General features: G+C 36.1%; 7 protein-coding genes and 1 long non-coding RNA gene across 10 annotated transcripts; 6 read left to right on the forward strand and 2 right to left on the reverse strand.

Annotated features, from left to right (window-relative positions):
* The first annotated feature begins 3,128 nt into the window (after positions 1 to 3,128).
* LOC100369308 (E3 ubiquitin-protein ligase MARCHF8-like) lies at positions 3,129 to 28,891 on the forward strand. 3 transcript variants are annotated; one of them, XM_085493997.1, is made up of 4 exons: positions 3,129 to 3,159; positions 3,334 to 3,529; positions 19,045 to 19,467; positions 23,813 to 28,891. In XM_085493997.1, the coding sequence occupies exons 2-4, from the start codon at positions 3,449 to 3,451 to the stop codon at positions 24,218 to 24,220; spliced, it is 912 nt and encodes a 303-aa protein (XP_085350123.1). In that variant the 5' UTR covers positions 3,129 to 3,159; positions 3,334 to 3,448; the 3' UTR covers positions 24,221 to 28,891. The 3 variants fall into 3 exon arrangements, with proteins under 3 accessions (XP_085350123.1, XP_002733112.3, XP_085350122.1); XM_002733066.4 differs by having other exon boundaries at positions 3,139 to 3,237; XM_085493996.1 differs by having other exon boundaries at positions 3,139 to 3,529.
* Positions 28,892 to 34,200: 5,309 nt separating this feature from the next.
* Positions 34,201 to 36,683, reverse strand: LOC100369169 (GDP-fucose protein O-fucosyltransferase 4-like). Its single transcript, XM_002733065.4, has 2 exons — positions 35,396 to 36,683; positions 34,201 to 34,492 (listed from the first exon to the last, which is right to left on the reverse strand). The coding sequence occupies exons 1-2, from the start codon at positions 36,580 to 36,582 to the stop codon at positions 34,354 to 34,356; spliced, it is 1,326 nt and encodes a 441-aa protein (XP_002733111.2). The 5' UTR covers positions 36,583 to 36,683; the 3' UTR covers positions 34,201 to 34,353.
* Positions 36,684 to 36,787: 104 nt separating this feature from the next.
* On the forward strand, positions 36,788 to 41,199 carry LOC100369020 (small ribosomal subunit protein uS3mA-like). The gene is made up of 3 exons (XM_002733064.3): positions 36,788 to 36,902; positions 39,603 to 39,789; positions 40,911 to 41,199. The coding sequence occupies exons 1-3, from the start codon at positions 36,849 to 36,851 to the stop codon at positions 41,192 to 41,194; spliced, it is 525 nt and encodes a 174-aa protein (XP_002733110.2). The 5' UTR covers positions 36,788 to 36,848; the 3' UTR covers positions 41,195 to 41,199.
* A 37,493-nt stretch (positions 41,200 to 78,692) lies between these two features.
* On the forward strand, positions 78,693 to 85,097 carry LOC144358485 (uncharacterized). The gene is made up of 4 exons (XM_078012183.1): positions 78,693 to 78,856; positions 79,737 to 80,038; positions 80,957 to 81,142; positions 81,568 to 85,097. Exons 1-4 carry the CDS (start codon positions 78,693 to 78,695, stop codon positions 85,095 to 85,097), a joined length of 4,182 nt encoding a protein of 1,393 aa, XP_077868309.1.
* Positions 85,098 to 90,532: 5,435 nt separating this feature from the next.
* Positions 90,533 to 148,757, forward strand: LOC102801468 (progestin and adipoQ receptor family member 3-like). Its single transcript, XM_085493516.1, has 7 exons — positions 90,533 to 90,656; positions 95,184 to 95,371; positions 97,375 to 97,537; positions 144,007 to 144,159; positions 144,524 to 144,721; positions 146,856 to 146,946; positions 147,315 to 148,757. Exons 2-7 carry the CDS (start codon positions 95,220 to 95,222, stop codon positions 147,455 to 147,457), a joined length of 900 nt encoding a protein of 299 aa, XP_085349642.1. The 5' UTR covers positions 90,533 to 90,656; positions 95,184 to 95,219; the 3' UTR covers positions 147,458 to 148,757.
* A 2,304-nt stretch (positions 148,758 to 151,061) lies between these two features.
* LOC102801348 (macrophage mannose receptor 1-like) lies at positions 151,062 to 233,384 on the forward strand. Its single transcript, XM_085493778.1, has 42 exons — positions 151,062 to 151,107; positions 153,119 to 153,276; positions 155,544 to 155,668; positions 156,058 to 156,188; positions 174,716 to 174,930; positions 175,294 to 175,379; positions 179,078 to 179,178; positions 179,783 to 179,912; positions 180,924 to 181,006; positions 181,502 to 181,624; positions 182,059 to 182,130; positions 182,714 to 182,746; positions 185,191 to 185,352; positions 185,783 to 185,871; positions 187,978 to 188,134; positions 189,071 to 189,109; positions 190,026 to 190,199; positions 193,080 to 193,196; positions 198,409 to 198,525; positions 199,444 to 199,686; positions 200,250 to 200,462; positions 202,808 to 203,251; positions 204,176 to 204,330; positions 205,663 to 205,785; positions 207,180 to 207,295; positions 207,674 to 207,825; positions 209,059 to 209,261; positions 209,538 to 209,674; positions 209,915 to 209,967; positions 212,019 to 212,186; positions 212,466 to 212,510; positions 213,155 to 213,333; positions 213,665 to 213,732; positions 214,057 to 214,154; positions 214,580 to 214,843; positions 215,384 to 215,532; positions 216,403 to 216,499; positions 217,080 to 217,318; positions 219,213 to 219,384; positions 224,748 to 225,002; positions 227,317 to 227,487; positions 233,110 to 233,384. The coding sequence occupies exons 1-42, from the start codon at positions 151,062 to 151,064 to the stop codon at positions 233,382 to 233,384; spliced, it is 6,177 nt and encodes a 2,058-aa protein (XP_085349904.1).
* A 9,607-nt stretch (positions 233,385 to 242,991) lies between these two features.
* Positions 242,992 to 243,926, reverse strand: LOC146731450 (uncharacterized). The gene is made up of 2 exons (XR_014927497.1): positions 243,328 to 243,926; positions 242,992 to 243,101 (listed from the first exon to the last, which is right to left on the reverse strand). It is a non-coding gene; the product is annotated as an uncharacterized LOC146731450 (long non-coding RNA).
* A 16,730-nt stretch (positions 243,927 to 260,656) lies between these two features.
* Positions 260,657 to 270,928, forward strand: LOC102808006 (uncharacterized). The gene is made up of 8 exons (XM_006815341.2): positions 260,657 to 260,719; positions 265,659 to 265,854; positions 265,989 to 266,134; positions 266,500 to 266,621; positions 267,909 to 268,094; positions 268,277 to 268,394; positions 268,805 to 268,982; positions 269,430 to 270,928. The coding sequence occupies exons 1-8, from the start codon at positions 260,693 to 260,695 to the stop codon at positions 269,600 to 269,602; spliced, it is 1,146 nt and encodes a 381-aa protein (XP_006815404.2). The 5' UTR covers positions 260,657 to 260,692; the 3' UTR covers positions 269,603 to 270,928.
* Positions 270,929 to 277,601: the final 6,673 nt, after the last annotated feature.

Genomic DNA, 277,601 nt, shown 5'->3' on the forward strand with positions numbered 1-277,601 from the left:
TAAACAAGTAATGAGTACAATTAGATAGAACATCATAATTAAAGTCACCAAAATTATACATTTCTTTACCTTCTAGATAAGCTTTTTCAATGTTATGAGCTAACAGCACATCTATGTTATGAAGAGTACATGGAGGTCTATAAACGCAACCAAGTAAAATAGACCTACAAGTGGGTGGAGTTAATTCAATCCACATAATTTCAATAAAATTGTTCTCAAGGTCAAGTCTACGACTGAAAACGAAGTCGGAGTTGATGAAAGCCACAAGACCACCCCCTCTCCCGTTTGGACGGTCCCGCCTAATTAAATTGAAACCATTAATATGAAACTCATTGTCATGGTAAGACGAATTGAGAAAGGTTTCACATACAAAAAATAAGTCGACTTGTTTTTTACAATCAGCAGTAAGTATCAAATTAAGCTCATCAATTTTGTTAGATAAATGGTTAATATTAATAAACCCAAGCCTCAGACCATTCTGGAGGTTTAAATTATTCACGTGATTGCAATTGTCCGAAACACTACAACTGGAGTGGCTAGAAACGGCCGTCTCATCCTGGCCGGATATCTAAAAGTTACAGTGTTTCTGCTTGTGACCCGTTTTCCCACAACTCCAGCATCGAATACCTGTTACTTGACGACATACGCGAACTGTATGGCCTGCCTCGCCGCAATTGTAACACTTTACATCGCTACTGTTGTGCTGCTACCTATTTAAATTACACACGTGGAAAGTATGACCAACACTACCACAGCTGTAGCACGTCACACGTCGTCTGCTATTAGAGTGCATATGAGGATTCAAATTATCCCCATGGATACTTCTACGATGAGCACTATTACGTCGGTTTGAAAACTGGATGGATCGAGTGATAGAACACATGGTATTAAAATTTCCCACCAACCTGCCTGTACCCCGGGCATTCAAATGAACCTTATCACTGTATAAGTTAGTGTTAATGGTACCAGCATTGTTACGTAATATTGTGTCATTGTCAATGAAAGAAGCACCATTGTTTTCCGCCACGAGTCGAAGTGATCGATTTAATGAATTCACAGCTGCACGCAAATAGTCGTCTCTTGGACACACACTTGAAACAAAAATCTTGGTTGCTGGATTAATAGCTTTAACTTAGTTAACAGATGATGTGCATTCGTTAACGATGTCATGTTCAAAAATAAAATTCTGAACATCATTGGTTCCACAATGAATGATAACCGAGTCGCTCTTTGCAATCAATTCTGACATATTGTCAATACACCTTGAAACATCCGGGAAAAGCGCCCCTGACATTGCAATCACTTCGGTTTTGTATAATCTACTTGAATCAATATCTCGGAGAAGTGAATCTCCAATAATAATTGAATTAAGCCGATCTGATTCAGATTCATATGGCGGAGCTTGCGGTGGAGAATGAGTGACTTCACAGTGCTCTTCCGAAATACCAGGTGGTACATTTTCCATACAGCCATCGTTAGAACTAATCTTGGATTCAAGACTACGTATTCTGCTTTCCAAGTCTAGTATATATTTGTTCTGTTGCACAAATATGTGTCTGAAAGCTTCCAGATCCTTTAATAGAGCATTAATTATAACTGGGGGTACTGGTGGTGTATCGTCTGCGTGGCCATCTTCAGTGGTAGTACCGATGCTATCGGTAACAATGGCGGACGCCATCGGTGCGGCACTTTCCGAAGGGGCACCGAATCTACGCTGATTACAAGATACACATAGTGGATAATCAGCTTTGCTCAAGTTAACTAACCTTGGATCGTCATTTCCACAGTCGTTACACTTCATAATGCGATGATACGATTAAACTGCTTGACAAAAAAAGATGGATATGGATATTTCATGGGGGAATATATACGAGCATGCAAGACGCCAATTTTTGTTGAAAATCGCGGCTCTGAAGACCAAATCACTCAAAAGCCCAATCTTCGAAAAAAAAATTCAAAAAAGCCCACCCCTTGAAACAAATTTACACGAAAAACCTCGGAGTTCAAGGGTCAAGGGTCCATGAATTTTGCACAGTACGGGGTATATTTTTCGGAGATCGCATGTCCGTTACTACCATAAATACAACGGTACTTTAAAAAAATGTTTTGGCAGTGGTGCAACACCTTGTAGTTTTAGGTGTTTCTGGCATTTTATCAAAATAGTGGTTGTTTTAGATTTTGCAGAATACTCTGATATCTACCTATACCAGCCTTGTTCACCCAGAAGAAACCCCACCCCTTACCATATATACCCGAGTTCAAAATTAGAAATGGGACTACATGACTATCATTGCTACATGATCGCACATTATATCAACTCAGCTAAAACAAGACTCTTTTGATTCCTGAATAGGTTCAAAAATAGGCCTTACAGTGTTCATTTTTTAAACACAATTTATAGAACCATTGGGTGCATCGAATACCAGTTGGTAAGTTTCTACTACCGGGGTCCCGAAACAAAGGACGACATAACCTCGTCATGCAGCAAACTACTTCTAAATCTATAGATTGAAGTGTATTTATTTCATGGGGGAATTTTGCTCACCATTTGCAAAGATTCCGTAAAAACAAGAATCTTATTTCGCTTAGTATGTTATTTCTCAGACAAAGATTATACTTGTATCTAGTACGACAAGATGATCACCGGTTACAACAAATATTCATAAAAAAAAAAAAAAAAAAAAAAAAAAAGCCACACGTACTTGAAAGTGAAAAGCAAAATAAAATGTGCTACAAAACCATTGTAAAAAAATGTTGCTCAAAACTAGGTGAAGAAAAAATAATAACAGTTTGCACAGTAGTTCCGTTACTTTCGAGTGTTTGTATATATTGATGTTGGTGAGCAACATTTGCAATTCCCTGCCAATATCCCGATCGGGGGTTATAATCTTGACTGAGTCTTCGTTTAAAAACAAAAACAAAATCCCGATCGAGGTATATTCAATGGACGGTTAATGTGCCGTTAAAGATGTGACAGGACTTTTCCAATTAACTGATTAATTAACTGAATGACTTCAAGAGTCAATTACGATGAATACAATATTTAATTATATACATTGTAATATTAGCTGCCGTGGTCTGAAGCTTGTACACGGATCATTAATATTCAGTGATCGAATACTGAGACTGTGACGTCACGAATATGTTCATAACAGTCTGGTACGTACCACTTCGACCGGAAAAGACTGTATTTCATACCTTACAGTGTTATTTGGCTGTTATTCGACCTAATAATTGGTAATATGGTGTTCTAGATATATCCACCGTCCCACTGTATACATTATATTTGATCGAAAAGTGTAAATGTTGGCGTTTTTATGCTTTAAATCGCAGTGATACTGAAAACTAGCGAGGTGGCAAGATGGCGGCTAGTTCAGCGTTGAATTGCAGTTTGGTGTAGAGAGTGGAGGCTTACTATCACAATAGTGCCGGGGATTACTCGATTTTCATGTCCAGAATGCCTCTCACACAGATTTCAGTCATTCCTGTGAAGGAGCCACAACAGCAACGCACAGATGACGTGAATAAGGTGAGTGTCCAGCTGTAACGTAATAAACCCTCTGTACAACAATATCATAATGACCGCCATGGACAAAACTAAACGGTATGAATTATTTCTCGTAGTCAGGGAAGACATAATGACCCGATTTCATGGTCGATTTGAATACCGTGATTGTAATTTTGCAACGTAAACGCCATTTAAAAACTGTACATACATGTACGAGAGAAACGAGAGAAAAAAAACAGCCAAAAAACACATGCAGGGATGCAAGTCTAATCTGTCCTTTATTATAATATATTTTTATCTCATAGAAAATTCGCGCTAAGCTCTAAGCTAAGCTTCAGAATAATAATTTTTTTGATCATTGACCATCTTATTGATTATTGGTAACATTATAAATGTTGTTCAGAAATCAGAAAAATTTGCTATTGGTGATAGGCAAAGGGTTTAGAGGAAGCTATGACCTTCTAACGACTATTGCAAAATTTTGTCTTCATGTACCCCAAATTGAGAAAATTTCTAACCTTGCTTCAAAATTAAATATTGTACACATAAGTATATATGTACATTGTATATTTACATTGTATATTTTTACCAGTACACATGCATGTATATACAATACTGTAGAGGAAATTAATCATTAGCCCTTGAGACATTTTTCAATGCCGTCCTAAAAAAATACAATTTTTGTAGGTTTTATATTAGTTAAATTATGTATACATTCGGAAAGTAAAAGCAAAGTGCAGCATTGCTTGTCATATTGTGTGTAATTTGTTACAAAGGTGTGGAAAGTCCATTTGTTTCATCGTCTCTAAGATGCCTTTCTGTTATTACTAGTACTGTAGAATACTTTATTTTCGCTTGGAATTTATTTTCGCTATTTTCGCTGAAGGGATGATTCCGTGAAAATAAAATCCAGCGAATATACTTTTTTTCCTATATTTCCCATTAAACACATCAAAAATCAGTGAAAATAAATTCCATACAAAACGCCCAAAAAGCCTTTTCAGCGAAAATTAATTCCAGCGAAAATAAAGTATTCCACAGTATATTTTTTTAAGTGTAGACATTGGACTATTGATTTCTTGTTGTTCAAGTAACAGCACTGTATAAAATGCAACATAAATTGTATATGAATGAGATATGGTATGCGTAATGACAAATTATCTCACTCGCTGACAGCATCATATGGATTCACATTCACGTTCAGTTTATCCTTTGAGTTATTGAATTTGCAAATGTCGCATGATATTTTTGATCAATTGATTCATTAATAATTACGCATCTCGTGCTTAGCCATTGACCTACTGTACAGTTTAGGTTTTGATAATCCATCTGATGTCATTTTTATGATCTGCTTTGACTAATTCAGAATGTTAAAAAATATAAGGGTATGCTTTAAAATACATCTGAATATTCCAAAATTTTAATCAAATTTTAATCAAAGCATATTTATATATACAGTACTATACATGCAGCAGGGATATTTTTAAACAAGGGAACAGGGACGCAGCGCCTTCATGCCATGGCCATGCACCCCCTTACCCTGGGGAGCAGATCTATGGCAACCATAAAATTCTGATTGACCAGAGATCACATGTGGCCACAGTCTTCAACTGTGACCTGTCTGATAGTAATTTTTGCCCCAAGGAAGCCAAGGAATGCTCCACACCACACCCTGGTAAGGAGAACCTTATCTCTCCCACTTGGTGGCGCCGCTGAATTGCAGTGCTCCCTCTTGTAGTTTTTTTTCTATAAAAAGCCCCTGATGCAGGGCGGAATTTGATGTGTAAAAAAAAATTTAAACATGTTGCTATTGTATGGTTGACTCTTAGGGTTGGGTAACCAATCAGGCCCAAATCTTGTAAGTAGCTTCCGTACTGACTTGTAATCTGCCCTGTTTGGTGCTGAAATTATGTTATTGATGATGTGATGTCCATTTCAATGAAACGCTGAAGGTAGTCAACATACAAGAGTTTACATTCGATAGAGCTTTGTAGAAAGTACACAATTCTCCCAAAAAATAACAACAAACTGGATACTCTTTTTTTTTACCCCAAAAATATATAATGCAAGTTTGTATGCAAAATCTCTAAAACTTCTCAGCAGATTTTGATAGGTAATGGAGTACAATTTATTGTAAAATGAATAAATTCATTCATTTCTCAATGATATAAGGGGGGCTGCCTGTTTATAGTGGTATCCGTAAACTGGCTGGCCATCAGTCTAATGCAAAATTATTAAAAACATTCAATTGCAGAAAAACATGTGAAAAAGCGTGCCAATATAATTTTCAAGGTCAGTAAGTAAATAGTTGTATTTTAGGTCCCAAATGCGAAAAATTGTCATGCGTTTATTGGCTCTTATCAGTTAAGCTGTATGTAAGCGTATTTTCAAAAACCAAGTCAGGTCAGACGTGTACATACAGTGTATTATGAGGTACAGTATGAATCAGGAAAATATTAAATAGTCGCATTTTTTTGCTTTTTTCACTAATTGTTATCAAACCTGCACCCTCCATAATCCCCAGTGTCTTGTACATTTGTACAACTTGTAAAAAAGGTTTTCAAAATCAGAAATGAAAAACAAATCAAGCAAACATTGCATATAGTATTATTGCAGTGCACTAAGGTGAATGCTTTAGTATGCCAAAGCTCATTGTTTTTTAATAAACCAGCATATGGTTTGTATGCGTTTCCAATGGAACAAGTAAAATACAATTGCACTTTTGGTCAACTTTATAATCATGTCATTTCTGCATAGCATTATGCTGAATGTGTTTGTACATGTATTAGTAAAAACCAAACTTTTGTATTCTGAATTTAATTTTGTATTATGACTGTTGCAAGGAAAGTATTCACACATTCAATGATTTGTCGTAATATAATTTTTCTTATCAGTCTAAGTAAAAATGTTCAGGTTTTTGGTCACTTCCCACTTCCTACGTCAGCTAAGTTTTTTGTCAGAAATGAAAGCAAAATTCAGTTTTCATGAGAAATCTTAAATTTAATGACTTTCAGAAAAAATTAAAATAAAAAGCTGCCCATGCACATCAATTTTATGGAAAAAAATTGCCCATGATATACATGTATCCTCATACCGAGTGTACCGTAATACATGTGAATACTGTAGAACACGTTGAAATAGCTGCATGCAATTTTAGCGGATTTGACTCTTGGCATGAATTAACAGAATCTTAATTTAGCTAAAGTGTTGACTATCTCATTGTGAAAATATACGTTTTGTTAAATTAGCTACATCTTAAATTAGCAAAATTACAGAATAGCTAAATTAGCTTTAATTAACATGCATGCTAAAAGACATGTTTTACAGTATGCAAATATTAATTTTATATGCTACCCAGGCAGATTCTATTTATCATTCAGGGGTTTCACAAATGTATTTAATAGCAGGCCACCATCCCGTAACAACAGGACAAAAAATAAATAAAAAGGCTCTCTGCGTGCAGCATGGCTGGCGTAGGCGGTTAGGGTGATGGGAAACCAGAAAGTAGAGTGCCAATTTGGGCTTGTAGCCATATGGCCTGGGCAGGCTCTTAACGAACCCCCTGTCATTATTATTATTATTAATTAATAAGTAAATGACAGATTGTCAAATAGTTGTTTTGAACAGTTTCTTATTCAGTGGTTTGTCTGGAATGAATAAATTTGTTATAATCAAACCCAGGATTATCTTATCTTTCGATTTCAGTAGTTTATTTTTACTTAAATATACTTTATTTATAGACTTGTTACTATTTTTACTCACTGTGTGTGTGTGGGGCTTATTTGTTTCAAGGAAAAAATTTGTTTGTTTTTACGACAAGGATTGCATATCTGATTTGGGAAGAAAAATTTTAAGGACTTAGAAAAAACGCACTTGTTACACAAGCCTCCAATTACTGGTTTAATATATGCAATAACATTCTTACCCACCCAAAATATCTACAATGAATGCCTTAGTACATGCAGTTTAAGGTAGCGAGAAGTCTGCGATTGCGAGAGCACACTGAGGAATTTCCTGGTGAAATTTACGTCATGCATTGTCCGTAATCAAGTCCATTGAAATGCGTCTCCGATAATCAAAAGACCTGTCCCCAAATTATTTCATACTTGGCACCTTTAACAGACTATTATTCTGTGACAAAGCATTTTCTTTAAAAACCCAGACATATTTCGCACCATCATTATCTTTTGTACGATAACTGCGCGTTTGAATGTCCTAGTCCGAACGCACTTGATTTGGCGGCGGTCCCAATGAGTCGTACTCGATCAAAACTTCAACTAGAAAAAAACGCGAAAAACAGTTTTGGTTAATAAAACACTGTAGATTTGCTGCATTATGATAAATATACACTAAAAATGGCCAAACATATTAACCACTGATATCATAGAACTCATAAAGAGTGTCAGATAATGAATAATTTCAAGCTCGAGCGTGAAAAATGAAGAAAACTGCTGGCATTTGAGTCTGTACTCCAGGAACGTTCGGGTTTTCCATTGTTATGCAAACGAACAACGAGGGATAATCCTCTGACAAACATTACTGTCCCACTGTACACGCTGACAGTTTACAAACAAGCTAATCCATCAAGTGTCTCAGATAAGACATCTAAAAATGGTTTTCATGGTGAAACAAAATGGCCGATGTTTGAAAAAAAATTGCTGTGTCAGAGTGCGACATTGAGTGGCAGATTTTTCTTTGCCTCGTCTGTCAACGCTTGCTTTCTTTTCTTCGCCATTGCATTAGAAAAAAATGTATTAGTAAAATAGAATATTGACTTGGAAAATAAAACGATTTAAAAGAAAGTTGTGCAAAGTTACAGTACTGCTTTCGCACAACCTCCCACCCACTTCCGCTTTCCAATCACCTTTTTCTCTCGCTTTTGCGACCTCTTGTTGAATTCGACCGGACAATTTCCGCTTTATTTTCGACCGCGCAAACCCCAAAATATCACCGCCCACCTGCTCGCTCGCGCGCATTTAAAATTCAGACTAACAGAATAATTTCCCGAGGTTCACATTGTCTTATAATTGTCTTTCTGGTTTTTATAGATGTTAAACAGCTGACAAAAGTTCAAATACTTTTTGTTTTAACTATATATAATTATATGCACGCAACCTGACCCTTTGACCTCGATTTGGCTTGGACTGAATATTTTATTTTAAACAATATTCTGACGTGAAATACAAAATGTATTTCAACACAAGTACGACATGGTTGTCTGGGGTTTCTTTCCTGATTGTTGAGTCTTCGCAATGTGTTTTGTATAATTATTGTTGTTTTCCCCCGATGCTGAAGGACCGTAAAGCTAAATGGCAGTTACATGCATGAGCTGAGTGAAAGAAAATATTTCTAAGCCTAAAATAAAACCTAATATTACACCTCTTTGTGTATTTGTTAATTTTACATATGTTTGTCATGACAGTATGTTTGTAAATATCTAGAAAAATCTCGTCTTTCGTTGATAATTTTGATTGTTTGTTTGGAATGTCGATCCCCGTTGGTTTCTCCATACTGCGTTTAGGAAGGGCGTCGATCAACACCGTGACAATCAGCCGAGAGAAGACAAACATTGACCGTAATTCATGGGGATCATGTCCGTAATTTGTGGGTTGAAACCCCAAATAATTAATCAAGTATTATTATTTTAATATATATTTTATTTTACATCGCAAAACTAAACCATGCCCAAAACAGAGCTAGAGTTGTTCGCGGTGAAACAACCGCATTGAAGACGATGCAACTTCAACTAGCCATTTCTTACCTTGAAATAAAAAAAATAAAAATTCGAAGAGCATCGGGGAAAATATTAATAATCAACCTTATCAATCGCTTGCTTTATTTTATTCGAATCCATGAAATTCACGATTTTTTTTTAACATTGTTGGCAACTTCCGCGCTAAAAAAGATTGAAAATGTGGGTGTGGTTATTTTGCAAAGTCCTGTTGATAATACGGACAAATATGGTTCTGTGACCCAGGTCGTGCTCCGATCAGGTGACTCTCAGCCAATCAATGATGTTGTAACAAAGCATATTTGACGCTAATTGAAGGGTCGTCGTACAATCCAATCACCGGCGTCGATTCACATAGTTTTTTGTGCTGTGACAGGCTTCAGAATTATTCGCTGAAAAACATATATTTTGACAAACTGATGGAATTTGACCTTAGTTCAAAAAGAAAATACTAGGCTAAGATACATTAGAGTTCACGCGAATCAGTTTTCTCTGCAAGTTGTGAAATAAAGTAAACCAGAGTAGCGTCGATGATTTTCAGCCCTGAAGGACTTCCGTGTGAATCCCGAGTTTTGAATTGTTCATCGACTGGCCACCAAATAGTTATGGTTATAACTAAATTTGACACGTTTTTCTTTTAAGCCCAATAAATTATTCATACATGTCAAGCTCTGTTCGATTTTTTCAGGGCATGTGGCCGTTTTTAGTCGAAAATATTTTTTGTGGGAACACTTTTGCGGTACGTATACGGTATAGGCCGAGCTCATTCAATGATCGTGACTTAATTTTAAAAATTTAATGTCAAACTTTACCAGACGTGGACCGATGTGGATTCGGTATCGTTATTTTTTGGAATTAATCACTAACATTTCCTCGTTTCTCTGCTCTGTCAAAAGGAGTTACCTATGCTTTTTTCACGTAACTGTCTCATTAAAATAAAAAAAATATATTACATCTAGAACAAGCATCCAAAACACGTAACAAGAGGTTCCAGTTCAGTTGCTTTCACGATACAAGTGTCATACAACTACTAGATTTGAAGTGTCGTACAGAAATTAATAATAGTTAATACTAGTTGTATGTTCACACTTTACTATCAAAACCACCATTCGACCACCCATGTGCCAGTTTTCAGTGTTTGGGCGAGCGGTCAATGTTTTCAATGAGCGAGCGAGCGAAAAAAAAACGCGATTAAAATGCGGTCGGTTTCCGGTCGGACAAGACCGCGTGGTCGGAAATTAAGCGATAAGCGGTCAATGTAAAAGCGGCAGGTTGGGCCAAATGAGTACTGTATGACCATGTTTCTCCGACCATGGATCTAAAATTTTAGCTCCATGCTCCGATGAAGTCTCGACTGACAATAATGCTGACAATGGACTTTAGATAAACATGCATTGTTTGCAACTGGAAGCTTATCACCCGTTATATCAGAATCATCAACAACAGAGTATACAGATAAGATGTTATCATTTAACCCCTTTCAAAGATAAACATTATGCAAATATCCACGAAACGCCAGTTGCAGTCTTTTCTGCTAGTGTTTTAAAACACTAATTTGAGCAACGTTATTTCGCAATTTCGATCTTTTGTAAACCTGGGGTGATGTATCAAGGTCTAAAGTAACCGTTTTATCAATTTTTGAAAAATCAAGAAAAAAGTGAAAATTTCCCTTCTCGCTACCTTAATTTGTACATGGCATTGTGTTAACTTTTTAAATTAACTTTGCTCGACACTTGCCATTTCTACATCTATTCTAAATTTTGCATATTCAAAATAAATGACATTCATATAAAGTGTTTTTATTTTGTGCTCAAACCCACCGTGTTTATTACACCAATTTCCCTCCTTACAAGGGCAATTTTCAATGACAAATACAAATAATACAAAATTTATAATCAAAATTTGATGCTATGAACATTGTGTGTTTTAAAAATCAAGACAAAAACCAATTGTATGCACATCACACTACCTGGTGCATGGTACCCACATATGAGAGGTCCACCTGAGGTACCTATTTTTATAATACCAAAGCAATTGGACTTGCGACATTAAATGCATGAAGGAATTATATGCTAATCTATTAAACACATGTTTGTATATGTGTACATGTACAATGTATAAGGAATTGCTATTGCAATGTGATCAGTATGGAATTTTAAAGTTTATTCCCACTTTGCAGATCTATAAGGTATCATCAACTAACCAATATATAAAACATCAAATATTGTGAATGAGTAATAAAATATTCTACTGCAGAATTGGAATATAATTGGATCTACGAAATTAAAGCTCTGATTTATTTAAAGCTTTGTCAAAAAAATTTATATTTGTAAAATATTAACTATTTTAATACATGGTGATAAAAAGTGTTCTCGTATGAAAACTCCTACACATCCACTGAAACTCTATTGTTCAACCTCAATAGGACACTCACCTTATTCACGTCATCTGTGCGTTGCTGTTGTGGCTCCTTCACAGGAATGACTGAAATCTGTGTGAGAGGCATTCTGGACATGAAAATCGAGTAATCCCCGGCACTATTGTGATAGTAAGCCTCCACTCTCTACACCAAACTGCAATTGTGAGAGTGCTATATCACCACTGAGGGCGCTGTGTCCCTTGGCCATTGCTTCCCATTGACAGGTCTGATAATACAGAGGTACAGTACATATATAAATGTAGCATAATTGCAAACAGATGTTATACATGTTACAACACTTTTATTTTCACTTTTACATTCAGCTTTTTGACAACTTAACTAAATTGGAATGTCATACAAGTGGATTTTGAACTGAGAGTGAGTGATAGTGTTTCCATAGCAATACAAGTCCTTAATAGACCATTTTCCGTTCACTGCGAGAATCACGCGTTATGCGTGAAATCGAACGTAAAAACAGGACAAACAAAGGTCATAGTGGCGTCAAACATCGCGTGGGATTCGACAAACGCGAAAGTATTTCGGGAACATTTCCATGCTTAATGATGTGCTGTCCACATTTGATGGTAGGCAATTTCGATTAAGTAAGGGTATTCGGAAGCAATATTCCTCTGTCGAAGATCGGCCGGTCAATGTAAGCTACGAAATAAAGAAATTCTAGTTCAAAATCACATCGTTCGATTTTTGCGGCAGACGTTCGACACGCGTCTTTCATGCATCTCGCGAGATCTCGCAATTGTACGGAAAATCACCTATTACTATAGTTTTTCCTCTGTTGTCTGATTTCACAGCTGCTCCTAATTTTTAGAAAATACTGTACAAATGTGTTGGAGGTGAAAACCTCTGTACTTGCCAAATTGTTTGTATGTTGGTAGTCTGAATCACCAAATTCAAGGTCAAAACTTCTATGAATAAATGATTGGTTAATGTGTACATGCTTTCTGTACATGTTATTGGATGCCTATATTGACATAAGGGTACAGCAAATAAAGCAATTTAAAATATGATGTGTATGATGTATGTGATTCAAAATGTAAATTAATGTCAATTCTGTTTAATTTTTGTTCTCATGTTACATCACATCATTTACCCTTTCAAAAGGGATGTATTATGTTTGTTTAACAGTCTGTTTTACGAAAACAGAAATAAATTTGGAATTTAATCATTATTGAAATGGTTTTGAAATGCCTGACATTTGCAGTTAGAAAGATGGTAAATTTACTGTGATGATACAGTTTATAGGTCTGATTTTCTGGTAGTGAGTCCAGATGCGAGATTTAACTAGAACTTGCAATATATTGTGTGTTCAAATGGGACCCTTTTTTGTACTTAGGAAGGGTCCCTCTCTTATATTAGAGATCCAGAGTTAACGCAATCCCTGTAGTGGACTGAGCCACTGTTACTTTATCATATGCATTTCCAAGGCCCTTTGTTACTGAATGTCATTGTTTATCATTAAACACCTTTAAAGTAATATTATCCGGCTACGCGAGTTTTGACTAAAATTAAAACATCTTTCTCGCAGTGATTCTTGGCACATTAACAAACATGTGTTGTGATGTGAAAGATTTGACTTGTAAGCATGACTTTATTTTCCTTTACCTTTAACTATTTGTGATAATACATGTAATTACATTTTAGTTTAAAAATATTCTTTGTAAGTATTTCTTCTTTGTCATTTGATCATGATTTATAAGCAGGGAGGAGTTTCAATGTTATAAATTCTGTCCCGGACACATACTTGGTTAAATTGTTCAATTTCATATACTGAATTGTCTGTATCTGATTGGCCGGCCGGACAGCCATCTAATATTACGATAACGATTCTTAGTTGTATGCCAAGCTATAGAATGTTGACCATGTCTGAGAGAGAGAGATGCCTGCTAAAAATAATGAATATAACCTTCAATGTCTAGTATTTCTAGGCAAGTAAACCCCATTGTGTAATAGCAATTTCAGTGAATAATGACTTCTCACAGAGTCACTGATAGTTAGGCCATGAGCCAACTAGAATTCATTATCACCCAGAGGGACAATAGATTTATTGATAGGTGCATGTACTATGATGTGAAGTGAAAGCTTTTCATATTGAGTATATTTCTATCATTTGCCTTGACAAATTAAAATTGTATGGGAAAAATGTGGAAGCAGATTCTGGGTGGGAGTAGTAGGGGAAAATAAATTGGGTATAACTTTGTAAAGAATGATTCTATCATGTTAATTCATCACACAAATTGTGTGCTGTGAATACCCTCTACCAATTCTATATAATAATATGCAAAATACAGGTCATAAGCAGGTCAGAAGATCACTGATTTAGGGCTGTATTCAAAATTGGTGGATTTCATCATTTTGTTGCTATTTGTGGACAACAATTCTAGAAATGGCTGTAAACTACATGTACTAGTATCATAATGAATTAGGTCTGTAGGACTACAGATCACCAATTGCCAATACACTGTCTAAAATTTATGGTTTTCAGCAATTCTCTAAACCGACACTTCACAATTTTCCCATCTTTCAAACCAATGAATGATTATCAGTGTGTTTGAAAAGATTCTGAAGCTTGTAATAACATGATATAAAAATGAATACTAGTATTATGACTGGAAATACCTTTCCCTTGCATATAAAAAAAACACACTATCATGACCAGTTGCTCAGCAACCATGGAACTGCTCACATAACAGATGTGAAATAATTTGTGTAATATTTTCTTATGGCCATCATTTGGTGATCAGTTATGCATACCAGGGTAGTTTAAATTTGGAAATTGGTATTGAGAGGTGTACATGTGATCTAACAATGATAACCCAGTAACTTTCACCTAGGATGGATACATATCACTTATTCGAACGTTTGTCGTCTACTTCACAGCCCGTTTTATACCCAATATTTAGGGCATTTTGCAGCACATACAAGTTGTTTTTATCAACTTCATTGATCTTGAATTTCATGTACAGAGTGACAAAAGCCAGACCTCTGCTCCCCTTTAAGTATACTTACATGTATATGTAATTTAGTGCATCTGAATCTGAACATTCAATGGGGCAAACAACGTATATATGTGTATAACATTGATCACATTATAATTCGTTCAGTGCCATGGCGACAGTTGCCGATTTGCAAGAAATCAATTTAATGGATTAATTTCTATTTCTATTGTATTTCTCTGCTTTTATAGTAGATGAGTTATTACCAATGCTAAAGGTAACCTCAATATAAATTACTTTTTGGTACTATTAATTATTAGATTTTGTGGCTTCGGCTGAAACCTGTGAATACATTATTCACCTTTGTTTTAATTGACCCCAATCTTTGATAATAATACATGTATACATGTATAGGTAGAAAAAATTGTTACTGTGTTTAATGTTGCAGGGTTATTCACTAGGTTTTAAATTCACCTACGTGTGATGGAAATAAATTGTGCGATAGTTAAATTAACATATTTGCTGTTTTTGTGAGCACATTTTGCTATTAGCAAAATTAAAACAAAACAAAAAAATGATGTAACAAATTAAGTCTCCTCTACAGTGATGTACTACGTAATTTGTTTTGAATGCAGGATTTAAATTTATTGTGCTTTAGTCGTCGTCCATCTACATGTATATATAAACTTACATGTATCACCAGTCACCAATACCATCTCATTTAAAGTTGGCTACAATAAATTGCATCACTTTCACCACCAATGGCCGAGTCTTTTCAAACCATGAATTATTCATCATCCACAGAAATGTATATTAAACACAAAGAAAACATTGATTGATATAAAGTATACATTACAGTAAAAGAATTTCAATTTCCAATTTTCTGTCAAAATCCATGATTTCTATTGCTTCCCATTTGCAAAGTTGCTAGTCCAATTTAAAATTGACCAAAAACAAGATGTGGTATCCAACATTTAGTATGTTGACATTATTTTCGTAATGAGAAAGCCTATTTTTCCCTCAACAGGATGTATCTTCCTGCTGTATACCTTTTCTAACAATGAATAAGTCGTGGCATTTATTACACTAAAATATTGAGGCGGCTTCTCATATTATTAATACATGTACCTTACGAAAGCTATTGAAATGATATTGGAGAAATATACAGGAAATAAGGAAATGTTTAAAAATGGTTTTTAATTTTATTTTTTTCCATTAGTAGTCATGGTTTGAGTAGAAATCTGAAAAATACTGTAAAATGACTAATTTTCACTGGGTTTAAATTTCACTGATTTACCATTTCAGGCATATTCAGTGGGTTTTAAATTCACGGTTTTATCATTTAGATAATGTGTTCTATGCTAAATTTTACATATTCACTGTGTTTTAATTTAGCGCATTTTTCCAGTCAGCGAAATAAGCTAAATTAAAACCCAGTGAATAATTACCCCCTTTACAGTACTTCTATATTGCTATTTCCTTAAGGTTAAGGCGTTGCAGGGAAAAATTTCACTTTTTGTAACTTTTTATATAGCAGAAAACATCTTGTTCTTAAGTGAAAATTTCACAATTCTATTGTGAGTAGAACACCTAATAAACTAGGTTTAAATTATAAAAAACAAACACATGTGCCATTGTCTTACTTTAACTGTTTAATTTGCATAAATCTTGCTTAATTAATGTTGATTGATTGCTGGAGCTTAACAGTAGTATGCAAATCGTGCTTCAGGAACACCAGTGAGTTTCATTTCCTGTGTACTGGTACTTCATTTCACAAACGCTGTTCGTACACATCACATCAGCTATTTTATATCCTGAGATTTACTTAACATACACAACAGGAAGGAATCAGACCGTGGTTACTATGAAAACTAAAAACAAAACATGATTTCTGGTAATGAGTTTTTAGGGGTGTGCGCTTAACCGAGCAAGCAACCTAAACAACCCCCCCCCCCACCCCCCACCCCCCGGGAAAAAGAGTGCATATGACAATTTTAATTCACCATGTGACAGATTGAGGGGGATATTGCATCTTTGAGGGGAAATTAAATTACGGAATTAATTGCATCATCATTGACTTTTACAAAATACAATGTATGCATATTTTATTACATTATTAATTAGGTATATATGTACCACCCAAATTTGTGTGCTTAAAAATATTAGAGTCAGATGAAACACATTCAAAGTTAAAATCTTCATCATTATCTCCATTGTCGATTGTGTTGGATCGTACATGTACACAAACTTTTCATAAACTGCGCTTTCGGTCATGTTTTTTTTGCACGGTTTAACCTGCAACATCTTTTTACCTAATGGGTCAAGTCTATTATTAACCAATCAGAATGCTGTGTTGTACCGATTCAACTCTTTGAAATTTCCCGAAGACTTTTTTATGGTAAGGCAATGTGGAAGTGAATTGTCGTAGTACGATCAGTTGGAATTGATTGCTTATTTAGCCAGACTGTAGTATTGTGACAACTGCCGTTGATTGTGATTTGCAACTTTGACGGTATTCAAGTCCTTCTGATTTCCCTTCTGAATAGTTTTAACTGCTGCAAAATTTTGCAATTTGTTCTTACTAACTGGAATTAATCACATGCCCTCATGTAATTCACCTTTTCACACACTAGCAGTAAAAAAAGTGCTAGAAACTGACACAAATTAGCATGTTTAAGAGGGCTAATCACCTTGCTTATCCTTTGTTATTATCACCTACCAAATATGTTAAATTTCCCCATAGAAGTCTTATCTTTGCTTTCTATTTATAACTGCTAATTAATCAAGAGAAAGCCCCCTTTGTTAAGAGAAAATTGTCTTGCTGGCTGAACACTATGTGATAATCACAAAATCATGTTTTATGGAAAAATTCAAGTGCCACTAATTTTTGTTTGCTATGTCATTTATTTAAATTTATAGTACTCTTAAATTTAACAAGTTAGCCACGCCCATGATTAATTAATAAGCTACTTTATTATTTTTGCTCCTAGTCCATCAGGTATCTAAACCAGAAAACAGATTTCATTAAAATTACTTTTTATGTTTCTCTTTAATCTATACTTGTGTATTCTGCATGCATTCGAAAGGACAGCAGTGATGTTATGGTAGCTATAGCAACCATTTTATACCCCCTCTCTACAGATGTATAGGTTGCAGTAAATCATTAAGGAATTGTGTGCACTTTTCATTATGAATTGATTATTGTTTTTTATAAAATGAATATCATGGCATTATTAAGACAGGTTGACTTTAAATCAATAAATAGCTTTGTGCCAGATCTCCTTACTGACAGCTAGTTTTAGTTTACCGGTAGTTACCATTAATGTTATTAGTGTACTTTGAGAAAGAGTATACATGTACATGTATTTGTGCATTCATCTCAAGTCGTATTATTTTTCCTGGTATATCTATGTAGATTTCTCTATTTGTGTCAGACTTAATGGGTACAGTATATTGCACTGTCTTCTGACTCAAATGCATTGAGTGTGTCATCACTAGTATGTTCTAAACCTGTAGTTTCAACTTCATGCGTCCTGTCGTGTGTCCTGCAACCTGTATCGCAATCATGACTATGCCAATTACTCTCAAACTTTACACATACATATTACATCAAGTTTTACATATGCGCTATCATTTGTTTCATGGTTGAATTCAAGATGGCTCAATGGCGGTCATTTTAGTGCAAAAAATTCATCAAAATTGGTCATTTCTACCATTTTGGAACCAGAACTCGATCAGTCTCAGACATATTTCATTCAAATTTGGTATGTACATCTCATTCAACATAAATGCACAAGAACGCTCAAATTAACAGGCTTTAGTGGGTTTACCGTTGTCATACATTGTACATAGTATGAGTGTCAGTCATAATATACTGGTACATGTACAATTAACCATCATACATGTACAACAGCAACTTCAAATTGGTCATTGCTTTCTCTGCAATTGCATGAACTTGCTTTGTTCTCGGGGGGGGGGGGGGGGTCTGGTATCATATTAAACCCTTCTTTTAATTCTCTTGGCAAACATCGCTATATAGGATGTCATTGTTAACTTTTCTAATTATACTGGCAAACATTGCTTTGTGTTGTGGGATATGAAATATGTTGTCGCTGATGTTGTTGTTGTTAAATTTTCTTCTAATGTATCGTTTCCCTGTAGTGTTGAATCACTCTATGATGTAAATGGGATACAGAAAGGATGTTTAAGTCAGCAATATCGTTTTGATCTGTCTGTGTCCATCAATAAAAATTATGTTTTTGATGGATTTTACTGTATTCTAGATGACAATTTGCCATGTAAACCAAAATGTACGACTCCCATTGGATTGGAAATTTGTCATAAATTTGAACCCACATAATTTTTCACAAGACAATATCTCAACAATATGTCTGCATGCAATTTTTAAAAATTCAATTTTATTTTATTTTTATAGGTTGATGATACAATTGCGATTCGTCCTGGCACAGCTCCCGCCATCGCGTCAGTCGCCAGAGATCCTAAGTTTCTTTCAGTTAAGAGTAAATCAATCGCAGCCATTCAAAGAATGTCTACAGACAGCATCGAATATGTAACAAACGCAGATAAAAATACAGAGTGTAAAGCCTGCACATCCAATCCACAATCACGGTGTCAGTCAGCAGTGTCTGTTGTGTCAAGTAACGCCGATATTTGTCGAATATGCCATTGTGAGGGGGACAATGAATTTCCTCTTATAACTCCATGCCTGTGTGCTGGTAGTCTAAAGTACGTCCACCAGCAATGCCTTCAGCATTGGATTAAAAGTTCAGATACTAAAACTTGTGAACTCTGTAAATTTGAACTTTTCATGGAGTCCAAGCTGAAACCTATTGCAAAGGTACGTATTTTACTGACATTCTTTTGGTGATGTAGCAATAAGAGTGCACCTAATTTAGTAATCATTTTAACATCATGCACTGTAACTTGTACCTCATCTTGTTTCTCGAGCCAAGCCTCATTATTATCATCTGATATTAGCCAATACAATTGCTTGTTTGCAATGCTGTGTTTGTTGTCTGATTATTGAAGTAGTTTTGTGTACTCTTCCATATGTAAACAAGGAAATAGTGATGTTTCTCATTCCATCTTTTCCTCCCAGGAATACATCATGGGAATGCTGAAACCCAAATCGTTTAGAACAGATTTAGCAAACTTCTTTGTGTGGGGTCTAGTGAAACCCTGGGGGCAGCCATGTTTGTTTTTTTATTAATGGATGCTTACGCGCATAATCGTTCCATATTTGGAATTCACGTTTTCTAATATACAGTACTCATTTCGTCGAACCTCCCGCCCGCTTCCGGATTTCGATCGCTTTTTTTTCGCTCGCTTTGTTCAATTCGACCGCGCAATTTCCACTTTTTTTTCGACCGCTCAAATCCGGAAGTATCCGCTCGCGCAATCGCTCGCTCGCCTGACAGCGCAACCACCCACATTTACAGTTCATTACCTACTGTTTCATGTACAAGTGTATCATTTTTGTTTTTATGATGTTAAAATAAGAATAAATACAATCAGAAATTTATAGAACGACCGTTGAAAAAAATACGGTGGATCACACGGCCATATAAAATTGGTAATAATACATACGCGTAGTAATAATGTCCACCATAAACATGATCGAACCAAACATGTGAAATCAAATACGACACTGACACAGACACAACTAATATGAAATAAAACCATTCTATTTTTGGTGGAGAGCGAAAAATGTCTACTGTAGAGTACGGTATTCGTCGAGTAACTGTGTGTAGGGTTGTCATGCACGCATGGTTTGGGTTTAACACGGGTCAAGTTGTAGTTATGTTAAAATCCGTGGCACCTATAACAATTGAAGAATATCTGCAGGAATAGTAAGACTGTGAAAAAAACGACTGATCGATTGTTATAGAATGACCGTAGTGTACAATTTGTCAAACAAATACAACACTTGCAAATGTAATGTCGACCAGCGCCCATCTTACTTGTCCGAAGTTGTCGAAGCCGACATCACTGGAGATCGCGTTTTTTTAACTAGGCGGCTGGCAAGCGGACTAACACGTTACATAAACCTGTTGAACTACAATTATGGTTTTTATGTTTGCGCCCAATGTCTCGTTATAAAATAAAGGATTCAAATTTTGCAGGGTATTCCGTTTTTTGCGAACTCTGGGCGAAATACTTTCATGAGCTGTACGTAGTTCACTTACAGCCAAAACAAAGTCAGCTTGGACATTAAGTTGTGAGACGCGACAAACCAAGCGCTGCCACAGATAGATTACGTGAATAAAAGAACAAAATAAACGCAATCAAAGGCGCCGACCACACGCTTTGGAAATAAATAGAACGCGTTGCTAAGAGGAATCGCACCCGCATCTCGACGACGTCTCCGGTCATGAGCAGGGTTTGCCGCGTCTTAGAAAAATTGAAAGTTAAAAAGGAATCAGTGTCGGGGAACCATTCACAATGTTTGCATGAAAAATCCCACGCGAAAGCGTTTTTTTTTTCCTGTTACAAACACTATGATACCTGAATCCCGATTAATTCATAAATATGAATCGGTAAGGGTCAATTTCCTGCAATCCTTCAAGATTAAATTTGCCTCCGAAAATCTTACTAACGATGAGCTGGAAGATTGCCATAATTGAGTGCCACCATTTCTGTTCTAAGATTTATTCAGTATAATAATACAAATGTTCACCCCAACAGAGGTGGACATACAGTTTTAGCGACCCGAAGAGCTCATTTTCAACCAAGGCGAAGCACTACGATAAAGACTTTCCGTTCCCAATAAATAATAATAAGAAAAAAACTTCTCGTTCCCGACATTGTGAAATTCTTTCGTTTTGGGGGAAAAAACCTGGAAAAAAAAACTGATTTTGACAAAATAATTTAGAAATTGATATTAAGAATAATTCATAGCGAAATCTATTTCATATGTACCCATAATTTTTTTTCATAATTACTGATTACACACGAATATTACAGAAAAAAATAATTTGCTATATTATCTATATTTGTGCCTTTTATTTGTCTTGAATCGTGACTGAAAGGAGCTAGATGAAATTACAAATTACTAGTATGTAGTGTGTTCGACAACTCGTGTATGAACAACAATTTCAATAAATATGATTTTACTTGGTAAAATTACTGTATTTTTCTACATAAAAACAAAAGAATATCACAATGTCTTTGTTATCATAGCGTTGTTGGTAATAGTTGAAAATGATACATCCACGTGAACCTGTTTATATGAGATCGAAGGAGTCTCTGTTTTCAACAGCCGTATACATCTAACTGCGTCATCGCTAAGTTTCCTTGTGGACCACGAGCTCTGTTCCTTGTTTGCACGTTATCATGTTCACACAATCGCAGACATTATTTGTAAGGTTGCCCTTTGAAATGGCACATTTTCTCTATGTTTTAGCGAGTACTCCGCGGGTATATGGCTTGTTCTCACATCAGCATAATTTTTCTCGAATTCACTCATCGCTTTCCCACATGCACTTCTCGTTCTTTGCTGCTAACTTTTTTTGCACTCTAATATGGTGTTGTTTTTTGTCTTTCTAAACATCGAGTTTATTTTTGACATTCAACGAGATCGCTTGAATTTTGAATTTGATGACGGTTCGAATTTATCCACTTTTACAGTGATCAACATTGCGTTCGAGTAGAGTTACTAGTAATTACAAGCCTGATTTACATTTTTCTTGCGGTGTTTTTCGTCAATGTATTAAATATAAGTGCTTTGGGAAATAACATAATTATATTGCGCGAGTGAAAGAGTTTGGTGAGACTGTCACAACACGTTTTATTTATTTCCAACGCGCGTGGTCGGCGCCTCTGATTGCGTTTATTTTGTATTTTTGTTTTCAAAATGTATCACTGGCTGCGTTTTTTTTTGTTTTCCTCAACAAATTAACTGTTCCGAGATCTCTTTCATTTTTCGTCCGGCTGCTGCCAATCCAATAATTCGTCGCCGCATGTATTCAGACAAGCGATTAATCGTCACAGTCATTATACTAGTAATTTAAGTCCAGTTGATTTGTAGAAATTCAGCTATGCGATAATTATATGTGCAGTTTTGTTTTGCGCACCCAGACACGAGCAAAAGTTAACCAATAGATTTTCTGAACTACAGCATTCGTATTACTTATGCAAATTGAGTAAGGGTCAAAGTGTGAGTTGCGTTCGAAAATAACAAAGTGTCAAATTATTTTGAGCGCCGTTCGGAATAAATTTAGTCAAAATCACACACAGAAACACACACACAACACAAAAATACTAGTACTCAATACATATCGCGATTGACCAGTTATATAGCTGCTTGAACCACACACACACAAGGACGTAAATATGTAAATACAGGTCACAGTTCGACTTGCGTAGCAAACGTTACAATGTGTCAAGTGATTTGAAGGCGTCTTTGTTCCAAAACAGAGAAGCACTATAGGCGTTGTGTTTTGAATCGTCATTAAAACCTAAATTTATTACGAATAAAAACTTAAGTTTATACATACAATGTACGATCATTGTTACTCCAGCGGTCGGCTGGCAAGCGGACGATGTTTCTGAAGCCAGCCATAGCAGGAGTGAGCGAGCGAACAAAAGCGAGCGAGCGAGCGAACAAAAGCGAACGCGAGCGAGCGGAAAAAAAGCGGTCGGTTTCCGGTCGGAAAGCAGCGAGCGGTCGGAAATTAAGCGATAAGCGGTCGGCAAAAAAGCGATAAAATCGGGAGGTTGGGCGGAATGAGTACTGTACTAGTAGTTGGATGAAAATACCCAGTGCAATACTGGAAAATTATGGCATACTGTAACAGATGTATAATAATATCATGTATCCGCACGCTTGTTGGTCAGCTGATTAAATATCGCTTATGGATTTCAGTTATGCTGTTTTCAACAGTCTTTAATGGCATTATACATACATGCACTGAGACTGTGACTTGTAAAGTGTTGCAATACTCAAATAGAATTGTGGGAATCACATTGTCATTGGTTATGTTAATATCAAGAGTTGTGTGTGGTCTTATTTTTGATCATGCGTAAAATGCAGTTATTTTCTATTAGAGATAATATGGTAACATACAATCCCTTTTTGTTCATCAAATGTTGTAACCCAAAACTCTTTACCGGCCATGAAACAAGCATGTTCATGTAAGTGCATATTTAGTAATGTCCTTTTTTTTTATCATTTTTTCTTTCAGTGGGAGCAGTTAGAAATGTCATCAAGCGAACGACGAAAGATAATGTGTTCTGTTTCATTTCACATGATCGCTATCACATGCGTCGTTTGGTCTCTTTATGTTTTAATTGATCGCACAACAGAAGAAATTCGCCAGGGTGCATTGGAATGGCCATTCTGGACAAAGCTTGTGGTGGTCGCCATTGGTTTCACAGGTGGGCTGGTGTTCATGTATGTACAGTGTAAAGTTTATGTCCAGCTGTGGCGAAGGCTGAAGGCCTACAATAGAGTCATTTACGTGCAAGACTGTCCTGAAGCAAAACGAACTGAACTAAGACTACAGATCAAATTGGGAGCCACCGAAAATGCAAATAATTTACAAGAATCAAATAATGCCAACAGAATTGGGTTGACGGAGGTTGCATTGTAACACTGCACCCATGGTGTGTATATCACATAATGAGATTCAACAAAGTTACTGGCTTAGTTATGAACTCTTTGGCTGTTATTGTACATCCTAAATATCTAAATTTTCTATCAACCATTTCTGTGAATTTAGCACAAACAATACTAGCCATATTATGATAACACAGAGGTGACTAGTCTACAAAATCTGTTGCGTTTTCATTACAATGGAAAGAGCAATTTATTCAAAGAAAAGATGCAGGGATTGTCCCATTTTTCAGTGTACATGGTATGATGCCTCAACAGTGATGAAATCATCCTCTACAGTGATGAAATCACTTGTAAGAAACAAAAACTTTTACTAATAATAGTATTATTTTATTATTTCTGTTGACCTAACCTAGTGTTTAACACCTTGTACTGTGATTGCAGAAATAGAAGAGCAATTTAAACTTTTGGTATTTTGGTCACTAATAAATTGAAAGGCAGTCGCTTATGCTGCTACTATCTGGTGTATTTTATGTTGTATAAGAATATTAATATACACACCCTGAGCAATATAATATACATGTACCAGCAATTTGTAGTTAAACCAGGGACTTGTAATCCTCTCTTCATTCAAGCCACTGGTTAAGAATACTGTAGGTTGCTTTATATTAGATTTGATTTATTTTTGATGGAAACCTTGATTGCTATTCATTTGTTGTATATACAACAAAAATTATTTCACCAAAATTTTATTTTAACTTATTATAATAATATGAAATTGACGAACTGTAAACCGACAATCATTCACAAGTTGGGAAAGGAAAATTTTCTAGCAGTGAATGTTTCATTTAGGATCTTTAAAAGTCACAGTCACAGTGAACATTTCATTGAGATTTTTAAGACAGTGAGTAACAGTGACTTTTGTGGCTGTGAACATTTCATTGGGATCTTTAAGACAGTGAGTCACTGTGACTTTTGTGGCTGTGAACATTTCATTGGGATCTTTAAGACAATGAGTCACTGTGACTTTTGTGGCTGTGAACATTTCATTGGGATCTTTAAGACAATGAGTCACTGTGACTTTTGTGGCTGTGAACATTTCATTGGGATCTTTAAGACAGTGAGTCACAATGAGTATAGTAGCAGTGAATATTTCATTGGGATCTTTAAGACATTGGGTCACAGTGACTTTTGTAGCAGTGAACATTTCATTGGGATCTTTAAGACAGTGAGTCACAGTAACTTTTGTAGCAGTGAACATTTCATTGGGATCTTTAAGACAATGAGTCACTGTAACTTTTGTGGCTGTGAACATTTCATTGGGATCTTTAAGACAGTGAGTCACTGTGACTTTTGTGGCTGTGAACATTTCATTGGGATCTTTAAGACAATGAGTCACTGTGACTTTTGTGGCTGTGAACATTTCATTGGGATCTTTAAGACAGTGAGTCACAATGAGTATAGTAGCAGTGAATATTTCATTGGGATCTTTAAGACATTGGGTCACAGTGACTTTTGTAGCAGTGAACATTTCATTGGGATCTTTAAGACAGTGAGTCACAGTAACTTTTGTAGCAGTGAACATTTCATTGGGATCTTTAAGACAATGAGTCACTGTAACTTTTGTGGCTGTGAACATTTCATTGGGATCTTTAAGACGGTGAGTCACTGTGACTTTTGTGACTGTGAACATTTCATTGGGATCTTTAAGACAATGAGTCACTGTGACTTTTGTGGCTGTGAACATTTCATTGGGATCTTTAAGACAGTGAGTCACTGTGACTTTTGTGGCTGTGAACATTTCATTGGGATCTTTAAGACAATGAGTCACTGTGACTTTTGTGGCTGTGAACATTTCATTGGGATCTTTAAGACAATGAGTCACTGTGACTTTTGTGGCTGTGAACATTTCATTGGGATCTTTAAGACAGTGAGTCACTGTGACTTTTGTGGCTGTGAACATTTCATTGGGATCTTTAAGACAATGAGTCACTGTGACTTTTGTGGCTGTGAACATTTCATTGGGATCTTTAAGACAATGAGTCACTGTGACTTTTGTGGCTGTGAACATTTCATTGGGATCTTTAAGACAGTGAGTCACAATGAGTATAGTAGCAGTGAATATTTCATTTGGATCTTTAAGACAATGAGTCACAGTAATTTTTGCAGCAGTGGACATTTTATCGGCATCTTTAAGACAATGAGTCACTGTGACTTTTGTAGCAGTGGACATTTCATTGAGATCTTTAAGACAGTGAGTCACAGTGACTTTTGTAGCAGTAAACATTTCATTGAGATCTTTAAGACAGTGAGTCACAATGTCTATAGTATCGGTAGCAGTGAATATTTCATTATTAAAGGCCCAATTCACACTTGCCCCGGGCTATGCTAATGAGTGGTGTTAATCACTTGCATAGTCTATGACGCATGCTGTTTCAGCGGTCCAACATCACGTGACTTTGATTGACAGTAGTAATTATTCAAGATTAGCCGCGCGTTCCTTTCCCCGGTTCATGTTTTTTACTTTTATCCGCCAAAATCTCAGCTCGTACACTATTTATTGTCATAAATACTACACACAGTCACTGCTGTGATATTCATAGTCACATGCATCCACTTTGGCACGACATAATCGACCTCTAAGTTGGAGAAAAACGCGTTTTTACCAGAGCTTGGCTGGAGCTGTTTATTACAGCGTGACAAGCAAGGAAATAATCCCTATTGTTTAGGAGCGTATTTATAGTATACCTGGGCCTTTAAGACAGTGAGTTTAGAGGGCAAAAATGTTCATGATCAACTGAATGTCAAATTAAAATTACTGTTATCTCTAAACTTAATATTGTGCATCTGATTCCACAGTTTTGGTGTACGTAAATATATTTCCCCCAGAACGATCAAGGGCAAGAATCTAGTCTTGAACAAACAAAATGTTGCCCAAATGTGACAAGGTCAAATTAAATTCTTTTTACAACTGTTGAATTATTTTGTTTCTTCTACTTGGCACGATCAGTGGCTGTATCAATTGTCTGCATTCAGAGTTTCAAATATGATGCCAAGTTGGAAAGAACTACAAACTGTTTCTGATGTTTGTCGTCCTTGTTGCAGTGGGTAGCCGATTACCGCTGGATGCCTGGAACTTACCTTAATTTGAAGCCTCTAAATTGACTTCAGTCTCATTGGTTATTTTTAAAATAATTATAAAAATAATATTCTTCAGTATTCCCAATTTTTATTCATGTTTTATTTGTACTCTGGAATTATGTTTGGCGTAACGAAGTTTGTTACAATTTAGAGATGATACTGTAAGATGCTTTAATTTTGCTAATACTCTTATTTTCACACTTTGTGATATTCACAAAAATGAATTCTTGTCATTGCATAACTTATTATCTGTTTGCAGTAAGTAGACTTGAGATGCAAATGGTTGTTGAGATGTTGTGTGTTTAACAAAATCTCAGCAGCCATCTGCATGTAAAGTCTATTGATTCATGAATGTGACAATTTACTTGTTTTCTGTGATCTTCTGAAATGCTACATTGTTTTCCTTTATTGTACGTAATTTAAATGAACTTCAAATATTGGTAAAATACTGTGAATGCATTGATTATTCACTGGGTTTTATTTTTGCTATTTTCATAATCAGTAAATTCCGCTAATTAAATCGACGTGATCATGTAAAATAACAATAAAATTCATTGTTTTCTTGACAAATTCACAGTGAATATGCTCAAAACATTAAAATAAAGTAGGGGTTAGAAAATACAAATGTAATTCTATTTTTTTTAAATTCACATATACAATTTCGTCTGACTCTGAATAAAACATTGCCTTTTGTGTTAGATTTGCATATTTACATTTAATTTTTTGTACTACTATATTGTTAAATAAGCAAATGCTTGACATACTCAAAACTAAACTTTATATATTTTGTGAATGGAGAACAAAAATATTTGTTGTGATTTAATTAACTATCCTGCATAAATGTTTTATGAAGAATTAACTGTCTACTGAACTGTCAGGTCATAGTGTATGACCTCTGACATCTAGGGTCAAAAGTGTGTGCTCTAAGTTGAACTGTCAGGTCAAAGTTTATGACCTCTACGGTCAAAGGTGTTAGCTCTAAGCGGGACTGTCAGGTCATAGTGTATGACCTCTGACTTCTTGGGTCAAAGGTGTGAGCTCTAAGCTGAACTCTTCTGAATGGGTGGATCAAATGTAATGCCTTGTTGAACTAGGGTCAATGATTGTGACCTCTGTAACCAGGGTAAAATGTTATGACCTCTGTATCTAGAGTCGAAGGCAGTGACCTCTGTAAACTAGGGTCAAAGGATGTGACCTCTGTTTGCTTGGGTCAAAGTTCGTGACCTCTGTTGCTAGGGTCAAAAGTGTATGTCATGCTGGATATGTTATCTTGCTGGGTGAAATGCCTTGGGATTTGTGACCAATTGGTCAATCTGTGTTAAAGGTTAGGACATTTCACTTCACCTGGCCAATCACAGCTATCCAGTGGAAAATAATTATGATAATGTATTCAATACATATTAAAATATGTAAATACTCTGTAAATATTTTGTTGATGTAAAGTTGACTTTGTGGTTAATGGTTTATCTTTGTAATATTATACAATTGTATGTTTGAATTTAGTCAGTATATTGAAAATGTTATTTTAAAGGGTAAAAAAATGAATAAATTTGTATTAGATATGAAAGATTTTCACTTGAAGTTTTGTTAAACGATGTTATTGAACTTGAACTATTCTCACTCAAACTTGCACAACACATACATTGACACAACATTGATGTGTTCAAGGGTTATGATGTCACATTTAAACACAAGCTTGATTCACTAAGCATCAGTAATTACAATTACCATACTGTTTTTGTGTATACTTTGTGGTAATAATAGTATGTGCTTTTTTAGTCACGACTGCAATGGTCACTGAACAGCATGTACAATGGGTCACTATACACCTCTCCCATACCTATGTTTTGGTCTTTGCGCCATTGTTTGCATGGGTGACATGCACTGGAGACAAAAAGTTTGTGTAAAATACATTATGGAGAAAAAAAAATATTCATGTTTCTGATCACCATGGAATCAGTTAAAAACATGTAGCTTCTTGTTGGGTTTTTGCATGACAAGAATCATTGAAAGAATCATTTTTCATTTTTTCCCCTAGCCCAAAGAGTTCATTGCGGAGTGCACGACATGTTAGATTATGTATCAAGTAACTTGAAAAGCCCATTCTAAGTAGTTCAAGACATGTAGTAACTAGATTGTGCATATTTGAAGGGGGTGGTTGTCACGCCGCACATGTGCAACATTTGTTTTGATAAACATTGATTTTCCCACAATTCAATGAGCAACAATTTTGATCAAAGCTCAACATGCACTAATTACTAATGTTGATTCCTTTGATGCCTTCCAATCATCAAAGAAATTACCTACCCTAGTTAAAGCTTAGTAACGTACCAATTTGTACAGTTTGTTTGGTCTGTGCATGGAAGGAGCCACGACGCCTATCAAGTGGCCACTTAAGCCTCTTAACTGGTTTATTTCCTTTTGTTTCAACCCAAATTAATCCTGATAGGAACATTGTCTAGCTCATCTTTGATGTCGATGATAGTTTGCGATTGTTTACACAAGTAACGAGTTAGTTAGTACTGTTAGTACCGTTAGTACCTTCCATGGTCTGTGCAACAGTCAAAATCGCCATCTTTGTTCATGTGAGACCCACATGCCTGGCATGACAACCACCACAGAAACCTATATATAAAATTGTAGTAACTGTGTTTGGAGTCAGTGCGAAACTATTTGTAACATTGTACCTGATTGGCTACCCAATCCTAACAGAAAGACCAATCTTAGAGTGACAGGTTTTTTTTCAGCGTATCAAATTCTGCCTTATATATATGTTTCAACTCAACAGTGTTTGCAATTGTTGTGCAAGCATGTGTTGATAAACATTGATTTCCTTAAAATCCAATGCCCCCCCCCCCTAGTGGCAAGCACAAACGCAAGTTTTTATTTGGATGGTGTATACTACAATAGTGGTGTTTACATTACAGCTCTTGGCATATGCCGAGAATCTTGACCAAGTCAATGCATGCTGGAACGTCTGTATTAATGAGCTGTCCCAATAGAGAGTAGCTACCTGAAAGCATTGCTACCTGAAAGCATGGCACAAACTGAAATCACACCCTTGATGGTGAACTTAGGAGAACATAACAATTAATGGGGGGCAAGGGTTATTTTCGTTCAACGTAATTGCAATACTTTTTTGTTCGTACAACGTAAATTGAAAAAATAAATTCCGTAATTCTGTAATCACAGGCTAAACGTACAACGTAATCAATCAAATATTTTTTTCGTACACTGTAAAAATGTGTCATTTTTCTCGGTACGTACAAGAATTTACATCCAAATAAAAAAAGTCGTAAAGAATAATCCAGGGAAATTACATTTTCGAAACTGTAAAATGACTAGATGACACAATTCACTGCAAAATTCAATTTTCACTGTAAACTGTAAAAATGTCTTTTTAGCTCCGCTGTCGACTTTGTCGAGCGGAGCTTATCATACGAGTGATTGTCCGGCGTTGTCGTCCGTGTCAATGTTTTACTTTTTCGACTTCTTCTTGAAAACTACAAGCCTGAATGCTTTGATACTTCGTGTATATGTACCTCTCTCAGATTGGTTCATTTCATGATATCTTCAATTCTCTAATTTTGGTGAATATTTTTGTAATTTTTGGTAAAAAGTGATATTTTCGACTTCTTGTTAAAAACCGCAAGTCCAATTGCTTTGATATTATATATATTGGTACTACATGTGGACCTCTCTCAGGTTTGTTCATTTCGTGATGATATCTTCAATTCTCTAATTTTGGTGAATATTTTTGTAATTTTTGGTAAAAAGTGATATTTTCGACTTCTTGTTAAAAACCGCAAGTCCAATTGCTTTGATATTATATATATTGGTACTACATGTGGACCTCTCTCAGGTTTGTTCATTTCGTGATGATATCTTTAATTCTCTAATTTTGGTGAATATTTTTGTCATTTTTGGTAAAAAGTGATATTTTTGACTTCTTGTTAAAAAACAAAAGTTCAATTGCTTTGATATTACATATATAGATACTACATGTAGAACTTTCTCAGATTTGTTCATTTCGTGATGATATCTTAAATTCTCTAATTTTGGTGAATATTTTTGTCATTTTTGATAGAAAGTGATATTTTCGACTTCTTGTTAAAAACTGTATATCCGATTGCTTTGATACTATACATATTGTTCATTTTCTAATGATGTCTTCAGTTCTTTAATTGAAACATGCATTGCTAACAGCGGAGCTATCTCAGCCGACAGGCTGCTTGTTTTCCTTGTAAATTGTAAAAAGCCCTTTTTATTTCCTGTAAAACTGTATCAGCTACCCCTCTTGCCCCCCTCCATTATTAAAATGAATGCAGAATGTAAGTATTTTTATGTGCTGCTGCATCCGGTTTCTTGCAATGCTACATCAACGTAAAAAATTAGCAGTTCTATGAATGCTTCTTTGGTGTGCATGTGCACGATATAGCTATAGAGACTTTAAATATCTGTTGATGCATTCCAACTATCCCAGAAAAAATCTAGTTTAAAGTCCTTTTTTTTAGCTCTGCTGTCGACTTTGTCGAGCGGAGCTTATCATATGAGTGATTGTCCGTCGTCGTCCGTGTCAAATGTTTTACTTTTTCGACTTCTTCTTGAAAACTACAAGCCTGAATGCTTTGATACTTGGTGTATATGTACCTTGGGTAGACCTCTCTCAGATTTGTTCATTTTGTAATGATATCTTTAATTCTCTAATTTTGGTGAATATTTTTGTAATTTTTGGTAAAAAGTGATATTTTCGACTTCTTGTTGAAAACCGCAAGTCCAATTGCTTTGATATTACATATATAGGTACTACATGTGGTTCTAACTCAGATTTGTTCATTTCATGATGATATCTTTAATTCTCTAATTAGATGAGTATTTTTGTAATTTTTGGTAAAAAGTGATTTTTTCCACATCTTGTTGAAAACCGCAAGTCTGATTGTTTTGATACTATACATATTGTTCATTTTTTAATGATACTTTCTGTTCTTTAATTGAAATGTGCATTGCTAACAGCGGAGCTATCTCAGCCGACAGGCAGCTTGTTTGTACTTGCTGAAATTCTAAACTACTTTAGTGGTATGGGATCCATATCTTTATATTATAATTCTTCAAAAAGTTAAAAAGCTAGAATTAAATATTCGGTTGATAATTTGAGGTGAAGGTGTTGCTGTTCAACAATGACCCAATTACTGGTACAATACAAATGGATTTAAAGCATCTATCTTTAGAGACTTTAGAGTATGAGGGCATAAAATATCACACAAATAAATCTGATAGTACCAGTACTCCATGTCTAATTTAACAAGGGCAGTGGCCATGCAGGAATTTTGTGTAAACAATATAAATTATTGTTATCATATGGCCCCATATCTTACAAAAACAACAAGCTAATGTCCACCATTTGAAAATAACTTTACTGTTGAATGATTTCCCTTGCTAAAAGCTTTAAAAATGCAATATGATCAAAAACATTTTTTTTATAAATATTGTTGATATTGCATGTTGATGAAGAATTATGATTGACTGTAAACTACAAATGAATTAGTGTGATAAAAAAAAAACCTTTTATGTATTTGCAATAAATACTATACCACAAAACAGTCTGCGTATATGCGTATTAGAAGATTTCATCAAACACTCTGGTGTGTGCTGCATGAACAACGTCATCACGTGTATTCATCAACATACAGTATCTTAAAACAAATTGTAAAAATATTATGTTGTCTTCCATTACATCTTTAACAAATGACGTATACTTTGATACTTCAATAGAAATTCTCCTCCAGACTAGAAATCAACATGAGATTTGTACATTAATGTTCATTGCAATTTGAATAGAAGATGACACTAGTATACTATTGTATATATTGTTAATGTTTGAGATTAAATGACAGTCACTGACTTTCTGCCAAAAGAAGAAATGCCCTTTTGAATAGTAAAATTTCAATATTTTGACAAATTCAAAAATTGTGAATTGAAGATATCGTCACGTAATTATTAAATCTCAGAGAAGTCCACCCAAGAAACATTTCTATGTACCAGTGATGACTGTGAAGCTGAAAAAGTCTACAACTGAGCTTTTTTCACAGAAAATCCATGCCAGGCAAAGCCAACCAGTCACTATGTTGATGGCAATATATTGTTCTTATACTGATACATTTTTGTAATCATTTTTAATGTAAAAATAGAATATCAAAATATCATTGCAATATAAATTTAAATATATGATTTACTAATTTGTAAAAATATAAAGTTTCTAGGACAGGACTGATGTTATTAAAATAGCGCCCTCAAGTATGTACAACTGGTATTCCTTTGTTTTATAGTGAACATCATTTTTTTTTGGTTGACTTTTCTCCACTTCTTAACTAAATGGGAAAAATTTGATGATTAATTTATCAGATTGCCTATGGTTGTGGTTAATTTAAAAATTTCAGGAAAAAAAATAACTTTCTTTTTCATCAGGGGACTGATGCAGAGCTGTGCAAAAATGTATTAACATCACAATTTCCCATTTGAATTTAAATTTATAAATAATAATAAAAATTGATACAGAACCATTGGTGATCAGCAGTGTAGCTCATTCACAACTTGTGACATCCAGTGGAACATAGTTGCATTGCATAAAATAATTCAACTCCACGCTACTCAATCAAATAAATTTTTAAAAAATACAAATTTTTTAATATTTTTTTGCAAATATAAAAAAAAAATGTAATTTCATGCAAATTTGATACATGCTTTTAAATAGGAACATATGGGTTATTTTTCAGTGAAGTGTGTGTTGGATTGCCTCTTGTACCATTGCCCCAAACAGAGAACACATGTTCAAGATGGCAGTAAAAGTTTGGATAGAAATTTTAAGCAGTGATGTAATATTTTTGAGCGTTAAATTTAATTATCATCTGAGCAATAAAAATATACAGCCCAAATTTGGATCAATGTTTCCCTGCGCTCTGCAACAAATTCTGGCACATTCCACCATTAATAGATAATATTTCAGTGTAATAATATTTCTGTTGAATTATTTCACTGCCTTCTATTGTGCATCATTTCTTCCAAGTAGTCAAAGAGCTTAGAGGAGTCCTTTTCACCAATATTCATCATATGCTGCAAGGCATGAGCTTGGTCCATATGGCCCCAGAAATCTTCCTTCCACATACGCCACCTGAAATGAGATAACGTGTAAAAATTAACAAACATAATTTGCATTTTATTATGATTTTTTTAATAAATTTGGATAAAATTTACATAATTACCCATTAAGTAATGACTATTAGAAAGTGTGAAGGGAGATGGTGGAATTTGAAAACTAATCTGCTCAGTGAATTTTTTGAAAACAATATATTCTGCAGGGAAAGTTACAAAAAAACAAAAAAAATATTTACCAACAAATTACGCATGATTGTTTTGTGAAAGGTAAGTCTTTGGTATAAAATGACCAATGAACAGAAAGTATTTTACTTGGTTTAGATTTACAGCCCATAGTATTTAATACATTTTTGAATATATTTTCATCGCTAATAAGATAAACTGACCAATGAACAGAGTATTTGACTTCCCATGTGCTTTAGATTTCATAGTATGCAACATTTCAATAAATGTGTGAGAAAAAAAAATTTAGTTTTTTCATTTATTGTCTCTGATAAATTGTGCATAATTAATTAAACAAGCTGCAATACATGTATGAATATGGCAACCTTTCATGCAGTAATTCTATCAGTGGTTTTACACATTTCATGAGAAATTGGCAAATGTTGCAACTTGAGAAACGAATGCAGTGCATTGCCAATTTGGGATTTGGAGAATTAGTAACAGCGATGACCACAGTTGTCAGAAATTATCGATATATAACAGAAACATTTAATTTACCAAAATATATTTTTTAGTCTGCAAACGAGCCATGTTTTGGCCTAGAAGATTGTCAGTCGGTGAAGTCACATTCTCAAATTGTGTACAAGGGCCGATGAAATTGCTGATAAAGTGTGTGATATTGGGGACGTGATATCGAAAATATCACATGTGTTTATCACATTGTTTGTGCATGATGTGATAAATTCTGATGACTTACTCATCTGACATTGGAACGTCATCTCTACTGCCATACGATACATCTGGTTCTGGACAACCCATGTGCGCGTAACTTGCAATTCGAGGTGGAAGCGTTTGGTTGTTGATTCTCTCAATTACACGATCACATACATAGCATTCAAATCCAGTTATGAAGTCATCTTTACCAACAACGTTAATTCCCCATGTTCGTTTTGATATGTGATTAATTAAAAACTCATTATTGATGCCGTCATCTTTATATTGTAAATATTCCGAATATAGTTCATCATTTTCATCTAACATTTTAATATAATTTGCAAGTTTTTCTGGGGTTTTGAAATCATCCACCATTATAATCGATTTGTTACTTGGCATCCAGTCTCGAGCTTTTGCTGATCCACGATATATGGGTACAGAGCCAACGTGCAGAGTTCGGAAGAGTTTTTCTGTCATATAATCACCGCAAATCGCATTCTCGAATGCAAGATGAAACTTATATCCAGAGATGAGTTTTAAAAAATCAGGATGGTCCATCGTCATGGTATCTTGTAAATCAGCTGGAAGGTCTTTGTTATTTAAGCATTTCCCATACGAATCAATGGGAATGTATTTCATCAATTCTGTTATATAGCGATCCCTGTCTGAAGCGATTCCACAATGAGACTGCACATACAACACAGCAGCATAGGCCCCGTCTTGTCGCAACAAATTTTTTTCTTGTAGGGGTACACTTTTCCTCTGCGTTAAATATTGTAAGGACGGTATCGGATGAGAAGTCAGCGGAAAATCTGATTCCCGACGAAACGTGGCAGTGTGATTGAACATCCTAATCATAGTATTATGGGATAGGATGTAATTATTCATTGGAGATTCCTCATGGAACAAAGCCCATTCGTGCTGAGGCATCCTGGGAAGTGGTGCTTCATAAGCTCGGAAGTCAGTTCCGTAAAACAGTATTCCTCTGGTCCGTGGATTTGTCAGCAATTTTTTGTTGGTTGTTGTCACACACGATCCTTTGGGACAATTGATGACATCGGTATCACCTTGAAAATGCGGAAATATCTTCTCAGTCCACCAAAGCACAATAGGATAAGTTTTTATATTAGATGAAAACTGGTTTCCGATTGGTTTTGCCAGATATGCTTCATCTGTCTGGCTTTTCAACTCACCTAGATTCAATAACAATAGATAGATGTACTTCCACATGATAAAGATAGCCGTCAACGTGTTGTTTGGCGTTTTCTTCGATGAAAAGTTTTAACTTCAAGGAACCCGGAAGTAATATCCGGAAGTGACAGACAACTTGGGTGAGGGATTACTCATTTATTAATGCGGGGGGTACTTTCATTGAAACTGCATTTTATAGGCTATCGTGTCAAGTTTTGTGTATTAGTGTATCTATCTGCAATATATTGCGTATATTCTTTTTCACTAACCGCGTTTAATACCACACTGGTCGTCCCCTTTTACCCATGAGCCAATGCGACGAAAAGATGGCGGCGACCACAAGGATGATCACGAAACGGGTAAGTCTGAAAACACAAATATGTCCATGTTCGAGAATCTAGTAGTTTTCGATATCGTCGGGTTTTGTCACATCTACACAACACTGATTGATAATGAAAATGCGGGGTAATAAACTGTATACTTCAATAATTTAGCAATGCCATCGTGTGCAGTCGATAACAGTGTAACACAGCTCATACGTTATTCCGATATTCGATCTCTTAGACTACACTATGCGCAGATATTTTTAGCTCCGCTGTCGACTTTGTCGAGCGGAGCTTATCATATGAGTGATTGTCCGTCGTCGTCCGTCGTCCGTGTCAATGTTTTACTTTTTCGACTTCTTCTTGAAAACTACAAGCCTGAATGCTTTGATACTTGGTGTATATGTACCTTGGGTAGACCTCTCTTAGGTTTGTTCATTTCATGTTGAAACATATCTTTAATTCTCTAATTTTGTTGAATATTTTTGTCATTTTGTTAAAAAGTGATATTTTCGACTTCTTGTTAAAATCCGCAAGTCCAATTGCTTTGATACTACATATATAGGTACTACATGTGGACCTCTCTCAGATTTGTTCATTTCGTGATGATATCTTCAATTTTCTAATTTTTGTAATTTTTGGTAAAAAAGTTATATTTTCGACTTCTTGCTAAAAACCAATAGTTCAATTGCTTTGATATTACATATATAGATACTACATGTAGACCTTTCCCAGATTTGTTCATTTTGTGGGGGACGATACGTTGCGGATATGGAAATCAAATGTAACGAAATATAGTATGCAAAATTATCTGCTACACAATCAGCACCAATCACCACAGAAGAACGACTTAAATGTAAAACTCAGAATTTATTCACTAACGGAAAACCCGCTGGCAATCCGGAGACTTACAACTGGATATCAACGATATAACACAAATTGTAAGAATGATACAGAATTGGCAGTATGCCCTTGATAAACATCGATAAACTCTTGACCGTGTAAGAAAATTAGTGGGAAAACTTCTAATTGGATGAATATAAAAATTGAAACAAAAGAACATCCTGCGGTGGTTTCTACCACGTTCGCATTCATGTCGTCGTCTCACTTCAGAATCCGTATTTTGCAACAAAGTATAAGTCAGAATACAGTATTATTGAACTTGTATAAAACGTAATGAATAAAGCGATTAACAAATATTGCATGTTTCAATTACAATGCTTCACAGATAAATGATTCAGAAATTACTCCGACACATTTCGTGATGATATCTTCAATTCTCTAATTTTGGTGAATATTTTTGTCATTTTTGATAAAAAGTCATATGTTCGTATTCTTGTTAAAAACTGTAAGTCTGATTGCTTTGATATTACATATATATAGGTACTACATGTGGACCTCTCTCAGATTTGTTCATTTCGTGATGATATCTTCAATTTTCTAATTTTGGTGAATATTTTTGTAATTTTTGGTAAAAAAGTGATATTTTCGACTTCTTGCTAAAAACCAATAGTTCAATTGCTTCGATATTACATATATAGATACTACATGTAGACCTTTCCCAGATTTGTTCATTTTGTGATGATATCTTCAATTCTCTAATTTTGGTGAATATTTTTGTCATCTTTGATAAAAAGTCATATTTTCGTCGTCTTGTTAAAAACTGTAAGTCCGATTGCTTTGATATTACATATATAGGTACTACATGTGGACCTCTCTCAGATTTGTTCATTTTGTAATGATATCTTCAATTCTTTAATTTTGGTGAATATTTTTGTCATTTTTGGTAGAAAGTGATATTTTCGACTTCTTGTTAAAAACTGCAAGTCCGATTGCTTTGATACTATACATATTGTTCATTTTCTAATGATGTCTTCAGTTCTTTAATTGGAATGTGCATTGCTAACAGCGGAGCTATCTCAGTCGATAGGCTGCTTGTTTTATTTTTATTTGTTTCACCATATATAGTATTGCATTATAATTTAGTTGACTTAAACTAATAATGAGAATATATTTTGTTTCATCTTTCCAAACGAGTGTGATTTCACCCGGGATTTTATCGCAGACAAGTGTGACTGCCTGCATAGTGCCTATCACTCAGTTATACAGGGAGTCACTCGTTTGGAAAGATGCAATAAAATATATAAAATATGACAAACAATTGAAGAATTAGGATTATTTATTTATCATAATCATAGACAAAGTTCCCAAAGTGTAGACAAGTTTGTTGTAAGATTCATTGTGTTAAATTTGTTTTCAGTATAAATTTGGTTAACTGCTGCACATATGTAGATTTGCCTGTTCAGTTTTCTCTGTTTTAGCCACCAGTATACAGCGCCACCTAGTGGCAGCAGATTCTCAGTCTGCTTCAGTATTTTTGTTTTCCCGGCTGCTTTATTTATAACATGTCTACATCCATGATAAAAGTTGCTATCTATTTGTAGCAATAACATTAGACTTGCATACAGTCTCTTGTTTATTTTTTGGTGTTTTTTGAATAATATAAAATATTATGTTAATACTCAATACCAGGTAAACACAAGACTTTTTACCTGTAGTTGTCTACAACCTCTTCCATATTTATTTAGTAATTTATTTTTATGTTAGTCTGTTAATTTATTGATGACAATAATTGTCCCAATAATCAGAGTCATAAAAATAATATTGTCTTAATTTGATTACAAACCACTGAACAATTTTGAGGTTTTCTGAGCTATCCTATTCTGTTCATCGCAGATTCTGCAACTAAGGTTGAGTAGTAACCCGTTTCTGAGACATGATCATCGATGTTTGCAAACCAGTGCATCATGTTATAAAGCTGGGCGGGTGAAAGTCAGCAAAGGAGACAAACCAATTACATATGAACAAGCTAACCCACCTCATTTAGCTGGAGTGACAAAATCATGGAAATCTTGGAATACAGGTACTGAGTTTGCCTTGTTACAAATGTAGTAGCCCACACCTAAATGGAATGTGTGTCTGTTGCAATATATTTTAATGATACAGTATACAATGAAAGCATTTTTGGAATTATGTGCACTTCTATTGGTGATTCCACTGAGTAAATGTAGGATGCTATGAGGTTATTACGAGGATACCTCAAAGTATGCACAAAGACAGTACAGCGGCTGACGTGCAGCAGAGGTCGATGCGACGGCGTACTGTTTGAGTGCATACTTTGAGGTATCCTCGTAATAACATTATTATACATCTTTTCCTTCCAAGGATACATCATGGCAATGCCAAAATCCAAAAAGTTTAGAACAGAATCAGGGAAATTCTTTCTGTGGAGTCCGGTCAAACCCTAGTGGCAGCCATGTATGTTTTTATTATTAGAGGACGTTTAGGCTTGTAATAATTCCATATTTGGAATCTGAATTTCTTTATGTCGTAGGATGAAAATACCCAGTAAAATACCACAAAATTACGTCACGCTGTAACTTATGACAATACAGTGACAGATGTATAATAATGTTATTTATGTTCACTAAATCACAATTAAAATAGAACTGAACATCTCTAGTAAATGTAAGCATGGATTTAGGAGCAGTGGATAAAATGACAGGAACAAAAGGAACATTATTTTAGGGTTAAAAATATATCTTGTGGCTCTCTTTCTTCCAACAAGATCTCATCTATAATTTGTGTCTGAATTCTATTAAATAAAAAATTATTTGATCATTGAGTACATGTACTAAGCAGGCAGTAGATCAATTTAATGGAAACTGGATTACTGAATTCTACAAATGTTTGAGATTAATTTTTATAAAAATTGTGGACAACATATAGCAACTACTGATACATGTACTGTAGAATACCTTATTTTCGCTTGAAATGTATTTTCGCTGAAGGGATGATTCCGTGAAAATAAATCCAGAGAATATACTTTTTGCCCTATATTTCACATTCAACTTGTCAAAAATCAGTGAAAATAAATTCCATACAAAACACCCAAAATGCCTTTTCAGCGAAAATTAATTCCAGCTAAAAATAATTTAAAGTATTTCACAGTGACTTCTTTAATTTGTGTATTTTTACTTCCAGCAAACTTAGAAGACGAAGAAGGTGCTCCGGAACGAGCAGTGGAAGACATGTTTATCAGGAAATTTATTGTTGGAACATTTCACAACTGCCTAGCTGCAGATACTATAATTAAAAGACGTGCAAATCAAATTAATATATGTTTACTTTTAAACCGAAATGTTCGTCCAAATCAATATTATTTTCTTGTTGGTTATGCAGAGTCATTATTATCACACTGGTACAAGTGCATTGTTAAAATTGAAGTCCAGGCTGTGGACGATGTTGTTATATATAAATGGTTATAATTTGATTCAGTCTTCCTTCTTATTCATCTTCTTCAATCTGTGTGTGGAGTGGAATGAATCTGTTCACAACATTGTCAACAGTTGTCTTTACCCCTGGTCTATACCCAAAAAACAGTTTCGTGCCTCTTAATTACCGGTAGTTTCTCTGAAAGATTTTGATAAAACTCAAAAGTGTTGATCAAGATTTATGAGTTATGTCAAGGATTCATGAGATTGGAGTACTGTAAAATCTGTATTAGAAACCGCGGCTTCTATTAAAATGGTACAATCCAATAGAGGGGGTGCGGCTTCTATTAGAGCATCTACACATATGAGAAATGATGATTTTTTGGTTCCCAATTGTTTAAAAAGAATGGGTGCGACTTCTATTAGGGATGCGGCTTCTAATACAGATTTTACGGTATTGTAAAATAATTGTTAAAAATCAGTGAAAATAAACTCCATACAAAACATCCAAAAAGTCTTTTCAGCGAAAATTTATTCCAGCTAAAATAAAGTATTTTACAGTATGTAATTGTATGATTTATCTCAGATAAATAAGTCACATTCATTGCGATATAGTTACAAAATTGCATGAGAAACCCACATTTCTAGAAATCCTAGTGCAAAATGAAATGTCTCTGAAATAAAAATTTTTTAAATTATTTCATACCAAATCATTTTTGGTAGTTTATTCATGTTGCATTTTTGCCTACTAAATAATTATTTCCAGCATGTTTTTATTCAAATAACTTAACAGCAGATGGATTAAATGTTGATATATGCATACCGTTTTGGTAGTTGCATGACTGAAATTGTTTGTCATTAATCTGTCCATTTCAATTACCTAATTTGTTTTAGTATGCTCTTTACATATCTTTGCAGCAGTTTGACCAAATGTAAAATAATGTGTGTGTTTTATCAATTTATGCCATTAATTAATTATCAGACTGTTAATAACCAAATGTAAAATAATGTGTGTGTTTTATCAATTTATGCCATTAATTAATTAATTAATTAATTAATTAATTAATTAATTATCAGACTGTTTATTTGGCATCATAATAGTTTGTTCAAATGGTTTTAAATTTTACACTGGCATACTATGTGTAATTTAAAATCTGACACTATCTGTGAATATTACAGCCTTTTTCCATTTCATATTTAGTTTAGTCAAATGGATTGAATCAATCTATAAACCAGCATGATCAATACTGAGGAAAAAATGATTTTCAGTTTTCAGTAAACATAACAAATATCGCTAGTTGATGAATGGCACTAAGCTCTGTTCAAATAAAACATTTTTAGTCCCCGTTCGGACGCAGTTCGAAAATGAGGACTTATGTTTTGACCTCCGTGTGTCCGTCCGTGCGTGCGTCTGTGCGTGCGTCCGGACCTGTATCTTAGAAATGCCTGGACCAAATCACAATCAAACTTCACACATACATCATACATGATATTATACATATGCACGTCAATTTGTTTCACAATCTGATTCAGGATTGCCGAATGGCGGCCATTTTTGTGCTAAAAAATCCTAATCTTTACAGATGGATTTTGTTCAAACTTGGTATAAACATTGGTATATACATTAAACATTATAGGACCTTGATGCACATCATTTTATTTTACGATCTGATTCAAGATGGCCAAATGGCAGCCATTTTTGTGCTAAAAAATCCTAAAAATCAATCATTTCTCGGCTGTTTACAGATGGATTTTGTTCAAACTTGGTATATACATTATACATTATGGGACCTTGATGCAAATAATTTTGTTTTTCAGATAAGATTCAAAATGGCTGACTGGCGGCCATTTTGTATTAATGAATGTGGTTCTCGTGCCATATATCTGACTTGCTTTCACTGATTATGTTCAAATTTTAAATATTCATTATACATCATGTCATAGATAAACAGATATATTGGTTTGACAATCCTATTCAAAATGGCCGAATAGTGGTCGTTTTTGTGCTAAAAAATCATCAAATATCAAGCATTTATGGGTGGATTTCGTTCAAACTTGGTACATACATTAGACATTACAGGTTCCTGATGCTCATTTTATTTTTCAGATGGTTGACTGGCGGCCATTTTGTTTTAATGATTGGGCTTCTAGAGCCATATCTCTTAAATGCTTTGACTTATTATATTTAAATTTTATATATTTGTTATACATCATTCAAAATGGCTGATTTTGAATGCTGTTCCAGAGCAATATCTTTCAATATGGACAAGTACTTGTTTGACGATCAGATACAAATGTCAATCATTTTAATGTTTAAAAATCATATTCCTGACATGGTTATATTTCAGCTATATTATTATAAACAAAACTATATATCTTAAATTTGATAACTAACAGGGACTGTGCCATGCATGGCTTGTTTTTCAACATTTTGTAGTTAGAACGACTTGCTTACAAGGAGTCCTAAACTAGTAAAACAACAAATGTTGTCTTACTGTTCTTTGACTGCAGCAATTTTCACTTTTTGAAATGTTGCCATGACAACCATAAAACTATGATTTCATTGTTTTACCCATCATGGCACTGAATCGTATACTTAATTGTAATTTTTGACTCCCATGTGCGAAGCACAAAATGGGAGTCTTTGCAGTCAGTGTGTCTGTGTGTGTGTATGTGTGTATGTGTGTTAGACTGTTCCACTGCTATCTCAAGAACCATACATCGGTTTTTGATGAAACTTGGTGCATAGATGCTCTGGGCCAATGCGCAGATTTGATTAGGTTTTGGTAAAAATCCATGCTCGTTAATTACCTAATTTGCATGATAATTAGCTATTTTTTAGCTGTTCTATCACTGTTCCACTGATATCTAAAGAACCACTCATTGGATTTTGATGAAACTTGGTACATAGATGCTCTGAACTAATGCTAGATTTTGATTAGGTTTTGGTTAAAATCCATGCTCGTTAATTACCTAATTTGCATGAAAATTAGCTAATTTTTAGCTGTTTTATGACTGTTCCACTGATATCTAAAGAACCACTCATTGGATTTTGATGAAACTTGGTACATAGATGCTCTGAACATATGCGCAGATTTGATTAGTTTTTGGTAAAAATCCGTGCATATTAATTACCTAATTTGCATGATAATTAGCTATTTTTTAGTGGTTCCATGACTGTTCCACTGATATCTAAACAACCACTCATTGGATTTTGATGAAACTTGGTACATAGATTTTCTGAACTAATGCTAGGTTTTGATTAGTTTTTGGTAATAATCCGTGGATACTAATTACCTAATTTGCATAATGATTAGTCAATTTTCGGTTTTTCATTGTGAAATAGGGAAGGGGATAGGCAAACACACACACAACCAAAACAGACAAGTAATTATTAATGATGTATCATTGCAATTAATTTATTCTGTAAAAATACTGTTATGGGAATAACAAATGTCAAATAAATACGACGATTCGACGTTTCATCGACAATGTGTAGCAATGCCTGAAGTCACGTTTCACTGACAATGCGTAGCGATGCCTGAAGTCGGATTTGGTAGCACTCTCAGTGTCTGACCCAACACTCGAATCACTTGTACAATTGTTTACCAAGTTTGGTACGGCAAACTTTTTTCTTGAAAACTGGGAATAACTTGCGTGGCTGTGGCTGGCGTGGTGGTTGATTTGGTGACAATATAAAATAGTTTCGGATAGAATTGATCTGACCAGTAGCGACAGGAGAGGACATACTTGCAAAGGAAGCATGGAACGAATGATAAAAATGATGCCCAATCACTTGTATTTATGGCAAAAACAATAAATAAAAACACGTTTTTTCTATGGATTTGTACAGCTTGGGTACTTGGGCATTGTTTTAATTGCGCTAGACGTCTGACAGTACAGCTTTGGTTTATATTTCCTGTTTCATAATCAAGCCAGCTTATAATGATATTCACGTACTTCACAGTCCACGCCAACAGGGTCAAACTATAGCCCCACCCCTATATAACCAAATACGAAACGATACCGAGAAAGTAACAATTACATGTATTAAAAATAATTTCCTGTGACCAATCGGAGAGACGAAATCATTCACGAAAGCCCAGGCCTGTTACAAGGCATTTTCTGATTGGTACAAGTTCAGATTATTTTCAATTCTCACAAATAGCTAATTTAAATATTTGGGTCAGGCGGGTCACGTAGACTTCACTTTGCTGTAAGACAAGTTGATCGCACAAGTTTGTGGAACTAATCCATTCGACTTCAATTTTGATTATTTTCGGCAAGAGAGTCCTCTCCAAACTAATGCCAGTTATTTTGTTACTTCCCTGAACATTTTGTCTCGAATCATCCAAAAACGAACGTCTCAAATAAAATGCAAAAAATAACCCAAAATCACGATCAGCGAGAGTGGGCTGCGTAATCATTACATTCTCACAGTCGGAGCTACGTCACGATCCCTCAAACGTTGCCATGACCGGATTAACACCTCTGTTTTCCCCCACGCTAACCAAATTCCCTCCACGCTAAGGAAAACATCTTTTGTTTTCTGCTGACTTCCTGTGCCGGTCCGTCTGTGAGAATGTATTTTCGATACCTCCGATTTTCCGATAAAGGCGTTCTAAAATCGTGACGTTCTTTACTTGGTTATAAAGACAACATTGACAATGAATATCTCAACGTGTCCTTCGGTGTTTCGGCAAAAAACATACTAGTAGTTACTATGAATAGTTTGTGAATTAGTCGATTGTGTGTCAGAAATATAAAATGGACAAGTTGACAGTCACATTCACGCTCTCAGTGCATTTCTTTCGTCTATCATTCTTCCGTTCTCAATTACACAGGACATCAGGCAAGTTATGGGGATAATCTTTATTTGTCTCACACCTTCTGTGGGGCAATAAACAATGCAGGTGGAAGTGAGGCACGACAAGCTTGTGTCTGCCTGATTGTAAACAACCGGGTGGCTGGCACTTATTTCTGGGTTCTTATTGACAAAACCACTCAACTCTTGGTGGCTCTTAATGGAGGGTCAAATGTAACAAATTTTCACTGAGTGGCTCTTAATTGAGGGTGGCGCTTATTTGCGGGTTTTTACGGTAATCATCACATATCAATGAATGTTTATACATGGATGCTGTAGGACAATAGACAGGCCTGGATAATTGTGGGTTAAAATCTGTACATATTAATTACCCAATTTGCATAATTAACCAATTTTAAGCTTTCACACTGATATCTAAAGTACTAATTTCCATTTTAATGAAACTTAGTACAAAGATGCTCTAGGACAATGTACAAACCTAATTAGTTTGGGGTCAAACTCTGTTCATATTATTTCCCCAATTAGCATAATAATTCATAATTTTTTGGTTCTAATCACATTTCAATTAAACTTGGTACATAGAGTTTTTGTTACATTGCGCAGACCTCATTAGTTTTACAATCAAATCTGTTCATGTTAATTTTCTGATTTGCATAATTAGTTTTCAGCTAAGTAATTTCAAATTATATTTAATGTGTCTCCAATACTCTCAGCACATGGGAGTTCTTTCTAAGCTTTCTTTGATTCAAATTGCTATAACTACCAGAATTTTATTTTATTCAGTAATAATTTACACAACAGTGGCCATGATGTCATACTGTACCCATGATTCTTTGTTAGAAAATCAAGTTTGTAGACTACTTAATAATGATGAAAAGTTTAATACTAGTATCTGGATAATGAAAAGTAGTATAACAATGTAAATTGCATTCTCTTAAATTTGTGGAGCTCTTTCATCTGAGAGCGTTCGATTGTTTGCTCAGACATCTCCTTTAATTAAGCAAATAAGATTGTAAGAAGTAAATTATAAAGAACATTACGTTTACCCATACACCATACTCGCACATTGAGAATTACCATACAACGTTAATTCATGGTAAATATAAATATAACAAAAATGTATTATTTGGGCATATGTTTTTTAACTGATGGTTAGCATATTTTAATACTTTCTATACATCATATTTTAATACTTTGTTACAAAAATTGAACGATTTTCAATTAGATTATTTTTTCTTTGAAGAAGATCATGTCTGAATGAGTTTACATTAGCTTGAACATGTTTGATTTCGGGCTAACAAATACTTTAATTTACTTACAAACATATGTTGGCCTTTTTTGATAAAATCATTAAACCATCTAAAGGAAGGTGTTATATTTGGATTTAAAATACCAATATGTATATGCACTGTATAGCTGTGACTATTACATTATAATATTGGAATATTTTGATGATTATTGATTACTGTATTACAGTACTTTCAAAATTCCAAATACATTTACCCATTCAGTGTTTGCCATGGTGAAAGTGTTTGTTTTAGAGCAGCTCATCTGAGTAATTCAACATGAAAATGAACACGCATTACAGCTTAAAAACTAGATTCAAACATCTGATTATGGTATCTGCTTTGTCACTGTTGGTAGATGTTCTACCGTCCAAGTCACTCTTGCTAACTCAGAAATAGTCAGTTATACATGTACCCCCGGTAGCTACTATGAAACATGAACACTGCTCCACAGCAACTAGATGGTACTGACCTCCTCTTGCCATATTCTATTAATTGAAACATTCTATTATTCTGTCCTTGCTTCCCACCACTGAAATATACGTTTACCCATTCCAAATGGGTCCAGTTTATTATTAAATAAACTATCCCGTGCTTTAAAAATGGTGTGCTGTTTGATTTACAAAACTGCCAACTCGTAGAAAATGGTTGTTTCATTGTGTGACACCACAGGTTTGTAGGGCCCTGAGATTGTGTATTTTTATGTTATACAAAGCTCCAGAGGTCTTCAAATTCTTTTATGCAAACCTTGTTATTTCTAGGACAAATCTTGAGAAGGAAATAAAGCTGACAGGAGTGTAGTGATTTCTTCACTGTGGATGAATCAACACTCTGTCCAGGCACAAAACCAACACCTGGAGATGTCAACATTTGACTTCATACCTGAAAAGGGTAAATAGGGTGGTTGGTTACGAGAATTCAATCCTGAAGGGGTGTTTAGTCCATAGAGTAGATGTCCACTTGCAATACCATAAAAACATTTGCATTGGATCAACCTACCAGTATACAGGAAAATGTATCAGCACCAGTTATTATAACCTTTCTTCCGGAGGTTGTACAGAATGTAATGGTGTAGGACCTGAAACAAGATACTTATGTTTGGAGTCAATTTTAATCGGATATCAAGGAGCCTCAACAAGGTGCCCTCTAAGCCATAATGACACAACACTGATTCATAAAGATTATATCACTATATCATACATCTTGAAAACAAATTCTTATCAAACTTGTAATGCAATGAAATTCACATTTCATAAACAAAATAAACCCACCACCCCAGCAGTCTCAAGCTGGCTCAACTTATTTCAGGTAATTTCATTATCTTTACAAAATCAGTTTGAAGGCACACTGAGCCTCAAATATTCAAATATGATCTAGCTTCAATTACGATTAAAAAGGTTTGAAGGTTTATGAATGTGCTTATATTTACTGGTTAAAGCGATATGCAGGAAGATGTTATAACACTAACAGTCTATCATTGAAGGATAGATTCAGACGTTTCACTAGGCACTGGTTGATTTCTAATTTGTTACAATATATACTTGATGCAGTAGTTTTGTTCCGTTTGGTTGCAGTATGACATGCTTTACGAGCTCTACAAACAAATCAATAGACAACAAGAAGGGGATGTGAATAATGCATGTTACTTTACAAATGTTAAAAATGTTTCGAAACACCGTAGATCAAATTGAATGTTCAAATTTTTCTCAACATTAAACTCACCAAATCATATTTGTGTGAGAATTACATCAGTTGTAAGTAATTATTATCATGAGTTATGTATGTCACATTAGATACTACTAAATATGTTCCGGTTTGGTCTATGAACCAAGTTGACAAAATGGAATATATATTAGCAATAAAAGTGCATGCTTTGATAATTATTTACATTTCAGCATTTAAATAAATGTAAGAAACAATAAGCTGTCAATAGAATATAAAAGTCAACCATCTATAAACGTTATTAAAATTAGTTTGAACCTGGCTTTTATAACTGTATATTCAAATCACCAAGGTGATGATGACGCACATTGAAAACACGTATGGTAAATGTTTAAGAGTGAAATGTACATGAATAAAGATTCTAATAATATAAATTCAATTATTGATCAAGTCTAGTTACTTTGCAAAAAGGTTTTTCACTGTACGGCTGTGGCTACATTTTCACGTATAAAAAAGGTAAGTGTAATTGTTACTATTGCTTGTTATTTCTGTGTTCTATTTTGTTTGACAATATTGGCATATACACTAGATTGAATTCCATCATGGGTACTCATTAATTGGTATATGTTGTTTTTTACTTGATAATACAATCAAAAGGTTTCAAAGTTTAGTTTGTGCCTGTTTCATAGGTTTTTTGTATGTCCGATCTTTGGACCCCCACCCCCACCCCCACCCCCCACCCCCATCCCCATGACAGAATAAGAAGGCTGATTCAATCATTGGCAATTCAAAAGTTGTTTTGCTTATGCATTTGCTAGTATTTTCATTTCGCTTATTTCTCCCAAGATAAAAAACTAGCTACTGAAAGGAACTTTGCTGAGCCCATAGAGAAACTCAGAATGTCATTGCAATTTTGGAAACTCAGAAAACTAACTCTCCTAGGAAAGGTACAGGTTATCAAGTCTATGGGAATTTCTAAGCTTCAATGTGTACTAAATCTTACAGCCTGTCCTAATAGAATCCTAAAAGAAATTAACAATTGTTATTTAAATTTCTGTGGAATGGGAAGGATCGGGTTGCACGGAAAACCATAGTTGGGGAAGTAGGAGAAGGTGGGCTAGGCATGTCCGACATTTTTGCTATAGTTAAGGCCCAAGGTATAAACTGGCTGAGGCGTTACCGCGACAACAATACCCATCCATGGAAATGGTTTTTAAGTAGGAAATTGCACAGTATTGGTGGAGTCAAATCTCTATTGAGACCCAATTTTAAATTAAAAATAAAATAAAACTTTCACCTTAGAATGATTCAAGCCTGGGTTTCTGTGGTTGGGGAAAGCAAAGACGAGGAGCATTTCCTCAACCAAGCTATCTGGAATATTTATAATATTCTTCAAGGGGGTAAAAGTATTTTTAACAACTATTTTTGAAGCTGGATTTCATTCAGTATGTTGGGCATCTTTTAATGAACATGGTCAAGTCTTACAATGGGAGGGGATCTTGTCGAGAGGGGTGGCCCGTCACTGCTATCTGAAATGGTATGGAATAATTGCAGCGATACCACCTAGCTGGAAACAAAATGTTGATATATATGTTGTTCCTTATATCCTTATTGTATTCTAATCTAGATCCCAGAGGGGATACGATATCAATAAAGGTTGTTATTATTATATGTCAAAATTTACAAGGACCAATGATGAGAATACTGAGATAGGAATAAAATTTATTGGAGTGCATTGTCAACTGAGTCAGTGCAAAATTATACCAATTACCCGGGGTATTGTAAAATATTACTTCATTTCCCCACGATCGGAAATGTTCTTTATAAAAGCATTTAATTCATATATATTCCCTGGTCACCATTCAAACCGACCATTGATTCAAAATTTCAGTAGAAATTTTCTCAATATCCTGGTTACAAACACAATACTCTATAGGGTGCCCCCCCCCCAAGAATTGAATCATGTTCATGCACATTTTGGGCCAGATGAAACTCTTCTTCACTTGTTCTACCACTGTGTTCACGTCAATGCATTCTGGACAAAATTCATTGAAGGATGGGGAAAACATGTTGGAGCTCCAGGGTCATTAGACTCTGAATTCATCATATTAGGTGATTGCCTTCGTCCTATGTTACAACATTTTTTGATTCTGTTGGCCAAGAGATTTATCTATGTATGTAGGTGTCAACAAAAAGACCAAATTTTGTCAACTTTAAGACATTTGTTCAAGGAATTGAAATGATTGAATGTTACACTGCAAAAAGAAAAGGGAAAATGAGTAAACACGATAAAAAGTGGGGGAGATTACAACTTATGGATACCGACAAAACCACTAAAGACTGAATATTGTAATCTTGTATTCAAACCATTGTAATGTTTACAGTACCAACTTTCATGTATTTTTACACTTGTAAACCTTATAAGATGACTCAATAAAATGTTTTAAAACAAAAAAACAACACAAGATATATTTGGTGTCAGTTATATTTTTTACAAATACCTATATACACAGTTGTACTTGTTATTGTAGTAACCTAAAAACTATTTAAAAAGTTATATAACATCATGGAACCAGACTAGTAACGGTCGGTCGTACTGTTTTATACTAGACTATTGAATAACAATACCTTTGGCTGCAATACTGTGTCGAATTGCAATATGCTTGACCGTCTGAATTTTACAAATTTTCGATACAAATAATTTTCCTAAGCAATGATGCCAGGTTATTATATTCCTGGTACATGAGAATGGTTCAAGGAATAAGACTTGTAATTATCGGGGTATCACATTACTATCAATATTGAGTAAAATTTTCAATAGAATATTATCCAATTGGCTATTTAAACGGGGTGAAATTACTGAATTCATTAGGGAAGAACAAGCGGATTTCAGGGCAGGGTATAGTACCATAGATATTCACACACTGGTACAAAATATCTTACAACTGAAAAGGGGCGTTCTTATTGTACCTTTATCGAATTCGAAAAAGCATTCGACAGGTCTACCGGGTAGCTTTATTTTTCAAACATGTTAAAGCTATTTTAGTGGTAAAATGTATTCCATTCTTAACTATGTATTTACATGTAAAGTCATGACAAGCGATGGCCTGATATACTTCCTTAACTGTTGGGTTGTGTCAAAGATGTGTTTTGTCTTCGTTTTTGTTTTCATTTTTATAAATGATCTTCACATAGAACTTCATTCATACGTACTTCTAGTGGATAATGTTGTTTGATTTGATGTCCAATAAGGCAATTGGATTGCAAAGATTACTTAATAAGTTAAAATCATATTGTGATAATTATCATTTGAGAGTTAATTTAGATAAAACCAATGTAACAAAACCAATGTTTTAGAGCAGTGGCGATATGATGGGAAATTAATTGAATTTGTGCCGTATTACGTTTATTTGGGAATAAAACTCTCACTGCGTGGTTCTTGGTCAATGTGTCAACAACATCTAGCGTATTAGGCTACAAAGGCGCTCCATACCATGGTTACTATATGCAGAATTGGATCAGTTCATATATCCCTTAACATGATATTTGACACAAAAATTGGGCAATAATGCAATACGTATTCTTTGGAGTTATCAGCTGTTGAAAATGTACACATTACATTACATATTGATAAAACATTGAAGTGGGTACCTACACACTCTAAGGATGGTTTCGGAACATCATGACGACTTGTATGGTGTAAAGATGTTGTGATTGTTCGTACTAGTATTTAAGACTTGTATTCTATTTTGCTTTGCTTTCAGTTTCTATATTCAATCAGTCATGATTAATGTCATCGTATCTGTTCTAGCCATTTACGTAATAATGATACCCGTACATGCTGTCACTGACTCTATGGTCCAAGTAAGTACAAAGCCAAACAAATATGACTGTATTTGTGTGATAAAGCCACTTAAAAAACCATTATGTGGGTACATGTACTTTTAATACTACACTACCTCGTATCGATTTCGCCGCACATGTATGTTGTCCTACTAATATTACAAATACCTTAACCGGTGGGGCGAATGACTGTGATCAACTCTTTTTTCAACCATATGATGAGAGAGCATTTTAAATATATTTTCCGTACAGCAGGAGGAATATCAGTTGACGTGCTGAATATATTTTACAACTAGCTAACGAAGTTTTAGATTTTAGAGCGATTTTTGTTTAAAACCCCTCAGGGAATTTTGCCTAGCTTTGCATTGCATATGATCATTGGGTGCAACGTTGTATTGGTCTTATGCACTTAACCATCTAGTACATAGTAGAAGAAACGTCTTTGATATTTGCTTTGATGTGGGCAGGTCAATACTATATGTAAACACTTTTTTTCTTTTACTAGGTAGACAATGATATCAATCGTAAGTTTCACGTTTTCTCCAGTAGTTGAAATTATACATATGTTTTAGCTAATATACAGTATAACAAAATGTATGTTAAATAATCATCATACACGGATGATTAATGCTATTATGCGTTTTTTAGTGATCTTGCCTTCTTTCTGACTTTACGGATTGACTGCAAAAGTTTCATGAAAATGACTGATCCAGTGTTAATGTTGTTAGAATTTTTACCTAATAGGTTTACTAAAACGGTGCGTTATTACTGGTCGATTCATATCACGTGCTTGAAATCCATACACGGGCAGCAAACAAGATTGTGTGTTGTTTGAATCAGCAATAATCAATGTTTCACTAATATATTGCTACGTTACAATTGTACTTATGAAGTTTTATTCGGCAAGTAAAATGCACCCACAATCGTCATTTGTTTGTTTTGAGAGATATATAGGCATATACCGATGATGTATTCCAACATTTTGCCGCAATACTATGGTATTTTGTATGTTTGGGACAGGTGTGTGTGATCCTATGGGTAGCAAGTGTTATACATTTTTCAACTCATTGCCAATTACATGGGAAGATGCTAGAGATAGCTGTGTTGAAGATGGCGGTTCTCTGGGGAACGTGCTATCTAATGAGCTCCATGAGAGGGTCAGGCGATACATAAACTCGGAGGAAAATTTATCGAAACCAAAAGGTGATGGTTACTGGATTGGTGTCAACGACATCGCAGAGGAGGGTAGTTTTGTATGTGTCGATGGTTCGCCGCTAAGCTATGAAGGTTGGCAGTGTCAGAAAGCTGGTAGAGGCAACTTCACGCAACCAAATAACGATGTTGACAGCGATGAACAGGACTGCGTACAACTCTGGTGAGTTTAATAGCGTTTGTCGTGAATACAAAATCGTGACATTTATTACTTTACTGTGACTTTTTGGTGACTTGTTGTGTAATACAAAGATGCATTAATGCTCATGTGTTTCAGAGATGCATTAGTAATGAGGGAAGTGCCAACTCTTGGTGAAATTTTATTTGGGGAAGTGATTTTGTCTAGGTTGCACAACCACTTACTGCTTCTGGCTAAAAGACACATTTATCTTATGAAAATGAGAAACCTAAAACCCCACTTTCCAACTTTTCTGAACCAAGTCAAATATAACTATCATCTTGAATACAACATTGCTGTGAACAAAGACAAAATTGAAACACACTGTAATAAGTGGATTAAAATCCACCAAATTGTTATGTCTTGAATGCACTTGTATATTAGTCTGTATATGTACGCAGTGTATTCTGCTTACTGTATGTATTATGAATGATTACCATTAAAAACTTATAAATTAAAAAAAAAATGTTTGATTAAAATCGAATTTATTTCAACGCCATGATTACAACAGTCACAATACATTACATAATGGTCTGTGTTCATAACAATGGCCAATTTTAAACTGGCTAAATACGAACAAAGCGCTATTTTTCTCCATTTCAATAGATGAGAAAATAATATATGCAAACTTTATAGCCGTGGGGTATGTTGAGTCTGTTGGTGTCACATTGTGTTTTAATAAACTATGCAGTATATTTTGCATTAAAAACATTTTTCCCTAAACAGTCATATTAGAGAATTGGCGTTTACATGTGTAGACTGTTTAGTAAACACTCGTCATACGTAATGTATATGTAATTTTTTATTATGTGTGTTTTATCGGAAATATAACTAGCCGAGCTTGATGTCGATTTAGGATTCTGCTTACAAATAATTTAGCCAATCATAGTACGTTAATTTTAGCCAATAAAACAACCTCATTAATAGTTATTTACCTATCAGCTCGTCTCCCTATTACCCAATCATGTACAAGGCCAAAGTCACTTTCCGCCAAAATGCAAGGAATGTAAACTTGTGTATATAAGTGGGTGCTTTGACACATCACGGCAGGAGTTTCAATAAAGTCATCTGTTATAGCATGGAGGTAGAAAAGAGATCTCTTTGGAGGTAGAAAAGAGATCTCTTTTCTACCTCCAAGGTTATAGTGTACACCAGTGCGTCTCTTGTTATCCACCCCTGAACCTTATCTTAATAATTACACACATGTTTATGTATTGGGAATGTTTTTTTTAAGGAATTGTCCACAAAACGAGCCTCAGTGGAACTTTGATGATGTCAACTGTTTAGATGCAAAGTCTTACATTTGTGAATATCCTGGTAAGTAGAAATCTATATCGACCCCTTAAATTTGTGTTTGGATTTCTCGTGTGTTCGAATTTCATGTAAATAAGCAGTGTATATTACACGCGTTGTGGAACTCGTATCCAACATGGAAAAGCGCGACGACCATCGATTCATAAGCTGGTCACTTGGCTGTATAGATTTTTACATTCATCGATACTTCAGATAAAGAAGTTATATACAAGGTCGTTACTTTTTGTATACTGCCAACACTCTCTTTGAAATAAACATGATAACCATTCTCTCTGTATTCATTTCCAGTAATGGATGTATCGTGTTCCGATCAAGGCGATGCTTATTGTATCAAAGACAGTGGAATATGTCGGTGAGCATGTTATGCAACTCAAAACACTGTTACGACGAATATATACTATTGTGTGCTGGGGTGTTAGTCCATATTAATGTTAAAATCTCATATATCATGACAGTTTTATAATAACGACGTTCATGAAATAATTGTAGATATCTCCGTATTTAGTAATACACGTATTATGATTTGTCTATTACAGCACGTTAGATTGGTACTACACCAATATTTTCTAAAGGGTTTTTGGGAATTATATTATTTCAAATAAGTAGCCTCTGATATAAGTTGTTTGTGTTATAAAACCGTATTTATTTGTTATTTATATATATACCAGGTCATATCATTCCAATCTCAACCATGTGGTCATCATAATGTTTGCTCCCACATATTAGACGATGCACCCATATATATTGTGATGCCCTTGAGCAATATCATAAAACAATCTCTTATGGGAGGACAATTCCCTTACAATCTAAAAATTGACAGAATGACCCAATTTACAAATAAACCACTCCTTGCTAATCAAGTAACTACAGACCATATATTGCAAGCCTTAGTCAAAATCTTTGTGAAAATCGATAACAAGTAGCTATCATCTTTTTGCAACAAATTATAATTTATAACTAATCGTCTTTGTGTGTGAAATATAACAACAATATTTTTAGTATTTTTTTAGTTTACATATGCTTTTGATACTACTTATCATACAATCTTTTATCTAAACTATACATCTATGACACCCACGTTATATCCATTAATTGGCCTAATTGCTTGAAAACCGTCAACACTACGTTCAAATCTCGGCCAATCAATCTAGCACATTCAGATAGAATAGATATGTTTCACATAGATCGATTTTAGGACATTTACATTGCTAAGCCTACATGACCTTATATATTCAAATATGACATCTGATAATAATTGGTGCGCAGCAAATCAACTCAGTGTTAATACAGCGTAGACAAACTGTAAGCTATCCCGTCCTTGAAAAAAAAACACTAGTAACATTGTCATGAATTAGTTTTCGCGTATCTGTTGACCGACTTAATTAGCTGATTACGAGCGAATTGCTGTGTTATGTCTGTCATCGTTTAGATCTATTTGAAGTTTTGAATGGAACTTGGCTCAGTGATTTGGAACTAATTACGAGATAACCGTAGCTATTCGGACTATTTCTGACAGTTGGTATCCGTAGTTATTAATGTAGTGAACGATTAATCAAAAGATATGACGTATTCAGTACTTAGTGTGATTGGCTTTATGATTATTGAAGGTTACGACCTAGAGTCTTTTTACTGCATTGTAATTGGTTAGAGTTTTGAAAATGAATAAAGAGAGTTTGAGTTGGTCTTGGCGAGTACTCCAGAGCAGTCGAGAGTCCAGTCCTGGGGTGAGCCTTGGGGCAGTCCAGTCTTGGGCGAGTCTTGGTTCAGCCTTGTGATAGTCTTGGGGATTTTTTCCCCAGGGCGCTGTGTCTTATAGAGTGCTCGACTGATCGACTAAGACGAAAGTTGATACGTATTTTGTTGTGTGCGTCTTATAGAGTACTCGACTGACCGACTAAAGACGAGAGTTGATACGTATTTCGTTGTGTGCGTCTTATAGAGTACTCGACTGACCGACTAAAGACGAGAGTTGATACGTATTTTGTTGTGTGTGTCTTATAGAGTACTCGACTGACCGACTAAAGACGAGAGTTGATACATATTTTGTTGTGTGCGTCTATTTGACTGTAAAGTATAAGTGACGTACCCGATCCCGTACCTCAAGGGGACGAGATAGAGAGACGAGACGAGATTCCCCCCTGACAAGTGTGGAGAACCCCGAAGAGAAGAATTTCCCCCTGATAACATTAACAAACTTCAAATAAATACTCAAATCAAAGTACAGTACGTAGCAAGTGACAAATAGGACACAAAACAAAATAATATTACTTACAGGTCTTATTCCCCAAATCCGACATATGGCTCCTACATTTGCTCTATAGTGCTTATTCATTCTCACCATATCTTTTGGCCTTGAGGCATGAGGTAGTAATATCATTAAAACTATTATTTGTGTCTCAGAACAAAAATATGGGTTAGTTTACCATCAAATCGCAGATTTCGATTCAAAATAATGATTGGAACTATAGTTTTCAAGCAAATACTATAATAATAAATAGGTATACAAAATTTAAATCAAAAATATGTCATTCTTGTATAATTCTTTTTTCTCATTTAGCTTTGCAATAGCTAACTTCTACCATCCAGCCAAACACGATGATTTCATTATTAGCATTATGACACACATATATTCCGATGTTCCCAAATGCCAGACTAGCTAGTCCACTATTCCCCAAACTACTAATATTATATCAATATAATTTGTTTATCACAATGCAGTCTACGTTGCCCTTCCAATTGTGAATTCTCTTCGGGAACTGTGTGGGGTACTACAGCATACACGGGGGTGAGTATCGATTGGAAAAACTGGAATCTCAAATGATATGTATACTTTTCATAGGATGCTAATACCATCTTATCTGCCATCTTATCTATCCGACCTCATGACTATTCCAGTTCCAATTAGACAAACTCGTTCTTCGTCCACTATAAGGTTCTTTTAACCCCGTTATAAACAAGAGCATTACGGAAAAAGGGCATTTTCGGTTGCTGCACCCAAGCTCTGCATCCAATTTGTCTGCTTTCAAGTTTGAACAAAAAACTCATCTTTACCATATTACCATAGTACATCAGTACAATTATGTGTTTTATCTGGTTTTAATGCATTCTTATTTTTCTAAATAATGTATTTTTACATTTTTTTATGTAAAGCGCATTGAGATTATATGTTTTATGTAATGCGCTATATAATTTTTACAGTAATAATAATAATAATAATTATCCGATCAATTTGCTTTACAGGATTCTAGCGTGTGCAGATCTGCCATTCACACAGGAGCAATAGATAACCTCGGCGGCATTGTTCTCATCACTATGGAGGATGGCTTAAGTAGCTATCAAGGAACGACAGCTAACGGCATTTCTACCTATTCGTAAGTTGAATTGGATTAATCGTACGTGTGTGTTATTCTGAGACACGTGTGCCTATTTATTACAAGATTTGCTCATTTGCAGTAAATGTGATTTTGTCCATAAAATATCAACGTCTTTTTGGTTGTTTAGGAAATATTATTAACTGAGACCAAGTAAACAATAAGTCTAATGATATACAGTAGACAATAGCTTGTAATCGTTGAACTTATTAACTATTAAAAATAATCTATTGGTTAGCCTATTATCTCATAGTACCCAACCCCGCACTTATTTATATCTACAACGCCACAAGTCGATTCACTGAATTTTTCAGATATGGTTATTGGGCTTTAACTATGTATTTCCATGGGTCGGCCCGATACGAAACAGGTGGGTGCAACTAGACCTTTATCTTTGTTAAGGAAATGTTTTCCGCTCACTGAATCATATAAAGACTGACTCATAATATCTAGCGCTACATATGTGTCTTTGATTTTAGGACACTTTGCAAGTTGCTCAGATCGAGGAGATGAGTTATGTACCAAAGAGAGCGGACCGTGCAAGTACGCAAACCTTAATAATTATGCATTTGTTTTAATGTACAGAGTAGTCATTGTTAATTTCCCTAAATAGATATGATGATTCCGATTTATGGTCATTCATAGTTAGTATTTTGCTCTGAATCTTAAGCATGGCTTAATGACTTGTCATAATAGCTCGGGATATAATAACTTGATACATAGGGCAGTTAATATTAGAGTTGACATTGTAATCGAAATTACAGACACATAGTGTCGCTAAAAGTTCAGGACTTGTGGATATTGTATCTTATTTGGCACGAGATAGTTACTTTAATACTCAACTCCTCACGTAGATCCAAGACAGCAACAAGTCACCATTAGACAGAAATCGTACATTTATCGAGCCTATCATAGAAACTGGTGCGAAATGTGTATCATAACCAGGAATAAGGAACAAATCTACATTTTAATAACCTGTTATTGTTGGTTATGAACCAGTGTGGTGAGTTACGGTTCAACCCCACAACATAATGAAGCTATTGTGGAGGCCACCCGCCAGCAGTGGCGTGACAGGCTGAGATGATGATGATGATAATGATGTTGATGAATGCGATTTACAGTAAACAAACTCAAACCCTGTTTTATTAATAAATGTATTGTATATACTTTGTCAACACGAATAACAGAGTATCCTGCCCAGCCGGATGCACATCTGTGGGATGTAGTATATGGGGCACAACTATGTACACAGCGGTAAGTATGTTGTAGATTTTCAGCAATCGTCAATTTTTATAAATTGGTTAAAAACGAAAGGTACAAATAAGCTATATCATCGTATATATCAATAATGTGCTTGCCGGCAATTATCTTAAATTCCTTAATTACTGTGAAGGAAACAAAGAATCTCCTTCTTTTAATTCGTACTCAGAAATTTTACTTGCATGTGGCTGAATATGATTTTAGGATAATTTTTGTTTTACCATCATTATTTTTTTAGTATCTCCCACCCTTTTTCTCCTATGTGACGTGTATTTCCCAACTTAACCACCATGCTATTGTTAAATAATAACACATGTTTGTGAGGGTAATGTCGCGATTTGTTGCCTGCCCAACTAATGGTGGTCATGACCGTAATATTGATGATGCCAGAGCCGAAGGCGAGGAAATCATCAATATTATGGTCATGACCAACAGAAATTCTCAAACGAAAGTTTGACCAATCGCCAGATAAAAATGTCAGAGTGCCGTGGAAGTGACTGAAATCACTTTAAGTACCACACCTTCTATTCACACAGCTTTAGATAGTTTTCGGTTATAGCATCGGCGTGGAACGTGTCGAAATGCTCACAACGTAGAACGCGCCGCAGCGATCCCGGCTGCTACGTTCGGATGGCTGAAATCCCTTCAAAGCCTTTAAAGTAATCCCGAAAACAACAGCGGCTGAGCAGCACAAAAGTGCAGCGAATTTTGTCATTTTTAAACAAATAAAACTCACATGTTTTTTTTTAATGTAGATCAAGACGTGTAGCTAATAGAAAATTATGTCCATTTGGTTCACTATTCCCTAAAATGAAATGAGCAAAATGTTTCTTGAAAGCTTGTCGGTGTGGATATTACATACATACTGCAATGATTAAGAAGACAGATACAGTACCACTAAAATATCTGGTTATATTACTACGAACTAGGATCACCTACTATATATTATATTTGTATAGTAGTTTTCACGATTTTGTTCAAATGTAATACTAGTATTATATCACGTATACTTCATGAATACATACACAGTCAGCTGGCGCACACATGATAATAAAATAAATACGATATTTACTATATGGGGGCCGCCATCTTGAATGTAGCATTAAACTAAATAAGAGACAAGTTGTGAAACGCGTTCTTCAGATTCCGTAACCGGGTTCCTAGTATGTTTTGACGGATTTCATTTACAGTTTGTAAATATGCAGAATACCACAAGGAACTGTTTTTACACATCTGATTCAAAGTGGTTGATTGGCATCATCTAATAAGTAGAATAATACTGGATTGTGACATAAAACAAAACATTTTGAAGAATATTTTAAATATCAGCACTACATTTCTGTTTCCAGGTTTGAAATGATTGTATGTTATGACATTATACAAGTAAATTGAGTGTATGTTATGACATTATACAAGTAAATTGAGTGTATGTTATGACATTATACAAGTAAATTGAGTGTATGTTATGACATTATACAAGTAAATTGAGTGTATGTTATGACATTATACAAGAAATTTGAAGGTAGTACAGTAATTAATTTTTGACACAATCACAAGCTTAGATATGTCCACTATATTTTAGTTTCTTGCGTTCCTCCCAGGATTCATGTGCATGCAGAGCAGCCATACACGATGGAAAGATAACTGATGCGGGTGGTGAGATAATTATCATCATAAGCGATGGTTTACCCAGCTATACTAGCTCTACGGCTAACGGGATAACCACCAGTTCGTAAGTAGTTTTACAACTCAAAACAGCGTTTATTTGTGGTGTGAGTTTGTGAACACCACTCACAGTGTCATTATTGATGACCTGTGATCGTTCGTAAAAAATACATATATTTTGGATTTGTTAAATTAAATGACCAACGAAAACACCACACAGTTTTATCTATCAGCATTTGTTTACTTCCATCTACGTCATTTGGATGTCACAGAATTGACTTATCGATAGAGGGCGCAATCTATTGGTAATGCAAATTACCGATGCTACAGTATGTATATCACATCTGATGGTTTATTCACAAAAATAAGGCTACATACCATATAACAAACAAATATGCATATATTAACAAAAAGGTAACGTGAACGTGTGCACATATTCTAAACATTCTTTCTTTTTGGTTTTTTCGCAGATGGGGATATTGGTCATTGACTATGTCTTTTACTGTTTAGAAAAGCATTGATGACGTAATACGTCATTTATAGTATGTGTATGTTCTACGCTATATACTGACTTGTATGTTATCGATTATGAATAAATGTGTATGCACATATGTAGTAAGCGAACCAAATGACGTCATACTTGAGTATGGCTATAACTTTAATGACGTTGCATACGCCAGTATCGGCTTCAGCATAAATAATTAATAAACGCATAACCCATATTACATGCTTCATGTATTTTCAACAACAATGCTTAGCGTCAAAGACCTAACATAGACCAATAATTTGCATATTGTCCACCTGAACGGCTAATTATTAATAGTAGCGCTAGCTTCATCAGAGGTGGCGGCACGAACTTTTGCATGAGGGGGAGATTTCCGCTTAACCTCGCGCTCAAGGCGCGACCTTACTAGGCGCATGCTCTCCCTTAAGAATTTTGAAATCTTGACCCTCTAAAACGTTATTTCCTGCATTTTGAGGAGCAAGTTTTGCTGATACAAAGGGTTTCAGACTTGATTTTGGAGGGGTGACGCCCCCAACATTTTGTTTTCGAGGGGGCGACCCCCCCCCGTGCCGCCGCCTCTATTCATAAGATCAATTTACAGTAGAGACGTTACTTATCGCAATGTAAACACAATACTCGTTCAACTGGTTCATATTAATGATATGTATGTAAGTATGTTCTTATGGTGCATGTTACCAGAGGACAATCCAATTGTAGTGGCGATATGAAAATACAAATGTGAACCTTGTATATAGAGTGAATATGTTTCACCACACATCACCACCATGTCATAGTTCATACATTACAACTCCTATCATAGATGGTCAATTTATCATTGGGACGAAGCAGACATACAATTATACTAAACTAGATTAAGAAATGTAAACGAGTCCTCCGCTTTAAACAAAAGTAGCATAGGGAAATTTACAAGACCAAGCGCACAATGTATGAATGAATGAACTTTATTGTTCCCGTGTAAAAAAGAGTAGGTTACATAGGGTGTTTGCAACAATAAAGTAAAGGACAGACAACACTGACACAACAATCCACAAGAATAAAACACTACACAACATAGTCAAATCAGTAAGAGAAAGTATATGGACCACGTGGTATACATTCCATGTGTTCGAAATGAGTGAGCACACCCTGCTCCTCGTGTTATGGTACCCGTCATATGTCAATCTTAATCAATCTATTATCACAACGAGTAGTATTCTAGATCACTGTATTAAGTGGGTTTGTCTGTTTGTAATAAATAGGTTTGTAATAAATAGAGTATCACATTCAATGCATGGACAATGAAGTTGAAGGACACGTCTGCGTTATACATTAATTTTATTTATGAATTCATTACAATCAACTCATCTTATGCATCCAAGTCAATGTCCATCCACTGAGAGACTGTGATCCAATGAAAGCTGCACCAAATGCTGTTCACTGAAATAATGCTACGGGGTTTCACAACTTGAAAATCAGGCACAAAGATACATACAAAGAAACTACATGTATGTTCTGATAGCACTTGTTCCTAAAGCCGGTTCATACGAGTGACGTCATGCAGTGTTCTCCCCAACGCGTTTTAGGGTAGCGGGGGCGCTATTATGAGATTGGCACCGATACTCTGCAGGTCACGGTCAGTAATCGTAGACAGATTGCCCGCAACACAGATGGAATGACGTAACGTAATATCGCACCTCGACTTTATTGTCAACCTGTTATGCACCTGAGTAGCCTGACAAGGTCGCGTGAGTTGCGCCCTGCGCGGTGCACTAAACCCAACGCCGTGGTGTCTGATACCATTCGGCCGGTGAGGGCGCCACTCACACCTGCATGATGTCCTTTTATCCAGGACAGCGCCCACTTTATTAGCCAATCAACGACAAGTGGGCGCTGTCTTTACTTGTCAATAATTAATCCAAGATGGCGACGTACAGAGCATGTTATTCCGAAAGGATTTTACGGTCCAAAATGCATTTTCCCGACTCTTGAGTGCTAATTATAACGAGTAAAATGTCCCTGTTCACAGTAATTAGTCAACAACCAATCACAAGACTGGTTACGAACCAGTTGAGCAAGGCTAAACGAGTTGTGACCTCGATGTAATGTAATTTAGTAATGAAAATAAATTCATATCATTACTAAGTGACGAGAAAATGTCTATTCCTTTAGCGCAATATTTAAAAAACTGTTTTAATACAAGACAGCAGCACCTACATAAACTAAGCCAGTAATACATTCCTTGTATTCAAATTATTATCTTTTTTTTTTTTTTTATGCCTTTTTGTTCCCTTACTTTTTATGTGGTTATTTTTCTTTTACTAATATCTGATTTGTAACCCTTTTCATCCCCTCCGGAGGATGTTGTGTGTTAATAAATAAATAAATATTTATCGAGGAGCTGACACCAGCTCAAAATGACTTCGTTGCACCCCCAGTACTTAAAAGGTTTGACACTTATTTTGAATAGAGGAGTACCTAAGGAACATTTTAAGCCCTGTTGTACTTCAAAAAGCTGGTAGCAAAGTCTTGTAACGAGCCTTTGAAGTTGGCATGGTAACAGCGCCCCAAACCACTAATTATTGTATAGTATAGTAACATCGGCAAACGATATTTGGGATTGTTCATCTGAAAACTCTGTAGTGAACTGTTATGGGATGACCACATCAGGTACATATATTTGTTATCCTATAATTAGTCAGAATATTTAGTCAAAGGTCAATGTCAATGTCATGAACTGGCATTGTAAAACGACAAATTGCTCTGTTCAAACTGGTAATTTTAAATTAATGAGCCATTTAAATAAATAGTAAAGATGTATATTTGCTTCTATAATATGTTTGCTACAAAGAGTACATGTTGTACTATTTAGAAATCATTACATTCCTTAAAACTAAATCAGTTAAAGCTATGTAAAACCACAAAACGTCGATTTGTTGTGTCTCTCTAATGAGTAAAGTTATATATATGTATAAGCAAAACAAGCGCATGTACGTTTTGTATCTTCTATTACGAAACTCTCCATTCTGTTATCTACTATTACATGAAACTTATGAAATGCATGAAACATTTACTTTTGTACACGTGTTTACTAATTTATCAGTGACTGATGGTTTAATTTTAATTCACTTAAACGGTATTGATTGGTTCGACGTAAGTGGCAAAGGCAAAGAATATAATGTAGCCAAATATCATAAATTTTGATACTAGGGCTATCCACTTATGCACAATTGGGCAGTATCAAATAATTGGATGTCCCTGAAAAAAATTCATGAACATTAACGTTACGTAGCTATCACAATACTCAAGACATTCTATTGGCTATTTTAAAGTCATAAAAGCTTACATTGAGGACGTTCATACAGTTGTAGCTTAGAAAGTTATATTATATCATGAAAACAGTAACAATTATGGAAATAATTGAAGTACATTTTGTTTTGTAAACTTGTATAACGCTAAATATAATACAGAATACAAAGAAGGATAACGCATTTGTCTTCTTTGTGAGTTGTACACTATACAGATATGATGAATGTAAATATTATGGCTATAATAATATAAAAGTCGAATTACATGCGAAATAATAAAGAATTTCAGTGAACGAATCTAATTATTGTAGCAGCATAGAATGATGTTAACCATAAATGATAGTTGAATAACATCTGGTGGTAATATGTATTAACCACATCAAACCCCAAAATAGACATTAACATATGGGATTTACTGTATTGTATTGGCATCAGTTATCTTCATCAGAATCATCCTCATACACAGTTGTTTTGATATTTTGACACAATTCTCCTGCCATACAGAAACAAGCCTCAGTACATAGTAGATTATTTGCTCTGCATTGACAGAGGTCGATCCTTCTGCAGGCTGACTTTTTGCATTTGCATGACGTGAGTTCAAGTAATTCAGTTGGAGCTGGTTCTTTTGACATGAGCATTGGGTTGACATTTCCACCAACTGAGCACCAACCATGCCCATCTGGAGATGGAAGGTTCTGGACTGCTTTCAATGACTGTTTCCACACCAACGCCTGGTAGTTTGCCTTTTGAATGTGGTGCTTAAGGCTATTTGATGTAGGCGGCAAGTTTTCATTCCTTTGTCGTTTTTGACAAAATAACCAGTAACGAGTTTCATCAGCAGTATTACCAACATTCTGTGTAGAATACATTGCACACACGACTTTTTCAATCGCCGAAATATGATCCAAACATATTTCTGTGTTTTCGTCCAGTTGAGCAATACTCTCTTGGTATATCACTGACTTCTTAACAACTTGCAGAGCCTTCTTTTTACCTATACCCAATAGTGCACTAGTGCTATCACACCCTGTAAGGGAATGGAATCCTGGGAGAGAAGAGCACAGTTTTGGACCAAATCTTTCTGTGACTGAATGTATTGGTATGAATCTCTTTTTATCTTTCACACCTGTGGAAAAACATAACTCTGGACAACTAAGTGACCTCTTTGCGTATACACTCAGCACAGCAACATCTGTATTAGGTGATTGTATGACAACTCTTGAGTATGTGTTGGAAGCATGTGCTGCATGAAGGACAAGGCGTGTGTCAGCCTCCTCATGGTCAGATCTTAGAACATCAATGGGCTGTACTAGATTAGATGATATGGCCACAGCATCCATTCCATTCTTAAATCGACCAGCGAGAATGACAGTTTTACCTGCAGTCAACATTTCTGGACCAATATGACACCATGTTTCACATAAATATGCAGTTAGGTTAGTTTTGTTGACAGGATTGCTGATATACTTGCTCCACTGTCTAGGTATAGGTGTGTTAGCACCAGAAATATTGACTTCCAGAGCAGTTGATGACCCTCTCTTAACACGTTCTGCTGCTTTTATAGAATCTTTTCTGTCATATCGGTCAAAAACCACATCTACTCTGGTGCAGAGATCTTGAGACAGTGGTGCTGTGAATATATCACAGTACTTTTTGGCCAAGTTTCCAAATGTAGTTGTACCTCCTGATTTGGCCATTTGCACTGTAGCCATCCCATCGATTATATATGCTGTCAATATTGATCTGTCTGAACTAGGCAGTTTTGGTTTAACTTCAACTTCCTTCTCAAGTTCAGCCAACAAAGTGCTCTTATTATTTTTTCTTAGAGTTCCATCCGAATGTGCCAGTGCAAAAGGAACTGCAGATAGTTCATATGACAGTACCTCTTTCAGATCAACATCCCGGGTTGTTGCTGCAATTATCAGTCTTCCAAACAATTCTCTATCAGCAATCACATTCTTAACTTTCTCTTCTTTTGTATTCACTGCTTTCTTTTGTACTAGATTTGCAAATGTTCTTAATTTCAAATGTGGTAATGAATCCCAGAAGCTTTTCACCTGTGAATTGAGCCATTCTTGAATGAACTTATTCGTATGCTCTTTACCAATTTTCTCAGCATACAGCATATTTGGTCTCATTTCTGGTGGTACCACAACTCCAGTGGCAATGTTAAGTGGTAAGCACTCGCTATCTCCCACAAGTGTGAATGGATTTATCATCAACTCTGATGTGAATACTGTCAGAAGCTTCTGCACATCACTTTCATCTCTCGTCAGACGCTGTCTTCCTAATTCCTTGTGCACACCAATAGATTCATTCATCTGCAGACCACACATGTCTTTTGTTGCAGTTGTTATAGCTGCCCTCTCGTGACTGGTGAGAAACCATCTTTCTAAGGCCCCTGGCTTTTGAGTAATCCCGATTATCCCACCACGTTTCTTGGAATCCAGGTTGACAGACTGTTCCAGGGCCATATCTGTCCAAACCTGACTGAAAGGTGCATTCGAGCGACTAACAGGGTGATTTCCCTTCATGAACTCTTCATATACCTGGGGGTGAGTGTCTGGGAGTTGATTCATGTCAGCAAGATATATGGACAACCATCTTGAATAATTGGTTCTATCCATGCAGTAGAAAAAGGCACCATTCCAGCAGTAGCAGACAAGTGTAGCTTCCAGTCTCCAGTTCTCTCAGCATGAATAAACAAAAGCAATAGTTGAACCATGTCAATATAAGAGTTCCAGAAAGCAAAGAGATTTGACTTTGACACTGCTTCTGATTTGAAGGACGTGAAATTGTGTTGAATGTCACGTAGATCTCTGCATAACTCTTCAAATTCCTCAACTATTTCACCTTTCTTTACAGCTTGATCTCTGAATATTTCAATATTTCTGTCTAAACTTTCCACTCTTGTCATATCTATCTGGTGTTCAGGTGCCATGTTCAGCTGCCATTGGGAAAATGACTGCCACTGTAAACGCAGCATGGTTTCCATCACTAGTTTATGAGCTCTAACACCACGATTGTAGGATTTACCATTTAGTAGAGAAGATACTGTGTTAGCGCCATATGTGTTAGATTCTATGAGAAGATCTTCTAAGCCTGAGTCTGCAAAGCGCTTCCCTATAACAGCCAAGTAGTTGAGAGCTATATGGAAACCACCCATTCTGATCACAGTATCATTAAACTCTTCTCCATGTCTCCACTGCAGTTCCTTTGCTTTTACATAAATTGCCAAGTCGAATGTGATTACTGAATCTGCCTGTCCCAGCACCTTCATCATTTTCTGAACTTGCTTCATGCCTTTATTCACAACACTAAATTCAGTTGGAGAACCTGCAATCATAGAGCATTAACCAATCTCTGTGGTTGGTGGTTTATTACATTGAAGTACTTGTGCATTAAAGGCACTCCAGCTAGATACTACTTGTCTCTCTGGATTAGACATAGGGTTGATATCCATTTCAAACAACTTAGTAGGACACATGCGGAGAATTGCCCATGTCAGATCCATGGATGATGGACTTTCTTCCAGGTCTTTGTTACGTTGGTACCATTTAACATTGATGGTGTTGAAGAGGTCTGTGACAGTTGGTCTCTTACCAAATACTCCACACTCCAGAATAATATGAACATAGTCTGTTTCAATTAAGGCTTTTCTTCTGACAGTATGATCTGCATGTACAACTCTGAATGGCTTTGAACCAAACTGCCCCCTTTGGTACACAACCATTGTAGTAGAGTGGGTGGTTTGCTTGCCATCTAAAGTTTCTTCAATGATATCATTGTTATCTGCGGCCATTTGGAAAAATGCATTAGGAACAATATTGGTAGGAATAACAACACCAGTATTCTCTGCCTGGGCTAAAATTTCAAGTGCCAAGCGGTTCAAGATGATAACAGCTTGTTTTGACCCAGTCAGGTGCCTCACAGTCATGGCTAAACTGATATGTTTAGGCATTTTCTTCCTTCCATGCGTTGCACAGTGTACAATATCTTGGCTAATCATGATGATATGTCGCTCGTCTACTTCATTTTGACAACATGAACTACGATTACCAAACCCATCAGTCTCTACATCCTTCTTTGTAATCAGCCATCTCAAAAACCAGTAAAGGCTTTGCGGAATTATTTCTTTAGCTCTTCTATTCGAGAGGTCCTCACTGTCGACTGGATTGGTATTAATTCCATTGCAATCTGTCAAATCACCCTTGATAATTTGTGCAGCATGATAAAGCAACTGTATTGGGCTTTCTGCATTCCTATGTGTGGTTCTTTCACAGTTGGACATATCCATGGACTTACTTGAGCAAGTATTATCTGCGGCATTAATTACATCCTGCAGTGATATATCACTGGAGTAAACTAGTTGTGGCTTGTTTGGGTTTGCTTGCTGATGAAAAACTACTGAATTCTGAAAATGGTTCTGTAGTCTTTTCTTCAATCGACTAGAGCGATAATCTGATTCAATTCCATTCTTTTCTAGATAGGATTTAAAGCAAGTTAACAAATAAGTCATGGTATAAGCCCTCCCACTAATAATACCTGGTTGTATCTCTGATACGAATTCATGGAAAGCCTGTGAATATAAATCTTCATCTACTGGTTCTTTGTATGACTTACAACTCACATTACGTTTTGCTACATAATGGGCCCTGCATAAATGGTGGTATTTAGCCTCAGCAGCTATCAGATCAACATCACGAATTTTAGTAAGCATATCGGCATCACCAGATTCTTTAGCAGCTTGTTTTATAGCATCACATGCAGAAAATGTGGTTATAGATATTAATTTTTTTACTTTTCTGTTGTATCTCTTTTGGCAGAACATGCACATTGACCAATCCATTGCACATGATTGAGACCGCACTGACCTAGAACTAGTACTTGAAAGTAAATCTCCGTGTTCTGGATTGTGACCCTCAATAACATTAGGAGCCAGGCTTAATTGCCTTGTTTTTGAATGTTTAATATTATGTGCACTTGTGTATTTAGCATAACAGTTCCTGTGCCACACAATGTTTTGTTCAGCAAGTCTATCAAAATCCGGATCCAATCTTTCATGAACTTCATCTCTTCTTTGTTGGACAGCCTCTTTAAACTTTGCAACACCATTCTCTGTAGCCTTGCTTACAGTTTCTCTGTTATCTTCCTGACATATGACACATTTGCTGTAGTCAGTGGTCTTGATTCGTTTTGAAGGAAGAAGAGCAAGAAAGCTGTCATCATCACTGCTGTCAACATCCATTGTACCTAAAAATACTACCTTGGGTTGATATTCATATATACTTTTTATAAATATATGTAACAATTTCCTTTAAGAACATGACAATACTTCAAATAAATAAATAAATAAATAAATAAATAAATAAATAAATAAATAAATAAATAAATAAATAAATAAATAAATAAATAAATAAATAAATAAATAAATTAAGAAATTAAGAAATTAAGAAATTAAGAAAGAAATAAAGAAATAAATATTTATTTATGTATTGAATATTCAAATAAATATTTCAAAAATTTTGATTATTTAAAAAATATCACATAACGACTACAATAACAATCATAAATTCATTGCTTATTAAATACACATACTGTTGATTAATATTTATGTTACTATACATAATAATTCTTTTAATATACCTGTACTCGTTAATTTATCTTATATCTCCCAAGTGTTTATGTGTTTGACAATTATTTAATCAACCTGAAATAACAAAACATGGTATATTCTGATATGATTCCAAATACATGCAGCATTTTTAAACACCATGTATATTACTTGCGTTTATCTAATCCTAATAATTGTAATACCTAAGACAGCACATTATTGGTAATTATATACTATAAAATAACACGATGAAAACACTGGCTGCACATATTACAGCATGCAATCTCTTGTACACACACAGTATACCAACTACCATAGCTTGGTAGCCTATTATGAAGAGAATCTTATTATTATGTAACCTAATAATCGAAATCGAGGCATGTAATCTCATTATTGACCTTGACATGATCTTGATCTATTGACCTGTTTGTGGCGGAGTTATGATGTACGATGGCATTAAACATGCAGGGTCTCACAGTCTGTAGAGTAAAGCAGACAACAATTCAATGTATTGTCATCCATTAGCTGACCTATGGCCTGACCTTTGACCTATATTTTAGGCCAGATGCATTGTAGGCCTAAGACATGACCTAATAAACACACACATCAATGTTTAGTGATCATATCTTAATTATTTGTGAAGTTATACTGTAAGTAGTCCAGTGCCTCCTTTGACTCATCTGCATAAATACCAATCAAAAACGACCTGGAGCCCTGTGACCATACCCACTTTGAACACCCATAACACAACTTTGCTGCCAGCTTTTAACATTACAACAGGGCTTAAACTTTTCCCAAGATGACCCTCTAGGTGAAAATATTTTCAAACCTTTTAAGTACTGGGGGTGCAACGAAATCATATTTCTAGGCCACTTGTGGAAATTGGCTCCTTGACTATATGGTTGGTTGTTGACAAATGCTGAACAGACCACGCCTCCAACTGTGCCGTGCTTTCGGGTAAACCGTTAATTATTCGTAAATGGAGTCAATTTGTGTAGTTGATTTATTCTGCAGACATAGGTAAAGCTTTGGCAAAATTTGAAAGAGCAACTAATATTCTTCAACCTGGTATCTTTTATAGATTTTTTTTTTCATTCTGTTCGTCTGTTTTTTTCCAGTTTAAAAATATAAGCTGGCTGGAGCATTCATCCCTTGTCTATTTCTTACACTAGATACCAGCCGATACCCCCCCCCCCCTCGCTCAAAGCTAATGCGTACAGTTGATCATAGTTCATGTGCTCCCTGTGGTTTAGCAAGTACAATTAACCTCTATTTTGAGCAGGAAAATAAATAACAGACTCTGTCTAAGCAAAAGATTTACAAAGGATAAGTACAGCAAAAAAAGAGTTTTAAAATAATAACAAGATATATATAAAAATATTATATAAAAAAACGTAACTAGTATTTAAATGTTAAATAAATCTTTTTGTTGTGTAAATATAATTGGCAAGTTCTATAATTATGCCAGGATCTTTGCTTGAGAGTATATATGTGAACTGTATATTTTTATTTTTGGATGAAAGTAGTGTCATAATTTTTGGATGAAGTTTTCCCTGTGTGTGTTATATTTTGGGCAATTCAACAGAAAATGTTCTTCATCTTCAATACATATTGTATGTATTGCATTTAGTCATTTGTATTGTATAGTATTGTGTTGTGTTTGTTCTAGGTATGCCTGTTTTGTAAGATTATCATCTGGGAGTTCCTTTATATGCAACCAGTAATTAATAGCTTGAACTTTTGCACTGAGTAGTAGTGGATAATGACCCACCTCTGCTCTTGATGCTAAGTTATAGGATTTTGTATTTACTTGTAAGATTTGCAGAATTTAATATTGATGTTTTGTCTCATTTAGCATTGTCCTGAATGCCCTGCAAGTCCAGGGATAGCCCATAATTCTGAGCCATAAAATAAAATTGGTTTTATGTAAATGTTAAATAGTTTCATTTTTAGTTTTATGTAAATTGATTTCCCAACTTTACCTGCTAAATTTGACATGGCCTCAGCAAAACTCCTATTTGATTTTATTGTGATTCGTAGTTATGTATAACTGTTTGTTGTTTGAATGTTATCATTTCCAAAACTGAATTGGTATTTTTTGTTTATTTTTAATGTGTTTCTGAATCAGAGTTTTTAATACAAAAATTTGATCAGTTGTTCTGTGTTTTCTGAAGCCGGTCTAGTTGTTTTTGAGTATTATATTTTCTTCTATAAAACTGTTTATGCATTTAATATTTATGATGGAACAGAAGACGTTGCCAATACAACTTGAACTGATATTCCTCTGTAATTTTGAGGGTCTAAGTTGTCTCCTTTTTTTTATAAAAATGAGTGATGCAACTATAATTCCAAATATCTGGGAAAACTGAGCTACTCAAAACTAAGTTAAACAATTTGGTAAGTGAATTAATTAGATAGTTTGAGCTGTATTTTAATAGTTCTAAACAGAAATCGTCCAAGCCTGGTGATTTTTGGATTTTAGCATTTTCAGTGCTCCACTATTTTTGTCCACCAATAACCTTATCCATGTGATCATGTACCATCATTTTGTCTTCATGCTCTGGTAATTCTTTCATTATATTCCTGGAAACTATTATCATCTTTTTCATTGTTTAGTGTTGCATAATATTCCATCCATTTAGTTGCTGAAATTAGATTATCACTATTTTGATCTGTATTTTTCATACGGTTAATAATTTTCCAAAATTCTTTTTTAATTTCGTTGTTGAAATGTTCTGAGTATATTAAGATAATTTTCTTGGATTTGGTTTTTCCTTTGTTTTATAAGTTTCTTAAATCTTTTCTTTTCAGAATAAAAACTTTGTCTTTGTTGCATACCAGATGGAAATTTATTTATCAACTTTGCACAAGCCATTAGATGACATTCATTCTGGTTGCATTGTTTATCACCATTGGGGATTCTTTTTTTGTTTGTTTTTGTGAATAACTTTATTGGGATTGATTTTATTAAAAATACCTGAAGCTGAACTTTCTAGTAGCTAAATAAATTTCTGGGATGCCATATTCACATTATTATAACATAAATACAGCACTGCATATCATAAATACGACACTGTATAACATAACGATGAGTCTACATATCATAAATATGGGACTGCATAACATAACGATGAGTCTACATATCATAAATATGGGACTGCATAACATAACGATGGGACTACATAACATAACGATGGGACTACATAACATAAATATGGGACTGCATAACATAACGATGAGTCTACATATAAATATGGGACTGCATAACATAACGATGAGTCTACATAACATAAATATGGGACTGCATAACATAACGATGGGTCTACATAACATAAATATGGGACTGCATAACATAACGATGAGTCTACATATCATAAATATGGGACTGCATAACATAACGATGAGTCTACATAACATAAATATGGGACTGCATAACATAACGATGGGTCTACATATCATAAATGTGGGACTGTATAACATAACGATGAGTCTACATATCATAAATATGGGTCTGCATAACACAACGATGGGTCTACATAACATAAATATGGGACTGCACAACATAACGATGGGTCTACATAACATAAATATGGGACTGCATAACATAACGATGGGTTTACATAACATAAATATGGGACTGCATAATATAACGATGAGTCTACATATCATAAATATGGGACTGCATAACATAACGATGAGTCTACATAACATAAATATGGGACTGCATAACATAACGATGAGTCTACATAACATAAATATGGGACTGTATAACACAACGATGGGTCTACATAACATAAATATGGGACTGCATAACATAATGATGAGTCTACATATCATAAATATGGGACTGCATAACATAACGATGAGTCTACATATCATAAATATGGGACTGCATAACATAACGATGGGTCTACATAACATAAATATGGGACTGCATAACATAACGATGAGTCTACATAACATAAATATGGCACTGCATAACATAACGATGGGTCTACATATCATAAATATGGGACTGTATAACATAACGATGAGTCTACATATCATAAATATGGGACTGCATAACATAACGATGAGTCTACATAACATAAATATGGGACTGCATAACACAACGATGGGTCTACATAACATAAATATGGGACTGCATAACATAACGATGAGTCTACATATCATAAATATGGGACTGCATAACATATCGATGGGTTTACATAACATAAATATGGGACTGCATAACATAACGATGAGTCTACATATCATAAATACGGGACTGCATAACATAACGATGGGACTACATAACATAAATATGGCACTGCATAACATAACGATGGGTTTACATAACATAAATACGACACTATTTAACATAATGATGAGTCTACATATCATAAATACGACACTGCATAACATAAATATGGGACTGCATAACATAACGATGGGTCTACATAACATAAATATGGGACTGCATAACACAACGATGGGTCTGCATAACATAAATACGGGACTGCATAACACAACGATGGGACTACATAACATAAATATGGGACTGCATAACATAACGATGGGTCTACATAACATAAATACGACACTATTTAACATAATGATGAGTCTACATATCATAAATACGACACTGCATAACATAAATATGGGACTGCATAACATAACGATGAGTCTACATATCATAAATACGACACTGCATAACATAAATATGGGACTACATACATAAATATAGGACTGCATAACATAACGATGAGTCTACATAACATAAATACGACACTGTTTAACATAACGATGGGTTTACATAACATAAATACGGGACTGCATAACATAACGATGGGACTACATACATAAATATAGGACTGCATAACATAACGATGAGTCTACATAACATAAATACGACACTGTTTAACATAACGATGGGTTTACATAACATAAATACGACACTGCATAACATAAATACGGGACTGCATAACATAACGATGAGTCTACATAACATAAATACGGGACTGCATAACATAAATACGGGATTGCATAATATAACGATGAGTCTACATAACATAAATACGACACTGCATAACATAAATATGGGACTGCATAACATAACGATGGGTCTACATACATAAATACGGGACTGCATAACATAACGATGAGTCTACATAACATAAATACGACACTGCATAACATAAATATGGGACTGCATAACATAACGATGAGTCTACATATCATAAATACGGGACTGCATAACATAACGATGAGTCTACATAACATAAATACGGGACTGCATAACATAACGATGGGTCTACATACATAAATACGGGACTGCATAACATAACGATGAGTCTACATAACATAAATACGACACTGCATAACATAAATATGGGACTGCATAACATAACGATGAGTCTACATATCATAAATACGGGACTGCATAACATAACGATGAGTTTACATAACATAAATACGGGACTGCATAACATAACGATGAGTCTACATAACATAAATACGACACTGCATAACATAAATATGGGACTGCATAACATAACGATGAGTCTACATATCATAAATACGGGACTGCATAACATAACGATGAGTCTACATAACATAAATATAGGACTGCATAACATAACGATGAGTCTACATGTCATAAATACGGGACTGCATAACATAACGATGGGTCTACATAACATAAATACGGGACTGCATAACACAACGATGGGTCTACATATCATAAATATGGGACTGCATAACATAACGATGGGTCTATATATCATAAATATAGGACTGCATAACATAACGATGGGTCTACATATCATAAATATGGGACTGCATAACATAACGATGGGTCTACATACATAAATACGGGACTGCATATCATAACGATGAGTCTACATAACATAAATACGACACTGCATAACATAAATATGGGACTGCATAACATAACGATGAGTCTACATAACATAAATACGACACTGCATAACATAAATATAGGACTGCATAATATAACGATGAGTCTACATATCATAAATACGGGACTGCATAACATAACGATGAGTCTACATAACATAAATATAGGACTGCATAATATAACGATGAGTCTACATATCATAAATACGGGACTGCATAACATAACGATGGGTCTACATAACATAAATACGGGACTGCATAACACAACGATGGGTCTACATATCATAAATATGGGACTGCATAACATAACGATGGGTCTACATATCATAAATATAGGACTGCATAACATAACGATGGGTCTACATATCATAAATATGGGACTGCATAACATAACGATGGGTCTACATACATAAATATGGGACTGCATAACATAACGATGAGTCTACATAACATAAATATGGGACTGCATAACATAAATACGGGACTGAATAACATAACGATGGGTCTACATATCATATATATTGGACTGCATAACATAATAACAGGACCACATATCATAATAACAAAACATAAGGTAAGACAGTTACGGCGTTCCATATACGCAATTTTAGCGGGGTATCTAGTTCCGGGCGTGGCGTATATATTCAGAGAGAAATAACGAAATCATCTGTTAGTTATCATTGTACGATAAATAGGTTATTCAAATAAGTTATTATAAATAATCACCAGCAATTGATTTAAAAATACACTTGAATATAATTAAACGAACAAGAAATGCTTTTTGATTTGTATAGCGCCACATACGATGAGATCTAGACATGTAGCCCGAAGACTGGGCGTTGCAGTATAATAATAGAGTGTGTAGATGACGTGTACGAGTCTGCCACACCCTGAGCGCGCAAACAGTGTGCAGCAGCTTCATGTCAGTGTTCCGCGCTTGTATCAGCCGACTTCAAGGTAAACTATTGTAATTCAAGTAGTTATCATAAGGTATCAATGTGAACTTGTTCTGAAAGTTTTTCATGTCGATTAATATCATTGAATTTCATTTTCTGACGAACTTTCGCATGAAAAGTAGTGCTTGAGTCACAATCATTGCCAACTCAATTTTCAGAGACGGTTTGCAAAAATGTCCGTACTCTAAAATGTCCTTACACCAAATATGAGTCTATTTCTGTCATCATTTGTTTAGCTTAACTGCATTTTAATGATTATTTTGTTGTAGTATCATCTACAAAACAATTAGTCAAGATCCCTTTGTGTTTATAACTATTTTCTTTTGTCGGAGGTGAGCCAAATTAGGACTTTGGCTGGGAAATCTGTAGATAGAAATCGGTATATATGTCTCTCTAATTATGCAAATAATATGCACGGTTGGAAGTTGGTTGATCTCTAAACGATGTTGACAGAACATTAGACATGTACTTTACTGTAGTAGGTATATATTACAATTACGTGTTCACACTGTTTTCCCCCTACTAGCGACACAGTTACTAACATTATAAGGGAGTACATGACATCGACAACTCTGATACAACGAGAGCATAAAATAAAGCCAACTGCGAAATCTATTAATGCCATGTCAACTGGATGAATGATAAAGAATCAAATAAAATGTCACTGCTTAATTTCACGGCGCCAGACGGTACAGTCTTTGGGCTACGGCATATGGTAATATATCCAACTGTACTTTTAGCTTTAAGAACCGCGCATGCGCAATTCTTACTTCAATGTGGTGACGTTGAGGAAAATCCAGGACCTCTCCCATCTGCTGAAACGTGAGTACCACATGTTTATTCTATTCTATTTTGTTCACAGAACTGGTACGTAACACTGCTCCAATATATCACTAAATATATTCAAGATCTGTCACTTAACTACCTTAATTGACCGGCTCCACGTCCTAAGAAAAAAAATATAAAACTAATTCATCTCATCACGGTCAGTTGGCGCTGTGTAGCGCATGAGTATCCCACTTGTAAATACTATTATACTTTCACGTGAATTATACAAATTATCTTTGAACACTATTTTATTTAAAAGTACGAAGGTACCTGTAGTTTCTGAGTTAAATTAATTTTAACCAATTTTCAATTCAAAATGGCCATCAGAGTAGAAAACCATAAAGTCATTAGTTTTCATGGAAACAATCGCGTGTAATTGACGGAACCTTTCACTCTGCAGAATGTAGTTGCTGATATTTTCGTTATTTGGAGGAGACAACTACTGTCTGTTTGTAAAATGGCGAAAATAATAATTCTTCCCCAATAATCCATCTGTTGATTGATTCAGTACTTGTTCGCATTTCTTAAAGGGCGGTAGTCGTCGCGCCACGCATGCGCCAGATATATGTGTCTCATATAAACAATGATTGCGACTTCGGCTGTTGCGCAGAGACGTTGCCAAGCTTTAATTAGGTATTTGTAGGTGAATGGATGGTATCGAAGGACTCACTGGCGGTAATTAGTGCAAGTCGCGCCCAGGTCAAACTTCATACTTGTGATTTTCATTAGAAAAGCGCATTGGATTATGGGAAAATCAATGTTTATCAACAAAAAAGTCGCACATGCGCGGCGCGACGACTACCGCCCTTTAAATTCTGAATGTATTTAAATTCGAAAAATACTATTGTTAATTTCAAATATTATATTTTTTCAGCCAACTAGATTATATCACCAAAATCATAACCAGCCGGGATATTCTAGTATCATCAATCGTCATTGACGGATACATACTTAACTATCTGGTACAACAAGGAGCATTAGATATATCTGAGTACAATCGAATTCATGTTCCAGGGTCCCCTGAACCTGATGAAGTGAAGCGTCTACTGGACGTGTTAATTACAAAGGACAAGCGAGCGTACGACGTCTTTGTGACGTCATTGCAACAACCGTACCCAGTTATTGCGCAAATGATGAACATTCCAAATAGACCCGAAATGCCAAACCTTTCTAACCGTGAGTATGAATATTTTTCAAGATATTGTGTCTTGTGGTATCACTGGTTTCCTAAATAATTGAAAAGAATTAGAAGACCTCAATAGAAGCGTTATTTGTCTGTGCCCCTCCAATGGTGTTTTATTTTCTGTTTTCATTGCGTCTAATGTCCCACTCATTTATGTAAATATTATATTTGGTCCATTAAGATAGAATGCAACTCGGTAGCAAACAGTTATGTCATTTTATTTATTGAAGTAGTAGAAATAACACATCCAATTATAGATCGTGTAACATCAGTCCTATGGGGGAATGTACAAGGCCAAGACAACAAAACAAATGGCTGACTACAATCTATAAAACTATGGGTAACTAAAACAATGTACAAAGCAGAGTGAAAATAGCATGCTTTGTCTATTTCATAATATACTATGTTTACTGAGGCAAAGTTATATCTAAAAATTGTGTCCAGTGACATCTATATAATGTGTCTTAAATGTGACAAGAAATAATTTCAGGCATTGAAATTAAGGTCTGATATACTCCGCTAAGCTCTGTATTTGTCAGGTAATGCCTTCATTTATTACGTAGTTATTTTATTCGTACACAAAATTTTGTTATATGTGCTAAAATATGTCCACACCCCACAAAATTGTTTTCTCTCTCCCTCAAATACACGCTTTCGTCGAAGACAAACTATTATTTGCCAAAATATTACACAGCATGTATGAGTCACGACGAAGCGCTAGTTTAAATTGGTGAAAGAAAGGACAATCAAGGTTGTAGTCGACCATTAATGATAATGTTGTTTTTGGAAGTTTGTATTGTATTCTAGATGACGAACGCCTACACAATGTGAACAACATTGCCTTCACCTATCCAGGCCATTTTGACGTCAAACATAGTAATAGCATGTTTATTCTAAATTGTTTCCAGCAGAAAACAAATCACAGAACTTAAATGCTTATTGTGACGACGAAACAATAGCAATTGGAAACAAATCAAGTGAAGACGATACTGACGATGTGGTAGACAAATACTTTGACGATCCTGAACAAAAAGTACAGAAGAAAAAGAGCTTTTCAAACTACGTGTATAATTTTAAACGGCTGTTTTTTGGCAGCAGTGAGTACAATCAGTTCAATTAAATGTGCATACAATCTTAATCCAATATGGCGGGTGACACGTGGGAAGCAGGGTGTGCTCACTCTATTCGAAACACCTGATATCACTTCGTGTATACCATGAGTTCATATATATCCTTCTAGTACTGATTTGATTATGTTATGTAATGTAATGTACTTGACTTGATTTTGAATGTATGTGAGCAGTATGGGGATTAGTACCCTGTTGACAACAGCCAAAGGAATTTAGATTTCAGCGCTCATCAATTTACATGACATTTAGATGATATGCAGAACTTGCCATGCACTCGGCTTGAGGGTCAGACCGTCATGGTTTGAATGAACATTGTAAAACTAGCACAGTTATTTTTTGTATCTAACAGCTCTTTATCTCATTCATTCAATGTTTATTGTTCTTTCCCACAGGCACAGGTGCTGCAGCACCCAACCCCCAGATAGTTGAGGACTGTAAAGCAGATTTAAAGCAATTGTACGTTAAAATGTGTACCTGGAGAAGACCAGCACCTTGGTATGCATCACAATTAGGTTTTCCCTGTACAGACTTTAAAGTGTATAGGTTAGTCCAGTCACCATCAGAATCAGAATCTACTAGCAAAATTAAAATTAAGATTACCATTGATGAGATTTTTGCATCACATGAAACCTGCAAAGACCCTAAACATGTTATTGTGTATGAGGACACTGATGCATACAGTCCTGTACTGTGTATTAAACTCGCGTATGATTGGGCGATCAATAACCCAGATTGCCCAATCAAAAACAAGATACCATTTCTGGTTGACGGCAGTCGACCCTGTGGCAATGCTATGACAGTCCTTTTTGATTTCATGCACAGAAAGTTCCAATGGAACTTGGCGAAACTCCATGAATTGTGGGACTACATTACTCACCATCCACGCGATTTTATGTTTCTCGTGTATGGTTTAAAGGACGAAGAAAAGCGCCCACAGAGAAAACTCACCAAAAAATTATGCAAGGACAAAGAAGTGAAAAATTGTTATATTCTTTTGTGCTGCCAACTAGTGGCGACCAATGTCAGAGCTAATCTGATAAAAGCAAATGACAGTGAATTACTTGTGTCTAAACTTTGCATTGAACAGCATAAAGAATATATTGCTAGACATTTTAAAAATAAGGAGGAAGTGAATCATCTATCAGCCATTATTGCTAATGATGATCGATTGATTGAATTTTGCAAAACTTCACTTAATATTCTTCTTATTTGTACATTATGGAAGGAGATGAAAAACATTCCCAATAAGCCCGCAGATTTTTATAAAGCAATCATTTTGTGTATGATGAGACGAGCATCTAGAATGAAAAATATTGACATGACAGCAACAAATATAAAAGATATCCCACCGGCTTATAACAAATGTTTATTGACTGTTGGTAAAATGTGCTTTATTAGTAAGAATAATATACAGCTAACCAAAAAGATGGTTAGGGATATATTTGGTGATTTTCTGGTTTTAGAAATAGGATTGCTTCGACAACAAACTGAAATATTAGGGAGTGAACATGAAGTTGAGTTTGAGCTATTTGATTCTGAGTTTGGTAACTTTCTTGCTGCATATTATTTATCTGATTTAATGATGAATGCAGATCAAGTGAACGATATCCTTGTTAAGTTGTTAAGTTCCAATAGGCATGCAGTCGTGGAGTATACAGTGGCATTGATGGAGAAAAGTGCCAAGCACTTTTTCACCAAACTTGTTCAACATTTAGGAAACAGAGTTGTTTCATTTCATGCAGAAGACACGATCATCAAGCTCTATTTCCGATGTTTGTGCGAGTGTTCTAATCCAAAAACCTTTAGTAAGCTTGTTGCCCCAGTTATACCCAAAAATCTAGTTGTTGCAGATTGGCATCCTTCAGAGGTCAATGGTTTAGTTTATGTATTGCATGAGCAAAAGTGCAATCTGAGTAATATAAGAATTGGGTTAGTGAAGGGTACAATGTGGGAATCCAACAAAGGAACTGTGTCAGGTCTATTTCGGGCCCTTCATGTAAACAAATCAATACATTCTCTATGTATAAAGATTGACCCTGTTTTTAAAGATCACTTCGAAATGTTTTGTGATATGCTGAAAACTAATAAAAGTATAACCAAGTTGCAATTATGCATTGTTAGCACTGACCTTATATTGCCGTCATTGATGACATGTCTGTGTGATGGTCTGCGTGCAAGTAGTATAGCAGTACTTGATATTTACCTAAAAGGGATCGCCCCAAGCAGAATAAGCTTATTAGCAGAGGCACTGAAATCTATGGATAAATTACGAGATTTTGCATGCTTATTAGATGTTCATGAGAGGCATTATGGTGAAATGTTACGACTCTTGTGTTCTTGTGGTCTGCAACAAGTCCGTCAGCTAGAGTCATTAGATTTGTCCATGTGTTCATTTGGTGAACCCCCTGGCATTCCAAGAGATCCGTCAACTGTCATTGCACTGGCAACTACCATACAGAATGCTGAATTTCTGAGAAAGCTTACATTACAGGGGTGCATGATATGTGATGTAGGGGCGGAAACTATGGCTGATGCATTCCGTGGGAATAAAAGTCTAGAAGAAGTAAACATATCTAATAATTATTTTGGCCCAAAAGCAGTAAAGGTTCTGTGTGATGCCCTTAATGGAAAACCTAAGCTGAAAAGGCTACAAATCAGTTATTACATCCCCTTAGACCATGGAGGTACAAGTGGATTGGGGAGTTTAATCAAATGTTCACCGTCATTAGAGTATTTAGATCTTCGACCTGTGGATATTATGCTGAAGGAAGCCTCTCTAACTTCTAAGCATATGAATCTCCGGGAGCGTGCCATAGAAAACAGCAGAGACGCAGAGGATATAGCCATGGCCTTCTCAAAAAATAAAACTCTGAAGGAATTTTATATTGGCCAAGCATTTAAGGATAATCTGCTGACTACGTTGGTGAGCGGATTGTGTAAAAGTAAAAGCATTCCCACCTTAGATATCAGTCGTTGTGGGCTCAGTGATAAAATGGGAATGGAACTGATGATGGCAACGTATCAATGTGAGTCACTTTCTGCGATGAATCTCAGTTATAATAGCCTAACTGTAACTGCTATTAACGCATTATTAATAGCGGCCAATGGGATGCCAAATCTAGTAGATATAGACATCAGTCATAATAAGATCAAGTCAGTTGGAGCAAATAATATTATTGTGGCACTAAAAAAAATGACCAAATTGAAACGTTTGAACATGATGGACAATGGAATTAGTGCTGATGGGTTGGTGAATCTTCCCAATAATCTGCCAACACATTCTAATTTACAATACTTAAATTTGAGTTACAATCACATAGGTAATATCGGTGCCAAGATGATACTAGGAAGTCTGAAAACCAACACCGCACTTCAGGAGTTGGACATTCGCCAATGCAAGTTAACAGGTCAGACGCTTGCTGACTTCTCTCGAATGATAAATGACAATACGAATGTAACTCTAAAGTATGTCTTACTCTATCCTGGAGAATTCTCGGTGTTGTTAGTTGACGAGGTCATCTCAACAATTGAGAGATGTAACAGTACACTGGTAAAAGTGCGATTGTCTCCCGACATTCTGGAGTTACAAAATAAAGAATGGGCCACCTACTGCAAGTTTGAAAAACCTTTAGAACATCACATTCTTACTCAAAGGTGGGTCTTGGATGATGATATTAGAGGACAAGTTGGTAAAAACGACTTACCTCGGAGCGTTTATAGTAGCATTTATGGTGAAGCTAGTGACCAGAGTCAAGGTGGATTGATACATTGTCAGGATGGAGACAACAATGTTAGCAACAAAGATTATCAGGAAGATGATCAGGAATTTGAAAATTCTGATAGCAAATATCTGAGTAACTCGCATGATGCTAACGAACAAATCCATGATTATGCTCAGCTATATCACGGATATCAAGAGTAGTAGTGACAATGAAAATAATCATGAGCCAACATTGATGGCGGTAGTCATTATTATTTTTAACTGTCAGTGTTTGTATCTATATTCTCTAAGCCTGTGTGATATACTAGTATATCACGTCCACATCGTTTAATTCTACCTTACCTTACACTAACTGTCTGCATCAGTAAGTCCTCATATTGCAAATACTCTTTTTGTTAAAGCAATGTACCGTGGTTACCCATAACTCAGTATGATCACGTGTGACAGAACCAGAACAACGGTTTACCAATAGTTGCGTGTTGCGCAAAATTATTGGCACATTTTTTCTGCCAACGGGTGATTTCAAGCAATCACGCAAGAGCGGAATATGTTGTTATGTAAATATTTGTTTGCTTGTAATTATTTAATTTTAATACGATGTCGGCTGCATTATTTTGTGCTTTCTTGACTGATGCGAAAAACACTACTAAATGTGTGTGTGATTACTACAAAGAGGACAGAGTGTGACGATAACCAGACCATTCGTCCTGGTGTTATCTCCATCTCGTGTTGGCAATGGCGATAACACTGGACGAATGTTCTAATTAATAATCATAATATTATCTAATTAATTTGTCAAGAGATGCGACTATTTTGTTGAATGAATAAACTTATATCACTGGACGAGACAAACGCATCGGTAAAAAATACCAGACACCAAAAGAGTATAGCTGTCATTATTTATTTATTTATTTATTTATTTATTTATTTATTTATTTATTTATTTATTTATTTATTTATTTCACATATGCTTAGATACACTAGAATTAATTTAAAATAATATTGCCAATGTGGGTATTTTAGTGGGAGCCAGTCGACCATGGCGATGTTTTGATGAGCAAAGTTTGGCATGATACTACAGTTAACTTTGTTGTACTCAAGTAAATAACAATAATCGTCAAACATCTTTGAATACCATTCGAAATGATGGGCGAAAATAAAATAAATACGAATCAACTATATATACGTTCATATCCATAAAACGTATTACTTATATTTGTGAATTTTATGGTATTGTTGGGTACACTGTGGCAATAATCTGGCAATAGTAAAGCATTTTACTTGTTGTAAATAACATTAAGGGCGATAGTCGTCGCGCCACGTATGCGCAAAATATATGGTCTCATATAAACAAAGATGGCGACTTTGACTAATGCGCAGATCAACGAGTGCAAACTGAGACGTTACCAAGTTTTAATTAGGTAATTTTATGTGATTGGAAGGTATCGAAGGATTCGCCGGCGATAATTGTGAGTTCCATTAAAAGAGCGCATTCGGAAAATCAAGGTTTATCAACCCAAATGCCACACGTGCGCAGCGCGACGACCACCGCCCTTTAATATATATTTGTGATTTTTCAATTTGTTCTTGTGGAAATATTATTGCAGTTTCATTATTTGTAGTACTCATTATGTTTAGTATATTGTCATCGACCATAAATCATTAAATTATTAACTTTCGTGACAAAAGGGCATCGATGACCATCTTATACTGAGAAATCTTCACGCTTACACACAAGTCTAATCGATTTTTTCTAACTCAATACGATATATGTTAGCGATATTACAGCGCCCTCGACGATCAACTCCTGTGTTGATTTCGTCTGGGTATATCGACGAGGGCGCAGTAACACATGCACAAACTGTCTTCAAGCAGCATTTGGCCTTGTTATGAGGTTTTGGACCTGGGCTATGTAGTAATTATAAAGGTTTTGGGAATGATTTCATTGTATGTAATGCTTGCTAAATAAAGTAACCTTGCAAATAAAAATATAAAATATGCCTTTATATTATTGAAAAGTGTGTCCTTGAGTATAATTGAAGAAGTCTAACTCTGCACAATGACTCTGTCAATATAATTTCACATGATATACCGTTCAAGCGAATACATTAAATCTCCAGAATAATCTGAGATTTAATGAGATACAAGTGATGTTGTTACTGGTCATAATTTTCCTATGCAAATTTAAAAGCAGCTAGATTGAAAGTGAGTTAATGCATTGTAGTCGTAAAGAAGGTGTGGTCCTGGCTTTTGAGTGGACTGTGTCTGACAGATCGTGGAAATTAGATAGAAATTTGTTGGGAAATGGTGTTGACTTTCCCAGTACTTCTAATTAAATCGAACAGCTAGTGTATACGGAGCTAGCACCATAGAAAACTATGCCCCCCCCCCAGTAACGTGGTGATTCCTACATTTATATTATACCAGCATTCCAATCGCATGTTACGTCGTTCTGATTGGCCGAGGGCGTGTTCTTAATTACGTAAGCCGTAACAGTTTACCATATACAACGTTTTCTCATGTTTTAGTTCATGTGCCATGTAACTTACTGCATGGACGTACTAACACATACTAGTACTAACATAGTACTTCATGCTTACTGGTACTAACGAAAGGTACTGATCATGTGGAATATCTTTGAAAAGCTCTTGGTGTGTGAACAAATGTTGAAATGACATATCCATTGTTTGAAGAAGTCAAAGTTCACTCGACAATATAAATTGTCATTTTATTGGTTAAACACACTTGTATATTTATTTACTAAAGACCTTACAAATTTTAGAATAAAATAAAGAATAATTCACCTTTCTAATAAGTGCCGTAACAGCGCAACCTAGATTTTGACACGATTAGAACTTATATGCAAACAACTTTGTTTTTTGTCTTTATTTCAAAACTATATTGATTGGAGACAAAGAAAAATCACAAACATGGCTACATTGGGCAAAACATTGTGCGTTCTGACAACTGATACTATATTTAAGATATATCTTTCAGTTTAGTAGTGTAATGTAAACACCCATATATCTAAGAAATAAAATGACATATCCATTGTGAGTCTATTGTGATTCTCTGGTTACCGCGTCACCGAAACAGCTTACCCCTACACCAAAACTATTTGACGTTTGAAGGTCATTTCACTAGGATATGATAGTCTGAAGCCAAACTGTAAATTACGGTTTGTGTCATTACTATAAAATAAAACAAGTTTTCTTTATCGATTTCATACCTACAAGACTTTTGGCTTTTATAATTATTATTCATAGACGTGATATTTTTTTAATGAATTATCAACATATGTTATATTACTCGTACTTCTAGATGTGTCCGAAGATTTAAAATAACTTTCTGTCATATTAAATAGTAAATTGTGGAACACAGAGGAAAGAATGTAGAGAAATCCGTGACCAAGTTCAAATTGGATATTTTTCACCGTTTTCCTGACTCAACCTATTTTTACAAACTGCTTCATAAATTAGCTTCCGTGTGATACAATCTTTATTTTTGTATTTAAGTTGATTAAATATTTGTGAAATCATAATGGAATTCAACATTTAGACATATTCTTAAAATAAGTCACAATGTATATGTCCCTGTTATCTCGTAGTTTATTCTAATTTAAAAGTGTGTATTGACTCTGTTCGTATAATTATCTACATATTAAAAAGTAAAAACATATATGAGCATGACCGCTAGTAGTGAACGTAGTGACAAATATTGGAACCCTTGGGTATTTGGAGTATCAAAGAGATGCATGAAATTTTTGTTCAGAATTACGCAAACGACAGTAAAAGATATGGCTCGCTCGTGAACCCTGACATTTTTCAAGTCTCAAAGCCGGGCGTACGACACACATTATATTCTATACTTTTTTCATAAAGAGGAAGTCTGAGCATAATGAAATAGCACCACATTTGTTGGAAAATGCAATTAACTTTTTTATTTTATTGTTTTTTCATCCTCAAGATATTCTACTTTGCAAAATTATGTGCACACCGCAATTTGGATTTTCCAGCGAAGGATTATGAGTAAAATGTTACATCATAGATAATGTTGTGAAAAAAACTAATTCTAACCCAACTGCTGTAACCCACCCCACCCGTTTATAGATCTTGGAGGTTTATGATGTTTCCAGGGTTTCCATGAACCATTTCCGTTTCCGGCAATCCCACTCTTACCCCGTTGTGTCGTCACCGGAAGCGCTGTCCCAGCACGGTGTAGAAGACGCCGAACTGCAGCGTCAATGACTCTTACCCCATATAACCTGCAGGTCAATACATCTTCAGGGGCGGATCTAGGATTCTAGAATAGGGGGGGGGGGGTAAGTTGGTCGAAGGCCAAGTTCGCGAGCGCCAATGGCGCGAAGCCTTGTTGGTTGTTTAAAATAGGGGGCCGGGGCCCCTACGGCCCCCTCTAAATCCGCTCATGATCTCTTCTAAGGATGCAATACAAACATCAATGCTATATTACAACAATTATGAATACATCAAATCCGCAATAACTGAAAACAGTGACAAATAATGTTAATAATGCTGTTCAGTACTCCATGTAGACCAAATCAAATTATGATTTATTATAAACTAAAATGTTGTGTTCGCACGGAACACAATAGAGCTGAAAAATCAAAACCACTAATACGCACGTGCGGTAAGTGTTATTGTACGTAACAAAGCAACCACTGCACGTGCATATTAGAAAATTGTATTTTTCATCAAACAAATATAGTAACTATGTGCCACGAAAACAGCTTGTTCAGTTCATGATAAAACATTTTCCAATTTATCTGTCAATATTCACTATCAACATCATTAAAAATTACACATTCTCGTTCATATTGCAAAGAATTTTCATACAACAATAAAATAACCACGACTGGGCTAGTCTGCCCCCGCGTCTCACAGTATTCGCTTTAAATACCAGCGTCGAATAATGCCCTACTACAGCAGTTTGTATTTCGTCGGCCAATGGAGGTATAAACAGGTCGGCCGCAACTGGAACTAGCGAACATCGTATTGAAATCCTTGAAAGTTCATTCATTCCAATGGACTGTGCGATGCATCGATTAAGGCGACGGTAAATTTGTCATTTACTTTGAATTGAAACACCGCGAGATTGAATACGTCGTATTCCCTTCACCGCTACATTGCAGATTCATTCCATGGTCGCGTGTATCCCAGGGTGACCGTTTTGTTGTTTTTATAATCCGCGATTTGTGATCATTGTACTAATGAGAAAATCAACAAAATAGCTAATTCTGGCGCAGAACTATATCATACAAAACCATTTTTTTTAAATACTGTGGTTTGTAAAAGATATACTTATTTGCAACGTTTTGTGAAACGGTAATATTTTTTATGCATTTTTCTTGTCTGAAGAACCGGCAGCACAGACAATAAAAACGAAAGATTCTGTATCTTCCACGGTTCGAGCGCTAAATAAGTTCGCGTCGTTAATTTCCAATCGAATTAATGTAATAGTTATAGATTTATTATTATTATTACAAATTTTACTTTAATAATTTTGCATTGAAAATCGACTATCTTTTGTCAATCATGTAGCATACGCTATTCTGGTGATTTTTGAAAACATGGTTCGTATGGAGGAAATAAATTCTAATCGCACACAAACAAACAACCACACAAAATGGCGTTTTCCTCTTGGAAGATGCGTCTTTTCGTAATTATAATAGTTTATGTTTGAATAATGGTTTACTGCATATAACATCACGTACGCGTGGAACTGTATTAACGACAAGATCCGGTAAGTATATACAATGAATTTGACGTTGTTGTTTTTTTTCCAAAGCCAGCGCTGACGGTTGTTTGTTTACATGTGATCGTGTGTTGTGTTTCCACGGTTGCACTTTGACATGTTCGGTATGGATCGAGCTAATCTGAATGAATCTTATTTATACTGACCCGGTGTGTGTATAATGGCTGACACGAACACAGGAAAAGAGAGGATATGTTTTTGGAAAGATTCAACATCGTCGCAACCATGCAAGGTACGAACATTGTAATCACGTATGAATGAACCTTCGAGGCAATGTAGTTGTGTTACGTAACCATTATGTAACTGTTGCCTTACAGTCCTTCTGTCACAGCCACGGAGGGATTGTGGTTGCACTTAGCACTAGTTATCGGTGTGTATTTTGCAGGGAACTAAAAAAAAACAAACCTTGTTTCATTTTCAAAGACGGACCGGAACAGTTAGTCAGTATAAGATAACAGATTTTTTCCTAAGTGTGGGGGAAATTGGGCTAGCTTGGGGGAAACAGAGGTGTTAATTGGAAAATTCATTGTCTATTCTTGTTTGTGATTGGCCTGTCAACGTTTGGGGAATCGTGATTGAGAATAATGCTATATTGACCTATCATAAGGCTATCATAATCAAATATCAAAAAATATTCATTGAAGTCTAATCGCATGACTGAAATTTGGTGTAGAAATTTGGCAAATACATGTAGTAAACAATAGTTTTTCTATGTATGATCACTGTTTTTAGTTTGTTATTAATTTATATTTTATATAATATAGATGAAAACATTATAAATGATGTGGCGAAACACGTCTGTAACTGTTTTAATATACGAAAAAATTCAATTAAAGAGAGTTATGCTTAAACCAACTGCTTCAGAAAATACAAACTAGTTTTTCTATGTTTAATAGAAATTTAAGCTTTTTTGAATAAAGATTCTATTTTACATGCTTTATTATTTATTCATTTTCTACTAGTCCGGCCATAATAATGCCATTTCTGCCAAATACATATATGGCTGTGTTCATGAAATATGGTTCACAACATTTTGACGAAAGTTGAAGATTCCTGTTAATTTACCGGTAGTATTTAAAAACCAACAAATTTGAAATGAATTAGAGGAAATATTATGATTTTTGGAGATCTAAAGGCAGGAGAAGTCAACTTTTTAGCAGGTTATGGTGATCTTGAATGCTGATCGACCTCAATTATGTAGTAAAAACTTAATTTTAGCCAGCAATTCATTGGTTTTGATGAAATACCAATCTGATTAAAATCTGATGTACATGTAGTGTACAGGCTTTAATTAATTTGGCTATAAACTTATATTACTTTTGTTATTAATGCCTTTTTATTTTATTATTTTACTTTGATTTTGTGATTTTTTTTAATTCCGTCCTACCTACATCTGATCCGACTCCTATGTAAGTCCCGTTCAAATCTCACGTAAATAACAGCCAATTACAGCCCCCCTTTTATACAGGTTGTCAGTTGCTTACATTTCAGTGTAGCGATACTCTACGGGCAATCTTTCTGTACATTATATTTTGCACACTTGAATAAACCATTAATAAAAAAATTGCTAGTATATTTTTATTTACAAAAGAAATTCCACAGCATTTTACAATTTTTGTCATTACATTGAATATTTTGTTCACTTCCAACAAATGTGTACACTTCCAGATACATCTTCGCCAGCCAAGGTTCGTTCATTCAGTCATCGCTTCAATTTTACATCAAAAACTGAGCATAATTATCTAGAATGGAAGCAAAAAAAATAAGTAAATCGTAATGATTAGAACACTGTAAACAGCTATAGTAAACAATGCAAACTGATTTTAAATTGTATAACGGTCACCGGTCCACGGCATCGACGCAGAAAATTGGAGCAAAACAATATCTCCTGATCAATTGCGATGTGTTCCAAATAAAAAATATTTTATTCCAGTCCAAATCAGCTCAATTACTTTAATAAAGAGTTATTGTATAATGTACAAAATATTGATACATTTTGATGAATATTTACAGCTACGGCTTTAATACCGTAGACGATTTTGGCCCGATCGTCAACAAAACATCATCCGTCTCCAGGGCTTTAATTAATTTGGCTATAAACTTATATTACTTTTGTTATTAATGCCTTTTTATTTGATTATTTTACTTTGATTTTGTGATTTTTTTTTAATTCCGCCCTACCTACATCTGATCCGACTCCTATGTAAGTCCCATTCAAATCTCGCGTAAATAACAGCCAATTACAGCCCCCCTTTTATACAGGTTGTCAGTTGCTTACATTTCAGTGTAGCGATACTCTACGGGCAATCTTTCTGTACATTATATTTTGCGCACTTGAATAAACCATTAATAAAAAAATTGCTAGTATATTTTTATTTACAAAAGAAATTCCACAGCATTTTACAATTTTTGTCATTACATTGAATATTTTGTTCACTTCCAACAAATGTGTACACTTCCAGATACATCTTCGCCAGCCAAGGTTCGTTCATTCAGTCATCGCTTCAATTTTACATCAAAAACTGAGCATAATTATCTAGAATGGAAGCAAAAAAAATAAGTAAATCGTAATGATTAGAACACTGTAAACAGCTATAGTAAACAATGCAAACTGATTTTAAATTGTATAACGGTCACCGGTCCACGGCATCGACGCAGAAAATTGGAGCAAAACAATATCTTCTGATCAATTGCGATGTGTTCCAAATAAAAAATATTTTATTCCAGTCCAAATCAGCTCAATTACTTTAATAAAGAGTTATTGTATAATGTACAAAATATTGATACATTTTGATGAATATTTACAGCTATGGCTTCAATACCGTAGACGATTTTGGCCCGATCGTCAACAAAACATCATCCGTCTCCAGGGCAAGCAACTGGAAAAAGACACCGGTGTTCGGTCGAACCGGTGGAAACAAAATCGTCATTCCTTGAATAACTACGCAAAATAACGATCTAAACTTGAACCATTCGAGCCAAAGTATTAACATAAAAATGACTTTCGTTGCATTTGACAATGATAAACTTACCGAAAAACCGTGTTATTCTCGGTCGCTAACGTCGGTATAATCCGCCATTTTATTTGAGTGTTTTTGCCACCTGACTTTGCCCGGTGACGTCATCATGTGCGCTATAGAAGGAGGTCTGAGATTCATTGACTAAAATCGTCGATAGTGGGTCTCGTTGAAATCTCGTTACATAGGCATCGGGTCAGATGTATGTAGGGTGGAATTAAAAAAAAACACAAAATCAAAATCAAAGTAAAAATTAATAAAATAAAAAGGCATTAATAACAAAAGTAATAAAAAATAAAATTAAAATAAGTTCATAGCCAAAATAATTAAAGCCTGTACACTGCATCAGATTGGATGAAATCCATACATATACTGCAATGTTACTAATTTGCACTACATTGCACCAGGCAAACACATCTTCAACATAATTAAAAGTACCATTGAATCAGAAGTGGTTGGCCTGTGATTTTCTGACTTCAGAGGCACCAGATGATGGTTTCATTAATTTGTGCCACACTTAAATAACAATAATTTTGACTTTTGATGAAATAATTTTTTATGATATAGTTTTTGATGAAATGTCATAGTCCTCTAATAATATAGCATAGTACCACAGCTAATTTGCATAACAATTAGAGTAATTCCTGAATAGGTGATTTTCCGAACAATTGCGAGATCTCGCGAGATGCATGAAAGACGCGCGTCGAACGTCTGCCGCAAAAATCGAACGATTTGATTTTGAACTAGAATTTCTTTATTTCGCAGCTTACATTGACCGGCCGATCTTCGACAGAGGAATATTGCTTCCGAATACCCTCACTTAATCGAAATTGCCTATCATCAAATGTGGACAGCACATTATTAAGCATGGAAATGTCCCCGAAATACTTTCGCGTTTGTCGAATCCCACGCGATGTTTGACGCCACTACGTTCGATTTCACGCATAACGCGTGATTCTCGCAGTGTACGGAAAATGGTCTATTACCCTGGTACCGGTAATACTTCAGACAGTTCGTTTCCGCTATTGGATCAACCAAGAACATGGATCAAAAGTTCAACAAATAAATATTAAAAATACATGTCTTTTTCCTTAACATAACAGATTCACTGACGAATGGAATACACGATTTAGGTAAAAATGTATTAGAATTGTATATATTTAGATGGTGCAGTGAGAACTAGATTTGCCGTACTGTTTTGAAGTGTCAGTTACTGCTGAGTTAGCAGCTATTCACAATGTACATTTCAGGGTATGAATTCCCAGTGAAATTCTCAATGCCAACAATTACTGCCTACACCAAAACAGATCAAGTTCCACAATGAATGTCAATACCAGGGCAAGAAATGGTAGATCCATCAGCCAAGATTAGTGAATTTTAGCTTATTATTACATTTAGTTATAAATATAACACATTTGGTGTTTTTGGTAATAATATTGGGGAGGCTTGGTTTTTTATATTATTTGTTATAACTAAAATGCATTATTCTCATTCCCAGCTTTATATTTGTGATCATACAAGAGGTGAAGTTATCATGGACGATGAGCTACCATTTCACATCGAATCCACTAAGAAAAGGGGAATTCTACTTTTCAATTATGCAGACATACCATATTTTCTGAAAGGAAATCCGTTCATTATAAATGGATACCGAGCACATCTTCCATATTCACTGTGTATAAAAAGGTAAATACATGTATATGATAAGTACACAGTGTAAAATACTAAATTATTTTAGCTTAAATAAATCTTCGCTGAAAAGACATTATGTATCATATACTTGGCCACATGTGTATCATGTACTTGGCCACATGTGTATCATGTACTTGGCCACACGTGTATCATGTACTTGGCTACACGTGTATCATGTACTTGGCCACACATGTATCATGTACTTGGCTACATGTGTATCATGTACTTGGCTACATGTGTATCATGTACTTGGCCACACATGTATCATGTACTTGGCCACATGTGTATCATGTACTTGGCTACATGTGTATCATGTACTTGGCCACACGTGTGTCATGTACTTGGCCACACATGCATCATGTACTTGGCTACACGTGTATCATGTACTTGGCCACACGTGTATCATGTACTTGGCCACACATGTATCATGTACTTGGCTACATGTGTATCATGTACTTGGCCACACATGTATCATGTACTTGGCCACATGTGTATCATGTACTTGGCAACACGTGTATCATGTACTTGGGCACACATGTATCATGTACTTGGCCACACGTGTATCATGTACTTGGCTACACGTGTATCATGTACTTGGCTACACGTGTATCATGTACTTGGCTACACGTGTATCATGTACTTGGCCACACGTGTATCATGTACTTGGCCACACGTGTATCATGTACTTGGCCACACATGTATCATGTACTTGGGCACACATGTATCATGTACTTGGCCACACGTGTATCATGTACTTGGCTACACGTGTATCATGTACTTGGCTACATGTGTATCATGTACTTGGACACACGTGTATCGTGTACTTGGCCACACGTGTATCATGTACTTGGCCACACGTGTATCATGTACTTGGCCACACGTGTATCATGTGCTTGGCCACACGTGTGTCATGTACTTGGCCACACGTGTGTCATGTACTTGGCCACACATGTATCATGTACTTGGCTACACATGTATCATGTACTTGGCCACACATGTATCATGTACTTGGACACACATGTATCATGTACTTGGCCACACGTGTATCATGTACTTGGCTACACGTGTATCATGTACTTGGCTACATGTGTATCATGTACTTGGCCACACGTGTATCATGTACTTGGCCACACGTGTGTCATGTACTTGGCCACACATGTATCATGTACTTGGCTACACGTGTATCATGTACTTGGCCACACATGTATCATGTACTTGGTCACACATGTATCATGTACTTGGCCACACGTGTATCATGTACTTGGCCACACATGTATCATGTACTTGGCCACACATGCATCATGTAATTGGCTACACATGTATCATGCATGTACTTGGCCACATGTGTATCGTGTATTTGGCCACATGGTTACGAACCACATCAAGGTCACGGTTAGCCTTGCTCGACTGGTTCGTAACCAGTCTTGTGATTGGTTGTTGACAAATGCTGAACAGGCCACGCCTCCAACTGTGCTGTGCGTTCGAGCAAACCGTTAATTGTTCATAAATAGAGTCAATTTGTGTAGTTTTCTTGATTTATTCTGCAGATATAGGTAAAATATAGGTAAGGCTTTGGCGAAGTTTGAAAAAGCAACTATTATTCTTCAACCTGGTATTTTTTTTAAATTTTATTTTTCATTCTTTTTTATTGTTTTTTCGATTTTAAAAAATGTGGGCTGGCTGGATCCTTCATCCCTTGTCTATTTCTTACACTTGATACCAGTCGGAACCCCCCCCCCCCATAGGGAGTGCGTACAGTTGATCGTAGTTCCTGGGCTCCCTGTGGCCACATGTGTATCATGTCACACGTGTATCATGTACTTGGCCACACATGTACATGTACTTGGCCACACTTGTATCATGTACTTTGCTACATAATTAGTAACTTCATCTGTGCATGAATAAATCTCATTTAAAAATCTGTGACACACACACCTACATACTTGGAAACATCAATTAACAGCTATTGATTTGTTCGTTTTCCACTTTTATTTCAGTTTATTTATATGGACCAATGAGACTCTCAATATCTGGACTCATCTTATTGGTTTTTTCATCTTTGTTTTTTTATGTTTATATGACAACATAGTAATTATACCAGACTATAAAGGGAGCATCATAGATCATATTATGTACACCGTGTTTCTTATGTGTTTCCAGGTAAGTTTTAAACATATATGTAAATTGGTGAATGGGGGGGTACATGTTGGCTAAAATGAACTATGCATCTTTATTATATAGCCTTGTCCACATACATGTAACAGTAATTATATAGCCTCAGTGTTCTCCACAAGGGGTTTTAGGCGGGCGGCCCGCCCATCAAGTTTTACGGCCGCCCAGTAACTCTCAACACCCGCCCACCAACGTACATCCAGCTGAAATTATTTGTAAAAAGCTTGCATTGTTCTTCCCAAGCCTAAACAAAAGAGTAGCTGCCCAACCCTTTATTTTGCTATTGTTTCAACAGTCCAAACATAAACAATGTCCATTGGAAGTCTGCAAGCAGTTATCAAGTGTATTCATGGCAATGTGTCAATCGCTTGAATTCATTGTCGCCCGACATTGTTGCCACTTATTGCTCACGATACGCAACTACAGTGGTTTCAATTTACAGCTGTATTTTTAATAATCGTCTTCCGATCACGAAAGAAAGAAGTAAATACGAACGAAATGTATATGCACAGAAAATAAACAAATATATTAGCAGATTGCATGTAAACTCGAACAAAAATTTAAATTCTATCCGTATTTACAACGTTCGCTCGATTTTCATTGTGAAAACAGCATGGAGAAGGCAAACTGATGACCTTTTGGCCTACCCCATTCAACGACCGTCTGCTACCCACCGCTGTTGGCGCTGTAACGATTTAGTATCTAAGTTGCATAGGGGAACAGCGCATTCTGGGTGTTCGTGTACTGAATTCGGAAAGCGGTAATAAACATCAAACATGGCTGCTGGATTAGTTTACCGTGAGTATTTGTAATTGAATAATATTTTAGTTATCTTTTCCACGTACTTTTTTCAATTTATCTATTTTTTATGTCTAATCTTTCGAGAACATATCAGATTCTTTTATTTTGCCGATTGCTAGCATTTTTTTCTTGAATTCAAAAACAATGTGTGAAAACGCAACGTATCGTGGTCGTACATTCGTAAATGCAACTTACCGTCCGTCGGCACGGGTGAGTACTGATGCCACAAATAAAAATGTTATGGATTTTGTTTTGACAAATTGTCTGTTTTGGCTTCGTGGGCAAATCATCTCGTATATTTTCTACATTATAACTCAATTATGTTTTGTACTTGCTCTTAGTTACTCGAATTGCATTTCATGAACGCAGAATAATTTGCGAACGCATAAATCACCGATTTCAAACTTTTTGCATTTCGTAAATATTGATAGTGACCAATCTGTTTGTATTTCAAAAAATTGTAACATGTTCCAATTAAATTAAATTAAAAAGAGAATAGTAAATAACTTAGTGTGTATTGCAGTTCATGTCATAAATGCGAGAATGCTGTATGTAAATGATATGCAAATTAAAATGCAAATTTATGCTAATTAGGCCGCCCACCAGCTAATTTGGATTGTGGAGAACACTGAGCCTGCAACTGCCTTCTAAGGAAACCCTTGTCCACATACATGTAACAGCAATTATATAGCCTGCAACTGCCTTCTAAGGAAACCCTTGTCCACATACATGTAACAGTAATTATATAGCCTGCAACTGCCTTCTAAGGAAACCCTTGTCCACATACATGTAACAGCAATTATATAGCCTACAACTGCCTTCTAAGGAAACCCTTGTCCACATACATGTAACAGTAATTATATAGCCTGCAACTGCCTTCTAAGGAAACCCTTGTCCACATACATGTAACAGCAATTATATAGCCTGCAACTGCCTTCTAAGGAAACCCTTGTCCACATACATGTAACAGCAATTATATAGCCTACAACTGCCTTCTAAGGAAACCCTTGTCCACATACATGTAACAGCAATTATATAGCCTACAACTGCCTTCTAAAGAAACCCTGTCCACATACATGTAACAGCAATTATATAGCCTGCAACTGCATTCTAAGGAAACCCTTGTCCACATACATGTAACAGCAATTATATAGCCTACAACTGCCTTCTAAGGATACCCTGTCCACATACATGTAACAGCAATTATATAGCCTGCAACTGCATTCTAAGGAAACCCTTGTCCACATACATGTAACAGCAATTATATAGCCTACAACTGCCTTCTAAGGATACCCCTGTCCACATACATGTAACAGCAATTATATAGCCTGCAACTGCCTTCTAAGGAAACCCTGTCCACATACATGTAACAGCAATTATATAGCCTACAACTGCCTTCTAAGGAAACCCTGTCCACATACATGTAACAGCAATTATATAGCCTGCAACTGCCTTCTAAGGAAACCCTGTCCACATACATGTAACAGCAATTATATAGCCTACAACTGCCTTCTAAGGAAACCCTGTCCACATACATGTAACAGCAATTATATAACCTACAACTGCCTTCTAAGGAAACCCTTGTCCACATACATGTAACAGCAATTATATAGCCTACAACTGCCTTCTAAAGAAACCCTGTCCACATACATGTAACAGCAATTATATAGCCTGCAACTGCCTTCTAAAGAAACCCTTGTCCACATACATGTAACAGCAATTATATAGCCTGCAACTGCCTTCTAAGGAAACCCTGTCCACATACATGTAACAGCAATTATATAGCCTACAACTGCCTTCTAAGGAAACCCTTGTCCACATACATGTAAATGCAATTATATAACCTACAACTGCCTTCTAAGGAAACCCTTGTCCACATACATATACCAGCAATTATATAGCCTACAACTGCCTTCTAAAGAAACCCTTGTCCACATACATGTAACAGCAATTATATAGCCTGCAACTGCCTTCTAAGGAAACCCTGTCCACATACATGTAACAGCAATTATATAGCCTACAACTGCCTTCTAAGGAAACCCTTGTCCACATACATGTAAATGCAATTATATAACCTACAACTGCCTTCTAAGGAAACCCTTGTCCACATACATATACCAGCAATTATATAGCCTACAACTGCCTTCTAAGGAAACCCTTGTCCACATACATGTAACAGCAATTATATAGCCTACAACTGCCTTCTAAGGAAACCCTGTCCACATACATGTAACAGCAATTATATAGCCTGCAACTGCCTTCTAAGGAATCCCTTGTCCACATACATGTAACAGCAATTATATAGCCTGCAACTGCCTTCTAAAGAAACCCTTGTCCACATACATGTAACAGCAATTATATAGCCTGCAACTGCCTTCTAAGGAAACCCTTGTCCACATACATGTAACAGCAATTATATAGCCTGCAACTGCCTTCTAAGGAAACCCTGTCCACATACATGTTACAGCAATTATATAGCCTGCAGCTGCCTTCTAAGGAAACCCTTGTCCACATACATGTAACAGCAATTATATAGCCTACAACTGCCTTCTAAAGAAACCCTTGTCCACATACATGTAACAGCAATTATATAGCCTACAACTGCCTTCGAAGGAAACCCTTGTCCACACACATGTAACATCAATTATATAGCCTGCAACTGCCTTCTAAGGAAACCCTTGTCCACATACATGTAACAGCAATTATATAGCCTGCAACTGCCTTCTAAGGAATCCCTTGTCCACATACATGTAACAGCAATTATATAGCCTGCAACTGCCTTCTAAAGAAACCCTTGTCTACATACATGTAACAGCAATTATATAGCCTGCAACTGCCTTCTAAGGAAACCCTTGTCCACATACATGTAACAGCAATTATATAGCCTGCAACTGCCTTCTAAGGAAACCCTGTCCACATACATGTTACAGCAATTATATAGCCTGCAGCTGCCTTCTAAGGAAACCCTTGTCCACATACATGTAACAGCAATTATATAGCCTACAACTGCCTTCTAAAGAAACCCTTGTCCACATACATGTAACAGCAATTATATAGCCTACAACTGCCTTCGAAGGAAACCCTTGTCCACACACATGTAACAGCAATTATATAGCCTGCAACTGCCTTCTAAGGAAACCCTTGTCCACATACATGTAACAGCAATTATATAGCCTGCAACTGCCTTCTAAGGAAACCCTTGTCCACACACATGTAACAGCAATTATATAGCCTGCAACTGCCTTCTAAGGAAACCCTTGTCCACACACATGTAACAGCAATTATATAGCCTGCAACTGCCTTCTAAGGAAACCCTTGTCCACACACATGTAACAGCAATTATATAGCCTACAACTGCCTTCTAAGGAAACCTTTGTCCACATACATGTAACAGTAATTATATAGCCTACAACTGCCATCTAAGGAAACCCTTGTCCACATACATGTAACAGCAATTATATAGCCTACAACTGCCTTCTAAGGAAACCCTTGTCCACATACATGTAACAGCAATTATATAGCCTGCAACTGCCTTCTAAGGAAACCCTTGTCCACATACATGTAACAGCAATTATATAGCCTACAACTGCCTTCTAAGGAAACCCTTGTCCACATACATGTAACAGTAATTATATAGCCTGCAACTGCCTTCTAAGGAAACCCTTGTCCACATACATGTAACAGCAATTATATAGCCTACAACTGCCTTCTAAGGAAACCCTTGTCCACATACATGTAACAGCAATTATATAGCCTACAACTGCCTTCTAAAGAAACCCTGTCCACATACATGTAACAGCAATTATATAGCCTGCAACTGCATTCTAAGGAAACCCATGTCCACATACATGTAACAGCAATTATATAGCCTACAACTGCCTTCTAAGGATACCCTTGTCCACATACATGTAACAGCAATTATATAGCCTACAACTGCCTTCTAAGGAAACCCTTGTCCACATACATGTAACAGCAATTATATAGCCTACAACTGCCTTCTAAGGAAACCCTGTCCACATACATGTAACAGCAATTATATAGCCTGCAACTGCCTTCTAAGGAAACCCTGTCCACATACATGTAACAGCAATTATATAGCCTACAACTGCCTTCTAAGGAAACCCTTGTCCACATACATGTAAATGCAATTATATAACCTACAACTGCCTTCTAAGGAAACCCTTGTCCACATACATGTAACAGCAATTATATAGCCTACAACTGCCTTCTAAAGAAACCCTGTCCACATACATGTAACAGCAATTATATAGCCTGCAACTGCCTTCTAAGGAAACCCTTGTCCACATACATATACCAGCAATTATATAGCCTACAACTGCCTTCTAAGGAAACCCTTGTCCACATACATGTAACAGCAATTATATAGCCTACAACTGCCTTCTAAGGAAACCCTGTCCACATACATGTAACAGCAATTATATAGCCTGCAACTGCCTTCTAAGGAATCCCTTGTCCACATACATGTAACAGCAATTATATAGCCTGCAACTGCCTTCTAAAGAAACCCTTGTCCACATACATGTAACAGCAATTATATAGCCTGCAACTGCATTCTAAGGAAACCCTTGTCCACATACATGTAACAGCAATTATATAGCCTACAACTGCCTTCTAAGGATACCCTTGTCCACATACATGTAACAGCAATTATATAACCTACAACTGCCTTCTAAGGAAACCCTTGTCCACATACATGTAACAGCAATTATATAGCCTACAACTGCCTTCTAAGGAAACCCTGTCCACATACATATAACAGCAATTATATAGCCTACAACTGCCTTCTAAAGAAACCCTTGTCCACATACATGTAACAGCAATTATATAGCATACAACTGCCTTCTAAGGAAACCCTTGTCCACATACATGTTACAGCAATTATATAGCCTACAACTGCCTTCTAAGGAAACCTTTGTCCACATACATGTAACAGTAATTATATAGCCTACAACTGCCATCTAAGGAAACCCTTGTCCACATACATGTAACAGCAATTATATAGCCTGCAACTGCCTTCTAAGGAAACCCTTGTCCACATACATGTAACAGCAATTGGATAGCCTACAACTGCCTTCGAAGGAAACCCTTGTCCACACACATGTAACAGCAATTATATAGCTTGCAACTGCCTTCTAAGGAAACCCTTGTCCACATACATGTAACAGCAATTATATAGCCTACAACTGCCTTCTAAAGAAACCCTGTCCACATACATGTAACAGCAATTATATAGCCTGCAACTGCATTCTAAGGAAACCCTTGTCCACATACATGTAACAGCAATTATATAGCCTACAACTGCCTTCTAAGGATACCCTTGTCCACATACATGTAACAGCAATTATATAGCCTACAACTGCCTTCTAAGGAAACCCTTGTCCACATACATGTAACAGCAATTATATAGCCTACAACTGCCTTCTAAGGAAACCCTGTCCACATACATGTAACAGCAATTATATAGCCTGCAACTGCCTTCTAAGGAAACCCTCTCCACATACATGTAAATGCAATTATATAACCTACAACTGCCTTCTAAGGAAACCCTTGTCCACATACATGTAACAGCAATTATATAGCCTACAACTGCCTTCTAAAGAAACCCTGTCCACATACATGTAACAGCAATTATATAGCCTACAACTGCCTTCTAAGGAAACCCTTGTCCACATACATGTAAATGCAATTATATAACCTACAACTGCCTTCTAAGGAAACCCTTGTCCACATACATGTAACAGCAATTATATAGCCTACAACTGCCTTCTAAAGAAACCCTGTCCACATACATGTAACAGCAATTATATAGCCTGCAACTGCCTTCTAAAGAAACCCTTGTCCACATACATGTAAATGCAATTATATAACCTACAACTGCCTTCTAAGGAAACCCTTGTCCACATACATGTAACAGCAATTATATAGCCTACAACTGCCTTCTAAAGAAACCCTGTCCACATACATGTAACAGCAATTATATAGCCTACAACTGCCTTCTAAGGAAACCCTTGTCCACATACATGTAAATGCAATTATATAACCAACAACTGCCTTCTAAGGAAACCCTTGTCCACATACATGTAACAGCAATTATATAGCCTACAACTGCCTTCTAAGGAAACCCTTGTCCACATACATGTAAATGCAATTATATAACCTACAACTGCCTTCTAAGGAAACCCTTGTCCACATACATGTAACAGCAATTATATAGCCTACAACTGCCTTCTAAAGAAACCCTGTCCACATACATGTAACAGCAATTATATAGCCTGCAACTGCCTTCTAAGGAAACCCTTGTCCACATACATGCAAATGCAATTATATAGCCTACAACTGCCTTCTAAGGAAACCCTTGTCCACATACATGTAAATGCAATTATATAACCTACAACTGCCTTCTAAGGAAACCCTTGTCCACATACATGTAACAGCAATTATATAGCCTACAACTGCCTTCTAAAGAAACCCTGTCCACATACATGTAACAGCAATTATATAGCCTGCAACTGCCTTCTAAAGAAACCCTTGTCCACATACATGTAACAGCAATTATATAGCCTACAACTGCCTTCTAAAGAAACCCTGTCCACATACATGTAACAGCAATTATATAGCCTGCAACTGCCTTCTAAAGAAACCCTTGTCCACATACATGTAACAGCAATTATATAGCCTACAACTGCCTTCTAAGGAAACCCTGTCCACATACATGTAACAGCAATTATATAGCCTACAACTGCCTTCTAAGGAAACCCTTGTCCACATACATGTAAATGCAATTATATAACCTACAACTGCCTTCTAAGGAAACCCTTGTCCACATACATATACCAGCAATTATATAGCCTACAACTGCCTTCTAAGGAAACCCTTGTCCACATACATGTAACAGCAATTATATAGCCTACAACTGCCTTCTAAGGAAACCCTGTCCACATACATGTAACAGCAATTATATAGCCTGCAACTGCCTTCTAAGGAATCCCTTGTCCACATACATGTAACAGCAATTATATAGCCTGCAACTGCCTTCTAAAGAAACCCTTGTCCACATACATGTAACAGCAATTATATAGCCTGCAACTGCCTTCTAAGGAAACCCTTGTCCACATACATGTAACAGCAATTATATAGCCTGCAACTGCCTTCTAAGGAAACCCTGTCCACATACATGTTACAGCAATTATATAGCCTGCAGCTGCCTTCTAAGGAAACCCTTGTCCACATACATGTAACAGCAATTATATAGCCTGCAACTGACTTCTAAGGAAACCCTTGTCCACATACATGTAACAGCAATTATATAGCCTACAACTGCCTTCTAAAGAAACCCTTGTCCACATACATGTAACAGCAATTATATAGCCTACAACTGCCTTCGAAGGAAACCCTTGTCCACACACATGTAACAGCAATTATATAGCCTGCAACTGCCTTCTAAGGAAACCCTTGTCCACATACATGTAACAGCAATTATATAGCCTGCAACTGCCTTCTAAGGAAACCCTTGTCCACACACATGTAACAGCAATTATATAGCCTGCAACTGCCTTCTAAGGAAACCCTTGTCCACACACATGTAACAGCAATTATATAGCCTGCAACTGCCTTCTAAGGAAACCCTTGTCCACACACATGTAACAGCAATTATATAGCCTACAACTGCCTTCTAAGGAAACCTTTGTCCACATACATGTAACAGTAATTATATAGCCTACAACTGCCATCTAAGGAAACCCTTGTCCACATACATGTAACAGCAATTATATAGCCTGCAACTGCCTTCTAAGGAAACCCTTGTCCACATACATGTAACAGCAATTATATAGCCTACAACTGCCTTCTAAGGAAACCCTTGTCCACATACATGTAACAGTAATTATATAGCCTGCAACTGCCTTCTAAGGAAACCCTTGTCCACATACATGTAACAGCAATTATATAGCCTGCAACTGCCTTCTAAGGAAACCCTTGTCCACATACATGTAACAGCAATTATATAGCCTACAACTGCCTTCTAAGGAAACCCTTGTCCACATACATGTAACAGCAATTATATAGCCTACAACTGCCTTCTAAAGAAACCCTGTCCACATACATGTAACAGCAATTATATAGCCTGCAACTGCATTCTAAGGAAACCCATGTCCACATACATGTAACAGCAATTATATAGCCTACAACTGCCTTCTAAGGATACCCTTGTCCACATACATGTAACAGCAATTATATAGCCTGCAACTGCCTTCTAAGGAAACCCTTGTCCACATACATGTAACAGCAATTATATAGCCTACAACTGCCTTCTAAGGAAACCCTTGTCCACATACATGTAACAGCAATTATATAGCCTACAACTGACTTCTAAGGAAACCCTGTCCACATACATGTAACAGCAATTATATAGCCTACAACTGACTTCTAAGGAAACCCTGTCCACATACATGTAACAGCAATTATATAGCCTGCAACTGCCTTCTAAGGAAACCCTTGTCCACATACATGTAACAGCAATTATATAGCCTACAACTGCCTTCTAAGGAAACCCTTGTCCACATACATGTAAATGCAATTATATAACCTACAACTGCCTTCTAAGGAAACCCTTGTCCACATACATGTAACAGCAATTATATAGCCTACAACTGCCTTCTAAAGAAACCCTGTCCACATACATGTAACAGCAATTATATAGCCTGCAACTGCCTTCTAAGGAAACCCTTGTCCACATACATATACCAGCAATTATATAGCCTACAACTGCCTTCTAAGGAAACCCTTGTCCACATACATGTAACAGCAATTATATAGCCTACAACTGCCTTCTAAGGAAACCCTGTCCACATACATGTAACAGCAATTATATAGCCTGCAACTGCCTTCTAAGGAATCCCTTGTCCACATACATGTAACAGCAATTATATAGCCTGCAACTGCCTTCTAAAGAAACCCTTGTCCACATACATGTAACAGCAATTATATAGCCTGCAACTGCCTTCTAAGGAAACCCTGTCCACATACATGTTACAGCAATTATATAGCCTGCAACTGCCTTCTAAGGAAACCCTTGTCCACATACATGTAACAGCAATTATATAGCCTACAACTGCCTTCTAAAGAAACCCTTGTCCACATACATGTAACAGCAATTATATAGCCTACAACTGCCTTCGAAGGAAACCCTTGTCCACACACATGTAACAGCAATTATATAGCCTGCAACTGCCTTCTAAGGAAACCCTTGTCCACATACATGTAACAGCAATTATATAGCCTACAACTGCCTTCTAAAGAAACCCTGTCCACATACATGTAACAGCAATTATATAGCCTGCAACTGCCTTCTAAGGAAACCCTTGTCCACATACATGCAAATGCAATTATATAGCCTACAACTGCCTTCTAAGGAAACCCTTGTCCACATACATGTAAATGCAATTATATAACCTACAACTGCCTTCTAAGGAAACCCTTGTCCACATACATGTAACAGCAATTATATAGCCTACAACTGCCTTCTAAAGAAACCCTGTCCACATACATGTAACAGCAATTATATAGCCTGCAACTGCCTTCTAAAGAAACCCTTGTCCACATACATGTAACAGCAATTATATAGCCTACAACTGCCTTCTAAGGAAACCCTGTCCACATACATGTAACAGCAATTATATAGCCTACAACTGCCTTCTAAGGAAACCCTTGTCCACATACATGTAAATGCAATTATATAACCTACAACTGCCTTCTAAGGAAACCCTTGTCCACATACATATACCAGCAATTATATAGCCTACAACTGCCTTCTAAGGAAACCCTTGTCCACATACATGTAACAGCAATTATATAGCCTACAACTGCCTTCTAAGGAAACCCTGTCCACATACATGTAACAGCAATTATATAGCCTGCAACTGCCTTCTAAGGAATCCCTTGTCCACATACATGTAACAGCAATTATATAGCCTGCAACTGCCTTCTAAAGAAACCCTTGTCCACATACATGTAACAGCAATTATATAGCCTGCAACTGCCTTCTAAGGAAACCCTTGTCCACATACATGTAACAGCAATTATATAGCCTGCAACTGCCTTCTAAGGAAACCCTGTCCACATACATGTTACAGCAATTATATAGCCTGCAGCTGCCTTCTAAGGAAACCCTTGTCCACATACATGTAACAGCAATTATATAGCCTGCAACTGACTTCTAAGGAAACCCTTGTCCACATACATGTAACAGCAATTATATAGCCTACAACTGCCTTCTAAAGAAACCCTTGTCCACATACATGTAACAGCAATTATATAGCCTACAACTGCCTTCGAAGGAAACCCTTGTCCACACACATGTAACAGCAATTATATAGCCTGCAACTGCCTTCTAAGGAAACCCTTGTCCACATACATGTAACAGCAATTATATAGCCTGCAACTGCCTTCTAAGGAAACCCTTGTCCACACACATGTAACAGCAATTATATAGCCTGCAACTGCCTTCTAAGGAAACCCTTGTCCACACACATGTAACAGCAATTATATAGCCTGCAACTGCCTTCTAAGGAAACCCTTGTCCACACACATGTAACAGCAATTATATAGCCTACAACTGCCTTCTAAGGAAACCTTTGTCCACATACATGTAACAGTAATTATATAGCCTACAACTGCCATCTAAGGAAACCCTTGTCCACATACATGTAACAGCAATTATATAGCCTGCAACTGCCTTCTAAGGAAACCCTTGTCCACATACATGTAACAGCAATTATATAGCCTACAACTGCCTTCTAAGGAAACCCTTGTCCACATACATGTAACAGTAATTATATAGCCTGCAACTGCCTTCTAAGGAAACCCTTGTCCACATACATGTAACAGCAATTATATAGCCTGCAACTGCCTTCTAAGGAAACCCTTGTCCACATACATGTAACAGCAATTATATAGCCTACAACTGCCTTCTAAGGAAACCCTTGTCCACATACATGTAACAGCAATTATATAGCCTACAACTGCCTTCTAAAGAAACCCTGTCCACATACATGTAACAGCAATTATATAGCCTGCAACTGCATTCTAAGGAAACCCATGTCCACATACATGTAACAGCAATTATATAGCCTACAACTGCCTTCTAAGGATACCCTTGTCCACATACATGTAACAGCAATTATATAGCCTGCAACTGCCTTCTAAGGAAACCCTTGTCCACATACATGTAACAGCAATTATATAGCCTACAACTGCCTTCTAAGGAAACCCTTGTCCACATACATGTAACAGCAATTATATAGCCTACAACTGACTTCTAAGGAAACCCTGTCCACATACATGTAACAGCAATTATATAGCCTACAACTGACTTCTAAGGAAACCCTGTCCACATACATGTAACAGCAATTATATAGCCTGCAACTGCCTTCTAAGGAAACCCTTGTCCACATACATGTAACAGCAATTATATAGCCTACAACTGCCTTCTAAGGAAACCCTTGTCCACATACATGTAAATGCAATTATATAACCTACAACTGCCTTCTAAGGAAACCCTTGTCCACATACAATGTAACAGCAATTATATAGCCTACAACTGCCTTCTAAAGAAACCCTGTCCACATACATGTAACAGCAATTATATAGCCTGCAACTGCCTTCTAAGGAAACCCTTGTCCACATACATATACCAGCAATCATATAGCCTACAACTGCCTTCTAAGGAAACCCTTGTCCACATACATGTAACAGCAATTATATAGCCTACAACTGCCTTCTAAGGAAACCCTGTCCACATACATGTAACAGCAATTATATAGCCTGCAACTGCCTTCTAAGGAATCCCTTGTCCACATACATGTAACAGCAATTATATAGCCTGCAACTGCCTTCTAAAGAAACCCTTGTCCACATACATGTAACAGCAATTATATAGCCTGCAACTGCCTTCTAAGGAAACCCTGTCCACATACATGTTACAGCAATTATATAGCCTGCAACTGCCTTCTAAGGAAACCCTTGTCCACATACATGTAACAGCAATTATATAGCCTACAACTGCCTTCTAAAGAAACCCTTGTCCACATACATGTAACAGCAATTATATAGCCTACAACTGCCTTCGAAGGAAACCCTTGTCCACACACATGTAACAGCAATTATATAGCCTGCAACTGCCTTCTAAGGAAACCCTTGTCCACATACATGTAACAGCAATTATATAGCCTGCAACTGCCTTCTAAGGAAACCCTTGTCCACACACATGTAACAGCAATTATATAGCCTGCAACTGCCTTCTAAGGAAACCCTTGTCCACACACATGTAACAGCAATTATATAGCCTGCAACTGCCTTCTAAGGAAACCCTTGTCCACATACATGTTACAGCAATTATATAGCCTACAACTGCCTTCTAAGGAAACCTTTGTCCACATACATGTAACAGTAATTATATAGCCTACAACTGCCATCTAAGGAAACCCTTGTCCACATACATGTAACAGCAATTATATAGCCTGCAACTGCCTTCTAAGGAAACCCTTGTCCACATACATGTAACAGCAATTGGATAGCCTACAACTGCCTTCGAAGGAAACCCTTGTCCACATACATGTAACAGCAATTATATAGCCTGCAACTGCCTTCTAAGGAAACCCTTGTCCACATACATGTAACAGCAATTGGATAGCCTACAACTGCCTTCGAAGGAAACCCTTGTCCACACACATGTAACAGCAATTATATAGCTTGCAACTGCCTTCTAAGGAAACCCTTGTCCACATACATGTAACAGCAATTATATAGCCTACAACTGCCTTCTAAAGAAACCCTTGTCCACATACATGTAACAGCAATTATATAGCCTGCAACTGCCTTCTAAGGAAACCCTTGTCCACATACATGTAACAGCAATTATATAGCCTACAACTGCCTTCTAAAGAAACCCTTGTCCACATACATGTAACAGCAATTATATAGCCTGCAACTGACTTCTAAGGAAACCCTTGTCCACATACATGTAACAGCAATTATATAGCCTACAACTGCCTTCTAAAGAAACCCTTGTCCACATACACGTAACTGCAATTATATAGCCTGCAACTGCCTTCTAAGGAAACCCTTGTCCACATACATGTAACAGCAATTATATAGCCTACAACTGCCTTCTAAAGAAACCCTTGTCCACATACATGTAACAGCAATTATATAGCCTGCAACTGACTTCTAAGGAAACCCTTGTCCACATACATGTAACAGCAATTATATAGCCTACAACTGCCTTCTAAAGAAACCCTTGTCCACATACACGTAACTGCAATTATATAGCCTACAACTGCCTTCTAAGCAAACCCTTGTCCACATACATGTAACAGCAATTATATAGCCTGCAACTGACTTCTATGGAAACCCTTGTTCACATTCATGTAACAGCAATTATATAGCCTACAACTGCCTTCTAAGGAAACCCTTGTCCACATACATGTAAATGCAATTATATAGCCTGCAACTGCCTTCTAAAGAAACCCTTGTCCACATACACGTAACTGCAATTATATAGCCTACAACTGCCTTCTAAGCAAACCCTTGTCCACATACATGTAACAGCAATTATATAGCCTGCAACTGCCTTCTAAGGAAACCCTTGTCCACATACATGTAACAGCAATTATATAGCCTGCAACTGCCTTCTAAGCAAACCCTTGTCCACATACATGTAACAGCAATTATATAGCCTGCAACTGCCTTCTAAGGAAACCCTTGTCCACATACATGTAACAGCAATTATATAGCCTGCAACTGCCTTCTAAGGAAACCCTTGTCCACATACATATACCAGCAATTAGATAGCCTACAACTGCCATCTAAGGAAACCCTTGTCCACATGCAGGTAACAGCAATTATATAGCCTGCAACTGACTTCTAAAGAAACCTTTGTCCACATACATGTAACAGCAATTTTATAGCCTGCAACTGCCTTCTAAGGATACCCTTGTCCACATACATGTAACAGCAATTATATAGCCTACAACTGCCTTCTAAGGAAACCCTTGTCCACATACATGTAACAGCAATTATATAGCCTACAACTGCCTTCTAAAGAAACCCTTGTCCACATACATGTAACAGCAATTATATAGTCTGCAACTGCCTTCTAAGGAAACCCTTGTCCACATACATATACCAGCAATTATATAGCCTGCAACTGCCTTCTAAGGATACCCTTGTCCACATACATGTAACAGCAATTATATAGCCTACAACTGCCTTCTAAGGAAACCCTTGTCCACATACATGTAACAGCAATTATATAGCCTACAACTGCCTTCGAAGGAAACCCTTGTCCACACACATGTAACAGCAATTATATAGCCTGCAACTGCCTTCTAAGGAAACCCTTGTCCACATACATGTAACATCAATTTTATAGCCTGCAACTGCCTTCTCAGGAAACCATTGTCCACATACATGTAACAGTAATTATATAGCCTACAACTGCCTTCTAAGGAAACCCTTGTCCACATACATGTAACAGCAATTATATAGCCTGCAACTGCCTTCTAAGGAAACCCTTGTCCACATACATGTAACAGCAATTATATAGCCTGCAACTGACTTCTAAGGAAACCCTTGTCCACATACATGTAACAGCAATTATATAGCCTACAACTGCCTTCTAAAGAAACCCTTGTCCACATACATGTAACAGCAATTATATAGCCTACAACTGCCTTCGAAGGAAACCCTTGTCCACACACATGTAACAGCAATTATATAGCCTGCAACTGCCTTCTAAGGAAACCCTTGTCCACATACATGTAACAGCAATTATATAGCCTGCAACTGCCTTCTAAGGAAACCCTTGTCCACACACATGTAACAGCAATTATATAGCCTGCAACTGCCTTCTAAGGAAACCCTTGTCCACACACATGTAACAGCAATTATATAGCCTGCAACTGCCTTCTAAGGAAACCCTTGTCCACATACATGTTACAGCAATTATATAGCCTACAACTGCCTTCTAAGGAAACCTTTGTCCACATCCATGTAACAGTAATTATATAGCCTACAACTGCCATCTAAGGAAACCCTTGTCCACATACATGTAACAGCAATTATATAGCCTGCAACTGCCTTCTAAGGAAACCCTTGTCCACATACATGTAACAGCAATTGGATAGCCTACAACTGCCTTCGAAGGAAACCCTTGTCCACACACATGTAACAGCAATTATATAGCCTGCAACTGCCTTCTAAGGAAACCCTTGTCCACATACATGTAACAGCAATTATATAGCCTACAACTGCCTTCTAAAGAAACCCTTGTCCACATACATGTAACAGCAATTATATAGCCTACAACTGCCTTCTAAGGAAACCCTTGTCCACATACATGTAACTGCAATTATATAGCCTGCAACTGCCTTCTAAGGAAACCCTTGTCCACATACATGTAACAGCAATTATATAGCCTACAACTGCCTTCTAAAGAAACCCTTGTCCACATACATGTAACAGCAATTATATAGCCTGCAACTGACTTCTAAGGAAACCCTTGTCCACATACATGTAACAGCAATTATATAGCCTACAACTGCCTTCTAAAGAAACCCTTGTCCACATACACGTAACTGCAATTATATAGCCTACAACTGCCTTCTAAGGAAACCCTTGTCCACATACATGTAAATGCAATTATATAGCCTGCAACTGCCTTCTAAAGAAACCCTTGTCCACATACACGTAACTGCAATTATATAGCCTACAACTGCCTTCTAAGCAAACCCTTGTCCACATACATGTAACAGCAATTATATAGCCTGCAACTGCCTTCTTAGGAAACCCTTGTCCACATACATGTAACAGCAATTATATAGCCTGCAACTGCCTTCTAAGCAAACCCTTGTCCACATACATGTAACAGCAATTATATAGCCTGCAACTGCCTTCTAAGGAAACCCTTGTCCACATACATGTAACAGCAATTATATAGCCTGCAACTGCCTTCTAAGGAAACCCTTGTCCACATACATATACCAGCAATTATATAGCCTACAACTGCCATCTAAGGAAACCCTTGTCCACATACATGTAACAGCAATTATATAGCCTGCAACTGACTTCTAAAGAAACCTTTGTCCACATACATGTAACAGCAATTGTATAGCCTGCAACTGCCTTCTAAGGATACCCTTGTCCACATACATGTAACAGCAATTATATAGCCTACAACTGCCTTCTAAGGAAACCCTTGTCCACATACATGTAACAGCAATTATATAGCCTACAACTGCCTTCTAAAGAAACCCTTGTCCACATACATGTAACAGCAATTATATAGCCTGCAACTGCCTTCTAAGGAAACCCTTGTCCACATACATGTAACAGCAATTATATAGCCTGCAACTGCCTTCTAAGGAAACCCTTGTCCACATACATATACAAGCAATTATATAGCCAACAACTGCCTTCTAAGGAAACCCTTGTCCACACACATGTAACAGCAATTATATAGCCTGCAACTGCCTTCTAAAGAAACCCTTGTCCACATACATGTAACAGCAATTATATAGCCTGCAACTGCCTTCTAAGGAAACCCTTGTCCACATACATATACCAGCAATTATATAGCCAACAACTGCCTTCTAAGGAAACCCTTGTCCACACACATGTAACAGCAATTATACAGCCTGCAACTGCCTTCTAAGGAAACCCTTGTCCACATACATGTAACAGCAATTATATAGCCTGCAACTGCCTTCTAAGGAAACCCTTGTCCACATACATGTAACAGCAATTATATAGCCTACAACTGCCTTCTAAAGAAACCCTTGTCCACATACATGTAACAGCAATTATATAGCCTACAACTGCCTTCTAAAGAAACCCTTGTCCACATACATGTAACAGCAATTATATAGCCTGCAACTGCCTTCTAAGGAAACCTTTGTCCACATACATGTAACAGCAATTATATAGCCTACAACTGCCTTCTAAAGAAACCCTTGTCCACATACATGTAACAGCAATTATATAGCCTGCATCTGCCTTCTAAGGAAACCCTTGTCCACATACATGTAACAGCAATTATATAGCCAACAACTGCCTTCTAAAGAAACCCTTGTCCACATACATGTAACAGCAATTATATAGCCTGCAACTGCCTTCTAAGGAAACCCTGTCAACATACATGTAACAGCAATTATATAGCCTGCAACTGCCTTCTAAAGAAACCCTTGTCCACATACATGTAACAGCAATTATATAGCCTACAACTGCCTTCTAAGGAAACCCTTGTCCACATACATGTAACAGCAATTATATAGCCTACAACTGCCTTCTAAAGAAACCCTGTCCACATACATGTAACAGCAATTATATAGCCTGCAACTGCCTTCTAAGGAAACCCTGTCAACATACATGTAACAGCAATTATATAGCCTGCAACTGCCTTCTAAGGAAACCCTTGTCCACATACATGTAACAGCAATTATATAGCCTACAACTGCCTTCTAAAGAAACCCTTGTCCACATACATGTAACAGCAATTATATAGCCTGCAACTGCCTTCTAAGGAAACCCTTGTCCACATACATGTAACAGCAATTATATAGCCTACAACTGCCTTCTAAGGAAACCCTTGTCCAGACACATGTAACTGCAATTATATAGCCTGCAACTGCCTTCTAAGGAAACCTTTGTCCACACACATGTAACAGCAATTATATAGCCTGCAACTGCCTTCTAAGGAAACCCTTGTCCACACACATGTAACAGCAATTATATAGCCTGCAACTGCCTTCTAAGGAAACCCTTGTCCACATACATGTAACAGCAATTATATAGCCTGCAACTGCCTTCTAAGGAAACCCTCTCCACATACATGTAACAGTAATTATATAGCCTGCAACTGCCTTCTAAAGAAACCCTTGTCCACATACATGTAACAGCAATTATATAGCCTACAACTGCCTTCTAAGGAAACCCTTGTCCACATACATGTAACAGCAATTATATAGCCTACAACTGCCTTCTAAGGAAACCCTTGTCCACATACATGTACATGTAACAGCAATTATATAGCCTGCAACTGCCTTCTAAAAAAACCCTTGTCCACATACATGTAACAGCAATTATATAGCCTACAACTGCCTTCTAAAGAAACCTTTGTCCACATACATGTAACAGCAATTATATAGCCTGCAACTGCCTTCTAAGGAAACCCTTGTCCACATACATGTAACAGCAATTATATAGCCTACAACTGCCTTCTAAGGAAACCCTTGTCCACATACATGTACATGTAACAGCAATTATATAGCCTGCAACTGCCTTCTAAAGAAACCCTTGTCCACATACATGTAACAGCAATTATATAGCCTGCAACTGCCTTCTAAGGAATCTCTTGTCCACATACGTGTAACAGCAATTATATAGCCTACAACTGCCTTCTAAAGAAACCCTTGTCCACATACATGTAACAGCAATTATATAGCCTGCAACTGCCTTCTAAGGAAACCCTTGTCCACATACATGTAACAGCAATTATATAGCCTACAACTGCCTTCTAAGGAAACCCTTGTCCACATACATGCAAATGCAATTATATAGCCTACAACTGCCTTCTAAGGAAACCCTTGTCCACATACATGTAACAGCAATTATATAGCCAACAACTGCCTTCTAAGGAAACCCTTGTCCACATACATGTAACAGCAATTATATAGCCTGCAACTGCCTTCTAAGGAAACCCTTGTCCACATACATGTAACAGCAATTATATAGCCTACAACTGCCTTCTAAGGAAACCCTTGTCCACATACATGTACATGTAACAGCAATTATATAGCCTGCAACTGCCTTCTAAAGAAACCCTTGTCCACATACATGTAACAGCAATTATATAGCCTACAACTGCCTTCTAAAGAAACCTTTGTCCACATACATGTAACAGCAATTATATAGCCTGCAACTGCCTTCTAAGGAATCTCTTGTCCACATACATGTAACAGCAATTATATAGCCTACAACTGCCTTCTAAAGAAACCCTTGTCCACATACATGTAACAGCAATTATATAGCCTGCAACTGCCTTCTAAGGAAACCCTTGTCCACATACATGTAACAGCAATTATATAGCCTACAACTGCCTTCTAAGGAAACCCTTGTCCACATACATGCAAATGCAATTATATAGCCTACAACTGCCTTCTAAGGAAACCCTTGTCCACATACATGTAACAGCAATTATATAGCCTGCAACTGCCTTCTAAGGAAACCCTTGTCCACATACATGTAACAGCAATTATATAGCCTGCAACTGCCTTCTAAGGAAACCCTTGTCCACATACATGTAACAGCAATTATATAGCCTGCAACTGCCTTCTAAGGAAACCCTTGTCCACATACATGTAACAGCAATTATATAGCCTGCAACTGCCTTCTAAGGAAACCCTTGTCCACATACATGTAACAGCAATTATATAGCCTACAACTGCCTTCTAAGGAAACCTTTGTCCACATACATGTAACAGTAATTATATAGCCTACAACTGCCATCTAAGGAAACCCTTGTCCACATACATGTAACAGCAATTATATAGCCTGCAACTGCCTTCTAAGGAAACCCTTGTCCACATACATGTAACAGCAATTGGATAGCCTACAACTGCCTTCGAAGGAAACCCTTGTCCACACACATGTAACAGCAATTATATAGCCTACAACTGGCTTCTAAGGAAACCCTGTCCACATACATGTAACAGCAATTATATAGCCTGCAACTGCCTTCTAAGGAAACCCTTGTCCACATACATGTAACAGCAATTATATAGCCTACAACTGCCTTCTAAGGAAACCCTTGTCCACATACATGTACATGTAACAGCAATTATATAGCCTGCAACTGCCTTCTAAAGAAACCCTTGTCCACATACATGTAACAGCAATTATATAGCCTGCAACTGCCTTCTAAGGAATCTCTTGTCCACATACATGTAACAGCAATTATATAGCCTACAACTGCCTTCTAAAGAAACCCTTGTCCACATACATGTAACAGCAATTATATAGCCTGCAACTGCCTTCTAAGGAAACCCTTGTCCACATACATGTAACAGCAATTATATAGCCTACAACTGCCTTCTAAGGAAACCCTTGTCCACATACATGCAAATGCAATTATATAGCCTACAACTGCCTTCTAAGGAAACCCTTGTCCACATACATGTAACAGCAATTATATAGCCAACAACTGCCTTCTAAGGAAACCCTTGTCCACATACATGTAACAGCAATTATATAGCCTGCAACTGCCTTCTAAGGAAACCCTTGTCCACATACATGTAACAGCAATTATATAGCCTACAACTGCCTTCTAAGGAAACCCTTGTCCACATACATGTACATGTAACAGCAATTATATAGCCTGCAACTGCCTTCTAAAGAAACCCTTGTCCACATACATGTAACAGCAATTATATAGCCTACAACTGCCTTCTAAAGAAACCTTTGTCCACATACATGTAACAGCAATTATATAGCCTGCAACTGCCTTCTAAGGAATCTCTTGTCCACATACATGTAACAGCAATTATATAGCCTACAACTGCCTTCTAAAGAAACCCTTGTCCACATACATGTAACAGCAATTATATAGCCTGCAACTGCCTTCTAAGGAAACCCTTGTCCACATACATGTAACAGCAATTATATAGCCTACAACTGCCTTCTAAGGAAACCCTTGTCCACATACATGCAAATGCAATTATATAGCCTACAACTGCCTTCTAAGGAAACCCTTGTCCACATACATGTAACAGCAATTATATAGCCAACAACTGCCTTCTAAGGAAACCCTTGTCCACATACATGTAACAGCAATTATATAGCCTGCAACTGCCTTCTAAGGAAACCCTTGTCCACATACATGTAACAGCAATTATATAGCCTACAACTGCCTTCTAAGGAAATGCTTGTCCACATACATGTACATGTAACAGCAATTATATAGCCTGCAACTGCCTTCTAAGGAAACCCTCTCCACATACATGTAACAGCAATTTTATAGCCTGCAACTGCCTTCTAAGGAAACCCTTGTCCACATACATATACCAGCAATTATATAGCCTACAACTGCCTTCTAAGGAAACCCTTGTCCACATACATGTACATGTAACAGCAATTATATAGCCTGCAACTGCCTTCTAAAGAAACCCTTGTCCACATACATGTAACAGCAATTATATAGCCTGCAACTGCCTTCTAAGGAAACCCTTGTCCACATACATGTAACAGCAATTATATAGCCTACAACTGCCTTCTAAGGAAACCCTTGTCCACATACATGCAAATGCAATTATATAGCCTACAACTGCCTTCTAAGGAAACCCTTGTCCACATACATGTAACAGCAATTATATAGCCAACAACTGCCTTCTAAGGAAACCCTTGTCCACATACATGTAACAGCAATTATATAGCCTGCAACTGCCTTCTAAGGAAACCCTTGTCCACATACATGTAACAGCAATTATATAGCCTACAACTGCCTTCTAAGGAAACCCTTGTCCACATACATGTACATGTAACAGCAATTATATAGCCTGCAACTGCCTTCTAAAGAAACCCTTGTCCACATACATGTAACAGCAATTATATAGCCTACAACTGCCTTCTAAAGAAACCTTTGTCCACATACATGTAACAGCAATTATATAGCCTGCAACTGCCTTCTAAGGAATCTCTTGTCCACATACATGTAACAGCAATTATATAGCCTACAACTGCCTTCTAAAGAAACCCTTGTCCACATACATGTAACAGCAATTATATAGCCTGCAACTGCCTTCTAAGGAAACCCTTGTCCACATACATGTAACAGCAATTATATAGCCTACAACTGCCTTCTAAGGAAACCCTTGTCCACATACATGCAAATGCAATTATATAGCCTACAACTGCCTTCTAAGGAAACCCTTGTCCACATACATGTAACAGCAATTATATAGCCTACAACTGCCTTCTAAGGAAACCTTTGTCCACATACATGTAACAGTAATTATATAGCCTACAACTGCCATCTAAGGAAACCCTTGTCCACATACATGTAACAGCAATTATATAGCCTGCAACTGCCTTCTAAGGAAACCCTTGTCCACATACATGTAACAGCAATTGGATAGCCTACAACTGCCTTCGAAGGAAACCCTTGTCCACACACATGTAACAGCAATTATATAGCCTACAACTGGCTTCTAAGGAATCCCTGTCCACATACATGTAACAGCAATTATATAGCCTGCAACTGCCTTCTAAGGAAACCCTTGTCCACATACATGTAACAGCAATTATATAGCCTACAACTGCCTTCTAAGGAAACCCTTGTCCACATACATGTACATGTAACAGCAATTATATAGCCTGCAACTGCCTTCTAAAGAAACCCTTGTCCACATACATGTAACAGCAATTATATAGCCTGCAACTGCCTTCTAAGGAATCTCTTGTCCACATACATGTAACAGCAATTATATAGCCTACAACTGCCTTCTAAAGAAACCCTTGTCCACATACATGTAACAGCAATTATATAGCCTGCAACTGCCTTCTAAGGAAACCCTTGTCCACATACATGTAACAGCAATTATATAGCCTACAACTGCCTTCTAAGGAAACCCTTGTCCACATACATGCAAATGCAATTATATAGCCTACAACTGCCTTCTAAGGAAACCCTTGTCCACATACATGTAACAGCAATTATATAGCCAACAACTGCCTTCTAAGGAAACCCTTGTCCACATACATGTAACAGCAATTATATAGCCTGCAACTGCCTTCTAAGGAAACCCTTGTCCACATACATGTAACAGCAATTATATAGCCTACAACTGCCTTCTAAGGAAACCCTTGTCCACATACATGTACATGTAACAGCAATTATATAGCCTGCAACTGCCTTCTAAAGAAACCCTTGTCCACATACATGTAACAGCAATTATATAGCCTACAACTGCCTTCTAAAGAAACCTTTGTCCACATACATGTAACAGCAATTATATAGCCTGCAACTGCCTTCTAAGGAATCTCTTGTCCACATACATGTAACAGCAATTATATAGCCTACAACTGCCTTCTAAAGAAACCCTTGTCCACATACATGTAACAGCAATTATATAGCCTGCAACTGCCTTCTAAGGAAACCCTTGTCCACATACATGTAACAGCAATTATATAGCCTACAACTGCCTTCTAAGGAAACCCTTGTCCACATACATGCAAATGCAATTATATAGCCTACAACTGCCTTCTAAGGAAACCCTTGTCCACATACATGTAACAGCAATTATATAGCCAACAACTGCCTTCTAAGGAAACCCTTGTCCACATACATGTAACAGCAATTATATAGCCTGCAACTGCCTTCTAAGGAAACCCTTGTCCACATACATGTAACAGCAATTATATAGCCTACAACTGCCTTCTAAGGAAATGCTTGTCCACATACATGTACATGTAACAGCAATTATATAGCCTGCAACTGCCTTCTAAGGAAACCCTCTCCACATACATGTAACAGCAATTTTATAGCCTGCAACTGCCTTCTAAGGAAACCCTTGTCCACATACATATACCAGCAATTATATAGCCTACAACTGCCTTCTAAGGAAACCCTTGTCCACATACATGTACATGTAACAGCAATTATATAGCCTGCAACTGCCTTCTAAAGAAACCCTTGTCCACATACATGTAACAGCAATTATATAGCCTGCAACTGCCTTCTAAGGAATCTCTTGTCCACATACATGTAACAGCAATTATATAGCCTACAACTGCCTTCTAAAGAAACCCTTGTCCACATACATGTAACAGCAATTATATAGCCTGCAACTGCCTTCTAAGGAAACCCTTGTCCACATACATGTAACAGCAATTATATAGCCTACAACTGCCTTCTAAGGAAACCCTTGTCCACATACATGCAAATGCAATTATATAGCCTACAACTGCCTTCTAAGGAAACCCTTGTCCACATACATGTAACAGCAATTATATAGCCTACAACTGCCTTCTAAAGAAACCCTTGTCCACATACATGTAACAGCAATTATATAGCCTGCAACTGCCTTCTAAGGAAACCCTTGTCCACATACATGTAACAGCAATTATATAGCCTACAACTGCCTTCTAAGGAAACCCTTGTCCACATACATGCAAATGCAATTATATAGCCTACAACTGCCTTCTAAGGAAACCCTTGTCCACATACATGTAACAGCAATTATATAGCCTGCAACTGCCTTCTAAAGAAACCCTTGTCCACATACATGTAACAGCAATTATATAGCCTACAACTGCCTTCTAAAGAAACCCTTGTCCACATACATGTAACAGCAATTATATAGCCAACAACTGCCTTCTAAGGAAACCCTTGTCCACATACATGTAACAGCAATTATATAGCCTGCAACTGCCTTCTAAGGAAACCCTTGTCCACATACATGTAAAAGCAATTATATAGCCTACAACTGCCTTCTAAGGAAATGCTTGTTCACATACATGTACATGTAACAGCAATTATATAGCCTGCAACTGCCTTCTAAGGAAACCCTTGTCCACATACATGTAGCAGCAATTATATAGCCTGCAACTGCCTTCTAAGGAAACCCTTGTCCACATACATGTAACAGCAATTATATAGCCTGCAACTGCCTTCTAAGGAAACCCTTGTCCACATACATGTAACAGCAATTATATAGCCTGCAACTGCCTTCTAAGGAAACCCTTGTCCACATACATGTAACAGCAATTATATAGCCTGCAACTGCCTTCTAAGGAAACCCTTGTCCACATACATGTAACAGCAATTATATAGCCTACAACTGCCTTCTAAGGAAACCTTTGTCCACATACATGTAACAGTAATTATATAGCCTACAACTGCCATCTAAGGAAACCCTTGTCCACATACATGTAACAGCAATTATATAGCCTGCAACTGCCTTCTAAGGAAACCCTTGTCCACATACATGTAACAGCAATTGGATAGCCTACAACTGCCTTCGAAGGAAACCCTTGTCCACACACATGTAACAGCAATTATATAGCCTGCAACTGCCTTCTAAGGAAACCCTCTCCACATACATGTAACAGCAATTATATAGCCTACAACTGGCTTCTAAGGAAACCCTCTCCACATACATGTAACAGCAATTATATAGCCTGCAACTGCCTTCTAAGGAAACCCTTGCCCACATACATGTAACAGCAATTATATAGCCTGCAACTGCCTTCTAAGGAAACCCTCTCCACATACATGTAACAGCAATTTTATAGCCTGCAACTGCCTTCTCAGGAAACCCTTGTCCACATACATGTAACAGTAATTATATAGCCTACAACTGCCTTCTAAGGAAACCCTTGTCCACATACATGTAACAGCAATTATATAGCCTGCAACTGCCTTCTAAGGAAACCCTTGTCCACATACATGTAACGGCAATTATATAGCCTGCAACTGCCTTCTAAGGAAACCCTTGTCCACATACATGTAACAGCAATTATATAGCCTGCAACTGCCTTTTAAAGAAACCCTTGTCCACATACATATCACAGCAATTATATAGCCTGCAACTGCCTTCTAAGGAAACCCTTGTCCACATACATGTAACAGCAATTTTATAGCCTGCAACTGCTTTCTCAGGAAACCCTTGTCCACATACATGTAACAGTAATTATATAGCCTACAACTGCCTTCTAAGGAAACCCTTGTCCACATACATGTAACAGCAATTATATAGCCTGCAACTGCCTTCTAAGGAAACCCTTGTCCACATACATGTAACAGCAATTATATAGCCTGGAACTGCCTTCTAAGGAAACCCTTGTCCACATACATGTAACAGCAATTATATAGCCTGCAACTTCCTTCTAAGGAAACCCTTGTCCACATACATGTAACAGCAATTATATAGCCTGCAACTGCCTTCTAAGGAAACCCTTGTCCACATACATGTAACAGCAATTATATAGCCTACAACTGCCTTCTAAGGAAACCTTTGTCCACATACATGTAACAGTAATTATATAGCCTACAACTGCCATCTAAGGAAACCCTTGTCCACATACATGTAACAGCAATTATATAGCCTGCAACTGCCTTCTAAGGAAACCCTTGTCCACATACATGTAACAGCAATTGGATAGCCTACAACTGCCTTCGAAGGAAACCCTTGTCCACACACATGTAACAGCAATTATATAGCCTACAACTGGCTTCTAAGGAAACCCTGTCCACATACATGTAACAGCAATTATATAGCCTGCAACTGCCTTCTAAGGAAACCCTCTCCACATACATGTAACAGCAATTATATAGCCTACAACTGGCTTCTAAGGAAACCCTCTCCACATACATGTAACAGCAATTATATAGCCTACAACTGCCTTCTAAAGAAACCCTTGTCCACATACATGTAACAGCAATTATATAGCCTGCAACTGCCTTCTAAGGAAACCCTTGTCCACATACATGTAACAGCAATTATATAGCCTACAACTGCCTTCTAAGGAAACCCTTGTCCACATACATGCAAATGCAATTATATAGCCTACAACTGCCTTCTAAGGAAACCCTTGTCCACATACATGTAACAGCAATTATATAGCCTGCAACTGCCTTCTAAAGAAACCCTTGTCCACATACATGTAACAGCAATTATATAGCCTACAACTGCCTTCTAAAGAAACCCTTGTCCACATACATGTAACAGCAATTATATAGCCAACAACTGCCTTCTAAGGAAACCCTTGTCCACATACATGTAACAGCAATTATATAGCCTGCAACTGCCTTCTAAGGAAACCCTTGTCCACATACATGTAACAGCAATTATATAGCCTACAACTGCCTTCTAAGGAAATGCTTGTTCACATACATGTACATGTAACAGCAATTATATAGCCTGCAACTGCCTTCTAAGGAAACCCTTGTCCACATACATGTAGCAGCAATTATATAGCCTGCAACTGCCTTCTAAGGAAACCCTTGTCCACATACATGTAACAGCAATTATATAGCCTGCAACTGCCTTCTAAGGAAACCCTTGTCCACATACATGTAACAGCAATTATATAGCCTGCAACTGCCTTCTAAGGAAACCCTTGTCCACATACATGTAACAGCAATTATATAGCCTGCAACTGCCTTCTAAGGAAACCCTTGTCCACATACATGTAACAGCAATTATATAGCCTACAACTGCCTTCTAAGGAAACCTTTGTCCACATACATGTAACAGTAATTATATAGCCTACAACTGCCATCTAAGGAAACCCTTGTCCACATACATGTAACAGCAATTATATAGCCTGCAACTGCCTTCTAAGGAAACCCTTGTCCACATACATGTAACAGCAATTGGATAGCCTACAACTGCCTTCGAAGGAAACCCTTGTCCACACACATGTAACAGCAATTATATAGCCTACAACTGGCTTCTAAGGAAACCCTGTCCACATACATGTAACAGCAATTATATAGCCTGCAACTGCCTTCTAAGGAAACCCTTGTCCACATACATGTAACAGCAATTATATAGCCTACAACTGCCTTCTAAGGAAACCCTTGTCCACATACATGTACATGTAACAGCAATTATATAGCCTGCAACTGCCTTCTAAAGAAACCCTTGTCCACATACATGTAACAGCAATTATATAGCCTGCAACTGCCTTCTAAGGAATCTCTTGTCCACATACATGTAACAGCAATTATATAGCCTACAACTGCCTTCTAAAGAAACCCTTGTCCACATACATGTAACAGCAATTATATAGCCTGCAACTGCCTTCTAAGGAAACCCTTGTCCACATACATGTAACAGCAATTATATAGCCTACAACTGCCTTCTAAGGAAACCCTTGTCCACATACATGCAAATGCAATTATATAGCCTACAACTGCCTTCTAAGGAAACCCTTGTCCACATACATGTAACAGCAATTATATAGCCAACAACTGCCTTCTAAGGAAACCCTTGTCCACATACATGTAACAGCAATTATATAGCCTGCAACTGCCTTCTAAGGAAACCCTTGTCCACATACATGTAACAGCAATTATATAGCCTACAACTGCCTTCTAAGGAAACCCTTGTCCACATACATGTACATGTAACAGCAATTATATAGCCTGCAACTGCCTTCTAAAGAAACCCTTGTCCACATACATGTAACAGCAATTATATAGCCTACAACTGCCTTCTAAAGAAACCTTTGTCCACATACATGTAACAGCAATTATATAGCCTGCAACTGCCTTCTAAGGAATCTCTTGTCCACATACATGTAACAGCAATTATATAGCCTACAACTGCCTTCTAAAGAAACCCTTGTCCACATACATGTAACAGCAATTATATAGCCTGCAACTGCCTTCTAAGGAAACCCTTGTCCACATACATGTAACAGCAATTATATAGCCTACAACTGCCTTCTAAGGAAACCCTTGTCCACATACATGCAAATGCAATTATATAGCCTACAACTGCCTTCTAAGGAAACCCTTGTCCACATACATGTAACAGCAATTATATAGCCAACAACTGCCTTCTAAGGAAACCCTTGTCCACATACATGTAACAGCAATTATATAGCCTGCAACTGCCTTCTAAGGAAACCCTTGTCCACATACATGTAACAGCAATTATATAGCCTACAACTGCCTTCTAAGGAAATGCTTGTCCACATACATGTACATGTAACAGCAATTATATAGCCTGCAACTGCCTTCTAAGGAAACCCTCTCCACATACATGTAACAGCAATTTTATAGCCTGCAACTGCCTTCTAAGGAAACCCTTGTCCACATACATATACCAGCAATTATATAGCCTACAACTGCCTTCTAAGGAAACCCTTGTCCACATACATGTACATGTAACAGCAATTATATAGCCTGCAACTGCCTTCTAAAGAAACCCTTGTCCACATACATGTAACAGCAATTATATAGCCTGCAACTGCCTTCTAAGGAATCTCTTGTCCACATACATGTAACAGCAATTATATAGCCTACAACTGCCTTCTAAAGAAACCCTTGTCCACATACATGTAACAGCAATTATATAGCCTGCAACTGCCTTCTAAGGAAACCCTTGTCCACATACATGTAACAGCAATTATATAGCCTACAACTGCCTTCTAAGGAAACCCTTGTCCACATACATGCAAATGCAATTATATAGCCTACAACTGCCTTCTAAGGAAACCCTTGTCCACATACATGTAACAGCAATTATATAGCCTACAACTGCCTTCTAAAGAAACCCTTGTCCACATACATGTAACAGCAATTATATAGCCTGCAACTGCCTTCTAAGGAAACCCTTGTCCACATACATGTAACAGCAATTATATAGCCTACAACTGCCTTCTAAGGAAACCCTTGTCCACATACATGCAAATGCAATTATATAGCCTACAACTGCCTTCTAAGGAAACCCTTGTCCACATACATGTAACAGCAATTATATAGCCTGCAACTGCCTTCTAAAGAAACCCTTGTCCACATACATGTAACAGCAATTATATAGCCTACAACTGCCTTCTAAAGAAACCCTTGTCCACATACATGTAACAGCAATTATATAGCCAACAACTGCCTTCTAAGGAAACCCTTGTCCACATACATGTAACAGCAATTATATAGCCTGCAACTGCCTTCTAAGGAAACCCTTGTCCACATACATGTAACAGCAATTATATAGCCTACAACTGCCTTCTAAGGAAATGCTTGTTCACATACATGTACATGTAACAGCAATTATATAGCCTGCAACTGCCTTCTAAGGAAACCCTTGTCCACATACATGTAGCAGCAATTATATAGCCTGCAACTGCCTTCTAAGGAAACCCTTGTCCACATACATGTAACAGCAATTATATAGCCTGCAACTGCCTTCTAAGGAAACCCTTGTCCACATACATGTAACAGCAATTATATAGCCTGCAACTGCCTTCTAAGGAAACCCTTGTCCACATACATGTAACAGCAATTATATAGCCTGCAACTGCCTTCTAAGGAAACCCTTGTCCACATACATGTAACAGCAATTATATAGCCTACAACTGCCTTCTAAGGAAACCTTTGTCCACATACATGTAACAGTAATTATATAGCCTACAACTGCCATCTAAGGAAACCCTTGTCCACATACATGTAACAGCAATTATATAGCCTGCAACTGCCTTCTAAGGAAACCCTTGTCCACATACATGTAACAGCAATTGGATAGCCTACAACTGCCTTCGAAGGAAACCCTTGTCCACACACATGTAACAGCAATTATATAGCCTGCAACTGCCTTCTAAGGAAACCCTCTCCACATACATGTAACAGCAATTATATAGCCTACAACTGGCTTCTAAGGAAACCCTCTCCACATACATGTAACAGCAATTATATAGCCTGCAACTGCCTTCTAAGGAAACCCTTGCCCACATACATGTAACAGCAATTATATAGCCTGCAACTGCCTTCTAAGGAAACCCTCTCCACATACATGTAACAGCAATTTTATAGCCTGCAACTGCCTTCTCAGGAAACCCTTGTCCACATACATGTAACAGTAATTATATAGCCTACAACTGCCTTCTAAGGAAACCCTTGTCCACATACATGTAACAGCAATTATATAGCCTGCAACTGCCTTCTAAGGAAACCCTTGTCCACATACATGTAACGGCAATTATATAGCCTGCAACTGCCTTCTAAGGAAACCCTTGTCCACATACATGTAACAGCAATTATATAGCCTGCAACTGCCTTTTAAAGAAACCCTTGTCCACATACATATCACAGCAATTATATAGCCTGCAACTGCCTTCTAAGGAAACCCTTGTCCACATACATGTAACAGCAATTTTATAGCCTGCAACTGCTTTCTCAGGAAACCCTTGTCCACATACATGTAACAGTAATTATATAGCCTACAACTGCCTTCTAAGGAAACCCTTGTCCACATACATGTAACAGCAATTATATAGCCTGCAACTGCCTTCTAAGGAAACCCTTGTCCACATACATGTAACAGCAATTATATAGCCTGGAACTGCCTTCTAAGGAAACCCTTGTCCACATACATGTAACAGCAATTATATAGCCTGCAACTGCCTTCTAAGGAAACCCTTGTCCACATACATGTAACAGCAATTATATAGCCTACAACTGCCTTCTAAGGAAACCTTTGTCCACATACATGTAACAGTAATTATATAGCCTACAACTGCCATCTAAGGAAACCCTTGTCCACATACATGTAACAGCAATTATATAGCCTGCAACTGCCTTCTAAGGAAACCCTTGTCCACATACATGTAACAGCAATTGGATAGCCTACAACTGCCTTCGAAGGAAACCCTTGTCCACACACATGTAACAGCAATTATATAGCCTACAACTGGCTTCTAAGGAAACCCTGTCCACATACATGTAACAGCAATTATATAGCCTGCAACTGCCTTCTAAGGAAACCCTCTCCACATACATGTAACAGCAATTATATAGCCTACAACTGGCTTCTAAGGAAACCCTCTCCACATACATGTAACAGCAATTATATAGCCTGCAACTGCCTTCTAAGGAAACCCTTGCCCACATACATGTAACAGCAATTATATAGCCTGCAACTGCCTTCTAAGGAAACCCTCTCCACATACATGTAACAGCAATTTTATAGCCTGCAACTGCCTTCTCAGGAAACCCTTGTCCACATACATGTAACAGTAATTATATAGCCTACAACTGCCTTCTAAGGAAACCCTTGTCCACATACATGTAACAGCAATTATATAGCCTGCAACTGCCTTCTAAGGAAACCCTTGTCCACATACATGTAACGGCAATTATATAGCCTGCAACTGCCTTCTAAGGAAACCCTTGTCCACATACATGTAACAGCAATTATATAGCCTGCAACTGCCTTTTAAAGAAACCCTTGTCCACATACATGTAACAGCAATTATATAGCCTGCAACTGCCTTCTAAGGAAACCCTTGTCCACATACATGTAACAGCAATTTTATAGCCTGCAACTGCCTTCTCAGGAAACCCTTGTCCACATACATGTAACAGTAATTATATAGCCTACAACTGCCTTCTAAGGAAACCCTTGTCCACATACATGTAACAGCAATTATATAGCCTGCAACTGCCTTCTAAGGAAACCCTTGTCCACATACATGTAACAGCAATTATATAGCCTGGAACTGCCTTCTAAGGAAACCCTTGTCCACATACATGTAACAGCAATTATATAGCCTGCAACTTCCTTCTAAGGAAACCCTTGTCCACATACATGTAACAGCAATTATATAGCCTGCAACTGCCTTCTAAGGAAACCCTTGCCCACATACATGTAACAGCAATTATATAGCCTGCAACCGCCTTCTAAGGAAACCCTCTCCACATACATGTAACAGCAATTTTATAGCCTGCAACTGCCTTCTAAGGAAACCCTTGTCCACATACATGTAACAGTAATTATATAGCCTGCAACTGCCTTCTAAAGAAACCCTTGTCCACATACATGTAACAGCAATTATATAGCCTGCAACTGCCTTCTAAGGAAACCCTTGTCCACATACATGTAACGGCAATTATATAACCAGCAACTGCCTTCTAAGGAAACCCTTGTCCACATACATGTAACAGCAATTATATAGCCTGCAACTGCCTTCTAAAGAAACCCTTGTCCACATACATGTAACAGCAATTATATAGCCTACAACTGTCTTCTAAGGAAACCCTTGTCCACATACATGTAACAGCAATTATATAGCCTGCAACTGCCTTCTAAGGAAACCCTTGTCCACATACTTGTAACAGCAATTATATAGCCTGCAACTGCCTTCTAAAGAAACCCTTGTCCACATACATGTAACAGCAATTATATAGCCTGCAACTGCCTTCTAAGGAAACCCTTGTCCACATACATGTAACAGTAATTATATAGCCTACAACTGCCTTCGAAGGAAACCCTTGTCCACACACATGTAACTGCAATTATATAGCCTGCAACAGCCTTCTAAGGAAACCCTTGTCCACATACATGTAACAGCAATTATATAGCCTACAACTGCCTTCTAAGGAAACCCTTGTCCACATACATGTAACAGCAATTATATAGCCTGCAACTGCATTCTAAGAAAACCCTTGTCCACATACATGTAACAGCAATTATATAGCCTACAACTGCCTTCTAAGGAAACCCTTGTCCACACACATGTAACAGCAATTATATAGCCTGCAACTGCCTTCTAAGGAAACCCTTGTCCACATACATGTAACAGCAATTATATAGCCTACAACTGCCTTCTAAAGAAACCCTTGTCCACATACATGTAACAGCAATTATATAGCCTGCAACTGCCTTCTAAGGAAACCCTTGTCCACATACATGTAACGGCAATTATATAGCCTGCAACTGCCTTCTAAGGAAACCCTTGTCCACATACATGTAACAGCAATTATATAGCCTGCAACTGCCTTTTAAAGAAACCCTTGTCCACATACATGTAACAGCAATTATATAGCCTGCAACTGCCTTCTAAGGAAACCCTTGTCCACATACATGTAACAGCAATTTTATAGCCTGCAACTGCCTTCTCAGGAAACCCTTGTCCACATACATGTAACAGTAATTATATAGCCTACAACTGCCTTCTAAGGAAACCCTTGTCCACATACATGTAACAGCAATTATATAGCCTGCAACTGCCTTCTAAGGAAACCCTTGTCCACATACATGTAACAGCAATTATATAGCCTGGAACTGCCTTCTAAGGAAACCCTTGTCCACATACATGTAACAGCAATTATATAGCCTGCAACTTCCTTCTAAGGAAACCCTTGTCCACATACATGTAACAGCAATTATATAGCCTGCAACTGCCTTCTAAGGAAACCCTTGCCCACATACATGTAACAGCAATTATATAGCCTGCAACCGCCTTCTAAGGAAACCCTCTCCACATACATGTAACAGCAATTTTATAGCCTGCAACTGCCTTCTAAGGAAACCCTTGTCCACATACATGTAACAGTAATTATATAGCCTGCAACTGCCTTCTAAAGAAACCCTTGTCCACATACATGTAACAGCAATTATATAGCCTGCAACTGCCTTCTAAGTAAACCCTTGTCCACATACATGTAACGGCAATTATATAACCAGCAACTGCCTTCTAAGGAAACCCTTGTCCACATACATGTAACAGCAATTATATAGCCTGCAACTGCCTTCTAAAGAAACCCTTGTCCACATACATGTAACAGCAATTATATAGCCTACAACTGTCTTCTAAGGAAACCCTTGTCCACATACATGTAACAGCAATTATATAGCCTGCAACTGCCTTCTAAGGAAACCCTTGTCCACATACTTGTAACAGCAATTATATAGCCTGCAACTGCCTTCTAAAGAAACCCTTGTCCACATACATGTAACAGCAATCATATAGCCTGCAACTGCCTTCTAAGGAAACCCTTGTCCACATACATGTAACAGTAATTATATAGCCTACAACTGCCTTCGAAGGAAACCCTTGTCCACACACATGTAACTGCAATTATATAGCCTGCAACAGCCTTCTAAGGAAACCCTTGTCCACATACCTGTAACAGCAATTATATAGCCTACAACTGCCTTCTAAGGAAACCCTTGTCCACATACATGTAACAGCAATTATATAGCCTGCAACTGCCTTCTAAGAAAACCCTTGTCCACATACATGTAACAGCAATTATATAGCCTACAACTGCCTTCTAAGGAAACCCTTGTCCACACACATGTAATAGCAATTATATAGCCTGCAACTGCCTTCTAAGGAAACCCTTGTCCACATACATGTAACAGCAATTATATAGCCTACAACTGCCTTCTAAAGAAACCCTTGTCCACATACATGTAACAGCAATTATATAGCCTGCAACTGCCTTCTAAGGAAACCCTTGTCCACACACATGTAACAGCAATTATATAGCCTGCAACTGCCTTCTAAGGAAACCCTTGTCCAACTACATGTAACAGCAATTATATAGCCTGCAACTGCCTTCTAAAGAAACCCTTGTCCACATACATGTAACAGCAATTATATAGCCTGCAACTGCCTTCTAAGGAAACCCTTGTCCACATACATGTAACAGCAATTATATAGCCTACAACTGCCTTCTAAGGAAACCCTTGTCCACATACATGTAACAGCAATTATATAGCCTGCAACTGCCTTCTAAGGAAACCCTTGTCCACATACATGTAACAGCAATTATATAGCCTACAACTGCCTTCGAAGGAAACCCTTGTCCACACACATGTAACAGCAATTATATAGCCTGCAACTGACTTCTAAGGAACCCTTGTCCACATACATGTAACAGCAATTATATAGCCTACAACTGACTTCTAAGGAAACCCTTGTCCACATACATGTAACAGCAATTATATAGCCTGCAACTGCTTTCTAAGGAAACCCTTGTCCACATACATGTAACAGCAATTATATACCCTGCAACTGCCTTCTAAGGAAACCCTTGTCCACATACATGTAACAGCAATTATATAGCCTGCAACTGGCTTCTAAGGAAACCCTTGTCCACATACATGTAACAGCAATTATATAGCCTGCAACTGACTTCTAAGGAAACCCTTGTCCACATACATGTAACAGCAATTATATAGCCTACAACTGCCTTCGAAGGAAACCCTTGTCCACATACATGTAACAGCAATTATATAGCCTGCAACTGCTTTCTAATGAAACCTTTGTCCACATACATGTAACAGCAATTATATAGCCTGCAACTGCCTTCTAAGTAAACCCTTGTCCACATACATGAGTAAAGAAGAGTATTAACAAAGTACATGATATGCAGAACCAAATACTGAATTTTTTGAAAAGTACTCAAGATGCACCAATGAAGGTCAACCAAAACAAAGAAAAAAAGAACTCTGCATCTCAAACAGATAACATCTCCAACTCAGTTGAAGACAAAGATGAACAACAAAACTCATCCACACTTAATGCTAATGCAGTACCCTTTGTGACAAACATTCCAGTGACAAACTACTATGCTGTGCTAGACCCATCTCCATCATCTTCTAATCCAGATGTAGATAATGTCTCACAGGAGAATTTACAAACTAGCAACAACAAACAGGAGTTGAAAACCAAACCAAATGGAGAAAATACTGCTAACAAAGGAGGCTACAACACAGTGATTGTAGGTGACTCCACAGTCAAATACATAGAGCCCGAGAAATTTTCTACTGTCAGAGAGACATACGTGAAGTCTCTACGAGGAAAAGGTATTGACGATGTCAAATTATTCATTGAAGATTCAAAGTTCAAAGATCCAAAGAACATCGTGTTACATGTAGGATCTAATGACATTGACAGTGGATCATCACTGGAGACCTGTCAAAAGAAATACTCTGACCTGATTGATACAACACGAAACATATATCCTTCATGCAGTATATTTGCTTCAAGTGTTCTACCACGACTGGACAATGATTCATTTAATTCCAACCAATTGAGATTCAATTCATCACTAGAGCTCCTATGTGAATCAATCTCTAATGTACATTACATTCATCACAATGTCCTAGACAACAGGAATCGTATCAAATCATACCTATTTGAAGATAAAGTTCATCCTAACAACAAGGGCATAAGTTACATCAAACGAAACATGAAGAAATACATCTACAGGGCTATCACTTCTCACCTGACAAAACAGGAATACAAACATTCCAATACAACAGGCGCAACACCAACAACAAGGCAACACCCAGGACAACAGAAATTCGTCAATAGCAAATATCATCAGCACAAGAACAATAACATTACTCACAAGAACAATAGCAGTCACAAGAAAAGCAACAATAGAAATTACAAAAATAATAGTGGTAGCAGAAACCAGGTTTTTGAAGATTTTTTGACAAACATTTTAGACTATATGAGACGTTAAACTGATACATGTATATACAGTGATATAGACCTAGAGTCAGGTATTTAAAAGCAGATTTTTCTTTCTTTTTTTCAAATTTATTTTATTCAAAAATTTTTTTCCTTTTGATATCTCTAATTTCCAGTATACAGCAAGATGAATTGTCCGACTGCAAATAGGGACATACTTAAATTTACTGCGTGGAATATTTATGGAAGCTTGGAGAAAAAAATTAGAGATAAGTGTTTCTTAGATAGTGTAGAAAATTTTGATTTTATTAGTTTAGTAGAGACTAAAACTGATACTAACTCTATCATAGATTTACCAAACTATAGTCATCTTCACTCTTTTCGATCAAAAAAACATAAAAAAGCCAGATCAAATTCGGGTGGTATCGTACTATACTATAAAAATCAATATAAAAAAGGTGTCAAACATTTACACAGTAGTTCAGAAGACTTCATCTGGATCAAACTTGACAAATCTTTTTTCCATTTAAATGAAGATATATTTTTATGTACGTTATACCTCAGTCCCCAGTCTTCCAGTATCTTTAACTGGAAAGAATCTAACTTGTTCCAGCTTTTAGAAAAAGATATAGCTAAATATGCGACAAAGGGTGCAATTATCTTGACTGGCGATTTTAATGCACGGACAAAAAATGAAGAGGACACTGTTATTTACAATAACCCAGACCATCAATCGTCTGACACTATTAGTAGCCTAAAAAAAAGAACATCACAGGATCTCTGTTTTAAAAATAATTATGGTGAACTTTTATTAGACCTGTGTATGAGTTCTGATTTAGTAATCCTCAATGGTAGATGCCCAGGAGACATGGCAGGGAAATTTACATGTCACCAAAGAGGTGGCAGTAGCACTGTAGACTACACAATTGTTAGTCATAGCCTTTTTGATCAAGTCAATCTTTTTCACATTCATCCTCTTAATTTATACCTTTCAGACCACTGCCAAATCTCTTCACACCTAAAAACAAACGCAATATTAAATTATAGCAAATCTAAAGAAACGTGTACTGCACCAAAAACAAACTTCACTTACCTTTGGAATGGACATTCCAAACTGCAATTTAGTAATGCTTTACAGACAAAAGATATATGTAAACTTATTTATAATTTTAATAATACTAATTTTAACAATGACAGAGATTCTGTTAATACAGCAAGTACTTTATTGTCAAACATACTTTTTGAGGCAGCTGATATAAGTTTAAAAAAACGTAAAATTAAAAATATTTCATCTACAAAACATAAAATTACTAAATCAAAGTGGTTTAATAATGACCTCCTAAATTTAAAGAAGGAAATACAGAATCTTTCATCTAAATTCAGTAAAGACCCAAACAATAAACATTTGAGATTCAAATGCTATAATCTTAAACGTGAATACAAACGAATGCTGAACAAAAGAAAGAGAGAATATAAAAATGAAATCCTAAATAAATTAGACAATCTTGGAAAATCCCACCCTGATAAATACTGGGAAATGATAAATGAATTGAAAGGCAAGCAACAGGAAATAAATAACTCTGAAAATATTGAGGACCAAAAATGGTATGAACATTTCAAAAATCTAAATGAATCTAAATCTGACAACAGATACATTGAAGAAACTAGTTGCCTTCCAGACTACACATCATCCTCTGTAGACAGCCTGGATGGATTTATCTCTGAACTAGAAATCCAAAGGGCAATTAACAACTTAAAAAATGGTAAAGCTACAGGTACAGACAGGATTAAAAATGAAATGATTAAAACAGGGCGCAATGCATTAATTAAACCCCTGCAAAAACTATTCAATTTAATCTTAGCAAGTGGCAATTTTCCTACCAACTGGAACATAGGTATTATCACACCTATACACAAAAAAGGTGACAAAGCCAACCCAGACAACTATAGGGGTATAACTCTGCTCAATACTCTGAGCAAACTGTTTACATCCATCATGAAACAAAGGCTTACAGTTTATCTACAAGAAAAGAACTATATAATTAAAGAACAAATTGGATTCATGCCAAAATTTGGCCCAAGAGACCACATTTTTGTTCTTAAACAGCTGCTAACTAAATATCTTCAAAATAAAAAATATATATTTGCCTGTTTCATAGACTTCCAAAAGGCCTTTGATTCAGTTTGGCACCATGACCTATTATACAAACTAAGACAAATTGGCATTTCTGGCAATTTCTATCAAGTAATTAAAAACATCTATCAAAACTCAACAAGTACAGTCAAAACCAAAAATGGCATGACTAAATGTTTCCCTGTTCAAAGAGGCATCAGACAAGGGGATGGCCTTAGCCCTCTCCTTTTTAATATATTCGTGAACGATATTAAATCACACATTGAATCTGGCAAAAATGACCCACCAATGCTACTAAACAATAGGCTCTCTTGCTTACTTTATGCTGATGACTTGGTTCTTTTGTCAGAAACAAGTAGTGGTTTACAAAACGCTATTAACAATCTACAGGATTACTGCAAACAATGGATGCTACATATAAACATTTCTAAATCTAAATCAATGATCTTCAATAAATCAGGCAAGCTTCTAAATAATTTCAAATTCCAAATCAATGGCTCTGAATTAGAGAGAGTCTCAGCATATAAATATCTTGGAATGAAACTAAATTTAACAGGGAAATTTGATGTAGCACAACAGGATCTGAAAAATAGGGCACTGAAGGCATGTTTCAAAATTAAACAGCTACTATATTCAGAAACATTAATCCCAATTAAAATATACTTAAAAATGTTTGACTCAATGATCAAACCAATTCTTTTATACTGTTGTGAAATTTGGGCGGGTGACATTGTGAATAATAAAAAATACTTTATGAATCTCATGTCACCCATGGAAAAAATGCACATTAAATATTGCAAATTCCTACTCAAGGTCAATAGTAGAGCAACAAACATTGCATGCTTAATTGAATTAGGGAGATACCCATTAATTATCACTGGCATCAAACAAATGTTAAAATATTGGCTTAGAATTAAAAAAATGCCTGATAATACACTAATATATGATGCGTACAAGCTTGGCATCGCTCTAGACAATTCTGGCACTCAAAACTGGGTATCCAGCATAAAAAATTGCCTAGAGTATACAAGCATGGAAAGTGCATGGAGTGATAAAAACATAGAAGATAACTTTATTGAACAAATAACTGACAAACTAATAACCAAATTTAAAGTACATGCCAGGAACACTCTAAACAACGATAATAAAGGCATCAACCACAAAAATAAACTTCGTACCTATAGGCAGCTAAAAAAGGACTTTACATTTGAAAAATACTTAGATATAATAAAAAACCCGCATCATCGATCTTCATTATCAAAATTTAGACTAAGTGCTCATGTTTTGCAGATTGAAATGGGAAGATACAGTAATGTAGAAATAAGTGACAGAAAATGTCCAGTCTGTGATGAAAATGAAATAGAGGATGAAGAACACTTCCTGCTCAAATGTAAACTCTACACAAATGTGAGAGAACCCCTAATTACCATGACAAAACATCTTAATAATATTACATCAAATGAAGAAAAAATGATAGCCATAATGACTAGTGATAATGAGTCAATTATAATAGAACTGTCAAAATATATTTACAACTGTTTCAATCTGAGAGAAGAAAATATTAAAAAAAACAGTATGTCATCTGCCTCAAAATCTAAATTGTTACATGTATTTTAATTTTATTTAATGTGTTTAATGTTATTTTTTTATTTTTACTTCTTTTTTTTTCTATACTTTATTGTACACTTTTGTCAAGATCCTAATAAGGATACGATTACAATAAAGATTATTATTATTATTATTACATGTAACAGCAATTATATAGCCTGCAACTGCCTTCTAAGGAAACCCTTGTCCACATACATGTAACAGCAATTATATAGCCTACAACTGCCTTCCAAGGAAACCCTCTCCACATACATGTAACAGCAATTATATAGCCTGCAACTGCCTTCTAAGGAAACCCTTGCCCACATACATGTAACAGCAATTATATAGCCTGCAACCGCCTTCTAAGGAAACCCTCTCCACATACATGTAACAGCAATTTTATAGCCTGCAACTGCCTTCTAAGGAAACCCTTGTCCACATACATGTAACAGTAATTATATAGCCTACAACTGCCTTCTAAAGAAACCCTTGTCCACATACATGTAACAGCAATTATATAGGCTGCAACTGCCTTCTAAGGAAACCCTTGTCCACATACATGTAACGGCAATTATATAGCCTGCAACTGCCTTCTAAGGAAACCCTTGTCCACATACATGTAACAGCAATTATATAGCCTGCAACTGCCTTCTAAAGAAACCCTTGTCCACATACATGTAACTGCAATTATATAGCCTACAACTGCCTTCTAAGGAAACCCTTGTCCACATACATGTAACAGCAATTATATAGCCTGCAAATGCCTTCTAAGGAAACCCTTGTCCACATACATGTAACAGCAATTATATAGCCTGCAACTGCCTTCTAAGGAAACCCTTGTCCACATACATGTAACAGTAATTATATAGCCTACAACTGCCTTCGAAGGAAACCCTTGTCCACACACATGTAACTGCAATTATATAGCCTGCAACAGCCTTCTAAGGAAACCCTTGTCCACATACATGTAACAGCAATTATATAGCCTACAACTGCCTTCTAAGGAAACCCTTGTCCACATACATGTAACAGCAATTATATAGCCTGCAACTGCCTTCTAAGAAAACCCTTGTCCACATACATGTAACAGCAATTATATAGCCTACAACTGCCTTCTAAGGAAACCCTTGTCCACATACATGTAACAGCAATTATATAGCCTACAACTGCCTTCTAAGGATACCCTTGTCCACACACATGTAACAGCAATTATATAGCCTGCAACTGCCTTCTAAGGAAACCCTTGTCCACATACATGTAACAGCAATTATATAGCCTACAACTGCCTTCTAAAGAAACCCTTGTCCACATACATGTAACAGCAATTATATAGCCTGCAACTGCCTTCTAAGGAAACCCTTGTCCACACACATGTAACAGCAATTATATAGCCTGCAACTGCCTTCTAAGGAAACCCTTGTCCACATACATGTAACAGCAATTATATAGCCTACAACTGCCTTCTAAAGAAACCCTTGTCCACATACATGTAACAGCAATTATATAGCCTGCAACTGCCTTCTAAGGAAACCCTTGTCCACATACATGTAACAGCAATTATATAGCCTACAACTGCCTTCTAAGGAAACCCTTGTCCACATACATGTAACAGCAATTATATAGCCTGCAACTGCTTTCTAAGGAAACCTTTGTCCACATACATGTGACAGCAATTATATAGCCTGCAACTGCCTTCTAAGGATACCCCTGTACATCATTTTGTATGTGGACAGTGGTTTTCTTAGAAGGCAGTTTCAAGCTATAAAAGTTACTTACTCATAATGATTGTGTAAACTGCCACCATTGGTGATTTATTTCTATCTTGTGTGATTATGTCACTATTTGAAATTGCTTAAACTGTAAGGAGTATTCCCTCAAATTAGATCACTTGGCTCTCATAATACATGTACACTGTAGCTATATTGTGCCATATTTCAAATTGTATGCTGGTTACTGTAAAATACTTTATTTTCGCTATTTTTTGCTGAAGGAATGATTCAGTGAAAATAAACTACAGCGAAATACAGTACAGTCCTCGCGGAAGGTTTGGCTTCACTTCAGCGTCAGCTTCGCTTCAGCATCGCATCATTATGGCATTGTTATGGCTTCAGCGTCGCTTCAATGTCGCGACATAAAAAGTTGAGGCGGTCATCGCTTCGCTTCATTGTTGCCTCATTATGGCGACAATGTGGCAGCAGCATCGCTTCATCAAACTAAGAAGTACAGAACTCATTTCGCCCAACCTCTCGGCTGCTTCCGCTTTTCAATCGCTCGCTTTTGCGACCGCTTGTTGAATTTCCGCTTTATTTTCGACTGTGCAAAAATTCGGACTACTAACAATTTTCTGGTTTTCATAGATGTTGAACAACCGTCAAAAGTTCAAATGCTTTTTGTTTAAACTATGTATAATTATATGCACGCAATCTGACCCTTTGACCTAGATTTGGCTGGGATTGACTATTTTATTTTAAACAACTTATTCTGACGTGACGCACTGCTACAAAATGTATTTCAACAGAAGTACGACATGGTTGTCTGGGTTTCCTTTCCTGACTGTGTTGAGTTTACGATTTGTATAATTATTGTTATTTCCCCCAAGGAGAAGACAAGCCGAAGGACCATGAAGCTAAATAGAAGTCCCACGCATGGACTGAGTGAAAGAAAATATTTCTAAGGCTAAAATAAAACCTAATATCTCTTTGTGTATTTGTCAATTTTGCATATATTTGGTATGACAGTATGTTCGTAAATATCTGGAAAAATCTCGTTTTTCGTTAATAATTTCATTTGTTTGAAATGTCTACCGACCGTGTCCCAATAATTTGTTTGGAATATCCCTGTTGGTTTCTGCAAACGGTCCCGACGTCCGTCATTCAACACAATCAGCATTTATTTGCCGTAATTCATGGGGATCATGTCCCGTAATTTGCGGGCTGTAAAACCAAATAATTAAACAAGTACTATTTATTATATTTTTGTTTTACCTCGCGAAACTACAACACGGCATAGAGTTGTCGTGGTGAAATCGATGGAACCTCAATTATCTATTTCTCACCTTGAAATAAAATTTTATATTTTAGTATCAGGGGAAATATTATTAACCAGTCTTACCAATCGCTAGCTATTTTTATTCAAATCCATAAAATTCATGAGTTTTTCGACATTTGTTGGCAACTTCCGAGCTAAAAATGGTTGAAAGTGTGGGTGTGGTTCTTTTGCAAGGTCTTGTTGATAATACAGACAAATATGGTTCTGTGACCCAGGTTATGTGCTCCGATCAGGTGACTCTCGGCCAATCAATGATGTTGTAACAATGCATATTTGACGCTAATTTAAGGGTCGTCGTACCATTTGTTTGTGCTGTGACAGGCTTCACAATTATTCACTAAAAAACATCGGTATATTTTGCCAAACGGCCGGGATTTGACCTCAGTTCAAAAAAAGAAAAAAAACTGGGCTGAGATACAAATCAGTTTTGGGGTCGATGATACATGTACATTTTGTATTCAGTATCGAATGACTTCCGTGTGTATCATGAGTTTCAAATTGTTCATCGACTGGGCACCACTGGACACGTTTTTTTTCTGAAGCCCAATAAATTAATTCTGCAAGTCAAGTGCTATTCAATTTTTTACAGGGCATGTGGCTCGTTTTTATTCGAAAATATTTTTTGTGAGAATACTTTTAAAGTACGTATAGGTCACTGATCATGACTTACATGTAATTTTGAAAATTGGATGTAAAATTTTACCAGACCGACTCCACCACAACCTTCCAATCATAGTTAGAAATGTACGCACTTGTTTTGGAACTTTGTATCAAGATGGCAGGCGACAACGCCGACGCACCAGGCGGTGTACGTGTGTTTTGCATGTATTAGTAGTCCGGGCATGGGATCGGACTCTGCTAAAACTAAACGAAACACAGAAAAATACCACCGAAATGAGGAATCTGAATCTGTTCTTTTACCAGCAAATAAAAAGAACGAAAATAAAGTAATTTTATAACAAGAACAGTTTCATTTCGTATAGCAAATTGCGTTGTATCCGAATGACGATTGCATCGTGTGATTTAAATTTATCACGATTTTCCTTGCAGTCAATATGACACTCGTCACCTTGCAGATTGCAATGTACTTCACAAAGTTGTTGGTACCCAATACTCGCAACATTAAATAATTAAACAAGATATCTTTTTAAAATGTCATTTTACTCTTGGTCATATTATTTTATTCCCCTTACCGCCTTGAATTTCAAATCTTCTGTACATGTGTTTTTCTCTACTGCCTTTCCGTGTGAAAATAATGAGGTCATACTCATGTCACAATACTTTGAAGCTGATGCTATGTTGATGCCATGAGACTGCGAAGCTGAGGCCACGATGATGCCACAGAATAAGCGAGGCGAACACAGCTTCAATTGTCAACGACGCGAAGCTGATGCCACAATGATGCGATGCTGAGGCGACAATGAAGCCATGCTTAGGCGACAATGATCCCACAAAAGCCAAAGCTTTCGCGAGAACTGTACTGTACCTGTACCTGTAACTCATCAAACATCAGTGAAAATAAATCCCATACAAAACACCCAAAAATTCTTTTAAGCTAAAATAAACTCTAGCTAAAATAAAGTATTTTACAGTATTCTGAAATTATTTCAAAAATCTGACTTTCAAAAGTGACAAAAAAAAATGCTATTTTTCTATAACGATGTGTCCTGTTGGATTATACGTACAAATTTTTGATTAATATTTGGCAAGTTTTATGTTTGTGTCGTACATGTACATAAATTTGCTTTAAGAATGTACATAATAAAATAATGAACATGCAAATCATGATCAATTTTATCACAAATTGTAAGTAGGTTTCTACCTTTATGTCATACATTCAGTTCATTGATATTTGTATCATATTTTGATTTATTTATAGTTTTGTATGTTGTGTTCCACCGGATACCATATATTCTGCTGTCACTCTGAGAATGTTGCTAAATGGTGGTTATCCATGGATTTAGTCGGTATATCTATGGGTTTACTGGGATGCTATGTCCCAGCTATTTACTATGCATTCTTTTGCAATGAGGTGAGTACTAAAAACTTTTTCTCCTCAATAATAAATACTTATGGTACAAATAAATCAAGAGCTCACAGACTACTGAATTGTGGGACTTGTGATTTTAAGAGCTGCATTCATCCAAATTGGTGAAATAGAATGTGCTGGTAATTAAATTCACATATTTTTTCTCTTTTTTTTTCAAAAAATACAGATCATGACATTATTTTTATTTTAATGACATATTAAATAAAACATATAGTTACCTCAGTGTCAGTCAATATTCAGTTTTTATGAAAAATTATGTGTTAGTTTACCGCGGGTAAACCCTTTTTTTTTGGTCTCTTATTTTTTAATTCTTCATGAAGGGAATGTACATCCACTTTATTTTCAGTTTTGGAGATGTATATATCTAGTGATTGTGAGTTGTTTAATGGTAGTTACGCTAGCTGTTCAGTTACATCCCCGGTACTTATCGTCAAACTGGTCAATACGAAGACTTATCTTATTGTGTGGTGTTGTGGGATTTGGTGTTTTACCGGTGATTCACTGGATTCATTTACAAGGTGGATATAGAACTCCTATAGTAATGGTAAGGCTTTTATTTATTTATTAGTCGCTGTATAGACTACTTTTGGTTTGATCTCTGTTTGTCTGTTTGTCTGATTGTGCACATCTTGAACCTTCCTAGATTGATCACATTCAGATTTTACACTTACATGTGCATCTTGGGATACATACCGTATTTATCCGGGTAAGAGCCCAGGGTCCTGAACATGGAAAATCGCCAAAAAGAAGGGGTGGGCGTTTATCCGGATATCCCCAGCAAAAAAATCGAAAATCGCGAAAATTGGCAACACGCAAATTGAACTGCGACAGGGAGTAAAACGGCAAAAAATAACATGCAACAAAAATAAATGCAAACAATATGCAGCATTAGAAGTGTAACAAGAAATAATTTATTTCTTAGAATGTGACAAATAAACCAGAAATAATAAAAATCGACAGTGAAGATTCATTTGAATTAGAATATCCCCGTCGACAAATATATACGCGTGAATTATTTCCGGTTTTGACAAATACCGGATCAACAGTCATACAAGATCAATAATAATTTACACAGTAAAATTACGAAAGTTCATAGTTGTTAAAAAAACTAACATCTAAAATCTCTTTGTACGTTCATTGTTATCTTCGTAAAAGTCAAAACCCTGAAATTCCAAGTCAGCGTCACTGTCGCGATCGAACAAAATTCCAACAACTTATTCCTGAAGTTCGTTGATATCGTTCCACACAATTTGGACTTAGCACTTTTAATCCACGGATTTCGCAGTCTGTCAGCTTGGCACTTTTCATTCATGTCTAATCACAATAAAGACAAGACAAGAAAAATGGGATCGCTCTGCTGCGATGACACACATTGCTTTTGTTTACCGTCTGGCAATCCTTTTTGACCTTTAAGCATCCGCTTTACCGATTGGCTAAGAATGACATCACTACTATTGTACCATCATAGAGGTCAAGTCAACAATGCTTTCTTATCAGACTCGACGCTCATCAATCATGGTGAAAGTTATCATTCAGCAAGTTCCGATGGTTGGAATGTCTCACTATGGATATCGCGGTGGGCTTGAAATAGGAAAAATATTTTTTCTTCAACGACAGAAGAATAATTCCCATGACAGAAATGCAATAGCTGTGGTGAAAGATGGTAAAAATGTTGGCAGTCTTCGGCGTGACATTGCAAAATTGCTGGCCCCAGTTATGGATTCGCAAATATTTTTATAAGCCAAAACAACATGCTTTAAACCACTCTCCCAGGTAATGGTTGCTACAATATTGCAACATTGTTTTATTATCGGCGACGCTAAAGCTGAACGAGTGTGGCACTTGCTTCGTAGCTCTCGATATACTGTAAGATTTGCTTGAATCGTTTCTATAAGGAAACACAAACCTAACGGCCCTTTTCAGGGCCAAGACATATTTCAAAAAGAGAACTACCGTTTCTTCTTTAATATACATTTTTTTGACTCGCTGGCTGTTATGTTTCTGATAAAAAATCTTGAAAAAATAAATGTAAACTATGTAAACAGTGGTGAACGCGCTGCTCTATTTATGTCACAGCTATTTCGCGTTCACTCCTTGTTTTACACAATTGACATTTATTTTTCAATTTTTTTTATCAGAATCACAACAGACTCCAAGGAAGTCAACTGTTAATACAACAAACAAAAAAAGGTTTTTGTTTTTTTATTTTATTACAGGTGTAGAAAAAATGCCCCTGGCGTTTGCTACGATATGACCTCAACTTCTTTATTTAACCAAAAGTCGGGGGTGGGCGTTTGTCCGGGCATGGGCTCTTAGTCGGATAAATACGGTATATATCAATTTGATTCAACATGGTCTAATCAAATCTTGGTTCAAAAGTGGATTTTATTCAAACTTGGTACATACATTGGACATCATAGGACCTTGATGTATGTTCGTTTTTCAGATCAGATTCAAAATGACCGACTGGTGGTTACTTTGTTTTAATGAATGCTGTTTCAGATTTGCATCTCTGACTTACCAAACCAATCAGATTCAAACACATGTTCATGCATTCAGATGACGATCCAGTTCATACTCTGCTGTACATAATTGAAATTTGACTCAAACTCCCTATGTTTTGCAATAACACAATATTTCATCTAATTACTTGATTTCACTTATTCTTTACTTTACAGGAGTTTCTTCCAAAAGTCACAGTTATGTATATACTAGGAATTTTAGCTCTTCTTTTTTATGCAACAAAATTTCCTGAGAGATGCTGCCCAGGTTTGTATAAATGAAATTTATGTTATTGTCCAACAAAGTTCCATTTTTTTTAATTACCCTCAAAAATTGTTCTATCATTTACAATAGAAGAAAATAAAATGTTGTTTCTTCTAACAATAATGCTTGTCATATTATAGAACTTCTATGTATTGTAACTATTTGATTTCATCATATCTAAGAACCTCTTAGGAAACAGTGGTGAAAAGATCAATAATCACTGTTTTCATGGATTTCTGACCTGTCTTTTGTGCAAAAATACTTCAATGACCTGTGAATAAATGCATGAAATAACACAATATTTTAAATGTCTGAAGGAAATTTTTTTTAATGGAGGAGTAACTTAACATTATTTTTTAATTTCATTACAGGCAAAGTTGATTACATCGGATCGAGTCATCAGTGGTGGCATATTACAATTATAATAGCTTTCTTCTGGTGGCACCAGTGTGGACTACTGCTAATGCAATTCAGATATGACAATCCATGCTCTGAAACCTTGTCTGTGATATAGTTATTTCAGTCCGATCCAGAGAAAACTGGTTCAAACCAGTTTTCACCAGTGAGATTCAGCTCAAACAGGTTCTGACAAAATAGTCTTTTCTGACAGTGTCTGGTTCAAACCAGTTTTCACCAGTGAGATTTAGCTCAAACAGGTTCTGACAAAATAGTCTTTTCTGACAGTGTCTGGTTCAAACCAGTCTTCAAACAGGTCCTGCATAATTTTTTCTGATGTAAAACTTAAAATTTATATTATTAGAATGAACACAAAGAATGTTTTATTTATTTTGCTTATATTTTTTTTTTTTTTTTTTACTATTTAATGATACACATGTTTTAAATTCAGTTTTCACTGTGCTTAGTCTCTACAATTCCATCATGTTTCTTTCAACTAGAATGTAGTGCACTGAATTGTCTACTTGCAATGTCTACTGTTGTATTGAAGTTGCTATCAGTATGTCTTGTATCTAACGAAATGCTTATGGTATTTCACTACAGTTTAGTACACAGGTTATTTGAGGTGACTCATTATTTTTGTCACATTTTAATTAGCCAATTTTCATTGTTGAATCACACAAACTGTCTGCCATTTCTTATTGTGGTATATTTCTGCCAACTTAGTACCGAAGAAATCTTCAAGTTATGAAACTGAAATATTAAAATGTATTATTTACATTGAAACCCATAAATATAGAGTCTACGACATTACTGTATTCAACATTCTCAATCACAATTCAGTGTGAATCATTTCTCATAGAATTGGATTGTGAATACCTGTCTGTTTTTCTGTACATGTGCCCGAGGCACCTTTCCCCTAAATTGATATGGCAACTCTTAAAGGGCGGTGGTCGCCGTGCACTGCGAGTTTGAATTTTCGAATTTCATCTAAATAAACAATGTATTTTATATGCATTGTATACACCGCTATGAGTCCCATGCCGAAGAGGACGTGACACGATGACTGTTAACACGAAACTTGGGCAAAGTTGATTTGCAATGCATGCCTGCCTTTTGTGTTTTTCTGTATGTTTGACTTTTGAAATTCACAGGCGTTTTAAAATTCACAGGTATTGATAATTCTATAATATGCAATTTTCCTATTCAAATGTACTTTGCATATTTATGTACTGTAATATTAATGATATTTGTTATTAATTTTATCAAAGCATTATTTTTTAAAATCTTATTTCTAATTTTTTAAATATGCTGTAACAAATTGTGTTTTTTTTAAGATTGTCAAAAATATTTTTATTATTTATGTGATCGTAATAATTGTATAAAAATATTATTAAATATCAGTAATTATGCAACAATTGTCTTGATATTTACTTTTCTAAAATATTCCTGAAGCTTATCAACCATTGTAGGGCTTTCTGTTTTTAGTTCTGCTGTCGTCGTTTTTGAGTGGAGCTTATCATATACGTGATTGTTCACCGGCGTCTGTGTCAACTTTTTAGCTCCGCTCTGATTGCTTTGATAATATACATATAGGTACTACAGGTAGACCTCTCTCAGATTTGTTCAATATTTGTTGAATATTTTTGGTAAGAAGTGATGTTTTCGACTTCTTGTTTGATTGAAGTCTGATTGCTTTGATATTATACATACACATGTAGGTACTACATAGGAACTTTCTCAGATTTGTTCATTTCGTGATGATATCTTCAATTCTCCAATTTTGATGAATATTTTTGGTTTTGGTAAGAAGTTTTGATATTATACATATAGGTATTACAGGTAGACCTCTCTCAGATTTCTGATGATATCTTCAATTCTTTAGTTTTGATGAATATTTTTGGTAGAAAGTGATATTTTTGACTTTTTGTCAAAAACGTCAAGTCCAATTGCTTTGATACTACAACTGTATACATATACCTCAGATATGTGCATTGCTAACAGCGAAACTATCTCAGCTGAGAGGCTGCTTGTTTCAGTTCATAACTGGGATTTTTATATACAGATTATGTGATCAGTTTTGACTTTGAGGAAATACCCTGAATAGTCAATTAGATAAGCACAAAAACTTACATAAACTACAAATATGGCAGCTGATAGTGTAATCATGAATCAGAGCCCTCTGTTCACAGATGGCCCCATTATTTTATCGATATTAATGAGTATGAGTGTTTATTATGGTAGGACCTTAATCTTGTAGTGGTCACGGAAACCCCATCTATCATTGACAGTGGTGTCATTGTCTGTATTTTTGTCATGCAGGTATCAGAACCTTACACAATCTGAATGCCAATAATTCATTGTTGAAAGATATGGCCACCAAACTCCACAAATATGTTCTCAGTCAAATTTTCTAGTATACTGACGATGTTATTATTATGCACGAATTTCAACGGGATGGGAGGATTATACCAGACCACTTATGTACCAAGTTTCCTTGTACAATCTATTGATGTTGTTTTTTAAATTTATTGAGTGGTTCTTGCGAAAGGTTACAGTTGACTAATTACTAAGCAAATTAAAACTTTAATATGTACAAATTTCAACCAAGAATCTGTCAGGTGCATGGATTATTTATGTACCAGGTTTCATTGAAATTTGTTGAGTATTTCTTGGAATGTCTGAGAAACAGTTAAGAAGGGTTCTGAAATTGAAGCGGGAATTGAGTTCCAAGCGACGATAACAACACACGCTAAAAACGCAAAGGCTCATTGGTACTAGACGCATGTTTATAAACAATGACACGCTATGGCCATCTGACGCATGGTCTGTGGAGTATCTCTTGAGATATAACGGAAACGTATACAATTAGCTAAATCATTATGTAAATTAAACATATAATCTATTGATCAATTCAGTGAAAAATATAAAAAAATTGACAAAAAAAACCAGCTCATGGATGCCGTCTCAATTTCTTGTAAAATCGTCGCTATCATGATTGAACTGTCTCGCTTATTTACTGCGAACATATCTGTAAATCATATGTCTCCATTTTTTTTATGAAAGCTCGAACAAAGAAACGTTATTTCACGAGTACCAGTAATTTGAAAAACTGCCGTCGCCGTCACGTACACCACCGGATCTGCCGAAAGTGACATTATTTTATTCTTCGCCTTACAAGTCGCGAATAAGATTAAAGGGTGGTAGTCGTCGCGCCACGCATGCGCGAGATATACGAGTCTCATATAAACAAAGATGGCGGCTTTGTCTGTTGTGGAGATCAACGAGTACAAACTAGACGTTACCAAGCTCTAATCGTATATTTTGAGGTGATTGAAATGTATCGAAGGAGTCACCCGCGGTAGTTAGTGCAAGTCGCGCCCAGGTAAATCCTCATACTTGTGATTTCCATTAGAAGAGCGCACTGTGGGAGGATCAATGTTTATCAACACAAATGTCGCACATGCGCAGCGCGAGGACCACCGCCCTTTAATAGGTGAATGTAGATCAAACAAATACTAACGCATACTGATCCGTAAAAGACCAAACAGGTCCATATTTTGTCATCACTCAACCAAAGTTCATAAACAATGTAAACACGATATGCGTTATGATGATCTTCGGTATTTGTTTGTTTTAGAGGGCGTATCGTACTGATAGAGTCACAACTAACAGTTACACACTTATGACACGTTTATGCAACAGTCATTTCTAACTACAAAATGCTGATTAACAGAAGTTTTCTTTTTCTCTGTCTTCTTATGCCGGGTAAGTTACTATTTCTAAAATAGATAGTTTAAATATATTCTATAAGTGTTACAGAAAAGTAATATTGTCCAATATTATGTATTACGATGAATATAGTGGTCGCGCGTCGCCGATACCTATATTTCATTTATTTGTATATTTACTTTGTTCTTTACAAAACGACAGAATTCATTTCAATTTGATGACACACCGCATTTTATGTGATTGACCAAAAAGAAGGTAACACGTATATAACACTGTATTTCATTCCTATTGTTTTTCCATGGAAATGTGTGTTTCATTTGGTAACCTCAATAATCAATTTCATAAATGCGCATTATCCCAAAACTTTTATTTTTCGCGTAAACTTCAAGTTCTGTCGTAAGATTTGAACTGAATTGTTCATTACATTGTGTCATTATAATAAGATAGTTTATTGGAAAGCAAAAGTTCGCAATATTACGGAAAATTTGCAACGGTCATCATGTATTATATGCGGATTTAAATTCTAATAGCGTTCAAAGTTTTTAATTGGGTTGATTTTCGTCTGTCATGGTGTTGTTCCATTATATGATAATACATTGCATACATATATGCCCAATAATATGCTCGACTCGAATTTCGCAACTTCACTCGTATAAACGAAAGTTATTAATTATATACGTTCGTTGTATTCCGCGTGGTTTATCTGGAGAAGTAAATCCCGAAATATGGGTTATATTTTACATTTGAAATTTTTTTTTTTTTTTTTAAATGCTCTTCATGGTACAAAATGACAACAAACTTTGAATACTAGATTGGGTGAACACAAATCGCGTAAATAACTGAAAATGTTTTGTTCAAAGAAAAATTAACTTCTAGCTATTTGTCGGCATACACTCAAAGGGCAGCCATACTGCAACGATAATTTAGACCCAACACTAATATATCGAACACAAGATATTTATATTTTTACTCACTGTAAAATTACAAATGCGCTAGACATAGTATCAAAAACGAATAACTACAATGGTGTGAACTCATGCGTACAAATGAAGCATTAAACAAATAGGTCGCTGATATCGAGAGCCGACTTTCTTATTTCGCATAGTCATGCGATCGCAAGACGAGGTTAAAACCTTGGCACCCATTCCGATGTCATGTAAAGTGATATCAATCTTGATACATAGATTGTATGTACATCTTCATGACATCAAACGTCTAGACGAATCGATAGCCACGGCTGCAAAGTTCTGTAACGGCGATAGTTCAAAAATTAATAGTTTGGCAACGAAACCCTCCCCTAAAATTCTTTTGTTTAAATTATCGGTTAAGGATTTCCCAAACTCCCAAACTGAATGATGGGATATAATTTTAACATACATGCACGCGGTATTAATTTACGTAACGTGTTTAGTGGCGCGGGCTGATAAAATGGAAGAAAACCAACTAATGATAATAAGTTGATCGATACGGCAAAATTAGTAGAACGTAATCTCGCCGCTATGAAATAATTCTAATTTATGTGCGAAGAAGTCAACAACATATCAACTTAAGGAGGGGGAATGTCAGGGGTGGGAACTATGTTTAGTTTTTAATGACGTTTGTTATCCCCACCGTATGCCATGAGAATATGACGTCGTACTTTTTTCCTAAAAAAAAAACAAAACAATAGTTGGGATAGTATTGTTGTGGTAATAAAAAAACATGCCGCATTTCATGTTTTATGAACATCCCTGGAGAAGGAATGACGTTCCCGAAAGATGAACTAAATTGTTCATCTACAGTTGACCGCTGGTGGCGTTTTCTTATTTTTTTACTCCAGTTGCAAGCTCTCTTGTCCTCAGTTCACCGATTACGATTTAGGCTAACATCCATGCTGTGAATTTGACACTAGGTTTGACCATATACACTTTGACAAAACTCTGGAAACTCACAATCCTCCCAATAACGATTAAAGCGCGGAATAATGCGTCGTACTACAATTACTTTACTCAATGTAGCCATAGTATTGTTTAACGCCAGCCTAACTGTTCTGTTTATGTCTTTACAGCTTTTTGTAAATATAGATGCCCGGCGGGATGGTCAGTTTATCTGAATCGTTGTTATTACATGAATGATAAAGATGGATCTATCACGTGGTCTGATGCGAAGACGGCATGTGAAGACAAAGGGGGGATGTTGGTCGTCATTGATTCTAGTGGAGTAAATGTAAGTGTAGTTTTGTAAAATGATTCATCGCTGAAAATTCAAATAAATCGATCAGTACCATTTTTTATTATTTTCCCCCTAATTATATTATAATCGGAAACAAATAATAGAATAATAATATAATAATGGAGGCGAACCATTTGTAATTTAGATGGAGCTTTAATGGTATACCCTATGAAAACTCAACAAATCAACAAATATCCTTTTTTGTTGATCATTTCCCACAATGCAATACTTAAAGCGGGAAGTTCGTCACCTGCGCATGCGCGGAAATTGAGTCCCAAGCGACGATAACAACACATGCTAAGAACACATGGTTCATGGTAGACTGGCAAAGTCGGGACTTCTTTTTTGTGTTACAAAAAAAAATACAAATAATTGTCAATTTAGCTTTTTTAACATGATCGCGAAAACTAGCGTGACTGCAAAAGAAATCCCGACTGAACGCATCTGCAGGCGACCCCCTGCGTTGGAGTGAAAACCGGAGCAGAATCACTCCAGTGATTATGCTAATTAAAAGATGTTGACTAGCATTGACAACGAATCAGAGTGCAGCTGTATACGTCATCTCTTATCTGTGTTGATGTTCACTTCTGAGGTCTCGACGATTTTGAAAGACTACTTATATACATTGGACATTTAAATTGACTTGTTTTCAGTAAACATGGATGAAAGTATCGCCGTTGAACTTAAAAAAGTTAAAGTATCCATCTCTGCAATCGAATCGAATCAACCTTTAAAAAGTCACGTTTACTTTCACACACCCACTCATGAATAATCATAAATCAATGACATCATGAATAATTAGTAGCAGTCAAATGCCAGCAGATGCGTCCAGTCGGGATTTCTTTAGCGGTCAGGTTAATTTTCGCGATCACGTTAAAAGGAATAGAAGAACAATTAATTATTTCTTTTTGTAAAACAAAAAAGAAGTCATGACTTTGCCAGTCTAGGTTAATGAGTAGATGCTTGTTTGTAAACAATGACACGCTATGGCCATCAGACGCATGCGCATTTGACGACTCCCCTTCAAACAGGACAAACAAATGTCATAACATCGTAGTGGCGACAAACATCACAATGGGATTGACAAACGCAAAAGTATTTTGGGGGATATTTCCATGGTTAACAATGTGCTGTTCACATTTGATGATAGGCAATTTCGATGAAGTAAGGAGCTTTCGATGTGAGCTATGAAATAAAGAAATGCAAGATCTCGCAGTTGAACAGAAAATCACCTACTTTAGTATTGGCTTCAGAGCTCATATATATCTGAATGTTACTTATTGTTTGCAGTTTCACTCATTCAGTAAAAGTTTTGCAAATTCAGGATTTGATGGCTATCTTGAAAGAAAATTTTGCTAAAGTAATTTTCACTGATGACAATTTATATTGTGAAATTCAAGCAGTTACAGTATTCAAATTAATCCAATTGCTAATTGGATGAAACTCAATTAACTAATTGTTTACTTCCTTGTGCAAAGAACAGTGCACAGTCTTCCTCAGTTTTGGGTTAATATCAGATCATATTAATTATCTAATTTGCATAATAATTCATAATTTTTTGGTTCTAATCACATTTCAATGAAACTTCATACATAAATGGTCTGTGACAGTACTGATCTTAATTTAATGAATTACATATATACTCTAACACAATGTGATGATCTATTTAGTTTTGGGTTTATATACGTTCACAATAATTACCTAATTTCTGTAATTTAATAATTTATTTTTCAGTTTTCCACTAACCCGTAGTTAGGATTAATCATCACATTCTAATGAATATTGTACATGTGTGCCCTGAAATAATATAAAGATCTAAATCTATGCATAATAATTGCTTATTTTGTATTCATTACGTTCATCCATGGGGTAATCCATAGACATGATGTTTAAAAGTTTAATGTTTAAAAACATGCATATTGAAATTATTAGCCCATTTCTGGTATCTAAAAAACGCAGATTTAAATTGAATTCATCACAGAGGTGCTCTGGAACTAAAAACCATGGATGAAAAATCAAATGTATTTTCTGTATGTATTATAAATTTTGATAATGTGAATCACCATGTTTTCATGTTGTGCATCTCAAATAGCAGACAAATATTAGTTCCCAAGCTTCTCATTTGAAAAGCAAATCTTAAATTTAAAGTAATTTTAATGCGTCTCTAACACTCATATGGATTTATACAAATTATAAAATATTTTTATAAACAGAATATTGAATAGAATTGGTAATTTGAATGTTACTTTTGTGTTTTATAGGACTATGTGACTTCACTGACAGATTCCTCAACACAACAGTTGTTTTGGATTGGTCTCCATGATGTAGTCAACGAAGATGCCTTTATTTGGGTAGATGGAGTTTTTCTGGATGATTATGGATATGTGTGAGTGTTTAGTTTCTAAGACGAGACTAGATAAAGTTGTTATAGACATGTATCTAATTTGTCAGTTGAAAACGACTATTTAAAGTCTGACTATGGGAGTATGTGATTTTCAAAATGTCATCATGATTCTGTGGATATGTTACTTTGGGAAAATGAATCAACGTCAGAAAATTCAAATTAGTAATATGTAGCAGGCAATGCCTGGCAAGCGAGTACAGCCAAGTTTATTGAATTACTAAAAATAGAATCAAAATTGAATGTTAAATGGATGTCTAGTAGCAATATGATGCCACACACGATATGTGTGTTGCCACCGATCAAAATGACTCAAAAAACTATTTTCAGTCTGGTGCCATATCATGATTTAATTTCATATTTCTTTTCTGTAGCAATTGGGGAACTGACCAGCCTGATAATTATAATGATGATGAAGACTGTGTTGATATTCAAAATGGAAAATGGAATGATCTACCATGTAGCAGTACACAACCCACAGGTTACATATGTCAGACAGAAAAAGGTACCATAGTAGCCTAGAATTGTTGTGTGTTCCAAGGTCTGAAACCTCTACAGTAGCCTAGAATCCATGTGTCCCAAAGTCTGAAAGCTCCACAGTAGCCTAGAATCCATGTGTGTTCCAAGGTCTGAAACCTCTACAGTAGCCTAGAATCCATATATGTATTACAAGGTCTGTTACCCCCACAGTAGCCGAGAATCCATGTGTTCCAAGGTCTGAAACCTCCACAGTAGCCTAGAATCCATATATGTATTACAAGGTCTGTTACCTCCACAGTAGCCTAGAATCCATGTGTGTTCCAAGGTCTGAAACCTCTACAGTAGCCTAGAATCCATATATGTATTACAAGGTCTCTTACCTCCACAGTAGCCTAGAATCCATGTGTTCCAAGGTCTGAAACCTCCACAGTAGCCTAGAATCCATGTGTTCCAAGGTCTGTTACCTCTACAGTAGCCTAGAATCCATGTGTTCCAAGGTCTGAAACCTCCACAGTAGCCTAGAATCCATATATGTATATAAGATCTGTTACCTCCACAGTAGCCTAGACTCCATGTGTTCTAAGGTTTGAAACCTCTACAGTAGCCTAGAATCCATATATGTATTACAAGGTCTGTTACCTCTACAGTAGCCTAGAATCCATATATGTATTACAAGGTCTGTTACCTCTACAGTAGCCTAGAATCCATGTGTTCCAAGGTCTGAAACCTCCACAGTAGCCTAGAATCCATATATGTATTACAAGGTCTGTTACCTCCACAGTAGCCTAGAATCCATGTGTTCCAAGGTCTGAAACCTCCACAGTAGCCTAGAATCCATATATGTATTACAAGGTCTGAAACCTCCACAGTAGCCTAGAATCCATGTGTTCCAAAGTCTGAAACCTCTACAGTAGCCTAGAATCCATGTGTCCCAAAGTCTGAAACCTCCACAGTAGCCTAGAATTCATATATGTATTACAAGGTCTGTTACCTTCACAGTAGCCTAGAATCCATGTGTTCCAAGGTCTGAAACCTCCACAGCAGCCTAGAATCCATATATGTATTACAAGGTCTGAAACCTCCACAGTAGCCTAGAATCCATGTGTTCCAAGGTCTGTTACCTCTACAGTAGCCTAGAATCCATGTGTTCCAAGGTCTGAAACCTCCACAGTAGCCTAGAATCCATATATGTATATAAGATCTGTTACCTCCACAGTAGCCTAGACTCCATGTGTTCTAAGGTTTGAAACCTCTACAGTAGCCTAGAATCCATATATGTATTACAAGGTCTGTTACCTCTACAGTAGCCTAGAATCCATGTGTTCCAAGGTCTGAAACCTCCACAGTAGCCTAGAATCCATATATGTATTACAAGGTCTGTTACCTCCACAGTAGCCTAGAATCCATGTGTTCCAAGGTCTGAAACCTCCACAGTAGCCTAGAATCCATATATGTATTACAAGGTCTGAAACCTCCACAGTAGCCTAGAATCCATGTGTTCCAAAGTCTGAAACCTCTACAGTAGCCTAGAATCCATGTGTCCCAAAGTCTGAAACCTCCACAGTAGCCTAGAATTCATATATGTATTACAAGGTCTGTTACCTTCACAGTAGCCTAGAATCCATGTGTTCCAAGGTCTGAAACCTCCACAGCAGCCTAGAATCCATATATGTATTACAAGGTCTGAAACCTCCACAGTAGCCTAGAATCCATGTGTCCCAAAGTCTGAAACCTCCACAGTAGCCTAGAATCCATATATGTATTACAAGGTCTGTTACCTCTACAGTAGCCTAGAATCCATGTGTTCCAAGGTCTGAAACCTCCACAGTAGCCTAGAATCCATATATGTATTACAAGGTCTGTTACCTCCACAGTAGCCTAGAATCCATGTGTTCCAAGGTCTGTTACCTCTACAGTAGCCTAGAATCCATGTGTTCCAAGGTCTGTTACCTCTACAGTAGCCTAGAATCCATATATGTATTACAAGGTCTGTTACCTCCACAGTAGCAGAGAATCCATGTGTTCCAAGGTCTGTTACCTCTACAGTAGCCTAGAATCCATGTGTTCCAAGGTCTGTCACCTCCACAGTAGCCTAGAATCCATATATGTATTACAAGGTCTGGTACCTCTACAGTAGCCTGGAATCCATGTGTTCCAAGGTCTGAAACCTCTACAGTAGCCTAGAATCCATATATGTATTACAAGGTCTGTTGCTTCCACAGTAGCCTAGAGTCCATGTGTTCCAAGGTCTGAAACCTCCACAGTAGCCTAGAATCCATATATGTATTACAAGGTCTGTTACCTCTACAGTAGCCTAGAATCCATGTGTTCCAAGGTCTGTTACCTCCACAGTAGCCTAGAATCCATGTGTTCCAAGGTCTGTTACCTCTACAGTAGCCTAGAATCCATGTGTTCCAAGGTCTGTTACCTCTACAGTAGCCTAGAATCCATATATGTATTACAAGGTCTGTTACCTCTACAGTAGCCTAGAATCCATGTGTTCCAAGGTCTGTTATCTCTACAGTAGCCTAGAATCCATGTGTCCCAAAGTCTGAAACCTCCACAGTAGCCAAGAATCCATATATGTATTACAAGGTCTGTTACCTCTACAGTAGCCTAGAATCCATGTGTTCCAAGGTCTGAAACCTCCAAAGTAGCCTAGAATCCATATATGTATATAAGGTCTGTCACCTCCACAGTAACCTAGAATCCATGTGTTCCAAGGCCTGAAACCTCCACAGTAGCCTAGAATCCATTTATGTATTACAAGGACTGTTACCTCCACAGTAGCCTAGAATTCATGTGTTCCAAGGTCTGAAACCTCCACAGTAGTCTAGAATCCATATATGTATTACAAGGTCTGTTACCTACACAGTAGCCTAGAATCCACGTGTTCCAAGGTCTGAAACCTCCACAGTAGCCTAGAATCCATGTGTTCCAAGGTCTGTTACCTCAACAGTAGCCTAGAATCCATGTATTACAAGGTCTGTTACCTCTACAGTAGCCTAGAATCCATGTGTTCCAAGGTCTGTTACCTATACAGTAGCCTAGAATCCGTATATGTATTTCAAGGTCTGTTACCTCCACAGTAACCGAGAATCCATGTGTTCCAAGGTCTGTTATCTCTACTGTAGCCTAGAATCCATGTGTTCCAAGGTCTGTTACCTCCACAGTAGCCTAGAATCCATATATGTATTACAAAGTCTGGTACCTCTACAGTAGCTTGGAATCCATGTATTACAAGGTCTGTTACCTCTACAGTAGCTGAGAATCCATGTATTACAAGGTCTGTTACCTCTACAGTAGCCTAGAATCCATGTGTTCCAAGGTCTGTTATCTCTACAGTAGCCTAGAATCCATGTGTCCCAAAGTCTGAAACCTCCACAGTAGCCTAGAATCCACATATGTATTACAAGGTCTGTTACCTCTACAGTAGCCTAGAATCTATGTGTTCCAAGGTCTGAAACCTCCACAGTAGCCTAGAATCCATGTGTTCCAAGGTCTGTTACCTCCACAGTAGCCTAGAATCCATATATGTATTACAAGGTCTGGTACCTCTACAGTAGCCTGGAATCCATGTATTACAAGGTCTGTTACCTCTACAGTAGCCTAGAATCCATGTGTTCCAAGGTCTGTTATCTCTACAGTAGCCTAGAATCCATGTGTCCCAAAGTCTGAAACCTCCACAGTAGCCTAGAATCCACATATGTATTACAAGGTCTGTTACCTCTACAGTAGCCTAGAATCCATGTGTTCCAAGGTCTGAAACCTCCAAAGTAGCCTAGAATCCATATATGTATATAAGGTCTGTTACCTCCACAGTAACCTAGAATCCATGTGTTCCAAGTCCTGAAACCTCAACAGTAGCCTAGAATCAATTTATGTATTACAAGGACTGTTACCTCCACAGTAGCCTAGAATCCATGTGTCCCAAAGTCTGAAACCTCCACAGTAGCCTAGAATCCATATATGTATTACAAGGTCTGTTACCTCTACAGTAGCCTAGAATCCATGTGTTCCAAGGTCTGAAACCTCCAAAGTAGCCTAGAATCCATATATGTATATAAGGTCTGTTACCTCCACAGTAACCTAGAATCCATGTGTTCCAAGGCCTGAAACCTCAACAGTAGCCTAGAATCCATATATGTATTACAAGGTCTGTTGCTTCCACAGTAGCCTAGAGTCCATGTGTTCCAAGGTCTGAAACCTCCACAGTAGCCTAGAATCCATATATGTATTACAAGGTCTGTTACCTCTACAGTAGCCTAGAATCCATGTGTTCCAAGGTCTGTTACTTCCACAGTAGCCTAGAATCCATGTGTTCCAAGGTCTGTTACCTCTACAGTAGCCTAGAATCCATGTGTTCCAAGGTCTGTTACCTCTACAGTAGCCTAGAATCCATATATGTATTACAAGGTCTGTTACCTCTACAGTAGCCTAGAATCCATGTGTTCCAAGGTCTGTTATCTCTACAGTAGCCTAGAATCCATGTGTCCCAAAGTCTGAAACCTCCACAGTAGCCAAGAATCCATATATGTATTACAAGGTCTGTTACCTCTACAGTAGCCTAGAATCCATGTGTTCCAAGGTCTGAAACCTCCAAAGTAGCCTAGAATCCATATATGTATATAAGGTCTGTTACCTCCACAGTAACCTAGAATCCATGTGTTCCAAGGCCTGAAACCTCCACAGTAGCCTAGAATCCATTTATGTATTACAAGGACTGTTACCTCCACAGTAGCCTAGAATTCATGTGTTCCAAGGTCTGAAACCTCCACAGTAGTCTAGAATCCATATATGTATTACAAGGTCTGTTACCTACACAGTAGCTTAGAATCCACGTGTTCCAAGGTCTGAAACCTCCACAGTAGCCTAGAATCCATGTGTTCCAAGGTCTGTTACCTCTACAGTAGCCTAGAATCCATGTATTACAAGGTCTGTTACCTCTACAGTAGCCTAGAATCCATGTGTTCCAAGGTCTGTTACCTATACAGTAGCCTAGAATCCGTATATGTATTACAAGGTCTGTTACCTCCACAGTAACCGAGAATCCATGTGTTCCAAGGTCTGTTATCTCTACAGTAGCCTAGAATCCATGTGTTCCAAGGTCTGTTACCTCCACAGTAGCCTAGAATCCATATATGTATTACAAGGTCTGGTACCTCTACAGTAGCCTGGAATCCATGTATTACAAGGTCTGTTACCTCTACAGTAGCCGAGAATCCATGTATTACAAGGTCTGTTACCTCTACAGTAGCCTAGAATCCATGTGTTCCAAGGTCTGTTATCTCTACAGTAGCCTAGAATCCATGTGTCCCAAAGTCTGAAACCTCCACAGTAGCCTAGAATCCACATATGTATTACAAGATCTGTTACCTCTACAGTAGCCTAGAATCCATGTGTTCCAAGGTCTGAAACCTCCAAAGTAGCCTAGAATCCATATATGTATATAAGGTCTGTTACCTCCACAGTAACCTAGAATCCATGTGTTCCAAGGCCTGAAACCTCAACAGTAGCCTAGAATCAATTTATGTATTACAAGGACTGTTACCTCCACAGTAGCCTAGAATCCATGTGTCCCAAAGTCTGAAACCACCACAGTAGCCTAGAATCCATATATGTATTACAAGGTCTGTTACCTCTACAGTAGCCTAGAATCCATGTGTTCCAAGGTCTGAAACCTCCAAAGTAGCCTAGAATCCATATATGTATATAAGGTCTGTTACCTCCACAGTAACCTAGAATCCATGTGTGTTCCAAGGCCTGAAACCTCAACAGTAGCCTAGAATCAATTTATGTATTACAAGGACTGTTACCTCCACAGTAGCCTAGAATTCATGTGTTCCAAGGTCTGAAACCTCCACAGTAGTCTAGAATCCATATATGTAATAATAATAATAACAACCTTTATTGATATCGTATCCCTTCTGGGATCTAGATTAGAATACAATAAGGATATAAGGAACAATAAAATACATAAGTAATAATAATTAAAAAAAAGAAAGAAATAGTAATACTGTGAAAATATTATTATATAAATATTTTTTTGGTGTTATTTTGAGGCAGCTGGTAAATTGCTTTTCATGAAATTCTCTCTTTTATTGAAACAGTCACTGATAAACTTGGCAATTGCTTGGACGGTTTCAGAATTTTTGTTATTGAGAAGTGCTTTCAGATTACCGGATAAGTTTACGTTTTCAAACAAAGCATCTCTTTCAAATTTGTACTGGTTACAATTGAAGAGGAAGTGTTCTTCATCTTCAATTTCATTGGAGTCACAGACAGGGCATGTTCTATTTAAGACATCTATGTTGTGATATCGCCCAACTTCAATCTGAAGTATGTGGGCACTTATCCTCAGTTTAGTCATAGATGATCTGTGGATGGGGTTTTTAATAATTTCAAGGTATTTTTCAAGTGCAAAATCAGTTTTCAGCTGTCTGTAGGTACGAAGTTTATTTTTGTGATTAGTGCCTTTATTGTCATTATGCATTGTTTCTGTGCAGTGTTTCTCAAACATATTTTTTAGTTTTTTTGTAGGTAATGGGATATTACTGGTTTTTTCTCAAACATCACTAATTTCCAAAAGGTTCAGTAATTTTTTTATGCCTGTGGTCCAATTACTGACGTTTTCTTTGTCCAAATTGGTGCCAAGTTTGTAGGCCTCAGAGATCAGAGTGGTTTCATCCATATGTTTTATTTTCAGCCAGTAGTTAATCATACGTTTGATGCTTGAGATGATAAGTGGATATCTTCCCAGTTCAAGTAAACATGCCAAGTTTGTGGCTTTACAGTTTACTTGTAGTAGGTACTTGCACATTTTGTGATGTAATTTTTCCATAGGCAAGGATTGTTTAAACAAGTCTGTTGAGTGCATATTAATAATATCGCTTGCCCAGATTTTGCTACAGTAGAGTAAAATTGGTTTAACCATAGCATCAAACAATTTCAGATGTGTTTTGATTGGAATATTTGGGTCTGCATAGAGTAATTGTTTTAGTTTAAAAAGTGCCTTCATTGCTCTGTGACTAAGGTCTTCTTGAGCTCTGTTCAGTTTACCAGTAGCATTGATTTTAACACCAAGGTAGGAGTATGATGAGACGTTTTCCAATTTTTGGCTATTGATTTGAAATCTGAACTTACTTAATATTTTACCTTGCTTGTTGAAAATGATAATTTTTGATTTTGACACATTGATATCTAGTTTCCATTGTTTGCAGTATGTTTCCACTGTGCGTATTGCATTTTGCAGACCATTTTTAGATTGTGATAGGAGGAGGAGGTCATCCGCATACATCAAACATGACAAATGATTGTTTACAAGTAAAGGGGGTTCATTATTGGATGATTCTATCTGGCATTTGATATCATTAATGAAAAGATTGAAAAGGAGTGGGCTTAAACCATCTCCCTGTCTGATACCCCTTTGAACTGGAAAGCTAGCAGTCAAACCACCTTTTAGTTTAACACAGCCAGTGGCATTCTGATAAATAGATTTAATTATGTTGTGAAATTTTCCTGAGATTTTGTTTTTGTGAAGTTTATATAAAAGACCGAGGTGCCAAATGGAATCAAACGCCTTCTTAAAGTCGATGAAACATGCATTACATGTATTACAAGGTCTGTTACCTACACTGTAGCCTAGAATCCATGTGTTCCAAGGTCTGAAACCTCCACAGTAGCCTAGAATCCATGTGTTCCAAGGTCTGTTACCTCTACAGTAGCCTAGAATCCATGTATTACAAGGTCTGTTACCTCCACAGTAGCCTAGAATCCATGTATTACAAGGTGTGTTACCTCTACAGTAGCCGAGAATCCATGTGTTCCAAGGTCTGAAACCTCCACAGTATCCTAGAATCCATATGTATTACAAGGTCTGTTACCTCTACAGTAGCCTAGAATCCATGTGTTCCAAGGTCTGAAACCTCCAAAGTAGCCTAGAATCCATATATGTATATAATGTCTGTTACCTCCACAGTAACCTAGAATCCATGTGTTCCAAGGTCTGAAACCTCCACAGTAGCCTAGAATCAATATATGTATTACAAGGTCTGTTACCTCCACAGTAACCTAGAATCCATGTGTTCCAAGGCCTGAAACCTCCACAGTAGCCTAGAATCCATATATGTATTACAAGGTCTGTTACCTCCACAGTAACCTAGAATCCATGTGTTCCAAGGCCTGAAACCTCCACAGTAGCCTAGAATCAATTTATGTATTACAAGGACTGTTACCTACACAGTAGCCTAGAATCCATGTGTTCCAAGGCCTGAAAGCTCCACAGTAGCCTAGAATCAATTTATGTATTACAAGGACTGTTACCTACACAGTAGCCTAGAATCCATGTGTTCCAAGGCCTGAAACCTCCACAGTAGCCTAGAATCAATTTATGTATTACAAGGACTGTTACCTCCACAGTAACCTAGAATCCATGTGTTCCAAGGTCTGAAACCTCCACAGTAGCCTAGAATTCATGTGTTCCAAGGTCTGTTACCACTACAGTAGCCTAGAATCCATATATGTATATAAGGTCTGTTACCTCCACAGTAACCTAGAATCCATGTGTTCCAAGGCCTGAAACCTCCACAGTAGCCTAGAATCAATTTATGTATTACAAGGACTATTATCTCCACAGTAGCCTAGAATCCATGTGTCCCAAAGTCTGAAACCTCCACAGTAGTCTAGAATTCATATATGTATTACAAGGTCTGTTACCTACACAGTAGCCTAGAATCCATGTGTTCCAAGGTCTGAAACCTCTACAGTAGCCTAGAATCCATATATGTATTACAAGGTCTGTTACCTCTACAGTAGCCGAGAATCCATGTGTTCCAAGGTCTGAAACCTCCACAGTAGCCTAGAATCCATATATGTATTACAAGGTCTGTTACCTCCACAGTAGCCTAGAATCCATGTGTGTTCCAAGGTCTGAAACCTCTACAGTAGCCTAGAATCCATATATGTATTACAAGGTCTGTTACCTCCACAGTAGCCTAGAATCCATGTGTTCCAAGGTCTGAAACCTCCACAGTAGCCTAGAATCCATGTGTTCCAAGGTCTGTTACCTCTACAGTAGCCTAGAATCCATGTGTTCCAAGGTCTGAAACCTCCACAGTAGCCTAGAATTCATATATGTATATAAGATCTGTTACCTCCACAGTAGCCTAGACTCCATGTGTTCTAAGGTTTGAAACCTCTACAGTAGCCTAGAATCCATATATGTATTACAAGGTCTGTTACCTCTACAGTAGCCTAGAATCCATATATGTATTACAAGGTCTGTTAACTCTACAGTAGCCTAGAATCCATGTGTTCCAAGGTCTGAAACCTCCACAGTAGCCTAGAATCCATATATGTATTACAAGGTCTGTTACCTCCACAGTAGCCTAGAATCCATGTGTTCCAAGGTCTGAAACCTCCACAGTAGCCTAGAATCCATATATGTGTTACAAGGTCTGAAACCTCCACAGTAGCCTAGAATCCATGTGTTCCAAAGTCTGAAACCTCTACAGTAGCCTAGAATCCATGTGTCCCAAAGTCTGAAACCTCCACAGTAGCCTAGAATTCATATATGTATTACAAGGTCTGTTACCTTCACAGTAGCCTAAAATCCATGTGTTCCAAGGTCTGAAACCTCCACAGTAGCCTAGAATCCATATATGTATTACAAGGTCTGTTACCTCCACAGTAGCCTAGAATCCATGTGTTCCAAGGTCTGTTACCTCTACAGTAGCCTAGAATCCATGTGTTCCAAGGTCTGTTACCTCTACAGTAGCCTAGAATCCATATATGTATTACAAGGTCTGTTACCTCCACAGTAGCCGAGAATCCATGTGTTCCAAGGTCTGTTACCTCCACAGTAGCCTAGAATCCATATATGTATTACAAGGTCTGAAACCTCTACAGTAGCCTAGAATCCATATATGTATTACAAGGTCTGTTGCTTCCACAGTAGCCTAGAGTCCATGTGTTCCAAGGTCTGAAACCTCCACAGTAGCCTAGAATCCATATATGTATTACAAGGTCTGTTACCTCTACAGTAGCCTAGAAACCATGTGTTCCAAGGTCTGTTACCTCCACAGTAGCCTAGAATCCATGTGTTCCAAGGTCTGTTACCTCTACAGTAGCCTAGAATCCATGTGTTCCAAGGTCTGTTACCTCTACAGTAGCCTAGAATCCATATATGTATTACAAGGTCTGTTACCTCTACAGTAGCCTAGAATCCATGTGTTCCAAGGTCTGTTATCTCTACAGTAGCCTAGAATCCATGTGTCCCAAAGTCTGAAACCTCCACAGAAGCCAAGAATCCATATATGTATTACAAGGTCTGTTACCTCTACAGTAGCCTAGAATCCATGTGTTCCAAGGTCTGAAACCTCCAAAGTAGCCTAGAATCCATATATGTATATAAGGTCTGTTACCTCTACAGTAACCTAGAATCCATGTGTTCCAAGGCCTGAAACCTCCACAGTAGCATAGAATCCATTTATGTATTACAAGGACTGTTACCTCCACAGTAGCCTAGAATTCATGTGTTCCAAGGTCTGAAACCTCCACAGTAGTCTAGAATCCATATATGTATTACAAGGTCTGTTACCTACACAGTAGCCTAGAATCCATGTGTTCCAAGGTCTGAAACCTCCACAGTAGCCTAGAATCCATGTGTTCCAAGGTCTGTTACCTCTACAGTAGCCTAGAATCCATGTATTACAAGGTCTGTTACCTCTACAGTAGCCTAGAATCCATGTGTTCCAAGGTCTGTTACCTCCACAGTAGCCTAGAATCCATATATGTATTACAAGGTCTGTTACCTCCACAGTAGCCTAGAATCCATGTGTTCCAAGGTCTGTTACCTCTACAGTAGCCTAGAAACCATATATGTATTACAAGGTCTGTTACCTCCACAGTAGCCGAGAATCCATGTGTTCCAAGGTCTGTTACCTCTACAGTAGCCTAGAATCCATGTGTTCCAAGGTCTGTTACCTCCACAGTAGCCTAAAATCTTTATATGTGTTACAAGGTCTGGTACCTCTACAGTAGCCTGGAATCCATGTGTTCCAAGGTCTGAAACCTCTACAGTAGCCTAGAATCCATATATGTATTACAAGGTCTGTTGCTTCCACAGTAGCCTAGAATCCATGTGTTCCAAGGTCTGAAACCTCCACAGTAGCCTAGAATCCATATATGTATTACAAGGTCTGATACCTCTACAGTAGCCTAGAATCCATGTGTTCCAAGGTCTGTTACCTCCACAGTAGCCTAGAATCCATGTGTTCCAAGGTCTGTTACCTCTACAGTAGCCTAGAATCCATGTGTTCCAAGGTCTGTTACCTCTACAGTAGCCTAGAATCCATATATGTATTACAAGGTCTGTTACCTCTACAGTAGCCTAGAATCCATGTGTTCCAAGGTCTGTTATCTCTACAGTAGCCTAGAATCCATGTGTCTCAAAGTCCGAAACCTCCACAGTAGCCAAGAATCCATATATGTATTACAAGGTCTGTTACCTCTACAGTAGCCTAGAATCCATGTGTTCCAACGTCTGAAACCTCCAAAGTAGCCTAGAATCCATATATGTATATAAGGTCTGTTACCCCCACAGTAACCTAGAATCCATGTGTTCCAAGGCCTGAAACCTCCACAGTAGCCTAGAATCCATTTATGTATTACAAGGACTGTTACCTCCACAGTAGCCTAGAATTCATGTGTCCCAAAGTCTGAAACCTCCACAGTAGCCTAGAATCCATGTGTTCCAAGGTCTGAAACCTCTACAGTAGCCTAGAATCCATATATGTATTACAAGGTCTGTTACCTCTACAGTAGCCGAGAATCCATGTGTTCCAAGGTCTGAAACCTCCACAGTAGCCTAGAATCCATATATGTATTACAAGGTCTGTTACCTCCACAGTAGCCTAGAATTCATGTGTCCCAAAGTCTGAAACCTCCACAGTAGCCTAGAATCCATGTGTTCCAAGGTCTGAAACCTCTACAGTAGCCTAGAATCCATATATGTATTACAAGGTCTGTTACCTCTACAGTAGCCGAGAATCCATGTGTTCCAAGGTCTGAAACCTCCACAGTAGCCTAGAATCCATATATGTATTACAAGGTATGTTACCTCTACAGTAGCCTAGAGTCCATATATGTATTACAAGGTCTGTTACCTCTACAGTAGCCTAGAATCCATGTGTTCCAAGGTCTGAAACCTCCACAGTAGCCTAGAATCCATATATGTATTACAAGGTCTGTTACCTCCACAGTAGCCTAGAATCCATGTGTTCCAAGGTCTGAAACCTCCACAGTAGCCTAGAATCCATATATGTATTACAAGGTCTGAAACCTCTACAGTAGCCTAGAATCCATGTGTCCCAAAGTCTGAAACCTCCACAGTAGCCTAGAATTCATATATGTATTACAAGGTCTGTTACCTTCACAGTAGCCTAGAATCCATGTGTTCCAAGGTCTGAAACCTCCACAGTAGCCTAGAATCCATATATGTATTACAAGGTCTGAAACCTCCACAGTAGCCTAGAATCCATGTGTCCCAAAGTCTGAAACCTCCACAGTAGCCTAGAATCCATATATGTATTACAAGGTCTGTTACCTCTACAGTAGCCTAGAATCCATGTATTCCAAGGTCTGAAACCTCCACAGTAGCCTAGAATCCATATATGTATTACAAGGTCTGTTACCTCCACAGTAGCCTAGAATCCATGTGTTCCAAGGTCTGTTACCTCTACAGTAGCCTAGAATCCATATATGTATTACAAGGTCTGTTACCTCCACAGTAGCCGAGAATCCATGTGTTCCAAGGTCTGTTACCTCTACAGTAGCCTAGAATCCATGTGTTCCACGGTCTGTTACCTCTACAGTAGCCTAGAATCCATATATGTATTACAAGGTCTGAAACCTCTACAGTAGCCTAGAATCCATATATGTATTACAAGGTCTGTTGCTTCCACAGTAGCCTAGAGTCCATGTGTTCCAAGGTCTGAAACCTCCACAGTAGCCTAGAATCCATATATGTATTACAAGGTATGTTACCTCTACAGTAGCCGAGAATCCATGTGTTCCAAGGTCTGTTACCTCTACAGTAGCCTAGAATCCATGTGTTCCAAGGTCTGTTACCTCCACAGTAGCCTAGAATCCATATATGTGTTACAAGGTCTGGTACCTCTACAGTAGCCTGGAATCCATGTGTTCCAAGGTCTGAAACCTCTACAGTAGCCTAGAATCCATATATGTATTACAAGGTCTATTGCTTCCACAGTAGCCTAGAGTCCATGTGTTCCAAGGTCTGAAACCTCCACAGTAGCCTAGAATCCATATATGTATTACAAGGTCTGTTACCTCTACAGTAGCCTAGAATCCATGTGTTCCAAGGTCTGTTACCTCCACAGTAGCCTAGAATCCATGTGTTCCAAGGTCTGAAACCTCCACAGTAGCCTAAAATCCATATATGTATTACAAGGTCTGAAACCTCCACAGTAGCCTAGAATCCATGTGTCCCAAAGTCTGAAACCTCCACAGTAGCCTAGAATCCATATATGTATTACAAGGTCTGTTACCTCTACAGTATCCTAGAATCCATGTATTCCAAGGTCTGAAACCTCCACAGTAGTCTAGAATCCATATATGTATTACAAGGTCTGTTACCTCCACAGTAGCCTAGAATCCATGTGTTCCAAGGTCTGTTACCTCTACAGTAGCCTAGAATCCATATATGTATTTTAAGGTCTGTTACCTCCACAGTAGTCGAGAATCCATGTGTTCCAAGGTCTGTTACCTCTACAGTAGCCTAGAATCCATGTGTTCCACGGTCTGTTACCTCTACAGTAGCCTAGAATCCATATATGTATTACAAGGTCTGAAACCTCTACAGTAGCCTAGAATCCATATATGTATTACAAGGTCTGTTGCTTCCACAGTAGCCTAGAGTCCATGTGTTCCAAGGTCTGAAACCTCCACAGTAGCCTAGAATTCATATATGTATTACAAGGTATGTTACCTCTACAGTAGCCTAGAATCCATATATGTATTACAAGGTCTGTTACCTCTACAGTAGCCTAGAATCCATGTGTTCCAAGGTCTGTTATCTCTACAGTAGCCTAGAATCCATGTGTCCCAAAGTCTGAAACCTCCACAGTAGCCAAGAATCCATATATGTATTACAAGGTCTGTTACCTCTACAGTAGCCTAGAATCCATGTGTTCCAAGGTCTGAAACCTCCAAAGTAGCCTAGAATCCATATATGTATATAAGGTCTGTTACCTCCACAGTAACCTAGAATCCATGTGTTCCAAGGCCTGAAACCTCCACAGTAGCCTAGAATCCATTTATGTATTACAAAGACTGTTACCTCCACAGTAGCCTAGAATTCATGTGTTCCAAGGTCTGAAACCTCCACAGTAGTCTAGAATCCATATATGTATTACAAGGTCTGTTACCTACACAGTAGCCTAGAATCCATGTGTTCCAATGTCTGAAACCTCCACAGTAGCCTAGAATCCATGTGTTCCAAGGTCTGTTACCTCTACAGTAGCCTAGAATCCATGTATTACAAGGTCTGTTACCTCTACAGTAGCCTAGAATCCATGTGTTCCAAGGTCTGTTACCTACACAGTAGCCTAGAATCCATATATGTATTACAAGGTCTGTTACCTCCACAGTAGCCTAGAATCCATGTGTTCCAAGGTCTGTTACCTCTACAGTAGCCTAGAATCCATGTGTTCCAAGGTCTGTTACCTCTACAGTAGCCTAGAATCCATATATGTATTACAAGGTCTGTTACCTCCACAGTAGCCTAGAATCCATGTGTTCCAAGGTCTGTTACCTCTACAGTAGCCTAGAATCCATGTGTTCCAAGGTCTGTTACCTCCACAGTAGCCTAGAATCCATATATGTGTTACAAGGTCTGGTACCTCTACAGTAGCCTGGAATCCATGTGTTCCAAGGTCTGAAACCTCTACAGTAGCCTAGAATCCATATATGTATTACAAGGTCTGTTGCTTCCACAGTAGCCTAGAGTCCATGTGTTCCAAGGTCTGAAACCTCCACAGTAGCCTAGAATCCATATATGTATTACAAGGTCTGTTACCTCTACAGTAGCCTAGAATCCATGTGTTCCAAGGTCTGTTACCTCCACAGTAGCCTAGAATCCATGTGTTCCAAGGTCTGTTACCTCTACAGTAGCCTAGAATCCATGTGTTCCAAGGTCTGTTACCTCTACAGTAGCCTAGAATCCATATATGTATTACAAGGTCTGTTATCTCTACAGTAGCCTAGAATCCATGTGTCCCAAAGTCTGAAACCTCCACAGTAGCCAAGAATCCATATATGTATTACAAGGTCTGTTATCTCTACAGTAGCCTAGAATCCATGTGTTCCAAGGTCTGAAACCTCCAAAGTAGCCTAGAATCCATATATGTATATAAGGTCTGTTACCTCCACAGTAACCTAGAATCCATGTGTTCCAAGGCCTGAAACCTCCACAGTAGCCTAGAATCAATTTATGTATTACAAGGACTGTTACCTCCACAGTAGCCTAGAATTCATGTGTTCCAAGGTCTGAAACCTCCACAGTAGTCTAGAATCCATATATGTATTACAAGGTCTGTTACCTACACAGTAGCCTAGAATCCATGTGTTCCAAGGTCTGAAACCTCCACAGTAGCCTAGAATCCATGTGTTCCAAGGTCTGTTACCACTACAGTAGCCTAGAATCCATGTGTTCCAAGGTCTGTTACCTCTACAGTAGCCTAGAATCCATATATGTATTACAAGGTCTGTTACCTCCACAGTAACCGAGAATCCATGTGTTCCAAGGTCTGTTACCTCTACAGTAGCCTAGAATCCATGTGTTCCAAGGTCTGTTACCTCCACAGTAGCCTAGAATCCATATATGTATTACAAGGTCTGGTACCTCTACAGTAGCCTGGAATCCATGTATTACATGGTCTGTTACCTCTACAGTAGCCTAGAATCCATGTGTTCCAAGGTCTGTTATCTCTACAGTAGCCTAGAATCCATGTGTCCCAAAGTCTGAAACCTCCACAGTAGCCTAGAATCCATATATGTATTACAAGGTCTGTTACCTCTACAGTAGCCTAGAATCCATGTGTTCCAAGGTCTGAAACCTCCAAAGTAGCCTAGAATCCATATATGTATATAAGGTCTGTTACCTCCACAGTAACCTAGAATCCATGTGTTCCAAGGCCTGAAACCTCCACAGTAGCCTAGAATCAATTTATGTATTACAAGGACTGTTACCTCCACAGTAGCCTTGAATCCATGTGTCCCAAAGTCTGAAACCTCCACAGTAGCCTAGAATCCATATATGTATTATGAGGTCTGTTACCTCTACAGTAGCCTAAAATCCATGTGTTCCAAGGTCTGAAACCTCCAAAGTAGCCTAGAATCCATATATGTATATAATGTCTGTTACCTCCACAGTAACCTAGAATCCATGTGTTCCAAGGCCTGAAACCTCCACAGTAGCATAGAATCAATTTATGTATTACAAGGACTGTTACCTCCACAGTAGCCTAGAATTCATGTGTTCCAAGGTCTGAAACCTCCACAGTAGTCTAGAATCCATATATGTATTACAAGGTCTGTTACCTACACAGTAGCCTAGAATCCATGTGTTCCAAGGTCTGAAACCTCCACAGTAGCCTAGAATCCATGTGTTCCAAGGTCTGTTACCTCTACAGTAGCCTAGAATCCATGTATTACAAGGTCTGTTACCTCTACAGTAGCCTAGAATCCATGTATTACAAGGTGTGTTACCTCTACAGTAGCCGAGAATCCATGTGTTCCAGGTCTGAAACCTCCACAGTAGCCTAGAATCCATATATGTATTACAAGGTCTGTTACCTCTACAGTGGCCTAGAATCCATGTGTTCCAAGGTCTGAAACCTCCACAGTAGCCTAGAATCAATTTATGTATTACAAGGACTGTTACCTCCACAGTAGCCTAGAATTCATTTGTTCCAAGGTCTGAAACCTCCACAGTAGTCTAGAATCCATATATGTATTACAAGGTCTGTTACCTCCACAGTAACCTAGAATCCATGTGTTCCAAGGCCTGAAACCTCCACAGTAGCCTAGAATCAATTTATGTATTACAAGGACTGTTACCTACACAGTAGCCTAGAATCCATGTGTTCCAAGGCCTGAAACCTCCACAGTAGCCTAGAATCAATTTATGTATTACAAGGACTGTTACCTACACAGTAGCCTAGAATCCATGTGTTCCAAGGCCTGAAACCTCCACAGTAGCCTAGAATCAATTTATGTATTACAAGGACTGTTACCTCCACAGTAACCTAGAATCCATGTGTTCCAAGGCCTGAAACCTCCACAGTAGCCTAGAATCAATTTATGTATTACAAGGACTGTTACCTACACAGTAGCCTAGAATCCATGTGTTCCAAGGTCTGAAACCTCCACAGTAGCCTAGAATCCATGTGTTCCAAGGTCTGTTACCTCTACAGTAGCCTAGAATCCATATATGTATATAAGGTCTGTTACCTCCACAGTAACCTAGAATCCATGTGTTCCAAGGCCTGAAACCTCCACAGTAGCCTAGAATCAATTTATGTATTACAAGGACTATTACCTCCACAGTAGCCTAGAATCCATGTGTCCCAAAGTCTGAAACCTCCACAGTAGCCAAGAATCCATATATGTATTACAAGGTCTGTTACCTCTACAGTAGCCTAGAATCCATGTGTTCCAAGGTCTGAAACCTCCAAAGTAGCCTAGAATCCATATATGTATATAAGGTCTGTTACCTCCACAGTAACCTAGAATCCATGTGTTCAATTCCAAGGCCTGAAACCTCCACAGTAGCCTAGAATCAATTTATGTATTACAAGGACTATTACCTCCACAGTAGCCTAGAATCCATGTGTCCCAAAGTTTGAAACCTCCACAGTAGCCAAGAATCCATATATGTATTACAAGGTCTGTTACCTCTACAGTAGCCTAGAATCCATGTGTTCCAAGGTCTGAAACCTCCAAAGTAGCCTAGAATCCATATATGTATATAAGGTCTGTTACCTCCACAGTAACCTAGAATCCATGTGTTCCAATGCCTGAAACCTCCGCAGTAGCCTAGAATCAATTTATGTATTACAAGGACTGTTACCTACACAGTAGCCTAGAATCCATGTGTTCCAAGGTCTGAAACCTCCACAGTAGTCTAGAATCCATATATGTATTACAAGGTCTGTTACCTACACAGTAGCCTAGAATCCATGTGTTCCAAGGTCTGAAACCTCTACAGTAGTCTAGAATCCATGTATTACAAGGTCTGTTACCTACACAGTAGCCTAGAATCCATGTGTTCCAAGGTCTGTTACCTCTACAGTAGCCTAGAATCCATATATGTATTACGAGGCCTGTTACCTCCACAGTAGCCTAGAATCCATAAATGTTATAATAATCTAGCCTCATTCATAAATCAGAGTGGAATATATGATCCCTTGTTATCGCTGTCCATGACCAGTGATTATTCAGGATATTAATTTATAAATTTCTATTTTCAAGATGTTGAAGTTCGATGTGATGAAGATGATGGTTGGGCATCTGTCAATGATAAATGTTACAAATATTTTAGTGATGAAAAAAAATGGCAGGATGCCGTTAATTACTGCCGCAATGGTTTTGATGCCGAGTTAATTGAAGTGGAAAATCAAATAGTCCAAGATCACGTCACAAAACTAACACTAAATAGTGCAATGTGGATTGGATTATCTGACAAGGTAAATACACAATTACGTAGTAAAATAATTTTACATTTTCTCTCAAGATATACTATATATATTGTCAAGTTCTCAGTAAATTCAAGATAATTCTGGTTGAGCTGTATCTTAATGTGATTTTTACCTAATTTCACCTCTGTTAAAAGGGTATCCACAACAGAAGCGCACAAAAACCAAAAAATCATTTATTGCAAGGTGGTTAATTAGAAAATTACTAAATTCTGACCATAGATACACCACTTAATTGTCATTTACAAATCCACGTACACTACTAATAGAGTAAATACAGTAACCATAAATCACTGAAATCAAACATTTTGAAAACAGTTTACATTCACTGACTTTATGCTTATTTTTTTCTAGTTGAGTGGACAGAGTGGTGTGTATAAATGGGTAGATGGTAGTATACCGACATATGAACACTGGGGACCGAGCCAACCTGCCACTGTGTAAGTAATTACAGATTTTAGTTTCGCATAAGTTAGTCGTAATCTTTGGTGCGAGTCGTATTGACAGGTCCAAGGTTTCATGTATGGTGTACAGTTTAATAAGAGTTATTCCTATTGGCCAAAATCACATGCAAAAAAAAATTTGTTTTATTTTGTCAAACCTAAAATAACAGGTGTCTGACACATAAAAAAAACACAGCACTGAAGAGGCAAATGGGTAAAAACATTCATGAAAAACCAACTGTAAAACAGATGAATGAAATAACCCAATCTGATTAAAATCTGATGTAGTGTACGGGCTTTAATTATTTTGGCTATAAACTTATTTTAATTTAATTTTTATTACTTTTGTTATTGATGCCCTTTTATTTCATTATTTTACTTTGATTTCGATTTTGTGATTTTTTTTTAATTCCGCCCTACCTACATCTGATCCGACGCCTATGTAAGTCCCGTTCAAATCTCGCGTAAGTAACAGCCAATCACAGCCCCCCTTTTATACAGGCTGTCGGTTGCTTACTTTTCAGTGTATACGGGCAATCTTTCTGTACATTATATTTTGCCCACTTTAATAAAGCATTAATAGAAAATTGCTAGTATATTTTTATTTACAAAAGAAATTCCACTGCATTTTACAATTTTTGTCATTACATTGAATATTTCCAGATACATCTTCGCCAGTCAAGGTTCGTTCATTCAGTCATCGCTTCAATTTTACATCACTGAGCATAATTATCTAGAATGGAAACAAAAAAATAAGTAAATCGTAATGATTAGAACACTGTAAACAGCTATAGTAAACAATGCAAACTGATTTTAAATTGTATAACGGTCACCGGCCCACGGCATCGACACAGAAAATTGGAGCAAACAAATATTTTCTGATCAATTGTGATGTGTTCCAAATAAAAAATATTTTATTCCAGTCCAAATCAGCTCAATTACTTTAATAAAGAGTTATTGTATAATGTACGAAATGTTGATACAATTTGATGAATATTTACAGCTTCAATACCGTAGAGGATTTTGGCCCGATCGTCAACAAAACATCAGCAGCCGTCTCCAGGGCAGGCGACTGGAAAAAGACACTGGTGTTCGGTCGAACCGGTGGAAACAAAATCGTCACTCCCAGAATAACTTTGCGAAATAACGATCTAAAGTCGGATCATTCGAGCCACATTGTTAACATAAAAATGACTTTCGTTTGACAATGATAAACTTACCGAAAAGCCGTGTTATTCACGGCCGCTAACGTCGGTATAATCCGCCATTTTATTTGAGTGTGTTTGCCACCTGACTCTGGCCGGTGACGTCATCATGTGCGCTATAGAAGGAGGTCTGTGATTCGTTGACTAAAATCGTCGATAGTGGGTCTCATTGAAATCTTGTTACATAGGCATCGGGTCAGATGTAGGTAGGGCAGAATTATATAAAAAAAAAAAAAAAAAATCAAAGTAAAATAATAAAATAAAAGGGCATTAATAACAAAAGTAATAAAAATTAAATTAAAATAAGTTTATAGCCAAAATAATTAAAGCCCGTACACTACATCAGATTTTAATCAGATTGGAAATAACCCTGACTGAAATGATGATGCAGTCAGCGTATGATGTAATCAATGTGGAGCCTTACTACCATTGACGCTACAAGTTGGCGTCTTCTCAACACCGATCTGACGCATATCGCACAACGAGTGCGGGGAGTTTGTTCGAAAACATTTCAGAGTCTTGGATGGCTGGCAGTATTTTACTAATATAACAAATCATTTCAGTTATTTCATTAACTATAGACCTGTTGCTATAGTAACCGTTTTATCGAAATTATTTGAGTTGTGCATTTTAAATCGAATTGAAAAATTTATCGAGACTAGTGATTTTCAGTTTGGGTTTAAACGCAAGCATTCAACAGAAATGTGTATCTTCGTAGTGAAGGAAATTGTCGACTTCTATAAAAGTCACAACTCGCCCGTTTTTGCTTGTTTTATGGATGCAACAAAAGCGTTTGACAGGGTAAACCATTGGAAGTTATTCATTGTGCGTTGTCTATTGCATTGGTATCGAGGTCAAACTTTTTGTATCCGATGGGCTTCAGAAATATCTGCGTCCTTTAGAGTGACCAATGGAGTTCGACAAGGAAGCATTCTTTCGCCGACGTTATTTTCAATTTATATTGATGATCTCAGTACTAGGCTGCAACAAGCGGGTGTTGGATGTCATTTAGCTGGTAAAATAATGAATTATCTTTTTTATGCTGATGATATTTTGTTAGTTTCACCTTCTGTCAAATCATTGAAAAAGCTCGTTGAGATCTGCGAGTGTTATGGTGAGGAGTTTGACATTCTTTTCCACACTACTAAGACAGAATGCATGTCATTTTTTCCAAAAACGTGGGGACAGACAAGGGTCCCAAGCGTGTACTTGTATGGTAAACCTCTGGTTTTCGTCTCAGTGAAAAAGTACCTGGGTTATATGGTGTCATCAGATGGCAAGGATGAAGCTGATATGAAGCGACAATTGCGGTGTATTTATGCTAGGGCAAATTTTATTTTACGAAAATTTATAAAAAGTTCAGAGTACGTTAAGTGTTTGTTATTTAGAACGTATTTATACAGCATATATTGTTTGAATGTTTGGTGTGATTATCGTACACAAATTGTGAATACTGTGTGAGTGGCTTATAATAACGCTATAAGATTGATCTTTAGCCTTAAACGGGCTAGCAGCGCCAGTGGTAATTGCGTGAGTAGAAATATTTTCAACTTTGAATCTCTTCAGCGCAAGGCATTATATAACTTCAGTCAGCGTCTACTTACGAGCGATAATGCTTTAATTCGTACTTGTGTCAACTCTGACAGTTTTTTCTTATCCAAATTTTGGACTAATCTTAGACGTTGTATTTATTAGTGTTCGTGTTTGTTATGTATTTAATATGGGACTTTTTTGGCCTGAAATAAAGGATTAATAATAATAATAATTACTAAATAATGATAAGTGAAACTTAGTGATACATAGAAATGAGCTGGGCAAAAAAATTGTCCACTCAGCAGTCAGTTTACACTGATAGTTCCTTGAGTAGAGTGCGTTCTATGCATTTTTATTTTTGTTTGTGTTTGAAGACGTTCTATTTCAAGCTAGTTGAAACCTGAAATTATGTGAGAAATTTTCAACTTCAAACAGAAGTTTTATTATCGTTATTTTGTGTTAGTTTTCTTCTAGATCTGCTCCAAAGATTGACTTATACATGACATTAATATTTCACTAACTAAATAATATTTTACTAAAATATGTGATTAGAAAGTAACTTAAGTTGTAAAAAGAAGCATCAAGTTCTGTGTATAAACACTAGTGTAAAAAGGCGGTAGAATGCTATTTTAGTCAAAATCGGCTAGTAAGACGCCATATGACCCAGGTCTGCGCTTCCTCTGACAACAGAACACAAACTACAACTCACTAAGCACAGTGGAGGAAAGAAACAAAGTAGCAAAGTTGCCAGTCAGGGTATAAAGTATATTGTAGTGTGTAAGTAATGGGATTAATGTCAATTTATGATATGCTATACTAGCCATTGGTTGTGTGTTACGGTAGATGGCAAAATAATGTAGCATGAAATAAAAACTACCTTTATAAACTTTTATCGAAAAGTCATACCTATCTTTCAATATCTGTATAACATTGCAACATTTGTTGCTTGCTCTCAAGATTTTCTCCTAACTGTGTGAAAGTGAAGAGTAGTGACGATGGTTTATGGACCACAGAGGACTGTGCTGTTACAAATTCATTTTGTTGTGGAAAACCTGAAGGTCAGTGTATTTCTTTCACTTTCCCATGCAATGACGTACATGTATCATTACCTAGCTATTAAGTCATTGTTTGTCTTTTAACTGACTTGTAAATATATGACTTTAATATATGCAGTAAATTTTTAATTTGACTTTTCGGTTATTGTGAATCTCTAAGTTTATAGTCTCAACAAAGCGCTGGGAAATTATTTTGCCGCCACAACAGTCACTATTGGTAAATAGTGCAAGCTAAAATAAAGAAAGTGTCAGCCTCTTGCATTTTGCCGAGAATTGTTGTTATTCCCTCTACTTCTTTGGCAGGAATGAATTTGTATTTTTAGTAATGAAGTGACGAAAATAACAATAATTCTCTGAAGTGTGAGATGCTTTCTCTCTCTACTTCTACACTTTTTACCAAATACAATCGTATACAACTGCCGCTATTTCAGTTTACTCATTTGTTTGTCCGAATTAAGCATCTTAAGGGGTTAGCATACGTTTAATGTGTTTTTTTTCAATATTTCAATAACTTTTTTCAATAACTAATCACATGACATAATGCTAAGTGATTATTTGAAACAAACGCTATACAATACACATGCCTTATAATGTATGTTAATGACAGGGTCATGTGCACCGGGATGGAAGATATACAAAGGTCAATGTTATCAGTTCAATACGTACTTTCCTGCCACATGGACGGATGGAAAACACACGTGTGAGGTGCAGGCAGCACATCTCGTTACTGTCAACAAGTAAGTATTAAACAATCAGTCATGGGAATTATTTGTGAAGTTTAACATATTAAAGCGTGGGGCTTGTCATTGTTTACAAACAAGCGACTACCTGAGCCTTTGCATTTTTAGCTTGTGTTATCCCCGCATGAGACCTAATTCCTACATGTGTGCAGGTGATAACCCTCTCACTTTAATTTTATCATAAGTTAATATTTTTGGTGTCAGTGCCTAGAATGGCTATCTTTTCCTGATTTGCTGGTCTAGCCAGCTACATGTCTTTTTCCACACTGTGTAAAAGAACATAATTACTCAATGAAGTTATGCTCATACTTTTATCATAAATTCACCATATTCATACACATGTATGTACTTTCATGGATTTGTTAAAATGTTGTCAATGCCAGGTATATAGAAGAGCCATGTGACATGTTTTCACTCTGAAATAGAGTTTCGTTCTCTTTGGTTGTTTACATTCAATGTTCCATTGATCAATGTAACCATGGTAATTGTAGTAGGAAATGCAATGATACATGGAAATGAAACATTATTTTAGGTTCAAAAACAATTAAATCACATGGTCTTCACTCTTTCAAGACCTCAGCACCATTTGCATATTTTTAATATATGTCTAGCCAGCCTAATCTCTGATCTGCGAGTAGAAGTACTTTTTTTGACTGGCAAAATAGGCTATTATGTGGGCAGTCTTTTTTTAAAAAGTAGTTCAATCTATCCTTCAAACTACTTTAGAAATTGCATAATGTATGTATAAATACATACCCGGTAAATGTAAATATAAATTCTGTTATGAAAGTTTTCTATTTAGGTTCCTACTAAAACTTTTGAAGAAATCTTAGACTAGTTCTAAATTAAAAACTTTTGAAGCTTTGAAGTTTCTAAATATGGAGTTAAGACTTTTAAGGAAATGAAACATAAAGAATGACCATTCTTTATTTAAAAATGAACTAAATATGGATAGCATCTTGCATATCTCGAAACATATCTTCATACATTCTTGTGTTTTTAATTCAGTCAAGGTGAGAATGACTTCTTGGTCCATGAGTTTGGTTTATTAAATGAAGTAGGAATAAACAATGTATGGATTGGAATATCAGGTGAGTGGTCTCTGTTGTCATGGTAATTACCACCAAATAGTAATCCTGCTTCTCATTTATCTATATACCCCATATATTTTGCTGTAATCCCATGAATTAATGAGAACACTGTTTGGTCTTATTATCACTCTGAAGATATAGACATGATTGGTGATCCGCGCATCAGAAATTTATATACAGATGGACAACATCTGTGTGTTTTTTTCTTGTGAAAATGCATCTATTCACCATTTGAAATTGTGTTCTTAATTGGGCATAATGGTTAAATGTGTGTTTGTTGTTTATTGATTATTCTTGTTCTAATTTGGAACAAACGCAACACACAATGCTTTGCCAAAATGTTATGTACATTTGTCAGAAAAACACTTCGCTCTGACCTGAAACATATATTCATGGATGTCATTTTGAAGTAATATGTCATGTTTATTTCATGTCAGTTTCACAAATTCAGTTCTCAGATTGACTAACCTGACTAACTTATTGACTTTTTTCCAGATACTGTAACTGATGGCGTGTTTCGTTGGGCCGATGGTACATCATCATACGCATACAGTAATTGGAATCCAGATCAACCAAATGACACTCCAAACCAATCAGATTGTGGTACAGTTGCGACCGGTCAGTATTAGGAATAAGAGACTTTATATAACTTTGTATCATGGTTATCACCAGGAAATGAAAAGTGCATGTCTATTAACTATCATATTAAAATGAAAGACAGTAGTTGGTAACTAAAGATTTATAAGATTGTTGTATGCAAGTGTGATGTGCGATGAAAAAGTTAAGCAAAAAACGATATGGTCACAAAAGTATATGGTTACTCTTTGATGGCTGTCACTATCTGACGTTCCTGGAATTTGATTGGTACCAATAAAAAGTGGAGAAGTGAAAAACTACATTGTTCTGTCAGGCGTGTGTTGGGTTTGGAACACTATTGAGGGCGCAACTCACACAACCTTGTCAGGCTATTTAACAATAGACCTCTGTCATTTACATAAAGACATGCATAATTTCAAACCTCGGTTGATTCAAACTGTTTATAATTATTATAGGTTCCCCTGATGGAGGATGGGATACTGCTTACTGTTTTACCATGCAGCCGTTTGTTTGTGAGATTCCTGTAGGTAAGTAAGCACTGTTTTAAACTACTAAACCTATGCCCATTGTGTAGTATGATAATGCTTAGCATGTCTGCCCAGATCTAGAGATTGCAGGGTCCAGTATTCAACCCCCTCTCTGCAGTGACAGAATGGGTACTTGCTGTAACCTTAAGTTGAGGAAAATGGCATCATATCATAGTGGTCTGATGTAACATTATCTGTCCTGTGTAATGTCCCAGTCCTATTTAACATAACCATCACAGTATCCTAACTATTATTAGTATAACCAGTAATAGATTATTACATACTACTAGTAAGCTTCAGTCTATTTTATGTTGACATGACTGGTTTTCCACCTTTGCATTTACCTAGCAATGCATCCACATTGCTGAAACTGTACCATGACATGTAACACAAATTATTGGTATCCAGACAAAACGTCATTTTCTCTCTTGTATAAAAATAGATATAATAATAATTTAAGCCAATTTAAGATATATTGTACCATCTATATAGTCCTTATCAACAAAAAACAATCTGAAAGATATCTTAGTTTTGAATTGTTGAATCTACATGTGTTAATTATACTATATTTTCTTTATCACAGGTCAGACAATTGTACCACTTCAACCAGGTTATGGTATGTATAATTGTTTGTAACTTGGATTAATTCTTGCATTACTTTCACTTATTTTCATAAATTATGCGCAAATTGTGGGAGAAAGGTTTATTTTCAGTAGATTTTCTCCTGGTCTGTAATGAAATGAAAAAGAATGTTTAGATGTTGACTTGTTTGTATGGCATTGTTGCTGTCACTGTCTTTGTCGTTGTTATCAATTCATATGTTCTGGATAACTCAAGGAAGTTTTCTCCAATCATTCCCAAACTTGTTTATATTATCAATCACTTATGCTGTGCACAGAATCACTTTATTTCCCACTTTCCCCTAATCTTAGTGCAGTTCAGTGTTAGCAAATCTAGTAAATATATTTTGAAAGATATCAGTGAAAATGTGTCTTCAAATTCTACATTGGCATAACATTGGCTGTACTTTGTATGTCACTTAATTGGCTAGATTTGATAAAACATTGAAACCTATCCACTTATAATACTGTAAAGGGGGTAATTATTCACTGGGTTTTAATTTAGCTTATTTCGCTGACTGGAAAAATGCGCTAAATTAAAACACAGTAAATATGTAATATTTAGCATAGAACACATTATCCAAATAACGAAACCGTGAATTTAAAACCCACTGAATATGCCTGAAATGGTAAATCAGTGAAATTTAAACCCAGTGAAAATTAGTCATTTTACAGTATATCCATTGTTCACAATTGGACATGTGGTATTATACTTTCCAAGACCTGTTCAGAATGAATGTGTCATGTAAATAATTTGACACAATTGTACTCTTCTGCCATATTGGGATTAGTATTAAATGTTAGTCATTATGTATTTTATTGTTTGGGAACTTTTATTCAGTTCATGTTATATTCTATGAAGGACATTGAGATTAACACAGTTTATGTAATATTCTTTTTGTAGTCCCTGTTCGGATGCAGTTCGAAAACAGGGACTTATGTTTTGACCTCCATGCGTCCGTGCTTCCGTGCGTCCGAGCCTGTATCTTAGAAATGCCTGGACCAATCACAATCAAACTTCACACATACATCACACATGATATTGTACATATGCACATCAATTTGTTTCACGATCTGATTCAAGATGGCCGAATGCCTGCCAATATAGGATCTTGATGCACATAATTTTGTTGTTCAGATAAGATTCAAAATGGCCATTTTGTTTTAATGAATGTGGTTCTAGTACCATATCTCCGACTTGCTGTGACTGATTACATTCAAATTTTAAATATTCATTATACATCATGTTATAGATATACAGATATATTGGTTTGACAACCCTATTAAAAATGGCCGAATAGTGGCCATTTTTGTGCTAAAAAATCATCAAATATCAAGCATTTCTGGCATTAATGGATGGATTTTGTTCAAACTTGGTACATACATTAGACATCACTGGTTATATTATTATAAACAAAACTATATATCTTAAATTCGATAACTAACAGTTATTCTTTTTTAGCCCCGCTGTCGACTTTGTCGAGTGGAGCTTATCATATGAGTGATTGTCCGTCGTCCGTGTCAATGTTTTACTTTTTTGACTTCTTCTTGAAAACTATGAGCCTGAATGCTTTGATACTCGGTGTATATGTACCTTGGGTAGACCTCACTCAGATTTGTTCATTTTGTAATGATATCTTCAATTCTCTAATTTTGGTGAATATTTTTGTCATTTTTGGTAAAAGTGATATTTTCGACTTGTTGTTAAAAAACGCAAGTCCAATTGCTTGATATTACATATATAGGTACTACATGTGGACCTCTCTCAGATTTGTTCATTTTGTAATGATATCTTTAATTCTATAATTTTGGTGAATATTTTTGTCATTTTTGGTAAAAAGTGATATTTTCGACTTTTTGTTGAAAACTGCAAGTCAGATTGCTTTTATATTACATATTTAGGTACTACATGCTGACCTCTTTATTATCCAATTTTGATGATTTTTTTTTGTCATTTTTGGTGAAAAGTGATATTTTTGAATTCTTGTTCAAAACAGCAAGTCTACATATTGTTCATTTTCTAATGATATCTTCTGTTCTTTAATTGAAATGTGCATTGCTAACAGCGGAGCTATCTCAGCTGAGAAGCTGCTTGTTTATTTTCATTGAAACTACATGTATCATACACCTACTGTGTATGATAGATTTACCGATATATGCTGTGATAAATATTTTTATCTCATCATTTTTTTCTGTTTATACTATATTTTTTAATCCACCTAATTTAGGAGGTGATTTAGTATTTATTAAAGAACTTTGGAATTCCTGTAAATACATTTATTTAAAGTAAAAGTTAAAATATCAAACATATTCATGCATTTCTTCCTTTTTTATAGAAAATATACCACCTAAAAACATTTTAATTATTTTTATTACTATGAATGAATTTATTTGCCAAAATGTTATATGACCAATAACCAAAAAGTATATTGTTTTTCAGAAATTGGTAGATGTGATCCGAAGTGGACTCTCCATGGCGATTATTGTTATTTATTTGAGATAGATAATAAGTTGTCTTGGTACGGAGCAGAGTCGGCATGTCAAGACAATGGTGGCTTTTTGACAAGTATTCTTGATGCTAATGAGCAGAGCTTTATAAATAGTAATTATGCCATTAATATTACCATAATTACCATAATATTATTATAATTCAAGCGAGATGATGAGCATTATGAACAGAGCTATATCAGCATATATATTATTTAACCTTTTCACCACCAGTTTCCTCTTTTTATCACAAAATAGTCCCATTTATAGTCTGCACTTCCCTTCAGAAGATTGCGACAAAAAAAAAAAAAACTGAAAATTGATTCAAATTTTGTCTGTTGGCTCCAAAATTAGGGTTTATTTCCAGAAATACATGTATTGAAGAATATCAGAAAGTGAAAGAAAATCTGGTGGTGAAAAAGTGAATGAGCAAATCTTCAATTTGTAATTAATTTTAAATATTTCTATGCTATCTATTCACCAATCAGAATGCTTATCTCAGCAATTGATAATCATAAATTGTCCGTTTTGTATTTGCATTAAAGCTCGCATCGATAATATTCAAGATAAGCTGCTGATTGGTTTTCATGATACCTCGCTTGAAGGGGAATTTGAATGGGTTGACGGATCTCCGGTAAGTCTTACTTTTGTTGCAGATGCTATGTGCACATTTATCTTGGATGTCAATAGTGTCTTTTCAATTTGTTTAAAAATCTGTCTGCTGGCAAACAAGTGATAATAAAATAAATGCAATATTTACTATATTGGGGCCGCCATCTTGAATAAAGCATGAAACTAAAGAAAGAGACAAGTTGTGAAACACATTTTTCAGATTCCTACAAATCAGAAAAAAAAACGTCGAAATTTGGCCGAATTTGTCGTTTCTGTGTGGGGAAAATTCTTTGCATACAAACACCTACGAGGAGCATTCAATAAGTAATGCCCCTGACCCATTTCAAATAGCAGGAGATTAATGAAACTTGGCACAGTTATTAGTCTTTCTCTACATAGGAACCACCCAGAGTTATGCATTTCTTCCCATCGTTTGATGCAGCTCTGGACACCGTTTTTGTAGAACACCCCAGGCTGGTCCTCCAACCATGTCGTATCTTCAGAAATCAAGGCTGCATCATATGGGAAATGCTTTTCTTTCAAAAACAACTTCATGGCTGGGACGAGATGAAAGTCAGTGGGTGCAAAATCAGGAGAGTAAGGGGAATGGGGGCGGATTTCATAGCCACACGCTTGTGCTTCTGATCTTGCGACATGCGAGTTGTGGACCGGAGCGTTGTCCTGCAGGAGGAGGATACCTTTGCTGATCTTGCCCCGCCTCTTTATTTTGATAGCTTCTCTTATCATCAAAAGTGAAGCGTAATAGGCTCCTGTAAATGTTGATAACCTTTGCCAGGAAATCTGTCATCACTACTTCGTCCTGGTTCCAGAAGACTGTGAATATGACCTTGCCAGTGGAGGGCTGTACCCTTGCCTTTTTAGAGGGGGTGAGTCCAAGTGCTCCCACTGCATTGACTGGGCTTTGGTCTCTGGATCATAGCGATGGATCCAAGTTTCATCCTGTGTAATCAGTCTTTTGAAAAACTTTGACTTATCTTCTTGGCACTTCTCCAAATTCATCCTCAACGTGTCCTTGCTTCTGGAAAGGTGTGAGCAACCTGGGAATCCATCTGGCAGACACCTTATGCATATGCAAATGGTCATGAATGATAGTTTCCACAGACCCTGTACTAATCTTGACCTCTTGGGCTAGTACGTAGTAGTAGTGCGTCGATCTTTCAAAATGGCTGCCTCAACTTGACGGACAGATGCCTCATCAATGGCAGAAGAGGGACGACCAGGTCTGGGAGCTGTTTCCACAGACTTCCGGCCATTTTTTAATTCACGATGCCAGCGTTTTACAAGGTCATATGATGGGGCATCATCACCATAAGTTTTATTCATATCATCAAAAGTCTTCTTTGGTGTGCGTCCTTTCAAATACAAAAAACGGATCACTGCACAACACTCAACTGGCTCTGTTCAAACACCTGTTAATCATCAACTACAATTAGTTCAGAATTGTTTTTTGCAACATAACCCATAGAGATGTAAATCATTACACATGCAAAATTTCATCTAGATCAGACAACTGGAAGTGGGTCAGGGGCATTACTTATTGAACGCACCTTGTAATTACCTGAAGAACTTAAAAACATTTTCCTGGAGTATTTGAAACCAAAAATTGTCATTTCAACTCAGCAGCCAATCAGCGATGACAGTTAGATGACAATTTTGACAATGGCAACAATTTTAATGTTAAAAATTCATCACAATCGGCATTTCAAAACTTGATCATGGTTTTTCATGAACATCATGCCACCTGTTATCTGTGAAAGAAATACTGGGGGTACTTATCAATGATTATATTTACTAAGATATGGTCATGTACTAGTAATACCATGCTGGAAACCACTGGTTTGCTGGTGATCAGTTTCCTTATACATTGTAAAATCTATATACATGTACATCCGTATACTTATATATGCACATGTAATTTTGATAAAATCATTCTACAACGGTGTCCACTTTCATGTGTATTATCGTCTTATTTCAAAATCTTGACCAATTTTTTTTTCAAATTTCCATTGAAATCTGAAAGAGATTTGCCACAAAATGTAACCATGAGAAAAAAACTACGGAAAACATGTAGCAGGGAAATGAACAAAATATGCCTTTATTTTTTCAGGTGGATTTTACTAATTGGTATGCAGGTACTGATGAACCCAATGACTACGGTGGTTATGAAGACTGTACTGTTCTAGAATATGACGAGTCAAGACTTGGTTCATGGAATGATCTTGACTGTAATAATATACATGGATATATTTGTAAGAAACAGAAATGTAAGTCACTTGTTACTTAATATTGTTTTGTTTTTGTTTTTTTCAAACGATATCGTATTTTTATCTGAATCCCCAAATAAGGATATCATTTCATCACAGTGTGTGGGTTGTTCTCATGTTGATGTGATGTGAGTCTGTGGTACACTTGCCATGATATCTTAGTTGGAACGTACACAAACAAAAATAAGGTATCGTCCAAAAAAGCAAAAGACATCACGACAAGACTAATATAGAGATCTAAAATACAAAAAAGCAACTGGAGAGAATTTTACTGAATAGATCATCAATACTGAAATCTTGAAAAAGTGGCTCATAAATAGCATGTGTGTGGGTTGTTTGTTTTCTACCAGAGTCTAATAATGTAAAATGACTAATTTTCACTGGGTTTAAATTTCGCTGATTTACCATTTCAGACATATTCAGTGGGTTTTAAATTTACAGTTTTATCTTTTAGATAATGTGTTCTATGCTAAATTTTACATATTCACTGGGTTTTAATTTAGCGCATTTTCCAGTCAGCGAAATAAGCAAAATTAAAACCCAGTGAATAATTAACCCTTTTACAGTAATGTGAGACTTTAGTACACATTTCCAGTGAATGGGTTGGTCCAATGGCCTGCCTGGTTGTGAGTTTATGGCATGTCAGACACCAAGGTCCAGGTCTGTTCTCATGAGTGTGATGTTGCATTATTGTCCATCTATGTGTACTTGGCTCACTGAGGATGTGACAATTACAATAACTATAGATTCATACCTGTACATTAATTAGTTTGTGGAGTTTAAATAATTTTTGACTACAGGATGTACTACAATGGTGGTGTGGTAAAGTCATTCTTCAGTTTGGTCATTGATATTATGTTTCTTGTAATGGCAGATATAAGTTCTGTATTTCACTGATATTTTATTGAGAAAATAATATTATAATTTATTTTCTAGATGAAGGTGGCATGGTAACTACTCTTCCAAAGCCAACTCGTAAGTGAATTTCTTGTTATATAAAGCCAAAAAAAAACGTGATTTGTTCCTGGTGAGCATGTGTATCACTTTAATAGGGGCTAGGTCACTCATGATTTTTTTTTTGGTTTCTAATAAAATACTGACAGTAACCATAAAATTTAAAGAAAAACAACAGAAACAACATGCTTCATATCACCACAGCTTTTTATGAAACATTTCAGGACCAGAAACAAATCTTTCATTTTTTAGCTTAAAGCATAATTTTCAGCAGCTGTCTATTACTAAATACTCTTTGACAGTGAATTTCTAGCCCCAGAAAGTACCAAGATGTGTGACCTTCAGGGGTCAGAAAGTACCAGGATGCATGACCTTTAGGGGTCAGAAAGTACCAGGATGCATGACCTTTAGGGGTCAGAAAGTACCAGGATGCATGACCTTTAGCTGACCCATCCATGCAGACTATTAAATGCTGCTATGCAAATATCATGATAGTCAAAAGAAAATTGTGTTATTGGGAATCTGATGAATGTATTTACCATTATCGTATTTGATTTATTAGTTTTATTAGTGGCATGTATGTTCAGATGTCTGTCTATTGTCAAAATTAGTTGCTTACCCAAAATCCTGTATACAATAAATGCAATTTCTTAGTTAAGTGCATTTATATTAGAGATGTGCAAATATTTGGAACATTGTATTTGAATTTTTTATTAAAAAATTAACAAACAAGTATAGTATAAATTTATGCATAAAATTTTGTTTCACACAGAAAGCTAAAGAAGCAAGGAAGCTTACTATTAAAAATATCAAAATGCTGGTTGACTAAAATGTGAATAAAAGATGTGTGTAGATTATAATCAAGTCAATGTGAATAAAAGATTGGAACACTGATGTAATTGAAGTGTTTAATTTTATATTTTTGCTTTTTTTTCAGCTGTGTTGAATCCTCGGTGTGGATCAGGTTATGAATTCAATGCAGACACCTTTGTTTGTTACAAATATGTTTTTGATGCTGAAGTCACATGGGAACAAGCAGAGGAAAGCTGCAGAAGAACAGGAGGACATTTATTGAGTATTAAAGACAACAGAGAACAAATATACATCAATGGTAAAATATCTACCCAATCAACTTAATTTAAGAAAATCGATTTAAAAAATAATAATCATCAAATATCCTTTTTATTGATCTATATTATTTATTTTTTGCTTTTTGTGAAAAGACACTTTAGCTGTTTTGTATGACTAGTTCAATCAGAGGTACATTACTTGGGGTTTGCAACTCGCATAGTACATAGTATTGTGACATCATGTCAAGATCCCATTCAAGTCTCATCTCGTAGATAGCGAGACTGAGGCTATGACCTTCTGACATGATATACCGTACTCGACCGCGAAAGCGCCCAGGGGCCTCAACTCAGAAAATCACGATTTTTTGGGGTGGGCGCTTACCCGAGCACCCCCCTCGAAAAAGAGTGCAAATGAGAAATTTGATTCATCAAGTGACAGATTACGTCTTTGAGGGAAATCAAATTACGAAATTAGTTGAGTCGTCATTGATTTTCACATGAAGAAACGGGAATGATCACAACAAATATGCACATTTTATTAAAATATTAATTACGTACCACCAGAATTTACGAAATTAAAAACATTTGAGTCTGTTGGAACATAGTCGAAGTCAAAATTGTCATATTATCTCCACTGACGAAGGTGTTTGATCGTACGCAAACTCTCGATGAAAATCACTTTCCGCCATGATGCATTTGCAGATTTCACCTGCAGCGGCATCCTTTGACCTAATGGGTCAAATTGGTTATTAACCAATCACAATGCTGTGTTGTACTGACGCAATTCTTCGGAAATTCCCGAAGACGTTCCGGTAACGCAATGCGGAAGTGAATTATCAATGTCGAAGTACGATCTGTTGGGATTGATTTCAGCGAATAAACGACATAGTTTTTCCAAAAAACTAGTAACTAGCCATTTTTGAGAGGTAAACTGTATATGGCATGAAATATTTACCGCATTTTACTTGTATTAACAGGTCATTGTCGAAGCGTAGTTTACGCATGGTTACCGTGTTCTACGCATTCACAACATGTTCACAACGGTCGATAACCACGCTGTATCATATAAAAAAACGATTACCAAGATTCGTTACGCAAGACCAAGTTTTAAATTAGTTGCATTTTGAAGGGGTGGGCGCTTTGCCGAATGTGACCCCAAATATAAAAATTGCGCAAAAGTGGGGGGTGGGCGCTTGCCCGGGCATGGGCGGTAACGCGGTCGAGTATGGTATATCAATGTTCAAGGTTTGTAATGAAAAAATAAAACTTTTCTTGCCACTATCATAGTGAAAAATGTAATACATCAAAAATGTACAGAAAATATAGTTCTCGTAATCCATCATATCGTGAGCAGCTATTTTGATCCACCTGGACATCCCAGTATCCTAGTTATCTCGGGCATGCGCATTCGCATTTTTCTGAGTTGGAACGCTTATGCGAGAGCGAGATTGTAACGGGATCTTGGTATCATGTCACTGTAGTTACAAACCCCAAGTAATGTACCTCTGGTTCAATATAAAACATAGGAAAACATGTATTTTCACCCCTTCAGGGAAAATAGCGAAAATAAATTCCAAATATAGTACTTTGCAGTATTGAATTAAATCAAAATCAATTATGCAAATGAGTTTGATGTTATGTGGCTTCATCCTCTTATCATACCTCTATGCTCTTATTAATATCAAATATAAGTTTATAAATTTGATGTTTGTTAAAGTTCAAACACAAGTGGATAAGTAGTCACAAAATAGAATTTAATTGGAAAACTAATACTGTGGAATACTTTATTTTCGCTGATATTAATTTTCGCTGAAAAGACTTTTTGGGCGTTTTGCCTGGAATTTATTTTCACTTATTTTGATGAGTTTAATGTGAAATATAGGGGAAAAAAGTATATTTGCTGGATTTTATTTTCACGGAATCATTCCTTCAGCGAAAATAGCGAAAATAAATTCCAAGCAAAAATAAAGTATTCTACAGTAAATAAATAAGGTAAGTCAAACTTATAGAAAGGCAAACAAAGTACAATGACACTGGTCACATGACAGAAATGCTGTTTTTGAGCTAATTGACAGGAACAAATATATTAAAACCTCACCTATGTATATGACATAAAAGATAAACTTGTAATGTCTCAATTCTGCTTTTATGTAACTAGTTTTACGTTACATAATTTTACGTAACATATCTAATATGTAACTTACATATACAGCATTTCATTTATTTTTCATATACTATTTCACGACAGGGACTGTCATATATCATATGTTATCTTAAAGTAGAAGCCTAGTCATAATTTATGACAAAATTGGTCATAAATCGCATGACAATGTTCATTAGTTTATTATGTACAATCATGAAGCTAATGTCTCATAGTACAATGAAATAGCATTATTTTGTGTGTTACAGTTATGCTTTTTCAGAAACGTGTCCTAATATTTTATGAAAATTGCTATTTTTAGAACAATTCCATAGAACACAATGATAAAGAAAAATTGCATTTTTTGACACTTTTTTAAAACCCAGATTTTCTAAATAATTCAGAACAACAAAAAGTACTCCACCATTAACAATATATGATTTTTTCAGCCTATGTCACCAGGCTAGATTTTGAGATATTGCATAATATCTCTGCCATAAACTTGTGGTAAAACTGTTATAATAGTGTCAAAGTGGCGACTTTCCACTAAAATACAACCACCAATTTCTCGAAAAAAAGGCTGGTGACCCTCAACTTTTTTAGGTCAATATCTTTCTATTGCCTTGGAGTACATGTACAATTTATTGCAAAATGAATAAATTCTGGGTTTTTTAATTTATAGGTAATCTTCTGCCTTAATAGAAGGATCTGTTCATCCTTATTTCAATAACTTTCCTACAGTTAGAAGTTATCATTGCAGAGTTAATGTTTTACTCTGTAGGTCGTTTGTACGGCGTGAATTCTCCAAAACTGTGGATTGGGGCAAATGATAGATCCAGTGAAGGAGGATGGGAATGGAGTGATGGAACACCATTCGCATATTTTAACTGGGATACAGGTAATCAGAATCTTACATGAGACTTATACATTTTCTGTAATATATGGTATACATTAGAATGAAACACCTTTCGCATATTTTAACTGGGATACCAGGTATGTACGACCTAGAAATAGTGCCGTATGCGAGTACCAAGTTGCGAGTCACAAGTAGCAAAATATGCCATATGCTAGTGGTAAAAACGGCATATGCGAGTGGTAAAATGTATTGTTTGCTAGTAGCAAAAAAGCCCTATGCGAGGGGTAATACAAAGGCTTGTAACGTTTTCTTATAATATAACAACGTACGTTCAATTGTGTTTTATCACATTAAAATCAAATATTTAAATGGCAGCGCGCGACACAAGAATTCTGTGACCCTTCGATTCTATGCAAACGACTGAACGAACTTTTTGATATAAACACTTAAATGAATAATAAACAAAAAGCACTGGAAATAGTAGTTAAAGCTGCTTTTATTTGCGACCTTCGCAATGTAATCCGCGTACACTAGTCGACTGTAATATTGAGTACAGGGCGGTGTACGCCGGTTGACACCTAGGCTAGATCGCAATGACACCTATTTGCTACCACTATTTTTATATATGAATCACCCCTAAATTAAAAACCTTAACAGCATCATGCCAATATTAACCAACCATGTACACATCATTTCATAACCATGGTAAATATTTGATTTTACTGTGATATTATAAGCAAACGTTACAAGCCTTTGTATTACCCCTCGCATAGGGCTTTTTTGCTACTAGCAAACGATACATTTTACCACTCGCATATGCCGTTTTTACCACTAGCATATGGCATATTTTGCTACTTGCGACTCGCAACTTGGTACTCACATATGGCACTATTTCTAGGTCGTACATACCTCGGGATACAGGTAATCAGAATCTTACTTGAGACTTATACATTTTCTGTAATATATGGTATACAATTATGAAGATCAAAGTATTATGATTAATCTTGGCTACATTTGAGCAGTTTACATGATTTTGTCATCGTAACACCATAAGTTACAGCATACCGTAATTTTGCCATATTGCAGTGGGTATTTTTATCCTATTATATTAGGAAATATAACTTCCAACTATAGAACGATTACGCGTGTAAGCGCTCTCTAATAATAATAAAAAAACCATGGCTGCCCTCAAGGTTTGACCGGACCCCACACAAAGAAGTTCGCAAAATCTGTTCTAAACATTTTGGATTTTGGCATGATGTATTCCTGGGAGAAAAAGTTGTATAATATTAAGGTTATTATGAGGATACTGCAAAGTATGCACTCAGACAGTACATGGTCGCATCGACCTCTGCTGCATGTCAGTCGATGCTCCTGCTGTACTGTCTTTGTGCATACTACGCAGTATCTTTGTAATAACCTCATAATATCACAAATAGTGAGACACAATCCACTGTGTATTGTATGTTGAGAATACATTACTGTACTGTACAGTGAAGATGCATTACTGTGTATTGTATGTTGAGAATACATTACTGTACTGTACAGTGAAGATGCATTACTGTGTATTGTATGTTGAGAATACATTACTGTACTGTACAGTGAAGATGCATTACTGTGTATTAATTGTATGTTGAGAATACATTACTGTACAGTGAAGATGCATTACTGTGTATTGTATGTTGAGAATACATTACTGTACTGTACAGTGAAGATGCATTACTGTGTATTAATTGTATGTTGAGAATACATTACTGTACAGTGAAGATGCATTACTGTGTATTGTATGTTGAGAATACATTACTGTACTGTACAGTGAAGATGCATTACTGTGTATTAATTGTATGTTGAGAATACATTACTGTACTGTACAGTGAAGATGCATTACTGTGTATTGTATGTTGAGAATACATTACTGTACTGTACAGTGAAGATGCATTACTGTGTATTAATTGTATGTTGAGAATACATTACTGTACAGTGAAGATGCATTACAGTGTATTGTATGTTGAGAATACATTACTGTACTGTACAGTGAAGATGCATTACTGTGTATTAATTGTATGTTGATAATACATTACTGTACAGTGAAGATGCATTACAGTGTATTGTATGTTGAGAATACATTACTGTACTGTACAGTGAAGATGCATTACTGTGTATTGTATGTTGAGAATACATTACTGTACTGTACAGTGAAGATGCATTAATGTATTCTCAACATATAATACATATAATACACAGTAATGTTGAGAATATATTACTGTACTGTACTGTGAAGATGCATTACAGTGTATTGTATGTTGAGAATACATTACTGTACTGTACAGTGAAGATGCATTACTGTCTATTGTATGTTGAGAATACATTACTGTACTGTACAGTGAAGATGCATTACTGTGTATTGTATGTTGAGAATACATTACTGTACTGTACAGTTAAGATGCATTACTGTGTATTACATGTTGAGAATACATTACTGTACTGTACTGTGAAGATGCATTACTGTGTATTGTATGTTGAGAATACATTACTGTACAGTTCAGTGAAGATGCATTACTGTGTATTGTATGTTGAGAATACATTACTGTACTGTACTGTGAAGATGCATTACTGTGTATTGTATGTTGAGAATACATTACTGTACTGTACAGTGAAGATGCATTACTGTGTATTACATGTTGAGAATACATTACTGTACTGTACTGTACTGTGAAGATGCATCACTGTGTATTGTATGTTGAGAATACATTACTGTACTGTACTGTGACGATGCATTACTGTTTATTGTATGTTGAGAATACATTACTGTACTGTACTGTGAAGATGCATCACTGTGTATTGTATGTTGAGAATACATTACTGTACTGTACAGTGAAGATGCATTACTGTGTATTGTATGTTGACAATACATTACTGTACTGTACAGTGAAGATGCATTACTGTGTATTACATGTTGAGAATACATTACTGTACTGTACTGTACTGTGAAGATGCATTACTGTGTATTGTATGTTGAGAATACATTACTGTACTGTACTGTGAAGATGCATTACTGTGTATTGTATGTTGAGAATACACTACTGTACTGTACAGTGAAGATGCATTACTGTGTATTGTATGTCAAGAATACATTACTGTACTGTACAGTGAAGATGCATTACTGTGTATTACATGTTGAGAATACATTACTGTACTGTACTGTACTGTGACGATGCATTACTGTTTATTGTATGTTGAGAATACATTACTGTACTGTACTGTACTGTTAAGATGCATTACTGTGTATTGTATGTTGAGAATACATTACTGTACTGTACTGTGAAGATGCATTACTGTGTATTGTATGTTGAGAATACATTACTGTACTGTACAGTGAAGATGCATTACTGTGTATTGTATGTTGAGAATACATTACTGTACTGTACTGTGAAGATGCATTACTGTGTATTCTATGTTGAGAATACATTACTGTACTGTACTGTGACGATGCATTACTGTTTATTGTATGTTGAGAATACATTACTGTACTGTACTGTACTGTGAAGATGCATCACTGTGTATTGTATGTTGAGAATACATTACTGTACTGTACAGTGAAGATGCATTACTGTGTATTGTATGTTGAGAATACATTGCTGTACTGTACTGTACTGTGAAGATGCATTTCTGTGTATTGTATGTTGAGAATACATTACTGTACTGTACTGTACTGTGAAGATGCATTACTGTGTATTGTATGTTGAGAATACATTACTGTACTGTACTGTGAAGATGCATTACAGTGTATTGTATGTTGAGAATACATTACTGTACTGTACATACAGTGAAGATGCATTACTGTGTATTGTATGTTGAGAATACATTACTGTACTGTACAGTGAAGATGCATTACTGTGTATTGTATGTTGAGAATACATTGCTGTACTGTACTGTACTGTGAAGATGCATTTCTGTGTATTGTATGTTGAGAATACATTACTGTACTGTACTGTACTGTACTGTACTGTGAAGATGCATTACAGTGTATTATATGTTGAGAATACACTACTGTACTGTACAGTGAAGATGCATTACTGTGTATTGTATGTTGAGAATGCTGTACTGTACTGTACTGTACTGTACTGTGAAGATGCATTACTGTGTATTCTATGTTGAGAATATATTACTGTACTGTACTGTAAAGATGCATTACTGTGTATTGTATGTTGAGAATACATTACTGTACTGTACAGTGAAGATGCATTACTGTGTATTGTATGTTGTGAATACATTACTGTACTGTACTGTACAGTGAAGATGCATTACTGTGTATTGTATGTTGAGAATACATTACTGTACAGTACAGTGAAGATGCATTACTGTGTATTGTATTTTGAGAATACATTACTGTACTGTACAGTGAAGATGCATTACTGTGTATTGTATTTTGAGAATACATTACTGTACTGTACAGTGAAGATGCATTACTGTGTATTTCATGTTGAGAATACATTACTGTATAGCGTGAAAACATTACTGTATTGTATAGTGTGAAAACATTACTGTATTGTATAGTGTGTTTACATTACTGTATTGTATGATGTGAATACATTAGTGTATTGTATGGTGTGAAAACATTACTGTATTGTATGGTATAAAAACATTACTGTATTGTATAGTGTAAAAACATTACTGTATTGTATAGCGTGAAAACATCACTGTATTGTATGGTGTGAAAACATTACTGTATTGTATGGTGTGAATACATTACTGTATTGTATGGTGTTAATACATTACTGTATTGTATAGTGTGAAAACATTACTGTATTGTATAGTGTAAAAACGTTACTGTATTGTATAGTGTAAAAACATTACTGTATTGTATATCGTGAAAACATTACTGTATTGTATGGTGTGAAAACATTACTGTATTGTATAGTGTAAAAACGTTACTGTATTGTATAGTGTAAAAACATTACTGTATTGTATATCGTGAAAACATTACTGTATTGTATGGTGTGAAAACATTACTGTATTGTATGGTGTGAAAACATTACTGTATTGTATGGTGTAAAAACATTACTGTATTGTATGGTGTGAAAACATTATTGTACAGTATGGTGTGAAAACATTCCTGTAATGTCGGCACTCAGAATTTTGCCTTGATCGTGTCACCTTGATAATCAGGGCTATATTAATAGCACTATTGCTCAGGATTAGCTGCTAGGGTTGCATTTCAAAGAGTTCATATCAACAATTCTTTTATTTTCAGATGAACCAAATGATTACAATCTTGCTGAGGACTGCACTGAGATAGTTGTTGTTAATGGTCTTTGGAATGATCATGACTGTAGTACAAACAAAATAGGATATATTTGTGAAAACAAAGGTAAAAATTGATTTTAAAAATGACAACAATTATGTGGCTCACAGAAAATACTAACTACAATCAGACCCAATATGACCTACTGTGACCCACTCTGACCTAATGTGACCTACTCTGACCTAATATGGCCTACTATGTGACCCAATATGACCTACTATGTGACCCCATTCTGACCCAATATGACCTACTATGTGACCCACTCTGACATAATGTGACCTACCGTGTGACCTACTCTGACCCAATATGACCTATTACGTGACCCACTCTGACCCAATATGACCTACATGACCCACTCTGACCTAATATGACTTATGTGACCCACTCTGACCTAATATGTGACCCACTCTAACCCAATATGACCAATGTGACCCACTCTGACCTAACATGTGACCCAATATGACCTAATATGTTACCCACTCTGAGCCAATAAGACCTATTATGTGACCCACTCTGAGCCAATATGACTACTATGTGACCCACTGTAAGCCAATATGACCTACTATGTGACCCACTCTGACCCAATATGACCTATGTGACCCAATATGACCTACTATGTTACCCACTTTGATCTACTATATGACCCATTCTGACCTAATATAACCTAATATGTGACCCAGTCTGACATACTATGTGACCTACTCCGACCCAATATGACCTGTGGGTGTTTAAAAAATATGGGGTAACTAACCAAAGGAAGGAACTGTGGTAGTCCAAAGAATGTTGTTTTTGCCACCTTACTATGGTTTTTGCATTGGTTTTTGTGTATTATGTTTTTTCATTATATCCAGCAAAGTTGACATTTACTTTGCTTTACATGAGATGGTAGTTTTCCATTTCTTGAAGTGGGAATTCTCCCACATCAGCCATGTTCTATATGCATACAAATTTGAATTTGGTGTAAACTTCCTTCTTTATTTTCAGGGTCTCTTATTGACTACTTTAATGTGTACCATGACTCAGCACTAGCATCTGACAATATAATAGAAAACATTGAAGGCGTATATCCTGATTATTGTGCTGACGTATGCGCCTATGACCCCGGCCGAGCCTGTAAATCATTTGATTACGATAAAGTTAATTTGGCATGTAATTTATATACAAGCAATCTCCAAGATGGTTCTCTATCAACGTATCCAAATGATCCCTATGATTATTATGAAGTAGGTATGTAATATATCATTTTGTTTATATTATTATTATAAATCAATCTTAAAATCTGTGTTAATTCTCTTAGACTATAATGACATGGATCTACCAAGCTGAAATGTTCGAAAAATTATGCCTTAATTTAAAATTAAATGGTATATCTTTTTCTGAAATATGTGGTGGCTGTTTGGTTTGTGAAAGTTTGGGGTGCGGCTTATATTGCAGGCTTTTTCCTGGGATCAAAACTTGTCAATTTCAACATGAAACAATGTCTCAAGTTAGGGGTGTGGCTTCTATTAAAGCTGCTGCCTCAAATATGATTTTTACGGTAGTCACATTTCTGACATATGTACCTCCCACACATGGTATTTCATTCCGGTTTTGTTGGACTTTCAGATCTTGTGTAAATGTGAATCTAAAATTATAATCTTTACATGCTTTGACCATTTTTATTCAAAGATAGCAGAAATAGAGATTAAAATAGTAGATGTATGTGTGTGAGTTAGTTTTTTGGATTTGTTGACATTTAACTAACTATCTACATTTGTTTTCATGCATATCTTTCTGTATTTTTGTTTCAGTATCATTTCCTGAACCCGAGACTACAACCACCTTAGCACCAGGATCCAGATGTCAGAATGGTTGGACGTCTTATCGCAGTTCTTGCTATATTTTAATGTATACGCATATGGTTTGGTTAGATTCTCGAGATACTTGTCGTCAACTTGGGGGTGATCTAGTCACTATCAGTGATCAAAATGAAAATGATTTTGTCATTTCAATGGTTCATTCATGTAAGTTCATGTCAGTGTACAGTACTAATGGTTGAGAGTAGTCATTATGAATCACTAATGCCCAGGTGAGGTCATTATGAATCATTAATGCTCTGGCAGGAAGGTCATTATGAATCACTGATGCCCTGCTTAGAAGGTTATTATGAATCACTAATGCCCTGGTTAGAAGGTCATTATGAATCACCAATGCCCAGGTGAGAAGGTCATTATGAATCATTAATGCCCTGGTGAGAAGGTTATTATGAATCCCTAATGCCCAGGTGAGAAGGTCATTATGAATCACTAATGCCCAGGTGAGAAGGTCATTATGAATTACTAATTCCCAGGTGAGAAGGTCATTATGAATTACTAATGCCCAGGTGAGAAGGTCATTATGAATTACTAATGCCCAGGTGAGATGGTCATTATGAATTACTAATGCCCAGGTGAGATAGTCATTATGAATTACTAATGCCAAGGTGAGAATGTCATTATGAATTACTAATGCCCCGGTGAGATGGTCATTATGAATTACTAATGCCCAGGTGAGATGGTCATTACGAATTACTAATGCCCAGGTGAGATGGTCATTATGAATTACTAATGCCCTGGTTAGAAGGTCATTATGAATCACTAATGCCCTGGTTAGAAGGTTAATATGAATCACTAATGCCCAGGTGAGAAGGTTATTACGAATCACTAATGCCCAGGTGAGAAGGTCATTATGAATTAAAATGCCCAGGTAAGAAGGTCATTATGAATTACTGATGCCCAGGTGATATGGTCATTATGACCACTAATGCCCTGGTGAGAAGGTTATTATGAATCACTAATGCTCTAGTTAGCAGGTTATTATGAATCACTAATGCCCTGGTTGGCAGGTCATTATGAATCACTAATGCCCAGGTGAGATGGTCATTATGAATCACTAATGCCCAGGTGAGGTCATTATGAATCATTAATGCTCTGGCGGGAAGGTCATTATGAATCACTGATGCCCTGCTTAGAAGGTTATTATGAATCACTAATGCCCTGGTTAGCAGGTTATTATGAATCCCTAATGCCCAGGTGAGAAGGTCATTATGAATCACTAATGCCCAGGTGAGAAGGTCATTATGAATTACTAATTCCCAGGTGAGAAGGTCATTATGAATTACTAATGCCCAGGTGAGAAGGTCATTATGAATTACTAATGCCCAGGTGAGATGGTCATTATGAATTACTAATGCCCAGGTGAGATAGTCATTATGAATTACTAATGCCAAGGTGAGAATGTCATTATGAATTACTAATGCCCCGGTGAGATGGTCATTATGAATTACTAATGCCCAGGTGAGATGGTCATTACGAATTACTAATGCCCAGGTGAGATGGTCATTATGAATTACTAATGCCCTGGTTAGAAGGTCATTATGAATCACTAATGCCCTGGTTAGAAGGTTAATATGAATCACTAATGCCCAGGTGAGAAGGTTATTACGAATCACTAATGCCCAGGTGAGAAGGTCATTATGAATTAAAATGCCCAGGTAAGAAGGTCATTATGAATTACTGATGCCCAGGTGATATGGTCATTATGACCACTAATGCCCTGGTGAGAAGGTTATTATGAATCACTAATGCTCTAGTTAGCAGGTTATTATGAATCACTAATGCCCTGGTTGGCAGGTCATTATGAATCACTAATGCCCAGGTGAGATGGTCATTATGAATCACTAATGCCCAGGTGAGGTCATTATGAATCATTAATGCTCTGGCGGGAAGGTCATTATGAATCACTGATGCCCTGCTTAGAAGGTTATTATGAATCACTAATGCCCTGGTTAGAAGGTCATTATGAATCACCAATGCCCAGGTGAGAAGGTCATTATGAATCATTAATGCCCTGGTGAGAAGGTTATTATGAATCCCTAATGCCCTGGTTAGAAGGTCATTATGAATCACTAATGCCAAGGTGAGAAGGTTATTATGAATCACTAATGCCCTGGTTAGCAGGTTATTATGAATCACTAATGCCCAGGTGAGAAGCTCATTATGAATCATTAATCCTGAGGTTGGGTGAACATAATGAATTACTAATGCCCTGGTGAAAAACCCATTATAAATTACTAATGCCCTGAGAAGAGAGGCCATCACAATCACTAATGCCTGCCTGGGTGGACATTGTGAATTACTGATGCCAATGTGTGGTGACATTATAAATCATGGGTCTTCTGTTGGGAGTGATCATTATGAATTACCGGTAACCTTGGACCATATTTTGAGCTAGGGTTACCACTATAAATCACTGGTTCACAGCTGGGTAAGGCAGAAAATCAGTCCTGATGAGACATTTTCAATAACCCAATTATGTTTTTATTGTGCAGCTTGTGAAGAGTATCATTCAGATGGTACAAGTGATGAGTATGGTTATAAGTTTGTCCCAACACCGGTTACAAATACCAGAGTTACCTTTGATGTAATGGCTGGCAGTGATGTTCATGTTTCACTCTCTGAGTTCCCGGAATACTCTGGTGAAGATCAGCCCATGTACCAAATAGTGATTGGTGGGTGGAGCAATTCTCGGTCTGTAATCAGACTATGCACTGCTTGTGATCATAAAGCCGACGAGCAAACTCCTGGAATATTATCTGCAACAGAGTGGAGAGGATTCTGGATTATATTCACGAATGGTTTTATCAGAGTTGGACGGCAAGGAGAGGGCGCTTTTATGGAGTGGCAGGATCCTAACCCTTTGCCTGTTTATTACGTGGGATATAGCACAGGATATGGTCACACTGGAGAATTCCGTTTCTGTACTGCATATTCAGGTAAATATATCTTAAGTTCTTATCATTTTGGTTCTGTGTTACATGGAGAAAAATTTTGACAAAAAAAGCTTCATTGGAATAATTACATATTTTTTATCTCTCACCATATGTTACAGCGTATCGTAATTTTGCTGTACTTTATGGAATATTTTCATCCTACCATATTAGAAAATGTGAATTCCAAATATGGAATGATTACTCATTAAGTGTTCTCTAACAATAAAAGCAAACATGGCTGCCACCATAGTTTGACCGGACTACACACAAAGAAGTTCGCTGATTCTGTTCTAAACTTTTTGGATTTCGGCATTCCCATGGTGTATCCTTAATACATAATATAATAATAAGAGTAATATGGGGATACCAAAATATATGCACCGTACGCATCAACCCTTGTATTCTGAATTTTTAATTTGTTTTCTTCTGTCTTTCTTTCTGAAGACACATTCTCTGTTCAAGTGTTAAGATTAGGAAATCTTTTGGCCTGAAAATCAGCATCACAAAGCGTGTGATTTTCGACCATTGTGTGTAAATAAATGCCATAAATTTTATGGTAATGATAACGTATAGTATTCAGTACTTGGTATAGTACTTGGTTTAATAATATTTTTGTGGAATCCATTTGTTTACAATAAATTTCATTCATCTGTTTTGATGGTATGATATATATTAGATCATGTTGTTTTTAGTGAGGTGACGATCCTCGGAAAAAACAAAATTGTAGTTTAGTGACAAGGGAAATTTATATTGTAATTTATAACCATATACACTGTTTATTTGGGGAACAAACATACTATTTGATCTTACTCTACTGGATTATTATTTACGAAGGCAGAACAAATTGAGAAATTGTCTATGGCTTCCATAGACTTGCGATGCTTACTTAGTGGCGTGCCAATACATGCTTTTTCTGTTAACTTTCAGAGAATGACTCAATATGGATAGGTTTGAATGACTTGCGTCATCAAAGGTTGTTTGAATGGAGTGACTTAAGTCAAGTTACATACACAAATTGGAATAATGGTGAACCCAATAATTGGAATGGCCGAGATGAACAGTGTGTTAATATGCTTGTTGACGTAAGTCAGAACATTAACCTTAATATTTGAATGCAACTTGCTGTCTAATTAGATGGTTTGAATTCAATATGGTATGTGGTTGGAAAGTTTGACTTCAATATGGTATGTGACTGGATGGTTTGAATTCAATGTGGTATGTAACTGAATGGTTTGAATTAAATGTGTTATGTAACTTGATGGTTTGAATTCAATATGGTATGTGATTGGAAGGTTTGACTTCAATATGGTATGTGATTGAATGGTTTGAATTCAATGTGGTATATAACTGAATGGTTTAAATTAAATGTGGTATGTAACTTGATGGTTTGAATTCAATATGGTATGTGATTGGAAGGTTTGACTTCAATGTATAAAATTGGATGGTTTGAATTCAATATGGTATGTGATTGGAAGGTTTAACTTCATGTGGTATAAAATTGGGTGGTTTGAATTCAATATGGTATGTGATTGGATGGTTTGAATTCAATGTGTTATGAAACTGGGTGGCTTGAATTCAATGCGGTTTGTAACTGGGTGGTTTGAATTCAATATGGTATAACATTGGACGGTTTGAATTCAATGTGGTATGTGATTGAATGGTTTGAATTCAATGTGTTATGTAACTGGATGGTTTGAATTCAATGCGGTTTGTAACTGTTTGGTTTTAATTCAATGTGGTATAAAATTTGGTGGTTTGAATTCAATTCATGTGACCAAGTGGTTTTAATTTAATGTGTCATTGGATGGTTTGAATTCAGTGTGTGTGACTGGGTTCAACATATGGCATATGTATAACATTTTTTGGTTTAAACTACATGTTATGTGGTTAGATGCTTTAAATTCAACATGGTATGTGATTGAATGGTTTGAATTCAATATGTGTGATTGTGGATGTTTTGAGTTCAACATATGTCATATGTATATGAATAATTGGTTTGAATTCAACATGGCATGTGATTGGATGATTTGAATTAAATGTGTGTGATTGGATGGTTTGAATTGAATGTGTGTGATTGGATGGTTTGAATTCAATGTGTGTGATGAGATGGTTTGAATTGAATGTGTGTGATTGGATGGTTTGAATTCAATGTGTGTGATTGGATGGTTTGAATTCAATGTGGTTTGAATTGAATGTGTGTGATTGGATGGTTTGAATTCAATGTGTGTGATTGGATGGTTTGAGTTCAATATGGTTTGTGATTTGATGGTTTAATTCAGTGTGTACATGTATGATTGAATCTTTCAAATCCAGATATGGATCGTTTAATTGTTTAATTTTTGCTTTGAATCACAAAGTCTGTGTTGTGCAACTGACTTGGCCATTACAGAACTCTATTTTGTCTTTCCTAACAGGGTTCTGCAGCAGGGTTATGGAATGACGAGTTGTGCCAATATTATCTAAAAGCAGTTTGTGAGAAGGACAAAGAGGTGTTACCTCCAACTACACCTGGATCATCCATTGATCTCTGTGATGCAGTAAGTTATATAATGCCACAATTAAAATCTTGTTTACAAACCTAAGATATTATATCTGTGCTAAACTGTTCAGTTAGATGGATCAAAATAATGTACTGAACTTGTAAGCTATAGACATGCTACTTACATTCTTAAATATTTAAATATTGTCGTGGCAACAAACTGTTATAACCATGTGTAAGTACAGACTTGACATGCTACTTACATTGTTAAACATTTGCGTGTTGTCATGACAACAAACTGTTATAACCAAGTGGAGGCAGACTGGACATGCTACTTACATTATTAAACATTTGCATGATTCACAAAAATCATTTGACTTTAGCTTTATATTTATTTGTATTTGTGCTCTTCAGGTCTTATAGTAAACTGACATGTCCTATTAGGAATGAATACATTTTTCCAAAACTGTTTTCTCATTCAGAATATTGTGGCTAGTCTACATGCTGCTATGTTTTCGCAGCATTTTGATTTTTTTAATGATATAAAAAGTAGACGTTACGTATCACCTAATGAGCGTATATTACCGATAGACAGCGATGATCCTCGTCTTTTTCGATATGGTACTCAGAGTGATGTACACAACATGTGTAAAATACATTGTTTTCATGAAATTTAAACATGTGCTGCGGGACATCCACCGCCATTTAAAATGTTGTAATTAGCAGGGGTTTCATTAAGAGCCGGCTGCCGGCCATATGACTTGCTACAAACCCATATTGGTCGTCTACTCTCTGTCCCCGACTGCCTACACCGGCCGGTTTGCGCTGCCGAGAGCCATTTTATTTTTTTGTTGGCCTGTTGTTACAGGATGTTGGCCTGCTATTAAATGCATTTGTGAAACCCCTGATTTAGTCACAACTTTCCTTCCCTTCCCAAACCCGACCCGTTTTGCTTCCTTTTCATTTATTTAAATTAGTACTGATTTTTCTCCCCATCCCTCAAATTATATTTGCTACTAATTTTCTGGTAGATACCATTGTCTTATTTCATTTTTGGAGTTTTACCCTCTATTTGTGTAATGTTTTGTGTATTTTAGGGCAAGGTACTCACAGTTTAACATGTTTTGTGTATTATAGGGCAAGGTACTCACAGTTTAATAAGTTTTGTGTATTATAGGGCAAGATACTCACAGTTTAACATGTTTTGTGTATTATAGGGCAAGCACAGTTTAACATGTTTTGTGTATTATAGGGCAAGGTACTCACAGTTTAATATGTTTTGTGTATTATAGGGCAAGGTACTCACAGTTTAACATGTTTTGTGTATTATAGGGCAAGGTACTCCCAGTTTAACATGTTTTGTGTATTATAGGGCAAGGTACTCACAGTTTAATATGTTTTGTGTATTATAGGGCAAGGTACTCACAGTTTAACATGTTTTGTGTATTATAGGGATGGTTTGGTCATGGCTCTTCTTGTTATAAATTTAACATGATACCAATTCAGTGGAACAGTGCCCAAATAGAATGTGAAACATATCAAGGAAATCTAGTGTCAATCAATGACAAGTGAGTGTTAAATGATAATAAATAAAATGATAAGTGAATAGCTTTCACACTTAGTTATTGAAAGTTTGTACAGGACGGTTGTTTTCTAAATTTGAATGAAAAACTAGTGATAACAAGCAAGACAATAATAACCACTGTGTTTGTGGATATATGTATAATAGGATTGTACAACAGACAAAACTTAGTGAAAGTCTACATGTAGGATTCTAGAGAAATTTTCTCGGCTACAATTTTTTTGTGATTTTAACTCAAATCAAATTTGTGAAATTAAAGTGGTTTGTTTATGATGCCCCTCATTAAAATTATTTTATAATGGCAGAAATATGATTTCTCATTTTGTATTTCAAAGCTTTAACTACTGTTGGATTTTCTTTTCAGCGTTGAACAGTCCTTCTTGAATTCAAAACTGAGTCAGATTTCTAATGGTGAAAGTTACTGGGTTGGATTAAATGATTTAGGTGTTTCTGGAGTGTATGAATGGAGTGATGGACAAAAAGTGACTTACACCAACTGGGGAGTAAATCAACCAGGTCAGTCACTGACAGTTTATGCATCTAATAGATAGTAAATAAAGCTCTTTTAGTTTATATTTATATGTACTTGTTAGTTAATCAAACATCTTAGTTTTCTTGTAGTTTGTATATGTACTAGATAGTTGATCAACAAAGTTATATAGTACATGGTAGTTTATACATTCATTGGGTAGTTCATCAACCTGGTAAGTTTTCTGGTACTTGTACATGTACTGGATAGTTGATCAATCAACTTAGTCAGTGGTAGTTTATACATTCATTGGGTAGTTCATCAACCTGGTAAGTTTTCTGGTACTTGTACATGCACTGGATAGTTGATCAATCAACTTAGTCAGTGGTAGTTTATGCATTCATTGGGTAGTTCATCAACCTGGTAAGTTTTCTGGTACTTGTACATGCACTGGGTAGTTGATCAACCAACTTAGTCAGTGGTAGTTTATGCATTCATCGGGTAGTTCATCAACCTGGTAAGTTTTCTGGTACTTGTACATGCACTGGGTAGTTGATCAACCAACTTAGTCAGTGGTAGTTTATGCATTCATCGGGTAGTTCATCAACCTGGTAAGTTTTCTGGTACTTGTACATGCACTGGGTAGTTGATCAACCAACTTAGTCAGTGGTAGTTTATGCATTCATCGGGTAGTTAATCAACCAGAGTAGTTTTCTGGTAGTTTCTACAAATGTACATGTACTTTTTTACCTGCTAGGTGGGTTAATGTCTCTTCCCATCAATCAATCTGAGTTTAAAAACCCCAATGCCTGCTGTTTGGGAGAATACAGTGTATTTCTACACTGCTAGTAATTATATGTTATTTTGGCATGCAATAACACCAAGTGGGGGTACCCAATGATAAAATGAGTGCGCTGTTTAACCAAAGCAAATGGAAGTAAATATATCATATATAGCTAACCAAATATGGGCATTTGTGCCCTTGGGCAGATAATTTGACTTTTAGAAGGACAAATTTTCTTTTTTTGTGAGGACACAAACACCCCATATTTTAGCTATTTGTATTACAAGCTTCTCAGCTGATATATTATCAAGGATTTATAAGATTAGGGGGTGCAGCTTTCTTAACAATGTACGATGATGGCCAATGAAATCTCAAAAAAGTGTACTCTGCGAAACATGAAAGTGATCCTGTTTTGTTACATTTTCTTTAACAGAATTGTTATTTGACAATAGCATGGGCAAGGTATTCATACTTTTATTATGTTTTGTTGTTTTAGACTCGCGTACTGGAGATTGTGTTTCCGTAACATCAGGAACACTTGCTGGTCTATGGTATGGCACGCCGTGTGGTGATTCAATGCATTATATATGTGAGCGATTGAAGAATGGATATACTTTGCCACCACCTGAGCCGAAAACTACCCCATCTGATGCAGGCTGTTCAGCTGGGTGGATTGGATATGGTGATAGCTGCTTTCTGGTAAGTATAATTACTTCAATTGAGAGATGCAATAATTAGTCCCTAACGACTTTTTTCCAAGTGTTCATACATCATTTGCTAAAACTTTTGTCACCAATGCATGTCAAGTTAATTTTTTTCAGTTTTGAGGCAAAACTATGTAGTGACTTTTGTGAAAATACTTTCCTTGATCATGAATGCCCTAATCAAACTGTCAAAATTTCTAGCAATGACAATTTATTGAATTACAGTATTAAAAGGAAAAAAATGATTGATTTGACTATCATTGCTGTTTAGATTGAAGAATACAGTCTTGAAGAAGATCGTTTAATGTGGAGTGATGCTTTGGAGCGTTGTCAACAACAGGGTGGTGATTTAGCTAGTTTCCATAGCGCCGAGGAAGAACTACATGTATGGGAGAAATCAGGAGTTAAGTGAGTATGGCAGTAATGATTCATTCTGTTAAAATACTTATTAAAAAAAAGATTTAGTATAACTTGTATAACTTTTATTAATTTTGTGTATATTTCATGGCCCTGACTTGCAACACTATGGAAAACCCAAATTATTGTTTTGTGTGATAAATTTCCATAGCACATTTTATTTAGGATATTCTGAATACTTCTGAATGTTAATTAGTACAACCAGAACAAATTATTTGTTTGTTTTTGCAGTGACTGGGCTAATGCTTTTTGGATAGGATTAAATGATGTTGAAGATGAATCAGGTAAGCTTAGCACTATTTACATGTAGTGTCACATTGGCATCTTATCAGAATTAAGTATCTTTATTCTAAATAAAATAAAGTTACCCATAATGTTACCCATTGTTTATTGGCTCACAAAATTGTGTCATTTGTACCATTAAAACACAATAATTGTGATTTTGAACATTTTTAATGTCACATAAAATTCGATTTAAAAACTAATGGTTAGATAGTTGTCATTTCATTGAAATCTGGGTCACATAAAGGTAACTGTAGAAAATTATGACACACGAAATCACACATAATTCATCAGTGAGAGGCTATCAAAGGGAAGCTTAGCCCCCTCGGATGTGACGTTTTGGACATTTTGCCCTCAACCCCCGGTAAGTTGTCATCTTGTATCGTAATCTCTGAGTTGACAAAAATGGATTTCAAGTAAAAAACCAGAGAATAAATACTGAAAGTTACAGCCAGTGTTGCTTTATAAATTATTGAATTTTTTACACTATTTTAGATGGTTTTTTAGCTCCGCTGTCGACTTTGTCGAGCGGAGCTTATCATATGAGTGATTGTCCGTCGTCGTCTGGCGTCCGTGTCAATGTTTTACTTTTTAGACTTCTTCTTGAAAACTACAAGCCTGAATGCTTTGATACTTGGTGTATATGTACCTTGGGTAGACCTCTCTTAGATTTGTTCATTTTATGGTCATATCTTCAATTCTCTAATTTTGGTGAATATTTTTGTCATTTTTGTTAAAAAGTGATATTTTCAATTTCTTGTTAAAAACTGCAAGTCCAATTGCTTTGATATTACATATATAGGTACTACATGTGGACCACTCTCAAATTTGTTCATTTCATGATATCTTTAATTTTCTAATTTTGGTGAATATTTTTGTCATTTTTGGTAAAAAGTGATATTGTTAAAAACCACAATCATTTATGGTGAAAAATGATATTTTTGAACTCTTGTTGAAAACAGCAAGTCCCATTGCATTGATACTATGTATATTGTTAATTTTCTAATGATCATTTCTGTTCTTTAATTGAAATGTGCATTGCTAACAGCGGAGCTATCTCAGCCGAGAGGCTGCTTGTTTGGAACTTTTTTACAATGTTCAAAATATTTTGCTGAAATATTCGGCGGAATTTCCCAATAATATGTGAAACCATGAGTTATAATTAACTTTCTTATAACTGTATATATGATTTTTCCACCATGTGTAATAAACCAAATTTGATATACAATGAAACCTTTTTACCATCAGATTCATCAACATACATCCATGATCCTCGTCAGCCGTTCAGGCCACTACAGGCCAGTAGCCTACCCATTCGTTTCCAGCATAATCTATCTTCAGTTCTATTCATCCAATTAACCCCTCTTCTATATTGTCTCTCCTTTTCTTTTTCAGTTTTCTTCTCTCGCCATTCCACCAATCGTGTCAATTCCATGCACTTTTTTCTCATTGGTTATCTGCCTTCCTCTCTATGTGACCTGCCCACTCCCACTCCAATGATTTCACCTTCGCTATGATGTCTACAACTTTCATTTGCTCCCTAACCCATTCTCTTCTGGAAAATGCTCTAAATTAAAACCCAGTGAATATGTAAATTTAGCATAGAACACATTATCTAAATGATAAAACCATGAATTAAAACTCACTGAATATGCCTGAAATTGTAAATCAGCAAAATTTAAACCCAATGAAAATTAGTCATTTTACAGTATTCAGCATTGCTCTTTCCATGCTTCTTTGAGCAACTTGAAGTTTGAATGCAAGTTTATTAGACATTGATCATCTTTCTGCATCGTACATGTATGTCATAGCTAGAGTTGCTATATTGTCAATTTTTTTTTTTCTAGACAAACCAGTATAGATTCACTTGTGATAAATAGCTGTAGAATTTCCATAATCATGACTTTTTCATTTAGATTTTCTTAGTACAGCATAAAACAATGCCATATAAATATCGTAAAAGTCCATAAAATCTGTGAAATTTAGTTTTTGGTTATTGGTCAACAACATTATTTCATATTAAATTTTTTTAATTATTTGACTTGATGTATAGGTTTTGTCTGGAGTGATGGATCAGCTGTGAATTATGTAGACTGGCATGATGGTGAACCTAACGGTGGTACACTCGCTAACTGTATTGAGGTGTTCTTTCATGAATCAAAAAGCTGGAATGATCAAGTGTGTGACCGTCCTAGGAACTGGATTTGTAAAATACCAAAAGGTGAGAATTAACTGAAAAGTTGATATTAAAGTAAGAATGCAATTGACGATTCTGATCATGTGATGCAATAGGGATTTGTGTCTGATTAACATTGATATATACATCTCTATAAGTACAATTTTTAACAGTCCTGCATCAATTTTGAAAAGAACAAACTACTTTGGTAGTCCTGAAAAGTTTGTTTTTTTTGAAAAGAAGTTTGTGAGAACTTTATTTCATGAACCTAATATAATTAAATCACAAACATGTTTAATAACTAATTTTGTTTACTAATTTCAGGTGTTCCACCGGTAACTAAATTCCCAGTTCCTGATGCTACAAGATGTGAGTTCATTTTCTTGAAATCCAAGTCTTATAGTTGACCCCTAAAGACCAGATATTCTGGTACTTACTTGGGTGGTCAGCATCATTCCTGTAAAATTCAAGCAGTCAATTGTCATTAAAATCCAAAAATAAATTAACCGTGCTAAAATGGAGGTATATTATTTGAAATAAATGTTTCATACCAGGATACCAGGATGTGTGACCTCTAGTGTTATGATGATGACTATTTTCGCAAATCAGACAGTATGTTATGAGTGTTATCTTTTTGCATATTAACAGTTTTCCCGCCAAAATTTGATGTAGCATTTTGATATTCATTTTTTTGGGCAAATGTTTTGAAAATTATGGAACACTGTAAAATGACTAATTTTCACTGGGTTTAAATTTTGCTGATTTAGCATTTCAGGCATATTCAGTAGGTTCTAAATTCACGGTTTTATCATTTAGATAATGTGTTCTATGCTAAATTTTACATATTCACTGGGTTTTAATTTAGCGCATTTTTTAGTCAGTGAAATAAGCAAAATTAAAACCCAGGGAATAACTAACCCCTTTACAGTAAGTTTTTGTGTGTGTAAGGTACCGGTAATAAAACTTTGCCATGAAATGTAGTGTTAAAGTTTAAAATCTGTTTCAAATTCTAGCCCCTCTGTGTGGTTCCGATTTAGAATGGTATCTGTACAATGACTATTGCTACTATGTTAGTGTGTCATCAAGTGAAGGCCTGGATAGCTGGCAAGACGCTAATAGTTTCTGTAACGCACATGCGTCCTACTTAGCATCCATACACAGTCAAGAAGAGCAGCAGCTTATTCACTATGGTGTAAGTTACATTCTGTTACATACCAATTGCAAAACATTCAATTGATGCAGCAGTGTTTATATCAGTGAATGAGTCCAGTGTATCTTGAATATATCATTTCTATTTGACACAGATTGGATGACTTTTGAATTCCCGCAGATGACACATATTGCATTTTGCAGTACAAATTTACTCTTGTTTTGCTGGAAAAGGATTGAGAAAAAAACAAATTGTCAATGAGCTACATGTATGTGTGTCATTCTGGGTCTTGTGTTTTTAATAGTCAACAATAATATGTTCTGTTTTCCCAATGTTTGTTTTTCGATCACCGGAGACTGTGTTTTTCTTTCAGCTTGGTCAAAGAGGTGCCTGGGCAGGATGGATTGGTCTTAGAGAAAATAGTGCAGCAACTGAATACGTGTGAGTTAATAGTTTGATGGATTCTTCGCAACAAGTAGGACATATTGTTGTCTTATTATATGAGATATTTATTTATTTGACCATATTTATACGAAGTAGGTATTTAGAAAGAATAATGTGATTATAAGGTGATGTTTGAAGACAGTATGCCGCGCATCGACCTCTGCTGCATGACGGTCGATACTCCAGCTGTACTGTCTTCGTGCATACTTTGAGGTATTCTTGTAATAACCTCATATTATTATTACTAGGTCTCATGGCTTTACTAATGCTTAGTTTCATTTGCCATATGTATATTCATAATTTGTTATTATTTGAATATAGATGGAGTGATTCCAGTGCCTTGACGTATACTAACTGGGCGCCAAATGAACCAAATGATGCCCATCAATCAGAACAGTGTGTGGAAATTAGAACATCTGGTAAAGTCATACCTTGGTTATATGCTAATTATAAATGGCTAATAAAATTGTCATTCCACTCATAAAATTGATTACAATATGATTTATATTTAATATTTGATCTTTATAACTTTCTAGGAAATCATGGTGATTTTTTGTCATGGCCATGCATGTTTCTAGCTATTATCACATATCATTGTAAAATTAATTTTTGTTAAAACGGTATTTTGTATGAAATTTATTTATTTATTTATTTATTTATTTATTTATTTATTTATTTATTTATTTATTTATTCATTTTGATTATTATTTATTCATTCATTTTGATTATTTATTTATTCATTCATTCATTCATTCATTCATTCATTTATTTATTTATTTATTTATTTATTTATTTATTTATTTATTTATTCATTTTGATTATTATTTATTTATTTATTTACAAGATGGTATGTGGAATGACAATAACTGTGGTGATCGATTGTCATTTGCATGCAAGAAACATATGAGTGATATAAACCCGATTACATCAGCAGTAACTACCCCTGTTTATGATGCGTATTGTCCACCGGGATTTCTGCAACATAATAACAAGTGTTACTCCTTCCATGGACAATCAGCATCCGATGTTGTTGATTGGGACACTGCGCGGGAAAGATGCCGAAATGATGGCGGCGATCTGGCTACAATTCATAGCAAGGAACAGCAAGGTAAATTGTTAGCACTATACAGTCAAACCTGTTAGTGACCTCCTTTCTATAAGAACCATCTGTCTGTAATACAGTACCCATTTGTAGGCAGTTCCTAAAATAACATACTATGAATAAACTGTGTATAACGACCACCTGTCTTATGTGGCCACCCTTTCCTCAATACTTATGCAGATTCACCTTTGTTTAGAGACAATTAAAAAATATTAATCATAATTCTATTTAAAAAAAAAATTCAAGTCAAATTTATTTGATTTTTATCAATTCAAATAATTGTGTTTTTGTTCCAACAGCTCCATCTCATTATTTTCTGGACAAATATTATATCAAATGTATTATCTATAAAGAAATAATCCAACCTCCATAAAAAGACCACCAATCTGTAACGCCCACTTTATCTATCCAAAGGTTTAACTGTTTAACCTGTGTAAAAACCTAATGTACCATATTAATTTAAAACACATGTTTTATACAAGTAGTAATACTCACTATGATAACCATTTTAACTGAATATGCAATTTCATTCTGTTGTAATTACAGCATACATTACAAGTCGTCTTCGTGACATTGATTACGCTATGTGGATTGGTCTTAACGATGTAGCTTGGGAAGGTCAGTTCCGATGGTCTGATGGATCCGAGGTCAAATTCGTCAATTGGGCAGAAGGTGAACCTAATGGTGGAGATGTGGTTAGTACTGGTTCTCTTCCTTTGTTATATGTATAAATTTACAAATTCTACAACCCATGCAGCCTGACCATCAAATATGCTCATCCCAGATTTAATTGAACTCATTTGATAAATATGATGGAAATAAATGCAACAGTGTTTGGTTTCTTCACTCAATAAGTGATTTTTCGTTTACTGTGAGATCTCAGGTATTGCGTGAGAGGCGTAGACCAAATGTTACCTGTGAAAATCAAATGATATTATTTTGAACTTGAATATCAATGGCGAACTGCATATCTTTTAGAAAGGATTATGGTGTTTAGGTACTCGTACATCATCAAAGTTTATCATCAAATGTCCATCATTAAGTGTACAAGTACCCAAAAATATTTTTGCATGCGTTAAATCATATGTGATGTTTTAACACCGCTATGACACTATGATGCCGGTCACTGGTAGCATAGTGGTTGTTGCTTCAGATTCATGATCGGTAGACCCAAATTCAAATCCTACCTTAGGCTGAACACCTAAGTGTGCCACCGACTCAATGGGAAGGCCAATTCCACTGGCCGAGATTCATTCTCTAACAAATGCGACTTTGATGGAACCTTGGTTAAGGTCCACAGATGCTTGTGTTAAATTGCATTAGATTGCCACTATGGTTTTTGCTTGTCCTGTTTTAAAGATCAATTTCACGCATAATGTGGGGTCATACAGTGAAATGGTCTATTGAAATGAATTAATCTGTGTAAAACTTTTTTCCTATGTAAAAATTTCTGATCTAACATCAGAAATAATTATTTAATCATGAATTTGATATGACTATACTTTCAGTATTTAGTTTTCAGAGTTCTTTATATATTGTAACCATGCATTCATGTGTCATTTCAGGAAGATTGTACAGAGTTGCATTTCCGTGCGTATGGCGGTCTGTGGAATGACGCTGCATGTAGCAGTACGGCCGGTTATATATGCCAAGCTGATAAAGGTATAAATGTCCTTGCTATGTTATTTTGTTAATAAATATCACCGTTGTGCATCTTGACTTTATTGTGTATGCAAATAGGATTTCCATAACACAATATTGCATGTTTTGAAATATTTTGATGTTTATAAAAACTAGTAATCATGAAAACTACATATAACCCGTCCCACAGACTGTGGTTCCTTTGAGCATGCATAATTATAATGAATATCAACAAAATTGGCTTTGAACTTCTTCCATTATAGTTTACAAATTTCCCTGAAATCATTGTGATCTCCATATTTTTTTAAAAATGGTATTCATTCTTGTACAAATAATATGTAGTATAATATTATTAAATCTTCTCTGGATATAGAAAGTGAAAACGCTCATACATCTCTTATTAAAAAACAAACAAAAAACATAGAAAAAAAATGACATAGAAATATTCAGCATAAATGTGTGTCAGATTATTAAAGAACTACAGCGATTCTTTTGTCACTTTTAGTATAAAGATAAGTATAGAGTAAAAAAAAACATGTTATATCACTTGTTTTATTAATTCGCATACTATAACCAAGTACGTGTTCTTTCAACTCTTCAGACTCCTCGTATTCTCCATCCGTTACCACACCCAATTACTGTAAACCTGGTTACATTCAATACTGGAATGCTTGTTATAAAGTTCTATCTGGATCCCATACATTTAATGGAGCTCAGTCGTCATGCCAACAAGACTCGACAGAATTAGTCAGTATAATGGATGTGTATGAGAATGCGTTTATAGAATACCATATGTTATCAATCGGTAGTCCATTCTGGATTGGATTAAATGATCTAGAGGTAAGTAATAAACAACCAGGTATACAGGATTGGATTGGATTAAATGACTTAGAGGTAAGTAATAAACAACCATGTATACAGGATTGGATTAAATGACTTAGAGGTAAGTAATAAACAACCAGGTATACAGGATTGGATTAAATGACTTAGAGGTTAGTAAAAAACAACCAGGTATACATGATTGGATTAAATGACTTAGAGGTAAGTAATAAACAACCAGGTATACAGGATTGGATTAAATGACTTAGAGGTTAGTAAAAAACAACCAGGTATACATGATTGGATTAAATGACTTAGAGGTAAGTAATAAACAACCAGGTATATATGATTGGATTAAATGACTTAGAGGTAAGTAAAAAACAACCACGTATACAGGATTGGATTGGATTAAATGACTTAGAGGTAAGTAATAAACAACCAGGTATACAGGATTGGATTAAATGACTTAGAGGTAAATAAAAAAACAACCACGTATACAGGATTGGATTAGATTAAATGACTTAGAGGTAAGTAATAAACAACCAGGTATACATGATTGGATTAAATGACTTAGAGGTAAGTAATAAACAACCATGTATACATGATTGGATTAAATGACTTAGAGGAAAGTAATAAACAACCAGGTATACATGATTGGATTAAATGACTTAGAGGAAAGTAATAAACAACCAGGTATACATGATTGGATTAAATGACCTGGAGGTAAGTAATAAACAACCAGGTATACATGATTGGATTAAATGACTTAGAGGTAAGTAATAAACAACCATGTATACAGGATTGAATTGGATTAAATGACTTAGAGGTAAGTAATAAACAACCATGTATACAGGATTGGATTAAATGACTTAGAGGTAAGTAATAAACAACCAGGCATACAGGATTGGATTAAATGACTTAGAGGTAAGTAATAAACAACCAGGTATACAGGATTAGATTAAATGACTTAGAGGTAAATAAAAAAACAACCACGTATACAGGATTGGATTGGATTAAATGACTTAGAGGTAAGTAATAAACAACCAGGTATACAGGATTGGATTAAATGACTTAGAGGTAAATAAAAAACAACCAGGTATACAGGATTGGATTAGATTAAATGACTTAGAGGTAAGTAATAAACAACCAGGTATACAGGATTGGATTAAATGACTTAGAGGTAAATAAAAAACAACCAGGTATACAGGATTGAATTGGATTAAATGACTTAGAGGTAAGTAATAAACAACCATGTATACAGGATTGGATTAAATGACTTAGAGGTTAGTAAAAAACAACCAGGTATACAGGATTGGATTGGATTGGATTAAATGACTTAGAGGTAAGTAATAAACAACCAGGTATACAGGATTGGATTAATTAATCCATCACATTTCTTTGAAAATTGGTTCATAGATGCTGTGGGGTAATCCATAGTATTATAATTATTAGTATTATAATGAAAAACATGCATAATGATTATCTAATTATTATTAACCAATTTCTGGTATTGGTATCTCAAAAAATCAGATTTAAATTGGACTTGTGGTAGAGGTGCTCTGGAATAAATTAGACTGAAAACCACACAAAACTACCGGTATATGTATTTTCTGTATGTATTATAATTCAATAATGTGGGTCACATTGTTTTCACGTTGTACATCTCAAATAGAAGATGAATATTTTTTATATGTCTACAATACTTGCAGCAAATGCTAGTTCTTTTTTAAGCTTTTTTTGATTTCAATTATTTTTCCTTCTGTCTCAGACACAATCAATCTAAAAAAAAAAAAAATTTCATTTCTGGCAAAAAGTAATCTTTAAATCAGAGAATTACATTCATGGTACCAATGTGACCTTGCACATTGATACCAATTCTTATTGTGGTGTGAAACATGTATTTTTTTATTCACAGTCTGATGGTGTGTATAAATGGACGGATGGTAGTCCTGTGTTATTTACTGCATGGGGAGATGCTGAACCTAGTAAAGATCCATATGAGGGATGTGTTCAGATGACAACGCAGGGTCCGTGGGATGATACTGACTGCTCACTTGGCTCAGCCGCTATGTGTAAATACTGGACTGGTATGTTCAATTGTATCTCGATATAGAATTTAGAAAATTTTAAAAAAGATGATAAACATGAAAAGGGAGACCACATTTGTTCTATTTACATCTCCAAGTATGCATTTACTGTATATTTTATCATAATTTTGATCATAGATTTTTGAATATTCAGTACATGCGCTACTATGAATTTTTATATGACGTTTAAATTTGTAAGTAAGTAAGTAAGTAAATCTTTATTGCTATCGTATCCCATTTGAGATCTTGACATAAAATACAATAAAGTCAAATACATGTAATAATAAAAAATAAAAAAATAAATAGAGGATCTCCAATGAGTGACCGTGTAATATCGGATTTATTAAACGAGTGTAGTAATTTTCATATGTTCCGAGCCTTTGGCGAGGAACATATGAAAATTACTACACGAGTTTAATAAATCCGATATTACACGGTCACGAATTTGAGATCCTATTTATCACATGTATTCTTTTTTGTTGTAATTCAAAGCCAAATGTTTCCACTGTCGTCGGGGGCCGAAATCGACAACGCAAACACTGGGCGCATTGATTCGGTCAAACAAGTAAAAGTGAAGAGTCATTGAAGAGACAAAAGCGATCAAAAAGAACTTTAATAAAGGTCCAAACACCAAACTAGTTAGAATACAAATAAACAAATTACATTATTTTTAACTTAAACACTTAAAGCAAAAAACGAAAGCAGTAAAAACTATTAAATACATCAAAAAGCTGTAGGAACTACAAGTATTTATCGGGGGTTTCCCCGTCACTCCATGACTTTATTTATTTATTAGTCCCCGTTCGGACACAGTCCGAAAACGGGGACTTATGTTTTGCCCTGTGTGCGTCCGTCCGTCCGTCCGTGCGTCTGTGCGTCCGTGATCACCTGTATCTCGAACATGCATGGACCGATTAAGTTCAAACTTCACTCATACATCACACATTATATGGGACATATGCACATGCATTTTTTTCATGATCCAATTAACGATAGCCGAATAGCGGCCATTTTAAGGCCGAAAATGCATCAAAATCGCACATTTTCACCATTCCGGACCCAGATCTCAGTTATGCATGGACGGATTTTGTTCAAATTTGGTACATACATTAAACATAATAGGACCTTGATGCACGTCATTTTTTTTTTTGGATCGGGTTCGAAATGGCCGACTGGCGGCCATTTTGTTTTAAAGAATTCAGTTCTGGATCCGTATCTGAGACATGCTTGGATTGATCGAGTTCAAACTTCACACACACAAGGTACATCATGTCACAAATATGTATGTGCATTTGTTTCATGATCTCATTAACGATAGCCAAATGGCGACCGCTTTAAGGCCGAAAATGCATTGAAATCGCACATTTTCAGCATTCCGGACCCGGATCTCAGTTATGCATGGACGGATTTCATTCAAATTTGGTACATACATTAAACATAATAGGACCTTGATGCGCGTCATTTTTTTTTTCGGATCAAGTTCGAAATAGCCGACTGGCGGCCATTTTGTTTTAAAGAATTCAGTTCTGGATCCGTATCCGAGACATGTCTGGATTGATCAAGTTCAAACTTCACACACACAAGGTACATCATGTCACAAATATGTATGTGCATTTGTTTCATGATCTCATTAACGATAGCCAAATGGGGGCCGCTTTAAGGCCGAAAATGCATTGAAATCGCACATTTTCACCATTCCGGACCCGTATCTCAGTTATGCATGGATGGATTTTGTTCAAATTTGGTACATACATTAAACATAATAGGACCTTGATGCACGTCTTTTTTTTTTTTTCGGATCAAGTTCGAAATGGCCGACTGGCGGCCATTTTGTTAAAGAATTCAGTTCTGGATCCGTATCCAAGACATGTCTGGATTGATCAAGTTCAAACTTCACACACACATGGTACATCATGTCACAAATAGATATGTGCATTTGTTTCATGATCTGCTTAACAATAGCGGAATGATGGCCATTTTAAGGCCGAAAATGCATCAAAATCACGTATTTTCACAATTCCAGAACCGGATCTCAGTCATGCATGGATGGATTTTGTTCAGATTTAGCACAATGTGTTGTACATATGCAGGTGCATTTCGGTCATGATCTGCTTTGAATGTATATGTCACTCAAATATGAACGGAACGGGGACGTGTCATTGACAATGACTTGTTTATTTACTTATTGACTCTTACACAATCCCCGGAGGGAAAGAAAATGGTCACAAAGTACAAGGAGAAATATATATATAAAAAAACAAAACAAAAACACAATATACTAAATAACAAATACAATCACTAAATTACTAAATAATACAAAATCTCTAAAATACAATCTAATATAAAATTACAAAATTGACAGCAGGCATTAAGATGTCAAGTAAGACCCTGCTTCCTGACTTCAAAGCTTTTACTTATGAACTGTGCTACTGGTATAATAATGTTTTCATTCTGTAACAATTCCATGAATTTTTTCTCTGCAGGTTTATTTTCAAATGCTGGGATCATATCCTTAGCTTTATTGAACAGTTTGGCACGCAACTCATTATATTTGTTGCATTCCAGCAGAAAATGCATTTCATCCTCAATTAGACCTTTGTTACACATGTCACAAACCCTGTTGTTTAGTGGGATTTTTTTATGACGACCCATTTCAATTTTGAGACTATGGCGTCATTGACATGGTCCACGAGATCAAACATGGAAGTCAACGCAGCGTCGATTGAAAGTTATTATTTAGTTCTCATCTGATGACTGAGAGGAATCAAACACATATATCCGACGTCTTTTCGGTGGAATTGTTGAACTATCATTGTTGGCAATGTTGTAATGTACGTGTACATTAAATACTCCGCCGGAAATGGGGCCTCCAAATATCGGTGTGGATTGTGAACTCAAGGTCGAGGCATGATGGCTGATATTGGTTGATGTCAACTGGGACGCGATGTTACGTTGTGGTTGAGGTTACATAACAGAAGGTATTGATGTTTGGCACGGGTTTGATGTGCTATAGTTAGGGGTGGCTACTTGATTATTCAAAATGCCAGAAATTTCTCTGTGTTGGTTTTCTGATATAGTGCTGTAGGCATTGACGGACTGAATGTTACGATGACCGGAGATCTGCATTATTTGTGTCGGTGGTATATTTTGGTCACTTAATTTCTGGATGAGATGCTTTCTGGCACTATGATTTGTGAGGCATTTGTTTGGGGGTAAATTTGCTGCAGTTGCCATATTTTTCATCAGGGAACCTATTTTATTAATTCCGATAGGCTGGTGACGGAACCACTGCTCACCCGGTCTGGGCAGTCCGCGAGAATGCGTGGCGATGTAGTATGGGTCGTCACTATTTGTGTAACTAGCTGGTCGTAAACCGAGATATTTTTTGAAAATAGCAACTGGACATCCTCTGGGATTCGCAGGGACGTCCCACATCTTTGGCTTCACTTTTATGGTATCCCTCGGATTTTCTCCAGTCCGAGTTTTAGTTTGCCGTTCAGAGAACTCAAGATATTCACGACCGCTACTATCAGTACATAGGCTCACATCTCCCCAACACATGTTACGGTGCTCGGTATTACCCCTCAGACCAAAATGTACTGTGTTATAAAACCACATGGTATTTATTATGGCTTCAGGACTGTGGGACCCAAACTGTCCCGATTCCCACAGAATTTCGATTTCCTCATCTGTAGCCGCCTCAGTTGTTCGCGGTAGGTTGCCCTTACCATCTTTCTTTAATTTCTTCTGTTTTGCTTTTATTGTTTCCCGCACCTCATTAAACTCAATACTACTGATCAGTGAGTGAATACATGTATTTGTGTCGTTTCAGGTGACGTTCAAAGCTAGAAAGCATAGTAGGCTCGTAGTCATCACCGCTTGGTTTACGGACACTGATAAAGAATTTGCATAGAATTGTTTCCAGTTCTTTTGGAGGGATTTCGTGGATTTCTCTAGCTTCTTTTATTTATGGTGTCTTCAAAAATTGGCCCAGTAATCTCATATCATATAGAGTTTTCTTGGCTGTGTTTTTGTTTTGTTGAGTTTCGATATTTCTTCTGACATCGTCATCGGTGACTGGCACAAATCTACATGGTCGTGAAGGCCCGGCCTCGGCGCCGTCGCTGTCAGTGGTCTGTGCTGTCGCTTCACCCAAGGAAGCATTTTCTGTGACGAAAAGAAATGTTACATTTGTTATTATAAATATAAAAATAAATTCATGTTGTGGAATCATTTTATTTAGTACTCGCAGTATTGTGATGTATTTTTACCCAATGCATTATGCGATCATACAATACGCCGAGTGATCATGATCTCAGTTTATCAGTTCTGACGAAAGAAAAAAACGTAAACATACCTTCACTTGGCCTTTCTTGCTCATCATTCATAAATTCTGTCACGTCTATATCAAAAGTATTGACTAAGTCGCCCATATGTATCATGATTTCGAACGTTCGATCAGCTGAAGGTTTGTTTACTTTGAGATGCAAATTTGTACGATTGACAGCAGACGAAACATTGTCATGCCCGAACTATTTTCGGGTTGGGAGAATTGAGACTGTGATTAATATCTTTAATATTTTGTTTATTTAACAGCGATAAAATCAGAGATTATATAGCATCTACAAATCTAATAAGTATAATATGTAATAATTTCTACATAATTTGTCATTAAAATCTGCCTCATCATAAGTGTTGCATAATTCAGTACTAACTTTACTGATTAGGTCAAAGGTGAAATTAGCTGTATTGGCCAATCACATCACAGACTTAAAGTGTGACGTCACTTTCAAAGTGTGTAATACCAAAAATATCACACGGGTGTTATTACACCGAAAGTGCATGATACATGTGATAAAAGGAAATACTAATGATACTGTAAATAAGTGAAATTAATACCGGTACATATCTCAAAATAAGAGATAATAAATGAATAATTGTAATATAATGTAATAAATGTACTGAATATTACAATATCTGTAATATTGTAATACAAATTTAAACATATAATAATTCATAATTTTTTTTTTATCAGGATATGTATAGGCAATGGTAAATGATGTCAAAAAAAAGAATTCAAGAAAAAAAAACATTTGGGAGAAAATTTTCATAAATTTGTGTGAATTTGGAAAAACTATGAAATGTTTATTCTGTAATTGAGTCAGAATGAAAATATTCTTGTTTATATTTTGACAATTAAAATAAAAAACTACATTGATTGTCAAAGATTGATCAGTCTAAAAACTACTCTTTATATAAGTATATACCGGTAGCCTATCACAATGAATGATTTTTTTTGTAGTCAAGACGCAACCCCAAATACATTTATTGATTGTATCAAATGATCATTGCATCACATACAGGTCCACAGCCTACTACCCCCCTTCCAGGAGAAGGCACCTGTCCAACCAACTCATCATGGACACCATATGGTGGTTACTGCTATCACTTTTCAAACTCTCAAGAAAAGAAAACATGGCCTGAAGCGTCTTTTGAATGTCAGCGGCTTGGTGGCTACTTGGTGACGATCGGTAGCAAAAATGAGAATGATTATATTCAAAATATTTTACAACAAAATAATATGAATGTATGGATTGGATTGACAAGAAACCAACAATGTATGTACCAACTTGAATTCAGTTTGTTTGAATGGTTGAATGATACTCATGCATTTTTTATATGTGTGCGTATTTTAATGTAGTATATAGACTTTTTTATTCAAATATTATTCCAAAAATAACATTTTAACAGCAGTTTCCATACAAATTTTTGAGTAGCTGGAATAATATTTTGTATAGATTGATTTGAGAAGAAACAAATTGTGATCTATCATTCAAATTAGTAGTTTAACCCATTTCTGTGAATAAATTAAATTGCAGGAGTCATGATATATCAACATATTTGAATCATGTTTGTCCCCAAGTAAAATACTGTAAAACATGTTGAAAAAGCGACATGCAGTTTTAGTGAATTATGGTAATATGACGTAATAGCGAAATGTTGATTCAGCGAATCTCTCTTGTCATTGTTGATTTCCTGTTTTCACAATACTTGTCTGTCGCCTGCCAAAACAAATGCGGGGTTATCACAAACAAAGAAAACTGTTAAATGTAATTTGATTCTGTTCGCAATCATAAAATACTGATTCAACAGGAATTTGAACAAGCAGCCTATCGGCTGAGATAGCTCCGCTGTTAGCAATGCACATTTCAATTAAAGAACTGAAGACATCATTAGAAAATGAACAATATGTATAGTATCAAAGCAATCGGACTTACAGTTTTTAACAAGAAGTCGAAAATATCACTTTCTACAAAAAATGACCAAAATATTCACCAAAATTAGAGAATTGAAGATATCATCACGAAATGAACAAATCTAAGAAAGGTCTACATGTAGTATCTATATAGTAATATCAAAGCAATTGAACTTTTGGTTTTTAACAAGTCGAAAATATCACTTTTTACCAAAAATTACAAAAATATTCACCAAAATTAGAGAATTGAAGATACCATCACAAAATGAACAAATCTGAGAGAGGTCCACATGTAGTACCTATATATGTAATATCAAAGCAATCAGACTATTGGTTTTTTACAAGAAGTCGAAAATATCACTTTTTACCAAAAATGACAAAAATATTCACCAAAATTATAGAATCGAAGATACCATCACGAAATGAACAAATCTAAGAAAGGTCTACATGTAGTATCTAAATATGTAATATCAAAGCAATTGAACTATTGGTTTTTAACAAGAAGTCGAAAATATCACTTTTTACCAAAAATTACAAAAATATTCACCAAAATTAGAGAATTGAAGACATCATCACAAAATGAACAAATCTGAGAGAGGTCCACATGTAGTACCTATATATGTAATATCAAAGCAATCGGACTTGTGGTTTTTAACAAGAAATCGAAAAAATCACTTTTTACCAAAAATTACAAAAATATTCACCAAAATTAGAGAATTGAAGATATCATCACGAAATGAACAAATCTGAGAGAGGTTCACATGTAGTACCTATATATGTAGTATCAAAGCAATTGGACTTGCGGTTTTTAACAAGAAGTCGAAAATATCACTTTTTACCAAAAATGATAAAAATATTCACCAAAATTAGAGAATTAAAGATATCATTACAAAATGAACAAATCTGAGAGAGGTCCACATGTAGTACCTATATATGTAATATCAAAGCAATTGCACTTGCGGTTTTTAACAAGAAGTCGAAAATATCACTTTTTACCAAAAATGACAAAAATATTCACCAAAATTAGAGAATTGAAGATATCAACATGAAATGAACAAACCTAAGAGAGGTCTACCCAAGGTACATATACACCAAGTATCAAAGCATTCAGGCTTGTAGTTTTCAAGAAGAAGTCGAAAAAGTAAAACATTGACACGGACGACGGATGACGACGACGGACAATCACTCATATGATAAGCTCCGCTCAACAAGTCGACAGCGGAGCTAAAAAGCGGGCATCATTGCTGTGTTACATCCAGAACACTGACCTTTTATTGGGACTCAAAATAACTAAGTACTACTAATTTCCGTAATACTATATCAGTATCACTTCATTTATTTATTTTCATTGAAATAATTACCACAATGAATACATTTATGTTTTTGTGTTAATAAAGTGTGTCTATCATGTCAGTACGGTGGAGAAAAGATGTTGTTTGGCGACCATTTTGAATTTATAATAAAGTCATTAGCGACGTCTTGAATTAGCGAATCAGTTCTCTCGCTAAATTCGCGAAAAAGACAAGCTCGCGAAAAAGACATGTTTTGCAGTACAGTTTTTCAGTTGTGAATAATTGGTCTGATTTTTCAATGATATGTATATGAGGGGTTCCTATTCTATAATGCTCTCAGGAACGCATTTGATTTGATTTGCCATTTTTCTTTCTTTACGATAGTTGGCTTTTCATGGGTTGATGGGAGTCCAGTCTCATACACAAACTGGGCTACTGGAGAACCAAATAATGTAGAGGGAAATGAAGATTGTGGTGAGATGCATTTCAGCTCCGGTGAATGGAATGATGTTGATTGTTATTGGACAGTTGGATTTGTGTGTAAAATGGACAAAAGTAAGTATAAATCCAATTGCCTATATCCTAAATGACTCCCTACTATTAAAAGGTTGTCTTTGTATTCAATTTCATCTTACCCTTGTTATATTGAAAGAAAGCTATACACCTCTCTGCAATGGCTGCAATAACTTAATTTTTTTTTATCAAAACAGGTTAAAGTAGGACTTGTGTTGAAGGGCGGTAGTCGTCTCGCCGCGCATGCGCAAGATATATGGGTCTCATATAAACAAAGATGGCGACTTTTACTGTTGCACAGATCAACCAGTACAAACTGAGATGTTACCAAGCTTTAATTATGTATTTTTTTAGGTGATTGGAAATTATCAAAAGAGTCACCAGCAGTAATTAGTGATTACCATTAGGAGAGCGCATTGAATCAATGTTTATCAACACAAATGTCACACATGTGCAGCACAACGACTACCGCCCTTTAACCCCATACTTCGGACCCTCAATATTGGAGAAGGGCCCCCATTTTATTACAAGAGGGGCTCCCATTTTTGATGAAAACACACAACATATATTGTGAAATCATTATTCAATTTCACATTGAGACTCACTACACAAAAATACTAGTGCAATCCCTGGATTAAAGCATCACATCCACTTCATCATAGCATGCCGTATTTGATGTGGGTTTAATGTATACAACATGTGTCAAAGCAATTCTGAATGTACAAGATGGCCAGCTCTTTAAAATCTCAACCAAGTTTGATTTTATATGGACAAACATGATTCAAATATGTTGATATATCATGACTCCTGCAATTTTCACAGAAATGGGTTAAACTACTAATTTGAATGATAGATCACTTTTTTTTTCTCAAATCAATCCATACAATATATTATTCTTGCTACTCAAAACTGCTGTTAAAATGTTATTTTTGGGGTAATATTTGAATAAAAAAGTCTATATACTACATTAAAATGCGCACGAGTATCATTCAACCATTCAAACAAACTGAATTCAAGATGGTACATACATTGTTGGTTTCTTGTCAATCCAATCCATACATTCATATTATTTTGTTGTAAAATATTTTGAATATAATCATTCTCATAGCATGCCATATTCAATGTGGGTTAAATGTATACGACAAGTGTTTAAAGCAATTCTGAATGTACAAGATGGCTAGCTCTTTAAAATCTCAACCAAGTTTGATTTTATATGGACAGCTTCAATACAATGACTGTCACTCTCAGTAAAATGCATTTGTGGATTTGATAATAACAGTCCAGACTTATGCCATATATATTTGTTTTCCAGTTGGAGGAAATGCACAACCAATATCTTCTAGTAGTGGTACGTATATACATTTGAATAAATGGCAATCCCCCCCCCAAATATGTATATGCCATTTTGTACATAATTTCTATCACTCAAATTCATACATTTTTTTTTTCTTTCTTTTTCAAAAGTTTGCAATTGCAGTGAAAGTCAATGTTTCACTGCTATTGTCAACTGTGTCCACCATCAACAAAATAGTTATGTTATGTCTGTGCATATCATAAATTCTTTCACCATGGTTGCTTATGTTGTGGTACTCTCTGTATGTTTGTTGTCCTTTTCATCTGTTGGTCGGTCGGTCGGTACGTCTGTGCAGCAAATTTGTGAAAGTGATATCGCAACAATCAGTTTTCAGAATCAGATGAAACTAAGCAGTCATATTGTGCAACAAGATTTTATTAGGTTAACCGTTAAAAAATTAATTAGGAAAATATGCTTATACAATCATGAATATATGCATGCTTAATTAGTATCTTGTTTCAATATATATTGTCCTATTGCATGTTTGACTCCCATGTGCGAAGCACAAAAGGGAGTCTTTGCAGTTACCCTGTCTGTATGTCTGTATGTCTGTATGTCACTTTTTTGTTCCACCGTTATCTCAAGAACCATCAAATTTTGGTGAAACTTGGTACATAGATGCTCTGGGATAATGCGCAGAGTTGATTAGGTTTGGGTAAAAATCTATGAATAATAATTACCTAATTTGCATGATAATTAGCTGATTTTTAGCTGTTCCAAGACTGTTCCACTAATATCTGAAGAACCACTCATTGGATTTTGATGAAACTTGGCACATGGATGCTCTGAACTAGTGCGCAGATTTGATTAGTTTTGGGTAAAAATCTATGAATATTAATTACCTAATTTGAATGATAATTAACTGATTTAAAGCTGTTCCATGACTGTTCCACTGATATTTGAAGAACCACTCATTGAATTTTAATGAAACTTGGCACATGGATGCTCTGAACCAATATGCAGATTTGATTAGTTCAGGTAAAAATCTGTTAATATTATTAATTACCTAATTTACATAATGATTAATCAATTTTCGGCTTTTCCACTGATATCTCAAGTACTAATCATAACATTTCAATAAAACTTGGTACATAGATGTCATATGACACTGCACAGACCTGATAGTTTTTAGGGTAATATCAGTACATATTAATTACCTAATTTGCATAATTAATTAATTTTCAGCTTTTGATATTTCGAGTACCGGTAGTAATGATCACGTTTCAATGAAACTTGGTACATAGTTACTTGAGGACTGTGCAGAGACCTAATTAGTTTTGAGGTAAATATTTGTGCATATTAATCACCTAATTTGCATTATTAGTTAATTTGTTGCTGTTCTATGGCTGTTGCACTGATATCTAAAAACCACTCATTGGATTTCAATGAAACTTTTAAAGAGTACCCATCACATTTCAATGAACCTAGGACTATACACCATATTAGTTTTTGGTAAATATTTATGCTTATTAATCACTTAATTAACATAATTAATTAATACTATATCTCAAGTATTGATCATCACATTTGAATAAAACTAGGTACATAAATGCTCTAGGACAATAGACAGCCTGATTAATTTTGGGTTAAAATCTGTTCATATTAATTCTCTAATTAGCATAATAATTAATATTTTTTTGGTTCTAATCACATTTCAATGAAACTTGGTACATTGTGCAGACCTTATTAGTTTTACACTTAAATCTGTTAATATTAGTTACCTTATTTGCATAATTAGTTTTCTGCATTTCCATTTTGAATTAATTTTTAATGTGTCTCCAATACTCTCAGCACACGAGAGTTCTTTCTAAGCTTTCTTTGATTTTCTTTTAAATTTGAAAATCACCAAATTGATCAGATGAATTCTATTCATGCTTGGTTTGGTTGATTACTTACTCCACTGATTCACATTTTTAGCTCCACTGTCGACTTTGTCGAGCAGAGCTTATCACATGAGTGATTGTCTGTCGTTTTTGACTTCTTCTTGAAAACTACTAGCCTGAATGCTTTGATATTTGGTGTATATGTACCTGAGGTAGACCTCTCTTAAATTTGTTTATTTCATGATGATATCTTCAATTCTCTAATTTTGGTGAATATTTTTGTAATTTTTGGTAAAAAGTGATATTCTCAACTTCTTGTTAAAAACCGCAAGTCCAATTGCTTTGATATTACATATATAGATACTACATGTAGACCTCTCTCAGATTTGTTCATTTCGTGATGATATCTTTAATTCTCTAATTTTGATGAATATTTTTGTCATTTTTGGTAAAAAGTGATATTTTCGAGTTCTTGTTGAAAACCACAACTCCAATTGCTTTGATATTACATATATAGGTACTACATGTGGACCTCTCTCAGATGTGTACATTTTGTAATGATATCTTTAATTCTCTAATTTTGATGAATATTTTTGTCATTTTTGGTAAAAAGTGATATTTTCGAGTTCTTGTTGAAAACCACAACTCCAATTGCTTTGATATTACATATATAGGTACTACATGTGGATCTCTCTCAGATTTGTGATTTTCGTGATGATATCTTTAATTCTCTAATTTTGATGAATATTTTTGTCATTTTTGGTAAAAAGTGATATTTTCGAGTTCTTGTTGAAAACCACAACTCCAATTGCTTTGATATTACATATATAGGTACTACATGTGGACCTCTCTCAGATGTGTACATTTTGTAATGATATCTTTAATTCTCTAATTTTGATGAATATTTTTGTCATTTTTGGTAAAAAGTGATATTTTCGAGTTCTTGTTGAAAACCACAACTCCAATTGCTTTGATATTACATATATAGGTACTACGTGTAGACCTTTCTCATATTTGTGATTTTCGTGATGATATCTTAAATTCTTTAATTTTGGTGAATATTTTTGTCATTTTTGGTAAAAAGTGATATTTTTGACTTTTTGTTAAAAATCGTAAGTCTGATTGCTTTGATATTATTTGATAGGTACTACATGTGGACCTCTCGCAGATTTGTTCATTTCGTGATGATATCTTCAATTATCTAATTAGATGAATATTTTTGTGTCATTTTTGGTAAAAAGTGATATTTTTGAATTCTTGCTGAAAACAGCAAGTCCAATTGATATACATACTATACATATTGTTCATTTTCTAATGATATCTTTAGTTCTTTAATTGAAATGTGCCTTGCTAACAGCAGAGCTATCTCAGCCGATAGGCTGCTTGTTTTGTCACCTTTCACAAAATAGTTTTTTTGTCTGCATATTATTTAGGCAATCTGCATACCATTCAACATTTTACCACTATTGCCACCTTTTGTTATCTTCCACAAAGAAGCTACATGTTTACTCTGTGTATATTAATGAGGCAATCTGCATACCATTAAACCTTTTACCACTATTGCCAACTTTCGTCATCTTCCACAAAGAAGCTACATGTTTACTCTGTGCATATTAATTAGGCAATCTGCATACCATTAAACCTTTTACCACTATTGCCAACTTTCGTCATCTTCAACAAAGAAGTTACATGTTTACTCTGTGCATATTAATGAGGCAATCTGCATACTATTAAACCTTTTACCACTATTGCCAACTTTCATCATCTTCCACAAAGAAGCTACATGTTTACTCTGTGCATATTAGGCAATCTGCATACCATTAAACCTTTTACCACTATTGCCAACTTTTGTTATCTTCCACAAAGAAGTTACATGTTTACTCTGTGCATATTAATTAGGCAATCTGCATACCATTAAACCTTTTACCACTATTGCCAACTTTCGTCATTTTCCACAAAAAAGTTATGTTTACTCTATGCATATTAATTAGGCAATCTGCATACCATTAAACCTTTTACCGCTATTGCCAACTTTTGTCATCTTCCACAAAGAAGTTACAAGTTTACTCTATGCATATTAATGAGGCAATCTGCATACCATTAAACCTTTTACCACTATTGCCAACTTTTGTCATCTTCCACAAAGAAGTTACATGTTTACTCTATGCATATTAATTAGGCAATCTGCATACCATTAAAACTTTTACCACTATTGTCAACTTCCACAAAGAAGCTACATGTTTAGTCTGTGCATATTAATTAGGCAATCTGCATACCATTAAACCTTTTACCACTATTGCCAACTTTTGTCATCTTCCACAAAGAACCTCCATGTTTAGTCTGTGCATTTCACTAATATTTTCACTACCATTAACTTCTGTTGCTTTCCACAAAATAATCAATGAAAGTGTGGATTGAAATTATTTAGCTGTTAGCTGAAAAAATGACAATAATTGTACTTTCTGAAATATGTTATTTTTTTTCTAGGTGGTTTGAGTTCCGGTTCTGTAGTTGGTATCATTTTTGGAGTCTTAGCTGTAATACTACTTGTCTTTGTAATTGTATATTTCATTTATACTGGTAGATTGGACACATCAAAACTATCCATTCCCAGTTTTCCAACTTTCAGTCGCAGTTCTACACAGAACAAAGATGTTGAAGTAGTTGGGTTTGATAATATTCACTATCAGACATCATCTGCTCCAGATGTCACTGTAGACGAGAAGGTGGAACTTGGAGTGGATATTGGAACTGAGGCATAAATTAATCTTTTTCCCCTTTCACTAATTGACTGCCATAATTTTATTTATTAATACCTGTTGTAATGGGAAATCATGTCCACTAATTCATTCTGTACAAAGAAATTATAGAATAATTCATAAAAATGTGCAAAATTGTGTACAGTAATATTGTAAATTGTTTAATATAATTTTACTTCAGAATTATAAAGTTCTATTACATATCAACAAAAGAAATTATCAAATTTATTGGTGGAAGGGAGATGATCATATATGTCACAAAAAAGCGATCCAAAGTCAGATTGACTAATTTCAAGAAGTGCTGGGGAAAATGACATTATCGTTAATTTACTGACAGAAGCAATTTACTGTAAAATGACTAATTTTCACTGGGTTTAAATTTCGCTGATCTACCATTTCAGGCATAGTCAGTGGGTTTTAAATTCACGGTTTTATTTCGATAATGTGTTCTATGCTAAATTTTACATATTCACTGAGTTTTACTTTAGCGCATTTTCCAGTCAGCTAAATAAGCAAAATTAAAACCCAGTGAATAATTAATCTTTTTACACTAGTCATAATGTCATTAAATTGTACATGCAAACTCACGGCAAACAACTCACCACTGCTGGCAGACGCACTACCTACTATGTCACACTCACTATGCAAAAGAATAAACTATCCAAAATGACAGGTGGCAATGCACAAGTTGAATGTTAGACATAACTAACTTTATTAACACAGGTAATCAAATTCAGCATTTATTTAAGATATGTTTTCTTCAAAATTAATGTTACAATTTTTTTTACACATCAGTATTTGGCAATGTTTTTCACAAAATGTTGACTGAAAGATGTCAGCAGTGGTGACTTACCCCGTTTTAACCCAAAATTAGTGGCAAAATATTAAAAAATACACTTTATTTTGAACCAATGTTTTGATGGGAAAGTCAAAATAATTAGAATAAAGCTGTTGAAGCGCTTATAGTGGTGCTGTTTGTTTGACATTTTTCTTGACAGTATGAAGTGAAAGTAACAAAGATTTGTGCAATTACTTTTAATGAGTAAAAAGCAATCTGAATTATAATACAACGTGATGTAACAAAATTGCATTTTTTATACAAATTATATCGTTTTGCAATTCAAAGAATAAAAGGAAATATATTGATATATCTGGTATGATTGACATTTTGAATTAATTTAAACAATCTTGAAGTTTAGTTGTGTCTCTGTGTGTATTTGCCACACACTGGCATCTCCTGAATCTTATTTGACACCGTGAAAAATACAGGCTCACTTAATTTGTATATTCTATTGTAATTCTGAAACGAGGACTTGTATTTTTATACAGCAGCACCTGTATCTCAGACACAACTGGAACTATCACGTTCAAACTTCACACACGCATCATATATCGTGGCATACATTTGCTTTGTGATCAACGATGGCCAAATGGCAGCCATTTTAGTGGTGTCAATAAGTGCTTCTGCTATTCTTGAGCAAAATCCTCACCATGCATGTGGAATCGATGTGCTGTTTCTGAAGGTGAAAAGATGCACAGAAAACAAAGGGGTTAAATCAGCACTGGAGTTGTATAATTCAGGGTGAAGACACTCATTAAATTGAAACACGAATGTCCAAAAACATTGCCTGGTGCTGACTCGTGGTGGCGCTGTGGCATCTAAGTTACATAAGACAAGTTACATGGTGTGTGCATCAAGCTCAGGAAAATTAAGTATCAAAGATGTGGGCATAAAATTAAAAACAATATGAAGGGTTACAAACTGTATTAAATTTAAATGGTCTGCGAGTTTATTTATTCTAGTTGATCTCAGTGGTTTCATTTCCTGATGATCAACTGTTTTTTGTGGTGGCAGGGGCTCGTAGATTCACTAATGAATTGGTTGGGTTTCCTACATTTCCCAAAATTCTGAAAGAGGAAAGTATGGGTGTCTGAAATAAGTACACTATAGAAGGTGTAAGAGATTGGTCTTAATTACGTTTACGTTTTTGCATTGCAAGTTTGATTGCGAGTTGGATAGTAGCAGGAAAAGTGGTCTGTCATGCAAGTATGTCTGAGATACGATCATGTACATCTCTAAGGATGTGCTGTGAACACCATTTCACAGGAATGCCAGACTCAACTCTTTCAACATCAACTGTAGTAGTGGATTTGTTTCCTCTTGCTTCTGTTTACTGGGAACCACCGCTTTGTGTTTATAGAAACTCACACACTGTATGACCATCCTCATGAAGCTATGATGAAGTGCTTTCACATCATCAGGCCATGTTAATGATTGCTCTATCATGTCTAACAGCTGCAGCAAACCCACTCCACTAGTGTCTGGCTAACCATAAACCACTGAAAGACAGCTAACTGCTCAGACTGTGGTATATGGTACAGTTCATCAGCTTCTCCATTCTACGTACGAGGCCTGTATTGAAAGCTGAAACTGTATATGGGAAGTGCTTACAACCACCGATATGCAGTTGCAACCAATTTGTTGTGACCTAGGTCAATGAATAAACATCTCTGATGAATCAGTTTCCATACTGGTAAGCATGAAATGTTTGGGGGCCAACCACTTGAGTGATAGAAACGTATGCCCTGGATAATTTCCTACACACTTTGAAAGACAACTCATAAGCTACTGCTTTCTTCACACGATCTTATCCATGATGTAGAGCGTCGGCTAATATTCAAGGGCTTGTGAGTTTTTGGATGATTGTTCCAATTGCTGACATTTTGATGTCCATGAAATCTCTGGGAGTTTGTATTACCTGATGACCTTTACCCACAGTCCCACAGCCAAAACATTAACAGGGCTTGTTTATTTGGATTTCTTTTTATGTAATACCCAGCAAATACTGTAAAATACTTTATTTTCGCTTGGAATTTATTTTCGCTGAAGGGATGTTTCCGTGAAAATAAAATCCAGCGAATATCCTTTTTTTCCTATATTTCACATTAAACTCATCAAAAATCAGTGAAAATAAATTCCACACAAAAGCCTTTTCAGCAAAAATTAATTCCAGCGAAAATAAAGTATTCCACAGTATTAAGGTATGTGTATTTCACTTGTGACCCAAAGAACAGACAAAGTCCAATTGCTTGATGTGCTTTTTAAACATGGATGATTCAGATACACCATCAGACATATCTTCAGATTCAGATCTCCCATGTATTGCTCTAACCAGGGTTTATTAAAGCTTGGTCAGACCAAAAGGCATGCATAGACACTCAAAGTACCCCAAGAATCTTTTTTGGTCATCCCAATCCCAATACACACTTCTTAAATCGATTAAGGAAAACCACTTTGCTTCCCTTGGGACACCCATGCTTTCTTCAATCCATAGTATGACGTACATGTGTGGTGCATGCATTAAGTTGTTTAATGCAGTGCTACCATACTTCTTTCGAATAAGTACAATTGTCTTACATATCAATCTTTTCTAACCTTGTCTCACATATCAAGTGGCATTTGGCGATGACGTTCACAAAGTGGCTGTTCATCAGTGAGTTTTCATTCTCATGTTTATAAAAGATTGCTGACTTTCTGTCTAACAGATCTTGAAATATTTGCATTTGTACTGAGCTCAACAGTTATTTGTACATGTTAAAGCGCGGTAGTCATCACGCTGCGCATGTGCGAGATATATGGGTCTCATATAAACAAAGATGGCGACTTTGACTGTTTCGCAGATCAACGAGTACGAACTGAGACGTTTCCAAGTTTTAATTATGTAATTTTTATGTGATTGGAAGGTATCGAAGGAGTAACTGTCGGTAATCAATGCAAGTCGCACCCAGGTCAAACCTCATACTTGTGATTTCCATTTGAAGAACGCATTGGATTGTGGGAAAATCAATGTTTATCAACACTAATGTCACACATGCGCAGCGCGACGACTACCGCGCTTTAAATTCAAGGGTGTCTCTTGTAAGGACAATTTCACCTTCACAAGACTGTCTTGTGATTGGTTGTTGACAAATGCTGAACAGGCCACGCCTCCAACTATGCCGTGCGTTCAGACTAACCGTTAGGAATTCCTAAATGGAGCAAATTTGTGTAGTTTTCTTGATTTATTCTGCAGATATCGGTAAAATGTAGGTAAGGCTTTGGCGAAATTCGAAGGAGCAACTAATATTCTTCAACCTGGTATTTTTTTTAGATTTTATTTTTTATTTTTTTCGTCTGTTTTTTCGCGTTTAAAAAATGTGAGCTGGCTGGAGCCTTCATCCCTTGTCTATTTCTTACACTAGAAACCAGCCGATACCCCCCCCCCGCTCATAGAGACTCCGTATTACAGTTGATTATAGTTCCTGGGCTCCCTGTGAGAGAACCTTAAACTTGTTTACATAAGTTGCAGACGAATGTGAGATCTATTCAGCGAAAACTGCACAAGTTCAATGAATTTACGCAAAATATAAACTCATAATATCTCACAATAATCTCGAATAAGTCTGCTTGTAGTAGACAACTCAAATAATTAACGATTTATGTAACTAAACTTACCACGCTGGGAAATCTAGTAGAGTAATTTTGACGTAGAATGAATTCAGTGCACAACAAGTAAAGTAAAAATGGCGGTTCTCGCAAAACACGAGACTCTCGCAATACACGAACCGCACTAATAATAGATTACTGCCACTGGTGGCGCTCTAACCACAGGGAGCCCAGGAACTATAATCAACTGTAGTACGCAGTGTTTATGAGCGGGGGGGGGGGTGTTATCGGCTGGTATCTAGTGTAAAAAATAGACAAGGGATGAAGGCTCCAGCCAGCTCACATTTTTTAAACTCGAAAAAAAAGACGAAAAAAATAAAAAATAAAATCTAAAAAAAATACCAGGTTGAAGAATATTAGTTGCTCCTTCGAATTTCGCCAAAGCCTTACCTACATTTTACCGATATCTGCAGAATAAATCAAGAAAACTACACAAATTGACTCCATTTAGGAATTCCTAAATTATAGTTGATTATAGTTCCTGGGCTCCCTGTGCTCTAACCACAGGATACTTTTCGCTGGTTCCCGGCGTCCTTTGCGAATGGTAGGTAGGACGCAGGTAACTAGTAATCGCCAAGTAAGCAAATAACACCGAATAAACGGCAAGGTAAAGACTATGTCTAATTATAGTAAATACGTACTGCGTGCGTAACTCGAACCGGCGCTCGCGTACGGCACCTAATCGCCTAGCTTCACGCCACTACACGTCTTCCCCTCGGCCACCGGGCATCCCCAGAAAAAGATGCTTAATAACCGATAACGTGCTTAATAACTTGAGGCGGGAACCAGCCAACAGGATACTCTGGTAGCTTACAACATTTATATTAATTACTCCATTTTATCGGTAATCAAGATGTAATGGTTAAAATATTGGCTCGTTTGGTTCGAGCAATGGCTCGAGCGCCCTCAGTGTTGAATTGTGTAATTTGTTATTCTTTTCGTTTTTTCATGTGCCTAATATTGGAGTTGCACCGCGATATCATTTATAGAGCTCTGTTCGAGTCTTCGAGTAGATTGACCCAATCGTGACACTTTTATTGTTTTACGTGATAATTCATTTCAATTCCCTTTAGGCAAATTGTATCAATTATATCACGCAATGATCCAAAACACAAATTAAAATTATATCTGAATGAGCAACAATGTATCAGACAAGCCTCAGATTATACAAATTGACCAGATTTTTGCAAACAAATAGTTCGGCTCATTTAGCATAACACATGAAAACAGAGCATTTATTACGTTATGTTGAACCTATTTTGAAAACAGTTCACGCAGTATAATGTTTGGGTATATAAGTCAAAATGTTTATGTATTTTGTTAATTGCTATCCTCGGGCCGGACATCCGGGCATTTTCACCGCCTGGCAACCCGCGGCGGTGAAAACAAAGGCCCAAAACTCGCAGAAAACGGTACTTTGGGATAACTGTTGAGACTCCTCTGAACAGTGTAATAAGATTAGCCCTACGTGTGTAACATATATAAATTTGGTTGTTCGGGATTACTTCAAAGTTGAGTTTGTGTTGTTTTCTCGAATTTTCACCGGCTCGACCGGCGTTCCACAGCAGCGCGCACAGAGCCCATAGAAATACATGGTACAGTGGTGCGCGTCTTAGCAACGTGGAACGTCTGTGACGTAGCTCCGCCCCCGAGGATAGAATACTGGTTACCATGGCATCGTATATCAGCTCCGGACAATCTAAACAAGTGTACGTAACACTTGGCAAAACGGGTAAAGGAAAAAGCGCTACTGTTAATACCATTCTTGGAAAAAAATGTATTTTCTGCAAGTGCAACAAGAGCCAACGCCCAGACTGACAAATGTGACTTCGATGAACGCGTGAGGTCATCCGGTGACCGAATAATTGTGATCGATACTCCTGGGCTACTCCTCAGATTCTGGCGGAAATCAAGGGATGCGTGTCCATAGCGATGACCCTAGGCATTGACGCCTTCGTACTGGTGATGAAAATCGGCGATCGGTTTACTGACGAAAACATTGATGTGTTAAAGACATTGAGGAAACTCATTAACAGCGAAAATGATGGGACATGCTATATTGTTATTTACTAGGAGAGACGACCTCGAGGTTAATGAAACGTTGGAGGTATACTTAGAAGATGCTCCAGATTCCCTCGATGTAATCTTAAACGAGTGCGACCATAAAGTGGTTGCTTTCAACAAGAAATCTAATAATCAGGGGCAAGTCGATGAACTTGATTACGCTAGTGGACGATATGAGATTTCAGAACGGATACAAACAGTTTCAAAAAGAAGTCACCTGTCGGATCAAAGATGAAGTGATCGTTAAAGATTAGGCTCGCCACAGTTCGTCACAGGAACAAGCACGCTCTATCGCGAATGGTCCAAGTCCAAAGGCTCCGCAAATAGATGACATCACATCCTTGATTTAATTCTGATCAGTTCCAAAACTGTAGCGGATGTGTCGGTCACAGCGACTCGTGCTGTTGTTGAGGGAGTGGCGGAGTCGGCAGAAGTTGTTGGTGATGGTATTGTTACTGCAGCGAAAGCTGTTGGTTCGAATTTTTTTCTGGTAAGAAATTATTTAAAAAAAATATGGCACGAAAAGGCGAAGTCTAATCCCTTTGTCATTATTTCCAATGTAGAAAGTGGACTGATATGCGCAAACCATCACGTCATGCATATTAAATGAACCACGTTATTTCCCAGGATTGAATAATTTAAGATATGCGACTAATTAAATCAAGTAAACGATCGTGAATACCAATATTAATTTACTCTCAAAAACAATTTCTAAGATGGCTGGGCCGTTTCAACCAATCACTGAGATCGCAGTATTCCCATAAATTTAATTATCCAGTTTTTACCAAATGTATATAGCGTTGATTATTTGTCAATTTCGCTATCAGAATTCACACTGATACTGAAAATATTACTATCTAAAGCTATACTACTGAGACCGATAGCGAAATTAACATGTTGTTGACAACAGATGTCCAGGGGATCAACACGACTGTGCTGCAGTCATATTAGAAACCGGTTATAGAATGACGTCACTCGACAATCATGATATTGAGTCGTTTATCACATGAATAAATTTGTTGCTCACAATTATTTGAAAGTTGCGTTTGTGTTGTTTTTTTATCGACTTTAGTTGTTTTCAACACAGGCACTCGAAACGTTTATTGGATAATAAAAAGGACCTAAAGTAAGCTTGGTATACTTAGTCAGTCGCCGGTATATTCGCCGACCACTCATATAATAAAACAAAGTAGTAAAACTTTTCCACCACTGACATCGAAATTGTACGATTTTCGAAATTAGATTTCGTCCGCCCTGCCGATTTCCAGGCAAAGAAATATAAACAAACGGATGCACTTCGTGGTAGTGACGGCTAACCCGGCCTGCTGCCACTCAGTTTGTGCCACGGAAATAAAAAAAAAATACTAGTCTATAAACAACGCGTACGCTATATACTATGTACGTCGAGTCTCGTTGACAGCGAGAAAATAGAGTTCTTTTCTCTCCCGTCATTACGGCCATAGTTTCCCCGACTTAAGTAATCATGACATTGAAATTATAAGTTTTGTGACACATATTTTTCAAATAAAATACCTCCCATGTTGGAGCGTGCTGGTGCCCCTTCGATAACTTGAGGTTATTCTCAACCATACCGACAGGGGCGAACCTTCGAACTACCACTTTTGAGAGCATATAACTACCTCTTGTTTAAACCTGAGTAATTGGTTTTACACTATGATTTCGACTTATTTCACTATAAAATTTCCCTCATTCACCGTATTTATGACAACGACCTCGAATGATATTGCGTCGATATTTCCCCGTATTGAATCACTCCGTATCTTCATAATGCCGTGTTCGATAGCGATCAACGCTGTACAGTAAACCCGACAGTGTAATCATTTTTGTTGTGTTTTGACCGGGTTTTATGCGCAGCTTTTTTCAAACAAAGTTTATATACGGTGAACTATAGTCCATTAACGGAAATAGGGAAGTTCTTCTCCCAGTTACGAGTATCGTGCTATCCTCGGGATGCAAAATTATACCCTATATATGCGATACTTCCACGTTAGTGTGTCATCCAGAGTAAACCCCACCCCCTCCCTGGCTGTTCAGGTGCCGAGTGGCCAAAATATCGTGCAAATGTGAATATGCATAAGTAGTTTAGGATGGACTATAGGTACGACCATGAGGGCGCTGTTCATAATCGGATGCGATGACGTCATACGAACAGCGCCCTCATGGTCGTCCCTATAGTCCAGCTTTAGCATAAATAATGACGTCACAATGGGAATTCGTGCATAAATTAGCATAAATGAGGACCAATGCCGTAAAGGGGATCATTTGAATGAAGATGACGTCACAATGGGATATTGTGAATACATTTGCATACATAAAATAGATGTGAATACGAGGTCGTGTCGAGGTCATCGTGACATTTGCATAAATTACTATCAATTTTTTTTAATTATTTTTTTTTTTTTTTTAATTATTTTTAATTTTTTTTTTTAATTGGACAGGCGTGGACGAAAGATTTTAGCATAAATGAGGACCAATGCCGTAAGGGAAATTGTGCATACATTTGCATACATAAAATAGATGTGAATACGAGGTCGTGTCGAGGTCATCGTGAATACATTTGCATAAATTACCATCAATTTTTTTTAATTATTTTTAATTATTTTTTTAATTGACAGGCGTGGACGAAAGATTTTCAGAATATATCGTAGAGGGCGCTCACACATACACACACACACACACACACACGTTAATAAATACACGTCATTTTGAAAACTAATGGAGTTTATTGCACAAAAGAAGTAAACAAGAATGAAATATTGACATGGAGTATATATTTATGACATGGTTGAGTATTTTTTTAACGTCACAAAAAAACATACGATGTGAGTAAGGAAAATAGTTGCGTAGTGTATAAATGTTTAGCGTGATTAAATATTTCTTTGTTAACACCTCGAAAAATACGTAGATACATGTAAATGTGCGGCGTGGTTAAATTTATTTTTAATGCCACAAAAAATACGAGTACATAAACGATTCGATTAAAACACAGAAACGAGAAAAGCCAATAATAGTAAACATTGATCAATAAAAAATAATTCATTCTATATATACATATGTTGTTTATTTTTACATTTCTTACTTCCTTTCAATGAGTCAAGCAGTCTGTACACTTTTTTTTTTATTCCATCACTATAATCAGAATCGCTCATCTGTCGTACAAGAAAGAGAGAGAGAGAGAGGATAATATTAAAAACCGATAGTTATATAAAGAAAGTAAAAGTTATGTGTTGAAAATTTAATAGTATGAATTATCCCGTAAAACTGCGGTCATCAATCCGCTAAAATGCAAAGTATGCAAAATCGGTTGATCGACGTACAGTTTGTTTTTCAAAAAAATGGCGGACTACGCTACTATGAGTTAAAATGTATAATTACCTGATCGTTTCACAGAATAACTTTTGACATACATAATCATCACACGGAATGAGTTTACGGTGTAACGTAGCGATTTTCGTTTTTCCCTCGACGAAGAAAATATGTCCTCGCTTCTTGCCAAAGATTCAAAGGCGGTAGACCAAGTTTGACCTTCCGTGAAAAGTTCATCTCATGGACACTACGAGTCATACAGGACGTATTGGCAACACATGGCTTGAAAGTATTTGATGATTGTAGATCCACGTACGTGAAATCTTATAAATTCCATGACATGACTACCGTACGAGTCATAATAGTCTTCGTGGTAAGGGTATTTCAGACAGAAAGTGGCCCAACGCGTTCCACTCGCGAATATCAACGGTGTTTGATATAAGCGATGTGTATCATTCCGAAGCACACTTGTGAATGCCAGTCTGAACTCAATCACAAGATTAAATGTAAGGCGTGTCTAGTCCTAAGTGTTCCCAACGTGAAATAGACCTCCCACGTAGATGATAAACAACAGATGTTGGTATATTTATGTTATCTAAAACATGAACACTCACAAACAGCCTGAGGGATATCGAGTTTCAAGTTGAAAGCGTGAATTTCGACCTGCGTGTATGGGATACTGATAACATGACTCGACATTCTGTTGACCCCGGCACTATCAGTCAATTCACTGACTTAAACCACAGTCACTCTACTAGGACGGTTAGGAAGCGCCGCGTCATTCTATTGTACCCACCCTTGTCTCCATAAACATTGAAACAAGAGAGGTGTTAACGAGTTAAGAAGTCATTAGCATTAAACAGGCGACGGAAAACACGCGATAAATCATGAGACAGTGCGAGAGTTGCGTCATTTTCCCCCACAAAGCATTGCAATACATGGCACTTTGACCTTTCAACGAAGAGCAGTCTCAAATGCGGAAATGAACATGCTTTGTATATACACGTTTTTCGCGAGAAAATCTTGCTGTCTTGTATGGCATTCTGAAATTATAAATAGTTAATAGAATACTATATTAGTGAATTTCCCCCAAAAGTCGCCCCTGTCTCGACTGAATCAAAACATGTTGAACGGGATTTGTATCAGTCGTCAAATAAAGCGAATGGAGGGATATGAAAGCACGACAATCAAAAATCTCTTTTGTCCAATTACCTCCTATGAAAACTATGCAATAAAGCAACACGGCGACCACCTCCATAGACGAAAACATGCAAAACTTCGCCATAAAGTGACTCTAAAAACACACAAAAAATACGAGAATGGACAAAGGAATATTGTAAAGGTTTGCAGACATCAATGTTTTTAGCGATAAAATTGTTTCTAAACTGAGTGAGGGGTTTATTTTACGGACCGAAAGACTGTTAGAGATCAAGACAAAGAGACTGTCAACAAAACACCGTTTTTCTCGAGTAAAGCATCTTCAAGATTGCAAAAGAATGCTCATCTGAAAAAATACAATATCACTCCTAGTCACAGTTCAGTTGAGATTGTAGTTTGATGTAAAAATAAAGCACAATTTAAAAAAGTTCACGGTCTTCTCGAGGGTCTTCTCGAGCAACATCGAACGCAATAAATAATGGTGAAAAATAGTGCATTCCAATGACAAATACGTCATAGTTTTGAGACCAGCATAGGTTCTCAGAAGCTGCTCGTTCACACCTTTAACCAATAGAGCTTCCTAACCGTCCTAGTAGAGTGACTCCTAGTAGAGTGACTGTGCTTAAATTATTTTTATCAATTAGCCTTTGCTAAAATACTACCGTCATTTTCCACGTCATTAAAAAAACATGCCCCGCAGCGGAGGGATTTGAAATAAAACACGTTCAATCTCGTAATGACGCGTTCTCCGTGTCAATGTTACGATTATACTCGAAATTGACTATTTGGGGGATAAAAACTGGGTCAACTTGATTCAGTCAACATGAATCTGACCCAGGCAGTATGATGATTCCAGTCCGTCACCAATTCACTTGTCTGAAAAGGCACACCCCAAGGGTGTATGACGCCTTGTCTCAATTCAGGCCGAATCAAAGACTGTGCACGCCGTCGATCTATATCTGTGATCGATGTAGACGAGAAACATTCCACCACTCTGATCGTTTTTATATCATCGGTAATTCAGTGTACCGCTCGAATGTAATGCATCAATCAATAGTTTAGTTTTGAAGGTTTATTTTACAATAACTGGAAAACCGACCGAAATCGCGAAATTTTAGGATTCAATCTTTACTCAGTCAAACATCAAAACGAAGTATTCAGTTCATTCTCTCTTCACTAATAAAATGGCAGTACTCAGCAAACTATCATTCATCGTTTTTTAAACATCATTTCGAGTATCCACGATTTCGAAATACTAGAAGAGGCAAGAACGAACGTTACATTTGAATGGTCAAATGACAAGGGGCTGACCCCGCTCGAACGTGCAACAGAATGTATTAAATACATTGACCCATTTGAAAAACAGAGTCAACCTCAAAACATTGAGAGCCATAGCCGATGCTTCAAACAACGAGTTTCTCTTCAAATGGTTCAAAACCAAATTAAATGAAGCACTATGATTCGTCACAAATTACGCTGACATCCTTAGCAGCCTGGCAAAAGAAATCACTCAACTAACCACACCACCAGATTCAAATTTCCACGATCAACGACAAAAAAGAAACATTATAGACGATCTCCTGTTCGAGGTAACGGCCTTGGCTTGGCTACAAAGAGACAATTGTAGTTACTAGCTCGAGAAATTGACCCATATTTCTAAGACAAAATTAACCAAATTTTGAAATTATACATATTTTAATACCAAACTTGTTATTTTTACCAACAAACTACTGAATCACAGTACGTATAATAACGTATACCATTGACAAATTCAGACTCCGCTTATAAATTATACTCGATTATGTCTTTACCACTAATTTAAAATAAACAGTTATATTGGAAAGAATGAGATGAAATTTTATTATTATCATTGTAGATTCAATAAGCAAACTGGAAGCGGGTCAAGAAATCGTAAATGTTTCATATTATAGAGATGGTGCGTAGTTTGTTCTTTGACGGTAAACACGTACGCATTTTCAATGGCGAACATCGACCAGTAATAATGGCATACACTTTGTATGCTAATTCATGTTTAATAAAATGCGCTAAGTTTTGATTATTCCCAAGATGTACAGAGAGCACTCGCTTATCCATTAGACAGATTCCACTATACAATTATAATATCCTGACCGCATTGTTTAAACTCTCGTAAATCGACTGTTTGACGTGACTGGGGCACCGGTGGACGAGAAATGCGTGCGTGCACATTACATTTCGTTAACACTTTCATTCATAATAGTATCACTTGCAATATGGCGTAATATCAATCGACGATCCTCAAAATACTGTATGTATGTATGCACGTTGTAGTTCGAATGATTAGATATTTCTTTTATTTTGCCATTTTTGTCGATTCTTTCATTATGAACAGTGTTGACTTGCTCTCGAAATAAATACTTTACACCGATGTTACCGTTTGTAATGTTTATAGTGTATACGTGAAAGATATTCGCCTTTGAAATAATAATTGAAGACACAACTATATAGTCTTCAAATCAGCTGGGTGTTATTATTGAAGTAACGCACGACGCGTGATATTGTTTTAATGGGGTCTGATCGCGTTTCATAACTCCTGTATTGAATAATGCCATGAATCAAATTGTCCTAACAACATGGTAAACACGGGTCAGCAATAAGTAGCTATTTTATCGGTGAGGAAAGATCTGCTTCTTGATTGCGATTATGATTATGTCTAATATAATTTATAATAATCTATTACTCTACGTACACAACTTGAAGCGGGCTTTTCAATTCAACTCACTGCGGCCGTACACAACATGGCTAGTTCCCCCTTCGAAAGAGTGCGTGCGTGTGCTGCGTTAGCAACACTATCTGTGACCACTGAGCTTTTCAAATATTTACAAAGCACGATGTGATAACTGAGGTGGTAAACTGACCATGATGTCAATATCCAACCATCTAATTTGCACAATAATAATTAAAATTGAAACCGTATTCATGCGTGGGATCTTGGTTGGAAATAAAATTAACGAAGTAACAAAAAACCAGCAAAGTGTAACAATAATAAAATCACAAACATGTGAATGTAAAGCAAAAAAAAAATATTTGGTGGTTGGTTTAGGCATTTGGCATTTTAGGATTTTTTTTTCTTATCGTGCCCTGAATCAGATGTGGACGAATGTTCCTAGCTCAATGATTGTTTTGTCATTTTAACTTTTTTAGTATACCTGTTAGGTGTTCATCATCTGTCCTAAAGTTGATTTTATTGTATTTAATATTTTAATCATGATTTTTTTTTGTTTCTTATTGTATAGATTACAAATGAGAAGATATTGTTTTTCGTTCACTGTTTTGTCATTTTAACTTTTTTAGTATACCTGTTAGGTGTTCAACATATGTCCTAAAGTTGATTTTATTGTATTTAATATTTTAATCATGATTTTTTTTGTTTCTTATTGTATAGATTACAAATGAGAAGATATTGTTTTTCGTTCACAATTTTCTAGTTGTCACAAACTGAGCAAATTCAGTCTTCAGCTATAAGATTATATACAATAAAGTAACAAAAATAAGCAATGTGTAACAATAATAAAATCACAAACATTTGAATGTAAAGAAAAACAAATTATTTTGTGATTGGTTTAGACATCTGGTATTTTAGTTTTTTTTCTTGTCGTAACCTGAAACAGATGTGGACGAATTTTCCTAGCTCAATGATTATTTTGTCATTTTAACTTCTTAGTATATCTGTTAGGTGTTCATCGTCCGTCCTAAAGTTGATTTTATTGTATTTAATATTTTAATCATGATTATTTCGTTCCTCCATGTATAGATTACAATTGAGAAGTTGATTTTCGTTCTCAATTTTCTAGTTGTGACAAACTGGGCAAATTTAGTCTTCAGCTATAATGTTATTATATCTACCCCTTTCCATTTTAAGGGTATGAGCCCTTATTCCAAGTTTCGCCTTAGCGCAGCACTATGTTTTAGATTTTTGATTGTGGTGAGATATTTTTTATATGCAAATTCTGTTTTAATTTTCTGTAGGTTCGTAACTTGTTTTTATGATGTGTACTTTTATTTGCATCGTGTAATGTTTCTGTGCTATGAATTTCTAAAGGATTGTTCGAATTACCTGTCAATATTTCAATGATTTTCTTTTTTGTCATCCTGAGATTTATGTGTATTCCAAATATTATTTTTTCCATAGTCAAATTGTCTAAAATCTGATTCATGTCTTTTACAAGGATATTTTCTCAACTCTAGCAGGCTTGCCAAATTTCTTGGTTTGCTATTTACTTTGATTCATGTCTTTTACCCAGTTGTCTTTTCCCTTTTCGTCAATATGTATTCCAAGTTTGTGAGCTTCGTGAACTAGCGAGTTTGGGTTAGAATTATTTATTTTGATCCAATATTTCAATCTAGTTGCTATGGGGGAGGATATTTTCCCAACTCTAGCAGGCTAGCGAAATTTCTTGCTTTGCTATTTAATTTTAGAAGGTATTTGCAGTAATATATTTTCATTTTTTTCCATTGGTCTAGACAGATTTGCCATAAGACGGGATTTTGTGTGTGGATGTTCTCCCTCGTACAAATTTCATTTTTATGAAGCGAAATTTTATGCTGATGGGGGAGAACTTGAATATACAAAAACCTACATATACCTGCATACTAAAAACACACAAATCAGGAATATTCATCGTAAAACAAGAATGGAATACATATTGACGAAAAGGGAAAAGACAACTGGGTAAAAGACATGGATCAAAGTAAATAGCAAACCAAGAAATTTGGCAAGCCTGCTAGAGTTGAGAAAATATCCTTGTAAAAGACATGAATCAGATTTTAAACAATTTGACTATGGAAAAAATAATATTTGGAATACACATAAATCTCAGGATGACAAAAAAGAAAATCATTGAAATATTGACAGGTAATTCGAACAATCCTTTAGAAATTCATAGCACAGAAACATTACACGATGCAAATAAAAGTACACATCATAAAAACAAGTTACGAACCTACAGAAAATTAAAACAGAATTTGCATATAAAAAATATCTCACCACAATCAAAAATCTAAAACATAGTGCTGCGCTAAGGCGAAACTCGGAATAAAGGCTCATACCCTTCAAATGGAAAGGGGTAGATATAATAACATTATAGCTGAAGACTAAATTTGCCCAGTTTGTGACAACTAGAAAATTGAGAACGAAAATCAACTTCTCAATTGTAATCTATACATGGAGGAACGAAATAATCATGATTAAAATATTAAATACAATAAAATCAACTTTAGGACGGACGATGAACACCTAACAGATATACTAAGAAGTTAAAATGACAAAATAATCATTGAGCTAGGAAAATTCGTCCACATCTGTTTCAGGTTACGACAAGAAAAAAAACTAAAATACCAGATGTCTAAACCAATCACAAAATAATTTGTTTTTCTTTACATTCAAATGTTTGTGATTTTATTATTGTTACACATTGCTTATTTTTGTTACTTTATTGTATATAATCTTATAGCTGAAGACTGAATTTGCTCAGTTTGTGACAACTAGAAAATTGTGAACGAAAAACAATATCTTCTCATTTGTAATCTATACAATAAGAAACAAAAAAAATCATGATTAAAATATTAAATACAATAAAATCAACTTTAGGACATATGTTGAACACCTAACAGGTATACTAAAAAAGTTAAAATGACAAAACAGTGAACGAAAAACAATATCTTCTCATTTGTAATCTATACAATAAGAAACAAAAAAAAATCATGATTAAAATATTAAATACAATAAAATCAACTTTAGGACAGATGATGAACACCTAACAGGTATACTAAAAAAGTTAAAATGACAAAACAATCATTGAGCTAGGAACATTCGTCCACATCTGATTCAGGGCACGATAAGAAAAAAAAATCCTAAAATGCCAAATGCCTAAACCAACCACCAAATATTTTTTTTTTGCTTTACATTCACATGTTTGTGATTTTATTATTGTTACACTTTGCTGGTTTTTTGTTACTTCGTTAATTTTATTTCCAACCAAGATCCCACGCATGAATACGGTTTCAATTTTAATTATTATTGTGCAAATTAGATGGTTGGATATTGACATCATGGTCAGTTTACCACCTCAGTTATCACATCGTGCTTTGTAAATATTTGAAAAGCTCAGTGGTCACAGATAGTGTTGCTAACGCAGCACACGCACGCACTCTTTCGAAGGGGGAACTAGCCATGTTGTGTACGGCCGCAGTGAGTTGAATTGAAAAGCCCGCTTCAAGTTGTGTACGTAGAGTAATAGATTATTATAAATTATATTAGACATAATCATAATCGCAATCAAGAAGCAGATCTTTCCTCACCGATAAAATAGCTACTTATTGCTGACCCGTGTTTACCATGTTGTTAGGACAATTTGATTCATGGCATTATTCAATACAGGAGTTATGAAACGCGATCAGACCCCATTAAAACAATATCACGCGTCGTGCGTTACTTCAATAATAACACCCAGCTGATTTGAAGACTATATAGTTGTGTCTTCAATTATTATTTCAAAGGCGAATATCTTTCACGTATACACTATAAACATTACAAACGGTAACATCGGTGTAAAGTATTTATTTCGAGAGCAAGTCAACACTGTTCATAATGAAAGAATCGACAAAAATGGCAAAATAAAAGAAATATCTAATCATTCGAACTACAACGTGCATACATACATACAGTATTTTGAGGATCGTCGATTGATATTACGCCATATTGCAAGTGATACTATTATGAATGAAAGTGTTAACGAAATGTAATGTGCACGCACGCATTTCTCGTCCACCGGTGCCCCAGTCACGTCAAACAGTCGATTTACGAGAGTTTAAACAATGCGGTCAGGATATTATAATTGTATAGTGGAATCTGTCTAATGGATAAGCGAGTGCTCTCTGTACATCTTGGGAATAATCAAAACTTAGCGCATTTTATTAAACATGAATTAGCATACAAAGTGTATGCCATTATTACTGGTCGATGTTCGCCATTGAAAATGCGTACGTGTTTACCGTCAAAGAACAAACTACGCACCATCTCTATAATATGAAACATTTACGATTTCTTGACCCGCTTCCAGTTTGCTTATTGAATCTACAATGATAATAATAAAATTTCATCTCATTCTTTCCAATATAACTGTTTATTTTAAATTAGTGGTAAAGACATAATCGAGTATAATTTATAAGCGGAGTCTGAATTTGTCAATGGTATACGTTATTATACGTACTGTGATTCAGTAGTTTGTTGGTAAAAATAACAAGTTTGGTATTAAAATATGTATAATTTCAAAATTTGGTTAATTTTGTCTTAGAAATATGGGTCAATTTCTCGAGCTAGTAACTACAATTGTCTCTTTGTAGCCAAGCCAAGGCCGTTACCTCGAACAGGAGATCGTCTATAATGTTTCTTTTTTGTCGTTGACCTTACGGCATTGGTCCTCATTTATGCTAAAATCTTTCGTCCACGCCTGTCCAATTAAAAAAAAAAATTAAAAATAATTAAAAAAAAAAAAAAAAATAATTAAAAAAATTGATAGTAATTTATGCAAATGTCACGATGACCTCGACACGACCTCGTATTCACATCTATTTTATGTATGCAAATGTATTCACAATATCCCATTGTGACGTCATCCTCATTCAAATGATCCCTTTACGGCATTGGTCCTCATTTATGCTAATTTATGCACGAATTCCCATTGTGACGTCATTATTTATGCTAAAGCTGGACTATAGGTACGACCATGAGGGCGCTGTTCGTATGACGTCATCGCATCCGATTATGAACAGCGCCCTCATGGTCGTACCTATAGTCCATCCTAAACTACTTGCATATTTTTGCCGACAGTCCCGGACATTGTAAGTCACTGTTGTCGCTCTGTCTTATTTATGTTTAAATTGCATGTCGAAGGGACTGCATGGCAGGGTTGTGCGTTTGTACTTAAAGGGCGGTAGTCTCGAGATATTTGGGATATATAGGTCTCATACAAACAAAGATAGCGACTTTGACTGTTGCGCAGATCAACGAGTACAAACTGAGACGTTACCAAGCTTTAATTTATAGATATTTTCAGGTATTTGGAAGGTAATTAATTACCGGCGGTAATTAGTGCAAGCCGGCCCAGGTCAAACCTCATATTTGTGATTTCAATTAGAAGAGCGCGTTGGATTGTGGGAAAATCAATGTTTATCAACACAAATGTCGCACATGCGCAGCTCGACGACTACCACCCTTTAAACCTCTGGTCATGGGCCCGGCAAATAAGTGCGTACGAATAAATAAAATGAATACTAATAAAGCACGCACACTACATCACACTATGCCACATGTTCACACCACTCCAACCGCATTACCCTCGCCAGTGTATTGTTTGTTGAAAAACTTGCGAAATTGGAAGAACTTGGAATGCATCATGATACAGGTAGAGATTTGCTAGGTTTTAATTCACACATGTTGCCCACTCCAGTCAAAAGAACGCGGATTATTCCAGCGTTGCGAGTCGCGCAATCCAATGTATTCTACGTTCGAATTCTAGAACTAGAATCATCGTTTGCATGTTTTCGTTTGTTCCTGTTCCCTTCTGCACGTTTACAATCGCTTGCTTTTCTCTCTAGTAAAAAATTGTTAGACATAAACACAACATGAGAGCGTATATGGGTCGTTGTCTCAGTACGGTAGCTCTAGCTCGTCGCCGTGATAATTTCAAGCCTTACACGTGTCGAGCATTCCATACGTCAAGGACTACCGGACACCAAGAAGATGGCTATCAACTCAGAACCGTCAGTCCAGCTACAATACAGGTAATAACACCGAATTTATAAAGTATGGCCACAGTTTTGCTATGATAAAGCCCAGACAACTATAAATTCTATAGTAGTCTGAGGATAAAAGTGAATGTGATATAGGCCAGTGTTGAAAATGCAATATGGACAAAACATATTTTTTAATAATGTGTTCGATACATCATACTGTAAACTAAACAGGACTGTGATTTATCATAAACTAAAAATGCTCGCGGGACACACAGCAGTATTCATTAGATGAAGAAAATAGAATTATTACTACGCATGCGCAGTGACTTTTATTGTACGTATCAAAACACTCGGCGCACATGCGCATTAGATAATTTCATTATTACATAGAACGAATACTCAGATGTGTGATACAAGAACAGGGTTTTCACTCATGATGAATCATAGTCTAATATATACATCCCCATACAGTGTCAAAAATATTAAAACTTCATGTTCTTGTTAACATTGCATTTTTGAAATCATCGAAGTAGTAAATATAGTAGACAAAAAATTGAACTACTTGTATTCAAAATAGTTAAACAAAGTTAGGACAAATATTTTCACATGTGATTGATATTTTTAGTGGGTTTTTAATGACGAAATATGTTTCACTGCAGTATATGGTAATCGCTAAAATATGTTTTATGCATATTATTTGATAGTTTTTTCCAGAAAGCAAATACAAATATCCTCATACTGCTGATTTTTTTTTTTAGAAATGTTGACACATAATTGGCCAAAAAAGTGCATTTGTCAAAAGGCACTAGTATCATTCTACTTTAACTGAAACGTAGATGATTTTTTTGGGGGGTATCATTTTTACGTTGATGCTAAAGTGTATATTGCAACGGTAAATGTATTATTGGTTTAATCCGTAGGTTTTTGCAGACCCTGAACTAACTGGTATAGTAAGAAGAACTAAATCCGACGTCAAAGAACTGGACATAAGCATGGAGCGCTTAGCAGACAACCTCTCGGACTGTGAATATAAACTGATGGTGGTAACAAACAACCAAGACGAAATGAAGAAGTCTGTCGACAAATTCCAACAGTCATTCCAGAGCAACAGCAACACTCTGACATTCCTTGAAAGTGAGCACGAAAAACTCTACGAAAAGATGGCGAGTCTTGCAAGACACACTGAAAGCAATAGTACAAACAGTGAGAAGGCTCGGTGCGATGCGGCTGATGTACAACGAAATGTGAAAATCATTCTCTCCAGCATGGAAAGCTTGCAGTCGACCAGTCTCACATTGAAGTCAGAGTTGGTGAATTTAAAGTCTCAGATAGTGGACATTAATTTAAAGTTGAGGGAATTGAAAATCGGGAACGTTGGTGGCGCTAGTAAATAAGTGCGATTTGCTTTGTCCTTTAATTTATAACCATGTAAAATATCAAGACGCCAAAATCAAGTTGATCACGTGACATATCATGATAAAAAATAAACATCTCACAGAATTAAGAATCCAACTGTTCATTTACGGGTTGTATAATACTGTAAAATACTTAATTTAGCTGGAATTAATTTTCGCTGAAAACACTTATTAAAGGGGCACCTTCCAGTTAAGCCTAATCTCACAATAATTTTACTTTTTGGATTAAAATAACAATGGATAACAAAAGATAGATTAACATTGTCAACAACATAAACAATAGTGTCCCATGATTCTTTGGTGCAATCCTTGGGATTGAGCGGTTCCCCTTTCAGCATTTTGTATGGAATTTATTTTCACTGATTTTTGACGAGTTGAATGTGAAACATAAGAAAAAAGATATATTCGTTGGATTTTATTTTCACTGAAACATTTCATCAGCGAAAATAGCGAAAATTAATTCTATGCCAAAATAAAGTATTCCACAGTAGAATGTGACGAACATGAGATCGTGGGATAAAGTGCAGCGAGCGCCGAATGCAATATGGCAAGATTGATTGAAGTTATATGCGTTATTTGCATAAATGAATAATTCATACAAAAAATTGAAAATTTTCCAACATTTCAATCAGATGTAACAAACAAAGACATTACAAGACACTTACTACATATATATATGATTGCGAGCAAAAACAATCACAACATTTATTTAAGATTAGCCGGTATTATCTGTTATTAGTCGTTGCTGTAAATTGAGCTATTGACTAACACAAACAAATAGGAAGCAATAAGAAAGTCTGTGGTCAAATGCCAGTATCCATTACTAATACCGGTATTTTTAAAACATCGATGTATAATGAACACCGCGGCCTCAGTGATAGAGAGACTGTACCCTGACGCATGCTATGGGTTTATGTTTGGTTAAAATAATGGTTAAAGCGCGGTAGTCGTCGCGCTGCGCATGCGCGAGATATATGGGTCTCATATAAACAAAGATGGCGACTTTGAATGTTGCGCAGATCAACGAGTACGAACTGAGACGTTTCCAAGCTTTAATTAGGTGATTTTTCATGTTACTCGAAGGTATCATTTGCGGTAATCAGTGCAAGTCGCGCCCAGGTCAAACCTCATACTTGTGATTTCTATTTGAAGAGCGTATTGGATTGTGGGAAAATCTATGTTTATCAACACAAATGTCGCACATGCGCAGCGCGACGACTACCGTGCTTTAATTTGGAGTAAGCTTTGAAATAACTGAAGAAGACTTGCCAGAAAGCTTGACAAAACAAATCTTTGGCGCGATCACGCTATTCACTGATAGAGGGCGCGATTACACGTTGGCGCTGTCCGCGATTCCGGGCCTTCTCGGGAGCCGGGATCGAAGCAACGTCACAAGACGTTCCACGTTGCTGAGACGCGCACCACTGTACCAAGTATTTAGTCTGGTTCCCTGCCCCATTTCAACGCTGAGGGCGGTTTTTTTTTTTCTTTGAACCCTCAGCGGTGAAAACTTGGGCAGGGAATCAGACTACCAAGTATTTTTACGAGCTCTGCGCGCTGTTGAGGAACGCGGAACGCAGAGCCTGTGAAAATTCGAGAAAACAACAGGAACTCAGCTTTGAAGTAATCCTGAACAATCTAATTTATATATGTTACACACGCAGGGGTAATCTTGTTACACTGTTCAGGGGAATCTCAACAACCATCCCAAAGTACCGTTTTCTGAGAGTTTTCGGCCTTTGTTTTCACCGTGACGATTGCCATGCGGTGAAAATGCCCGGATGTCCGCCCTCGAAAATTCTCTACTTTGGGATGGTTGCTACACATGTGGCTACACGAAGTCTTGCCATTTTCTCGAAGCCAAGGCTGAAATGTTATTCTTACTTATTTTAAAGGTGACACATATATACCAAAAGAAACACATATTTTGTTTAATTTGCCAGTTTATCGGTTATTTCTCTATTTATTTTAATTTATTTATCATAAGTGTTTTCTGGTGATTGATAAATGTATTTAATCCCATTTTAATACAAGAAGTCGCATATTTGTGATTATTTGAAATTCGGGGCTGTGAAAGTTTTTGAAATAATTTTCATAAGTAAATATAATTATGACAAACAATCTGTAATATTGAGAAATAAGGTGTCGCTCAGCCGTAATAATGCTAAATATCCGTATCCTTTAAATACTAGTAAATGCATTTATTTTGCAGTACATGCACATTGTGGTTTTTAGAGGATGGCCATTTGAAATCGAGGGGGCTGCATGACGGGTAATGCAAGCTGAGTTTATGAGAATCTCTTCGACAGGTCCAAAGTACATTGTATTGTGAGAATTTTTGTGTGATTTTTTTTTCTGTTTTATTATGAAACGCATGACCATCGGTGCGTGCAGGCTTATTGGCGATCCGCTCCGCTAGGATTGCCCTTATAATCACTTTTGTCGTTTTGTGTGTGTGTGTGTGTGTGTGTCTGTGTGTGTACATTTCCAGTGTTCCAGTGTTCACGTATTATTTCTTCTGTGATTTTTTTGGCTTGGCCAATTTCGTTCAAACTTGGCAGGTAGGTCACACCTTAACCCTAGTTATAAGGAAAAATCTGGAAAAATTTTTTGGCCCACCGTTGCCATAGCAACAGCCAAAAAACTGATTTTTGGATAGCTTCGCGCCAAATGTATCTCCTCCTACAAATTTGGGATAAAATACTTCAAACATAGCTCATTCTACTCAGCTTGAGTGTGGGCACAAAGTTACCATTTGAATTTTTGATATCTGTTTTCATTACCGAGAAATTTGACCCCAAAGTTGGGGTAACTTTTCACCAGCAACGGCTCGGCTGGTTTTGTTCATACTTCACAGGTAGGTCGTGCCGTCACTAATTGGAAAAAAATCCTGGCCCACCACTGCCATTGCAACATCCAAAAACTGATTTTTGAATACTTTCGCCCCAAATGTATTACCTCCTACCAGTTTTGTACACAGTCAGCTGGCATCGGTGTCGCTGGGTGTATATGATAAAGGGAAGTTGTGCAACCAAATTTGCCGAGTTCGCAGTTTTTCGCCAATAACAAAATAACTAAGGCAACAACTCACGGTTTTTCAGCATTTTTGTAATAAAGACATTATTCTCTATCAATAATCCGCCCAAAACAGGAACATTTCTACTAATTCTTGTGTTTTTTCGACGTTTTTCGAAAAACCTGCGATTAGGCTGTGAAAGTAGAACATTCCGGAGGGGGCGAAATGGAAGAGCCATATTTAACGCGTAAAAATAGAACGCGTATTTTGACGTCTATGCGGTCGTCGCCAAAGAGCCCCGCGTCCATCGCCTGGCAATGCTCTTCCGTTTCACCAGTTGCGTTTTTTTGACTAAAATTTGGGCAGTACTGTCAGTCACGAAAATTGATGAATAAATTAATACACATAAAATATGAATCACGGGCTAATTCAATGGTCACCGAACACTCCACTGTGGCAAGATAGTAGCGTACTGTATATTTGACCCAGATTTGACAAGCGTGGTACAGTTTTTTGCGCGTGTCCGTAATAACGCGCACAAAGGATTGTGGGGCAGAGTCCTTTATTTGCTGGCATTCTTGACTTTTGACTGCAGTTTTTTTTTATATTTTAGAGTAAATGCTTTTGATATGCTCTTAGGTTTCTTAATATCCGTCTGAAATTCTGGACTGTGGTCATATTTTTCGATTAGGAGTCGTATATTTAAATAACTCACCGTGACTAATGTTTTGCATTATGAAGTATATTATTATGAAGGTCAACACACTGTACTTTAGGTAAATATTTACCATCTCGTTATTTCATTATTTCGCTTTCCAGCATTTACAGGAAACGCTTCATTCTAGAAAATGCTATCGCAAAACGGTTGGAAATAATAAGTGTAATAGCAGAATACGTCCTAGCACAGTCACTCGACTAGGAGAGTGATTGTGGTCCTAGTAATAAACTAAGTGACTTCTAAAGACTGAATGGTGTTTGCGAACTTCGTATTAGTTATAAACCGACGTTAGCTTCACGTTTATGTCACACCATGGAAACAGCCAAAAACATGGTGCTTGTTTTTGAGCGGAGCGGATCGCCAACCAGCCTACCGGCTTGTTATATACGTTTTGTCACATGTTAAAATATTTATTTTTAAATATTATTATGTACATTGTTCAATAAAAGGCGTTTTACCGGGAGAGGGCGCTAAACACAGAAGAATTTGCTAAAATTAGTATGTTATGTGATGGTATTTTGATCAACAATGAAAATGGCAAAAAGCGGCCTATTTCATGTACGATGAGAACAAAACTATTCTGTTTAAAACAGAATGATAATTGCAAATATCACGAAATATTGCCCGCGACATTCACTAATAATTTATTTTACAATTGGATGTTACCTGATCATCCGCTAACGACATACAGCACTGTGCGCACGACAGCGGCTGATCTGCACTGGCTCGGAAGATGAATTCTGATTGGCTAAAAAAACAAAAAAACTTGTGGCGTTGAATGCACGTTCATTGTCAGTATTGTTATGCAAATTCAAACTAGCCCCACGACAGCTGTTACCATAACTGGGTTATTCTTCGAACTATAGAAAATGGAAAAAATATTAAGTATGGATTTTAATTTCAGTCCAAGGATATTTCGACGGTAATTTAAAATCATGTTTTAATTCTTATAAAGGATGACGTAACTGAAACCTCCCCTAAATCTGAACCTCGCAAAACAACACAATAATAGGGGTAGACACGTCGAATTATTGGTAATAAGGACAAGGTTAAATCAATTTTACTCTTGGTTTAATTTAGACCAGCACTTCAATGTTTCTTGGCGTTTCAAAACACACGTTCCCCAACATTTCCTGACTGGTGAGAAGTCCATATTGCGTTCAATGTAATTTAAATTTCCTGGTCCTATAACAAACATGTTGCTTTATCGCTAATAAAATGCATGCCTATCTACTTTGGCTTAGGCATTGCTCGTCACGTGGGTGAATAATTACGTCGCCACAAACCGTAGGTGAATGATGACGTCACCACAAACCGTAGGTGAATGATGACGTCACCACAAACTTCACACAAAATGATTACGTCGCCACAAACTTCACACAAAATGATTACGTCGCCACAAATTTCACACAAAATATGTTGACAAAATCATCATGATTTATTTTTTTCACAAACTTTACCAACATAATTTTATTTCCGCATTTATGATAGATGCTGCATCACCAACGGAGAAACTATGTTCATTCCGTCCAAAATTAACATATAATTACATACAAATTAGTAAAATTGTGTGAGATGTATCATCGACACTTTGGAGTACAATTACAATTCAGAGAGCTGCTTTCGTTGTTTTAATAGTAAGTCAGAAAGTGTACCTGGACGATGCCAGGTCCAGATGATCATAACTGACCCGTTTCCCATAACAGTGCTTTCTGGTGTTAACACCACGATAATTTAGATCAATCCAGTTGGTTAAACCACTGGTATTTACTGATGCAATAATATATAATATTCATACAACGTAATATTTTTAATATTCACTCACTATGCATCGGAATGTATGGAGATTATAGCGCCTTATTCATTCATAATACGTTCAATATCGCGCATGTATCACTATATATCACGATGTGGACTCTGGCAAGGAACTTGGTTATCCTGACAACATGCATTGTAGTCATAATTTGCACTTGTAAATCGCAAACCACGTCAGGAGAGATAGTACCAGTCAATGTTCGGAAGGTCACCTGCTAAACAATATAATTTAAATCAGTACATTGTCTAAAAACAATAGGGTGACGTGAGCGAGCGAAACCAAGAAAGTGATGTATAGTTGTTCATGTTTGGTATTTTGAATGTTGTGTTTCTCTGCGAAGAATTTTGCTTCTTAATAAATACGATTGGTGGTATGCTGTCGAGGTTGATGCATAAACAATACCGTAGTATTATTTTGTTTAACAGCTGTGCACCCGAGCTGTTTCACGAGTATTCTATTGTTCTCTCGTCACTGGCTTCAGCTCTGTCACCGTCATCAGTTTTGTTTGCACGAAGAATCATTTCATAAAAGTCGACATGGTCCGTAGTCTCACGATGAAGGAGGTAAGTGTGCCTACAATCAATTCGACTATTGGTATTTTTTTTTACTTTACTTTCAACCCTGTCCGTGTTTGGTATTTTTAAATAGCATAACATAATATTTATAATAGCAACACTGATTTGTGTGTGTAATCAAACGGATTGACGCCACGTACGACCGTTATACAAGAATGTTGTTCACGTGATCTCCGTTCAACTGTGATTTCCTGGATGATAATAACCACCAACAGCGACGAGCTCATCCCGTATTAAACGCGATGTTATGGGTTTGGTCAATTGTATTGCCGATGAACCCAGGTTAGAAATTTGTTTTTTATATTGCCTCGTCGTGAATACCATTTAATATACATTTGCAGTGCATGGAAATGTGGTTAATAATTGTAAGAAGAGAAACCATTAGACAATATAGCGGCCATTTTTTTTAATTACAAAAACATTCTTCGCAGTGAGTATTCGCAATAAATGGCTCTAAGGCACGATATGAGATTGTCTCAACTGCGCGTAAATAATTAGAAAACATCGTTCATTGGGAATACTCTCCGAATGAATAGAGACTCTGAATAGTTGGTAGTTTGGAATTTACAAGCATCTTAGACTGGCAAAATACTTCGCCTCGCTTGCATGGAAAAAAATGGTAAACACCTTCTAATAAATAAATAGCTCAAACCCATTTTGTTAAATGTAGCAGACAACTATAATATCTATTTCTTGTTCTGAGTTACCCAGAGAAAAATGTTTCATACAATCGACGCTAGATGACACTATCTGTCACATTAACCACATTCTCTGGACATTGATAATTTGGTGATCTCCATCAATAAAAACACACGTGTAATTGACATTCGACAATGGCGCCGACAATTGACAGCACACATGATTCAGAGAAATTGCTTTATATCGAAGACAAATTGCCATCCACTCGATGATCCTCGTCATCAGCCACGGATTCAAACAGATCAATGAACCCATGATCCACTACATCCATTCCTCAAATTTCGACAGATAAATCCTAGCAACATTTGACATAACTAGACTTGTTCATTTATGTCATTTAATTTCAATCAGTGTAAGAGTCGAGTGAACCTCCTGGTAGTGCCAGTCCCATTGAATTGTCAGCCATGTAGACCTTTCGCCATCTGTTACAGAGGTTATAATTTTATAATAATAATAGTCACTTTATTCGCAAATTGCGATTATATAGCAACAGGTCGAAATAAATGCTCCCATGCAGGCATTGTCACGTATCATGGAGGTAAGATAACATAACCCATTACTTGTATATAGCAGTAGGGAAAATTGAAAAGATCAAATATGGGCGAGAATATGTAATTTTAGTATTGTTGTATTATACTGTACATGTATATTTACACATACATTGGACTGTGATTTATCATGAAAAAATGATACAATGTAATTTTCTTAATGCGCACTGGGTGTTTTGGTACGTACAATAAAAACACTGCACATGAGTATTAGTGGTTTTTATTTTGCATCTAACGAATGCTGTTGTGTTCCTGCAAACGCAGCATTTTAAGTATATGATAAATCATCAGCCGATTTTCTTTAAACCGACTTCAACAATATTAGAAATGTATGTTAGACATTGATCACATGACTATATCGCAATATCACGATACGCGATATTTCCAAGATGGCGGACTTGCTTGAAATCGAATTAATAATATATAGCGAGAAAGTCTTGCATCTTCATACACCAAGAGATTGGATCGGAAAAATGAATAATTAAATTGTAATATATTAATATAAAATCATTTTTTTTTTATAAATCTCCATAGAAACGAATAACACTTCTGTACATGTATATGTATTACATTGATAGATTGTGATATATAGAGTTTGAAGTTATATAAATACAATAAAAAGCAATCAACAAATTAAGGGAATTTCTAAGACTTTAGTTCACAGAATCACATAACAATATTTTATGGGTCGGACGCTTTGACAACAATCCACCATGTAAAAGTAAAAAAAAAATAGAAAACATGTTAAAGACATCGTTCCTTTCAATATTGCTGCCATAATGTGGTGGTGTACTAAAGTTTCTTTTGGACCCGAATGCATTGGGCTTAATATTCCATTGTCTTATTGGATCTTTATCAGGTTTTTAAGAATAATATGTACAAAATAAAATTTTGTGAAATACAACAACATTGGTCAGATTATACACTGTCGTTCCATGATTTATATAACCTTCCATGGCGCTTGAAGAATAATCTGGTGGAATCCAACACTTTCACTATTTTTTCACACTGATTTTTCTTTTAAAATCAGATCAGACAAAGGCCTCTTATTGGATTATTTATCCGACATCATTATTTGCCGTCCGACATCATTATTTGCCGTTACCAGATTAATTAAAACTATGTATTCATGGCATGACCTAATATGCGACATTAGTCCGATGGTGCCAGTGTTCAGTAGTAATTTTCATTCATTAGTGTCGCTTAATTAGTTATTTGAAATATACAGTGCATTATACATTTAATCACTAGTACCAAGCCTTAAGCGTCATACATTACTTTCTTACCCAATAGTGTTTCATTTTATCTTTTGTCATTGGAATCGCAGGTTATACAGCAATAGTAATCACGTTTACTTTCAGTGGTTTATCACGAATAAATAAAAAAAACTAAGAATACTAAACACGGTGGAACAGAGAAGACATTTTGGAATGTTAGTCATCCATGAACCAAATCGTTTGAGGCATCACGATGCTAATGGTTCAAGTTGTTGTTTGAAGTATAACTGTTGGAGTAAACTACACCACACAAAACGAAGGCTGTTGTTTTAACAATTTTGATAAAGCCCGGCAGTCTACTTATGAATCTCGTGTATTTTACACCAGTTGTAAACGTCGCATGAAGCCTATGTCGAACACGGCGCGGTAAGGCGACTGTTATGCAATTCTCACAAGGTTCGTATACCAACGTTCCAACGCAATTTGTTTACCAATCTGTTCCAAATGACAACGTGTATATGTTGATAAAACAATATCTTAATATAATCAGCGAAAACTTGATAAATCTGTAAATATTTTAAGGAATAAATTACATTCTTGTAAATCCTAAATTCGTTTGAAATGCCATGATTGTTTTTATGATTCCTGCTTTGAACCCAAATAACCAGAATCACCACATAATATTTTATAGTAACAAACTGGAATGAAAGTGAACAACCAAAAAGCAACAATAGATCAAATACAACTAATTAAACATCGCCGACTGTCTGTTCCGATGGGTTCTTTGTCTAATTAACATACGCATACATAGGACTATTTTTAAGACTATTTGTACACTTTCACATATGAGTGAACTCAATAATTTCTGACCCTGGTGAAGTGGATATTTTGCCATTCTGATATACTGTGGTTTGTGGTAAGATGCTAATTCACACTGTGATGACCAGTTCATAGGCTTCATTACCAGCTTACAAGGGTTATTATTTTATAATTGCCGTCTTTTTGCGTCTGTATAGTGGCATATTACCAATACAATAAGCACGTTTCAGATCTCCGCTTATTTTGTATTCTTTTAATTCGTGAATTGACCCGCTAAGCGTATATTCAACGTGACAATGCATAGCACAACGATGAATGATTACGTCAGCTGTGATGCTAGTGTTCATTGGTGCTTTTATTTCAAAGGACTGGTGACCTGCGGTTCTCGGTAATGTCAATTTGATATTTCTGAATAGGCTGTTGCTAAGATACTTACAGTAAATAAAATGATTGAAATATTTTGTTTTTATTGTTTTCATCCATTATTGTGAGTGTTCCTTTTATATGAGTAGCCACAACATGACACAAACCTTGTTTACGCACAGGGAGCCCAGGAACTATGATCAACTGTACGCATTCCCTATGAGCGCGCGGGGGAGGGGGTAATCGGCTGGCCATGGTATCTAGTGTAAGAAATAGACGAGGGACGAAGGCTCCAGCCAGCTCATATTTTTTAAACAGGAAAAAACAGACGAACAGAATGAAAAATAAAATCTATAAAAAATACCAGGTTGAATAATATTAGTTGCTCTTTCAAATTTCACCAAAGCCTTGCCTATATTTTACCTATATCTGCAGAATAAATCAAGAAAACTACACAAATTGACTCCATTTACGAATAATTAACGGTTTGCCCGAACGTTTTTACAGGAAATAAAATGAATGTTCCATTTACAGTAAAAAATGTTTGTTTTTTCATTTTACAGATAAAGCAAATTCCTAATTATATTTTACATAATATATTGATAATTTGTGTTTAAGAATCAAAAGTGAAAATTGCATACGAATTACGACATTTACTGTGGAAAATGTGTTATACGCTTACCAAACAAAATAACATCTTTGTACAAACTACGGACGAATAAAATAGCTGATTGCATTTTTACTGACACCTTGCCCATTTACGTCTTTTATTTGTTTAAATTACATTATAATTATGAAAATATAAACAATTCATTACAGCTTTCGTAAATAGCCCTTGCCGACCATTTTGAAACGTGTAGACAAACCGAAAACTTAACGATAAGTGCCAACTGTACTTAAATGAACGTATACTCTATATTCTCGCATGAAATTGAATTCGAGACACTCAATGATACTGTCAAATTCAGGTCCATCCTGGGTAGTAATGATAAACACCTAACAACTGGTCTACATACAGGCCGCTTTCATGATTAGAAATAAACAATTTCCAGAGTCAATCACCTAACAGTTCTTATTTTCATTTATAAAACCTTATTAACTTTGAACATAAAAGGAGATGTCACACCTTCTTTACGGTGGAAATTTAATTTAATTTAATTTAATTTTATTTTATTTTATTTTATTTTATTTTATTTTATTTTATTTTATTTTATTTTATTTTATTTTATTTTATTTTTTTATTTTATTTTAATGCCTTGAAATGTGTGTTGTCTATTACAGCTGAGCTACCGACCACGTGCTATGCTATGTAGATATTTCATAACCTCAGTTTACATCATATTTATGTTTGTAATGATTTCGTGGTTGGTATCCTACACACCCGGTAATGTCATCAATGCAATGCGAAAGATGGGTTGGGATTCAGACGTTGATTATATCCATGTTGTTACAGCCACCGATTCGAACTTTTTTCCAGGTATAGTATTTTGATTTAACGAATACAATAAATTTAAAGTGGAAATAAAAACAGTTTTTAAAAAAATTGTTCGTTGCAAAATTTTAACGGAACGGAATGGATTAACTCTACAAGGTGTGGTAAATTTCCTATAGGTGTAGCTGCTCTGGTTAATTCGTTGCGCATTTCAACTCACGTGCCGGAAAGAATCAAAATTCATGTACTCGTCTGTGGAGATGAATATGACGTCACAGGTTTGCGTGAATATCTCGAATGTCACGGAATCAAAGAGTCACATCTGGTAAGTATGAGCGAGAAGCTGAAAGGGCGTCATTATGTATGCAAATTGTGACGTGAAACGATTTTTTTTTAATTCGCTGACATAGTTGACAATACGTGTATCTACTCTACTTACGTAAAGTCCCGTCACTGGGTTAAAAATCTCGGGCAATTTAGTTCCCTTAAAATTTTCGTTTTCAACAACACACTTCTTTGATATTACTACAAACATGTATACTTACAAATTTGTCCACTCATTGACGTGTCAACAAAGTAAAAGGCGCTTAGACGCTCATTAATTAGTGCAATACACACCTCGCCTCGGCCTCGTGATCCCCTCGTTATTAATTTTTGATATGTAACCAGTGTGCATCTACTTTATTTCAGTTAGAATTAGTTCGTTTTGATACTAACTTTTTAGACGAAGATCTTATATCATCATGGGAAGGCATGTTTGTCGCTAAGCGACTTAGAAGCAGTTGTAACTACGCCAGAAGCTACCTGTACAGGTAAACACAACCCCATTACTGTTCTCTTCATACTCCGCATAATGAGGCATACTAATATCGGCACATCAGTTGCAACGCGCGTTATTGTGTTGAGGGCGCATTATTCCCGATACCAAAGCGAGGCTTAATTGCCATGTCCAGGGCTGCCACTTAACTGCACGTGATAACCCTCTCTGTTCATGTTCAACAACTGTACAGCAACATTGCACACGACGACGAAGTTGGTGTTACCACCTGTATCTAATCCACTTTATCTAATATATATGAGCGTTGTTCGTCGTATACCGCGTTCGAAATGTATTCTAACAATGTGTTTTACAAGCTTTCGTTTTTATGGAGGAAAAACAATATTTTTACCAAGTAAAATCATATTTATTAAAGTTATTTTTATTACATGGGTTGCTGAACACACTACATATTTTGTAATTTAATTGAGTCATAATTCAAGACAAAAATCAGTAATTATTAAAAATATTATTCGGGTATACATATGAATACTTTTTAATGGAACATATTTCTGAATTCACTTGTCAAAATCATTTTTTTCGGGGTTTTTGGCCAAAAAACGAATGAATTGCACAATGTCGAAAACGGAAAGTCTTTATCGTCGTACATTATATTCCTTGCACCGTGTGGGGCACATATCGAACACATTGCGGCGGCGCATTTTAATTTATCTCCCAATATTGCATTAAACGACAGAAACTCAAGGACGTTTATAAAAGTTCGAATTCTAATTGACCAAACCAGAACGGGAAATAGTATTGTGATATCATCGTGAGTTGTAATTAATATTAATAACTTTGTTCAACATCATCTAAATCATCTTATCACCCACAGTGCTTGAAGGACGACAGTCGTCGCGCCACGCATGCGCGAGATATATGGGTCTCATATAAACAAAGATGTCGACTTTGACTGTTGCGCAGACTGCTGACTGTTGCGAGTACAAACTGAGACGTTACCAAGCTTTAATTGGGTATTTTTAGGTGATTGGAAGGTATCGAAGGAATCACCGGCGGTAATCAGTGCAAGTCGCGCCCAGGTCAAACCTCATACTTTCATTAGAAGAGCCACGACTGCCGCCCTTTAAATGGCGCTGGTGACGCGTCCTTTTTGATATTGCGACCCATAGCGACGTATACAACGCGTGTAAAATACATTGTCTTTGAGTCAGTCACTATTAGGCATTTGAATTTGAATGGAGCTCTGATTTTATCCACATTTTACGTTTGTGAACTGTCGTTCACTGTACGATTTAACGTAATTATATTTTTTTTATATTAGGTCATTTCCTGATTTGAAGAAAGTTATTTATTTGGATTCTGACATTGTTGCTAAGCAACCGATAGAGTCGTTATGGAGGTTAGCATCTCAATTGAACGGCGTGCCATTACTTGCTGTGGATAACAATAGGACATATATCGATGATAAAGTTGATGTTGATACTGTGTCAAAATTATATTTCAAAAGGTTAGTTCGAAGTACTTAGTGGTTGTACGTGGCCTTTGCAAAACCATGTTCTCTTTGTGGCATAGATTTGGTATAGATTCATTTAATTACTTGCAATGACAAATTTAATAGACAAAAATAAACGGAAGTTTTCAAAATAATTATCCAATTTATTCTTTTTCGCTTACTCATAAATATTCTAGGTACGGTCGCCATTTTGACCCAACACTGACTGTGTTTAATGGAGGTGTATTGGTCATGGATTTGGATTTTTTCAGAAAATATCACTTAATCGATGAAGTTGAGTTCTGGATTGATCAGGTATGATTCTCGTTTTATTTTATTTTAGGTTCATTAAAGTTTAATGATATTATTATTGCTTAGTGCTATCATATGCAAGAAAATAATGAAGTAAACAACATTTTTTGACGGAGATAAACGTGTTTTTGTTTCCCCTAATTATGATGTGAACACGAGACTGTGGAGGAATAGCAAAACACGCACCTTTCAATTATGACAAATTCTAATATTTTTAACAATGTGTCGGGGACACATAATTTCAAATATAGGGAGGCCACAAACCTATTTGTTTGATGACTAATTGCACCTGTTGTAAAATATCGAGATGTCAATTCTGTACAACTAGTAGTTCCACTTTGAAGCATGTGTGGACAAATATTAAGCACATATTTGACATAGGATTAATAGTTGTACTATATTATTTTCATCAGTACGATCAGTCGCCAGTTAGATTATGGAGATTTGACTGCCAATCTATCTTTCATATTATTTACCACGAGTTTTGGGGAAAACTCAACCATAAATGGAACTGCAAAGGGCTCGGACGTGACATGGGACGTGAGCAGGATTTAATAGACAGCGGTGCTTTGTTACATTGGTCGGCAGCAAGTAAGTAGTCCTTGTCCAATATCTAAGTGGTTTCGTGTTCAGTGTTTGGAATCAGCTGTCGCCCAGTCAATATTAGGTTTGCCGTTGTTTTCGAAACAGTATAGCCCATAGCGTTAACTGGTGTTTTATTTTTGAGTTGCACAGACGTTTAACGCAGACGTCAATGAATTTTATTTTACTGTAATTACTTACTAATCAATATATTAAAAAAATGCATTATTGGTCATATTGTAGTGAAACACTTTATTAGACTAAGAAAATGGCCGCCGAGATCTCGAGAACGAGAAGATCACGAAAACCTCTCAAATGAAAGTCGAGTAAACATTACTAATACCTTACTAGTATGTCTCAAATTACTAAACAATGGCGAGAAATCAGAGATTTCGAAAAACAAGTATAACTCATTTTGTGGATAGTTTTTTATTGTTTTTATTTATTTCTCCGTAGATAAACCATGGAATGGAGAAGGCCCATATGTCGAATTATGGAAACAGTACAAGCCGGCAGAATGCTCATTACATGGACAGTGTCATCATAATCCAAATGCTACCATATATGGATATTATAATTGTAAATGTGATACAATGTATTACGGTACCTATTGTCAACATAAGAGATAGGACCCTTTAGTAATGTGGAGAGTGGCATTGTGATCCAATGCATTGTGGTCAATATGGAATACAGGGCTCTTCAGCAGTTTGGGTGATATCAGTAATGCGAGTGCCACATAGAAATATGCAAATTTGTTTGTGCAATTGCCAGGAATGTATTCTGCTATATCTTCGGGACTGTGACAGATGTGTCAAGAAAAATGCTGTCAAAACCGATGACTCTAACATTCTCGAACAGTTCTCGCGATAAGTGATGCGGATATATAAATATGGGAATTAGTATTCCTAATGTTATAGTATTAGAAACATCACAGGTAAAATAAACTGCGTAAGATTGTCCTGACTGCATTATGCAAATATTAATAAATTAGACAAATTGACAGACACATTACGTCAACTATGACGTCATGTCTACTGTAAATTTACACTTGCTTGTTACCTGTAACAAAAATAATATTTTATTTACAAGTATTTAGCGACGATATTACTAAATGCTAGAAGCATTGACTACAAATTTTAACTTGTTGATGAAACGCTTAAATAATTTCAATTACTTTATGATGCTATGTGAGGCTTTCTTGTCACGTGGTTGTTACACCAACAACATAGTCAAAAGATGGGAACTTACCATCGTATTGACTTGTTCGAACGTTCGGTAAAGGACTCGGATAATTCAATGGGGGCAGCAGGTGTTGACTGTTCGGTCATTCGCAATCAACTTGAACGTTTTATTTGCAAAGGCAACATTCCAAACAGTTGAATGGTGGTGACATTACATGTTATAATGACGTCACTACAGTAATTGACACGTGATCATGCAATCTGAATAATATAACTATGAGCTCAAATACATATATTGTAATTGACTGTTTTTCAATAAATTTAGTTTTGGCATTCGAATACACGGCTTCAAATGGTTATAATACTAGTATTGTTCCCCTGTTTGTTTTCAAATTGCATGTTGATGTGCACACTGGATCATAATTCGACAATGAACGACGTCAATGGTGTCACGTGTTTCGAATTAACAGTACGTACCAGTAAAGAGTACTATGTTGCGCCAGACTGAACCAACGAACACAAATTCAAAAACTTGATCACCTTGATCACATTACCTCTTCAATATACGTCATCCAAGGAAAATGAGCTGCATACTATGTTGCTGTATTGTTCTGAAAACTGGAATGGGGTGTGAAATAAATCAAAAAACCTGTTTGTACTTCAATCTGTATGACGCATTAAAAATGGGGTGGGGAATATTCTTGATATGTTAATACAAATCTTTATGAGTTATTAAATAATTTCTGCTGCAATAAAATGTATACAATACTCTTATATACTTGTTTTTTACTCATTGATCACTCTTAGTGTTTCTGGTCACGTGTATTGTTAAACCAAATCACTTTGGTCGTTAATTCGTTTTACTAACTAAACTAAAAATGAATTTTATTAACACAAAGACGATTGATATCTTGTGTACTGGTATAAAATTTCTTTTTGGATGTACATATTTAGGGACCCGAAATAACTTTGAAACTATATGTGCTTAATAATCACTTTGAAACTATATGTGCTTAATAATCACCATTTTTTTTTCATTTAAAAACATTGTCGTTCATCGATGTATCAATCCTGAATGCAAATAGTGTTAAATATAATTCCTCAATATTTCATCATTTGATACAAGTGATGTATCGCCGGAAGCTTATATAAATCCGCACAGCAGGCGCGGATTGATCCTAATCTGGCGGTAATCATGATTGAGACGGGACATATCCATTATATTTATTTTGCTAATGTCATTGAGAGGTTATAGTTTTCTAGTAATTTCATTTGTCAATGTATTTAATATTTCGGTTGTTAGATATAACATATTTAGTTTAGCATAAGACCTGTAATATGTTAAGTTGTAATGAACTTACGTATGGTTTGAATAGAATTAAAAAAATAATTAAGGTAGAAGACTACTCATAATTTCTGAGAAAGCTTGTCATAAATCGCATGGCAATATTATTGTTTATTATAGCTCTATGGCACAATTAAGATAAGCATTTATTCGTGTGTTACAACAACGTTTTTTGAGAAACTTGTCAATATTTTCTAAAAATTGCTATTTTTAAAACAACTCCATAGAACACAATGTTGAAGACGAAATGCATTTTTGACACTTTTTACAACTCAGATTTTTGAAATAATTCAGAACAACAAAAAGTATCCCATCAGTCACAAGATCACCAGGCTGCGATTTATATGGAATGATATTTCTGCCATAAGAACCTATGATATAAGTGTTATGATACCGACAAAATGGCCACTGACAACTAAAATACTACCATCATTTTCTCAAAAAATAGGCTGATGACCCCAACTTTTTTTAGTCAATATATTTATATTGCCTCCAGTACAATTTATTGTCAAAATGACCAGATTTTCATGTACTAAATATAGTTGCATTCAGGAGATAATGCATTGACAGACAGTACTATTTCTTAGTATTCACTTACTGACTCTAATTCTCCCAATTCTTTACCTTAACGTACACTCGGGAATTGAGTCCTAAGCAACGATGACAACGCATGCTAAAAACGCAAAAGTCGTGATTTTTTTTCAACTGACGTGGGCGGTCAGGCACTGGCAGAGTTTCGTGCAGATTTTCGATTCATGTGTATAGAAGTGACGACGTGCCTTTGTCGACGCAACACAGATAAACGTCGTGATTTGTCAATGCGTTCTATTTAACGATCACATGGTTGTTCAGTTTAGAACCCCCCCCCCCCCAACAAAGCCGGGCGATGCAACTTTCTGGAGCGCAACGCTATGTTACGCGGTATGTGCCAATAGAGGCGCGATCTCACATTGGCGATGTGCTAGCGTTGTCAGTATGGCGACAATTACCGTTACTAAACTATTGAACATTTCTCGTAAACTGCTCGGACGAAAACGATTTTTTAATGTATGGATCAATGCAAAATCGAACTGTAATTAATTATTAGGGCTAAAGTACGTATCTACCTTAATATGGATCAGCGATGCCTTCTTTCTCAGCAAAAGTCACACGCGTTTTATCTAAAGTCTATATTAGACATTATTGCTAAAATTCAGTATAGTGAAAACAAAATGTAAGCCAAAATCGTTTTAAAATATCTCTGATCAAGTGATACTGTGAAGACAATTGTTCAGAGCACCAGAAGTTAGATGAGAATGTCAATGTAATGCCATCCTTTTGAATTCGGATAACGTCTACCAGCTGATGATAAAATTGATATCAAGCCGAACTCTCGTGGTAGTTATTGCTTACTCGCAGTCCTTCCCAGTGATTTAATTTTCACTTTAAAACTCCGCGTCATAGTGATACCAACGGTTGCAACAGGAGTATAGTGACAAATGGATGTGTAAATGTGAAGTATGTGGAAAGTTTTTATCATTTAAAAATGAATCGGTAATTGGGAACAGCGTTAATGTATCCTGGTTCTACAGAGACTAAACAATACACAAACGGATTGCATTAACCATGGCACAACTGAATCACATAGGGATTTCTGCTGTGGTCGCCATCTGCGTTGCTCTAATAATCAGCCACTACAACTGTTACAGTCAAAAAACAAGCTTATTACTCAAGTATTACCAGTAGTTAGCCAATCAAAAAACTGCGTACCCCAAGGAGATTTCCTATGAGCTAGCGTGGACAATACAGTATAATCAGATGCTTCGTTCACTCCAGCAGCACAATGAAAACAGTCTCACAGGTGAGTGTGGTCGGTATATGTGTAATTACAGACATAAGTACGATAAACTGATTATTATGTATTTAATCGAATACATCGCAGTAAAGCCACAGTTTTGTACATTTGAAGTGAGTAACCTTATTGCTAGATGTATTACTTTTACGACAGGGTAGCTAAAATAATCACAGTATATGATATTAAGTTCTTCAAACCATACTATTTATTTTAAACTTTTAAAAAAATTCTAATCACAGTGAGTACTTTCTCGCAAACAGAACCAATGCATATACACTAACAATGTTACGAACACGAACAATGATATTAATATTATGGTTAAAAAGCATTACATGAATAATTAATACTTAATGTCTGATAACAGTCTATGTACTTAAGTTTGTTTGAGAAATCAAGCTGTTACCATACTCAAATACATGTATAGCAATGTTTTAATCACCACCGCGAAATGTATCCTTTAGTGATTAAATGATTTAGTGATCTTTTAGTGATTAACTAAGACAATGACGATAATATGACAAGAGATAAAATTGATTATTCATGAAGCATATTATATTATGTACATATTTGTTCTAAATCTACATGTTTTTAATATATGATATTACACACGTGTGTTGACGTCATGTAGGTCGATCACACAAATAACAAGGCTTTCAAATTAATATTGCATAAAAGCATTATATTTGTATACTATGTTTTTGTAGTTTTCTTAGCAAATGAATCTCAGTAATATCAATGGCTGACTAGTTTGCATGTTTAACACCTGTAAAATATAAACCTGTAAATTATAATCATATTTGATTTTCATTTCGATAACATTTTTGGACAAAAACGGTTAATACAATTAATTCAGTGTGCCACGTTCACTGACCACACAGAAAAATGTTGATAACTCAGCTATAATGTTTGTTTTTTCTGGGAATGTAACAGCGGAATTTGACTTAAATATTAATATATGACTTAACATACACCATGTACGCAAGTAGCTCTTGCTAATCTCACTGCAATTCTAAGCGGATTAAAATTAGCATTATAAATTCAGATTTTTTCCAGGAATTGCACGAGTTGAAGTACAATGCAAACAACATAATGTAAATATTGCTAAGTTATTATGGTTCTAAATGCATCAAAGAGAGGTAATTTTCGAGTTAAATCACAGTAAACAAAATATTCTCTAAAAAACGTGACTCACTACTTGTTATAAAAATATGGTTAATAAAAAATAGTTCTTGGTACGCTGATGCCAGATTAGTATAGCAATATATAATTTTTCATTCACTGCGAGATCCCGCGTTATGCGTGAAATCGAACGTAAAAACGGGACTGACAACGGCCATAGCGTCGTAGTGGCTGCAAAATCGCGTTGGATTGGACAAAGTATTTTAATGGCAAATTTGAGGAAAGGGTGTTTCATTGCCAAACTCTCCATCTGGGAGATCAGCATTTTGATATTGAACTAAGAAAGAAAATGAATTACATGAAAATCTAAATCGAGCTCGCAAAACGAAAAAACACCAATTACATACGAGTTGACATGAATTTATTTCTGACCTACCACAGGAACCTGTCAGAAGCGCAAACATCATCACTCAATAACTGGTGCTAGGACGTTTTTACATAAATGTATCAAAGAAAGCTTAGAAAGAACTTCCAAGTGTTGAAGGTATTGAGGACATGTAGTACAACTAAGGAATGCTGTATTTACTATATCAGAAACACATCTTCAATACATATGAAGGACCAACTGGCGTTTATTGCATGAAAAATCATTGAGATGTCTTTATTTTGACCATAGACGTGTCTTTATCATTTATATTCACAGTAAACGCGTGTGTTTTTAATAGAGCATATACAGCATTTTAAAATACAACTGCAAGAAATGACCAGGGTAGTTCCAAGTAGTTATGATTTAACAATTATAAATATTTAATGAAATAATGACTCTATATCATGACTTGATATTTTGGTAATATATCTTGTCAGACAATAAAATTATAACACCATTTGCATGTTCCTATCTGCAACAGTATTACAGTTATGTATATACAGGTCACATGACCATATATAGTCATTTGATACATTATTCATATAATATTGTCACGTCATATAACATTCATTATAGCACTGGTTGCATGTCAATATCTACACCAGTGTTTAGTACATTACAATTAGAAGGACACATAAAACTATTTATGCTAAGTAGGTAATCAATATGCATGGATTTCAACCTGAAGTAATCAGATATTTTGATTATCCATTAGCACCTATGTACATAGTTTCATTAAAACTTGATGAGTAGTTATCTGTACTGAAGCACCTATAAATCCATGTTCTTCGCGCCATAGTGTATCAGCTAATTTGCATTATTCTATAATATATTAACCACCTTTGTTGTATTCATTAATTTATCTGTGAAGCATCTATAATTGATCTACATTTATGTACCAACTCACATTGAATCTGATGAGTGGTTAGGTGGTGGAAAAGCTAAATATTTGCTAGATAATATGCAAATTAGGTCATTAAAATGCATGTGTTTCAACCTCAAACTAATCAAGCCCGCACATTATCTATGTATCAAACACCTAGTATGAAGTTGTGTTGACATATGTTGAATGGTTCCTAAGAAAAGAGTGAGAAGGCTTAAAATTGCTAATTAAAATGTAAATTATGTCAATAATATGCACGAGAGTTCAACCAAAAACTAATCAGGTCTCTGCATCTACGTACCAAGTTTCATTGAAATATGTTGAATAGTACATGAGAAACAAATACAAAAGCTTAATTAATAAGCAAATCAGGTAACTAATACGCATGGATTTCAAACAAAACTAATCACTTCTGAGTATTATCCCAGAGCATCCGTGTACAAAGTTTCAATAAAATCTAATATTTGGGTTTAGAGACATTAGTGGAAAAAGATGCACTTACCGAAATCATTTGCAAATGCTTCTCACACGGGAGTCAAAATGATGTTGTGCACACATTTGTTCATTAATAATGAAATAAAAACATTTTCCTTTACACTGAAAACATGATACATACGCAATAATATAGCAACATATAGCTGTCACGCAGCGCGGGTTCATATTTCGTTATATACGTAGCATGGGACCCACGGCGCAGCGTGACGCTCTGATACTTCAAATGAGCAGCATTTAGTTACAAGAGTTAAAGTATTTTGAAACATTATCGTATTGCAGACTGTATACAGGTGGTTTACATCTCATCTTGGTATGCCAACATTGTACGTACTGTTCACATTGCCCACAGTGATATGCATCGCGTATTGTGCTATTCCAAACCACGTGATCAAACACTGCGGGACAGCGGCAACACCATATACGAAAAAATCAGTCGTGGATGTCAATTATACTCATATTATCACGTCCACGGACGCCAAATACATTCCAGGTAAGGTTCTACGACACTTCCGGGTAGTAACTTGAACAAAGTTCATAAATGGCACAAACTCACACAACAAAGTATTTGCGTCGCAGTTCCAAAATTTTAAGAACAGGGTTGGCATATGACAGCAGACTCACATGATGTTCACAATAAATCATGAGACGAACATATATTATTAGAAATTCCAAAGACACTAGAGAATGTACAGGACAGGTAACTGCGGTATTTTCCTTGATGTAACGTCTCACTTTGAAATGTGTTTTTAAACAAAATTGCGTTCAAATATTTCAAGACAAGTAACATTTATTACGTTTTTGTATGAAAGAATTTTGAAACCACTAATTGGTTCGGAGAGGGAATTTTATACATCGTGTATTTTTAAAAATGGGTTACATAAACAGCTTGGTGTTGTCAGTACATTGTCTTTTTCACTCGATGCAAGTAAACGATATCTTTCAAGTTGTTCACAAAATAAGTCTACGTCACAGTATATGAATATTGGTACCTAAACTAATTTTGTTGAACATATTTGATACAGCATGTTTTTAAAAATGGGTTATATAATGTATGATATGGCGGTAGTGAACTTGTTTCTCGGACCCAGACGTGTACGTAGAATGTGACGCACCGATATACATTGGAAATACTAAAACTGAATGTGAGGTTATTTAAGGTTATTTTTCCTAGTACCATTCCGTGTCCCATGAACGTTTTGAGACCCGTGGAACTCGGAAATATAAATTCGACAGTACAGTGCTTTCAGAAAAGCCGTTCCCACATTATATAATTACGTTATACAAATTTGTTGCAACGTTTCATTAAAATCCAATGCGGCAACTGAATTAGCTCAAGTAATTCAG

Source organism: Saccoglossus kowalevskii, chromosome 19, assembly GCF_978046115.1.
Source record: "Saccoglossus kowalevskii chromosome 19, keSacKowa6.1, whole genome shotgun sequence".
In the NCBI taxonomy this organism is placed as follows: domain Eukaryota; kingdom Metazoa; phylum Hemichordata; class Enteropneusta; family Harrimaniidae; genus Saccoglossus; species Saccoglossus kowalevskii.

What these genes read in the sequence shown, in the direction of transcription:
- LOC100369308 (XM_085493997.1), top strand. Translation starts at nt 3,449, where the DNA reads ATGTCCAGAATGCCTCTCACACAGATTTCAGTCATTCCTGTGAAGGAG. An exon ending in GCACAGATGACGTGAATAAG is followed by an intron (nt 3,530 to 19,044) that starts GTGAGTGTCCAG and finishes TTATTTTTATAG; the next exon opens with GTTGATGATACAATTGCGAT. An exon ending in AGCTGAAACCTATTGCAAAG is followed by an intron (nt 19,468 to 23,812) that starts GTACGTATTTTA and finishes TTTTTCTTTCAG; the next exon opens with TGGGAGCAGTTAGAAATGTC.
- LOC102801348 (XM_085493778.1), top strand. Translation starts at nt 151,062, where the DNA reads ATGCTGATTAACAGAAGTTTTCTTTTTCTCTGTCTTCTTATGCCGG. An exon ending in TTGTGGTACAGTTGCGACCG is followed by an intron (nt 181,625 to 182,058) that starts GTCAGTATTAGG and finishes TAATTATTATAG; the next exon opens with GTTCCCCTGATGGAGGATGG. An exon ending in GATTTGTAAAATACCAAAAG is followed by an intron (nt 212,187 to 212,465) that starts GTGAGAATTAAC and finishes TACTAATTTCAG; the next exon opens with GTGTTCCACCGGTAACTAAA.
- LOC102801468 (XM_085493516.1), top strand. Translation starts at nt 95,220, where the DNA reads ATGGACGATGAGCTACCATTTCACATCGAATCCACTAAGAAAAGGGGA. An exon ending in TGTTTCTTATGTGTTTCCAG is followed by an intron (nt 97,538 to 144,006) that starts GTAAGTTTTAAA and finishes ATTTATTTATAG; the next exon opens with TTTTGTATGTTGTGTTCCAC. An exon ending in ATGCATTCTTTTGCAATGAG is followed by an intron (nt 144,160 to 144,523) that starts GTGAGTACTAAA and finishes CTTTATTTTCAG; the next exon opens with TTTTGGAGATGTATATATCT.
- LOC100369020 (XM_002733064.3), top strand. Translation starts at nt 36,849, where the DNA reads ATGAGCCAATGCGACGAAAAGATGGCGGCGACCACAAGGATGATCACG. An exon ending in CAAGGATGATCACGAAACGG is followed by an intron (nt 36,903 to 39,602) that starts GTAAGTCTGAAA and finishes TGTTCATCGCAG; the next exon opens with ATTCTGCAACTAAGGTTGAG. An exon ending in ATGGAAATCTTGGAATACAG is followed by an intron (nt 39,790 to 40,910) that starts GTACTGAGTTTG and finishes TTTTACTTCCAG; the next exon opens with CAAACTTAGAAGACGAAGAA.
- LOC100369169 (XM_002733065.4), bottom strand. Translation starts at nt 36,582, where the DNA reads ATGTGGAAGTACATCTATCTATTGTTATTGAATCTAGGTGAGTTGAAA. An exon ending in GACGTTCCAATGTCAGATGA is followed by an intron (nt 34,493 to 35,395) that starts GTAAGTCATCAG and finishes ATCTCATTTCAG; the next exon opens with GTGGCGTATGTGGAAGGAAG.
- LOC144358485 (XM_078012183.1), top strand. Translation starts at nt 78,693, where the DNA reads ATGTCACTGCTTAATTTCACGGCGCCAGACGGTACAGTCTTTGGGCTA. An exon ending in CCTCTCCCATCTGCTGAAAC is followed by an intron (nt 78,857 to 79,736) that starts GTGAGTACCACA and finishes ATATTTTTTCAG; the next exon opens with CCAACTAGATTATATCACCA. An exon ending in ACGGCTGTTTTTTGGCAGCA is followed by an intron (nt 81,143 to 81,567) that starts GTGAGTACAATC and finishes TCTTTCCCACAG; the next exon opens with GCACAGGTGCTGCAGCACCC.
- LOC102808006 (XM_006815341.2), top strand. Translation starts at nt 260,693, where the DNA reads ATGGTCCGTAGTCTCACGATGAAGGAG. An exon ending in TCAAAATTATATTTCAAAAG is followed by an intron (nt 268,095 to 268,276) that starts GTTAGTTCGAAG and finishes TAAATATTCTAG; the next exon opens with GTACGGTCGCCATTTTGACC. An exon ending in TTGAGTTCTGGATTGATCAG is followed by an intron (nt 268,395 to 268,804) that starts GTATGATTCTCG and finishes TATTTTCATCAG; the next exon opens with TACGATCAGTCGCCAGTTAG.